This window comes from Pelobates fuscus, chromosome 12 (genome assembly GCF_036172605.1).
Source record: "Pelobates fuscus isolate aPelFus1 chromosome 12, aPelFus1.pri, whole genome shotgun sequence".
NCBI classification, from domain to species: domain Eukaryota; kingdom Metazoa; phylum Chordata; class Amphibia; order Anura; family Pelobatidae; genus Pelobates; species Pelobates fuscus.
The window spans coordinates 124,213,107-124,501,464 of NC_086328.1; the positions used below are offsets into that span (position 1 = coordinate 124,213,107).

The window sequence follows — 288,358 nt, forward strand, 5'->3', positions numbered from 1 at the left end:
TAGTGTTTGAAGCTGTAAACTAGCTTCTGATGGCTCCTTAGTCAAAGGTTGGCGTGGAACAATCCCTACTTTTGGATATATGTGCGATTCACACTCTTGGATGGATGTATGTTAAAATCTTCAGCATAATATATATATATAAAAAAAACAACAAACTAAAATATAGTGCACACTGTGTAAGAAAATACATTAAAATAACAGATGTGCTGACTTGGAGTAAGAATTTTTTTTCTTAATCCAAAGCCGTAGGTGGTATATTCCCCACCAAGGAAAATGATGTTCAAACGTCTGAATAGCAGGGGGGTCCAAAAGTAGTATTTAAACTAACGTTATTTATAAATTAATAACAACAATAAACATAGAATAAAGTAGCACACTAATGCATCTCACTAGACAGTTTCCTCCCCAAAGTTCAAGTAACCTCAAAGCACAGAGGCTAACAATGTTATTAGCCACTACAAGCACAATCCAAGGCTGCTGCTATCATCACGCAGTATACATCCCTCCCTATAACAATACGCTGGTAGTACTTGTTCTTGGATATGGCATTTGGTATCAGTCAATATCTGCACCATCATAAAAGTCCATGAGAGCCAGCCTTGGCAGGACAGATTTTTGTGAATTTCACTTTCAAGCTCAACTCAGAAGCTTCCAAATGCTGTACATGGCACCCATGCCAAAGGCTCACCTCACTGGCCTGGATGTAAACATTTTAAGATACATAAATGAGAAAAGGAAAGTAAAACAAAGATTAGTTAGATTAAAAACAAAAGAAGGAAGGTATGTAGAAGAGGATAAAGGCCTATTTACAGATGAAAATGAAGGAAAGGGGCCTCAGTTAGGAAAAATGACAAATTAGTCATTTGTTACATGTGAGTTTACAGAGGAAGAGGTTCTATTTCAACTGTCAAAAGACAAATAAGTCAATGGGGCCTGATGGAATACACCCAAAGTTATGAAAAGAGCTTAGTGGTGTACTAGCAAAACCATTAACAGATTTATTTAACCAATCATTGATAACGTTAGCGTATGTTGTGCCCATTGACAGGAAAGGTAGTAGGGAGGAGTCAGGCAACTATAGGCCAGTAAGCCTTACTTCAGTAGTGGGGAAGGTAAAGGAAACCATGTTAAAGGATAGGATTGTTGAACATCTAAAATCACATGGTTTTCAAGATCAGAGACAACATGGGTTTACTTCACGGAGATCATGCCAAACTAATCTTATTGATTTTTTTTGATTGGGTAACTAAAATAATAGATCAGGGTGGGGCATTGTAGACATTGTTTACCATTGCTTACCTAGCACAGCCTTACCTACTGCAGTGGAGACCCTTTTTAATATGAAAAAAAATTCTAAGGGGTTTTACAAACATCTTTTTTATGTTAATAGCATCAAGTTAAACTTGGTAAATTACGCACTGGTCACATTTTCCAAATGCAGAATTGGTTCCCCAAGGTAATACCATCTATGTAAGTTGGGTCACTTAGACGCAAGATTTTAAATCACTGCATGTACATTAAAAGGGACACTTTACTCACTATAACCATTTTACCTCATTGGATTTATTATACTGCCGGGAATCCCCGGACATTATCCCTCTGTTCAGTGTTAAATCATTTACAAGCAGTTTAACACTAAATAAGGGTCAGTGGCTGGTCACAGCCAGGCCCCCACTGGAGGTGTGGCTAAGGTAGAGATTACGCACTTCCTTCCAGACATACCAGCAATGGGCGTTGTGATACAGAGGAGATGAGCATTAAAAATGGTTTAAAGCTAAATGGAAGGACAGAGCCCGGGGACTCCATACACTATAACCAGTTCAACGAGATGAAGCAGTTATAGTGCCTACAATGTCCTTTTAAGCACAGAAACTTTTAAAATAAATAAACAAGCAAAGAGCTAGCAATGTCAAAGAGCTAGCAACCTCCTCTGGCTGTGACTCACACAAAATAGATTTTTCAGATGTTAATTTTTTTTTAAAGTTCTCTCTTCAATTTAATTGAACTTTAACCACACACGGGTGGCTACTGCAGGGTCTAGCAGGCTAATAACAGAGCAGTAGGTAAGAAATTACAAATTAAACTGAATTTACAAAAACTGGAAGTGTAAACATTAGATGACTCTTTACAGGAAGTGTTCACATGCAGGGGGGGAGGCATGACTAGAGCTGCATAAATAAAGTGATGTAATGCCTAAATGGCAGAGAATTGAGCATTGGGAATGCAGTGGCATAGTCTACACACCAAAACTGCTTTATTAAGATACAGTTGTTTTGATGCCTGTAGTATCCCTTTAATGGCCAAATCCTTTATGGGGATTGTCACTTATCACCAGGAAGTGAGTGATCAGTTTATATATATATATATATATATATATATATATATATTTACTGTTAGCCTAGTTTCAAAATCATTATTTTCACTCATCAGTAGAAAGTGTTTCATCCCAATACAGAAAACAAAAGTACATTAAAGACGCTCCCTGTGTCAAGCTGGACTCTGTACGATGATTGGTCATGTTAGAACACAGAGACAGACACAACAGGAGGAAGGTGCTGCCTTAGAGACACTGAAGAAATTACATTGATGCAATCTGCCAAATCTCAGCCACCTGTACCTCCCATAATATAAACAAGAGATCAGATTATTCGTACTCAGTAAAGTGGAATCACACATACCGTTCATACTGGTAAACAAATCCTCGACAAGATAAGATATCCGAAATTCCTGTATGATATAAATCACACGCCAGACTCCTCACAGCATCAAATGGATAAGATAATCAGACATTATCCCAACAATATAATTAAGGAAGAGAGTCACATTTCGACACACAAACTAAAACATTACAGACAGGGTTATCACAAATCAAGACCCACACTCTCCAACACAGGCAGCTGTCTGCTCCAATACCTAATCACTTCACTTGCTCTATTGGTACACATTTCATATTTTTGAATAAACTTTTCAAATGATTTTTTTTTCTGAATATTAAGTAATTTTTAAAAATATAAAATTGGGGTCATACATTGAAACATAGAACGTGACGGCAGATAAGAACCATTCGGCCCATCTAGTCTGCCCAATTTTCTAAATACGCTCATTAATCCCTGGCCTTATCTTATAGCTAGGATAGCCTGTTGCCTATCACACGCATGCTTAAACTCCTTTACTGTGTTAACCTCTACCACTTCAGCTGGAAGGCTATTCCATGCATCCACTACGGTGGCGTACTAAGGGGGGGGCGGTCCGCCCCGGGTGCCATCCAGTAGGGGGGTGCCACACTCTGTCCCTCCTGCTGGTCGTCCTCTCCCTCGCGGCTCAGGCGCGCAGTGAGTGAGTCAGAGCACAGGGAGGGGATTCCCAGCCTGTGTTCTGAGTCATCACTGAGCCCCAGGGATGCTGTTATGGAGTGTGCCAGCAGGGGGCGCAGAGCGTGCATCTCCCCTGCGGCCACTCTGCCTGCACCTCCTGCACTGCCTGGGCTGGGATGGAGAGAGACAGCCCCTGAATCATGGTAAGTTAATATTATTATTGTAAATTCACCCTCACCCCCCCCCCCCCTCAGTCACCCTGTCACCCCCTCCCTCAGTCACCCTGTCACCCTCCCACTCAGTCACCCTGTCACCCCCCCACTCAGTCACCCTGTCACCCCCCCACTCAGTCACCCTGTCACCCCCCCTCAGTCACCCTGTCACCCTCCCCTCAGTCACCCTGTCACCACCCTCTCACCCTGTCACCCCCTCCCTCAGTCACCCTGTCACCCCCCTCAATCATCCTGTCACCCCCTCCCTCAGTCACCCTCTCACCCTGTCACCCCCTCCCTCAGTCACCCTGTCACCCCCCTCAATCATCCTGTCACCCCCTCCCTCAGTCACCCTCTCACCCCCTCCCTCAGTCACCCTGTCACCCCCCCACTCAGTCACCCTGTCACCCCCCCTCACCCTCTCACCCTGTCACCACCCTCTCACCCTGTCACCCCCTCCCTCAGTCACCCTGTCTCCTCCCCCTCACCCTGTCACCCCATCACCCTGTCACCCCCCTCAATCACCCTGTCACCCCCTCCCTCAGTCACCCTCTCACCCCCTCCCTCAGTCACCCTGTCACCCCCCTCAGTCACCCTGTCACCAGTCACCCCCCTCAGTCACCCTGTCACCCCTCCCTCACCGTCACCAGTCACCCCCCAGTCACCCTGTCACCAGTCACCCCCCTCAGTCACCCTGTCACCCCCTCCATCAGTCACTCTGTCATCCCCCTCAGTCACCCTGTCACCCCCCCTCACCCTGTCACCCCCCTCAGTCACCCTGTCACCAGTCAACCCCCCAGTCACCCTGTCACCCCCCCTCACCCTGTCACCCCCTCACCCTGTCACCCCTTCACCCTGTCACCCCCCTCAATCACCCTGTCACCCCCTCCCTCAGTCACCCTCTCACCCCCTCCCTCAGTCACCCTGTCGCCCCCTCCCTCAGTCACCCTGTCGCCCCCCCTCAGTCACCCCCCTCAGTCACCCTGTCACCCCCTCCCTCAGTCACTCTGTCACCCCCCTCAGTCACCCCCCTCAGTCACCCTGTCACCCCTCTCAGTCACCCAGTCACCAGTCACCCCCCCTCAGTCACCCTGTCACCCCCCTCAGTCACCCTGTCACCAGTCACCCCCCTCAGTCACCCTGTCACCCCCCTCAGTCACTCTGTCACCACCCCTCAGTTACCCTGTCACCAGTCACCCCCCCAGTCACCCTGTCACCCCCCCTCAGTCACCCTGTCACCCCCCCTCAGTCACCCTGTCACCCCCCCTCAGTCACCCTGTCACCCCCCTCAGTCACTCTGTCACCAGTCACCCTGTCACCCCCTCAGTCACCCTGTCACCCCCCTCAGTCACCCTGTCACCCCCTCAGTCACTCTGTCACCAGTCACCCCCTCCCCAGTCACCCTGTCACCAGTCACCCCCTCCCTCAGTCACCCTGTCACCCCGTCACTCTGTCACCAGTCACCCCCCCAGTCACCAGTCACCCCCTCCCTCAGTCACCCCCCCTCAGTCACTCTGTCACCAGTCAACCCCTCCCTCAGTCACCAGTCAACCCCTCTTTCCCTCACTCTGCTACCTGTCACTCCCTCCCACGCTCTGTCAGCCCCTCCCTCCTACGCTCTGCCACCTGTCCCCTCCCCACTCTGCCAACCCTATCCCACAGCACACTATGTGCCTTACAATGCCCTACACACACTACATACACTACATCCCACCCCCACACTATGTGTCTTACCCATACTACATCCCTATCACCCCTACACCAGGTCTGTCTCCTAAATTACTATCAATAAAGATTTGTATCAGGACAAGTAGATTGTCACGGCAGACAAGTAGATTGGGCAAACACTTTAGTCCCTGGACAAGTAGTTTTTTTTAAAAAAAAATTTCAACACCCCTGCCCTCTCTGCCATATACACCCCCACCATATACACCCCTGCCTTGTCATAATATCCTCCCTGCTATAAAACCACTACCTGGTCATAATTCCCACCCTGGCATATACCCCTTTAACATGTCATATAATACCCACACTGCCATAATCCCCTCCCTGCTATATACCTCCACGTATCATAATACACACCCTGCCATACACCCTGGCCCTGCCTTGACATAATATCCTCTCTTCCATATAACACCCAATCCCATTGTTCCCACCCGTGACATAAAACACCATATACTCACCACCTCACCTGCAGTCACCTCCTTCAATCCACTGTGTGCAGTGGCACACACTGTCATAGTATCCACCACACTGTCCCTCCCTGCCATATACCTGTCTCCTGATAGTAATACTCACCCACTTACATATACATCCACGTTGTCACATTCCCCCAGACAGATAGGACAGATATATACTGGAAGGCAGTGAGATTAAACATTTTTATGGACCATATAGGAGTTTGTGTACGCCCTGCAGTAAGCCGGCAGCCGGGGTATGACAACATCCTGGCATCGGCATCACTACTGGTCGTGCAAGTGAGCTGTGAAGGAAGAGCACAGAGATCCCAGCCCAGCAGCAACCGCTTGTCACTCCCAGAGTAAGGTAGGGAGGTTGGTTGGTTGGACCTCTTAATAACTAAATGCGTTTGTATATCTGTGGTTGTGTATATGTTTAGTAGATAGCTCCCTAATTTGGTGTCCTTAAATATGTCAATCCCACATAAGGATAACAAATAAGTGAGTTATCTACTAAACAACCTAAAGATTAAAATTAAGAAAAGGGCTTTTTAAATTTTGATCTTTTAGCTATTTAGTAGAGAATTCCCTAAATTGGTGCCCTTATGTGAGATTCCATATGTAAAGATACCAAATTAGGGTCCTGTTTAGCAGATAGCTCCCTTATTTGGTGTCCTTAAATATGGCAATCCCACATCTCAGCATCTTGCCAACACTACACACAAACACATCCCTGCATTCCAGTGCAAACACTACATACAAACACACCTCTGTATTAAAACATCACCATTATATATAACCACACCACTGCATCTCGCCAACACTACACACAAAAGCATGCCTGCATTAAAATGCCAACACTACATACAAACACACCCATTCATTCACTCACACTTACTCCATACAAAAGCATGCTTACATTGAAACATGCAAGCACTGCTCAATGCTACATACATTTAAAAAAATGTGGGTGTTTTGTACATTTTAAAGTGCGGGGGGGGGGGGGGGGGTGCCAAAACTAGGACCCGCCCCGGGTGCCATATGCTCTAGGTACGCCCCTGCACTACCCTCTCAGTAAAGTTCCTAATATTATTTTTAAACCTTTGTCCCTCTAATTTAAGACCTTGTCCTCTTGCTGTGGTAGTTTTTCTTCTTTTAACCCCTTAAGGACCAAACATCTGGAATAAAAGGGAATCATGACATGTCACACATGTCATGTGTCCTTAAGGGGTTAAATATAGTCTCCTCCTTTACGGTGTTGATTCCCTTTATGTATTTAAATGTTTCTATCATACCCCCCGGTCTCGTCTTTCCTCCGAACTACACATGTTAAGATCATTTAACCTTTCCTTGTACACAGACTACACGCAACATAAAATTCATGAGGTTACTTACTGTACAGAGAATTAAAACGTTTAGGCTGAAATCACAGATTTGAAAACAAACAAACATTCTCAAAACGAAGACATTTATCTATAAAGCTAGTCTGGCAACATATTTGCAGTTCTTTTATCTGTAATATATATATTCCAAGGGTGTTAAAGTATTTACGTGTCCAATAGTGATACTTCCCACAGAGTATGAATTAGAGAGGATTATTAATAAACAGTCAGTAACACAGAGTGTAAAAGGACTTTTGTATGTTTTCAACTGCTGTAATTACAAAAGCCAAAGTGTTTTTTTTTTCTTTTCGTGTAATTACAGAGAATCTGAGTGATTTATAAACCTATTACGGATCATTAGGGGTTATGCATAAACATTCTCATTTAGGTTCGATTGTGAATCAGGAAGTAATTTTAGAGGGATGTGGTTTCACTGTTGAGTGCTGTTGTCAGTCACTATGCACTCGATGTTCACAAGTAATACCAGCAGTCTAGATCCAAGCTATTTACATCTCACTTACCTCTTCTACCAGTATGTTGTTGCAGCCATTAAAAAAAATAAAATAAAAGTCTGCAGCAAATTTCTCAATGAGACCCTGCCCTTAAGGAACCAAATAATAGCTCTTAGGAATCAGAACAAAAGTGTTGTATAAAATACTCAAAAATTGTGGTTTCCATAGTTAAAAGGGACCACTCAACCTCCAGGCACCATCGCTCATATATGGACAAGAGTGATCTAGGGACCTTTTTACTAAATAGTTTGTTGTGACATATTGGCAACATAGTCACAAAATGTATTCCAAATTGCCAAGTTTGAGAGACTGTTCTTTCGAAAATATAATTTACATTTAGTTAAGATGTACAGACAAGAGAGATGGATAAAGATACATAGATATCTTCAAATAACCCAATAATAAACATATAGGTGTAATATATATATATAAAAATAATAATAATAATAATAAAGTGTGTTATATATATATATAAAATATATAAATAAATACATGGCTTGGCACTTACTGGGGGAAAGTTTACAAATGCACCATTAAAGCGTCACTGTCATGCCGAATCCCGTTTTTTTTTTAACCCCCCTCCCGCCTCCACTACATCCAATCAACCCCCTAGTCACCCCCAAATGCCCCTAAGCCCCCACATTACCTATTTTTAATTCTTTATTTTCTGCCCCGATCTATATTCAGGGCGCCGCCATCTTTGTGTGGGTAGGTGAAGTCCCTGTGGGACACGTCGTCTACCCACACTAGATAGCCTGTGAGATTCCCGCACATGCCCAGTGAAACACCTGGACATGCGAACGGGAATTTCATCTATTCATTCATTCATCAGACAGACGAATTAATGAATAGAAACATCAGACAAACAAACTAACACTGAGTATCAGTGTTAGTTTGTTCGTTCAGTTTATTACAAGGAGGGAGCTACCGGCGTGCAGCTCCCTCCTTGCAATATGTAAAGACAGAGCATGTAGGGGCATGTCCACTAAACAGTGAGCAGCCTGTGGCTGCTCACTGTAAAAAAAATGGTAATAAGGGGGGGGGGGACCTACTGTCCACCCCCTGGCCCCCACCCCTGCGCGGTGGGTGGGGGCCCTAATAAAACAATAAGGGGGGGGACCTATTGACCCCCACCCCCCTGGCCCCCACCCCTGCGCGGTGGGTGGGGGCCCTGATAAAACAATAAGGGGGGGGACCTATTGTCCTCCCCCCCTGGCCCCCACCCCTGCGCGGTGGGTGGGGGCCCTAATAAACCAATAAGGGGGGGGGGACTATTGTCCTCCCCCCCGGCCCCCACCCCTGCGCGGTGGGTGGGGGCCCTAATAAAACAATATGGGGGGGGACCTATTGTCCTCCCCCCCGGCCCCCACCCCTGCGCGGTGGGTGGGGGCCCTAATAAAACAATAAGGGGGGGGACCTATTGTCCTTCCCCCCGCCCCCACCCCTGCGCGGTGGGTGGGGGCCCTAATAAAACAATATGGGGGGGGGACCTATTGTCCTCCCCCCGGCCCCCACCCCTGCGCGGTGGGGGCCCTAAATGAACCCCCCCATCAAGGTGACTAGGGGTCCCAAGCCCCTAGTCACCCCCCCACCCAAATCATTCTATCCCCTACCTACCCCCCTCACCCTAAAAATAGTGAGGGGGGAATAAAATAACTAACCTGTAAAAAAAAAAAAAAATTAAACTTACCATTTGACGTCTTCTTTTTTCTAAATTCTTCTTTCTTCAGCCCCCCAAAAGGCCAAATAAAAATCCATCATACCCGTCGCACTTTAAAAAAAAAAAAAAAACGAGCGCAAACAAAAATTAATCCATGTTCACCCATGGAGGGCACGCCGCGTACTGAGCTCCGCAGGGCGGGTCAAGGCTTATAAAGCCTTGCCCCGCCCTGCAATTAGGCTTAGAACACACTGATTGGTTGGTTTAAGCCAATCAGAGTGCTCTGTGTCATTTTACACAGCGTGGGAAAATTCAAAAGAACTTTCCCACGCTGTGTAAAATGACAGATCACTGTGATTGGATGGTTTTCAAGCCATCCAATCACAGTGCTCTGTGTCATTTTACAAGCGTGGGAAAATTCCAAAGAACTTTCCCACGCTTGTAAAATGACACAGAGCAGTGTGATTGGATGGATTTCATTTTACACAGCGTGGGAAAATTGAACTTCTAAGTCTAAGTTCTAAGTTCTAAGCCTAATTGCAGGGCGGGGCAAGGCTTTATAAGCCTTGACCCGCCCTGCGGAGCTCAGTACGCGGCGTGCCCTCCATGGGTGAACATGGATTAATTTTTGTTTGCGCTCGTTTTTTTTTTTTTTTTTTTTTTTTTTGTGACGGGTATGATGGATTTTTATTTGGCCTTTTGGGGGGCTGAAGAAAGAAGAATTTAGAAAAAAGAAGACGTCAAATGGTAAGTTTAATAATTTTTTTTTTACAGGTTAGTTATTTTATTCCCCCCTCACTATTTTTAGGGTGAGGGCGGTAGGTAGGGGATAGAATGTTTTGGGTGGGGGGGGGTTATTTAGGGCCCCCACCCACCGCGCAGGGGTGGGGGCCAGGGGGGAGGACAGTAGGTCCCCCCCTAATTGTTTTATTAGGGCCCCCACCCACCGCGCAGGGGTGGGGGCCAGGGGGGGAGGACAGTAGGTCCCCCCCCCTTTATTGTTTTATTAGGGCCCCCACCCACCGCGCAGGGGTGGGGGCCGGGGGGGAGGACAATAGGTCCCCCCCCTTATTGTTTTATTAGGGCCCCCACCCACCGCTCAGGGGTGGGGGCCAGGGGGGGAGGACAGTAGGTCCCCCCCTTATTGTTTTATTAGGGCCCCCACCCACCGCGCAGGGGTGGGGGCCAGGGGGGAGGACAGTAGGTCCCCCCCCTTTATTGTTTTATTAGGGCCCCCACCCACCGCGCAGGGGTGGGGGCCGGGGAGGAGGACAATAGGTCCCCCACCCACCGCGCAGGGGTGGGGGCCGGGGAGGAGGACAATAGGTCCCCCCCCTTATTGTTTTATTAGGGCCCCCACCCACCGTGCAGGGGTTGGGACCGGGGGGGAGGACAATAGGTCCCCCCCCCTTATTGTTTTATTAGGGCCCCCACCCACCGCGCAGGGGTGGGGGCCAGGGGGGAGGACAGTAGGTCCCCCCCCTTATTGTTTTATTAGGGCCCCCACCCACCGCTCAGGGGTGGGGGCCAGGGGGGGAGGACAGTAGGTCCCCCCCCTTTATTGTTTTATTAGGGCCCCCACCCACCGTGCAGGGGTGGGGGCCGGGGGGGAGGACAATAGGTCCCCCCCCTTATTGTTTTATTAGGGCCCACACCCACCGCTCAGGGGTGGGGGCCAGGGGGGGGAGGACAGTAGGTCCCCCCCTTTATTGTTTTATTAGGGCCCCCACCTACCGCGCAGGGGTGGGGGCCGGGGGGGAGGACAATAGGTCCCCCCCCTTATTGTTTTATTAGGGCCCCCACCCACCGCGCAGGGGTGGGGGCAGGGGAGGAGGACAATAGGTCCCCCCCCTTATTGTTTTATTAGGGCCCCCACCCACCGCGCAGGGGTGGGGGCCGGGGAGGAGGACAATAGGTCCCCCCCATATTGTTTTATTAGGGCCCCCACCCACCGTGCAGGGGTTGGGACCGGGGGGGAGGACAATAGGTCCCCCCCTTATTGTTTTATTAGGGCCCCCACGCACCGCGCAGGGGTGGGGGCCAGGGGGGAGGACAGTAGGTCCCCCCCCCTTATTGTTTTATTAGGGCCCCCACCCACCGCTCAGGGGTGGGGGCCAGGTGGGAGGACAGTAGGTCCCCCCCCTTTATTGTTTTATTAGGGCCCCCACCTACCGCGCATTGGTGGGGGCCGGGGGGGAGGACAATAGGTCCCCCCCCTTATTGTTTTATTAGGGCCCCCACCCACCGCTCAGGGGTGGGGGCCAGGGGGGGAGGACAGTAGGTCCCCCCCCTTATTGTTTTATTAGGGCCCCCACCCACCGCGCAGGGGTGGGGGCCAGGGGGGAGGACAGTAGGTCCCCCCCCCTTTATTGTTTTATTAGGGCCCCCACCCACCGCGCAGGGGTGGGGCCGGGGAGGAGGACAATAGGTCCCCCCCCCTTATTGTTTTATTAGGGCCCCCACCCACCGTGCAGGGGTTGGGACCGGGGGGGAGGACAATAGGTCCCCCCCCCTTATTGTTTTATTAGGGCCCCCACCCACCGCTCAGGGGTGGGGGCCAGGGGGGGAGGACAGTAGGTCCCCCCCCTTTATTGTTTTATTAGGGCCCCCACCCACCGCTCAGGGGGGGGAGGAGAGTAGGTCCCCCCCCCCTTTGTTTTATTAGGGCCCCCACCCACCGCGCAGGGGTGGGGGCCGGGGAGGAGGACAATAGGTCCCCCCCCTTATTGTTTTATTAGGGCCCCCACCCACCGTGCAGGGGTTGGGGCCGGGGGGGAGGACAATAGGTCCCCCCCCCCCCCCCCCCTTATTGTTTTATTAGGGCCCCCACCCACCGCTCAGAGGTGGGGGCCAGGGGGGGAGGACAGTAGGTCCCCCCCCCCCCATCTTTAACCCCCGCGCGGGGGGGGTGTATTAGGTTTTTTTTTGGGGGGGGGGGGTTTACAGTGAGCAGCCTGCTCACTGCTTACTAGACATGCCCCTACTCACAGTATAGCGAGTAGGGGCATATTATTTACTAATACTAAGTAATCTTTACTTAGTATTAGTAAAGTTGGCGGAAAGACCAGTTTAGGTCTTTCAGCCTTTTAGTAGATAGCTCCCTGATACCGTGGGAATTAGGGAGTTATCTACTAAGCTGCTGCAAGATGCAGCCGCGGCAATGAATAGGATCGGAGTTTCATTCATTAGAATGAAATTCTGATACAAACAAACAAAGTACCGAATTGAATCCTAACATGAATGGAGAAACAGTGCTCATTCTGTTAGGATGCAATTCGGCAGTTTTGCCGGCGTTCTGTCTAAGTGACAGGATGTTCGGCAATACTGACAGGAAGCATTGTGGGAACAGGGAGTAAAGCTAGGGATCATGGGAAAATTGCTCTGACCAGCGGAAATGAAGCACACTTTGCTCCTCTGCTGGTCTGAGCTGGTCAAGCGGAGGAATCCTCCATAAGACAAAGAGTCCCTACTTTGTCTTATGATTTTAAAGAAAACTAAGGAAGACAGGAAGAAAAGAAGAACAGATCCTGAGAGAGGGAAGAGATTGAGGAAAGGTAAGTTCGGCATGACAGTGCCGCTTTAAGATGGGGATGGATTGTTCTGCAGCTATGCAACAGGAAGCACAAAGTTTTATTTTAAGAAAGGAATAAGCCTAAAATAAAAATTAAACACAAAAAATGACCGAAGACAACCCAATTCTGAACGCTTATAAACACAGGTCCCTCGAAGGACTGTGACCTGTGACATTATGATCATGTCACTAGAAGGTGGGCAGCTACAGTAAGTGTCAGTTGTCATTTGACGTTAAGACTGGATGTTACAGGACTGGTCGGAAGCATTGCATACATCAAATAATTACTAGCACACAATAGGACAGCTAGCAGCAACCTGGCCATCCAGTATCCCCCATCCACCAACAATGGCATTTTCCTGCAGATTGTAGCTGGTTATAAACAATTATCTGCCATATTCTGCACAAAAAGCAACTAACACCGGATAAAGAGAATAGAAAGATTTTATTATATGTACAGTCCATTGATTGGCTCGTATAAGGAAATGATAAAAATCCTACAGATCCCATCTCTAATTGCTCTTTGTGTTAGACTTTGCATTCCCAACAGCGGTCTACATGAGGCCTGAGACTTGCAGTCTGATAGCAGTTTGAGAATAATGTTCTATGTTAGGGATTAACCAGTTAAAGCTCACATCGTGTCCGGTGTGCATTCCACACATACAACGCTCTATATACAGTAATGCTGGTTTGTGAGTATTTGCTAAAGTTTGTAATAACATAGACATTGCGTAGGAGCTCATTCACTAAACTCTGAATTGGAGCAAGTTGAAAACTGAATGGTAAACTTGAGGCCAAAATGGCTAATGGCTACAGCTCAGCTACAGTGCCAGCTTTTCTATTTTATCCTCAATTTTGCCATTCGGATTTAAATTCACTAGAATTCAGAGTTTAGTAAATAAACCCCACATTGACTTGTAATGATATTCCTGCAAGTTACACCAGGGACAACATATCCAAGAGAGCTGGGTAGGATGAGCAGTGATAGAATTAGGGGGTGCAATTTGTGCATGACAGACATTCAGCTCCACGTTAGGATATCTGGGATCTAGAAGGAGACAGTCTATAGACCCGTCCATGATGGCATTGTAATGGGCCCAGCAAACTGTTCAGCCGTCTGTTCCCCGAGTATTGCATCCAGTAATGGGCAACCAAGAGTCCATCTACGAAGTGCCTTCAGCCCCAGTTATAGAAATAGATCTTCTGCCAGACAGGTAGGTAGTCCATAAGAGGTCCTGCACAATGAACACAGAAGGGCTTTAAATGGCTGAATAAATATAAACTTCAGCTCGTCAAAAACTCTGCACCCTGATGGGTTTATACACAGGAAAAGCTGCAACTGACCACCACTATGTTACAAAGAGATACAAATTAAATGTGTATTCTCCAGGGTTCTAAATAAGAACACCATGCAGCCAATGAGAGACAAGCAGAGAGGAAACTTTCCCTTACATTAATATCAAACCGTTTGCCCGCTATAGTTCTGTATCCCCAACTGTGCCATATTGTAGATAAATGTTTTGTTCTAAACACTCTAATTCTTCAGAGCTGTCACTTACTTGCAACCAAACCGAGTCCTGGAACATAGTCTCCCAACAGACGCAGCAGCAAGAGGAGTCGAGCCCTAGAAAAAAAAAAGCACAACGACATACAATAAACATCACTTTTATTAATGTAAAAATGTTTTTTTTTTTTTTTTAAATCAATGTGCAAAGTTCAGAGAAATATTTACCCAATGCGTTTAGTAAAGGACATGTAGAGTTGCATTAATACAATTCTATGCATGTATTAAATGGTAAGTTTAATTATATTCTATGGGTGGACTATGTCTAAATATAAAATCTACCTTGGAACCTAGACTACTCTATTATATTCTACAAAGTTACAAGTCAACGTAATGTGTCAATGATGCCAGCTGTATATACCTCCCACATGTGTACATTAACAGAGCTTTCTATATCCCGTTCTCCATCTACATAGCAACATATTCCAGAATAAAATGTCTGCTCTCCACTCACAGAGTTGTAGATCTGTGTCTACTCTGTGTGTGTCTGTGGGCGCTTACTCGGTGTGTGTGTCTGTCTGTGGGCGCTTACTCGGTGTGTGTGTCTGTCTGTGGGCGCTTACTCGGTGTGTGTGTCTGTCTGTGGGCGCTTACTCGGTGTGTGTGTCTGTCTGTGGGCGCTTACTCGGTGTGTGTGTCTGTCTGTGGGCGCTTACTCGGTGTGTGTGTCTGTCTGTGGGCGCTTACTCGGTGTGTGTGTCTGTCTGTGGGCGCTTACTCGGTGTGTGTGTCTGTCTGTGGGCGCTTACTCGGTGTGTGTGTCTGTCTGTGGGCGCTTACTCGGTGTGTGTGTCTGTCTGTGGGCGCTTACTCGGTGTGTGTGTCTGTCTGTGGGCGCTTACTCGGTGTGTGTGTCTGTCTGTGGGCGCTTACTCGGTGTGTGTGTCTGTCTGTGGGCGCTTACTCGGTGTGTGTCTGTCTGTGGGCGCTTACTCGGTGTGTGTCTGTCTGTGGGCGCTTACTCGGTGTGTGTCTGTCTGTGGGCGCTTACTCGGTGTGTGTCTGTCTGTGGGCGCTTACTCGGTGTGTGTCTGTCTGTGGGCGCTTACTCGGTGTGTGTCTGTCTGTGGGCGCTTACTCGGTGTGTGTCTGTCTGTGGGCGCTTACTCGGTGTGTGTCTGTCTGTGGGCGCTTACTCGGTGTGTGTCTGTCTGTGGGCGCTTACTCGGTGTGTGTCTGTGGGCGCTTACTCGGTGTGTGTCTGAGTACTTACTCTGTGTAACGGTTGTAGAAGGGAGAACGCAGCAGGTAATACAGTAAGAGGAGGGTCCGACGTCTCAGTTCTCTTCGTTCTTTACGATTCAGGTTTTGAGTGTCACTCAGTTTCAATAGACTGTGGGGAAGATATAAAACAGTCTTCTGTTAATTTCTTTGTAACTTAATGTCACAATCACAGCTCTGGACTCGAAATCATACACACAGAAGTAATATTTCCAAGTTATACACATCTAGCTGACTCTGTAACTCATACGCAACTGGTAGTCTCCAGGTCCAAATCATAGTAGTGTCAATGACTCAATGGACCTCTCACGTAGCAGTTGGGCAGTCCCGGAATCCATATCTCATGCACCCATCTGTCCCACGTTCCAAAAACCTACTGATCGCTGAGTTTATGTCTTAACTAAACCTCATTCTGACATAGCAGTCATTGTATTTCTTTCACAGTGCCCAAGATATATACAGACAGCTGTCACGGACATCAGTAAAGAGACTGATCATGTCTGACAGTTACCGTTATCACCAGACGTAGTGCGTACATATAGGATAAAACAGAATATATCTAGACCTATAGAGAAATAAAAGAAAGCGCTCATAGGGGATTAACGTTAAACCATAGGTGTCCCCTTGAGTTTATATCGCACTTACAGAATATCTGTAGTTTTCAAGCTCATCAAATTGATGGATATCCCCAGATTCCTCGAAATTAGGATGGTAGATTAAGCATGCAAAAGATAAAAAATATCATAGTGCAACACTGTTTGAAAAGTAAAATCACAGCTTTTAATGGTTACACTTACAATATAGTAGTGGTAAAAAGGCTCATCAAAATTATTCTGTTTTCTTCCATCAGTGTGGGGCCAAAACGTCCTTATAAAGAGGTCAGGCAGGCAAAACAGATACACATTTATAAAATAATAAAATGCCAATCAAATAAAAGTCTCAGGTCTCTACGCGTTTCGTCTGGGTCACCAGACTTCCTCAGGAGTAGTGCTTCAATCCCTCTGGGGGCTTCAACTTCCTTTTATAGGTCTCACCGGTATTTCAATCCAATTTTCAAAAAAACGATCAGCTGTGTGTCGGTTTAATCATTCACTCCATATATGGAGTTCCGGATCCTGCTTGTGGAACGCACATGCGTTCCATAGACCCGGAAGCATCCACTTCTTCCCCATCTGAGCGGACGTACGTCACTGGAACGCACGTGCGTTCCACTTCGTCCGATTTTCATATCGACATCAGAAGGTCCCCACAGTGCAGGTCTGCACTGTGGGGACCTTCTGATGTCGATATGAAAATCGGACGAAGTGGAACGCACGTGCGTTCCAGTGACGTACGTCCGCTCAGATGGGGAAGAAGTGGATGCTTCCGGGTCTATGGAACGCATGTGCGTTCCACAAGCAGGATCCGGAACTCCATATATGGAGTGAATGATTAAACCGACACACAGCTGATCGTTTTTTTGAAAATTGGATTGAAATACCGGTGAGACCTATAAAAGGAAGTTGAAGCCCCCAGAGGGATTGAAGCACTACTCCTGAGGAAGTCTGGTGACCCAGACGAAACGCGTAGAGACCTGAGACTTTTATTTGATTGGCATTTTATTATTTTATAAATGTGTATCTGTTTTGCCTGCCTGACCTCTTTATAAGGACGTTTTGGCCCCACACTGATGGAAGAAAACAGAATAATTTTGATGAGCCTTTTTACCACTACTATATTGTAAGTGTAACCATTAAAAGCTGTGATTTTACTTTTCAAACAGTGTTGCACTATGATATTTTTTATCTTTTGCATGCTTAATCTACCATCCTAATTTCGAGGAATCTGGGGATATCCATCAATTTGATGAGCTTGAAAACTACAGATATTCTGTAAGTGCGATATAAACTCAAGGGGACACCTATGGTTTAACGTTAATCCCCTATGAGCGCTTTCTTTTATTTCTCTATAGGTCTAGATATATTCTGTTTTATCCTATATGTACTGTGAGGATTGAGAGGAATCCTTTTGTTATATCTGACCATAAAAGGAAGTAACTATTCTTTTTATTCTTGTTTTACACTGCACCTGGGTGGTCTAAATTTGTAGTAGTGCGTACATACATGGGTCCACGCATTCTACAATTGTAGGAGTTACAGGCTTTACCTGGTTATGTCCAACGCAGCTGCTAACATCCAGGGTTTCCACGATTTCTGACCCCATACTGCTAAACTCACCACTGCAGGGGAGTGTTAAGGAGCACAAAGACACTCAATGGTATTCAATAAAGTGAGCATTTGCAGTAAATATCAAATTTAAGGGCAAAATAGCTGAAATGGAAAAATTCTCTAAGTCAGCTTTCGGTTCGGTTACTCTCGTCTTAAATTTCAAATTCACTTTGAATTCTTAGTTAAGTAAATGATCAGTGTTAGTGTTTTAAGCTGAAACATTGATGTAGGATGAGAATAATGTAAAGTAATTCCCTTCCTGTGCCTGATTTTTCCCCACCATTCCCATTTGGGACACTATCAGTGATACATTACTACCACCCAGAGCACAACTGTAAGACAGAATGAGTCTGACTATTGCAGTTATATGCTTACAAGATCTGTCCTAGAACGGAGAAAGGTTTGCTGGGTGACTCTAGACAGGTCATGTCAGTGTGGCCAATGACACACCTCAAAATATACCTGACTTGTCCTCAGGTGAGTGTAAGCAGGTGGCTAAGGAGTAGCGTTACACTTCCAAGCTCAGTCTCACGAAAAGCCCAAAAATCTATGCACGTGGTGTCTCAGGAGATGCAAAGTATCATCACAAGACCTCAGGCAAAGCCATGTACATGAAGGTTCTGTCTGGGCAATACAGGAAAAGTCAAGTGTTTCCAGAGGTCTTGTCCACGGTGAATCAGAAAAGGCCACATGTTCCCAATATCCTGTAACACTGACTCAGGAAAGGCCACGTCCTTACGAAGTCCTGTAATTTAGGAAAGGCCACGTGCTTCTAATGAACTTTAAAAGTGACTCAGGAAAAGCCACGTGCTTCCCAAGTCCTGTAACAGTGACTCAGGATAAGCCAAATGCTTCCAATGTCCTGTAACAGTGCCTCAGGAAAGGCCACGTGCTTCCAATGTCCTGTAACTCAGTAAAGGCTGTGTGCTTCTAATATGCTTTAAAAGTGACTCAGAAAAGGCCACGTGCTTCCAGAGATCTTGCCACACTTATTGGAAAGGGCCAAAAGCTTTCTGAGGTCCATCCAGGGTAAATCAAAAACATCAATGTGCTTGAAAAGGTCCTACCAGGGTGATTCAGGAAAGGTCATATACTCCCAAAGATCCTATCAAGGTGACTCTTAGAGGTTCTGGCCTATATTATAACTATTGATGAGAAGGATACGATGTGTGATGGGTCTGAGGATGTGAACCGTTTCTGCAACTGTGCCCAGCATCCCGAGTTCACTGGGTTCTCCATTTCTCTCCTCGTCTCTCGTTCTCCTTTGGTGTCCTTCTTGGGTCTGTGGGCTCCTCCAGTAGCGGCGGCGGGAGGAAGGGGCTGTAAAAAAAAAAAAAAAAAAAAAAAAAAAATAATATATATATATATATATATAAAAAAAACAATTCCTGTTCATATCATGTAACTAAAACTAAAAAAGGGGCACACGAACGACTTGTCAATACTGGTTTTAGCCAATCATTATCAAAAAGTGGATTCAAACTATAGCCCGGCTTAAATATCTAATTTTTCTTTTATAATAATATAATGTTTACCAAAACCATATTTGCTTTTTCAAAAACTAAATGTCCAGAATATTTAAAATCATTGGCTTCACTTCCTGGTTCCCATCAAGAATGCTAAGAATGTTAATCATACATGTCAGTTAAATTAATATTTGAGGCCCACAGCCAAATCACAAACGGTTATGTAAAAAATGACAAAAATAAATAAATAAAACAAAAACATGAGAAGTGAATCTATTATTTGAGGAGTACACAAGCATGTTTTATTCACTCAACAAAATGTTAGCAGATTGTAAAATCGAGGCCATAAATAGCCAAGCATGGACTAGAGCAGAGTTGGAGAATGTTTCCAAATCAACTGCTTTTAGCCTCATTTTTACATTTAAGATTAATTTGATATGTTTAGTGAATAACCCAAAAAGTGACAGCATTTTAACACATTGATTCAGTATCAAAAAAGCTTAACAAAGGGAATCGTCACTCCTTGTATTAAAGAGACACTCCAGGCACCCAGAACACGTCTGTCCATTGGAGTGGTCTGGGTGCCAACTCCCACCACCCTTAATCCTGCAAGTGTAATTATTGCAGTTTTTATAAACTGCAATAATTACCTTGCAGGGTTAAGTCCTCCTCTAGTGACTGTCTATCAGACAGCCACTAGAGGGACTTCCATGTTCTTGGAACACGAAAAGTGTTTTAAACAACGCTGGACATCCTCACGCTATGCATGAGGACCTCCAGCGTCGCCGGAATCCCCATAGGAAAGCACTGAATAATGCTTTCCTATTGGGAGGTTTATTGCCCGCGCTGCCATTGCTGTGCTTGCACATTAGTTCTTCCCCGCCAGCTGACGTCGGCAGGGCAAGAAAATTGGTGGAGCCTGACCCAGCACCGAGGGACTTTGGCGCTGGATTCAGGTAAGTCACTGAAGGGGTTTTAACCCCTTCAGCAACATGGGATGGGGGGTGGGAGGGAGAGGGGCACTGTAGGGTCCTGCAGTGCCAGGAAAACGGATGGAGAGTCCCTTTAACTAAACACCAATAGACTACACTTTAAGATTTGCAGAACACAGGGCCCATTTTAAACCATGATAAGATCTTTATAGTAAGAGCAGTATCTCTCTGTATTGCACTAACCAAGGAAGGCAGTAATGTGGATACTTCAAGATACATGTCATTCCATGTTTGGTAACTAGAGGGCAGTCATGTGCTCCATATATGTAATGAATGGAGTCTGGGCTAATGTTTAAACCCAAGGGCCACATGTTAAACTTTGCTGTCATCCCAAAGTATTCCCTAAATACCATCTGTGACTGTCACCATGAAAGGGTCTTGTTTATTAAGGTTTTGGCAGCTCCATCAGCCCTGCAGTTGTTAATTGAGCAGGTCATTCTATTTCTAAATAGGATCAGAGTGCCATGATTACACACTCATAACATGTCCTTAAAGGGTTAATGGGATAGTAGTGTATATTTAGTGATGAAGGATTAGATTACCCCCTTTTTATACCACAATCACAACTGGGATAAACCAGGAGGCCTGGAGAGGGTTGCTTATTTCGGTCACTACAAAAATAATAAATTTGTATGTATGTATGTATGTATGTATGTATGTATGTATACACACACACACACACACACACACACACAGATTGTTAGACTATACACAATTACACAGGATATCAAACAGCGGAGGTAAAGTGCACTTAAAGGGACAAATCTGTATTCCTAATACTATAGGGCTCTGTGGTACCCCCTCCACCCCATCAGCTAAAAGGTTAAAAAAATAAATAAACCTTCAGTTACTTACCGGACTATAGGGCCCTGTGGTACCCCCTCCAACCCTCATTCCGCCCCCCCCCTTTAGTCACTTACTCGACACTAGGTTGATACTCCCCATCCTCCTCTGTCGGGGGGAGGTCTAATGCACATGCGTGGAAAGCTTCAATGCTTTCCTATGGGGATTTCACAGACACTGGATGTCATCATGCAGTGTGTGAGGACGTACAGTGTCGTTTTGGGAACCGAAAGTCCGTTAACAACCAGGAAGTTTGCAGTCTTAGCCCTGCAATGTAATTATTGCAGTTTCTCAAAAACTGCAATGATTTACATTGCAAGAATAAAAGGGACTGGGACACTGGACCCAGACAACTTCAATGAGATGACGCGATCTTGGCAACTATAGTGTCGCTTTAAGAGTTTAATTTGAGGGTATTTACATTAATAAAGCATGTGGGAATCAAACCACTGTTCTCATGCCGTTCCCCCATTCTAAAGAAATTGGATTAGAAAAATATACATTATTTTAAAGCTTTTATATTTAGTACTTGGATACAAATCCTTGGCATCTCATGGCTGCCTGTGATCTGCAACCGGATTTAGAAAATCATCTGACACTTTGTATCTTTAATTGCTATTCGTCTCCCTTTCATCTTGACTTCAACCAAGTGAAGAACACGTTTTGTTGGATTCTGGAAGGAGGGATGCTGTATACAAAGTGCTGTAACTTCTGCACGGTTCCAGGTTCATAGGTGTAAATACCTTCATTTAGAAGACAGTCTGCACTTAATCATCATCTTAATCAGCGCTTCACTTTAAAATCAACGTTTTGCATCACATATCCAAATAAGCCAACATGTGACATTCACCAGGTACGTGGATTAATATTTACAGATTAAACATCTATCAGTACAATTCCCAGGATCTACAGTCATCTGTCAAGCCCCGATTCTAATACAATACTTTACACATGCATGCAATTGCACCCAAGTGGAATACCTACCATCAGACAAGGAACGTACTGAACGACTAGACCGTCTGCCCACAAAGCTGCTGTCCTCTCTGCTGTTGTCTTCACCTGGACGAGATAAAATGAAAAATATCAGGAGAGTTCCGCCAATGGTTAAAAGTATTGTGGAAAAATACGATATGGCAGTGGATGGGATTCTAAATCTTCAAGTATAGATGTTTTATTAAAACAGCTGTGAGAATGTGATGGCTCATTCAGTCTCCAGTGGTGGTGAATCCTGGATGAGATGTTGTCCCAGTAGATGTTTCCCTGGTGTGGAATGTTGGTAAATTGAAATTACTGGACAAACAGGAAGGTTCTACGGGAATTTATGAACTCTAACATTTGGAACAGGGACTTATTATGAATTCTCTTTTTTTGGAGGGGGTGGATGGGGATATGGCAGGGTCATTGCGATGTTCCAGAAACACCTCAAGTTTCAGCCCAAAGGAATACATAATGACCTCTACACTGACTGAGAGGTAGAGATATGTCAGGATATATCCCAGCCTTTCTATAAGGCCCTGCTCTCTAAACCCATGAACAATGTGCTGCTGGTGTTCTCTGGGTTCTCAATCAAAACATAGCCGGAAACAAGCGCATGCAGCGTGGCCAGGTATTCAATTCAATCATGCCACGCTAATTAACAGAGGGTATTCAGTTCTGTTCCCCAGCACCCTTTCCTGACAGTCACCTGGGGGACATCATCCACTCCACATAAGTGTCCTGGTGGAGCAGCATACTACTGATCTTACTGTTTAGAAAAGGAAGCAGCTGCCTGATTTAAAGTATGAGAAAAAAAACACAAAAATGCTAATATCCACCTGCCCCCTCCACCAAACTTGAAGGTCCAGGGTTAAAGAGCCCCACAACTGGCCCAATCGTAACACCTATGATATAAAACAAGGTTTCAGAAATGGCTGTAAAAGTAATTTAATAAGGTCACACACCTGACCGATTTAGGGTTTCCTCTCTGTCCAATGGAGTCACAGGAGGTGAACTTTGTATCCCAGCTTTGTACCAGAGAAGGAGAACGATGCGTAAACAAGCCCTGAAAAACAGAAAGAATACAAAGATTTTGTTAAACAGATAAGACGGTAAAGATAAATGTGAAAGATGATCAAATATTAAAAAAATATATCTTAACCCCTTAAGGACACATGACGTGTGTGACACGTCATGATTCCCTTTTATTCCAGAAGCTTGGTCCTTAAGGGGTTAAGCTTGTTATTTTCACAGACACAATATATGGTGAGATTTCATGTAAACAAAGTGTAATAAATGAGTGCACTCATAGTAGGACTTCAGGTTGTGCCTCGTCTAGATGTTAAGACCTTTTAAAACCCAGAGTGACCATCACCACTCACTTGAGAAGTTGGATAAGAAGAATGGCAACCCATCTGGTTCTCTCGCCCCAGGCACGAGCTGCTCCAATCTCAATAAAAACCTCCAGACTTTCCAGGATCCCAAGCCAATTAAGGAGCCGCTGTCGAGAAGCATCCTACAAAAGGAAGACGAAACGTGGACAGAGTGGAGGGGAATAACAAAAAAAACAAAACAAAAAAAAAGGTGGAAGAGCGTGTAGTTCGGTCGAGAAATAGAGGAACATTTAACAAGCAACGGTTACTCAAAAAACAACAACAACAACAACAATGTATTGAGGTATCGCCTGCTCAGTATGGAAATGAGACGGCGGTGTTAAGGACTTACAGTAGGGGCCGGTTTCAGTAACTCCTTTCTCAAGATCCCATCGTTGAGTAAAACCAGCAAGTTGGAGGCAGAATACACTGAGAACAAAACAAATATATACTCACAAAAAACCCTGAATTATATTATCCCACCTCATCCAGCTTCTTCTCAAATTCCATTAATTACTCACTGTCGCCTAACCACTAAATGCTTTCTTCCAATTTTGGTTCTGCTCGATTATTACACCCGACCCACCATCAAACTCTAATCATCAAAACATCTCCATGCCTGTAGCGGTTTTATATACAGAGTAAGATAGGCTTTTGTCCATGGTCTCTAATTAAACATGGAGGTTCATGGGCAGATGGTATGTGCCTCAGCTGGTTCAGGAAACCATTGGTTTTTAATAAAATGATAGATCCTGTGTGACCACCTATTGATAGATTAGAAATGTTAGAAGTACCGCTAGTACAGTAGATATAGGTGTTGCTTGCTTGTGGTCTTTTCAGTTGGTTATATATTAGTTAGATGAATGTTTGCTTTGAGATGAACCAAATTCAAGTGTGTACACCTGTCCACTAACGCAGGTAGCCAAGTCCTAGATAATATTGTATTATCACCACAATATCAGGCACGTCTGATTTATGCCACTAGGGAAGAGATCTCACAGAAATTCTAAATTCTCCTCCATCCAGACTTTCAATAATGCTCAAACCACAACGATCCATCAACACCACTTTCTCACGCACACATGCCATTTTACTCCCTCTTTCAAATGAAAAGCATATACGTACCCAACTCAGACAGCTCGTGGGAATCTGAAAATCGCCCTAAAATGGGGGGGAAAAAGCAAATTACATTTCAAGGTTCAGGTGTAGACACTTGCAAATATATTCTACACGTATCCAGCAGGCATAAAGCTTCCACTAATCAGAAATCACCCATGCCTCTCCCCTCGGAGTACCATTTAAGCTTCATGCATTATTATAAGGGGGTTAAGGTTTATTTTATTAAACTTCTGTGACATGTCAGCCCACAAATCACAGCTAAACATAAAATTAAATGTATTTCTTCTGCATATATTATCTAGTTCTTGCCCAAAACATGGTATTTTTGTGTCTTTTTTTTTTTTTTTTACACATTGTTTTGGAAAACAGATCTTACGTCATGGCCCAACCTAATCGAATATCGAGTATTAAAGTTAAATAATGTCATGTTTGAAGGAAGCTGTGGCTAAAATTGGCATGGGTAAAATGTTACAGTTGCCCTTGAACCAATTGGAGTCTCCTTATCATGCTGTGTAGCTACAGAATCTATGGATGTTATGTGCACAGCAGGCCCTGCCCTGTAACCTGTATGTTCCCACGCGTTTATCTAAGCAGCTTTGAATTCTATCTCCTACCTGCTCACACTTTCTAGAATTGGGGTAATAAATTAACAGGACTGCAATATATATTTTTTATTTCTTTATAAAATATTTTACCAGGAAGGATACATAGAGATTCCTCTCGTTTTCAAGTTTGTCCTGGGTCCACAAAACATTTGCAACACAGGGCACTCTGACTAATGCAATCTGTGCCCAGCAAGCTCACCATCTACAACACCCATAATTCTGAGGCAGCCTTGCATGCAGATATAGTATTGTTCTGGTACAATTTCTATGGATAAATGCACAGGGTATTGCACTGCTACAGTGTCAGCGTACAAATGTGATGGCAGAGCACTGCATTGCTGTGGTGCAGACTTGCAGTGCACTGCTCTGATCCAGTGCAGAGCTATTAGCAGAAACCTATAATGTGTGCAGAATAGAATGGGTGAATTCTCACTATATACTCAGGTAAGCAGATCTTGCACACATAGGAGTATAAACACCTAGAACTACATTCAAGAAGCTGTAAGATGGAATTCTAGAATTATTCCAGATAAATACAAATAAATCATTGGGCTTTCAGGCAGATCATGAAATGGATGGAAGACATTGGGCATTCACATCCTGCTGTAATCAGCCATGTTTTTCTTCTTATTTACCATGTAATTTACTTTCAATTCCTGAGCTCACATGTGCCAAACACAGGTATGATCTCTAACCTTGGTACTGCAGATTTCTGAGAACTACATTGCCCATGATGCTTTGCAAGATCTGCCATAGATAACACAGAAGTGCTCAGATAAGGGGCATTGTTACAAAGAGCTCATGGATCCATGAGTCAAAGTGAAACCATAAAACCGCAGCACGTGTGGTCTAAAGGTCTCTCCCTGTACACACACTGCCCTCTGCCCTCTCTCCCTGTACACACACTGCCCCCTGCCCTCACTCCCTGTACACACACTGCCCTGCCCTCTCTCCCTGTACACACACTGCCCCTGCCCTCTCTCCCTGTACACACAATGCCCCCTGCCCTCTCTCCCTGTACACACAATGCCCCCTGCCCACACTGCCCCCTCTCCCTTTACACACACTGCCCCCTGCCCACACTGCCCCCTGCCCTCTCTCCCTGTACACACACTGCCCCCTGCCCTCTCTCCCTGTACACACACTGCCCCCTGCCCTCTCTCCCTGTACACACACTGCCCCCTGCCCTCTCTCCCTGTACACACAATGCCCCCTGCCCTCTCTCCCTGTACACACAATGCCCCCTGCCCACACTGCCCCCTGCCCTGTACACACACTGCAACCTGCCCTCTCTCCCTGTGCACACACTGCCCCCTGCCCTCTCTCCCTGTGCACACACTGACCCCTGCCCTCTCTCCCTGTGCACACACTGACCCCTGCCCTCTCTCCCTGTGCACACACTGACCCCTGCCCTCTCTCCCTGTGCACACACTGACCCCTGCCCTCTCTCCCTGTGCACACACTGACCCCTGCCCTCTCTCCCTGTGCACACACTGCCCCCTGCCCTCTCTCCCTGTGCACACACGACCCTCTGCCCTCTCTCCCTGTACACACACTGCCCTCTGCCCTCTCTCCCTGTACACACACTGCCCTCTGCCCTCTCTCCCTGTACACACACTGCCCTCTGCCCCTGTACACACACTGCCCACTGCCCTCTCTCCCTGTACACACACTGCCCCCGGCCCTCTCTCCCTGTACACACACTGCCCCCTGCCCTCTCTCCCTGTACACACACTGCCCCCTGCCCTCTCTCCCTGTACACACACTGCCCCCTGCCCTCTCTCCCTGTACACACACTGCCCCCTGCCCTCTCTCCCTGTACACACAATGCCCCTGCCCTCTCTCCCTGTATACACAATGCCCCTGGGCTGTACCTGCTATTAGGTAGGACACCATGCGTACTGCCCCCTCCAGCTGGGTGGCGCCGCTGGGGTTCTGCACCACATACTCCCTGTATTTGCGGCTGAAATCGTGCAGTTTCTCCCAGTATCTGGATGCAGCCATTCTAATCTTCTCTCATTTCTTCCTGGTCTGCAGAGACAGCAGCATCAGCCCTCCCACAATGGGAGGAGCTTACATCACTTTAACCCTTACAGTGCATCTTACACCAACTTTAACCCTTACTGCGCATCTTACACCAACTTTAACCCTTACTGCGCATCTTACACCAACATTAACCCTTACTGCGCATCTTACACCAACTTTAACCCTTACTGCGCATCTTACACCAACTTTAACCCTTACTGCGCATCTTACACCAACATTAACCCTTACTGCGCATCTTACACAAACTTTAACCCTTACTGCGCATCTTACACCAACATTAACCCTTACTGCGCATCTTACACCAACTTTAACCCTTACTGCGCATCTTACACCAACATTAACCCTTACTGCGCATCTTACACAAACTTTAACCCTTACTGCGCATCTTACACCAACATTAACCCTTACTGCGCATCTTACAGTAACTTTAACCCTTACTGCGCATCTTACACCAACTTTAATCCTTACTGCGCATCTTACACCAACATTAACCCTTACTGCGCATCTTACAGTAACTTTAACCCTTACTGCGCATCTTACACCAACTTTAACCCTTACTGGGCATCTTACACCAACTTTAACCCTTACTGAGCATCTTACACCAACATCAACCCTTACTGCGCATCTTACAGTAACTTTAACCCTTACTGCGCATCTTACACCAACTTTAACCCTTACTGGGCATCTTACACCAACTTTAACCCTTACTGAGCATCTTACACCAACATTAACCCTTACTGCGCATCTTACAGTAACTTTAACCCTTACTGCGCATCTTACACCAACTTTAACCCTTACTGGGCATCTTACACCAACTTTAACCCTTACTGCGCATCTTACACCAACTTTAACCCTTACTGCGCATCTTACACCAACATTAACCCTTACTGCGCAATTTACACCAACTTTAACCCTTACTGCGCATCTTACACAAACATTAACCCTTACTGCGCATCTTACACCAACTTTAACCCTTACTGGGCATCTTACACCAACTTTAACCCTTACTGCGCATCTTACACCAACTTTAACCCTTACTGCGCAATTTACACCAACTTTAACCCTTACTGCGCATCTTACACAAACATTAACCCTTATTGCGCATCTTACACCAACTTTAACCCTTACTGCGCATCTTACACCAACATTAACCCTTACTGCGCATCTTACAGCAACTTTAACCCTTACTGTGCAGTGCATCTTACACCAACATTAACCCTTACTGCGCATCTTACAGCAACTTTAACCCTTACTGTGCATCTTACACCAACTTTAACCCTTACTGCGCATCTTACACCAACTTTAAACCTTACTGCGCATCTTACACCAACATTAACCCTTACTGCGCATCTTACACCAACATTAACCCTTACTGCGCATCTTACAGCAACTTTAACCCTTACTGTGCATCTTACAGCAACTTTAACCCTTACTGTGTATCTTGCATCACTTTAACCCTTACTGTGCATCTTACAGTAACTTTAACCCTTAATGTGTATCTTGCATCACTTTAACCCTTACTGTGCATCTTACAGTAACTTTAACCCTTACTGTGCAATTCACAGTAATTTATCCCATGGTGGCTGCTTTGCAGCTCACAGCACCCCTTGCTTTGTGGCACTTTAACCCTGGTTTAATTCTGTTTAATCTCTCGCTTTGCCTTATCCTTTTAGCCCATCCCATCAGAATGATGATATATATTTTTTTTTTCAAGACACAAATCATGTCCTATAGATATAGACTGTAAGCTTCTTTGAGCAGGGTCCTCTTCAACCTATCGTTCCTGTAAGTTTTCTTGTAATTGTCCTTATTATAATTACATCCCCCCTCTCATAATATTGTAAAGCGTTACGGAATCTGTTGGTGCTATATAAATGGCGATAATAATAATAATAATAATAATAATAATAATAATGTACATGTTAATGCACAGATAATGAAAAGCCTTGACCCGCAGTATATAGAATATTATATTATACTTCAGGACTCCTCAGTGAATAATGACCTGATTTCCTTCCTGCAGCATTTAAATGCTACATACTGCAGGGGAGCACTTTTCATGCACTGTCCATCAATATGTGTATATAATATGTGTCCAGGAAAACATGGAGGCTCTGGTTTCCCAGTATATATATATATATATATATATATATATATATATATATATATATATATATATATATATATATATATATATATATATATATTTATATATATATATATATATATATATATAAAGCACATGGAAGCAACTAGCTGTTCACCAGTTACCACTGGGGTCACAGGAGGTTCTGATGCAGCCTTGTCTTTAAATAATAGAACTGCTCATAGACCCTGAGGGCTTGACTAAATCATGACCTATTGTTTTATGTGATGCTAATACTTTTAGAAGCAATGAACTAGAATTGGCTGTTTTTTTTTAAATATGTATTAATTTCCTGATATAAAATGATTTTAAAAATAATCAAATAAATAAATAAATAAGCACGGTCCCTTTTAAAGGCGTGCCGAAGCGCCACGAAGCCACGCCCCTGAGTTCGATGGACGGGTTAGCGTTCCAAGCGGAGGGCGCATGCGTGTTCCTCCTTGCTCGATGTAGCCGATCGTTCGAGCGCCGAGTTGATCGAACGCAATGCTGGTTTATGGTGAGTGAGAGAGCCTGTTGGATGCTGTGGGTCTGACATGGAGGTCTGCAGGCTGCTGGGAGCAGGACTGAGAGGTAATACATTGTATCCAGTGCTGCATGGGGGCCTGATACAGAGTAACTGTCTGTGCCTGGCTTCTGAGTGGGTTACAGCCATAGAGGGTGTAATAACCTGTGAGATCCTAAAATCAGACCCTCCATTATTCTGGTTACATTGATAGAGGGTGTAATAATCTGTGAGCTCCTAGTATCAGACCCTCCATTAATCTGGTTACATTGATAGAGGGTGTAATAATCTGTGAGCTCCTAGTATCAGACCCTCCATTATTCTGGTTACATTGATAGAGGGTGTAATAACCTGTGAGATCCTAGTATCAGACCCTCCATTAATCTGGTTACATTGATAGAGGGTGTAATAATCTGTGAGCTCCTAGTATCACACCCTCCATTATTCTGGTTACATTGATAGAGGGTGTAATAATCTGTGAGCTCCTAGTATCACACCCTCCATTATTCTGGTTACATTGATAGAGGGTGTAATAATCTGTGAGCTCCTAGTATCAGACCCTCCATTAATCTGGTTACATTGATAGAGGGTGTAATAATCTGTGAGCTCCTAGTATCAGACCCTCCATTATTCTGGTTACAGATAGAGGGTGTAATAATCTGTGAGCTCCTAGTATCAGACCCTCCATTAATCTGGTTACATTGATAGAGGGTGTAATAATCTGTGAGATCCTAGTATCAGATCCCTCCATTATTCTGGTTACATTGATAGAGGGTGTAATAATCTGTGAGCTCCTAGTATCAGACCCTCCATTATTCTGGTTACATTGATAGAGGGTGTAATAATCTGTGAGCTCCTAGTATCAGATCATCCATTATTCTGGTTACATTGATAGAGGGTGTAATAATCTGTGAGCTCCTAGTATCAGACCCCTCCATTATTCTGGTTACGTTGATAGAGGGTGTAATAATCTGTGAGATCCTAGTATCAGACCCTCCATTATTCTGGTTACGTTGATAGAGGGTGTAATAATCTGTGAGCTCCTAGTATCAGACCCTCCATTAATCTGGTTACATTGATAGAGGGTGTAATAATCTGTGAGCTCCTAGTATCAGACCCCTCCATTATTCTGGTTACATTGATAGAGGGTGTAATAATCTGTGAGCTCCTAGTATCAGACCCTCCATTATTCTGGTTACATTGATAGAGGGTGTAATAATCTGTGAGCTCCTAGTATCAGACCCTCCATTATTCTGGTTACATTGATAGAGGGTGTAATAATCTGTGAGCTCCTAGTATCAGACCCTCCATTATTCTGGTTACATTGATAGAGGGTGTAATAATCTGTGAGCTCCTAGTATCAGATCCCTCCATTATTCTGGTTACATTGATAGAGGGTGTAATAATCTGTGAGCTCTTAGTATCAGACCCTCCATTATTCTGGTTACATTGATAGAGGGTTTAATAATCTGTGAGCTCCTAGTATCAGACCCCTCCATTATTCTGGTTACATTGATAGAGGGTGTAATAATCTGTGAGCTCCTAGTATCAGACCCTCCATTATTCTGGTTACATTGATAGAGGGTGTAATAATCTGTGAGCTCCTAGTATCAGACCCTCCATTATTCTGGTTACATTGATAGAGGGTGTAATAATCTGTGAGCTCCTAGTATCAGACCCTCCATTATTCTGGTTACATTGATAGAGGGTGTAATAATCTGTGAGCTCCTAGTATCAAACCCCTCCATTATTCTGGTTACATTAATAGAGGGTGTAATAATCTGTGAGATCCTAGTATCAGACCCTCCATTATTCTGGTTACATTGATAGAGGGTGTAATAATCTGTGAGATCCTAGTATCACACCCTCCATTATTCTGGTTATATTGATAGAGGGTGTAATAATCTGTGAGCTCCTAGTGTCAGACCCTCCATTATTCTGGTTACATTGATAGAGGGTGTAATAATCTGTGAGCTCCTAGTATCAGACCCTCCATTATTCTGGTTACATTGATAGAGGGTGTAATAATCTGTGAGCTCCTAGTATCAGACCCTCCATTATTCTGGTTATATTGATAGAGGGTGTAATAATCTGTGAGCTCCTAGTATCAGATCCCTTCATTAATCTGGTTACATTGATAGAGGGTGTAATAATCTGTGAGATCCTAGTATCAGACCCTCCATTAATCTGGTTACATTGATAGAGGGTGTAATAATCTGTGAGCTCCTAGTATCAGACCCTCCATTAATCTGGTTACATTGATAGAGGGTGTAATAATCTGTGAGCTCCTAGTATCAGACCCTCCATTATTCTGGTTATATTGATAGAGGGTGTAATAATCTGTGAGCTCCTAGTATCAGATCCCTTCATTAATCTGGTTATATTGATAGAGGGTGTAATAATCTGTGAGATCCTAGTATCAGACCCTCCATTAATCTGGTTACATTGATAGAGGGTGTAATAATCTGTGAGCTCCTAGTATCAGACCCCTCCATTATTCTGGTTACATTGATAGAGGGTGTAATAATCTGTGAGATCCTAATATCAGACCCCTCCATTATTCTGGTTACAGATAGAGGGTGTAATAATCTGTGAGCTCCTAGTATCAGACCCTCAATTATTCTGGTTACATTGATAGAGGGTGTAATAATCTGTGAGCTCCTAGTATCAGACCCTCCATTATTCTGGTTACATTGATAGAGGGTGTAATAATCTGTGAACTCCTAGTATCAGACCCTCCATTAATCTGGTTACATTGATAGAGGGTGTAATAATCTGTGAGCTCCTAGTATCAGACCCCTCCATTATTCTGGTTACATTGATAGAGGGTGTAATAATCTGTGAGATCCTAATATCAGACCCCTCCATTATTCTGGTTACAGATAGAGGGTGTAATAATCTGTGAGCTCCTAGTATCAGACCCCTCCATTATTCTGGTTACATTGATAGAGGTTGTAATAATCTGTGAGATCCTTCCTAATATCAGACCCCTCCATTATTCTGGTTACAGATAGAGGGTGTAATAATCTGTGAGCTCCTAGTATCAGACCCCTCCATTATTCTGGTTACAGATAGAGGGTGTAATAATCTGTGAGCTCCTAGTATCAGACCCCTCCATTATTCTGGTTATATTGATAGAGAGTGTAATAACCTGTGAGCTCCTAGTATCAGACCCTCCATTATTCTGGTTATATTGATAGAGAGTGTAATAACCTGTGAGCTCCTAGTATCAGACCCCTCCATTATTCTGGTTATATTGATAGAGAGTGTAATAACCTGTGAGCTCCTGGAATCCGATCCCTCAATCAATCTGGTTACATTGTATTGTGTTGTATCTATGTGGTCACAGTGGCCCCAGTACATTAAATAATAATTAGAATTATGGTGGAAATGGGTGCTATCTGGGTATTGTTGGCATTGGGCACAGTAATACATCCCCAGGACGTATTTGAAAACCAGAGTAATCTGAATGTACCTTTCCTGGTTAAATACTTTGTTGTTATTATTAATACAGGGAGGCAGGTTAGATGGTCACTGAGTGAGGGTAAACTGGTGTCAGTGGAATCATTGGGAAAGATTCTATATATGGAAGGAGTTGGTGTGATTGAGGGTGGGGTATGTGTGCCAGTGACAGGGCTAATATGGTAGTAATGGGGCAGTTTGGTCATATATTTATATAGTGCCAGGGCAGGTTGATCTGTGGGATACCGTTGTTAACAGTTTCTGCTTGGGGGACCAGCCATGGCAGAGAGATGGATCAGGCAGAGATAGGACATATCACAGGCACATACGGTCCTTCCTTTTTTTTTTTTTTTTTTTTTTTTTAGTGACCGGGTTTTTAAAGAATATCTGTGCACATACATTCACATGTGGTGGGAATGTCCCCAAGCACAATCCTTCTGGACAAGGATATACAACATGATTAAAATCATTTTTCATAGAGCATTTAAATCCCTGGATATATTTGCTTAGCAGGTCTATGGACGATTGGACAAGGAGGGAACAGAAGCTGTTCCATAAGATCACTTTAGCTGCCAGGAGAGCGATAGTGCAGACCTGGCTACAAACACAAATGCCACCGACACGGAGGGTCATATCCAACATAAAAGAGGTACATCTGATGGACGACCTAACCGCCCGACTAAAAGGGACCATGACCAACTTCGACAAACTGTGGGAACCTTGGCAGAATAGCGACCTCTCCGACGAAATGACATCCTTCCGACTCCCTGAAATAGGGGTAGCAACTAATTGAGGACCTCTCAGGGGACTCTGACTTGAGCTAGTGAACCCCGCACAATGCCATACTACTCAGGACTGACGTACCCCCCCTTTCCTCCCCATTCTTTTCCAGCTAACTCTCTACCTTTTCTCTTACTCTGTGTTCAGTTACCTTTTTCTCGTTTTCACTTTCACCATATCACAATATTAGCCACAAAGTACTACATAATGTACGACATCACACGCTACAGCATAGTGAGATAAATAATAAAAGCGAAAAGTGCACCGCCCTGGTGAATACAGAGCACGCCCTATTGAAGGGGGTAACCACGGGAACAACCTAGTTACATAAGGCACCCCTACCATACTGTACCAATGGAGAAGGTTGTCAAAGAGACGAATACACAGGACGAGTGGCTTAATACAGTTTAGCATATACTCTGATATTATATCTTCTATTAAGATTTATAAATGAAAAAAAACCTTGACGGGTAACTAGACAAGCACACCACTACTGTTATGCTGCAAATGTGAGGAGTTGTAAAATGTTTTACAGTGTTTCAATATATCGCAATTTTTTTAGGCTTTTGCATAAGCCATGTTGCCTATGTTATTTAACTACCCTTGTCAAGATGAATTAAAAAAAAAAAAGAATATCTGTGGCTACTAGGCCAGCCCAGTATATTCAATTCACTCTCCCCTTTTCTGAACTTCTATAAGTAACAGCTATTTCTCACCCAATTCTGCTCCTCTGATGGTGTTGCATGCAGATGCTGCACCGACCCATAAGCTTTTGCTTAGCAAGGGATAAACAGTTAATTATTGTTATGATTATTGGCATTTCTATAGCGCCAACTTATTCAGCAGCGCATTACAATATTAGAGTTCATGTACATGAAGACACAAATCCTCTCTGCAAAGTAACATAATCAGCGGTGTGTCCTTTTTTTGACTTGCAGAATAGCTATATGTCTGATTAGTTCTAACTGCTGGTCAGATTCTCACAGCAATTCCGCTTTCAGGTTTAATGTTCAGTACTCCTGCTCTGAAACCACCTGTAATAACCCTACAAAGCACAGCTGGCATGGAGTGTAACTTTAAATTCTAACACTTTAGTACCAAGAAAAAAAAACGTGTTTTCTGGTGACGTCTGTGTGACCGCATGGATGGTAAAGTTTTAGGGGGGGGGGTTACATTATTGATGTAGGTTGGCACTGTTTATCATAGAAGGTTGTATTCTGATTGAGCAGACATGACTTCGAACCTCCCTCCTGAAGTCCATCTCCTCCAGACTACGTTCTGACATCCACATGATACGCAGAATACGGCCGTCAGATTATTTGTAGACCTGCTGCGGTTTCTGTTGCTTTTATTAGTTGATGATTTCATTACACCTGCATCTGGAAAGAGCTGCTCATTTGTGGTTTAGAAAAAAAGGTTACGTTATCCGCTCTCTTAAAATAACATATCTGATTACAACTCAAAGAGGACAGTCTTCTTCTTAAAATAACCATTTCTTTTTAACTCTTGCATGTCGAGGGGGTCATGCATCCCACTGTCCTGCAATTTAGCCATGATTCTATCACCACCAAAGATTTCATCTTGTAGGGATGTTAAGCGATTAAAACGCAGATGTTAAATGGAGTATGGGTAGCGTGAAATAGAAAGTGATCTAGTAACTTTTATTGGATATCCAGAACTCGGCATGTCACGAAAAGACATGAATGATTAGATTGTTCAGTAGCTTCATTCATGTTTGACGTTAAAATGGGAAAATCTGATGCACGTTGAAGAACTGGTGTGTTGCCTAGCTTTGTATCTCTGTACTGATAATATCCCTTACCTCCAGGGCAGTCTACTGTCATCTCTCAGGGGAAATCCATTGTACATTAGACAGCCAATGGCGGTACATTAGAAAGCCAATATTAGTACTGTGCCCCAAGTACTGAGCTGCAGGGACTACTTTGTTTTATGGTAAGTCTAGGGTTGACAAAAGGTGGAGTTCCACCATTCGCTTTGGAATTCAGACATCGATCTATAGAGGCATCTGCACAGAATGAAGATGGTGGCGGCCACGAGGGACAGCTTCAGGTAAGTACAACTACCTTCCCCTACACCCTGTGAACACCAGACCATAAGTGGAGATGGGATGGCACTTTCTGAGTGTTTGCAGAGTATGACATATCCGCCTTAACCTTTTGACTGGCCAAATTGTGACTCTATGTCCACTCTTCCCATGCAATGTTCTCTCAGGCAGTGCTTGGGCCGAGATGGATTATGTTATAGGGGGTTTTTGTTTTCATTGGTTTATTTAGTGCTATGATTTCCAGAGAACCGACTACTCTTGTTTAACAGCTAATATGACTTCCAGTTGAATTGGATATTTCTCTGGTTAAATAATAATTTGGTGACCACTTGGTGTTAATAAGTTCCAGAGTTCTAGTAGGCGTAATTTTCTGCTTGGGTGATTTTTAAGCCAGTGTGTTCTTTGACCTTGTAATGTGTGCATTAAAGTGGCTCTGTCCTGTCTGCGACACAACTGCTTATATTTTGGCAGCTGGGGAATAAGCTGAAGGTAGATGGATATACTTACCTGAACGTCTCCCTTGTAGGCTCCGCCATCTTTGTCTCCATGTTTTGTCAACTTAGATTTTGACCATAAGACCAAGTAGTCCCTATATTTACAAAGCTCCTAATTTTAATGATATTCCAACTTTATCAGTACAAGTATTTCGTTGAGAAACCACAAACAATTTTTTAAATACTCAAAATTGACACAGTAGTGGTAGAGCAGCTTTAACTAGTTAGCAGAGTTTGTTGAGATATAGATTTTTGATTTTAACAACCCCAATTTAAGATTATTTATTTATTTTTAGAAAACTTTCACAAGTAGGTAGTTTAATGTCATGACTTGATATAACACAGATTTTGTTTTTAATCTTCAAAGCCTTTACGTCAAACATAAATCTTGATATTCCGGGGGGGCGGAGCCTGACAGCCGAACAGAGCGGTCTCACAGTGGATAAGCTCCTGGTTAAAACGCCTAAAATCGATTAAAAATACCGCAATTCTCTGCATACAGCCTGATTTCCAGCCCCAACAACTGGGATACACAATAGAGAACCAGCCGAACTGAAGCCCTGATCTATTCTGGCGACGGCATCCAGAGGTTGGACCCGAGGCCTACCTGCGGCCTACTCAGAGGACCTGGGGGAAATGGCCGATCCCCCGGCCAACAGAGGCCCTTTTAGCCGGAGGTCTGGCGGTAAGGTTAGACCGATTACTGAGGGATTTCTGGGCCAAAATATACAGCCGCGGAGGTCAACCCGGCACCAGTCCCAAGAGACCCCACACAGAACCCTGCAATGCCGACAAGGGCTCTGAGAGGGACCTGGAAAGCGGGAAGATGGAGGCGGGGAACCCGAAGCAAGCTCCAGATCCCCAGCTACCGGCCACGGGTGAGTCACCCGAAGCATACACGGGGGCTCACCCCGGGACTTCACCCGCATCGCCCCCTCCTTAACCATACAATCCCGGCAGGGAGAGGACACCTAACCGGAGAGGGCCCCACACTTACGGACGGAACTCCCCCCGGAACAGCTCCACTCCAGATCCTTGGACCCACACGGGACTTACTGATACCCATCACCATAAAGCATTGAGAGAACCAGCAACTGACAGGTGCCGGCTCAACGCTCGCAGAGCAGGGACACTCGCTCCAACTATAACCCCAATGGCCACTACTGGTGGTTCGAGCACCAATACGACACTGCAAACAGGGGATGACCCACCAAGGGGGCTCACATGCCAACAAGCCTACGCGGAGTGGACGATCTGCACATACTGTGAGCCAGTCCCCACCAAAGCACAGAGCCATGGAGACAACCTGGGAGAACCACTCTGCCCTGCAAATAGGTCTGGACTTAGCCTTCTGGCAACGGGCATAGGTTGAGAGGAAGAGATACAGGGGGACACAAGATACGCCAGTGCAATAGCATGTTGCTCCCTCTCATACACAGCACTGCAATCTAGCTAATACATGTGATTTAACCTATTGTTTATGCCTGTTCTAACAGGTCCCCTATGCCACCTGACCCCCCCAGCATTTAATATTCAGCTACCGAAACACCAGGTGGCTTCTTTCCCCTAGGCGATGTCTGTAACCATGTCTACCCGGCCTGTATCGTATGGTATTGTATTGTCTTAGCATATAATCTGAGGGTCAGTGTGGCTCTTACATGGTTGGTCAACTATTGCGACGTGCCATGCCCAGCTATGTTGCCTTTCATGGTCCTAGATGTACCACCTAATCCTGTGTTACGGGCTTGCCCCCCTACCAGGCTTCACATGACTCTCAAGCATACGGGACACCTTAACTAACCAGACCAGTGGACGAGCTTTTACAGCTGCGCACGCCATGTCCCACACCACACTAGTGTCCACTCTTGTCAATCTCACACAAAAGCTAAATCTAGCCTGTATAACCCAGCATGTATATTAATCTATAGTAAACATCTATGCCTATCTAGCCTGACCACACAATGTTCCTCAAAACACAAAAAGCCTGCGTATTCATTGTATGTTTAATCTTCACATGTCGACCTCCAATAGGCACTTCTCTTATAAGCAATCTGACCTAGACATGTTTGTTTAACCTGTTCACTGTATACTTTAAAAATGTGCAGAATTATCGCTTGCCACGTACAGATTCAACTGTTTGTGTTACCACGCTTGTCGCTGCTGTCGTGGCACGGCAAGTTAAAATGTATTCTATTATTTGCACAACAAAAATAAAGAATTAAAAAAAAAAAAATCTTGATATTCCTCTTTTTACATGGTTACGTAGTAATGTAGGTAAAAAAAAAAAAAACAATCAGGTCGGTCAACAATATGCAAAAGAAAGCGTTTCCTTTCACAGTTTTTCAATTTATGATCATCTGAATATAAAGTGTGAAGCCACATTGTCACTTTTGAGATTTTCATGAAGATCGAATCAAAGATAAAAACTGTGTTGGAGTTATACTGAGATTCCACTGTAACAAACATATATACAATGTAGAAAGTATAGACTATCACTTGTCTAATATAGGGCTCTATTTTTAGTAAAACACGGTTCGACAAATCCTAGGTGCCAGGTCAGCATAACAATAAAGAATTTTGTCCTGGTGCCCGTATTTGTCAGCCTGTTCCCTCCATCACCGTGAAGCTATCTCCACGCTGGGAGGAAGTGAACGGACGGCTACTCTCACCTCCTGCCCCCATTCCGCAAAGCGGGACTTCTGCCCGCCCCATGCCACAAAGCCGTCCACCCACCCATTCCCATGCGCAATCTCAGCACCGGGAGGAAACCGTTCCATTCACTTCCTCCTGGCTTGCATGGAGATACAGGAGATGGGGAATGTCATGTGTGTATGTCTGTATGTTTATTTGTGTGTTTCTGTGTGTGTGTATCCATTTGAGTGTATCAAATAAAAAATATTGTGTGAGATATTGTGTGATTTGTGAGAGAATAGGTGTGTTCATATATGTCTGTCAGTGTGTTAGTCTGTGTGTGTCTGTCCAGGTGTTTGTCAGTGAATGTGTTTGTTTAGGTCACCAACCCCTTCCGATTGTATGGTGGTTTTACTCACCTTTTTTCCACCGTTGTGCCTTTCTCGCCGCAAATGGCCCACATCCATAGCTGAGATTATCAGTCTTGGTTATCTCAGCCAATCCAATGCTTTCCCATAGGAAAGCATTGGGAGCTATTGAGCAGGAGTTGCAAAATGTGGCACAATCAGCATCTCGTGATAGAGATGCATTAAATCAATGCATCTCTATGGAAAAATGTTCAGTGCCTCCTTGCAGATCATAGAGACGCTGAATGTGGGTAGATAGTAGACATTTTAGTGGCCATTTGAATAACGGCCACTAGAGTTGTTACTAGACAGAAATGTAAACTCTGCCTTTACTCTAAAAATGCAATGTTTACATTGAAAACCCTTCAGGGACAGGCTATAGACATCATGACAACTGCATTAAGCTGTTTTGGTTCTGGTGACTATAGTGTCCCTTTAAAGTTCATTATTGGTACGTCTATTGGGTTTGAACAAACTTTTTTGAACAAGTCTGAGAATATTTTTGGTCAGTATAATGAAACTGTCAAACCACACAGATCCTCTTCACGTCTGAATATAGGTCATAATGTAACTTATACAGGAAGGAAATTAGACCTGTAATTTAAACCATTTTCAGTAAGATTTTTATTTTTAAGGGACAATATATGCACCAAAACAACTTTTGCTTAAATATTCTCCAGTATTGGTCAATTAAATCGATACCTGTCGCTTGTACATTGGATATAACCTTCTGCATGGTGTAGGGCTCCACTAATGATCTCAAACCATGAGGATCTGCAAAAATCACTGAAGGTATTATGGCTATTTACTAGAAGGTAAGTTGAAAAAAAACAAAACTTAAAAATAAATAAATAAATATATATATATATATATAAATATATATATATATATATATATATATATATATATAATATATTTATTTTTGTGTGTGCAAAATAGACAAAAATAGTACAGTCTAAACCGTACTACATCCACCCTTCTCTATTCCAAACGTGTCTAATTTGGGCCAAATTTTGCTGTCTGTCAGGATTTAATAACTGGAAATGGTTATGAACTGACCTGGAAATTTAACATTTTGGGCCAAAGTAGGTGAGAGAGATTTTTATTTGTACTAGTTTGGACAAGAATTTACAATCTCCTGATTAATTCTTAAAATTCTGTTTAGTAAACAAACCCGAGATGTTTTTAATTTCAGAATAACTTCCCTTCGAGTCCCAGAGAGTCCCGTGACTAGTCCGATACATCCATACCTCCTAACATGTTCGAACTGGTGCTGTCACAGATGCAATCTTTCTTAAAAGCCATACAGTTCAATATCTAAATAAGGCAACATAGGCATTACTTTGTTTCATGTCTGCTTCTGAAAATGGTAGATTTTTGGATTACAAAAACAATGTAAGACAAGAAAATTGCAAATTGTAGGTCGAAATAGCTGAATTTAACAATTTTGTGCCTTAAAATTGCTGCTATTCTGTCAATTTCCCACAATTCCCGGTTAGTGAATACCACCACTTATGCTTTTCATGTTTGTTTAATTTGTAACAAATAATATGAATACATTTGGAATACGTCCCCTGACTTGTATTATTTATGGTAAGATAGGCAAGGCATGGAGTACATGTACCTTTTCACACCCTCTGTCTCGCAGTGTGTTTTGTCATTTTCAGTGTTCTGTTTGTGCTGGCTGACTGGTGTCATTGTGTTGTGTGAGCACAGCTGTGATGGCTCCTGTTTACACACAGCTCAGTGTTTGTGACATGGATGAGACAGAGAGTGTCTCTCTCGGCTTGCACTCATATGTTGCCTGGCCGTGTACAAATATTGGGCAAGCTGCATAATGCTTTATTTTTTCAATATGTTCTTAGACCCAGTAGAAGTCTGTCTGTCTGTGTGTTTTTATTTTATTTTTTTAGAAGCCACCTACGTGCCAATGTTTCTGGTGTTGCCAAGTAAATATTCAGATAGGTTCACCTCGGTTTTAGGTGAGGGTATTGTTAGCAGCTCTGGAAAGTTTATTTTTATAAAGATTAGTTCAATACAAAATTCTCATTAGTTTATTACTCAGTGTTTTCTGAAAATGCACTTTTTAAAAAAAAAAAATTGTTAGTAAGGAGTCACAATATTTGAATTACATTGCAATGTTTACATTCTTAGATAACTTACTCAATTAAAAAAAAATACATGCTTGAACCAGTCTGTGTTGCAACAACCAATCCAAACCTGGACATTTCGTAAACATGCTGATTATCTGATAATCTCTGTGTTTCATTTTCCAAATTTTACAAGTAAAAAATGACTATGCACTCACAAAATATGTTACAATTCACAGTTATAGGCAGGGTTATATAATGGTGCAAAAAAAAAATCAAATCTGATAAGCGAACTATATTACAACAAAATAAATAGTAAATATATAGAATTTAATTTATTACAAGGATACTTCAAGCATGAAAAATATATTTTCCTTGAATATATTATGGTGCATGTAGGACCCTAGGTTCTGCCTCCCAGCTTACAACGGCAGTGCTTAGCAAAAATCACTGCAGCTATAAGCACCCAAGGATGCAGTACCTCCATACGTAATTATACTAATTTTATATTTATTTATTGAAAATATTTTTAAAAAATTATAATTAAAAAGATTATTAAATTAATAGCAAAGGAGCCTCATGATTGACTGAGTCACTTCCTGGTCGAGGCAAAGTTCACTGTGATCGCCGCAAAGCTTCAGGATGGATGTAAATTCAAGAATGGCATCCTCGTTTTTTTTTTAAATGAAAAACATTTGCATATATTTAGAATGCGTTATCTGTATAGCTCAAGGAAGAAAATAGATTAACTAATGCCTTGAGTGTTCCTATAAAGAGTTGTATTTTTTTTAAATTACAATAATAATAAAAAAAATACAAATTTCATTGTAGTTCAATGTGAAATAGATGAAAACCAGAATGGAGGAATAGACGCCAAAAATCGATTTTTAGTTCTGCACGCGGTCTTCTCACAAGACGCAGCCACGGAAATGATAGGATGGATGTATACTAAACAAACTGAAAACTTCAAAGTGTCTTGGACTCCACAATGGACAGCATGAACATCTATGCTAAATAATATAAATGTCATTAGAAATATGTTTCCATGTTACATTTTTATTTGATTTCCGTCCACGCACCTACTTTCTCCCTGTATGTCCGGTTATTAGAACTGTAAAGGATTAACTAGGAATCGGATGCAGGGTTACAACAAAACATGAAAACTCTAGAACACAAAGTTTTTGTTAATATCCTAAGCGTCCAGGTCTAATCTCCCAGTCCGTGGTTCAGATTTAGAGTCACTAACTGCCCTGAGAAAATATCGGAGGTTAATGTCCCTCACCCAGGAGCTTTGTTTGTAGTGGGGAGGTTTAAAAAAAATAAAAGGTCTCACAGACACAGAGGAGCCTGATTAAGCTGTTAGGAGGAAGGCTGTACACTGTATGACATGTATATTTGGTGATTACCCAGCAGATGCTGAAAGCGGCGGCCTGTGATCTTATTAGTGACAATGGATTGTGCAGCACTGAATAAATGTACTACCTCGGAAAACGCAGCCCTTCCTATAGTTCAGTGATGGCTAAAGTTTGGGGTCAGAGCTTCTCATGATGCTTGGCCACTCAGCAGGAATATACCCAACTAACGTGGTACAAAAAGTTAGCATTCTTGGCATATAAACAATGCTCTCTGCAGGGTAATGCATTCATTTTCAATATGTTTTACACTATAATACTATAATGTTTGGTAATAAGGGCACATCTCGGCGTAAGATAGATTCTGTATCCAGTGCAATACTGTAATCAATATTTGTCCACATGCTGAAGGTGCTGTACTCCCTCCCATCTCCTCTGGTTCTGGTGCGGAGAGTACCTCTGGTTTTGGTTCTGGTGGAGTCTGGAGAGAGTACCTCTGGTTTTCGTTCTGGTGGAGTCTGGAGAGAGTACCCCTGGTTTTGGTTCTGGTGCCCTGGTCCCACTGCCTCTCTGTAGTTTGGCTAATACCATCTTTCCCCTGAAAAACTCACTAGATTAGCCGCCTAGCGACTTGGGCTTATTTTCGGGGTAGGGCTTATATTACGAGCATCCCCCGAAAATATGAAACATAAAAGCTAGGGCTTATTTTCGTGGATACCCAGTAGCAGTTACTTGAAAATCTCTGCAGCTATAAGGCTGCTTCCAGGACATGCACTATCAAAGCAGGAATTTCATTTCTTCCATTGTCATCCACAATCCATTTAAATTTTGGGTGCAGCAGACATGCACCTCTACCTCCTTAAGCCATACAGGGCAGAGGAGGGATCAGTGGTTTGAGATAAACAACTATGATGTAGCCACAATATGGCTGCTCTCTGCTCATGCATTCATTCCACTCTTCCTGTATGGAACTGAGATCAGGGGCTGAACAGTTTATTCCATACTAGACAGGATTTATTAGATAAGAACAGCTCCCTGATTGCTCTGGGATTGGTCTAGCTGTGTTTTTTTTTTTTTTTTTTTTTTTATGTATGAAGTCTATGTGATCGAACTGAAATTCTGCCAGTTTGCAGAGACATTCACCCTAATTTATCTTTTAAGAGCCATAGTCCTGCTATCTGGTATTCCCACTGATCTTCACCTGACGCAACCCACACTCCAATCCATCCAGTGACCGAACCTCACAGGGAAAGTCACGAGTTTCCTAGCGATCACTATCACTCCACGAAGGAGGCTGAGAGGGGGAGCTAGCTGGGGATATAAAATGTGTGGGGATTCTTTGTGTCTTTTTTTTTTTTTATGTTTTGGGGTACGTTGTAATGACGCCCTGCTATCTGAGAGATCATGAACTTGGTGGTCACTGATCTAGGTATTTCACAGATTCACAGGAACCAGGGTGGGATGTACATTGTTCAAGCCATGGGCCCCTTGTTGGGGTTGTGTGTGCCTCGTTCCATTCTTATTCAGCTTTCACTAAGTCTCGGCTAGTGTTTGCGTGAGATGGCTATAACTGCTATAATCACTCATGTATCCCGTGCTGAAAGGGACCCTTGATAGAGACACTCAAGCTGAGTGCTGTGCTCTGTCGCGGTAGAGTGCAATGAAATGGGGTCACTTCATTCCCCACAGTGTCTCTTTAATTTCTATTTGTTTCTCATGCAGTCTCGGGCTGTAGAAGTTGATACAGTGTCGCTCCTTTCAGGTGCCTGTTGCCTTGGCAGCCATAGCTGTGTATCCCTGCCTAAGGCAACAGTCTATCACCTCCATCCGCAGAATGCGAAAACGATGTGTTACCATGGCAACGATATTGCAACAAATACGTGACCTTTCAAGTGGTATATAAAGGTGCAATAAAGTAGTGATTATTTATAACTCATTTTTAGATTCTCTAACAGAGATTTTAAACAAATTATCTCTACCTTTTTTATGACTGTGTTACCCTACCGCATGGAACAGTACTTTCCAGCCCAGTCCTGATGCCCAAGATTTCAGTACCGCCATCGGAACAAGTATTTTCAGATTGATTTCCCCAAAATTTCACTCAATAGCAACTCAAATGGTTTAGCAATGCATTCATTGGAAACATACAAAGCCTAACAAATTAAATTGCGCCATAAGTGAAGTTGTTGAAAATGTGAAACATGTTGACTCAAATCATTAGCTTAATTTATTCTTTGTTCATCATTTTATTTACTTACTTGGATGTTTCACTTCCCTTTAGGTTACAGTTCCAAGGATGGTCTTCCCGTTTTAAGATGAGCCGCATCTGCTTAGTAAAACGTGCATCTTTAAGTGGATTGGATAAAAGAATAGAGTTCCAGTCTGCCTTTGGCATAGCCGCTACCTAATGACGGAGTGACCGAGCCGTATGTATATAAAATCTTTTCTTTGATTCTCCCTCGCTTCTGTTATATGCAAAACCTGCTAAATGTGATATTCCACTTACTCTGCTAAACTACAACCGAAAATATAATTGAAAAGTTAATTCCTATGACTATCGAAAATCGTTATCTTTTTATTATCTATGTAAATGTTTGCATTATTTGTAATTTTGTTTGGACAGACTAACCCGTGATACCAGGAGATCACTTGTAGGTTTAATGGAATACTCGGAGTAACAGAACTCCGAGTTTGGCTTTTGTTTTGTTTGACACAATCCCACTTCGGCTGCTTTGGGAATTGGTCAGTGTATTGCGAACTTAAGATCTATTTAGTTCTCTTAGTGTTTGTAATTATTAGAATAGATCTGAGAGGGCTCAAACTACTTGCAAGCACTGCATGTTCTCTCTGACAAGCAGTCACTCAGACTCAGCCTAAGTGCCATGTCCTAAAATAAACCTATTTTTAACACATTGGCCACTGTATTTTACACTGAACAACAAATGTTTTTGCGTTCCTTATTTTGGTTTCCATCATCTGTGTAGGTAACTGTATCAGCCATACAGGTATGTAGGTAGGCAAGTAATCGTGTTGGTAGTTCTAATTGTTGTGGTGAGCTTGCATACTCTGTTGATGTCTAATTTAAAAAACAAAAACACATGCTTTTTTGGGGGGTTAATTCAAAACTTCTTGGCTGTTAAACTGTCCCAAATGAAAATTGTTTGCACTAACATTTGGAAAGTGTAATGGTTATGTCATAACTCCATAACGTTCTGAACATGGGAAAATGCACATGTGGGTATTTCCATAATAAATCGTGGTTTATGTAAATATAGCCTGAAATTAAAACTACTGCTTATTTGAAATAATAAATAAATCTCTATATATAAAAGCATATGGTCTTCGTGTTGTAACTAGTGTAGGTGTATGAAATGATAAGGGGGGAAAAAATGAATAAAAGGAAATTTGAGGTTGACCAAAAATGGAAAATGCATTCTTTCATTTAAAGGGTTACCCTAATGTCCACTATCACTACTGCTCCCAGAAGTGGTTATGGTGGAATGAATCTGTATGTGCAGCGATTCTGTTTGAAACACTGGACATATAAATAATAAACGTTGCACTTTTGTGCTGGATGCTCGGTGCACCACTTTTTTTTTTTTTATTAAATTTTTTTTATTCCCTCCCTGGATCAGAGTGCACGCACAGCTCTGAGCAGGTAAAAGTGATCCAATTAAATTGGACGAGGCGAGGAAGGCAGTGACGTTAGATTGGGTGTGTAAACCAGTGAGGGCAGCTTTTCCCGACTGTACATTCCAGGTAAGTATATTCTTACTTCTGCAGGTTTCTAATGGGGTTCCGAAGTACTTATAACTAATGTTAACTTTGTGCAAAAAATATATCTGTCGTCAGTGCACTGCCGAGTGACGCTTTCAGCTTCTCCCCTTGCAAGGGGAAGCCTGATCTCTGCATTACCTCCATTGACATTTATTGACATCAGATGGGGCATGGAAAGCAGCGCAGGGAGCCTCGGCTGGTACTAGAACTCAGGTAAGTTTATTCTTTATAATGGGGGAGAACCTAAATAGCAATGCCCAATGAGACCTTGTATACAAAAAAGAAAATTCACTTAAAGGACCACTCTAGGCACCCAGACCACTTCAGCTTAATGAAGTGGTCTGGGTGCCAGGTCCAGCTAGGGTTAACTAATTGTTTTATAAACATAGCAGTTTCAGAGAAACTGCTATGTTTATCAATTAGTTAAGCCTTCCCCCTAATTCTCTAGTGGCTGTCTCACTGACAGCCGCTAGAGGCGCTTGCGTGATTCTCACTGTGAAAATCACAGTGAGAGCACGCAAGCGTCCATAGGAAAGCATTATGAATGCTTTCCTATGTGACCGGCTGAATGCGCGCGCAGCTCTTGCCGCGCGTGCCCCTTCAGCCGACGGGGAGGAACGGAGGCGGAGAGGAGGAGGAGAGCTCCCCGCCCAGCGCTGGAAAAAGGTAAGTTTTTACCCCTTTCCAGAGCCGGGCGGGAGTGGGTCCCTGAGGGTGGGGGCACCCTCAGGGCACTCTAGTGCCAGGAAAACGAGTATGCTTTCCTGGCACTAGAGTGGTCCTTTAACAAACTTGGAGTAATCCTTTAAAGGATTGCTATAACCCTTTGGAAAGAGGGAACTTTCCCAGTGTGATATGCCCTATTGAACACTGTGGAGAAGGTCCCCTCTCAACTCATAGTAAAACCCGTAAAAAAGAAAAGGGGTTTACTTATTTGGAATCCAGCGACCGGACAAAGCTCCCGGCACTGCTCTCCTGTGCCCCCTCCTGAGATCACTGGGGCCACGCGCGGTCACATCATAGCCTGTGATTGCCCATTTTGCTGGGTCAGAGCGCATATGCACGCACTCCGGGAGGGGGAGGCGGAGGGAGCGATTTTCTTTTTAACCCCTTAAGGACACATGATATGTGACATGATATGATTCCCTTTTATTCCAGAAGTTTGGTCCTTAAGGGGTTAACCACCAATGTTGCACAGAGGGAGACAGGAGGGTGCACCCACAGGTAGGGAGGGTGGAAAGGTTGAGTTAGCTTCTCCTTGCAGTCGCTCTGCCTGCAAGGGGAAGATTTTTGTGTCTGTCATCGTGCTGTGCGTGCTGACACCAGACGTATTTTATGCACAGAATTGACATTTGCAGCCTGAAACAGAGTTCTGGGCCACCAATGTCATGTGTACTCTGGGTGTAACTAGCCAGTAATTTATGAAATCATCCCCATTAATTGTGATATCTGTGTTTCTCCCTACAGATGCAGAAATATGTTATGAGTGTCTCACATATTACATCCAATCACAGTTAGTGGGGAAAACAATTTAACATGAAATGTGCATGCCCCCTCCCCAAAAATAATAATCCTATCACACATTTCTACAGCTAAGCTAGCAGAATTTATACATCCCATGTATTGTTTTTGGATTGATTCTGTACCGTATGGTGTAACAAACTTGTTGATAATATTTTGACACTCAAGGTGTCTTTGTTAAGCCACCTGGTCTATCGAAATGATTAGTCGCTATTTATATAACAACAACATATTCCGCAGCACTGTACAAAAGAGGAAATACAGACCGTCAATGAACACATAGTGATACAATAGGAACAGAGGATTCTACTCCTGAGATAACCACAAGCATTTAGCAACACCCAATACATTTGCCTGACTTTCCCATTGAGGTTGAAAGTCGATGTCTCCCTTCAGTGTGTTAAAGTTACATCTTATTACACAGGGGATTATTTACCAACATGCTTATTTAAGGCTATAGTAGCTGAGTTTAAAGCATAGCCGACTGACATTAAAATTTAAATTCATTTTCAATTTACTTTGAATTATCGGTGTAGTGAATAAAGCGGCTAACCGGTCAGATTTCTCCTTAAATTAACACGCTGTTACCACCCCACATATTAACTATTTTATCTTTTGAAAGATTCTGGTTTTAAAATTCTCTGAATCTGATAAAACTTAGTAACTTACTGTAAAAAACTGCTGTAGGCAAAATCTCTATTCTTCCATATTCTGAACTTGGAGAATGTTGAATAAACGAGGTCAATAAGTGTTCCTTTACTGCACACTTTCACACAATCAGCAGGGGACATTTCCATGGCTTGCCAATGTGGACATTTCTAATGCCTGGGGTGGGGGGAGGCAAAGACACACTGAAATTTGTCACCTGCGGTGAAGGGTTGTGTCCAAAGATCAGCTATTGATCGCCGCCACCTCTTAAAGGGCTGAATTCCTGATTACAGTAAACCATATTGACACTGTAACTTTTTAACACACATCCTTTATTTATGTGTTACTCATTTTATATATATATATATATATTATTTATTATTATATGATTTCTTTTTTAATGATAAGTTTAAGCAATGCATGTTATCATGCAACATTTTCTGCATTGCTTGTCACAGTCCCCCAGGGTAATGGCTTAAATTAACGTGTCTTTAGTGATATGACACAAGTTAATATCAGGAATTACACCTGGAGCACATTCCCTCCTTAACAAGATCTAGATCAGACGTGTCAAACTCCTGTCCTCGAGGGCTCCTGGTTATCAGTATAACACTTTGCAAACAGGTCAGTGTCCACAGTATTAATTCCACGTTAATTAGAGCTATCTTAATGCTCTGTCTGGAACTTTTACTGGGCTTGGGATGCAATGCTGGAGCAACTCATACCTTAGTGCACCCACTGTCTTTAATATGGTCAGGAGAGGGATCGGTACCTTTTGAGGTCCCCATTATTGCAGAGCCCCCACCACTCACCACTTGGAATCAAGAATGAATCCTCGTAGGATGCAATTCTGCTCACATTTCACTGAGCAGGTAAAAAGCTGCCTTTATAGAAATCTATGATGTTACTCTATATAGAGTTGCTGGCACAACACACACATTGTGTTATTATAGAAAGCCGTTAATGATCGATCTGATATTTTATATAGTGTCCTAGTGCACCCGTCTCCCATCTCTGCTTTACTGTGCAACCCATTCACTCAGGGGATACTAGGAGCTATAGAGATGATTTCCTTTCTACATTCAATTTACGTTTTGCCATTTTTCTTCTTCTCTATTTGTGTGTTTTATAAAAACTATTTAAAAAAAACAAAAAAAACTGAATTTAAAATAAAAATTTTATTTAGTGACTGGTCGTTTTTTTTTTTGTTGTGTTTTATTTGTTTATTTTTTAAATTACCGGTAGTCTTTTAAAACGGTACACGTGCTGATGTCGCTGTTACCTGACAATGAACAGAAAGGAGCAGGGTGAATGTCGGTGAGTGTTAGTGTGTGTTGGAGTGTCTGACAGTCTGTGTGATGCTCACTTCATTAATCAAAGTATCATCCTGCTACAGAGATCAGTAGCCATTCTAATATGTAAATCTAACAGGACAAGTTACCAACTTCAAGAACTCTATTTACAAATTACGTACTTATTAATTTAGACTTATTTGACTTTGGAAGAATGAAAGGCAAACCTGAACATCGTAATATTCAAATCTGCAACCCTAAGACTTATAATTAAAAAAAAAATATATATATATATATATATATATATATATATATATATATATATTTTTTTTTTTTACAATCTTTATTTATAAAGGAGACGCTCATCACAACAATTTGGTAATAATAGAGCAGTGATCTCCTATATAGAGAGGGTAAGATTTAAAAAGCAGGAGTAACAGGAAGTGTCGGCAGAATGGACAGACGGAGATATCAGGATACTTATTATCATAACCAGGATTTTAGAAGGAAAGGACTCGTAGACTAATGTGAAGTGCCTGACTTGGCCCAGGCTGGGCAGTCATGGTGGGAGAGTCTGGGTCAGTCCAGCGAGAGGGAGGTATTGGACCAGTACGACTGGCAAACGAGATTAGAGTAAAAAATCTTGATGAGATGATCGACGATGACGTGATTTCCCCCCTCTATCACACAGTGTCAGGGGGTAAGGGTCCTTAGGTGGCATTAAGAGTGACCTTATGTCTCTTTCAAGAGACTGTTGGAAGCATCATTGAATATTAAGAGTGTTACTCTCGGAATGATAGACAAGCAGGCCTATTGAAATGTTCTTTGATAGAATCTTTTCCAAACATAACATTCTGCTACTTTTTTTTCTTAGCTGAAACCTGATCGGTTCTTGTAGAGTTGAAACATTGCTGCTTTGTACTCCGGATCAGTTAATACAGTGTGTACAGAGCTTTAACTGTTCCATGGTAGAACTCCTCCATCAGTTCCTGATAATGTGTCGGTCATCCTATCATCTCTTGGATGGGTATAAAAATGACCCTGTATGTCCGTAAGCAACAAGGGGACTTCTTAAAAGAGTTAAGAGTTTAACAAGTAACATCTCTAAGTGTGAATCTGGTCCTAGTCTAAGAAGAATCAATTCTTAGTGAATCAATCTATTGATCTAGCACCTTCTATAATGCGCAGGCCCTGTGTCTGTCTGTCAGCCCCAAATGATTCCAGATGTAAAGGCCCTCACATTTATATCTTCAACACTTCTGCTGTCATAGACTACAATTCACACAATCCCCAGACAAAATTGTTGTGCCTTCGCTTGGCGAGGTGTGTTGTTGCTTATTGTTTAAATGCACATGTCTATTAACAATACCAGAGTGAAGAGGAAAGATTTTATTTCTATTTAATGTTAATATGTCTGGATGCTGGGGCGTGGCCTACAGCGCTGGTGAACAGACGCATCTCCCTTAAGCTCCGTTAGAGCCGGGGAAATAATCGACGAAAAAGCCACAAAACGAGCAACCGCGACAAACAAACCGACACCCCCCACACACAGAAGCTATGGGGCGCAAGCACAAGAAGTCTCACCTTCCAGGTACTCCCCGGCAGCAAGATATTCGGCTTTCATTTGAGAGGCTGGCGGCGCGGCATCTGCCCAAAATGGCGCCTGAGGAGCATGGGTCGCCGGAGCCATCAGAGGCCTCCCAAGAAGAGGATGACCCGATGAGCTCTCCCCGCTCGGGAGCGGAGTCGGATCAGTCAGAAACGGACGAGGATGCGACGCCCTCTACAAAAGGGGATATCAGGAGGCTACTGACAGACCTCCGGAAGGTATGGAAGGAAGACCTCCAAGCAGCCCAGGCAGAAATAGGAGAGATCCGTCACAGGGTACAGGAGATGGAAGGCAGAGAAGCCTCCAGGGACAAGCACATACAATCCACCGACACCAAACTGCACAGCCTCTCTTCTCAGGTGCAACAACTGACCCAAACAGTGACTACCCTAGAAACACGCCACAGGCAAAAAAACCTGCGCCTTGTGAGGGACCTAATAGACACCATGGGCATTAGAGACGACACTCCCCAGCATACTATCACCTCAGCATTCAGGGTGAGAAAGTCAGCTGCGGCCCCAAGAGACGCGCCCAGAGACATAATTGCCATAACCCGCGATATTGCAGTGAAGGCAGCGGTTATGAAGTGCTCCAGAGAACAGGGATTGGTACTATACAGAGGCCAGAAGATCTCTATCTACGCGGACATACCATTCTCTGCCCTAGCGGAAAGGAGGAAGCTAGCCTCCACTGCCAGACAGCTCAGAGACCACTCTATACGGTACCGCTGGGGGCCGGGGGGATCCCTAGTGATAACCAGTGGAGACACGACAGCGACGCTGACGCCAACAGAAGACCCAGAACCGCTGATGCAGAAACTCGGAATCCCGACCCGCACACGTGCAAACAACTCAGAGGCACTCCTAGAGACACCCAAAAAAGACCGGGAGCCTACAACCACCTACGCCTTCGAGTCCCAACAGCAGGCTAAATCCCCGAACCAAAAGGCAAAGCCTTCACAGAGAAGTAAAGAAATGGGCATTAACACATCCAGGCACTCGGTTGGGCACCTCAAAATCCAGAGACTTGCTAAACGGGACTAGAACCAAGTCGGTTCCACATCAAGAGCCATGAGAGCCCGCTGAACCCCTTCAAACCCCAGCATCCTAACATGATGGGTTTAGTAAGGGCAATAGAGGGAGACGCAGATACAAGACTGTCCTCAACCGCACATTAAAGTGTTTGCTGCATCTAAGTTCTCCCCTGCTCTGCACCGCCCATACCTATTGTTTTCTTTATGTAATATTGTTTCTTTATGTAATAATGTTCACATGACCTACTTAAGCTAACACTGTTTCTATAACAATGCTATGTATATCATATTCAGTTAAACCGCGTTAAAACGTCAAAATATAACTCCATTGGGGCGGGGCTTGGACGCCATCCTGGAAGGTCGCAGGAAGAATGAGCTCCTGACAAAAATCAACTTAAAAGTGTTTTCAAAGGGGGACAATACCCCAACACAGACAATCTACATAAGACTAACCCTATCCCGCAGTCATGGAGTGACCTAGCAGTGGACTATAACCCCACCATTGTTACAACCGGCAGCTGCGGCCTACAACCTAAAGCGGCCTGGTGCTGCCCTGGCGGGAGAAGCGGCCGATCTCCACGCCCGGGGTGACACAGGCTTTTACCCTTGGGAATAGTCTGAGCCTCGTACTCCCCCCCCTCTGGGCCGGCGGGGGTTATCCCGGCCCTCAACAAGCGGGTACTTACCTCTGGAACGCTCCTGAGCGACACCAGTGAAAGCAGCCTACACGCAGTCCCCCAAAATGGCCGCCGGCAATACCCCACAAACCTGCCTGCGACTCTGCGACTGGGAAGCAGACTTCCAGCAGAGATTCAACACTATGTGCCAGCAGTATTGGAGCGAATGGGAGAATCGGCGAAAGCCACCTACAATGCCTGCACCCATGGCGCTACCTCTGGAAAAAGCTCCAGCCCGATGCCTCCCTCCTGAGCGGAAGACCCAGAGGGTCCACAGCACCACCCGCAGACCACGCTCCAGGCTGCGACACCGTCGCCCGAGACTCCGAAACCTTCCTCCCAGGACAGCAAAGGAGGCTCGTGGACATGAGGAACTGGGTCCTGGCAACACTCGAGGCTGCTATGAAACGGCACGGCACAGCGACACGGGAGAAGAGCAGACCCTGCTGCACAAGCTTGCACCCAGCCTGATCAGCCTGCTGGAGAGGACCCGCTCCCTACCCGCACAAGGCATAGGCTGACTGACTAAACGAATGCTCATATATGAATGCTCATATTGTTGTTTTTATTTTTATGTTTTTAATTCTCTTCACCTGTCAAGATCTCCCTGAGATATGTTAATCTAATTACTCTACTAAGGCATACCAATACACTCTGTCAGTTTAGGCACTCTACTCTTCTTACTACTCCTGAATGCTACTTTACTGAACTTGTGACCAAGCATGTTCTATTAAAGTGAGAATCTCACTCCTTAGCACACAGTGTTTATGATAGATCTATATACACCTACTGCAGTCTTTTGGCTTTTACCTTCTACACCAGCTGCTCGTATAAGCCTGTGTTATCTCAAATAGCAATGGTTATGCCTACGTAGCTAGCTGTACTTACCAGGGATACAGTTCAACGTATTTCTCTGTAACTTACTTAGCCTGGTCTGTCTCCAGGCTATGCAGCTCACTAATGTGGGTAAGCACACAGCCTGTACACTGCATATTAGCTGGTTAGAGGAGACCAGCCACGTTCCTACTCTGTCATATCATAAGCCAAGCTACTGTTCCCTTTTATGTTATTTTTTTTGTCGTAATGAAGCTTAAGAAAGAATCCTGTTTACTTATATACCTACAAAAAAGTGCAATGTTTTATTATTGCCATGTGATCATATGTGACTATAAACCTGGTTGCACCAGCTGTTGTGGCGGTGCACATCCTCCTGTTACTTATCTGCACGAATAAAATAAAGAATTGAAAAAAAAAAAATATATATAACTCCATTACCCATACAATGGTAAAGTTGTTTCAAGAAAAATTTTCAAGAAAAATTACATTGAAAAAAAAAAAAAAAAATCTGTCTGGATGCTGTGATATTGACTTGTATTTCGGAGTAAGGATGCAGCACAGAGAGAGAGTAGGTGGCTGGATGGTTTACCCTGTCCCCTGTATATCATGATGTCTTACTGTGTGAGCCTCAACACCCTCTGTTAATAGATGAACGTTCTATGACCAATTGTACATCCAGGGCTAGTTGTAAATGACTCAAACGGTTTTCTTGAGAAAATATGTATTTTTTTTAAACAAAATTATCTTTTTCACTTTACTGGCTGACAAAAACATTACGAGAGAGGTTTTTACTTTTTTAAAATCTTTTTTTTCTTTTCTTTTTCTTGCTTTGACAATCTGTGTCTCTGTATCCTTTCCCCATCACATTCTTGTCTCCCACACCCCCCATCTCGCGTTCCCTCACCACTTAGTGCCCCTCACTGGCTTCTTGTTTCTTGTAAATCCAGTATTTCTCAGAATGTATAAGGGGGGAAGCATTTGGTACTGGGTGATACCAGGTATAAACATGTAAATGCTAAATTCCTCTATGTGGAACCATATTGATCTGTAGTTTTGTTTGGGTTTTTTCTTCGTAACCATATTTGAGATGTTTCATTGCCTTGTGCCAATGTCCCTAGTTTGCTAATTAATTGTCTGTGTTCTGAGCCATATTTAAAATAACGGTAAAGTGAAAATGGGCTTATTATATATTGATTCAGAGCGAAGTGTTCTGTCATCCCTGACTTTGTACCATTTGTACTCTAATCTGTCTGGTGTCTGAGAATCTTGGAGAGTCGGCTCAGAATTGTAGGAGCAATGCTTTGATTCTGGGTGCACTGTGCTAATTGGCCGGTGTACGTACTCTGAGCCAGTGACACCCATAATTCTCCTTTCGCTAGCCCACGTTACATACAGTAGCCGCACAAACACTCTGTTACATTATCCACATCACTCCTTGTCCTGTACAGAACCCAGAAGACACTCTAGTGAACAACTCCGGCTTGTAGATCCACCATTTTTTCATAGATCTATGTTAAAGCTTCATATCTGCAGTTTGTAGAATTCATATGCTGCAGGATTTCACAATCACAACTTTATTTCCCTACTGCAGGAGTAGAAGACTGCATGTTATAGGATGATATAATATAGGGCGACAGCACTTTTCATTTACTACTCGACCGCAATCACATATTTGGGTTTATGTTGTGTGAAGTGGTTGGCTAGGGGATATGAAATTCCAGGTTATTTTTAGATGTAGCCTGATATCGCGCTTAATGGGAACAACCATCTGATTGATTGAAGCATTTGATTTTTCACAAATTCCTCTACGGAGACATCTAGTGCAGTTTCAACTGAAATGAATGTGGTGGGTTTCGTAGATCAGTGCGGTAGCAGCTTATGTTAATAATATTGTTTACAAATTGGTATAATTTATTTATTATAAGGTTCATTAGCGCGTTACACAACCTGAGTTTTTGAAATTATTGTGCGTTTTTATTTTTACAGAAGACGTCCATTGTCCAAAATGTCAAGGATATCCTGCTTTTTACCCAAATTTTACAATTCTCCGTTTATTGAATATACCCCTATACTCCAAAATGGGAGGTGTGTTCACCCCAAATTATACCCAGCAAGGGACACTGTAAGCACCATAACCACTAATGCTCATTGAAGTGGTTGTGGTGTTGAGATTGTACGATATCAGGAGAGTGCAATCCCTGCTGTCTTAGTTAAATCATTTTTGAGCAATGGGGCTCTTTCAGCGCCCAAAGCGCAACTTCTCTGCTTCCTCATTATCTGTACAAACCCATTCATATTTAAACAAAACAATAGGACTAAGCCACACTAACAACTCTCAGCCAATTATCAACATCCAAATCAGGAGCCGTGAGGGTGAGTTTGATTGTTTAAAGTGACCGTTTAAGGTCAGCGCAGTATTCCCCATATATAATGCAAAACAAATCAAAATCTTCATCTTAGATTGTTTATATCCTAAACATGAAAAAGGGGGTTTTGTTTTCCTCTTGGCATTTAAAACATATGATCGCAATCATTCCTGCTCAGTGTGTAAAAGTATTTTTTAAAGTGTTTTTTTTTTTTTTAAGTGTGTCCTAAATCCTGATTGCACTAAAATGTTCCACTATTTCCATAATTAATGGGTGAGTTGAACATTCCACTTTAATGACGTTGTTTAAGCATTCCATTCCAGGCAGTGTGTATCCTGATTCAATCACAGCTTACAATGACGTTCAATGCGGTGGCTGATCACTGACTTTACCATATCGGTGTTAGTGAAGGGCCCAGTTAGGGTCTGTTTATCTCTGAGTCTCAGTAAGCTGTCATTGTTAACACACATTTAGCAAGTCAATAGAAGCATGAAAAGGTATAGGTTTACACATGCAATGGCTAGCGCTGTGCTGCCCTATTGTTGCTACTGAATAGCACACTTCCCATCATGCTTATCCAGAGATGGATTCTGCCTGTTTGGGTCAGTGTTTGACCATTTATCTGTGATCCTGTCCAGTTAGGGATTATTGCTAGAAAGCCATGATCTGTTGCTGCAGTCCCAGCTCTGTGCCTGGTGATTGGGGGAGGAGATGACAAATTGACAATGAGCAGGGGGGAGTGTGCTTTCTGCAGGTATGGGAGGGAATTCTATGTCCTGCCTTACTCTTTCTGTTTCCCTGTAATTTAGGAAAGTGCTTGGAAGCAAAGGCTGGACTTTGAAGCCCTACGTCTCCCCCGCCTGCACCTCCTCCTCCTTCTGTCCTCTCCTTCAGTCAGGAGACATCCTATAGACTGAGCCTGACATTACCTGGAACTAGTGCCTGGGATACTCTTTCTCCGTTCTGCCTTACACGGTGACACTTGGAGTGCTCGAACTTGGTTTAGAAGCCCTTGGACAGGTGAGTAGTCTTATTTGTTCAGAAGTGAGGGAGAGAGGGCTTTTCTATGTACTGTAGGCTTTGACCAAAAACTTGAAGATGATTTAAAAAAAAAAAAACTATTCTGATTCTTCAAATGAAACTCTCCACGATCACTGATAATCCACCACATGTAGGATAATGTTTAACATGCAATGCTCTCCAGATTGTGCAGTTTTGGGCCATTTTATGGGGTTCACTTAGTATATGTGAGAAGGGCAAATGCAGTGCCCATCATACCTTTGTTTGGGCAGCCATCCCTAAGACCAGGCATAGGCAACCTGCGGCACTCCAGATGTTTTGGACTACACCTCCCATGATGCTTTTCCAGCATTAAGGTTGTAAGAGCATTGTGGGGGGTGTAGTCCACAACATCTGGAGTGCCGAAGGTTGTCTACCCCTGCCTTAGACCAAGATAAATATAACCTTCTACTTCTAACTGTATAAAGAACACCTATCCCTCCCTAAACCGGATAAGAATACACTTTACAGACGCCAACTTATTCTAAAAGCGCAGTTTACTAAATTAAAAGACCATCTTTAGAGTAGACACTTCCCCGCTGAACGAAACTGTAAACCATAACTGTGCAACGAGTTACATGGGCGTTCTGGCATCGCAGAGGTAAAACTACAATGAAGAATCCGGTTTATATAAAGTAGGTGGTGTTGAGTATCCTGTCATACGAACCAGCCTGTGATTTCCTATTCACAGTTTTTATGCATCTTGTGCCAAAAAAAACTGAAACAAAGAACAATTGTGAAACTCTTAATACCCCAAACATCTGCTGTGTGTATTTAAAATGTCTGTAGGTAATATTTAATATGTAATCCTGGAGGGTGGGGGGGTTTACGGTATTATGACGTTTTCTCTGACCAGGAGTCCTGTCGCTGTTTAAATTTAAGTCGTTTCATTTCCTTTTTGTGCTACTTCTAAATGTAAAAATGTGGATTTATTGACTGAACCGTGTATTGAGGCGAATGAATCTTGGAGCCGCAGATTGCAAGCTAAAATAGACTTGGGGGAAAGGTGGTGGTGGGAAGATTTCCTAAATCCTTTCTTACGGCTACAAATATGAAACACCCTCGTCAATAGCCCCCTACCCCCAAGTTAGAGATTAATATTATTTCCAGAATAAGTAGCAAGATTTTGTTCTCTCTTTTTGCACGAATGATCCCCAAACGCGATCGCTTCATTCTGATGCTGTGTTCAGGTGTGCAGGGGGGACAGTAGCCGAACCTCCATATTCCAGTGATTCCGTTTTCTTAAATAAATCCTGTTTGCTACTAGGTTTTCCTTATTCTGTTCAATATTTTTGCTGGATGGTTTTAAAACCCATGTAAATCCATTTTGTTTTACTCATTAACTGGGAATTTTACTGAATTGACCAGACAATTGCTGATTTTAGACCGGGTATATGGCATATATATTTTTTTCCCCTCAAATTGGATGTTTTGTTCTTAAATTTGCAATTCCCTTGGAAATTGCTAATTGTTTCCAGTTTTTTGAATAAACGATCTTTGTTTCAAGGGAGTTTATTAATAAACAACAAACCGAAGTGAATTGAAAACCAAATTGCAAAAGTTGGGCAAAAATAACTCCTGGGGGGGGGGGGGGGGGGATATTCAACTCTAGTCTCATGTTGGCTGTTTTTAATTAAATTGTGCAATTGAGTGTTTAGTGAATAATGCTGCATACCATGAACAGGGCGGCCGTTTAGATTAATCGGTTAGTCGAAAATCCGCTGGTCCCACCACAGTTGTGAGTTCCCTTCAAGTCCCTTGATGCACATCATTAATGCTAGAACAAATTGTGTGCACCTGTGAGAAGCTGGATATTTTGGGGCTTGTAGTTCCACAATAAATGGATCTATAAGATTATTCCGTTTTAATTGATCAATCTAAACTTGCAGCCAGTGGAGATAAATTTGGCAGTGCCAGAGGCGACATTTTTACAGTTTTGTTTCCATTCTGTGCTAGGGAGGTTCTGACCTTGAACACAGCTTTTTGTTTTGTCTTTCATACCCCTCCCACTCCCGGCTCACTTTACATACCTCTCTCTACCTCTTTAAACACTCTGTTTGAAGGGAAATATGCAATCATCGAAATTAGTCAAGCCCAGGTACGTGGTAACTCTATATCTCCTGTCGGAACTTTAATTAAAGCGCTATTAATATACGTATCCGTTTATAATGCGTGTTCATGCTCTCCTGCACATGTAGCTTTTACAACTTCTGTATTCTAGACAGCTTCTCGAATGTTTTGTTTCTGATTACAATAGCCGTTGTAGTGGGGCTGACAAACTTCGGTACTTAAATGGGGAACTTCCTCTTCTCTGGAAGGTACACCACGGAACAAAGCATGGAAAATCGCCTAGAACTTCTTTTACTTGTATATTAAAGAAACGCTTCATGCACCATGACCGCTGTATCGTGCTGCAGTGGTTATGGTGCTAGGAGTGCCCTGGCACCCTCTCTTATGTAAGTATTACAATTGTTTGGTAACGGTTTGACAACTTACCTGGGGTTAGCCTGGGACCACATGGTAAGTTGTCACATCTATATCAAATAGTTTGTGACGCCAGTCCCTCGTGGCACCATAACCACTACAGGAAGCTGTAGTGGTTATTGTGCTTGGAATGTTAATTTCAAAGATTTAATCATTTAAAGGGGCACTCTGATCTCCCAAACAACTTGTGCTCTTTTTAAAGCACATATGCTGAAATACCTAGGGGTTTCTTCTTTCTTCTTAATTTTGTCTTGTTTACAAGTTGTGCTGCAAAAATTGTTTTGGCGTTTTTAGCCTTGTAACCTGGCCTCTTTAGCCACAACCTCTGTCCCGTTTCAGTATCTTCCTCATTGGCAGTCTCACAAACGTACAAATCTTTTTAAGCCAATGAAACCTGTCGCTCGTGTGCACTGCTCTGAGCTTACAGACTGCTCGGAGGAGAACTGCTCAGAGACATTCCGTGAACCCAGTGTTCCTTACAAATACCGGAATCGGGTACGTTTCACACATTGGTTCTATCATGGCCAGCATTCGTTTCCTCCATTCTACTATTGCTCCGATTTGTATGTTCATATGCCCAATTCTGCTCATTCTTTCCTATCTTACCCCCCTTCCACAGCCTCGTCAGCAAGTTACTCCTTGGTCTTTCAAAATGCCCACCTCTGCCATCCCTCCACCTCACCAAACCCCTTTGCCGCCATTGCCTGCCTTCCACCCATGTCTCCCATCACTGTCCACCAAGACCCCACCGTCTGATAAGTCCCCAGTGTTACCACCCAGCCAGTGTCCCCGCTCCTTAGCCCACAGCCAGGGCACAGTTCACTAGAGAAATACACATTGATTCTGTTTATTCTACTCTCTCTCTCTGCTGATTGACAGGTGCAAAGGGCAGGGCTTATAACCGTGATTGGCAGGGAGCTAATATGGATGAACTCCATTTCTTGATAGAGGTAAACACATCTGTCTGGATTTCCACATTTAATTTTATTCCTCAGACCTCACACCTGTATATCGTTCAGGAATAAGTAAACATACGGGGTTATTTAATAAAGTTAGAATCTAAAGTGAATTCTAGGAGAATTTAAAATTTAAGGCCAAAAAATTGGGGGAAAAATGTGTTTTTATGTTACTGCAGCTTAAAATGTGAAATTCCCTTTAAATTCTCACTTTAGTAAATAACCTACTGTTTAATATCCTGGGAGGGGATGGTTCCCCTTTAAGACATATAACAACTGTTGCAAGTTTCGAAGCATAGTGAGAGTCTTGTAGGTCGGTATATCGGATACAAAATGAGGTATTCCTCAAGTAGGGCAAGTTGGATAAAGTAAAATTGATCCAGTTTCTGTGCGGTTTTTGACTTGATACAAGATAAATAACTTTTCACCTATATATTTGCTAGCAGTTTCGATTGCACTGTGTGTAGATGAACTTTTATCTAAAAGGCTCCCATTCCACTTTAGCAATATCCATTCAGTCCTTGTTTGAACATCATTCATCTGCCAAACGTGTTCAAATAATATCCATTCAGTCCTTATTTAAACATCATTCATTTGCTTACACTCTCAGCCATTGAATTATGTGCAAATAGGGACTTTTAGTGACTTTGAGAACACCACAGTACTACAGGCACCCAGAGGGCCCAAGTAAGTAACAAATGTTTCAAACTGTGTCTAACTGTGGGACGGGACTAGGAGACTCCTGGCACCATAAACTCTATCAAGCTGTAGTGGTTGTGGTGTTTAGGCTACCCATTGAAAGGGACATCATATCATATTAGTCGTGACATGTGCACCATAAGGTGGTCCATCTTTTTTTAAACTAACAAACTTTTCCAAATGCAAAGGCTCTCCTTACCCAAAAGTTCTTTAAATAACCCGAAGCATGGGCCCCCAGCTTGCTTTGACTCCCACCAATATGCAATTCTTCTCTAAGGAACATGCTGAAGTTGAGATGAGTGCAGTAAGTATAGATGTGCTGCATAGTACAGTGATTCAGTGTATGCATTAATACTGAGAATGGCATTGTTTAGAATTGGAAGAATGCACGTTTGTCTGAACCATATGGAAATGCACCAATTTCTGGTTTCACAGAGCGTTCCAGTAATCTTAATGTGGCCCGATGTGATCACTTCCCTCCCCCAGGGCAGCTACTGCACTAATCGGATTAATCCGTTTCTGTGACCTTTCTATGAAAATGTTGATTCTGGGGAATATTCTGCTTTGAATTATGTGCACTTTCCAGGCCAGACTATAGCTAAACCGTGAAACTTCTGCTCAACCACTTTAAAATGTGTTGATCTGCATGGAGCAAGGTGTTATAGGTGCAACGCCATGGGCAGAGAGGAGGCACATGTTACCTCTGATAATATCTGTAAGGTTGACTAAAAGAAGGAGGGGGTGTGTTACATTTCCAAGTTGGGAGGTAGCATTGGAAGCTGGGTGAAGCGTTTCAGGAATTTGTAGAGTTCACAGATTTTTTTTTTTTTTTTTATTTAATGTAATTGAACGGGGGTTGGGAAGAGAGAGAACATAATCTTAAGATACTCCCTTACCCTCCTCTGGATCCCAATAAAGGAGGTGGGGATAATTAATGTCCTACTTGTATTGAATTGAAAAATAAAAAGTTAATTTAGCCTGAAATACCCCAGCTGCGACTATAGCGGAGTTGTGAAATTTTTCCAAAATTTCTGAATTCCCATTTTGTATTTTAATACAATTAAAAGTTTAGTGAATAAACCACTTCTGAGGTTTTAAAAATTAGACCTGCGTGAAACTGATTAGAATTGTGTTCCAGGTCTATATCCTTCTTTCGCTTAAACAATATAATGGATCACCTTGTCTAGGCCCCACATTTGGCAGGACAGAGTTCATGTCCGCCTTAAAGTATTGCGGAAAACATGGCAGCTCGATTTCAAAGAGGAGACTTCGTAGAACAAGTGGAAGTGATCTGAAGTTGGAGGGAGGCAAATTCAAGTGTCAGGTGAAGGTGTATGCCCTTGAATAACCTTCTGGTGGAACTGTAAAAGCCAATGAGTTCACAAATGCCTGGGACTTGTATAAAACAAGGTTTAACCAGAAATAAGTCAAACCACTCTGAGATTTTATGAGAGAGAGAGTAAACGGGCCTATTAGGTTTATTTTTTTTAATGCTTTTTATCGGAATGCACAATCTATTGTGCGATGATATCGGTAAAAACAAATTCCTGCAAGCATCACTGAGCTTGTTGCAACCTACTGACATGACGACAGAACCCACGTCTGTCATGTTCACTTACCTGCTAAACGATTTACTCCTAAAATAAATAGACCTCTATAAATCCTCTGAGAGCTACGTGGGTGTGAAGGAAATTGCCGCACTCTTTGAATTCTGCGATATTCTGTCTACATATGATTTCAATCCCCGCACTATATGTCTCTTTGACCCAAATACTTCAGTGGCGCAACAATATCAAGTCACGATAGAATGCGGGATGGCTACGAGGTGAATAAATATACTTGATTTAGTGGTATACAATGTACATTTATTTCAACATTTCTGTCCTCTTACTGTGATGTAATGAAAAGCCCACCAGTATGTATTTACTCTTGATTCGAATTCTTCAGTTCTTTTAATAGGCTTGAAAAAAGGAGATAACATTTCCATAGTGTAAAATGTAACGAGCAAAGATCAGGACACATAAAATCCTACACTTACAAAGACATTATTGCACCTTCCACGGCCACCCACACTGGGTTGGATCCCGTAGCAGCCAAACACTCTGATCGGTTTGCGGCGTGGTATGCGGCGTAACATAGTCCTCCGTTCTCTGCCTTTATATAGCCCCCAAATTGCCCTCCACATGACAAAATCGGATGAGCTGTGCACCCCAGCAAAACGTGGCCAAATTCAAAATGAATAGTAAATTTAAAGCACTATTTATTAAACACTCCTAGCAGAGATGTCAATATCGTCTCCATTGAACTGAATATTCTACTTTTATAATTATGCTGACCATTGAGAAGCCCATTGTACTTTATTACTCATCAAAAAGGACCGAACAAACATCATTGCTGAGCTTTTTTTTTTTCTCTTAACAAAACTTTTTGTCTTTTGAAAGTCTGCATGCAAAAGCAGTCCTGTTTTTGCGGATCATGTTTGTCAGACATGCAGACAATGACCTTCTATGTATGGCGTCTTCTGGTTATTCTTCCAACGGACCAACTCTATAACTATTGTTGTTGGATTGACATGTATTACTTTTGTCCCCGCTATATGTGTTCTGATGCTGAGCGTCATGATGAGTTATGTGTAGCTTTAATGTCCTAACTGCTTTTAGGCTTGAGATGACATGTTAGGTTTTCCTAAATCGGGTATTTGTTGACATTAGCTGGGACTAGAATCAGGGAAGTGACATTGTACTCACCCAGTGGGGAGGCTCGAGGAATTCATTTTAGTAAATCCCAGAGTTGATATGTCATAAAATGTTAACATCTTGGGTCTGCTCCGCACAATGTGGATTTTATTGAATAAACCGCACAGTTATAGGATTCCTTAGGAGTATGAAGAGCTCCGAACAAAATAACAGAAACGCAAAAAATTGCATAGCTTTATATGGTAAAAAAAAAGACTGGGGAAACCTTACAGGTTTTTTTATTTTTTTATTATTATCCGTTACAAACCTTATTAAATCCACTCTGTATTGGTACACCCACAGGGTTGGGTGGCTGAGACAGCTGTATAGGTGACTCTTGTTAAATATTAAACATGTATATAGCTGCAAAACATGCCTGAAATTGTCCTACTGCATGGAAATATTCAGATATTTCTACCTGTAACGCACCCCAGGATATAGTATGACAGCCAGCGAGCTATAAATCTCTCTGTTTAAACATTCCAGGGATGGAGTCTGTGCAAGATCACCAAACTCTTTAGGATATATATATATATTTTTTTTTGTTCACTTAAATGTAATTGTAAGTTTGTTTAAATACTTCCTTTCCCCAGTCTAATCTGTGCTTATAATTACTGCTACACCCCTGCTTGTGTGTAATGTATAATCAAACCAGAAGCTATTTAAGGATACCTGGGTCTGTTAACTCCTTAAGGACCAGTAACATCCAGAATATGGACAAAAGTATTTTAACACCTGTCTGTATTTAGAATGCAATGTCATAAAAGTCCCTGTTTGTGTAACAAAGACCTTAACACAGGGCTCGGCAAATGCCAGCTCGCCATGGTCACTAGAAATGGCATCCGGGTTCCTGTCAACCCTTCAATGGAGGCGGGCGCCCGGGGTAACATTTGTTGTGGCTGGCTGAGACAGCAAGGAGGTGGCAAGGGAGCAGTAATCTTCATGCAGTTCTTGTTTTGCTCCCTCGTGTGCCGTTTAGTGATGCCGGTAGCCAGAACAAGACGTTACTATGGCCCAAGCACTACTAAACTGTGCGAGGGAGCAGGGCTATTAGAGCAGTTAAATAGAGAGCAGTCACACTAGAAAGCTGGGAGGCTGAGTGACTGCAACTCGAGGTTTTACTGAGCTGGTAATGTGAATACTGCCTTTTCTCCGAAGATACCAGAACCCTGCATTAAACCGCTGTGGTTCTGGGGACAATTGATTCCAAGCAAATTTGTCAGGCCCTGCATTATTATGTAGTTGGTTCTTCCCCCCCCCCTTTGTAGCTGTAACTGCCTTCACTATATTGAGAAGGCTTTCAAAGAGTTTTTTGTGAGGGGTGTTTTTGTGGCAATATTTACTCATTCTTCCAGTAGAGCATTTGTAAGGTGATGTTTGACACGTAGGCCTGACTTACAATCTCCGTTCCTGTTCATCCCAAAGGTGTTTGATGGGGTTAAGATCAGAACTATGTGCCCTGAGATTATACACCAAACTCATCCAACCATGTCTTTATGGACCTTGCTTTGTGCACTGGGGCACAGTCATGCCGGAATAGAAAAGGGACTCCTCAAAACTGTTCCCACAAATTTGGAAGCATAGCAAAATGTCTTGGTACGCTGGAGATTTAAAATTTCTCTTCACGGGAAGGAAGAGGCCTAGTCCAACCTCCCAAAAATATCCCCGCACCATTATCCCTCCTCCACCAAACTTTACAGCTGGCACAACGCAGTCAGGCAGGTAACGTTCTCCTGGCATGACTTATTGCTATTATAATACCATGCTTAAATTCAGGGTTGGACTGAATAAATATTAGGCCTGGGCATTTTGAATCAAAGCAACTAACTGATATGGGGTCAGGGGCCAGAGAGGGGGTGTTTTGTCATCACCATTGACCAGCACGCCCCTTCTCCAAGAGAGCATGATGGTTCAATGCTCTTCCAGGGCAGCCCATGCACAGAGCTCTGCTTAACAGCTCTTGCATGAAAAGCAGCACAAACAAATTTAATGGCATGCTTGTGCTGTTTGCTGGTGACTTGTCTCTGGTGTCTCCATAAATGGGATACCAGAGGACATAGTGTGTGTGTGTGTGTGTGTGTGTGTGTGTGTGTGGAGTGAGCCGATTGTGGAATGGTATTTTGGGTACATAGGTCTGTTTCAGTTAGGTCTTGTTTGTGGTGTAAAATGTGTGGCTAAGGGCTGTAGAGAGTGAGATTGTGTGTAAAGGGGATGTAGTGAGTGTATGTGTGTAGAGCTTGTGTATTTAGAGAATGTAGTTCCTGTGTTTGCATACAAGAGATGTACTGTGTGCACAGGGGATCCAGATTATGTTTGTCAGGCGTGTGTTTAATGGATATCCCTAAAATGTAGTATGCATTTTTTTCTGGAATGCAGTGTCTATATATGGGTGTGTGTATGAGCACTATTGGGGGTGTGGGGCAGATGGGAGTAAGTAGCTGCAAGTTAGAGCTCCTAGGTCCTGCCCTCTCCTCTCTATGGATTTACTGTCTGTGGGCTGGTGAGGGATATCTTTGATCTCCCCACCGGCCCTCATGGCACACAGCAGGGCCGGTGCTTGGATAATGATGGCTCTGTATGGGTTAGCAGGAGAGATCCTCTGATATTCCCATGGCCATCTCGTCCCACCGTGCATTTCTCCGGTTTGCCCAATGGCCAGTGCTGGCCTGCTTGAGATCACCGAACTCTTCCGAACTACCCATATTTTCACAAATGTTGGTAAATGCAGACTGCATGGCTAAGAGGTGCTTGAGTTTATACACCTATGGCAATGGGTCTGCTTGAAACACCTGAATTCAATAATTAAGCGTTGGATCCCAATATTTTGTCCATATATATAGTGTGTGTTTCTCACGCAGGGGTATTGTGCTCATTTAGTGCCATGAGATATCTTGAGCTTCGCTTTTTCCTGTTTTTGTGTTTTGTTCCTGATTCGTATTGTAGGGGAAAAATACGGCCACCACTTTCTGGTCCTTAACGACCTCTATATGTAAATTGTATTATGTAAATCTGTATTTATAAGGCATTAACCGTTCTATTCAGTCATTGGGCAAGTGAGACATTCCGTTTAGGAACAGGATGCTTAACTGCCGCCTTGTTATGGCCGCATATACCATTAACGAGCGGTTTGATTTTAGGAACATGCTCCAAGCACCATAACTACATGGTAATCCATATCCATTGTCCCTCTATTTTATGAGCTCTATACACCGTCTGATTGTATAACAGAGTTCCACAGTAATAATACTCCCAGTAATGTGTCTGAGTGTATAACAGAGCTCCACAGCAATAATACTCCCAGTAATGTGCCTGAGTGTATAACAGAGCCCCACAGCAATAATACTCCCAGTAATGTGTCTGATTGTATAACAGAGCTCCACAGCAGTAATACTCCCAGTAATGTGCCTGAGTGTATAGCAGAGCCCCACAGCAATAATACTCCCAGTAATGTGTCTGAGTGTATAGCAGAGCTCCACAGCAATAATACTCCCAGTAATGTGTCTGAGTGTATAACGGAGCCCCACAGCAATAATACTCCCAGTAATGTGTCTGAGTGTATAACAGAGCTCCACCGCAATAATACTCCCAGTAATGTGTCTGTGTGTATAACAGAACTCCACAGTAATAATACTCCCAGTAATGTGTCTTAAAACCACAATAAATTAGTTTAGAAATCAGTCTGTGTAACATAGTTCTTCTAAATTAAATTTAAGTTGTATAAATTATAAGTAAGTCACCTCAAATATCTCAGAACAACCCTGTGACTGACCACACCCCTACTCACACCTGTAATATTAAAGGTCCCTCTTTGTCCATTTGAACTATTGGGAGATATGATAATCTAGCATGGGATGTGGTACAAGGTACATCCTGTGCTTTTCTCTATTCAGTCTGTTCCGTATCTACACATATGTACAAGAAGCGCAGAAGCTGGCATACAGGTCCCAACTAGCTTAATCTCTCCCATCGCTGTCTGTGAGGATGTGAATATCTGAACTTATGGTAAAACATGAATGAACTCATTCAATAAGTTTATTAAGCAGCTGGACTGCTGTAGCTTCTATGTGCGGCTTGGAGTCGCCTCTTCATAACAGAATACACAAGTTATTAACAGAACTCCTACTGAGAACAAAAGGGATGGCTGAGACGTTTTACAGAAATGAATTAACAGATCACACAATCTGATCTATGATGTACATATTGGTATAAATTTTAACTTTCAATTTTACCACCCTACCAACAACGGACGGCTGTTATTGCCTGGCTTTTTTCTTTTTCCCCTCTGCGTTGTATATTACAATAAACCCAACATGCCCTCCGAGTGTGAGGTGTGCAGGCTTGGTGGGTTATCATTAACATATGAGCTGGTTCCGTAACAGTCTGCAGTGCCATCCGAAATTCACTGGTTGCCAGGCAACTGTATATACTTTGTTAGAAACAAAGTAGCAAGTACTTTGCAAATAACCAATATAGCATGCCTTTTATTTTATTTGAATCTGTTGTATTACAAATTATTATTAAAGTATTATATTCATGCAAAAGAAAAAATGTTTCAGGAGCTTTTTCAAAACTGAGTATTTTGCGTAATTGCTAATAACCCCCGGTTTCCTTAAAGGATGCATTAATAAATATTGCATTTCTGTAAATTAGGCGACTTCAATTTTAACGGCATTAAAAAATAACCGGCTCTGCTAACATTAAACCTTTAGTCTTGTAGCATTATTTAAAGTCATGCCACCCAATAATTCCCTGTTATGGTAGAGTCTACAGATTAAGAATTCTCATTCGTTCCCTTATGCTATCTAACGTCTAATAGAAAAGCAACATGGCTGCTCTCATAAGCCTGATTCTTCTGAAGATCTGTTATCAAGGCGATTGCCAGGAGATCACATTTTTAAAGCCTTTTTTATTTAGTCAATGCCATGACTCCTTTATATGAAACTGTTGACACTGTTCGTAATACCCCGGGGCGATACTTGTTTGGGTACAATTAGGGATAATATGCGATTGTTGCATCCCAAGATTAACTTTCCAGTGAAGTGTGTGGATATATAATCACAAGGGGCAGTTAACTTGCTATTGGTAGCTTGCACAAGCGATAACATCAACATGTGATTAGCTAGGATTGGAGTCTTCCCTTTAATTCTAGACAGATATGTTGTTATTATCTGCTATAATTATAGATCTTCCAATTACTGACTTTAATCTGCTTATCACTCATAATCTTACTCAAGGTCCAGAATTCAAATGGTCTGCCTTGACCATCTCGTCTGTCATTTTACCAGCCCAATTATAGTCCGCTTGTTGGACTTTTAAAATGTTATCTTTGTTTGCGGAGGGTGAAGGTTGACTGGGTCCATTTTGTTTAAATTAAAGTGCTTTCTAGTGCATTCACATTGAGATGTCTTCCATTGCCATGCAGGCCAGGTCTCAGAAGTCCTAATGTTAAAAGGAGAGGTAAGTGATCTTGGCTGCCTTTCCATTCAGATATATTGCTCAGATCTTAAACTGTGTAAAAGAAAAACCACAATATAATTTCAATTCTGATCCATTAACCCCTTAAGGACACATGACGTGTGTGACATGTCATGATTCCCTTTTATTCCAGAAGTTTGGTCCTTAAGGGGTTAAAGGGACATTATTGTGTTCGGAATACAAACCTGTTCTCCTAACAATATAGAAACATAGAATGTGATGGCAGATAAGAACCATTCGGCCCATCTAGTCTGCCCAATTTTCTAAATACTTTCATTAGTCCCTGGCCTTATCTTATAGTTAGGATAGCCTTATGCCTATCCCATGCATGCTTAAACTCCTTTACTGTGTTAACCTCTACCACTTCCTCTGGAAGGCTATTCCATGCATCCACTACTCTCTCAGTAAAGTAATACTTCCTAATATTATTTTTAAACCTTTGTCCCTCTAATTTAAGACTATGTCCTCTTATTGTGGTAGTTTTTCTTCTTTTAAATATAGTCTCCTCCTTTACTGTGTTGATTCCCTTTATGTATTTAAATGTTTCTATCATATCCCCCCTGTCTCGTCTTTCCTCCAAGCTATACATGTTAAGATCCTTTAACCTTTCCTGGTAAGTTTTATCCTGCAATCCATGAACCAGTTTAGTAGCCCTTCTCTGAACTCTCTCCAAAGTATCAATATCCTTCTGAAGATACGGTCTCCAGTACTGCGTACAATACTCCAAGTGAGGTCTCACCAGTGTTCTGTACAATGGCATGAGCACTTCCCTCTTTCTACTGCTAATACCTCTCCCTATACAACCAAGCATTCTGCTAGCATTTCCTGCTGCTCTATTATGATGTCTGCCTACCTTTAAGTCATCAGAAATAATCACCCCTAAATCCCTTTCCTCAGATGTTGAGGTTAGGACTCTATCAAATATTCTGTACTCTGCCCTTGGGTTTTTACGTCCAAGATGCATTATCTTGCACTTATCCACATTAAATGTCAGCTGCCACAACTCTGACCATTTTTCTAGTTTACCTAAATCATTTGCCATTTGGCTTATCCCTCCTGGAACATCAACCCTGTTAAATATCTTGGTATCATCAGCAAAAAGACACACCTTACCATCAAGACCTTCTGCAATATCACTAATAAAAATATTAAAGAGAATTGGTCCAAGTACAGATCCCTGAGGTACCCCACTGGTGCACTTATCCCTTGTTCTATATAGATCCCACCCCCCTGTTTTTAATAAAACTAATAAAAGTATTTCCCTACTTTTTACCAGCACAAAGTCTCTCTTGGCACAGCTTACCTCTCCACCTCCTGTGACATCATCCTGATGGTCCAATTCAATGCTTCCCATAGAGGAGCATTGGGGACCTGATGCACATGCGCAGTGACCGTTGCATGCGTCCAAACCTTCCCTAAGGAAAGCACTGTGTTCCTTCCACATCACTTGACAGACTTTTAGGTACATTTACCTCGATGTAATTCAGCCCTAGACGTAAATTTTATGTATTTATGTAAAACATTGCAGTTTTTGTTTTTCTGCAATGATTTGCAGTGCAGGGAGATTGTATTATTGAATCTTCTCATTGATGTGACCTGGGTGACTTTCGTGATCTCTCAGGGTCATTCATTGCTTTGGAAAATTAACAGGGAATATCATATGATTATTCCAAAACAATCACGGCTATGGATGTTTTTAGCTTAAATTTTCTAGTTTGATTCTCAATTTGTTACATTTCAGTGTTTAGTAAATGCAGAGAAAAATCAAATTCTAAAACTGTACAAGTGTTGGTTAAATTTAGCCTTTATTTATTACTGATATTTAAAAAAGACGCCAACAGATTCTGCAGCGCTGTACAATTAGTGGAGGACGTACAATATACACAGACTAATACAAAAGGTAGCGAGGGCCCTGCCTGTAAGCTGGGATCTAGCCATTGAAGCTTAGCTAGATACCCCGTGAGCTTACAATCTAAAGGTAAAATAGGGAAATGAGACCAGAGGTTATAGAGGAAATTGAAATTGATGGCAGAGAGAATTTATAGAATTAAATTACTACTTGAAGAATATTTTATTATCTTGTTTTCTACAAGTTGTGATCTGTCTAGAGTTCTATTTTAAATCCCTGTCTGCTTTATACGAAGCTCCCAGCCCCTGCCAATAAATCGGCAATACCTTTTACCTAATGCTGCGTGTACAATATGTAACGAGATTTATTTTTATTTATTATTGCCATTTATATAGCGCCAACAGATTCCGTAGCGCTTTACAATATTATGAGAGGGGGATTTAACTATAAATAGGACAATTACAAATAAACTTACAGGAACAATAGGTTGAAGAGGACCCTGCTCAAACGAGCTTACATTCTATAGGATAACTCGTAACCCTTAATGCAATGACAGATGCTGATTTCTTTAGAACATTTCAGACCTAAAATTAAAATAGTTTTGCTGTAAAACAAAGCTTTGAAGTTTGCGTCGTTTATGAGGGGCGAGGCAGAATATAATCTTTCTTTTTCCAATGTCTTGCCCATCCTTTTTGTGTTTTAAAGGGTTTGACATGTACCAGAAAATAGCTTGAGCTGAATTGTGCCTGGTGCATGTCTCCGTGATGCTGAGTAGACCTGGTTTAGTTTGATGTGGTTTCGTTGACGAGCTCGGAACTCTATGTGCAGTGATTTTATGTCTTTTGGATACAATGTAAATACTTCCGAGGGGGTTTCATAGCTCAACGTTCTTTCTCTGTTTGTTTCAGATTATAGGATGTTGCCGGCAGTAATTCTGGATTTTCCCACATGACAGACCTTGAAAACACAACTCCACAGGATTCTGCATTCACATCATGCACCTCTCCTTCCGCAGCAAGGCTAAATTACTGGCCGTCTCCTTGATGCTGTTGTCTACTGTGACTTGGCTGTACTTAGGTGTTGGTGACGCAGAGTGTAAGTGTATAATGCTATTGAAAGGATTCCTGTAACTTTGTATAAACGTGCAGAACTGCGCCCCCTCCTTTTGTCTGGTACCCCACGTTCCATATTATGCCAGCTTATCCATATCTGGGGATTTCCTATGTTCATTAACAGAGTTTAAAAACTTCAATAAAAACTATCTGATATGGATCTATTGTTAAATATGGCATTTTTTACACCTATGTGTCGCTGCTGTGTCTTATTGTTTTTTTGGTTCTGTGATTCTAAACATATTATTATTTAATGTCAATAAAAAAAATTATAATGCTGAAAAAAATAAACCAATCCATTGAAACAGTCTAAATGTCTGTTAATGCAAGAGGCCGTGCTTTGTAGCAGCCAAGTGATGTGTGCCAAGCTAGGATTCCTGACAATGCAGACAATGCGTAATCTGTAAACCAGGAAGGAAATTTAATCCATTTAGGGGAGAAAAGGGAAAAATTGTGCAATCACTGTGTTTTAAGACTAAGCATTATTTTCTGTCCTGAGTTATTTGTACAGTGCCCTATTCTGTCCTCAACACCGAGGCGTTCGTAGCTTGTTATATTAGAGTGCGCACCACAAAAGTATGACATTTCTAAAAACTGCATAAAAAAACAGCCTTTCATTATTAAACCAAGTGACAAAGCCAGTCTTGGCCATTTTCATCCATGCACATTGTATAAGAAAGATGGAAAATGGTTGACGTTTCCCGTCTTCATGGTGGGATCTGTCCTGACATTTGTTTGTCTTCTCCTCAGACGGACAACCTACAAAGCTCAAAGCTCCGCGTGATTCTCCCAAATCCTATTCTCAGCAGGAGCTGGAGGCGCGTCTTCAGGTAGCTGAGGAGGACAATAGGAAGCTGCGACTCCAATTAGCCGATTTACGGAGCGAGGACTTGGAAGATGGAAAAGGATTGGCAAGAGACAACAGCAGCCATTGTGAGCAGAGGAGTTTGGCACAGAAGTGTGAGGTGAGGTATAGATTGTTCTCCACCTGCCCGTATGTTTATATTTTTGTCAAGGGAATTGAATAAATCCTGGAAATCGTAATAGCTTTATGTTTTGCTAAAATATTTAAACTTTGTAACCGCGTAAAGGCTAATCGGTGCCTATAAGAGTTTCAAACTTTTAGCTCCATTTAACAAGGACTATGAAAAAAACGAAAATGCTGTCTGTCTGGGGGGTTTGTACGGTGCCACCGAGGGGGACTACCTACCATTTAGGTTTTTGTGCAGCCCTCACTGATTGGATCAGATGTAGTGCAGCTCAATCTTACTTTCCCGTACAGATATTTTTGATGCATCATTAAACCTCCTTGTTATGACATCCTACAGCATAAAGAGTGGCCTTGGGTGCTGAGGGATTCTTCTGCTTTTGTCAAGCTGCTTCAAGACCGTTTGATGAAAACCAGTGGCATTTCACCCAGATCCTCTAAGCTGCCGTGTTAACACGTGCAATAACCTGTAGTGTCTGCTCTTTTTTTTTTTTTTTTTTTGTCTGCTGTTGGCACAAGTCCAATAAATGTAGTTTTTGTCCAATGCCTTTTTATATTTATCCAGTAGAATAGCATTAACTTACTATGTCTGTCTCTCTCTCTCTCAGCTGATCCACGTCGCAATAGTCTGTGCTGGCCATAACAGCAGCAGAGATGTGATAACTTTGGTGAAATCCATACTCTTTCACAGGTAAAGATTCAATAAGAAAAGTTTAACAAGAGTGAATGATTGTGAGCGCTTCAATGCTTGCAGGGACCCATGGGGAGATCTAAGTCGGCATGAAAGATCTATAGATTTGCTCCTCAGATCTCGGCTGCAGTTTGTACACATGGACACCATGTTTCTGTTTTTTTCTTTCTTTCTACCGATCTCTAGGATGTTAATGCCATTAACTAGGCCTGGGGTGCTCCATGTTATGTGAAAATATGTCTGAACGGCTCAAGCCTGCAGACACATTCATTGGTTCCATGTATACATTAATGCTGGACAGTTTTGTATGCTTAGAAAATGAACTTGATCATATGGTTTCTCGGATTTCTGTCTGATTAGTTATGTTTACTTATATTTCCCCCCTAGAGTTCAACAGAACACCAAGTTCTCTTACAAAGCCTACTCCTCCCCCCCCCTTTTTTTTCTTTTCTTTTTTTCCAGTTTTTTTAATGGTTGCATGAGATACCAAATTAATAATTTTATTGGATTTTTTGGGGTACTTTGTACGGAATTTTCTGATCCCCGTGTCTTTACAGGAGAAACCCAATACATCTTCATCTGATCACGGACTCTGTGGCTCTCAACATTCTGGGAAACCTGTTCAGAACGTGGAAGGTTCCATCGCTGCAGATTAGCTTCTATAACGCCAGTGAACTTAAAGTAAATATTCTGTGAATGATCAGATTTCACACAGGAAAAGGGTGATGATATAAATCCTCAAGGGCTTGCTTTCCAGAAAACCGGCAGTTTTCAGGGGGGTCTTTACATATTTTTGGAGTGCAAGTAATTGTCTGTTTTTTTTTTTAGTTTGTTTTAACCCATGCGGCTGCACAAGAGTCATTTGAGTTTTAGCTTGGGTCTACTATATAATCGACCATATCTTAAATATATATAGGTATAAAAAAAAACATTGCTGGAGAATTTGTAAAAAATGGCTACTTTTGCCTAAAAGTTGCAGTTTCTTTGAATATATTCCTGGTTTTATTAAATAATCCTGTATGTGACACCCTTTTAATTGAAATATGTATATACATATAAATGGATGTTCAATCTCGTTGTCTCACAGTTCTCCCCTCTGCACTTTTTTTTTTTTTTTTTTAAATAGCCGGAGGTTTCATGGATCCCCAACAAACACTATTCAGGGATTTTTGGGTTAATGAAGTTGACCTTGACTAAAGCGTTGCCATCCGACCTCTCAAAGGTCATCGTGCTGGACACTGACATCACCTTTGCTACTGACATTGCAGAGTTATGGGCCATCTTCAGAAAATTCACTGGTACGGTCATCCCATTGGAACTCTTCATTTTACTCCTTTCGGAGCTCCCATTATTCATTGTACTTTTGGTTCCATGATTTTCCTATTGATCCGTGGCATATTAAACAAACTCCTTAATTTTAGGAAAGTCCCCTTTGATATCCATTTCTGCCCCATGTCTCAGGCTCTTATCATTTTAGGTCAGCAAGTTTTGGGTCTGGTGGAAAATCAGAGTGACTGGTACTTGGGCAACCTCTGGAAGAACCACAAGCCATGGCCAGCTCTTGGTCGCGGATTCAATACCGGTATAAAACCCATACTTTGTCTAAAGAATCAGTTACCGCAGTGGGGGATATTTATCATTGTGTTGTGTGAAAACATATTGTGCAAAGCTGTAAAAAGTGAAATGGTCACCATCAATGGACTCTGCTGGAACATCCAAAGGCTTATTCCCCAAACTGAGGATTCAAATTCAAAGTGAATTTCAAATGTAAGGCCAGAGAAGCATAGCTGACTTTTTTGAGCTCTGATATTTTAACCCAAAACTTAAAATTCACTTTGAAGCCTCACTCTAGTAAATAAGCATGTTAATGATTGCTCCACTTGTAGAACGTAGCGCAACTTTTTCACATTCCAAACATTTGAAGAATTTGCTCAATGGTCTTCACAGTGCAATATTAAGCTGCTAGTATTCATTAATCACAGACTTACTGAATGCAATTAACTAATACTGTCTGATTATCTGCTCCCCAGGGGTCATCCTCTTGCTTTTAGACAAGCTGCGTATGATTGGCTGGGAGGAGTTGTGGCGTGTAACTGCTGAGCGAGAACTAATGAACATGTTGAGCACTTCTCTGGCTGATCAGGTGATAATGGAATGTGGTATGTTCTACGACTCCTGCCAGGTTTTCGGTTCTATCTAACGCTCTCTAATCTTTCTATTTTTTAGGACATCTTTAATGCGGTTATTAAGAGTTCCCCTACCCTTGTGTACCAGCTGCCTTGTTACTGGAATGTACAGCTGTCTGATCACACGCGTTCTGAGCAGTGTTACAGCGAATTGGCCGATCTCAAGGTGAGATTTCATAACCTGTTCATTTAATGTGGTCCTGTCACACGTTATACTGTGCGTTTTTCGGCAAGCTGTGCACACGGTTGATGTAAACCACTTTAAATCTGAAAATGGCTACTCTATACCACTAGTATGTCATCTCTTGTTCTAAACCGACATCACAATTTTCGTCTTACTCTCCACGTGCTGTTCATTTATGGACCCTTCATGGACTCTTCCAAGACGAGTCCCATCATACCTCCAGTGTAGATATCTATTGCAGTTACCCAACGAACCCTTAGTCTAGAAGATAGAAATTCTGTTGTTGGAATTGTGTCATTACATTATATTGTTTTTAGGTAAAACTAGCCTCTTTGTGTATTCTTTTTTTAATGCATAGATAAAGGATATGACTGCTTTTCAATGCATCTCCTCTTTTACTTTGGTTTCTCGGACGTTTCTTTTGAAGTCCTTTTTGGTGGGAACCACCACTTATGTGACCCAAGGCCATGTACAGTTTGCATTTGAAACTGCGACATGTGCAACACCAGGATTTGTGTACACATTGTACCTTTAGATAAACTGTGTTTTTGACCAAATCGGATTCAAAGATGGTTGCTCAAACATGGCAAAGGAAACCCGGAGATGCACTGACAGAGGTATTCACAAATGTGTTCACCCTACAATTGTCAATGGGATGGGTATTGTTTAGTCTATGGAGAGCAACAGGGTTAAGATATTTGACAAGGTTCTGAAGGAGAGTTAAGACGAATACACATTCACTCCCTACTTACAAGACGCTGAATTACTATTCTTTTATTTCCCACACTAAAAAATGAAGATGGTGTTCCTTAAAGAACACATTAAAGCAGGCACCCCAAACTCCAGCCCTCCAAATGCTGCTGAACTATTCCTTCTAAGATTATCTTATCTATTTCATTCAAAGAATTCTGGGAGTTGTAGGCTATCCATATTGGAGTGGAGGGCTAGAGTTTGAGATCCAAACAGTGGCTAAAGGTTTATTGCCACGGTTTACCCTTACTTCAGCTACAAAGGAATTGCTACAATATAGCTGCATACCTATTGGATGTTTTCCACTAGCTTATACAGATCTGTTAGGAGTGCATCATTATTAATGAAAAATATTGGATTTAATCAGGTTTCTGGAGCATTGGGTCTCTCACCACCTTTCTACTAGCTACCTCCCAATAAATGCAATGATCCTAAAACCAGAAATGACGTCATGGCCCTTCGCATTATTTTGTCTGCCAGTGACTTGCCTCTGTATAAACCACCAATGATTGTGAAACACGCTGGAATATATTGTCATAATATAAATGCTATTAAAGGCTTATCTCATCCGATGATTTTTATTAACTCTATTGGCTTGTCAAGGGCACCTATGGCACAAGGATGGCGGGGGCATCATCAGGCTGTGCTTTACCTGAAGTTCCCTGTTAATTTGCTGTGACTTGTTCTTGACCTATATCCGTTATCAGGAGGATGATTAGTATTGACTATTTTATTACACAGGTAATTCACTGGAATTCTCCCCACAAGCTCCGGGTCAAAAATAAACACGTAGAACTGTTTCGGACCCTTTATCTCACCTTCTTAGAGTATGACGGTAGCCTCCTGCGAAGGGAGCTAATTGGCTGTCCGACTGACGGAGAACAAGAAGACAATCAGGAGGTAGGTGTCTTTTTATAATCAAATCTACATGCTTATTGAAACTTGCATCTTTCTCTCTAGCAATGGAAATGCGATTACAACACGGTTAGCGACTGTTTGTAAACGTTTACAAGGACAATGTAGGCACCCAGACCACTTCAGCTCATTGAAGTGATCTGGGTGCTGTGATCCTTTTGCACTTCCAGAGAAACTACTATCTTTACATTGCAGCTCTAAGTCTGCCCCCAGTGGCTGACAGCCACTGGGGGGCGCTTCCGGAATCCTAACGGCCTTTTGGTCCGTTATCTGACACTGGACGTCCTCGCGCTCTGCATGAAGACCTCCAGCGTCAGATTTTCCCCATAGGAAAATGTTGACTAATGCTTTCCTATGGGGAGGTCTAATGCGTGCACCGCCATTGCCTCGCATGCACATTAGGTCTCCCCCGCCAGCTGACGGCAGGGGAGGAGACTGACCAAGCGCCGAGGGACATCAGCGCTAGATTCAGGCAAGTGGCTGAAAGGATTTTAACCCCTTCAGCCCCATGGGAGGGGTGGACCTATTAACCCTATAGTGCCAGGAAAACTGCTTTGTTTTCCTGGCGCTATAGGATCCATTTAGGAATACAATACCTTTTATTGGATTGCCATTCATTTTCCCTAGAGAACCTTATATGTTTCTGTCCTGCACTCTGTACGGTTTACTCTTCGCCTTCTTATCTCTTTACTTTACGTCTTGGGACAAGGGTTACCTGATCCCCATGCGGTCTGGATGTATAACGCTTCAGAAAGCTGACTGATGGCACATGTTCTTCTGGAATCCTTCCTTTAGTGAATGGATTCCTTTCCTATACCATATTCTTCATATTGTGGCATGAAGAAGTGATATCAATGAAAGCATCATCGATCCGACATTTCTACTTTCAATTGTCTGTTCCAGAATGAAAAACTGTGAATGTTGGGCTAAAAATGTTAAACTAGTACATTTTAAATGACTCTCACATGCCAAAGATACTGGTGTTATCTTGCTATGCTCCAAACTTCATCCATACATAGCACTGGCTACAATTCCTTACCATTAATATTACTTCTTAGTCTGGCCGCTGGCACTGCAATGCTACAAATATGGGCACTGTGCGTGATTGCCGTGCCTATTTTAAGCCAGCCTTTTAAGGTGAAGCAGGAGGGCTTTTGTAAGAAATTTTCATCCATACATTTGCTGGTGATTTTATTGGCGTAATGTACAGATTCATTGAAATACCTACTTAAAGATGACCTTGCTGCTCCCTTGTCTATAACGTACCCTAGAGCTCACTTGTATAGAGGATTGCAATCATTCAGGTTCTGCAGTCAGTTAGAACTCTCAAAATAACAATTTGCATTCTGGTTCTAAAGGCTTTAAATTGCTTGTCTTATGTTGTTGTACTGTGCTTACATGTCTGGTGTGTCTGTTGCAGGCAGAGCTGGCGTTACTAGATGAGGAGGACCCATGCTATGACTTCCGCCGGGAACGCTTAGCATCACACCGCGTTCACCTCTCTTTCCTCCCTCATTATACAGCGTCTACTGACCCGAATGATGTTACCTTGGTGGCACAGCTGTCCATGGACAGGTCAGTATGAGCATAGAACATGTTAAGAGGAGATGGGGTAGGAAAAACAGCAGATTACTTTAAAGGAGACTCTGGAGTAGTGTTTACCCCATCCTGTTTTAAAAAGAATTTGGGAAAATATATAAATAAGAAAAATTTGGACAGGAGTATTTTTTTTTCCTCCAATTTCTTTGCTTATAATGAAGTTTTTTTTTGCCAAGAACTCATGGATGATATTTGGTCATCCTTTTGTATATGTGATATGTAGTTCAAACCAGTAGATTAATAAAATAAATTTTTAGGAATGAAAGTACACTCAGCACAAAAACATTAGCTTAATGAAGCAGTTTTGGTGTACAGATCACGCCCCTGCAGCCTCACTGCTGAATTCTCTGCCATTTAGGAGCTAAAGCACTTTGTTTCTGTTTATACAGCCCAAACTACATCTCCCCTGGCCATAACCTACTTTTAAAGTAAACAAACTGTGCTGTTAGATCTGATTGAAAATGAAACCAATTTTTAATGTAGGCTGTGTGAATCACAGCCAGGGGAGGTGTGGCCTGGTCTGCCGAAACAGAAACAAAAGTGATTTAAGTGCTAAATGGAGAGAATTGAGCATGATCTATACTCAAAAACAGCGTCATTAAGTTGTTTTGGTACTTAGAGCATCCTTGTAAAATACTTGTCAAACCAATATAATTTGCAGCCTACAACTGATGTACAGGCTACTGCACGGAGAACCGATATGTTATTTAGGACAGGAGATGCTCTCTGCAGTTTTAATGAACTAAATGAAAGGAGACAAGTGACTTCTTGAAGGAATAATCCAGGCACAGAGATAAAGTAATTACGGTGCTTGGTGTTACGCTAAAAAACCCGTCCCCCCAAAAGAAACCCCAACCATAATATCAGATGTTGAGTAGTTATGAGACCATAAGCTAAAGAAATTTTAGTGTGTTCTGTTATTTATTTATAACGAAAGAAATCTCAATGTATCCATCCTGGTAAAATATTTTATAAATAAATAAACATGCCCTGTGTGGTATTTACTACTCTACCCATAGCCTAAATCTGTGGGTGGATTTTACGGATTAGAGAGTTATTGGTGCTATATGTTACCTATATAATGAGGCAAAACGTGAAGGTTTGGTGTGTTTTAGGGGTATAACTTTTTTTTTTTTCTTCAGATTGCAGATGTTGGAGTTAATTTGCCGGCACTGGGAAGGACCAATGAGTTTGGCCCTGTACCTTTCTGATGCAGAGGCACAACAGTTCTTGCGGTATGCTCAGTCCTCTGAGGTCCTTCAGTCTCGGACTAACATTGGATATCATGTAGTCTACAAAGAGGGGCAACTGTATCCCGTCAACCTTCTCAGGAATGTAGCCCTGCGCAACGCACAGACACCATATGTCTTTTTGTCTGACATCGATTTTCTGCCCATGTATGGACTGTATGAGAACATAAGGTAGTGTAGATAGTAACTGCTATGGTTTTTTTTTGTGCTTTAAGTGGCAGTCTAACAAACACAGAAGCTCAGTGTAATGTTAATATTGCCTACAGTGCCCTGGCTCCGTCCCCTGGCTTAATATCAAATCGATTAGGAACGGTTTGATAGGACCTGGGCTCTTCCTGGCTGCATTGATAATGTGGAATTCACCTTCTGGATTATCAATTTTGCCCAATGTGGATAGCACTGGCCTAACCAATTGTACAGCTGCGGAATTTGTTGGCACTTTATAAATGCCAGTAATAAATAACCAGCTACTCAATGATGTCCAGGTGTTCACAACAGACTGATAATGTTTAATTCCACATTATCTGCCATTATGGCGTGTGGGGTGGTACCTCCCCCCCACACGGAAAAGTTAAAAAAAAAAAAAAAGTAACTAAACAGTTTGACGTTAAACGCGGGGGACAGTACCATCGCACTCTAGGCAGCATAATAATGTTTTTACAACATTCTGCGTTACTTATGTCAGTATTGAGATGTTTAATCTCCAGTTGTATTTCCAATTCTCCTTCCTCCAGCTCATATCAGTTTCTTTTCTTCCAGGAAGTCTGTAGTCGAGCAGGACATGGTGAACTCACTGAAAGCCCTTATAATTCCTGCGTTTGAAACTCTACGTTATCGCCTGGCCTTTCCAAAATCCAAAGCAGAGCTGTTGTCCATGCTGGATATGGGGGCCCTCTACACATTCAGGTGAGATGTCAACCAGTGGAAATTTCATTATTCTTGTGCCTCCTTAAACACCGCTACATACCTAAAGGAACACTTATAGGTACCATAACCACTATGGCCTGCTGTAGTGGCTATGGGGCCGGGAGAGCCCTAGCACCCTCTTAAATTCATTTGACAACTTATTTGGACCCTGCCAGTCGCCTCGTCTCATGGAGCTGTAAGTTCTACTCCGCTAAGGTCTGACCTGCATGGAGTTTCCGTGAGTTCTACTGAGCTACGTTCTCACATGCATGGAGCTTCTGTGAGTTCTACTGAGCTACGTTCTGACATGCATGGAGCTTCTTCTGGCGTGCAGAGCTGATTCATTGACTGACAACCCCTGCAATGAGTGCAGCTACACATGGCAAGGCATAGCTCAGTCCAGGAGTTATTAAACTTCACAATAATTGGTCAAACCATTCTTAAATCATTTAATCACTTATCTTAAAAGGAAACTCCTATCAACAGTAAGCTATAGTGCTCAGTGTTTCTTTAAAAGGACTCCTCCTCTAGTGGCTATCTACTGGACAGCCACTAGAGGGACTTCCTGAATTGAAATGAATGTTTGGTTCATTATCGGACGCTGGACGACTTTACGCTCTGCATGAGGAACTCCAGCCTCAGATTTTTCCCCACAGGAAAGCATTGAATAATTGCCATGACTAGGCATTAGGTCTCCCCCTACCGGCGGTGGGGGAGGAGCGTGGGGGAAGCCTGACCCAGCAGTGAGGGTGGATTCAGGTAAGTCACTAAAGGGGTAAAGGGGTACTGTGGGCTTCTATAGCTTTGTTTCCTTGCACTATAGAATCCCTTTTAATCTACCTCTCGTGGTACTCTTCTGGTGCACGGACAGAGTAAAACTTTTACGTGACGGGAAGTTCATAGGAAAGTATTCAATACAGTGATTTCCCCTGCGGAAGCTTACGTATGCATATGACACTCGCTGAGCATGCACATGCAAGTATTCAGATTTGTATTCCTAATGCTATAATGTTACTTTGCTTTTACGAAAGTATAAAAGTACTTGAGTACTCACCACCTGGCCGTAGATATAAATAAAACTCCAACAATTATTGGTATTTTCTAATTGCCTTGAGTGTTATTTGAATTTTCCTGTTCAAAATGTATGTGTTGAAACAATATATTTTCTGGGCAGTATATTTGAGAACTGTCAGTTATGGTACTTTTCTGTCCTTTCCTAGATACCATGTGTGGGAGGTAGGCCATGCTCCAACCAACTTTGCCAAGTGGAGAACAGCAACTACCCCATACCACGTAGACTGGGCACCAAACTTTGAACCATATATAGTTGTCAGACGGGACTGTCCAGAATATGACCAGCGATTTCTAGGCTTTGGCTGGAACAAAGTATCTCATATTATGGAACTAGATGCAAAGGTACTGTAAGTCCAAGTTATCGCCTCTCAACAATATTTTGTTTAGGATTAGTGTTCTGATGTGATGTTCTTTTCCTAGGAGTATGAAATGGTGGTTTTGCCCAATGCCTTCATCATCCATATGCCCCACGCCCCCAGCTTTGATATTTCAAAGTTTCGATCAAGTGAAAACTACCGTCTGTGTGTCCAGACCTTGAAAGAAGAGTTTCACCAGGACCTGTCCAGACGTTATGGGTCTAGAGCGCTCAAATATCTTGCAGCACAACAAAACCAATGACCTGGAGTAAGAAGTGTGTCCTTGTAAACTAACACAGGTGGAGGATAAATGGGTTTCTGCCTTATTGTCAAATCGGATCCATGAAACCCTACCACTGTGGGTAGAAGATGCATAGAAAAACTGACAAGTTCTCAAATGAGTATTGTTGCAACGTGATAAAACCTGGACGAGATATTCTCCTTTTTAAATGAGTAAAAAGAACTCAATGGTGAGGCCAAATATTTCAGGCAGAGCTTCCAGTCTTCTGAGAAGACCATTTGACAATCAATGTAATTTTACAAACTTTGAAGGCTATTAACCTTCAGCCTGAACATTAGTCAGAAATCACTGTATTAATTTTTTTTTTTTTTTTAAATGACTTGTTTATCCTCGTTCTATATTTAAATTATTTAAATCCAATGTCAAGTCATATAGCACTGGAGCTAGGACAGGATTCCTGCTTGATTCTAAATATATTTTTTAAAAATGCATTTCTTACAATAAAATGCCACTCTTTTATAATCCGTCTCGTATCTTATTTCCAAAAATCTAAATTGGGGTACGCATCTAGGCAAAGTCATGCTATTTACTGAGGAAAGTTCATTGTAGTGAACGGAAACGTTGACTGTTTGGATTAAAAGCCTTTATATTTCTTATACAAGTCCTTGAGTGCTGGCTTTCTTTTGGAAGTTGTATTTTCGTGCAGCTGAGCACCAGGCCATTACAAGGAGGAAAGCTGGAGTGCAAAACCTCTAGAAATTTTATGTATGTGTGCGCATTTTTACTCTTAAGTGCACTTATATTAATATGTATATATTAATTAAAAAATACACTTCGTATGACGTTACATATTTTTTTTTTTTATTAACTTTATTATATATCTTTTTTTCATTTTAAAACTTTTTTTACCAGCAGGGGTACTGCCTGTCAGTTCAGGCAGTCTCCCTGCTGGCAGCACTATGAACGCCAATTGCGGCCATGTGACCGCTCTTTCAGAGCGATCACATGGCCCCTGGGGATCCTTGTGACCGCTCTTTCAGAGCGATCACATGGCCCCTGGGGATCCTTGTGACCGCTCTTTCAGAGCGATCACATGGCCCCTGGGGATCCTTGTGACCGCTCTTTCAGAGCGATCACATGGCCCCTGGGGATCCTTGTGACCGCTCTTTCAGAGCGATCACATGGCCCCTGGGGATCCTTGTGACCGCTCTTTCAGAGCGATCACATGGCCCCTGGGGATCCTTATTTGCTATGGGGGGGACGGACGGACGGACAACTGTCAGTGAAGAACACCTATCGCTGGCGGTGGAATGGCGGTGATAGAGTAAGTACATGTGAATGGAGGGAGGGAAGGGGTTAATTGCTTAATGTATTTTAATCTTTACTGAGTGCCTCGACCCCTCAAGGCACTCTGCACAGGCAGAGCATCGGAAGCCTGCCAGGGGAGCGATCACTCGGCGGCCTGGCCGTGAGGGGGGGGGGTATTGCAGGATGCCATTGAGGCATCGCTGCAATACCATCAAAACGTCTGAAAGCGAACATGATCGCTTCCAGTGCTCTAATTTGCCGCGGGCTGACTTTTTTTTGTCGGACATATCCGATACATCTGCGGTCGGGAAGGGGATAGTAATTGCACCACACGTAATCTCCAATATCTTTTTGAGTGATGTCTCCGATCCTGCCTCATCTATCTGTGAGCGAGCGTGTCTGAGTTTTTGTGTATGCAATAAATCAGCAAGCTTGGCCATGTTTTTTGGGAACTACTTCCTCCTGGTACTCTGCAGGTCAAGGCTAAATAGGATCCCGGAATGAGGTACCAGTGACAGGGTAGGGTGCAAAACCAAGGAGTTGGCCTAGACTCCCAAATATGTTACATAGCTGAAAAGAGACTTGCGTCCATCAAGTTCAGCCTTCCTCAAATTTGTTTTTGCGGTTGATCCAAAAGAAGGCAAAAAACCCAGTCTGAAGCACTTCCAATTTTGCAACAAACTAGGAAACAATACCTTCTTGACCCCAAAATAGCAGTCAGATGTCTCCTTGGACCATTCAGCTATTACCCCATTAATTAGAAATGATCCCTGTATGTTATGTTTTTGCAAGTATTTATCTAATTGCTGTTTTAACCCCTTAAGACCGGAGGGCGTACTATTACGTCCTATTATAGGCGGCTCTAAACGTCGCCGGGCGTAATAGTACGCCCTCCGGTCTTTCCTTACTTACCCGGTCGCCGGCAGTCCCACGCCGGCGATCGCGGTGGGGGGGGACTCCCAGGGAGCCCCCCTGCGGCAGATCTTCCTCCTCTGGTCCCCCCCCGGCCATGCGAGAGTGAGGTCCTTGCGAGGACCTCACAATCACATGGCCTGGATAGCTGGCTTCTGTATTGCCAGCAGGGGGACTGCCTATAATGACAGGTGGTCCCCCTGCTGGCTGAAAATAAATTAAATGAAATAAGTGTAAAAAAATAATAATGTATACTTAGATTTTATATATATATATATATATATATATATATATATATATATATATATATATATATATATATATACACATATACACACACACACTGTCTAGGTGTATTTTTCTATTAATATATATATTAATATCAAATTACACGTAGACTGATACTGATTAAATATATATTATATATAATTATTGATATATATATATATATTTATAATATAACAAATTAAATATGTAAATACATTAACAAATAAAATAAAATTTTAAAAATTAAATATATAGATGTCTGTTATTTTGTTCTAAATGTATTGTGATAATATATATCAAAATACATGTAGAACGAAATAATATATCTATATACATAAATATATACGTATTTATACCTATATATAAATAAAAATATTTTTTAAAAATTATATACATACGTATATATATATATATATATATATATATATATATATATATATATATATATATATATATATACACACATATATTAATTCTACATATATATTTATGTAATATTTTTTACATAATTGGGTATCTTAATTAGCGGGACCTGCCTGACAACCCATGCCGAAAGTAAAGGGAATTTAATTTGCTAGCCAAATATTTAACCCTATAACTTTCCAAGACACCATAAAACCTGTACATGGGGGGTACTGTTTTACTCGGGGGACTTCGCTGAACACAAATATTAGTGTTTCAAAACAGTAAAATGTATTACAACGATGATATCGCCAGTAAAAGTGACGTTTTTTGCATTTTTCACGCACAAACAGCACTTACACGGACAATATTATTGCTGTGATACTTTTTACTGTTTTGAAACACAAATATTTGTGTTCAGCGAAGTCTCCCGAGTACAACAGTACCTTTCATGTCCAGGATTTATGGTGTTTTCAAAAGTTACAGCGTCAAATATAAGGCTTGTGTTTTATTTTTTTCACATTAAAATTTGCCAGATTGGGTACGTTGCCTTTGAGACCCTATGGTAGCCCAAGAATGAAAATTACCCCTATGATGGCATACCATTTGCAATAGTAGACAACCCAAGGTATTGCAAATGGGGTATGTCCAGTCTTTATAGTAGCCACTTAGTCACAAACACTAGCCAAAATTGGCGTTTTTTGCATTTTTCCCACACAAATACTAACGCTAACTTTGGCCAGTGTTTGTGACCAAATGGCTACTAAAAAAGACTGGACATACACCATTTGCAATACATTTGCTTGTCTACTATTGCAAATGGTATGCCATTATGGGTGTAAATTTCATTTCTGGGCTACTATAAAGTCCCAAAGGCAACGTAACCAATCGGGCGAATTTCAAATGTAACGTGCTATATTTGACCCTGTAACTTCCCAAAACACCATAAAACCTGTACATAGGGGGTACTGTTTTACACGTGAGACTTTGCTAAATACAAATGTGTATTTTATTGCAGTAAAAGCAAACAGTATTATGACATTGACAGTTATGTCATGTAGAACTAAAAAAAAAAAATCTTATTTTCTCCCATTTTTTTCATATTAAATTATGTTTCATAGCTAAATATTTGATATTAAATGAAAGCCCTGTTTCCCCTGAATAAAATGATATATAATAAGGGGGGTGCATTTAATATGAAAGAGGTGAATTACGGTTGGACAGACATAGCGCAAATGCCAGGTTTTGTTTACATTTTGTTTCGTTCACAACGTGTACATTTGGCTCCGTCCTTAAGGGGTTAAACATCTGTATGGACTCTGATAAAACCACCTCTTCAGGGAGAGAAGTCTATATCCTTATTGGTCTTACTGTAAAAAAAAACAAAAAAAAACCAAAACAAAAAAAACTTTTCTTTGCCTTAGCTGAAATCTCCTTTCTTCCAGCGTAAATGCGTGACCTTGTGTCCTATGTATAGCCCTGTTTATGAATAGATTTCCAGATAATGGTTTGTACTGGCCCCGAATATATTTGTATAATATAATATCCCCTCTGAGGTGCCGTTGTTCCAAACTAAAGAGATTTAAATTTGTTTAACCTTTCTTCGTAACTAAAATGCTCCATTCCTTATCAATTTTGTAGTTCGGCTCTGCCCTTTTTCTAGTGCCATGATATCCTTCTTTAGAACAGGTGCCCAAAATTGCACAGCATATTCAATGTGTGGTCTTACCAGCGATTTATAAAGAGGCAAAATTATATTTTCATCCCAAGAATTTATGCCCCTATTTATACATGACAAACCCTTACTGGCCTTAGCAACTGCAGATTAACATTGCATATTGCTGCCTAAAACAATTCCCAAATCCTTCTCGTGTGTCGTTATCCCTAATCCACTACCATTTAGGATGTAAGTTGCTTGTGCATTCTTGACCCTGAAGTGCATAACTTTGCATTTCTCTACTTTACATTTCATCTGCTGTTTTAGTGCCCAGTCCCCCCAATCTATCCAAATCCCTCTGCAGCAAAGCAATATTCTGCTCACATTGTATTACTTTACAACATTTTGTGTCATCTTCAAACACTGATCTTGAAATAGGCATTGATAACCATGTTTCAGTTATAAATATGTTAAATAGAAGGGGTCCCAAAACAACCCTGAGGGACTCCACTTACCACTTTTGTCGAGCCTGAAAATGTACTATTAATGACAACTCGTTGTACTCTATAATTAAGCCAATGTTCTACCCAAGAACATTCATCTAGACCAAATATAAATGAAACCAAAAGCACTGCACTCACCTGAACATGCATTCATTATAGGGTGCTGCAGAGTCCCAGGAGGAAGTAGTTCCCAAGTGAGTGGATTGATCTCATAAGGGCAGGCATTAAGCTGCTAGATTTAATCATTTAAAAAAAAAAAAAAAAAAGAGGGATGGGCTTCGCCACACAGGTGTATAAATGAATAGTACGTAAGTCTAAAAGTGGAAAACAAATAGTTCCAATTAAGGGGGTAGAGTGCTTATATTCTCAAGGGCAGAGGATATGTTTTGGCTCCAATTTTCTCACATGTTCATAACATATGGAGAGATAAAGGGTAGAAAAATCCAATAGTGTAATTTGTATGAATAATAATCAGGGCAAGATGGTGATATTAAACTCACATTTGTTAGACCTTGGCCAGCTCTAGCATATCTTGCGTACAGTGGTACAATCCCCACTTATAGGATATGATGTGAGTGTCTTCGATGTAATATGGAACCAGAACTCAAGGAGAAGAAAATAAAAAGGCAACAATAGAGCTCTCAATAAGATACGCAAGATTAATAAAATGTAATAAGAATATACTCACAAAGAGAGCAGGCTCACTGCTCTATGATAACTGCGTTGGTGGTATAATTCCCACTTGGTATTCTTTGGAGTAGGAGAGAAGATATATAAATGCCTGGCAAGGAGGAAATTAATTTTAAAAGAACAAAAACTACCATAGTCTTAAATTAGAGGGGTGATAGGCACACAGTGAAGGTGTAAGCAGGTGTGGGATAGGCAGAAGGCTATCCTAGATTTAAGATAAGGCTAGGGACTAATTAGAGAATTGGGCAGACTAGATGGTCTGAATGGTTCTTATCTGCCATCACATTCAATGTTTCTATGTAAAGCGCTGTTGAATAAGTAGGCAATATATAAATGCCAATAAAATGTATTTTACTTTTACATAATGACAGATTTAGACTGTTAAAGTCTAAGTGAGCACTGCAGATTTAAGATAAATTAAAAAAAAAAAAAAAATCACTAGAGGAATTTGCCTCCCCCAAGTCATTATCCCCACAGGAATGTGAACTTTAACAATAAATCACTAGTGCTTAGTCTCATTATAGGCAGTCACCACCATCCTGTGCAGATTGTGAAGGGTTCTTGCACCCCATAATTTTAGATTTTACGGTTTTCTGTTCTGCTTTTAATTATTATACACGTTACGGTGTAAATATTTTTGCCCATTACAATTTGTACATTAGTGCAGTTAGTGAATATAAACAGAATGCATAAGAAACTGCAATCAGGAAAGAAAACAAACACTCTGTTGTACCATACATGTTAAGAAAAAAAATTGATCTGGCAAATAAAACAAACAATTTAAGGTACCATATCCAGGCACTTGCATATTAGGTTAGTTATGTTTGTGTCCCTCCCACCACTATTTATAATTTTGCTAAGCCCACCACTTCTGTTCCTCTTCAACAGGGTTTACATTTGGCTGTATAAAATATGACTTCTGCTGATGTGAGTTGTCAATCTGGAATTATTCATTAGAATACTAGAACATTTCAGTTGGATTACAATTCTCAGAAGCCCTTGCTGTCTCCATAAAGCACTGCCAGTGGTATTGAAGAAAGATAAATGTGCATCCTAATTGGTGGCGTCATCTCCTTGTCTAAGCAAAGCACGTGACAGTAGTTGCAAAGCCTGGTGATTTACAACAAATGCAGGAACTTCAAATGCCAATCAATATATTTCATTTGGATTTAGCATTTCTAATTTGACCATATTAAAAATGCCAATTAACTCCAGCCTTTAAATATTTATAGTGGCAGCAGTGATTTTAATTGAGCAGTCTAGGCACAATAACCCAAACAACCAATGTAGTGATTATGGGCCATTGAGCTGCGACTGCCATAAACTGATATGCCAACAAATCAATGCCCTTACATTTATAATACTTAATGTGGATGTTCTGACCTCTGCTTAAGCAATTTCAGGAAGTGGCGACTGGGCACTCTGTACCTTTAACAGTTTGACCAAGAATCGAGGTTCACACCTGCAGCCTAATGGCACCATAACCACTACATTGGCATGTGGCAGTTATAGTGCCTGAAAAGAACACACTTTTTAAATAATTTTCAGAGTTTGTTATCAGGTATATGCTTTTGTATACGTAAGTGTAATGTGAAAATGCCATAAATGTAGTGGGAATTCTCATTTAAAAAATAAATAAAATGAATCAAGCTTTCATTCAATTTTATTTAATAAAAATGTTAAAATAAATAGATACAAATTGATCAGATGCTCTGTGTCCCTCCCCCTCCCACCCCATCCCCATTATTTCCCTAAACTCTAAGCACAGTTTTACCAAAACTGAAAACACAGACTTCCATTTGTACAGAGAAGGCAGAGTATTTGCAATTCACTACCATTGGGCCTGGAAAAAATATAATGTATATATAAAAAAAAAAAAAAAATTGAAAAAAAAAAATGAAAAAAGTTCCCAGTACAATAGATAAGGTACGCCTCTCAATTCCATACGAAAACTTAATTATACAATTTTGTTTTTCTATAGAAAAAAGGTATGTTACAATATTTTTCGTTATGATATTGACAACTGATGGATTTTTTTTAACCCTAAAATGCAGCACAATAGAGGTGAGAATTCACTCACAGAGCAGTGTGTGTGAGTATATGTATACCAGACACCATCTGGAAGTTTTTTGTATTTGATTTAACTATTGCTCCTAGGCTGGGAATACAAGGGGGATACTACAATGTAAACAGAGTGATGTTCATGTGAAGCAAAACCCAAGCTGCAGGGTAGGGGATACTGAGGTTAGAGATACTGATTACAAGTGGGGAGAGTAATAAATGGGCATATAGTTATGCCCTGGGCACTGCTTGGTTATAGATAGTGAGAAATTGTGAATACATAAAATGAAGCAGACTCCTTGCACACGCTGTTCTTCTAGGCCAAGATGTGAGCTGTGTAGTGGCTATGAAGTGAGAGAATGGTATGGTTACACATTTGTTCTAACATTGCATATACAGCTAATAAATCTGTATTTGTCCTCCGAGCCCTAATATCTTGGGCTGCTTTTACAACAATGCCGCAGAGGACAAGGTTTCGGTGATTCCTTCACTGACCATTTGGGGGATGTTGCCTCTTAAAATGTTGGCACACAGAAGGAATAGTAATGTTTATGATAAACACTATTTTACATTTTTGAACAGAAACTACCTGACTTTTTAAAAACCAAAACAGAACATTTGATTTTTGTGGTTTGACATGTTGGACGTTTGCACCATCGCAATTCAGTAAGAAACATAACTAACTAGTTGTTAATGTAAATAAAATAAAAAACAGAGGGAAATTAAAATCAGACTCCAGTGTCCTGCTTTCTTAGACAAAAAGGGACAGTCTAGCCCTCTGTTTGGGGCTCCAGGTTATAACTAGAAGCAGCAGTGAAACCAATTCAGTAATTTGTGCTGCCTCCATTGGTGACTTACTGGATCTGCATGGACTGCAGGAAGATATTAAAAGTATTTTATTTTTTATTCACTGTAGCTCAATCAAGTTCTGTATATTGGATAGGAACCAAAACATTCTGTAAATACTTTGAATGTTTCCATTGAAATATTAATAAAAAAAGGTATTCCTCTTAATCTGTGTCCAGATATCTAATTACGGTAATTTTATGGCACAGGGCATGCTATGTAACATAAAAGCTCCTACACCAAAGTGAATGCTTTCTAAATTGCGGTTACATAGATTCAATCATTGCATTGTGAGTTTTGCCAGCGTTGAGACACAAATGGATTATACAGAAGGATTACCCAAAATGATATGACTAAGCGGCAGATTCGGGAGGGTCCAGCCATTATGAAGCCAGGATCATAGTCCTCCCAGTCTGTCTGGCACTTACGTGTAACACGTAATAGTACGTTTTAAAATACCAAGAAATTATTGGAAATATTCTATTACAGTCCCTTGGTTTAAGAAAGTGGGACGGTTCTACCTGAAAGAACATGGGGTAGCCATTTGGGTCAGTGTGAAACATTTATTTAGGAGTAGTCTGTTTCACTGATCGGCTGCAAGTAACAGGAACAGCTCACAGGTCTAGCATTGAGAATTTGAAGCTAGGATCTTTCCTAAAGATACAGATTTTAGAATGGTCAACCTCAACACTGCAGCTGCAGGGTCAAGTTTGGATACTGCTTATCCTATCCAACAGCATGGCTCCTTCAAACGATAATGATTGAATGCAGTAATCAATCTCTGTTCAGAGTTGGGACGTATGCGTGAACACAGAGCAACCAGCTTTTTAAATGACATGGTAAATGCAATAAGGCACTTTAGGCCGTGCTCACTGCATCTATGTAAAATGTCTACTAGAAATAGCTCCAATAGGGCAACTCCCTGAAAGTGAAGGATTTTTGAGTGTAGGATTTCACACAAAAACAAACTGGTCTGCTAGGCAAAGTATTAAGCTGCTTGTTCTGTTCTTTTTAGGATAGGAGTGGAGACAGAAAAAAAAAACCCAAAAAACTAGAAATCACAAATGGTTAGCAGATGGCAGGGGGATTCTTTTGGCCCAAGGCAAAACGGTTCACTGTGATTTTTCCCAGTAGAAAGTAGATCGAATTGCTGGATGTAGATACACCCCATTTCATGATTAGGGAATCCTCTATAAACCATGTTTTGCTGCTAATTGCACTAGTGAAAGGAACTCACAAAAAGGATATTTCACAATCTCCAAGGGGAAAGGTCTGTGGGCACAAACTGTACGAATGTCAGTTTAATGGGGCACACACACCACTAAGTACAGTCTGCAGACAAGACAACATTTAGCAATTGAGGTGGGAGATAACACTGGGTATCCCAGTGACCTACATCATCACATAACAGCAATACATGAAATCCATTCTCTGCCAGGGGAACCTGCATAGCACATATGCAGCAACCCGTACCAGCAGGTAAAAACAGGGCTTTTTTTTGTTCCTTGACTGAAAGTACACCCAATCATTTAATCACTCCAATAAGGATATATAAAAAAAAATGGTGGGTTATTACACAACAGCAGTTTGTATGCAAGACAATGAGGATAGCAGATAGATAAACTGTATTCTTTGCATTTTACGTTACTTTTCCTGCTACGCAGACTGTTTAAATACATTTACTTTCTCAAAAATCCTTGTCATCAAAATGAGTTGCAGTCTTACCTGTTCACACTCAGGGGTAGCCATAATAACATGTGATCACTGCTCTTTGAGATCCATACCCTAGGATAATGGTTGATAATTGTGTTCTTGCTGTTCAGCCTGCCATCTATGGAACAAGTCAACAAACATTGCAAGAACGCGAGTTACCCATCATTATCCTAGCACATGATGTTAATGAGGGGAAGTGCATGTGACCTTGCTCTGTACCATCTTACCATTCTAATAACACTAGGAAGACATTGTATTTGTATTTTTTTTTGTACCTGGGCCTCTAATTATATAATGATTATAAAAACAAAAACACATTTTAACCGTTGGTTAAAAAAAAAAAAAAAAAAAAAAAGTCCATTGAGATTTGAAGGCATCCCTGCAATTTAACTTACTACAGATCACATAACACCATCTATTGTGTTAAGTGTCTCCTGTACAGCACATGTATTAGTTCCCAGTAACATCCAGGAAGATGATGGTGCCTAATCTAGCCATGCCTGCTTTTTTCCCTTTTTCAGCACTAAATGAGTGAGCAGCAGATTGCATAGTAATGCATGGCTCACCCCTTAGATGCCAAAAGGATTAATCCACAAATGTATGTTCAAAAACTTGTTTATAAACACAGGTGACAATGTACTTGGTGTATTTTTATGCTCATCCCAAAAACATCTCACTCTGCTTTTTCTAATACTTTGAATAAAAATATTTCCTGCCTTTACAGCTAACCAATTCCATGGGAAATATTGTTTCCTTGTCACCAAGCCAAACATTGCACAGTTGGGAGGGGGAAACAGGACAAATGAAACAAAAAAGAAAATAAAAAAAATCACTCATACTCAAATACTGTCTTAATACACCATCCCCCCACCCTCCATCCCTCCCACATTTATCGGGCACTGTAATTGAAGTATTTTTGCTTTTCTTTTGTGTGGTGTTTTTTCTCTCTTTTTTTGGTTCATTGTTTTGCTGACTCTTGTAGACAGGGGAAAACTTCCTAGTCTTTGGACTTGGTATGAATGTCCCACCTCACCACAATATTGTCAGAAAGGTGGGAGCTCTGAAGCACACCCTGCCCACTTCTCCAACCTTTGAATTAAGAGAACAAAAAAAACCAAACCCTCTGCAAAAGAATTAAAATAGTTATAAAAAAAAAAAAAAAAAAATGATATTTCTGGTTGCTGTGGAGGCTGCTGCAGGCACACACTGGTGTAAGATAGAAAGAGTAAAGTTAAATATTTGTTTCTATTTCTCACTTGGCATGGTGCTGGCAGAACACCCCAGCTCACACGTGGAACACACAGAATAAAAGGTTGATTGGCAAAACTCCAGTGCTTACGTCTCTCTCCCGGGAAGGTTACTTTCCAGTCCCTCCCAGGAACTGTTCAGACGTGGCTTGTCTCTTTGTTTAGTGCCCTGGGTCCCGAGCGGTATATTACTTAGTCTCTTCTGCTTGGGTGCAATTCTGGACACTACTGGATGAAGAATGGGGCGTTGTGATGGGGTCAGGAGGGGGACTGTTGGCAGTAGCAGTGCAGTCCTGGCTGTGATTAGAGGTCACCTCTGAGTTAATGGGTTTGGTGAGGTCGATGTCCTGAATGAGCCGGATAAGACGTTTCACCTTGTCCAGAGAGCTGTGCATGTCTTTCTGCCGTGACAATATACTGTTCTTCATTTTCATACATTTCTGAAACACACAGCAAATTACCATTAGTTTAAAAAAACCTGACTAGCACACACTGGAGATGGGACTATTCTCTGGTTGGTGAAACAGGATGCCCTACTGACTCTCAAAGCCAGCTAACTCACTATGTCATGTTCATGTGTGCTGAATGGACGGAATGGCTATCTGAGGGCCTCGACAGCTGGCCTCTTGCTCAAAGTTAGTGGGAGGTAATGAGAGACTGGGGTGGCTATCTCTGACAATGTGGCATAAGAATCCAAATGTATCCATACAAAAGGAGGGGTGGGGGGGGGGGGGGGGGGGGGAGACAACTTAATTTAAGACTATCTCCTTATGTAATCTCTTAATTTGGTCCAACCTGACTTAACTCAGTAAAACTATTTTTTCTTAAAGCAGCCCTGTCATAGCGAGCTAAACTTTCCCTAATCGTTTCCTCTTCTCTTCCTCTCTGGATCTGTTCTTCATTTCTTCCTGTCTGCTCTAGTTTTCTTTAAAACATAATACAAAGTAGGGACTACTTTGTCCTATGTATATTTCCTACGCCTGACCAGCTCAAGTTGGTCATAGAAATTTCCCCACAATACTTACCCTTTCCTCATTGATCTCGCGATGCCTGCTTTCACTATTCCTGAACGTACTGTCATTTAGACAGAATGCCTGTGAAATGACAGAATTTCGCGCTAACAGAATGAGAACAGTTTATTCATTCATGGTAGGATGACATTCGGTACTTTAAAGGGACACTATAGTCACCTGAACAACTTTAGCTTAATGAAGCAGTTTTGGTGTATAGAACATGCCCCTGCAGCCTCACTGCTCAATCCTCTGCCATTTAGTAGTTAAATCCCTTTGTTTATGAACACTAGTCACACCTCCCTGCATGTGACTTGCACAGCCTTCCATAAACACTTCCTGTAAAGAGAGCCCTATTTAGGCTTTCTTTATTGCAAGTTCTGTTTAATTAAGATTTTCTTATCCCCTGCTATGTCAATAGCTTGCTAGACCCTGCAAGAGTCTCCTGTATGTGATTAAAGTTCAATTTAGAGATTGAGATACAATTATTTAAATTAAATTACATCTGTTTGAAAGTGAAACCAGTTTTTTTTTTCATGCAGGCTCTATCAATCATAGCCAGGGGAGGTGTGGCTAGGGCTGCATAAACAGAAACAAAGTGATTTAACTCCTAAATGACAGTGAATTGAGCAGTGAAATTGCAGGGGAATGATCTATACTCTACTGCTTTATTTAGCTAAAGTAATTTAGGTGACTATAGTGTTCTTTTAAGGTCGGGTTGAAATGTAATTCGAATGAAATTCCGATCCGTGCTGCAGCTGCATCTTGCAGCCGCTTAGTAGATAGCTCCCCAATTCCAACAGTATTAGGGAGCTATCCACTAAAAGGCTGAAAGACCAACTTTACTAAAACTAAGTAAAGAGGACTTATATCGCGAGTAGGGGCATGTCTTGTACACAGTTAGCAGCCTGTGGCTGCTCACGGTTTAAAAATAAATACAAATAAAGCACCCCTCACCCCCCCCCCCATGGTGGGGCATCTATTAACTAGCAGGTGGGGACATAATGTCCCCCCCAACCCCCACACTAAACTTTAACCCCCACCCATGAGGGGCCCTAACTGAAAATGCCCATCTTCACCCAGCGAGGGTACTGCGCAGACTGAGCTCTGAAGGGCAGGGAAAGGCTTATAACGATAAGTCTCCCCCCATTGTCATTTGGGGACCCCACCCGCCGCTCATGAGTGGGGACCGGCGAGGACAATAGGTCTAGCCCATATTGACCCCCATAAAATGAGGGAGGACATGGGGGGCTTAGGAAGTGGTGGGCAGCACTGCTCCCTGCCGCTTCTATTTTTACATATTACAAGGAGGGAGCTGCTAGCTGGTAGCTCCTTCCTTGTGATTCAGTGAAAATAAAGGGTGTATACAGTGTAAACAATGCAAACGAGTGTGGTAGCTAGAGTGCTACAGACCACCTGAGTGGGAAACCCCTCACACCACTCTACATAACATGAATAAATACATACAAAAGGTGGTAATTCACACTTCCGGTTATATCTGTAAAAAATAAATATAACACACACAATAGTGTAATACAGTTGGTGTAACTGGACAGTGCCGAATTCTCAAAATGAGGTACTCACAAACGTGGAGCCAATGACGTGTGGCTCTCACTGATATCGCCTTGGGACATTTTTTGGAAGGATGTCCCTCTCCTGCCTGGCTCACTGCTCCCACTTGACTTCCACACAATTCCACGATGGGTTGGTATACTCAATTTCGTAGGAACAATGGCTAAATAAATCAGGCTCTTTGCTAAGTTGAAAATGGCATAAAAAGCCAAAAAAATTATTCTTATAAAAGCAAAATATGAAAGCAAACTATAAAAACACACTGTATAGAAATAGCATGTAAAATAATGTAAAACTTTTAGCTAAAAACTGCTAAAAGAAAAGGTAGCCAAATGGCTAATGGGTAGCCATTAGCCATTTGGCTACCTTTTCTTTTAGCAGTTTTTAGCTAAAAGTTTTACATTATTTTACATGCTATTTCTATACAGTGTGTTTTTATAGTTTGCTTTCATATTTTGCTTTTATAAGAATACATTTTTTGTCTTTTTATGCCATTTTCAACTTAGCAAAGAGCCTGATTTATTTAGCCATTGTTCCCACGAAATTGAGTATACCAACCCATCGTGGAATTGTGTGGAAGTCAAGTGGGAGCAGTGAGCCAGGCAGGAGAGGGACATCCTTCCAAAAAACGTCCCAAGGCGATATCAGTGAGAGCCACACGTCATTGGCTCCACGTTTGTGAGTACCTCATTTTGAGAATTCGGCACTGTCCAGTTACACCAACTGTATTACACTATTGTGTGTGTTATATTTATTTTTTACAGATATAACCGGAAGTGTGAATTACCACCTTTTGTATGTATTTAATCCTTCCTTGTGATTAACTAAATGAACTAAAAAACACAGATATTCGAAATATAAAGATTTTTTTTTTTTGTAAAAGCTAAAGAGCTAAAGAGGAGGGAGAGCGAGGGCGAGAGAGAAGGGAGAGCGAGGGCGAGAGAGGAGGGAGAGAGGAGGGAGAGTGAGGGCGAGAGAGGAGGGAGAGCGAGGGAGGGAGAGCGAGGGAGGGAGAGCGAGGGCGAGAGAGGAGGGAGAGCGAGGGCGAGAGAGGAGAGAGAGGAGGGAGAGCGAGGGCGAGAGAGGAGGGAGAGCGAGGGCGAGAGAGGAGGGAGAGCGAGGGCGGGAGAGGAGGGAGAGCGAGGGCGGGAGAGGAGGGAGAGCGAGGGCGGGAGAGGAGGGAGAGCGAGGGCGGGAGAGCGAGGGCGGGAGAGGAGGGCGGGAGAGGAGGGAGAGCGAGGGCGGGAGAGGAGGGAGAGCGAGGGCGGGAGAGGAAGGAGAGCGAGGGCGGGAGAGGAGGGAGAGCGAGGGCGGGAGAGGAGGGAGAGCGAGGGCGGGAGAGGAGGGAGAGCGAGGGCGGGAGAGGAGGGAGAGCGAGGGCGGGAGAGGAGGGAGAGCGAGGGCGGGAGAGGAGGGAGAGCGAGGGCGGGAGAGGAGGGAGAGCGAGGGCGGGAGAGGAGGGAGAGCGAGGGCGGGAGAGGAGGGAGAGCGAGGGCTAAAGAGGAGGGAGAGCGAGGGCTAAAGAGGAGGGAGAGCGAGGGCTAAAGAGGAGGGAGAGCGAGGGCTAAAGAGGAGGGAGAGCGAGGGCTAAAGAGGAGGGAGAGCGAGGGCTAAAGAGGAGGGAGAGCGAGGGCTAAAGAGGAGGGAGAGCGAGGGCTAAAGAGGAGGGAGAGAAAAGAGGGAGAGAGAGGGAGGAGGAGGAGGAAAGAGAGGTAACGCTTCCTATACCAACACTGGCTGAGTGCAGCACTTGCTCCTGCTCCCTGCACTTCCTATAACAAACATTGGCTGAGTGAAACACTCACCCCAGCTCCCTGCACTTCCTATAACCAACACTGGCTGACTGGTATACTCACTCCATCTCTCTGCACTTCCTATAACCAACAATGGAAAGAGGTGCAATCATGGAATCAAGGTCTGTAATTTTCAGTAACATATTGACAGATCACAAGCTGTTGTAGTTCATAAGACTGCCAATGTAGCTAAACACAAATTGTTCTGCCAACTAACTGCTTGACTAATAATAAAGTTACACATAAAATGAGTGCATGCATCATCCCTTTATCTCGACCCAGTGAGATTCAGAGAGTGCATGTACCCTGATAAAACTAAATTGCCTGGCTGGCTCATCAACTTTGGCATAATCCTGTTCCTGTCTTCGTTTTTCACTGTCATGGGGTTTATATAGGACAGCTATCATGATTTATGTTATAGAATGACTTTTTGAGCAGGTTTTTGATATTACAGGTGATATTCTAAAAATTAGATTATCGTGCAAACGTTAATTTATTTCAGTAATGCAACGTAAAAGGGGAAACTAATATATGAGATAGACGCGTTACATGCAAAGCAAGATAGTGCAAGCCGTGATTTGTCATAAGTGCGATAATCATGGCTTACAGCTCATGAAAACCCCAAATCCACAATCTCAGTAAATTAGAATATTGTGAAAAGGTGCAATATTCTAGGCTCACAATGTCCCACTCTAACCAGCTAAGTAAGCCATAACACCTGCAAAGGGTTTCTGAGCCTTTAACCCCTTAAGGACACATGACATGTGTGACATGTCATGATTCCCTTTTATTCCAGAAGTTTGGTCCTTAAGGGGTTAAATTGTGTGAGTCTGGTTCAGTAGGAATCACAATCATGGGGAAGACTACTGACCTGACAGTTGTGCAGAAAACGATCATTGGCACCCTCCATAAGGAGTGAAAGCCTCAAAAAGGTAATTGCGAAGGAAGTTGGATGTTCCCAAAGTGCTGTATCAAAGCACATTAATAGAATGTTATGTGGAAGAAAAAGGTACACAAGCAGCAGGGATGACCGCAGCCTGGAGAGGATTGTCAGGAAAAGGCCATTCAAAAGTGTTGGGGACTTTCACAAGGAATAGACTGAGGCTGGAGTCAGTGTGAAGTTTCCACAGTCTGTGTTGATTTGGGGATCTATGTCATCTGCTGGTGTTGGTCCACTGTGCTTCATTAAGTCCAGGATCAACGCAGCTGTCTACCAGGAGATTTTGGAGCACTTCATGCTTCCATCTGCAGATGAGTTTTATTGTGATGCTGACTTCATTTTCCAGCAGTGTGACACCTGCTCACACTGCCAAAAGCACCAAAGCCTGGTTCAATGACCGTGGGATTACTGTGCTTGATTGGCCAGCAAACTCGCCTGACCTGAACCCCATAGAGAATCTATGGGGCATTGCCAAGAGAAAGATGAGAGACACGAGACCGAACAATGCAGAAGAGCTGAAGGCCGCTATTGAAGCATCCTGGTCTTCCATAACACCTCAGCAGTGCCACAGGCTGATAGCTTCCATGCCACGCCGTATTGAGGCAGTAATTGCTGCAAAAGGGGCCCAAACCAAGTCCATATGCATGCTTATACTTTCCAGAGGTCCGATATTGTTCTATGTACACTCCTTGTTTTATTGATTGCATGTGTTATTCCAATTTACTGAGATTGTGGATTTGAGGTTTTCATGAGCTTTAAGCTATAATCATCGCACTTATGACAAATCACGGCTTGAACTATCTTGATTTGAATGTAATGCGTCTATCTCATATATTAGTTTCCCCTATTACGTTGCATTACTGAAATAAATGAACTTTTGCAAGATATTCAAATTTTTCAAGTATCACCTGTATATGTATACACAAAACCTTTTAAAAGGTCTACTAGGATCTCAAAAGCCTCATCTAGCACACTTGTATTTCTGTCAGAGAGACAATGTTACCTGTGTACTCCAGATTCAAAACAAAAGATTAGATTGTTTGAATCAGGCCTTTATTAATATTAGAACGAACACACACACTAACTAACAGGACAGTCAATCACCCAGCAGGTTTCCCAATACATTAGGGTATTGTTGCTCGAGTCTTTGAAAGGGTGCAACCATGTATTCTGGTATGGGATTATAACTGTATCAGTCATAGTGTGAGTGGACAAACCTGCTGTATGATACCAGAGAAAATCTCTTCTACTCTCACAGCAGATCAAAGAAAGCAATAATTCATGTATGGAAGTAGTGTGGTTGTAAAGGAAAGGGTATGGAATTTGTAGGGTGATCTAACTGGATATGTATGCCGATAGATCCAGGCTTAGCAAGCAAGCCAGTAGAAGCTCTGCATTTAATGACTTTGAGTTCATGAGGAAAGCTCGTTACTGTAAATAAAGTAAGCAAACTGCAGTTTTTTTTTTCATGAACACTTACCGTTATGGAGTTGCTTAGCTGCTTTACTTTCTCTTCCAGTTGCTCCCGTTCTTGTTTTAGGTCTGTGCTCCACTTTAATAGTTTTTGCTTCTCCTCCTCTTTTGCTGAAGAAAAAAAAAAAAAGATATTTTTTCAGCTACTCGGAAGCCGTCATAATATCAGTTTTATGCAGAGTAAGATTATAACTCTTCACTGTGTTGGTCAGAGATTGGTAAATACACATTTTCTCTCAGCTTTCTCTTGGTCTCTCACATTCACGTATGCTCTGATTTTTAATCCATGTCAGGCACTAAAAATTATGACTGCCTAAACCCCCCTCACCCTCCATCTCCCCCCCCCCCCCCATTTTCTGTTAATAGTAACAGAGTAGATTGAGTAGAATACTTTACACTTAGCTTTTATCTCCTACCTGTGAAAGTTTAGTATTGTGATTATCTTGGAGGCAACGCTGCATGTAATTTGACTTGCACATTACTGGAAGCTTTTAAAATTCACACTTTTCACAATACAGACTTCTCACCTATTTGCTGTAAAATTAAATGGGAAGGTGGGTGCCTTTTTGACCTCTGGGCAATTTCCCCCACAAACTTCACTATGAATGACAGTGACCCACCTGCTTTATACGCAATATATGAGTGAACAATGGCTAATGTTCCAGGCCATGGGATCGCTTCTTCTTTCTTAAGCATCTGGAGAAAACAGAAAAAGAGTTTTATAGGTTAAAATAAAAAAAAGGTTTGTCACATTATTAAAAAAAAATATTTCAGATGGGCTGATATAGTATACTCATATACATTTACATCATCCTAATGTTACACTACAAGCAGTCATTTACAGGAAACTGAGTTTTTTTTTATGTTTGGTGGCAATAATAAAGTCATCACTGATATTTATTTATAATAACTGCCTTTTATTTTTATCCTACTTGTAACAGTGGATAAACAAGGCTTCATGATCAAAATACAATGTTAAGTTATTAAAAAGTATTACAAAAAATGCATCATACAGAGACCCAAACTACAAGGATAGAGAAATCTAGCATCTTGTTACATCCAGGAACACAAAATAATGACACACTTTACGTGTTCGTACAAATGATTTAGTATATAGAACTTCATTTTTAAGGAAAAGATGCACATTTTCTTAGATCATAGGTAAATGCCTCTTACGCTGAGTGGCATCAGTAACCTTGGGCACCAGAAATGCTTAAGATCCTAATAAACTTCTTTAAGATTGAAGATGCAAAATATTACTGGAAATGTAGTTAAAAATTTCTGCAAAGCCAAGATTAGGTCATCATTGGCATCTAGGAAATATACTTATTGTTGCAAGGCTAGATGCCAAAGATGAAGATAACAGTTGATGTCATCTTTTACTTAAGATGAAATAAGGTATATTGGGATATAAAAAAAAATAATCTTGTTTGCCACCCCAAATACCATTTTGGGCGGGCTAACTGATGTATAAAAGATATAGAAAATTATTTTTATGTATCATTTGGCACAATATTCTGATGCGGTTAGTGAAACATGCAACTATGTTATCCAGACATGTTTTAGGATTACATGGTATCCTTTATAAAGCAACATTTGCAGTGCAAATGAAATTTAGTCTGTAAATATGTGGGGTTGAAAAGGAAGGCTTTTATCAATACATTTTCTAAAAATTCCCATAGCTCAATCTATACAATCAGATACCAGAAGTGAATCTTTTCCTTGACAGGTGGTCCACTTTAAAGATTAATAGTAAGAGAAAAACACTTTTCTTGTCAGCTTTTGGTAAGTAGTCATCTGGTAAAATGGGCTGAAATTCTAGGAGAACCTAAGCATGTCAATTTTATGAAGGTGCTGTGGGAGGTACAAATGACAATGGTCTTCCCAAGTTGTGGGGGAATAGCTAGGAGCTGAGCATGTCTGATGTCAGTTCGGCTATTCTCAGTTCTCAGAGCACACCACACAGGGTAAGGGAGCACAGACACTAAGAGCTGGAACAGGGACCCTCATTTCTCAGGGTGCCTCCACCAGACCACCAGGGATGAGCCCATATCACATTTAGACAAGAAAGATGGGAGCAAAGATATGTACGAACGAAAATCACATTATAAATAATATAATATATCTATTATTTTATATTTTCCCTGGTCAACATTTCAATCCTACTTGACTTTTATTAAGATCTAAAAGAGTTAAGACTGAAACACAAAAGACTGTTGAATACACTTGGCAATACTGCTTTATTTCAATATAAGCTGTGTTACAAAGTCTTCTCCCCCCTCTTCTTATGTACATAGTTGGAAGTTGACAAGGCACCAAGGAAAATCTTCCAAGATAAGAAAAAATAAAATGTATGCAATTGCTGTTGTGATTTAGTGCAGGTATTTGAGCGGCTGAGTAGGTCTCTACATTTGATTACATTTCTTTGAAAGTGTTTGTATGAGTGTATATGTATGCGTGTCTCTTTAATTGTTTGTATGTGTGTCTGAGACCATACAAGCGCTTCTTTGTGTTCTCATCTTTCATTATCTTTTAGTATTAAAAGATATTTTACTAATATTTTATTTACTCAAAAAGTCACGTGTGACAAACATTCACACTCACATATGAGCTTTTAAGAATAAAATGTATTCTATCCCATTAAACAGTGAGTGACGACCAATAATGGTAATCTAGTGTGCACTTTCCTCCATATCACACAGGGCGCCTTCCGACCCAAGGCCAGTTCTGTAAGGAGTGGGAGGTTGCTTATTTGCTGTAAACTTCAACATTTGCTTACATTATGCACTCCCATTTTACAATGTAGTGGCATAATCTTATAACCAATTGTCCCCAAATTCGTTCATACGTCCAGCAACCAATGATTGACATTGATTTCTGTAAAATTAACCTGACAATTACAATAGACCTCCAGAACTTTGTTAAATTAAGAAGCCGGTGGAATTAAAATCAGGAGAGTGATGTGCTACTTTTCAAAGCAGGACATTTAGAAAGGCATTAGCTTAAAGGAACACTATAGTCACCTAAATTACTTTAGCTAAATAAAGTAGATCATTCCCCTGCAATTTCACTGCTCAATTCTGCTCAATTCTGTCATTTAGGAGTTAAATCACTTTGTTTCTGTTTATGCAGCCCTAGCCACACCTCCCCTGGCTATGATTGACAGAGCCTGCATGAAAAAAAAAACTGGTTTCACTTTCAAACAGATGTAATTTACCTTAAATAATTGTATCTCAATCTCTAAATTGAACTTTAATCACATACAGGAGACTCTTGCAGGGTCTAGCAAGCTATTGACATAGCAGGGGATAAGAAAATCTTAATTAAACAGAACTTGCAATAAGGAAAGCCTAAATAGGGCTCTCTTTACAGGAAGTGTTTATGGAAGGCTGTGCAAGTCACATGCAGGGAGGTGTGACTAGGGTTCATAAACAAAGGGATTTAACTCCTAAATGGCAGAGGATTGAGCAGTGAGGCTGCAGGGGCATGTTCTATACAACAAAACTGCTTCATTAAGTTGTTCAGGTGACTATAGTGTCCCTTCAATTTTCAGAACTCCTATGGTGGTAAAGTGTAATGAATGCAGTGATCCTTATTAAACAAACTCCTGCTTACATTACATTCTGTCTCCCTTAATATTCCTACAGAGATCATTAAAGTGACTGTCACCTGACATTTTCTCTACATAAATCAAGTTGCTAAAATATTCCCAACAGATTAATATTTCTAATCAATCTACAGTAAGTTTAGCTGTAATTTCACTAGAAAATATGCCCGTATTAGTGTGCAGGCAGTAATCCATCTTAAATTTGCAGCACAAATGCTAATGAAAACTTGCAATGCCAATAGCCAATTAGAATCTAGAATTATCACAGGTGAGTGGATTAGTTCCAAGCACTCCACAGAGCAGTGGAAATTGTGTTTTTATGGCTTATGTTGCAGAAAGTTAGATATCAAATTAAAATACTAGTAAACTGAATTAGAAATTGCCAACAAATCGTGTAGTTCACTTCAAAACACTATATAATGGTGAAAATCATGACAGAACATCGAAACTTATTTGACCTTATCTGACCTTTTAAACAAGAGTTGAAAAAAGTTCTTAGAAGAGGAACTGCGGGCACCTGTCAATCAATGTTATAGGCTGTGTCTTTTGAACCTGGCAGTCAGCTTCGAGAACATATATAGAGGAAGAGTTGGAATGAAATCATGTTTTTATCTCTCCTCTTCATTTGCAAGGTTTCTGTTGGCTTTCCTTGTCTAAACTGGATTATGAGGACTACATTTTTTTAATATAAAATTAAAGGAGCACTATAGTTTCAGGAAAACAAACTTGTTTGCTGGCACCATATAATGCTTAGGGTCCCCCCTCCCTCGGGGTCCCACCTCCCTCAGGGTCCCCTTCCCGCTTGGCTGAAGGGGATAGAACCCCTTCAGCCACTTACCTTTATACAGTGCCGTGCTACCTCGGCGCTGGTGACCTCTCCTCCCCTTCTGACGTCAGCTCCCGAGTGGAGCCGAATGCGCATGAGCGGCAAGTTAGCGCACGCATTAAAAACGCCCATAGGAAAGCATTTATTTTGTTGCAGAAGCGCCTCTAGCGGCTGTCAGGAAGACAGCTACTAGAGGCTGGATTAACCCTGCAATGTAAACATAGCAGTTTCTCTGAAACTGTTATGTTTACCTCTGACGGGTTAAAACCCGTGGGACCTGGCATGGTCCTTTAAAAGAAAACAGAGCACCTCAGGAAAAAAAGGTAAGCAAAAAATATAGATTATTTCCAATGTTCTATTAAATAGTGTAAATTCCAGAAAAGTGTCAGTTTCTCTTTGAGTTAAGAATTACTTGTCAATGTTAAGTTAAAATAGGTGCTAGAAGCGCCAAGAGAAATAGCTCTGTACACTCTATTCTATAAGGAAGTCTGTAGAAATGCTAGAGACGCATGTCATTGAGGGGCTGCTGCAGACCATTCCTGGTCAAACAAAGTTAGCTGAGCCAAGGAGAGGATACAAACTAGACTGAAATACAATCAAATGCTCCTAAATTCCTAACCTTAAAGTCCACTATGCATATATGCCAGGGACTGGTACTGTTAGCACTACAAGTGTTTGAAAATTACATTTTCCTTAATGCTTAAGGCATTTGCAGTGCCCAAGTAGGCCATTAGTACAAGGGCGTTTACACTGACAGAAGTATGGGAAATCGAGTTTACCATTTGCATGCTGTGCCAAAGAGAAGCATTGCAGTATTACAATAACCCAATGAGAATATCGAGGGTTAACACTTGGATATGAAAGGAGCAAGTAACAATGTGTGTTGTGCAGATCATTAGTAACCCATTATGTTTGTTTATAAATAGCTTCCAATTACAATATGGAAAATAGCTTCCAATATACGTATACCATTTCCTTCTTTCCTCTAACTCCGATTATTAAACCAGCAAAACAAAAATAAAAGACATTTGGCTGCATATCTTATAAAAAGGTAGTTGCTTGGATCTCTGCTGCCAAAGTATCTGCAAAACATCACAACCAGTGGGCTACGCAATGGTGAATGGTGAAACTAAATTAATCTTTTGAAGTCTTATTAGAACAGCAGTGACCATGAATTGTTATCAATAAGTAAGAGTTTGTGCCACCAGCACTTGACATTATGTAATGGAAATTACTGGTGACCTTCCACAGGATGAAAAGATGTAGGCTATAAACACCATTCTAACGAGTGGTTAATGTGAGTGTGAATCCTTGTGTTGGTTACTGGGATAAATTGAATACCTAAACACAAAAAGGCAACACAAAGAGAGTACTGCAATTTTTACCCTTTCACTTCCTCTCTCTATAAACCGGTTTTGTTTTGGGTCATCACTGGGAAGCCTGGTGTGGGAATGTATCACCCAGTGAGCCTGGCATTCCACGGTGAAATAGGTGTCCTTGTGAAAGCTGTCCAAGAGCTGTCAGCCAAGATTAGGGCAGAAATCAAAAAGCATGTCAAGCAGTTCCCTTTCCAAGTTCATTATGCATGGATGGTTTAGGACAACTATATAACACTGCAATAAGAGAGATTAATAAATCAAATAGCTGCAGTGTTGGAAGAATTTTAAGCTAGGAATATTGCTGTACACAGAGGAAAATATATATTTTTTCCCTTTCCACTCCGTAGCTTATTTTAAGAAATATTCTGGCTGTCCTCCCACTGCACTCAAAAGTACTTTTCAAATCCTGCAGTGCAATAAAATTCATAAAATGCAGGGTAAAGCTTATAAGGCAGATATGGAGAACTGAGAGGATTGCTTGCTTGGCCTGTCTTCCAGGTTGCCTACTCTATATATCTTTCTGGCACAGTACCTGGTCTTGGCATTTAGGACATATCCACATGCCCTTGGGAATGGATTTCAGAGGAGGCTCCAAACAGTCCAGGTGGTATACACGTGAACATGTGTCGCACATCAGTAACTGTCCGCTCTTTCTGCAGACGCTGCAAAAATCCTCATGGATATCAGCCTGTAGAAGTCACAGGAGAGAGGAGGCGAAAAAAAGAAGAGGTCAGCCTGTGCCTCTGAATTCCATTGTCCTTCATTGTGTTTGAGCTAGCAACACACACTATCACACCAGAGTGTGCTCACATCGTGGTATTTCACTGGAAAGACTAACTTCACTGCAACAGGGATGGCAGTGTAATACAATAAATATAATGGCCCTGAGGCAGTGAAGAAGCCACACAGCATCCATGTGTGAGAAAAAAAAAAATATCTAGATTAAATTTTGTTTTGTTTTTTTTAAATAAATAAAATATTTGTGAGGTCCACTTGACCTCCCATCAGCCTGCATTTTGTGTATGGGCTTTTTATAACACCTTTCCTCAAAGTTTGTAATATAAATTTGTTCCTAATTTTTCCTGGCAACCTAAAGCGAAAAAAAAATAATATTCCGTTTTCCTCTTCCACTAAACTGGGTCCATATACTAGATTTCTGTTTATTAGATTTCTTTACAAAGACTGTACACCAATGATCTGTAGAGAGTTGCAGGGTCATCTTCGCAGCACGATAAGCAGTGGCCATACACCCCAACAATTCATCATTTAATCATTTCTTTAGATTAAGGAACTCCTTAGATCTGAAAATTGAACTCATGTACCAATAAATAAAAGGTAGAAGTAGGATGCCTTTACACACACCCCACGCGTCCGTTTGTGCGAGCTGTGAATCTCCACCTGTATAAAGCATACAACTTCTTAAACAGCTATGTCTAATATTGGAACACTAATGCCTTGTTTCCACTGAGCGGATCGGGTCGGGTCGGTACAGTTTGGAAGGTTTAGAATGGTCCAGCCCATTCTGGTGAGTGTTTCCACTGCAAGTCAGACCTTCAGGGGCCATGCGGGGTTTAGAAAAAATGCTCGTCCTGTCCACCAATCAATGGATTGTATAGTAGCTCCGCCCTAACCGAACCGTTCCATTTCCTATGGCCCTACATCTGAAGCAGGACCCTGAATGGTGCGGTACGGTTCGGTTGTATGGGCCACTTTCATAATGGAAACACTCAAAATAGTGAACCGAACCGCTCAGTGGAAACGATGCATAAATGTACATGAGCAACACTCCCATGATGCCCATCATAAAAACAAATGCTGTTCATAAACAACTGGAGGGCTAAGGTTGGCCATACTGCACAGTACTAAGATTTGTGGTTACCCCACTGACAGATGGAGAGGAGCAGGTCAGACCTGATCTATTGACAGGTGAACACTATGTGGGCAGAGTGACAGGCCTGTTTGAAACCAAGTACAATTGTAATGAATAATAAAAGTGATACATTGTTGAGGGAGCAAGTGCCTGTTTTAGTGAGCCACATGTCAACATTTCAAAAGCAATTTGAAGAATTATAGAATGGTCAGTAAAGTAGAGGACTTTGGCGTCAGAGACACTTCTTTGTAATTTTGCACGTTTGGGGTTAATAGAGGCAATCCAGTCTAATAGACAGTATTATAATTTATGGACTTTATCAGTGAATCATTTTTTACAAGTGGAACAGAACCTGGCATATCGCACTCAAACATCAGGATAGACACTTTGATGAGAAAAACATTTCTCTATACTCTTTCCATGAGAGGTTTCTGCAGGGGAGAACACGTTTGTTGTAGTAAAGCAATACCGTAATTATTGTCCACTGTAATGGGGTAATCCAATTTACAAATATTCAAGGCACTCCATGTCACTATCACATATAGGGGTTCAGACAAAGTGTCACTTAAATCACTTTACCCATTTTATATATGTTGTACAGGCAGGGTTGCAAATGTAAAAACACATGTGGCCGAGATATAATTTTTGCAAACCACAGTACAATAAAGGGAAATAAAGCGGTAATCTTCTCCATACAGCGACAACAGAAAGTGTTTATATTAGCAGGTCCTTTACCATATGTCCCACACTTCATTCATGACACCATGTTTGGTGTGCATGTATCACAAAACAAACAGCAATAAAACTTATAGTAACACCTTTCATCTATACTACAGTATTTATTTTTGCGTATTTAGAATAATGAATCTATTTTGTAAAAAAACTTTTCCAATTATATAAAATATCATTATGAAGTCGCAACACTGCTTCAACTCTGGCCTGCCTTCATAAACAAAAAAGTTTTAGGTATGATTTTACTTCTTTCTGATACAATATATGTGGTGCCTTACTGCATGGGACAATCACTTTTCTGTCACTTGTGGTAGACAAAATGATTACATCAACCACTAGATAACACCAAAGTATGCTACAGAAAGATACAAGTATTCACCTGCACTATACATAGTGAATAGATATGGCATGTTCTTTTATACTGTAATAGTAATAATGTCAATACACAACATTCTTTACAAGTGGAGAACTAAAAATGTGAGGCTATGAGACCATCCCGATTCCCCTAAAAAATAGGCCATGTAATATTCCATTTGTAATATATGTACAGTCTCCAGTCACATATATTTAAAAATACATTTTACATGCAATATGTAAGATGATTTGGTTGTGTAAAAATGCCTCATTAGTTTTTGCTCGTATAAAAGTAGCATAACTGCAACTCACTGAATAGCAGGAGACTGTAAATATTAGAAATGATTGCGTGACATTTTTGGATATGCTCTCCATATCCTCTACACATAATCGTATCAATGAAAATAGCCTAACAAAAAAGGATAAAGGTCCTAAATAAAGAATTCAGAATAAACACCACAGCGAGTGAATCACCTAAACACAGAGTATTACTGAAACAAGGTAAAGTAGACTGTACAGGACAAGTAACACCATGGCCTAAATCAGTGACAGCTAACCTTTGGCACTGCAGCTATCACGGGCTAAAGTCCCGGTGAAGACCAAAGGTTAGCCTTCACCTGGCCTTGTCTTTCTCTGCGCACACAGCAGTTTTGTGTGTCACACTGTTGATATACATTGAAAGCAAGCATATCAAGTTACCACTCTCTGGATCTAAAGATATCTAAATACTGGAATGCAGAGCACGAATGTGTCAGTGGTCCCATTAGCCCTCTCAATGCTCCCCAACATTAAATGGACTACTTCAGACATGCATCATAACAAACTATTTTTCCTTATACAGCAGTAGCAGCCATCCATTGAACACTGTATACTTAGTGACACATTTTGATGTGCAAAAGCATAGCCATTACCACCACTGCATGAAACGTTTGCTACATTGCCTGGTCTGAGGGTCACTCTTTTTATGAATGATCATCTCAAGATTTCAGAGTCCGTACGGCCTCAAGGAGCCGATCACAAGGAGTTACTTACGTCTGTGGAATAAGGACTAGGCAGGGACACAGGCAGGATACTTGCAGGGAAATTACATGTGATCTGTGTCTTTTCACTTTCGGGGGAGTCAGGATGACTGGATGGAGGGGAGATGGGTGGCAGAGCGCCCAAACCCAGCACCGTGTTGTATTTGGGTGGACGACCTATAGGTTAATAAACACAAATAAAAAACAACAAAAAACAAAATGGGGGGATTTACATACCTTAGGCCAGTGATCCTCATTGGCTAGCATGGAAAAAGAAATATAATACAATATTACCAGTGCATAGGAGAGGGTCAGAGAGTGAAAAGTAAAACAGATTCTCCTAGAAATAGGTTAGTGAGCAGAACGGCAAGCAACATAGATTGTAAATGCTAGGGCAGAATAAACCAGAACACACACCACAGCCATTCCCATTGCATTGGGGCAGAGGCTTATTGCTTGGCTTGGCAAAGTTCTATTAAAATGGTTTCTGGATATGGGCTAGAATGTCAACTTGGATATATTATATATAGTGAAAGCAGAAAATGGCAGAAGAAGCCGCACCATGGTCAGCGTTGTTACCCAGCTACATGTATTTTAATTATCTATTCAGAGAACAAGTTCATTCAATATAAAGATGATTTAAAAAATGATTTTCTTGTGCATGTCAATAGCATAAGGCTACATTAGATTAAATTCTGCATCCCTTATCTGATGTCATACACACAGTCACACTGCACCTGAGCAATGAATCAGCCAAGCAAAGGAGATCCAATATGTATGTGTTCAGACAGGTAAATAAAAGACTCCCAGACCGTGTGATGAGACGGAAAGTGCCATAAAGTGGTGGGACGTGAGAAAACAAGGGACAGTCTATGGGAAAGAGCATGTGATATGGGGAAAGTCAAATTACACAAAACATAAGGAAAATATGGAAAGATATGGGCAGCGGACACGGACAACATTGACAGCTGACAGGAAAGAAAAAGACCGGAACAAGGTAAGAGGAGAGCAGACATGGGAGCAATAGGTCAGCTGGGAGAGAAGGAAATCAGACATAGCAGAGAGAGGTTAAGGGGAACCAACATGGAAGAATGAAGAAGCTGTTGACATATCAGACTGGGTAAGCTGGGTAAGGATGGAGGAAGAAGAAGAGAAAGAACAGAAGACATGTTCTAGAATTGGAAACAGACATGGTAGGGAAATGTAGGCAATACCATAAGAGAGAGGGATATGGGACATAAGTGGAAAAAAATATATATAAAATACTGATGTAATAGCATAGGAAGAAGAGCTAAAAAGAAGGGAAATCTATGATCTGAAATATACAGGTCTAAGTATATAGACAGTAAACATGCTATGAATATAGGAGGAGGATCCTATACTAGTGGTAATGAAGGTATAATGTGTGCAGTTTAGTATCCACATATTGATACATTAGGTGTGCCATTATGTACCGACTATGGATTTCTACTTCTATAGGCCAACAATGCCAATTAAAAACTCTTGAGTCGTACTGTACTTATATACGCACATCATTCCAGGTTGGAGACATATTTCTATACACTAATGCAGAAAAGCCAGAGATATGGCAAGTCATTTGATGTCAGGAAGACCCTTGGTTTATATCAAGCCATTCTTAAACCGTCTGATGTTAAAACAGTGGGATGGTGCCAGGCACTTTATGAAAACATAACCACTAGCATAAGCTGTAGGGGTTATGTAGCTTAGTGCATTCTTTTAAAGTGGGGGAAATGCAGTATAAAAATTAAAAAATACAAAATGGGTTAACAAAACACAGTAGAGAGAGTTAAAAAATTAAATTTGGTGTTTCTAAACAGTTAAAGCTTAGGGGAAAAGACACTGGAAACAAACTATCAGGAATAAAACCTGCTACTACAGCATGATTGTAGTTGAGAGAAAAATGAATTAAAAAGTGGAGATGAGCTTGGAAATTGAGAAGTCAGACACAAGAAAGACGCATAAAATTATTTAAATATCTGCTTAATATATTAAGTTTTTAGTATTACTTAATGATATAAATCATAGTTTATAAAAGTTAGTTATCGCAATTATGACAATGCAAGGCTGAGTGCTACACTCATGAAGTCCTTCTCTCCAAAATGGAAACAATAATAAATGAATAATAAAATAAAGATTACACACAAATAAAGTAATCTTAGAAAGTGCAAGGAGAAGAAAAAAAAAAAAATGATCTGCTGATTTTGTGGAAGTCTAGAGACAGAATCATATCAAAGACTAGAATCACAGAAACCCTTGCTACTTTGCTCCTACACAATTGGTTTACAGCCATTTTAAAGCAAATTCTAAAACTGAAGCGATCACCATGGAGTTCCACATACATGAAAGGTAACCACTAATTATTTCCTTTCATTAAATGGTAAGGTTTGTTAAAATGTACTTGGATGTGTGATTTTCAAAAGGAAATAATGCCCACCTTACACACACACACACCACATCTTATAGGCAGCAGCTAGCACATATACTCTATGGAAAGAGCTGTGCTCATTGGCCGATAGCGTCAGCATGACAAGGCTTATCTCGGAGGCAGGACCTTCAGGCAGCAGCTAGCACATATACTCTATGGAAAGAGCTGTGCTCATTGGCCGATAGCGTCAGCATGACAAGGCTTATCTCGGAGGCAGGACCTTCAGGCAGTAGCTAGCACATATACTCTATGGAAAGAGCTGTGCTCATTGGCCAAAAGCGTCAGCATGACAAGGCTTAGCTCGGAGGCAGGATCTTCAGGCAGCAGCTAGCACATATACTCTATGGAAAGAGCTGTGCTCATTGGCCGATAGCGTCAGCATGACAAGGCTTATCTCGGAGGCAGGACCTTCAGGCAGCAGCTAGCACATATACTCTATGGAAAGAGCTGTGCTCATTGGCCGATAGCGTCAGCATGACAAGGCTTATCTCAGAGGCAGGACCTTCAGGCAGTAGCTAGCACATATACTCTATGGAAAGAGCTGTGCTCATTGGCCAAAAGCGTCAGCATGACAAGGCTTAGCTCGGAGGCAGGATCTTCAGGCAGCAGCTAGCACATATACTCTATGGAAAGAGCTGTGCTCATTGGCCGATAGCGTCAGCATGACAAGGCTTATCTCGGAGGCAGGACCTTCAGGCAGCAGCTAGCACATATACTCTATGGAAAGAGCTGTGCTCATTGGCCGATAGCGTCAGCATGACAAGGCTTATCTCGGAGGCAGGACCTTCAGGCAGTAGCTAGCACATATACTCTATGGAAAGAGCTGTGCTCATTGGCCAAAAGCGTCAGCATGACAAGGCTTAGCTCGGAGGCAGGATCTTCAGGCAGCAGCTAGCACATATACTCTATGGAAAGAGCTGTGCTCATTGGCCGATAGCGTCAGCATGACAAGGCTTATCTCGGAGGCAGGACCTTCAGGCAGCAGCTAGCACATATACTCTATGGAAAGAGCTGTGCTCATTGGCCGATAGCGTCAGCATGACAAGGCTTATCTCAGAGGCAGGACCTTCAGGCAGTAGCTAGCACATATACTCTATGGAAAGAGCTGTGCTCATTGGCCAAAAGCGTCAGCATGACAAGGCTTAGCTCGGAGGCAGGATCTTCAGGCAGCAGCTAGCACATATACTCTATGGAAAGAGCTGTGCTCATTGGCCGATAGCGTCAGCATGACAAGGCTTATCTCGGAGGCAGGACCTTCAGGCAGCAGCTAGCACATATACTCTATGGAAAGAGCTGTGCTCATTGGCCGATAGCGTCAGCATGACAAGGCTTATCTCGGAGGCAGGACCTTCAGGCAGTAGCTAGCACATATACTCTATGGAAAGAGCTGTGCTCATTGGCCAAAAGCGTCAGCATGACAAGGCTTATCTCGGAGGCAGGATCTTCAGGCAGCAGCTAGCACATATACTCTATGGAAAGAGCTGTGCTCATTGGCCAATAGCGTCAGCATGACAAGGCTTAGCTCGGAGGCAGGACCTTCAGGCAGCAGCTAGCACATATACTCTATGGAAAGAGCTGTGCTCATTGGCCGATAGCGTCAGCATGACAAGGCTTATCTCGGAGGCAGGATCTTCAGGCAGCAGCTAGCACATATACTCTATGGAAAGAGCTGTGATCATTGGCCGATAGCGTCAGCATGACAAGGCTTAGCTCGGAGGCAGGACCTTCAGGCAGCAGCTAGCACATATACTCTATGGAAAGAGCTGTGCTCATTGGCCGATAGCGTCAGCATGACAAGGCTTATCTCGGAGGCAGGATCTTCAGGCAGCAGCTAGCACATATACTCTATGGAAAGAGCTGTGCTCATTGGCCGATAGCGTCAGCATGACAAGGCTTAGCTCGGAGGCAGGACCTTCAGGCAGCAGCTAGCACATATACTCTATGGAAAGAGCTGTGCTCATTGGCCGATAGTGTCAGCATTACAAGGCTTAGCGTAGAGGTAGGACCTTTAGGCAGCAGGAGCCTGTTGGGACCCAAGTAAGTTGTCAAACTGTCCTTAAACAATCTGACTGTTTCCTCTGTGAGGCTCCCAGGAAACCAACCATTACAGTGGGCTGTGGTGCTTGAAATATTACTTTTGTACTGTTACTAAGCCTCATCATGATGATGCCGGTTTATTGAAGAAAAAAAAAAAAGTTACAGTAAGAATCTGTTAATATTCAGCTTCCTGTAGATATAGTATGCAAGAATCAAATGTGTTTCAAATAACAGCACTCAATAGCACATAATGGTGTCTAGGCAACTGGATTTGTTTCTCAGTACTGTAGAAGTAAAATGCGGTCACTCTATTTAGGTCCTTTGTTTATAATTGGAATATTCTTATGAAGGGGTTTGTGTCAATAGTACAACCAAGCAAGCACATTCAGACCACAGTAATGTTTAGAGATCATAGCCTGTAGCACTCTGTGACAAAGCAGCACAGATACAGAGAAGCATGGAAGATAGAAAGAAAGCACTGAGCCCCTACAAAGCATACCTCTCTTTCGAGTCCCTGGATGCATTGTGTTGTTCAGATACGTCACTGCACTTTTCTTGCGCTACAACGGTTGAAAAATTGGTGTTAATGACTTTGTTCTTGTGGGTATATGGAGTAAGAAATTTAAGGGAAAATATGGAAAAGCATTATTCATCTTTAAATCAGGTATTTTAGGATAAACTATCAGATCTCAAAATGTAACTAGTCACAATACAGGGGTCCGGAATGCATTCATAAGGCATAACATGATCACAATCTGTGGCACTAACAGGTTGATTAAACTGTAGCTGTTGGGAGATACCTAGAGACAAATTTTTAAAAATGGTTGCTTTTACATATTATTGCAGACATCAATAAGGTGATAATGACTACACAAACTGATACATTGTTTTTTTTTTATAGCTGTTTTGTTACCTAAGAAAAAAAACTGGATGTACCGTATTACCTGCTATGTCAACTGAATGACTGCTCATTATTCACAATTTTTGAAGAATGATATAGCACATGATGTATAATTTCCATCTGACATTCACAATAAAAATAAAAAGAGTTTTTATTTATCAAAGCTAAATCAATTATGCGGTTTAATTTAATAGTGATCCTAATGTAATGATTAAAAGATACAGAAGCACAAAGAGGAACTAGGGTTTGCTGGAGTAAAGGATCCACTCCCCACCAGAAAAGACCATTAGTGGTTTGATTAGGGGGGATAGTTTTTCACTCAAATCCAATGAATGTGGTTATATGGGAAAAAAAATATGGTCATTGGTGCGGAGTGCTTTCACTGCACTTCTCCTTCAAGCATCTCCCCACTCCCCTCATTTGAAGTTCACTTAATTCGCCATTTGCAAACCAAACTCTGGAATTATATCTGTTATTTACCTCACCCTGGTTCTCCTCTTCTCTTCCTTGAACGTTTTGCTGCCTGGCTTTTCTACTTCTTTCCAGCAATATCCCTTCTCTAATTCTTGGGGACTTTAACATTCCATTTCACCCACCCATGAACTCCATAGTCTCAAAAATTCTCAGTCAGTCCCAGTGGGCAAAATCTCCCTTGCGCCATATGTTTAAATGATAGGTCTCCTTTTCAAATAATAGTGTGCATGTGCGAGACATTTGGTGTAAAACGGGTAAAGTACAACAATGCCAACACATGAAAATTCTCAAGTTGAATCTGAAATAGTATCAAATTAGAAACCCACCTCAGGTTCAAAAACGGCACCACTGTACACTGGGTTGGCTGTTGTCCTCCTTTTTCGTTCTTGTCTCTTGCTTTGAATTTCTGGAAAGAAAAATGCAAACAATGAATAAGTTGGCCCCAAAGATATGTATGAAGGTTGGCATAAATTACAATGTGAAAAAACAAAATCAATACAAATTAAAGATTTACTTTTAACCCCTTAACACCGCAGCCAAATGTACAAGTTGTGAACGAAACAAAATGTAAACAAAACCTGGCATTTGCGCTATATGTCTGTCCAACCGTAATTCACCTCTTTCATATTAAATGCACCCCCCCTTATTATATATCATTTTATTCAGGGGAAACAGGGCTTTCATTTAATATCAAATATTTAGCTATGAAACATAATTTAATATGAAAAAATGGGAGAAAATAAGATTTTTTTTTCATTTTTTTAGTTCTACATGACATTTTAACTGTCAATGTCATAATACTGTTTGCTTTTACTGCAATAAAATACACATTTGTATTCAGCAAAGTCTCACGTGTAAAACAGTACCCCCTATGTACAGGTTTTATGGTGTTTTGGGAAGTTACAGGGTCAAATATAGCGCGTTACATTTGAAATTTAAATTTGCCAGATTGGTTACGTTGCCTTTGAGACTGTATAGTAGCCCAGGAAATACATTTACATCTATAATGGCATACCATTTGCAATAGTAAATCACCCAAGGTATTGCAAATGGGGTAGTCCAGTCTTTTATAGTAGCCATTTGGTCACAAACACTGGCCAAATTTAGCGTTAGTATTTGTTTGTGTGTGAAAAATGCAAAAGACGCCAATTTTGTCCAGTGTTTGTGACTAAGTGGCTACTAAAAAAGACTGGACATACCCCATTTGCAATACCTTGGGTTGTCTGCTATTGCAAATAGTATGCCATCATAGGGGTAATTTTCATTCTTGGGCTACCATAGGGTCATAAAGGCAACGTAAGCAATCTGGCGAATTTTAAAGTGAAAAAAATGAAACACAAGCCTTATATTTGACGCTGTAATTTTTGAAAACACCATAAAACCTGTACATGAGGGGTACTGTTGTACTCGGGAGACTTCGCTGAACACAAATATTTGTGTTTCAAAACAGTAAAAAGTATTGCAGCAATAATATCGTCCGTGTAAGTGCTGTTTGTGCGTGAAAAATGCAAAGAACGTCACTTTTACTGGAGATATAATCGTTGTAATACATTTTACTGTTTTGAAACACTAATATTTGTGTTCAGCGAAGTCTCCCGAGTAAAACAGTACCCCCCATGTACAGGTTTTATGGTGTCTTGGAAAGTTATAGGGTTAAATATAGTGCTAGCAAATTAAATTCCCTTTACTTTCGGCATGGGCTGTCAGGCAGGTCCCGCTAATTGTAATTAATTAGGATACCTAATTATGTAAAATTATTACATACATATATGTGTAGAATTAATATATGTACATATATGTACATATACGTATATATATATATATATATATATATATATATATATATATAATTTTTTTAAAATATTTTTATTTATATATAGGTATATATATAGTGATATATACGCATATATTTATGTATATAGATATATATATTATTTCGTTATAAGTGTATTTTGATATAAATATATATATATTAATATCACAATACAGTTAGAACGAAATAAAACACATCTATATATTTTTTTATATTTTATTTTTAATTATTTTTTTTATTTTATTTTTTACGTATTTACATATTTATTTTTTTATTTATAAATATATATATAACAATATTTATAGATATATTTAATCAGTATCAGTCTACGTGTAATTTGATATTAATATATATATATATAATTATATATATATTAATATTAAAATACACCTAGACGGTGTATGTGTGTGTATGTATATATATATATATATATATATATATATATATATATATATATACACACTTAGATCATATATATTTAATATATATATATGATCTAAGTATATAATTTCTTTTTTTTTACACTGTTTTAACATTTTTTTATTTGATTTTCAGCCAGCAGGGGGACCAACTGTCATTACAGTTAGTCCCCCTGCTGGCAATGCTGCAGCCAGCTATCCCGGCCATGTGATTGTGAGGTCCTCGCAAGGACCTCACTCTCACATGGCCGGGAGGGCTCCTGGAGGGCGGACGTGCCGCGGGGGGCTCCCTGGGAGTCCCACCAACCGCGATCGCCGGCGTGGGATCGCCGGCGACCGGGTAAGTTACAAAAAAACGGAGGGCGTACTATTACGCCCTGCGGCGTTTAGAGCCGCTTTTAAAAAGGACGTAATAGTACGCCCTCCGGTCATAAGGGGTTAATGTATAGTACATAGTAGAATAACATTTTAAAAAACTGTTTTGTGCTTATTTTATTAAAGGGACAATATAGGCATCAGACCACTTCAGCTCATTTTAGGGATGTTTTCTCAGACAGCCACTAGAGGGACTTCCGGGTGGTTCGGTAAAACTTTATCACCTGACGCTGGACATCCTCACGCTCAGCATCACCCAAATCTTAATATGATTATGGTGCTCAGCGCGCATGGGAATAAGGTCCCCTTTTTGAAAACAGGGCTTGGTGCTGTGATCAGTAGAGATGCCACACACAGAGATTTGACAAACTTGGCACAACAGACAAAAGTATAACTCCTCCATTTGCTGGCGTTTAGCTGCAGCGATTGTTACAAATAATACATCTTTCCCCTAACCTTTGAATTAATGCAGTGTCAGATGTGTATAGATAACCAAATTTCAAGGGTGATAAAATCACACACAATAACTGGTTTGCTTTATTCATTAGTTACGCTCTTATAGAATAGTTATTCACGACACTTGAGCAAGCCATCTGCAAGTTGTTATAGACTCCACCCTGATATGTTGGAGGCCTTGTAAAAACGCCTCCAACACCAGACACGCCATCTGAGCAGTAGTTAGACAGACCCTGCCAGTTGCCTTTGTACAATACAAAAACGTCAGGTCTCAATTAGAAAAGATCTCAATGAACTTGTAAATGCATACAAAACACAAATACTCCATATAAAATATTAGCATTGTCACTCAGAATAGCAAAGAAAGGAAAAGTCCAGGCAAACCGCCTAACCCAAGGACTGTATAATTTCAAAGACATTTATTCCACCAAATTAAAATACACAACTACAAAGTAACAAGTATTCATTCTAGCTGGGAGGGAAGATCTCCAAATATTTTCTATATACTAAAGAACACCTTTACAAAAAAATGTATATGAAATTAAGGGACAAATGTCTTTGTCGGATCTGGTGGCTGTAGTAAAAGTCAACAAATATAAACCACTAGAAAAAAAAATAATTCTAAGTATATGTATGGTGCATACAATGTCCTTGCCTGTGCTTTTTTCCTCCAGTTTTCTATTTTATAACTCACAGTTGTAAGGTTGGGGGAAAATACAAAGAACATCAGTCTTCAACAGTAAAGCAACTTGCAAAAGTAAATACACTAAAAAGATTGGAGGAGCTTTTGTAATGAGGATAATTATATTTAGTTAAGTTTGTGCACAAAGTAACACAGCTCTCACAACCCATAGCAGCTAGTCATAGATTACAAGCACAACTAAAATAAAATCTTGCAGATAACTTCTTGGGAAACACAATGCACATGTCTGAAGTCATAATTTACATAGAATTAAAACAAAAAAACACAACCACAGGAAGAAGCAAATCTCACCTTCTAAATGATCATGCGTGACCAATCCCAACGACACCATGAAGGCAAGTTTCTAAGAAAATGAGTAAAAGAAGCATATTCAGTCTGGAGTTTGTAACACTTTTTTTTTTTCACAAACATTTCCATCTTGTAGCTACAGAGTCAGGCAATTATAAAATCTATATCAAATTCAACAGCAGAACCTGGATACATTCTGTACATATATTTGACATGTACATGGTTACCTTCAGCATCCCAAACGGAACTCATACTTGAACTAGGGAAAGTATCTGCAGAACTCACACATACAACTTGTAGGACACTTGAGCATAACTTGCAAGTACAAAATGTCTGCACTCAAACGTTAACACAAGATAAATTTGCTATAAATGCTGAGAGTGCTGTAGCTAAGTTTGGTATGAATTCTGTGTAATACGTTTAAACTTTATCTGGTGCTCAGACCCCACATTCATAATCAATCTCTGGGATATTGTATGAAACTGTTGGTACCTGTGGATTTTCTTCTCGTTTTGGCTTGGAGACAGGTGGCACCGTTGTACTGCTTTCAGTTGGCTTCTCTGATGTTTCCACCTGAGGTTTTACGGTCTATGGGTAAAAATACAGCAAGAAGGTTACACAAGTCCTTTTTTGTGCCTAGCTGTTTGTTCATTGAGACTTGTTGTTTTGAGTTTTAAATATATCTAGATCACGGCACTATCACAGAACTGTAAAGGGTAGGTCATACACATGACAAGTAACAGATTATTATCTAAATGACACAGTAGCACTTAATAGTTAAAGGGACACTATATTCACCAGAACAACTACAGCTTATTGTAGTTGTTCTGTTGAGTATAGTCTGTCCCTGTAGGATTTCTAATATAAACACTGCCTTTACAGGCTAGGAACACCTCTAGTGGCCACACCTCAGACAACCACTAGAGGTGCTTCCTGGGGCAGTGCTGCACACTACGTTCAGCGTCTCCACACACTGCATGTAAATTTTGAACTTTCCCCATAGTGATTGAATGATTCAATGCCTCTTTTATGAGGAGATGCCAATTGGCCAGGGAGGTGTTTGGCTCCGCCCCAAACCTTTGCCATTTCCACACATATTCCCATGCATTGTGCAGGTTGTTCAATGGAGTATCTCACAGGATTTTCTATAGACCTCCGTCAGGTATTGCTGAGCATACGTAAACAATAAATTATCTTAATGCCAGAGCAACTAAGTAGATGGTGGCACCTATGAGTGAGAGCTTCATGTAATTCTATCAACCTCTTCCTTCTCCCCTCAACTATACAATTCTGAACTTTATCTTGAGGAGTCTCTATAAATTATGTAGAAACCTCGCAAGTAACCAGGCAGTTACTTGCGAAGTTACATCAGAGTCTTAATTTCAGTGTTAAACCGCTGAAAAACTGTGTAACCTCTTAAGATGGTACCCAGTTAATACTGCCCCATAACAATTTCAATGAGTTAAAGTTGTTATGGGGGTGGTTCTGTTCCATTAAATTTTGTTCTGCTCAAGTCCCTTTTCATTATAGATAAACAAGATTAGGACCTCCAACAGTGTTATAATTACTTTTATGGAAAAGTCTGGCTCTGTAAACACTGCAATGAAAATCACATTAAAAATGAGAATGTGATGCTATTCCAACCCAATCAAGTTACCTGCTTCTCTGGGTTTGGTTTTGGAAGCTGCAATGTCTGTGGAGCTGCCAGCCTGGTCCCTGGTGCAGCGATCACAATACTGGTGAGCTGTGCCGTAGGGAAGGCTTTGGAGATGGCAGTGGGCTGCCCATTAACAATGCGCACAGGATGGATTGAGTTTTGGGATGTGGGTGTTAGCTTTGTTGTTAACATGACCGGCCGCTGTATGAGTTGAGGAGCTGCCAGCATGGGGGGAGGAGCAGGAGCAATAGGAATGTTATTTTGTGCTGCTGGCTTTGGACGCACCTAGGATAAAATAAATAAATAAAAAATTACAGGAGAAAAATATTATTTTGTCAATTTTTAAATGGAACTGTAAAGTCACAAACAGCTTATTTTACACTAGGACACATAATCCCCCACGGAATCTAAATTCATAATCCATTATACGGGTCTAAATTGAATTCTTATAGCCACCTTTGTTCCTTGACGTAAGGCGGCTTAAATATAACCAGTAAGAAAAATGTCACTTTGGAAAAGATGCACTCTGATTTTATTAGTAGTAACCCACTCCACCTTGACAAGAAAGAGGTGAGAAAGGAAAGGCATCAACATGGTTTAATCAGTGGGTGGAATGTTTACTAAATACCTATACTGTGTGAAGCAAAATAATATCTTATCGATGGGCAAATGCATCTAAACAGATCAGGTTGTTTTTTCAAATAAAGAACCCCCCTTAAATACGTTTGTGCATTGTACATATACACACACTTATTATTTATAAAGCTCCAACAAATACATCAGCACTGGACAATGGGTCGACTAACCGACAAGTATTTGCAACAAAACTAGCTGGACTCACTGGAACGAGCTTACAGCCTGCTCAAACAAGCTTACATTCTACATATACACAAATCTATCAACTGTTCTTCATTCTGGATGGGTCAATTAACTTACTTGTGGAAGAAAGGTTGGACGAGGAGTGAGTCTAGGAGGTGGGATGAATTGTGGAACTTTGATAGGCTGAGAAGAAGTAGCTTGAACCTGCTGTTCCAAAGATAAAAGGAATGATATAATAAAATAAAAATATAAGTTATGACAATAGTTACTTATTTGGGAATATTTATTGGAAAGGTTCAAGAAAAATAAAACATTGCAATATGCTAGGAAAAGAAAAAGACTTAAGACTTCATCTTTAACGGAACCTTGATAGGTAAGCCATGCATTTGGAACTGGTGAGTATGGAATAGAAAGCAATGTAAACACTAATCACAAATGGCATCACGTTTAGTTCCTGCCCCCATGCAATGTTTTAACCAACCCCTTGCAAATGAGCCATTGTCTGAAGAGAAATTAATTTGTAAATGAGGTCACCAGGGGGTCATGGCTTCCAAATTTAAAATGTTTTACCTGTGCCCAATCATCATTAATCTAAACTTCGCATGCAATCAGTCTATGGGTTTTTATAAAAGCCTTGTTTTAGATGGTTTTAAAATGTAAATTACACTTGCTAAGCTGTGAGTTGTGTGAAGTTGACAACTCTGACGGGGGGCTTGTAAATTGTCCCCTTCCTCCTGCTTGGCCTTTGTAGCCTACATTTTAAACTGGTCAGTGAGTTGTGACGGGTTGACCATCTTTTATAGGTTTAGAGAAGCAGAAAATGCTTTAAATATAAAATGGTTATTAACTAGTATACCGATTTAGCATTAGTGATATGGAACTTGTGCAAAATTACTTGAACACCAGAAGCGATTCAATTACCGAGTTTCCCTGAAAATAAGCCCTAGCTTTTTTTTTTTTTTTTTTTTTTTTTTAAGGGGATGCTGGTAATATAAGCCCTACCCTGAAAATAAGCCCTTGTCGCTAGTTTGCTAATCTATGTTCGGGGATTCCATTCGTGAATAAGTCTATTTTCTAGGAAATTCCTCCGAACATAGATCTGTTTTCTAGCATATGCGTGCTACCGGTTTCCCCCTTTTCGGGGGGAAATTAATATAAGACCCGGTTTTATTTATTTTCAGGGAAAGCCCGTATATATCAAAGAAAACATCACATTAAGACTGCACAAGAGTAGTATGAAAATGTTTTCTAGACAGTTGCCCAGAGTAACAGAAGAAAAGCTTGCAAAAGCAAAACTTGTTTGTATACCTGTGTGAATTAACAATTAGAATTAGTATAGCTGGTTTTAGCTCTGAGAGTTAGGTTTCAGTGTAGGTTTGGGTGCCAAATTATTGCTGGTATGTAGCAGTAAATTGCTTAATCATCACTTCAGGTTATTTGCTCTCAAATTTGTTCTAAACACAGTAACACTAATAAAATGTTCAACACATGGGATCAACCAAATTAAGTCCAAAATGAAAGCAAAACCCATTCAGCGTATCTCACCAAAGTAACAGCATTTTTTGCCACGATTTGAAAGGTCTCCCCTACATGACTGGTGACCTTGTTGGATGTTTGCAAGTTGACTGCAGCACTCTGCGTATCAGCGCCAATGACGGCTTTCTGGCTGTTGATGGCAGTCACCATGGCAATGGTGGGTCTCTGGCCAATGACAGAGGCCGGCATGGATGCTGCTGCAGCTTTTAACACAAGAGGTAGAGTCTTTGCCGTGATCATAGATGCTGTAGCGACAGTCTTCTGTAATATACAAGAATAGCGGAGTCATAAAAAATAAAAATAGAACAGTTTATAGAAAATATACACACACACACACATATACACATATATATACATATACATATACACACACACACATACAGGAAACTCTTGCACTCCCACAATTCATCCAATACCTGGTGCTCTGGTAGCTTAAACATAAAAATAGAAAAAATACCAGCACTCCTCGGTTTTCCAAATGAAGATTTTCTTTTAATCCAGTGAATAAGATCGACGTTTCAGCTCTATTACAGAGCTTTCATCAGGACATAGATGCCCTGATGAAAGCTCTGTAATAGAGCTGAAACGTCGATCTTATTCACTGGATTAAAAGAAAATCTTCATTTGGAAAACCGAGGAGTGCTGGTATTATATATATATATATATATATACACACACAAAATAAGTAAAATAAACGGTTTGGACAGCAGTGGTACAACGTGTACACTGTACAATGAAGCAATTAATCTACAACTCCACTGTAAAAACACACAAGCTTTATTTTTTTACACCGATTGTTATGCAACTTTGTGACAATCAATTAAAGAAATATTTATTTTTAATTTTTATCTCCTGTGCCTTACACGATTAAACAGTGAGATAGGGAATCATCCCGATCACTGATAAAACTCCTCTTTGCAATGCTTATCCTTGGAAGGCGTTTTGGGGCAATCATTTTTGGTAACAACTCCCTCCAAGAATATTTGCCATTGTGCAAGCAGAACTATTTTTCAATTTTTGTTACACAAATATTTACAAAATATTTTTATCTATAGAAAAATTCAAAATTTCCAAATAATACGGAAATATTCTCAAATATGTCCACAATGCCTGGGAGATATGCATATGTTCTATATTTCAAAACAAAAATGATAATAGTGTAAAAAAGGGGAAAAAAAAGAAAGAAAAATTATGAAAATAATCTTTTTGGACACTTTGTATACCATTTATTTTGCAGTGAAAACGAAAACAGCTGTACAAATCATTAAGATGGTAAACTTGTTTTAAAAAATAAAAAAAATAAAAAGTATAACATTGATTTTAACAGAAGACCAGAAGACAATGAACAGGATAATAGGGGTTGCAGTAGAAGTGTAAGTAGATATATTACACTTTCTGCTCAGTTTCTCGTATCGGACCATTGGGTCACATGTATGTTGTAGTAAGAACATACTAAGGCGTCTTAAGAATACCACAATGGCGGAAAAAAAGCACTAGTTTAGCAATTTATTTTAAAATAATGTTTGCTACTCCTATTCCTCCCCTCCCCCACCAATATAAACCTACAGGTAAAATGACAGACGCATGGTCATAACCATAGCCTGAACTTTATAAAAAGATCTCCAAAGGGGTTCCTTTTTTCAGTTTAATTTCAAATGAAATGAAAGTATAAAATAAATCAATGCAGTATTTTTTTTTATAATAATCTTTGTTTCCAGTAGAGGGCGCTCAAATTGGAATGAGCTACATTTACCACATAAACGTTACAGAGATAGTCCCTTTCATTTCTAACAGGATGCTTAGCTGTAATCCATGGTAAACTTAAGCCAGAATTGTACTTTGCATGGAATCAGTGTTCTACCACAATTTAATGACATAATGTTATTGGTGAATAAAAAGGTACTAAAAGCAATAAGGTGATGTTCTAATCAGACATTTTGTACTACTGCAATACAGTTTCTTATTAAGGGGGGGATAAATGGCACTTTAGTGAATTATTATTGAGTATAATTTGTATTTACTTAGTACAGTAAATCATTGCCCACCAACGAGGGACTATTGTTGGCAGGTAATTCATTTTTATCAGATAACTGACAATGGTATCATCAACCATTCTGGATTGATTATCTGGATTGAAATACAGTTAAACAAACTATAAAAGGTAGATGATCCACCATTAACCCCTTAAGGACACATGACATGTCTGACATGTCATGATTCCTTTTTATTCCAGAAGTTTGGTCCTTAAGAGGTTAAACATTCATTTTTTTAGGAAATGGTGGAATATATCAGTACTAAAAAAAACAAAAAAAAAACAAAAGCACTTTAGCAGAACTGATTACAATAATTTATTAAACAATATTTTTGAAGTAGATTTAATATTTTCTATTGTGTTCAATACATGTTGTCTTAGACTGACTAGATACCATGCACAAAGTGTAGGCAAAGTGTGACATTGTGCTTACAATACGCATACACCAGAATTTTCCACTTCGCCATCAATAATGGTTACAGTCCATAGCCACATGTAAACAATACTGATTTCAGAGGTAAAGGCATGATATATTGGAATTTGTATTCAGAACTAACCTGTGACCCACTCAGACCTGGAAGAGATGTAGTGGATGCCTGGGACACCTGCTGCGGTTGTATTTGTTGCAGCTGTATTTGCTGAGGCTGTGGCTGCACTTGTGGTGTTGTTGGCGGTTTGCTTTCTAGCTGTAGCAAAGGCTGTATGAGAAGCTTATTGTCCGGGAGTTCTTGCTTAATGATCAGATTCTTCCGAAGTTGTTCCACTACAAGTTTCTAAAGAAACAGGAAAAAAAATAAAAGCCCACATTCATGTGTGAAATGGAAAGATATTTATTGTCAAAGGATCATTAAAACCACCCATTGTATATACAGCATGGAGTAACCTGCAAGCATTCAGAAGTTTTAAAAGCAGCACACACATCACAGATAAGAAGTACACCTATGGATCAGCATGAACCATTTGCAATACACCAAATAATGGAGAGCTTGAACAACAGGAAACCCTTACAACTGGGAAGACAGAGGGGGGGCGTGATTTGACAAAGGTTTGATTGCTGAAACAATTAAAGTACAACGCCAGTATAAATGGCAGCTAAACCAAACAATTAGACACCCTTAGAAATAGATGCCTTAAAGAACAGGTGGCATTAGATGCCAGACTGTAATAATGTTTTTGTTTGACTTTTTCCATTTAGAACAATACACAGTACAGCTACCGAAGAAGGCAGATCTCATGAAACCTGATTTAAACGCATCTTACAAACGTATTATTGCTTCATTTTACAGGTTAAATCTTGTTGGGACATATTTTTAATATGAATGTGGATGAGTAAAAGCAATGTATGATTAGCACACAGTTGAGAAATGTAAAAAATGTAAAGATAAATTTAAATATATAGCTGGGGGAATCCTGGTAATATGGAAAAGTAACAGAGTTTACAAACTGTCTTTTGCAACAAACCGATTCTACAGATGGCTTTATATGAGGAGTGCAGGTATAAGTGAATGGCATTTTCAGCGTACATTCTTGGAAAACACAAATCTAACGCTTATTCTCTGTGAACTCCTGACATAACTGCAAACTCCAACAACAATACAAACCTTCATTTACGCTCAGCAGAAGGTAACAGTAGGGGGAAGCAGGCTGTTGTAAGGCCTGAATAGACAGATGGTTATACCAAGAGGAGAAAACCAATCAGAAGAATAGTGTTCGCAGGAGTTAAAGTGAGCTGCACCACGTTTTCATCCCCCACCCCTCCCCATCTTCTGGGAGATGAAACAAAACCTTCCCAAAAAGAACAAACACGCCTGCAAATACTCATCAGTCCCAAAGTGAAAAACAAATCTTACATTTGAATGCGTGCAGATAATGAATGCAAGTCAGCTTGTAGACTCATGCTTTGATATTTACAGAGTGTAGTCAGCTGACTCTGCCAGCTGCTTTCTTGCCTACAGTACTTTTGCACAGCGCATTAAATAGGCCTGATTTTGACTTTTTTTCCAGAAACATTTAAAATAGCTTATGGGTGAAGGAAAAGAAAACAATTGTCATGGTATCATATGTTAAAATATTTCACAGTTAAACATATTCCCTATTCTAAAACCTGCATTCATTTTCTTAAACAGAAAGATGTCCACTCGAGTCATCCTGTCAGTGTTTTTTTATGATGATACTTTTTGCTCTATTCAGTAAATTGTGTATTTATAAAAATAAATAATCTTTTAGTCAAATTTGATGAAGAGCAGCTTAATCTTTAAGTTCTCTCTTCATTTTACATGTCTGCCTTGAGTTGAAATTAGGTCTGAATTAGATTGCAATTTGCTAAATTTTGAATGTAAATTTTAAAGAGCTGAGCATTTGATGGAAAATAAATATAGCTGTAGGTGATTTTCAATGCAATTTAATAGTATAAAAATGTTTTTAAATCCCCCCCCCCAAATAATCCTAAGTACCGCTGCCTTGGGAAATTCATTTCTATTGATTTGAATTCCAAATTTAATGTGTAGACACTGATATGCAAGTTAATCCCGTATTGGAAAAAAATACAATTTAAGGTAGTAAAGAATATTTGTAAAATAAATATGTCATCGTGCTAATATTGTGTATGTAAGGGGGTGTGTATGAACTATTAATCTGAAGTATAAAACTCACAAAATTTAAATATAATCAACACATAACAGACACAGAGGACACTGATACACATTTACACACAGTGAACACACTCATTGACACTCACTGATTTGACAGAGGAAACAAACACATTTACACACAGATGACACCGACACACACTCGCTGATATATTCACAGACACCTACATCTAACTTGACACATACTTACACACATTCTCACTGATTTGACACAGACTGACAAATACATATTCTCTTACACACTTATAAATTATATATATTTTTAAAGTTACTTTTATTTAAGTCCACCCAGCCTCCCTACCATTGTGAGAGCTGGAGAGGATCCTTTCCCTGGGGACCAGTGTAGTGCTTGTGTAATCGTTACGCTCTTTCAGCACTGCTCTCTCGTGCGCGGTGATATCGGAGTGACGTCACAGTCCAGCTCCCGGTATCACTGCAGGGCGTGCAAGGAGCAGTGCTGCAAGAGCAAGAACCTATCTTTCCACCTCCCTTCCCACCCAGCCGGCCAGCTCTTTTCGTACCGCCTGCTTTTAATGCCCATACTGCACGGGTTGAGAAACTAGGTACTACAGTAAACAGAGAACTTGTTATATTGACACTGCTCTGTTATACAGCAATATCAATGATTGGGGTTAATTTACCTTTTGTGACCCAAAATAGTGGCAAGGTATACATACATGTTGTGAGCTATACATCATTTGATGATCATCTGGCTAGCTAAGCACCACAAGAAACAAGACTTACACCAGATGCAAGGCCAAATATACCAATTAATTAGGATAGTATTCATGCTGCGGAAACCCCTACCATATATTCTATCCATTCATAAAATCCATCCATTTATTCTATTTATAATTCCCAGGCTCCATAAAGACAGATGGAGTCACACACTTAATAAATGCTGCATTGTTTAAGAGAAGCCTATAAATTGCTTCCTGTATTACTTGTGGATTTCCTGCTCATGCCATATCGAATAGTTCAGTTGTTATAAACTTAGTGAAGTATGGTTTGCAATTGGCTTTTAAGTGATCTTGTTCACTGAGAATAACAAAAGCATTTTCATAGAATATTACATCAACAATAAAATGTGAATATACTTCCTGCTTTCATGATCACTCTGAACATATAACAAGTGATATATATAAATAGCCATATAGTTTTAATGAGAAAGTTAAGTGAGCGTGTCTAAAAATATCACTGCGATTTTGTGTGGAATGATTTTAAAATGAAATGTGCCACAAACATGTCAAACATAGGTCATGGGGGTTACAAGAAAACATTCAAGAACACCTTTAGGGGTTAAAAGTATCTGAACCTATGCTTGTACAATAGAAGTAAGCAAAACTACAGCTGGTGCATATTTATTGAAGAGACAAAAGGTCATATAAAGGATCATAAAACCATCTGTCTTACGGTGTATGGAGGAATGGAGCACGTGCCAATCACAGTGCAGGTAAAAAGGGACAGAGTGATTTAACAGTTCATCTTTCTTTATAATTACACTCCATTAACCTTCCACAAGAGTGCTCCCCGCACACTTCCAAGAGCAGCACCAACTGGCTGCGTTTGATAAGGCCTTGTGGAGTCTGCAAATGCAGCTCAAACAACAGGAACATTTTAATACTGCAGCGTTAAGCAAAATCCAATGCAGCTCTGTTACTCAACAGTAGACATGTTCAGCTCAATTATATATGAACACAAGAAGGGGAGTGAGAGAGAAAGAGAGAGAGAGAGAGAGAGAGAGAGAGAGAGAGAGAGAGAGAGAGGGGAAAAACATGAAGTACAGACTCAGATGGATAAATGACTTGGACATAACACAGGAATCAAATGAATCACTGTGCTACACATTACACTTCGCCTCTTCATTACTCCGATGCCTGCAGTGAAATGCTTTCTTATCAGTGGCAGACAACAGTGTGACAAAACAATTAAATGATAGGAGGCAACACTTTATATGGCTTTACTTGAAAGAATGTTTATCTGTCAGTTTCTACACATACAGTAGCAGGAAATGTTTTCCTGGTTTTAATGGCTCAATGACCAAAGTGTTTGCACCTAGGTAAACGGCAGAATCTTATTAAGGAAAAGGGGGGTAGGGGGAGATCCACACACTTGAGTCTGCTCCCTGGCCATTCAGAGCAGTAGTGAAGTGTTCAGGACATTATCGGTCACGTCCATTTATTGGTAATAAGTTTGTGAAGAAAGCTACATACATCACAAAATGCAAATCATGAGATACTGTGAATTGCAAATAAAATTACATTAAAAGATATTTTAAACCTACGGAATTGAGCGCCAGACCCTTGGAGCAAACAAACGTGTTTTAACATTTGCAAATGTTACTTGTCAAAGCAGAATCTTACAACACAAGATAAATGTGGCCAGCATTGCATTTCTCCACTCCAATAAAGAATCAGCTGTTGCAGCTATGGGACTATTTTTAGATTACAGATGTACAGCTTCCTACAAGAAGCAGTAACACAGTGTGCTCGGATATAGCTTGCAACTGCTTTCTCTGCCAGGGGCCAAACAAAAAAGGTCCCAAATAAGAGGTTTTTCCAATATATTAAAGAGACACTATAGTCACCTAAACAACTTCAGCAGTAGTTTTGTTGTATAGATCATGCCGCTGCAGTTTCATTGCTCTCAATTCACTACCATTTAGGAGTTACATCCCTTTGTTTATGCAGCCCTAGACACACCTCCATGCATGTGACAAACATTAACCCCTTCACGACGGGTGACGGACGAGGTCCGTCATCCAGGGGATACCCTTAACGACGGATGACGGACCTCGTCCGTCACGCGGTAAAATTAACCCCAGATCGCCGCAATCGCGGCGATCGTGGGGTTAATGGTGCTCCGGTCTGCCTCTGCATTAGAGGCAGACCGGGAGCACCGGATCGGGCTGTCCCAGTACATGTGCCCGCTCTGACAGCATGCCAGAGCGGGCACATGTGCTCTGTATACTTACCTTCCGCCTCCCTGCACTTCCGGGTTCAGTGTGAAGTGCAGGGAGACGGATCAGTGCTGATCCTGCCCCCTGGTGGAAAAAAAATTAAGTTTATTTAAAATCCCACCCCCCTTTACCCCCCCTTTACCATTTTAATAAAAAATTAACCCCTTCCCTGCCAATTGATCACTGACTACAGTGATCAATTGGCAGGGATTACATTTTAATATGATCTGATTTTTTTTTAACCCCTGAGGGTTAATTCCTTTATTTTTTAACCCTCAGGGGTTAAATTTATTTTATTAATTAATTTAAATATTTTAAAATTATAAATTTAGCTAGCTGGGGAGGGTGGAAGTTAGTGGGGAATTGGGGGATTTAGTATTAGGCTAACTAGGGGTTAACGTTAAAAAAAGTTTTAAAATAAGCTTTAAAAAGTTAAAAAATTAAGTTAAAAAAAAGTTTTAATAATGTTTAAGTAAAAAAAAATAAAAAAAAATAAACCCTTTACCCAGTCCAAATAAAAATTAACCCCTTCCCTGCCAGTCGATCACTACCTACAGTGATCAAAATACAGATCACAGTATTATACTGTGATCTAATTTTTTTTTTTAACCCCTGACGATTAACTTTTATTTATTTTTTAACCCTCAGGGGTTAAATTAATTTAATTAACTAATTTAAATATTGTATAATTAAATATTTTGCTAGCTGGGGTGGGTGGGAGTTATGGGAAAATGGGGAATTTACTGTTAGTGCTGCTTACTGCTAGTTAGGGGTTAACGGTAAAAGAAAAAGCTTAGAAAAATGTTAAATCTGTAAAAAAAAGTTTTACGAAAGTTTAGGAAACTTTAAAAAAATGAATAAGCAAAACAAAAGTTTAAAAAATAGTTTTAAAAAGTAAAAAAAAGTTTTAAAAAGTTAAAAAATTAATTTAATAACGCTCATTACCACTACACCTGGTACAAGCTAGCGGAAAAATGATCCCACGCTAAGGTTCAAAATATGCCTTTTGAAATACCCTGGGATTCTTCTTTAAGAAATGGTATGGCTTTATGGGGTATTTGGATTATATAGCCTGGTAAAATACTCTAAAATGGGACATGGGCACAGCGTAAAAATTTAAAGTTTGAAAAAAAATGGAATGGCTGTGTCCCAAATGTGCCCCTCCGATGTCCACATATACCTGGCAAAGGTACATACGGGGGTATTTTTATACTCAGCTGACATAGCTGAGCAACATATGAAGTATTATACAGTCGTAGCACACATAAGGTTTGCAAAATATACTGTGCAAACTCACTTTGTGTGTCAAAAAGGCAGAAAAAACGCTCATTACCACTACACCTGGTACAAGCTAGCGGAAAAATTATCCCATGCTAAGGTTCAAAATATGCCTTTTGAAATACCCTGGGGTGTCTACTTTAAGAAATGGTAGGCCTTTGTGGGGTAGTTTGAATTCAAAACTTACGAAGATGCTTGGAAATTGCACATAGGCCCAGCGGCAAAATTCAAAGTTCTGTAAAAACTGATATGGCTTGGTCTCCAATATGCCACTGTAGCTTCACAAAATAGTGCCAAAGACATTCATTGGGGATGTCTTTTTACTCAGAAGACTTAGCTGAGCATAATTTGGAGGTTTTGAACTTGGTGGCACATATGAAATATACAAAATGCCCAGAAAAAATGCAATCCGTATGTCAAAAAATGCACAAAATTATTTTTTACCACATACTTTGGCATATATTGGTGAAAATATGGGGGCATGCTAAGGCACAATATGCACCTTATGATATACCCTGGAGTGTCTACTTTTACAAATGGTAGGCCTTTGTGGGTTTTTTTTGAACATTCAAACTGTTATAATACCCCAAATGGAAGCATAGGCTCATTAAATCCGTCTCTCAAAATTCTACTGTGAATACTGAAAAGGACAGGTCTCCTGTATGGCACTGTAGCTTCACGAAATAGTGCCATAGACATACAATGGGGGTGTCCTTTTACTCAGAAGACTTAGCTGAGCATAATTTGGGGGGTTTGAACTTAGTGGCACATATGAAATATACAAAATGCCCAGCAAAAATGCAATCCGTATGTAAAAAATGCACAAAATTATTTTTTACCACATACTTTGGCATGTAATGGTAAAAAAATGGGGGCATGTTAAGGCACAATATGCACCTTATGAGATACCCTGGAGTGTCTACTTTTACAAATGGTAGGCCTTTGTGGGGGGTTTTGAACAGTCAAACTGTTATAATACCCCAAATGGAAGCATAGGCTCATTAAATCCGTCTCTCAAAATTCTACTGTGAATACTGAAAAGGACAGGTCTCCTATATGGCACTGTAGCTTCACGAAATAGTGCCAAAGACATACAATGGGGGTACCGTTGTACTCAGCAGAAGTAACTGAACACATAATAAAACTTTGTACAGGAATAGCACACACCAACTTTACAAAATACACATGAGAAGTTCTTTGTTATACGTTTGTGTGCGAAAACCCCCAAAAAACACAATTTTACTCCAATATTTAGCAGAGGTTGGCGGTAAAATGGCTACGTAGAAAGTGTCAAAACAACCTTAGGTAAATAGCCTGTGATGTCTACTTTATATAAATATATACTTTTGTGTGGCAATTTTGTTTTATTTTATGGCTATTAGGCTTACAAGACAAACATACCAAATTCTAAAATTGCTCCACATTAAAATTTTATTTTACTCCTTGTGCTTTGTGACCTGTAACTACCAAAAAAAAACTTAAAATCCCAGACACATTATATATTCTGTAAATCAGAACAAATAAATGAATTTATTTTTAATTACTTTCCTTAACCTGCACTAATTAGGCACACATTATGATTGCAAAAACTGTAAAAAAAAAAACCAATATTTTTCCTTTTTTTTGCATTTTTCTGTATTTTTTTTATAATAAGTAAGCATTTATATATTTATATGTTATATCAAATTAAAGCCCTTTCTGTCCTTTAAAAAACAGTATATAATATGCGTCGGTGCAATAAATGAGAGAGATGCAAATTGCAGTTGAACGCAAACAGCAAGAAAATGCAAAAATTGCTTGTGTCATTAAGCGTAAGTCAAGCTTCTGAAGCTCTGTCCTTAAGGGGTTAAATGACTCTTTACCGGAAGTGTTTAGGAGGGCTGTGTAAACTTCCTATGTTGTCAATTCTGTTTAATTTAGATTTTCTTATCTCCTGCTCTGTTAATATCTTGCTAGACCCTGCAGGAGCGTCTTGTATGTAATTAAAGTTTAATTTACAGAGCAGGAGATAAAACTTTTCAAGTAAATTACATCTGATTGAAAGTGAAACCATTTTGTTTTCATGCAGGCTGTGTCAGTCACAGTCACGGGAGGGGTGGCTAGGGTTGCATACAAAGAACCAAAACCTCCAAAATGGCAGAGAATTGAGCAGTGAGATTGCAGGTGCATGAACGATACACTATAACTGCTTCATTAAGCTAAAGTTGTTTTGGTGACTATAGTGTCCCTTTAATGCACATCTACATCCTAAAATAAACAAAATACCCTATTTAATCACACTTTTAATTTAGTTGGATTTAGTAGGATTGCCTGGACAAGCTGCTTGCTAGTTTATGTAGGCTTCAAGTCTCTAGTTTTGAGTAGCTCCATACTGCTAGACAAACCGGTTACCAAAAAATACAAAAACTCTATCTTGAAGGACCAATGAAGTTATGGTGTGAGGAGGTACCAAACTTCAACAGGTAAGTAAATGCTCTCTGCAGACCCCACAGCCCCCCCCCCCCCCTGAACTGCCAATGCCACTGGACCACCAGGGAAGGAGAGCCCCTCTCCCTGCCATATATCAAGCAGGGAGGGGGGACAAAAAAAAAATATTATAATAATAAAATAAATAAAATAATAATTACATTAAATAAAACATAATAAAAAAAATATTAAAATAATTAAAAAAAATAATAATACAATTGCCCACCCCCCACCAAGGCTCTGCCACACACACAAGCACACTGCACTCATACATACACACACACACTGCACTCATACATACACACACACACACACACACACACACACACTGCACTCATACACACACACTGCACTCACGCACACACACTGCACTCATACATACACACACACACACACACACACTGCACTCATACACACACACTGCACTCACGCACACACACTGCACTCACGCACACACACTGCACTCACGCACACACACTGCACGGCTTATATTCGGGTCGGCTTATACTCGAGTATATACGGTAATCATATTTTTGGTATTTATAGAGGAAAGTGATGAATACATGAAAAAAAAGAAACCTTCAAACAGGACTATAAAATTTGGCAGCTATTCACCAGACTGTGCATTTTCTTTCTCCATGTGTTCTTTATAACTAGTAGAGTAGAATACAAAAAAAAAAGTCAAATGTAGGCTTAAAGGACCACTATAGGCACCCAGATCACTTCAGCTTAATAGCAGTTTCAGAGAAACTGCTATGTTTATAATAGGGTTAATCCAGCCTCCAAATCCTCTAGTGGATGTCTCACTGACAGCCGCTAGAGGCGCTTGCGTGATTCTCACTGTGAAAATCACAGTGAGAGCACGCAAGCGTCCATAGGAAAGCATTGATAATGCTTTCCTATGAGACCGGCTGAATGCGCGCGCAGCTCTTGCCGCGCGTGCGCATTCAGTCTAATGAAAGGAGAGGAGGAGGATCGGAGAGCTCCCCGCCCGGCGCTGGAATAAAGGTAAGTTTTAAACCCTTTCCTCTCCATCCAGCCCGGCGGGAGGGGGTCCCTGAGGGTGGGGCCATACTCTTTTTCCTGGCACTATAGTGCCCTGAGGGTGCCCCCACCCTCAGGGCACTATAGTGCCAGGAAAAAGAGTATGGTTTCCTGTCACTATAGTGGTCCTTTAAGGCCCCAACAGGTTATACTAATAGAAAAGAACTAATAGTCACAAAGTGTCCGTCCGTTCCCCCTCCTCTCCATTCAACAGCTGATTACCAATCTGAAAAGGCATGAAGGGGTCAATTTGTAAACATCCTCACATTTTCATTGCATTCTGGCAAAGTGCGAGTACTGAGAATGTTTATAGCTTACATTTTTTTCCCCCTTTAGTGCAAACTGTGGATTTAAAAAAACGAAGCGAAAGAAACAAAACATTAGCTACATGTTATTGTCTGAGTAATAACGCACTATTTTACGGCAACACTGCAGGGTTTTCATTGTTGCTTTCTGACTGAAGTCGTGTATGGGCTAAATGCACTTATACAATGAAAATGCCACACACACACAAAGTATTTTTTATTTCTATTCTTTATTCTTTTGGCCCATTACATCAGAATATAAATGCTTCTAACCAGAAGACAGAGCAGAATGGCAAACCTATACACAGCTGACATTGGGCATAAGGTTATGGGATTGCCTATTAAAGTCAATGTGAGCGTTGGTTATTCAAAGGACAAGTGAGAGCTTCCCTTCGAGAAGCAATGGATGGTGGTGATTGCTGTGCACACACCCTGTACCCTAAAGCTTTTCTATGAGAGGCACTGGACTGTCAGTAGATTACCACTAGTGATGATCTCCCCGAGGTGGAGCACTGCTGTATAGGAGAACATCTCACTGCCTGGAATAGATGTGAGTAACCTTTATTTTTATTTGGGGCGCAGCCATGAATGTTAAATGAAGCAGGAAAATTGCAGAACTATATGTATTTATTTCAACATTGGAGTGTTTCTTTAATTGTTGTAATCCAACCACTTCTATTTATTAAATATACGTTAAGCCAAAGCAAAGCAACCTATCATATGAAATGAATATTACATTTAAAGGAGCACAATAGTCACCTAAACAACTTTAGCTTAATTAAGCCATTTTAGTGTATAAAATCATGCCTCTCGGGTTTTACTGCTCAATTCACTGCCACTGAGTAATTAAAGGGACATTATAGTCACCTGAACAACTTCAGCTTAATGAAGCAGTTTTGGTGTATAGAACATGCCCTTGCAGCCCCACTGCTCAATCCTCTGCCATTTAGGAGTTAAATCCCTTTGTTTATGAACCCTAGTCACACCTCCCTGCCTGTGACTTGCACAGCCTTCCATAAACACTTTCTGTACAGAGAGCCCTATTTAGGCTTTCTTTATGGCAAGTTCTGTTTAATTAAGATTTTCTTATCCCCTGCTATGTTAATAGCTTGCTAGACCCTGCAAGAGCCTCCTGTATGTGATTAAAGGTCAATTTAGAGATTGAGATACAATTATTTAAGGTAAATTACATCTGTTTGAAAGTGAAACCAGGTTTTTTTTTTCATGCAGGCTCTGTCAATCATAGCCAGGGGAGGTGTGGCTAGGGCTGCATAAACACAAACAAAGTTTTCATTACTTGAAAGACCGGAGAGTGCATTCTCTCTCTCTCTCTCTCTCTCTATATATATATATATATATATATATATATATATATATATATATATATATATACTCATCAACTATATTAAACAAAAAAAATGGGTTTGCGAAGAATAAAAAAAATAATAATAATTCTGCTCTATCCTGGAATGGAAAGCTTTTATCAGCTCTCTACCGGTCAGAGAAGAAAAACACGGGGAGGCAGGTGTGCTTTTTTGCACTATTTATTGAAATAGCTTTGGTTTTATTTTGATCCGTTTCTTCTTTTGCAACTTGAATATGCATGCTTTTAAATTGAGAGGGGAGAGGGGAGATGGGAGGTTTCCAGCAATTAAACATTTGTATCAATATTCTCATTATTTCCACCTGAAAAGTTCTTTCCACCATTCTAAATGATTTTTTTTTTTCCCCTAAAATGGATATTTGGCTGAAAAAAAGGTCTAAAAAGGTCAGCTTTCCGTGCCTATTTTTTTTAGGAACAATTTCTGAAGTTCAAATTAGAGACCAAAATTAGAAACACTTTAAGTGTACCCCAATGTTTCTATATCTCAATTTAAAAAAACAACACAACACGTGACCCAACTGTACCTAGACTGAACAGGACTATGAGCTCATATGTTAAATACATATGATATTGTGTACCAGTTCACACTAGCCGACCAACACCCCTATTTTCGATGGTTACAACTGAAAATTGTGCTAGCATACCTGTTAAACTATCTGTACCAATTTTCAGGTTTACTATATCAAACGCATTTTGTCAAGAGAAGTTTTTCATATCATATGCGTGATATGCTCCCTTCCCACTTTTCTCTTCTGTACTCATAACAAAAAACTTTTTTCAGTACAAATTTAAAAAAAAAACAAAAAAAAAAAAAAACAGACAATAGAGTTACACATGTGTAGACTAGCACAGTCTACTCACCAAACAGCAAAAGAGGAAAATATGAAATTACAATAAATGTATATAGTACCAACATATTCCACAGCACTGTACAATAGGTAAGACAATGCAAACAATTAACAAAACATGTTTGACATATGGAAACGGTAGACAAAGGCAGCTCTGACCAAACAAGCTTTAAAAAACAAAAAACAAAAAAACAAATGAAATTCGCACAATTTAGGCCCAAAGAGCAGTTTTGCACAAAGTCTCTTCTCCATTAAAAGCCTAATTATTTAAGCCCAAAACTAAGAATTCAGTTTTCATTTTTCCCATTTAGAGAATACACCTCTCTCGGTGATGTGTTTTGAGCTGTGTCTGTTTTTCAGGTTTGCTTCACATACAGAAGCTTGCCGTGGAATCGCTGTTTTTCCAGCCCCCAGCAGTTCAGACGTATTATAGAAACATGTAAATGGACTCTTAAGCTCTATCCTATGCTGCTCATTAAAGGTCCAGCTTGACTTGGTCTCCTAATAAAATGAAATCCATCAGTACACATAGGATTCTTGTGGCTAAACAAACCGCAATACATTACTTGCAAATTGTGCATTGATCCGAAGATGTATTTTTTAGGGACCCAGTTAAAGGGAACCTGTCACTACTCAGGGTTCAATATGTTAATATTCTGCTTAGAAATTCACAACTTTGTACTGCAACCGACAGCCTACATCTTAGCCCCCAATAAATCATTGTTAGAAGTTTCGTCCTTTGCATGCTTTGCCTATTCATGCTACCCGGTGCAGATAAGTGGAAAAATTAAACAATTGATATTTGTCCTTATTTACAATGTGTGTCTTGATTGAACTATATTGTAATGTGATTTGGTAAATATTATCAACGAAACTAATGAAATAAAATGGAGCATCACATTTAAAGTAATATTTTTCTTCTTTGACCCTCCTGCCAAACAAGGTGTAGGATTTGCAATGATTTGATCAGTTACGTTGTGGGAGTCATTATGATTGTCCTGCAAAATCATAACTGCCAAAGAAAAACAGAGGCCTTTACACAGAACCAGCATGTTTTCACATACCAGGATATAATAATGGGGAAATACTTGATTTTTAATGGGTGCCCAAACGATAGATCCACTAGCCGTGGGACAGCTATTAAAACATCTGAGGGATCTAACTTTGACCACCACAAGGGCAAAGGAGATTTTCAACTCCCTAATTCCACAAAAAAACTGAGGTTTTTATTTTTGAAGAAAGGCACAATATCACACTGCACACAGTCTAGGTCCAATGAAACAGTACTTTGAGAAGGCACGCCTCAGATCTGAATGCAAAAGACAGCTCTTTTTATAATTCGGCTCTTGGTAGAAATACATTGTGAGGTGGTTATGTGATTTTGTCCATACCCTGTGTCTATCTATGGTTAATATGGTTAATAAGGATTTACAGAAAGATGCAGCTCTAACATTGGGAGTGTGCCAGCTTCACAGATGGGCATTAGTGGTTTCTGCCAAAGGAGCAGAATGTACAAGATATTATCGGCAGTTGTATTATCATTAATAATTTGCTGCGTAAAACTTTTCAAGCCAAATCCGATTCTAACTTAAAGCAACATTTTTAAGTGCAGAAAATGTAAAGTAAGAAAATTTAAAAATGTACACAGAAATATATACAGCATCCAATATCTAGTTTAGTTAATAAGATCTAATGTTAGTTCCTGCCTCCACTAGCACTGCCAGAAAGTTTGAAGCATGTTTGGCCATTAAGGGGCAAAATCCCTTTAATGCAGCCCTAGCCACAACGGATTGTGGCCAACACAGCCTTCCTACACACTTTATGAAAAGGTTTAAAAAGTTTAAACTTTAAAAGTTCTTCCCACCTGCTCTTTTAATTACCTGTGACACAGTAGTCACCAGAACAGCTTATTGTATTTGTTCTGGTGAGTATAGTCTGTCCCTGCAGACTTTTTCATGTAAACAATGCCTTTTCAGAAAAATGCAGTGTTTACATTATAGCCTCAGATGGCTGCTAGAGGTGCTTCCTGGGGCAGTACTGCAGTGTTATTGACATTGAGTGTCTCCACCCTCTGCATGGAGATAATGAACTTTCCATAGAGCTGCATTGATTCAATGCATCTCTATGAGGAGATGCTGATTGGCCAGGGCTGTTTGTGCCTTGTGCTGGCTCTGCCCCGATCTGCCTCTGACAGAATCAGCCAATCCAATGCTTTCCTATGGGAAAACATTGTGATTGGCTTTGATCACCACTTCTAATACCAGCCAAGCAAGCAGAGCCAGTCGTAACAGACTGGAGTAAATGCAAGATTTTACTATATTTAGGTGGCAAGAGGGGGCCAGATGGTGCTTTTAACACTATAGGGTCAGGTATACATGTTTGTGTTCCTGACCCTATGGTGTTTCTTTAAGTGTCTGTGGATATTATAATCATTAACATAGACGTACAAATAATAAAAAATAGAACATATCACAGTACAGCTGTACAGCCTATGTTATCTGCATCACTTTAAGCAACATTTCTCTTATTTTATCCACTAGCAAGCTGCTTTTCAAAGGATTGTAAGAGGAAGTCCCTTTAGTTCAGCAAGGGCTTGGGATATGAGGATTAACTTTTAAGACTAGGTGGCAAAGGCAAGGTTAGTCAATTCAGGTAATTTTTCCAGTTCAAGGCACACATTGTAATTCAGTTATCAGAGGGCTTTCCCAGCTTTTAGTCACAGTTTGGTAAAAAGATTTGAAGAGGTTGCATATGTTGCTTTGGACATATCCCAAAATCTGAGAGTATTGCACTAACATAAGCTGTGAACAGTGAGGAAACTGTCGGATTTTGTTTTGTGTGTTAATTTGACGGAACCTAAAGTAATTAGTTAAATTGTCATAAATTACCATCATTTATATTTACCACTAGATTACAATTCATTTTATTTCATGACAACGAAGTCTGCAACCAATAAAAATTCCCAGCCTTTGCGTAACTTGCCTGCTGCTCAGATACAAACCAAAGTCATCTTCCGATCTGATCTATTTAGGGACATTTTGTCCAGTCTTCAGCAAGTGTAATGGATTCTGCATTGGGTTCAGTTTAGGTGCCTGAATTAGCCAGATAAACACCTTCTCCTTGTGGCCCTGAAAAATATCCTTTGTTGTCATATGTGTATGTTCAGGTCCTTGTGTGGCAGAAAGGTAAGGTGCCAACCACTCACTTGGCTACCACTACCAAATTAATAATACATGCAAGTATGAAAATTCCAGTGATCACTGTACATACCCAACCAATAACACTAACTTCAGCATCTATCACAAATTAAGTGGGTCATGGTAATTTCATACTAGATTCCGCCCGCTTTCAATCATTCTAGCATCTTTATCGTACATGTCCATAAAATAGGAAACCAAACTGCAAACCATCAATTGTACAAGAAAAGCAGTAATTCATAAATTGATCAGATTATGAATGAAAGGTCTGGATCTATACCATATCCTCCAAGGTTAACATTTATTAATTTCTAGTACAAGGCTAAAAGAAAAAAAACAAACAAACCACTTTTGCCACTGTGTAACCCCTTAAAGACTGAGCCAATTGTACAAGTTGTGATCAAATCAAAACGTAAACAAAACCTTGAATTTGCGCTATATGTCTATTCAGGCCTAATTCACCTCTTTCATATTATGTGTACCCACACTAATCATATATCATTTTATTCAGGAGAAACAGGGCTTTTTTTTTTTTTTTTTTTTTTTTTTTTTTTTTTACAGGTGGAAATCTTTATTTGTTAATGCAGACTGTGCATTTAAAATTTACAAAAAAATAATAAATTAAACCTCTGTCTTTGCAGCTTCTTCATTGAGCAGTCACTACACCAGGGACTACATCACTTAACTTTTTATAGCAAATCCTTTGGTTCTCCAAGGTTCCATGTTCCACTTTTCTTCTGGAGACACTTTTTTTTTTTTTTTTTTTTTTTTTAATATTTTTATTAGTGTCGCAAAAAAGCATGAGCAGGCATAGTACAGGGTAATGAATGTAGTATATGGTTGCCTGCGCAGAGGCATATAGGTCAGGATAAACAAGCATTTTAGTATATTCATTTTAGTATATATGGTACAGTGCTCATATATGGTAATGGGATTATAAGGGGCAGGCATCTCGGTGCGATGAAAAGTCCTATCTATTAACATTAAGCAATGACGTAACAAGCGTAATGTGTAGGCAATTAACAGTAAACTTTAGCCCCTGTCGAAGCATTGTAGCATGTCTAAGCAAAACAATTTGTGCAATTGCTGCTGGTAGCTAGGCATTTATTTTCTATACCAGGATGCGTATCTTAAGGCTGTGTCTAGTATGGAAGCCATATAGGCCTATAGTATGTTTGGGCTCATTCCTAGTGTGCGCGGCTTGCCGTGGCGTCGTATAATCTGTGCGTTTATGAAAATCCTTAGGTTAGCAGTGGTGACTACAGTAATAATGACTAGTATCTACATGTATAATGTGCGTCTTTCTAAGGTAAAATGTAAGCATGTTAACATACGTTATATATTACATTCGTCTGGATATCAAGTCAACAATAATAAATGGCATTTAACGGTTGCCGTAGAGGGCTCTGAGATGTAAATAACATGGTAATTTTTTGAATTAAGCATAAATTATCTGACTAAATAATAATGGAGCGGTGCGTTTCTGACAGAACTGCTGATTTTAAGCTATATTTTTATTTATTTATTTATTTATATTTTATTTTCGTGCAGGCTAAGGCCCTTGGTCCTTAAGTATAGGTCTAGGCAGGTTAGTTCCGTACTACAATTTTTCACGGGCTCAATCCTTACGTATTTTGCCATTAGTACCCCCCACATGGGTGTAATTCAACTGCCTCTAGTTAGGCCTAAACCTGTGTAACATAGCAAACTAACGTAAGGCAAATAGTGGTGCTGTTCTATAACGCATTTCCATAGCTACGTATTGTTGTTTGAAGCACTCATAGCAGAAATTATATTTTGGTCCGGCAGTGCTAGGCAGTGAACGGTCGTAGCTTGTAGCATTGTTTCAGCGTCTAGTAAATTATAAAATATGAATGCAATAACGATAGGCACAAATAATAAACAATATAAAAATGATATCAGTAAGGGAGTAGCGCTGGACGTAGAAGATGTCTGATGAGGGCCTCCCCCGGCACAGCTGCAGTACGTCTCTTAGGCAGCCAAGCCTCCAGCCGTCTTCCCCATACCGACTCCCGCCCACTGTCCGAGGTCACCGTGGCGCTGTGGGCACTCAGGAGTAGAAACTGTCCACTTGACCCCCACACCTAGAGTCCGTAGGCCGCCCACTCCCTGCACCTCCCCATCACCACTCAAGACTCAGTGAAACGCGTGTCCCAATGTCTCTCCCGGTGCCGGCCACATACTTGAGGCCGGCGCACACCCCTCCCGGCCACCGGTCCGCCGGAGGGACTGCGCAGACCCGCCCCACAGGGCTCTCAGCATCAGGGACAGGGCTTTCCGGGGACCCCCAACCCAGAAGCCGGGGCACTCACTTCTCCAGCTGGCAGGTAATCAGCGCGGAGGATCCACCTGGCGCTCAGCAGTGCCGAAGTCCGCACGAGCTGTCCTGATCCGCTCCTCATGGTGAGTATTTCTCTTTTTTACTCCATCTTCGGTCGTTTAAGGGTGCATTTTAGCCGGTCCTCGGTCCCTGCTTAGATGTTTTCTCAGTTTAGTATTAGTGTTAGTATATTCCTCCTCAGTGCAGATGTCCATTACAGCTGGCTGGCCGTCTCTTTGCCATTGCCAGTTTAGGTAGTCGGCATGGTGTCCATGCGGGGGCTCCCGCTGTGGTACCTGTCGCCACCATGTGGCCGGGATATCCCCCGCCGGCCAAGGGGGGGAGACGGGCCGTGCCCCGGGCCAAGGGTCTCCCCGCGCCAGGGATGCTTGCCTCGCGGCGGGTTGGCTCTGCGTTGTGCCAGTTTACGGCGCCATGCTGCATGCAATGGCGGCCGGTGCTCAGAGGCCATGTGTAGGCCCGATCCAGTCCTCTCTGCCCGCCCCGCGGTCAGCTGCGTGCGGGTATCGGGTGAGTGTCGGAGCTGTCCCCCTTTCAGATGCGGCAGGTTTCGCTTTGTTGAGGGGGTTTGGGTCGTGTTTGGTGCTGTTTAAGGTGGATTTCTGCAGGAGCCCATGCGGGTAGCATCCAGTCGGCCCGGAGGCACGGCCCCGCCCCCCGAAACAGGGCTTTTATGTTGCATCATATATTTGTATATTAAAGGACCACTATAGTGCCAGGAAAACAAACAAACATACTTGTTACGGAACGCAGTATATTAGTCCACGATATCCGTTGGTATCTTCAGGAAATCCACAGTCAAGACAGAAAGCACGGCAATATTCCCCATCCTCCCAATAACCGGACGAAACACAGTTTGGGAGTCAACTAACTCGGTTTATTCGCAGGTAGCATATTTATACAGTTCCCCATGCAAGGGGTTTCCAGACAGTAATTCCAGGGGATTTCTCCCAACATACACTGCGACTTTCCCAACAGGCATTGCTGCACGAGAAGGATACTCCTACCAAAATGGACGCTTAAGTGGATTATCTCCTCGTGCAGCAAAACCGACAATTGACCTTAAAATACACAATTCACACAATACTCGGTACTTTATAATAATTGAACGTTCGGTAGATAGCTGGGGTCGGGGCGCACACCTTGGGAGAATACCGCTCCGATCCCAGCTGAACTGACCGAACGCCGCACATAATACGATAAAACATTCAAGTGGTTTTAAAAGCACCGAATAAGTACAGGGCATAGGATGCACCGAACGCGGGACTCCCGAACGCTCTGAAAGTCCAGCGGTGTTCACTCATCGAGTAGCCGTTTTCCGTTCCAGGCTCTCGACGACCGAACACCGCTGCAGAGACAAAGGATCCAAGATGGCCGACCGCCGCATGGTCGGTAGCCGATCGGCGGCCACCTAGGAGAGCCTTGAAGTACCGATTGCAACCGGGATGCACTCGGTTACTTGGTGCCACACGACTGGTGAAGGTGTGGTTTACCTGGGGAGCCCACATTCGTACGGCGAACGGCTGTACATAGCATTATCACAGGTAACGACTTGCAGTATACATTCAGCCTATGGACAACATACGATACATATAAGTCAGAAGTGGCTGGGTTTGCCACAATGCTCCCCCAGAACCAAGCCGGCATACACAGTCTGATCCCAACGGATCGGCTTGGGGATGTCCGGGGGAGTACTCACAGATCATTTTTCTAATTCTGTTTGTCTGGATAACCCGTCGGCGTTACCGTTTTGTTTTCCTGGTCGGTAGTGGATGGTAAAGTCAAAGGGCTGCAGCGCCAAACTCCAGCGCAACAGCCGGGCATTGTCTCCAGATACACGGTTTAGCCACACCAACGGGTTATGATCTGTGAGTAAGGAAAAGGGTTGTCCATACAAATACGGCTGTAACTTTTTAAGGGCCCACACCACGGCCAGGCATTCTTTCTCAATGGCGGCGTAGCTTACTTCGCGGGGTAATAACTTGCGGCTTAAGTAGGCTACGGGATGTTCTCCGCCATCGGCTCCCACTTGGCTCAGCACTGCCCCCAATCCAAACATTGAAGCGTCTGTGTGGACAAGAAATCTTTTAGTTGGATCAGGAGCCATTAACACAGGAGCATTAGTTAGTGCGGTCTTGAGCCGTTGGAATGCCTGCTCACACTCTGGGGCCCAGACAACCAGTCGGGGAAGGTTCTTTTTGGTCAGGTCCGTCAGGGGTTTGGCCAGGGTACTGTAGTCGGGTACAAATTTCCTATAATACCCTGCAGTCCCTAGAAACGCTAGCACCTGGGTTTTGGTCCTGGGGGTAGGCCACTTGGCCACGGCCTCAATTTTGGCTGGCTCGGGTCTCTGCTGCCCACACCCTACTCGGTGTCCTAGATACTGCACCTCGGCCATCCCTACGTGGCACTTACTCGGTTTCAGCGTTAACCCCGCTCCCCCAATACGATCTAGGATCGCCCCTATATGTTGGAGGTGATCTTCCCAAGTCTGGCTGAAGATGGCTATGTCGTCCAGGTAGGCACAGGCATAGTCCTGGAAGCCGTCCAGTAGTCGATCTACCATCCGCTGAAAAGTAGCCGGAGCGTTTTTCATCCCGAAGGGCATGACCTTGAACTGGTACAGGCCAAACGGGGTGACAAACGCCGACTTGGGGATGGCATCATCGGCTAAAGGAATCTGCCAATATCCCTTACATAAGTCAATTGTAGTGAGATACTGGCCCCGTGCCATTTTATCTAGCAGTTCGTCTATACGGGGCATCGGGTAGGCGTCAGACACGGTCTTGTCATTCAGCCTCCGGTAGTCAACGCAGAATCGGGTCGTGCCGTCCTTTTTAGGCACCAGGACTACCGGTGATGCCCAGGGGCTATCTGAGGGTTCGATAACCCCTAACTGCAGCATTTCATCCAGCTCGGCCTTCATATGAGTCCGGACTGATTCCGGGACCCTATATGGTGCCTGCCGCATAGGTAGCTGTCCCGGGGTTTCAACTCGGTGGGTGGCCAGCGGAGTGTACCCAGGTAAATTAGAGAACGTAGCCCCTTTAGCTACGATCAGCGCCTGTATCTGGGCACGCTCGCGAGGGCTTAGCCGCTCCCCCAGTTGAACCCCCCCGGGAGGGCTCTACCCGCTCTTCCTGTTCTAGCAGATCAGGTAGTGGTAAGTTCTCCTGATCTTCCATGGCTGAGGCACAGATTGCCGTCACATCCTCTATCCGCTCGTGGTAGGGTTTGAGCAGGTTGACGTGAAGCATGCGTCTCTTCCCTACCCCGGAGCAGGGGCCAATCACATAGGTAGTGTCGCATCGCTGCTCCACTACCTGGTATGGGCCTTGCCAGATGGCCTGCAGCTTATCTGTGCGGACAGGTTTTAAAATTAAAACCTTCTGCCCCACTTGAAAGCTGCGGTCTCTGGCTCCCCTATCGTACCATCGCCGCTGACGTTGCTGGGCCGCCTGGAGGTTGGTGTGTACGGCCTGGGTTAGCGCCTCCAGTCGGTCTCGGAACTCCAGTACATATGATATTATAGGGGTTTCGCTAGCGATACTCTCCCCCTCCCAGTGCTCCCTAATTAAGTTTAAAGGTCCCCGTACTCTTCTCCCGAACAGTAGTTCGAATGGGGAGAACCCGGTCGATTCTTGGGGAACCTCTCTATACGCAAAGAGCAGGTGAGGTAGAAATCTCTCCCAGTCTTTGTGGGTTTCCCCGAACGTCCGAAGCATCTGCTTCAGCGTCCCATTGAAGCGTTCACATAGTCCATTGGACTGGGGGTGGTAGGCTGAATTGACTATGGGCTTAATGCCACACACTTTCCACATCTGTTGGGTAACCTCAGCAGTAAATTGGGTGCCCCGGTCAGATATTATCTCCTGGGGGAACCCTACTCGGGAAAATATTTTTATTAGAGCTTCCGCCACGGTTTCAGCGTGAATGTTAGAGAGGGCTACCGCTTCGGGATATCGGGTGGCGTAGTCCACCACAGTTAAAATGTATTTCTTCCCAGAAGGACTGGGTTTTGGCAGGGGCCCTACTATATCTACTGCGACCCTGCTGAAGGGTTCGGCGATAATGGGAAGGGTGGCATAACTTGGCCTTGTGGCGATCCCCTCGTTTTCCTACTCTCTGGCAGACGTCGCAGGACGTGCAATATTGTCGCACATCCTGTGAGATTCCGGGCCAGAAAAACGCGTGCGTTAGGCGGTACCGGGTACGGGTCATCCCTAGGTGTCCTGATAAGGGGATATCGTGAGCAATTCTGAGCAGCTCCTGCCTATACTTCCGGGGTACCACTAGTTGTTTGTTCGTCAAAGTGACGGACCCCCCTACGTCTTTGGCCGTGATACGGTACAGTAACTCTTTTTCCCACGTGTAATGCTCTCCCTCTAGCCCGGCCTGGACAGCTTGTGCCCGGTCCCTATAGACTTGTAGAGTGGGATCGGTCTGTACTTCGGTGATAAAGGTAGTCGGGGTATCCCAGGATATGGAAGTCGGGGAAGGGTCGTGGTTTCTTACCTGAGCCTCAGAGTGTATCGGTGTAGCCGTGGTGCATGCCTGTTGCCGTGTGGTTACTGGATGGGCTTCCTGGTAGGGTGCCTGTGGAACAAAGGCAGAGGTCATCTGACCCAAATCATTCCCTAACACAACATCTGCTGGTAAGTTCTGCATTAGTCCCACTTCTACTGTCCCCTCTCCCGCACCCCAGTTCAAATGTACTTTCGCCGTGGGTAGTCGGTATACAGCTCCCCCGGCTACCCGAACGGACACAGATCCGCCGGTATGCGTGCCCTCCGAAACCAAATGGGGGGCTACCAGGGTTAAGGTAGCTCCCGAATCTCGCAGACCCTGCACTTCGGTTCCCTCAAGAGTTACCAGTTGTCGGTGATGTTGCCGGTTATCAGTGGCTCGGACCGACATGACTTCGTGCAATATGCCCAGAGGTTCCTCCGCCTGTACACTCCATAAATCCTGAGTGGCGGGGTCCCTCTGGTAATGGTGAGCAGCCGCCCTGGGTGCGGGGTTTGGACGGCCCTGATTCCAGGTGGGCCTGCTGCGATTCTGGGTGCACTCTCGGGCCATATGCCCCCATTGTTTGCAGGAATGGCATTGGATGTTGGCCCGCCCGTTGTATCTGGACGGTGGCGGTATCTGTCCTTGTGAGGGACGGAACGGGGCAGCGGTGGGCGCTAGGGGTGTTGTAGCGCTAGGTAGTCCTGGGGGTCGGGAGTAGCTTTTGGCTACGGGTCCCTGGGGTCTCCGGGCATCAAAATGTTGATCGGCCAATCTAGCCGCTTCCGTTAGGGTAAGGGGTTTCCTATCCCGTACCCATTCTTGCGTCTCCGGGGATAGTCCATTAAAAAATTGTTCCAACAACATCAGCTGGCGCAATTCCTCCATGGTGGTGGCGTTGCTGGCCTGGATCCACCCTTGGGAGGCTTGGTCCAATTTGTGTGCCCATTCTGCGTGCGAATCTCGCTCCGGTTTTCGTAAGTGTCGGAACTTGCACCGGTATGCCTCCGGGGTAATGGCATACCTCTCCAAGATTGCACGCTTTACTTTGGCATAATCTTTGCTGTCCTCACTGGGTACAGCACGGTACGCTTCGGCTGCCCGACCTGCTAGTTTGCTTGCTAGCAGTTGCACCCATACGGACCGTTCTAGCTCATGCAGATCACACAGTCTTTCAAAGTCCTGCAAGTACCCGTCTATCTCGTCCTTTTCCTCGCAAAAAGCCCTGAAGGCCTGGTACGGGATCTTGGGCTTTACTGGGTTGTAGAGGGACCCTGGGTTTGACTCGGTTCGAGCCAGGGTGTGTTGCGGGCTGTGTGCCATAACATATTCCTGCACATTTGCCATTACCATATTTAACATGGCATCTGATATCGGTTGCGGCAAAAACGCTAGCCTGGTCCTCATCTCTCTTTCATAGAGCGTTTCCTCCATAACTACCGGGGGGGTAGCGCTGCGGGTTTGGTCTCCCTCCATCAGCTCGGCAATGATTGTCGCCTTGTTTTTGCTGCTGGCTACTTTCCCTCTGGCTTCCAGTAGTTCCTTTAACGTCTGTCGCTTCAGTATGGTATAGTCAATCTCCATACGAATTGCCTTTGCTTTCCTCGTTCGGTAGTTCCAGTTACACGAACTCCGTTTTTCGGCTGTAAGGTTCGGATCCCGTCGCTTGCCACCAATTGTTACGGAACGCAGTATATTAGTCCACGATATCCGTTGGTATCTTCAGGAAATCCACAGTCAAGACAGAAAGCACGGCAATATTCCCCATCCTCCCAATAACCGGACGAAACACAGTTTGGGAGTCAACTAACTCGGTTTATTCGCAGGTAGCATATTTATACAGTTCCCCATGCAAGGGGTTTCCAGACAGTAATTCCAGGGGATTTCTCCCAACATACACTGCGACTTTCCCAACAGGCATTGCTGCACGAGAAGGATACTCCTACCAAAATGGACGCTTAAGTGGATTATCTCCTCGTGCAGCAAAACCGACAATTGACCTTAAAATACACAATTCACACAATACTCGGTACTTTATAATAATTGAACGTTCGGTAGATAGCTGGGGTCGGGGCGCACACCTTGGGAGAATACCGCTCCGATCCCAGCTGAACTGACCGAACGCCGCACATAATACGATAAAACATTCAAGTGGTTTTAAAAGCACCGAATAAGTACAGGGCATAGGATGCACCGAACGCGGGACTCCCGAACGCTCTGAAAGTCCAGCGGTGTTCACTCATCGAGTAGCCGTTTTCCGTTCCAGGCTCTCGACGACCGAACACCGCTGCAGAGACAAAGGATCCAAGATGGCCGACCGCCGCATGGTCGGTAGCCGATCGGCGGCCACCTAGGAGAGCCTTGAAGTACCGATTGCAACCGGGATGCACTCGGTTACTTGGTGCCACACGACTGGTGAAGGTGTGGTTTACCTGGGGAGCCCACATTCGTACGGCGAACGGCTGTACATAGCATTATCACAGGTAACGACTTGCAGTATACATTCAGCCTATGGACAACATACGATACATATAAGTCAGAAGTGGCTGGGTTTGCCACAATACTCTTTTTCCTGGCTCTATAGGGTCCTTGGATCCCCTCACCCTCTGGGCCCCCTCACGCCGGGCTCTAGGGTGAGGAAGGGGTTAATCCCTTACCTTTTTTCCAGCTCCAGGGACTCGCCTCCTCCTTTCTTAGTCACTGGCTGAATGCGCATGCGCGGAAAGAGCCGCGCGCAGCCAGCCAGCCAGTCTCATAGGAAAGCATTCTCAAGGTTTTCCTATGGACGCTGGTGTCTTCTCACTGTGAAAATCACAGTGAGAAGCGCGGAAGCGCCTCTAGCGGCTGTCAATGAGACAGCCACTACAGGCTGGATTATCCCATTTGTAAACATCTCTGAAACTGCAGAAAGGGTAAATCCTAGATGGACCTGGCACCCAGACCACTTCATTAAGCTGAAGTGGTCTGGGTGCCTATAGTGGTCCATTAAGCATAATTTAATATGAATAAAATATAAAAAAAAATGTGAGAAAATAAGAAATCTTGTTATTTAGTTCCGCATGGCATTTTAACTGTGAATGGCACGATGCTGTTAGCGGTTACTGCAATAAAGTACACATATTTGTATTCAGCGATGTCTCACGGGTAAAACAGTAGCCCCAATGTACAGGTTTTATGGTGTTTTGGAAAGTTACAGGGTCAAATATAGCACATTGGCAAATTTAAATGTGTATAAACTGAAAAATGTAGACTGGTTATGTTGCCTTTGAAACCAAATGGTAGCCAAGGAATTAAAATTACCCTCATGATGGCATACCATTTACAAAAGTAGACCACCCAAGGTATTACAAATGTCCTCCAGTCTTTTGTAGTAGCCACTTAGTCACAAACACTGGCCAAAGTTAGCGTTCATATTTGTTTGTGTGAAAAATGCAAAAATCTAAATTGAATGCTAATTTTGGCCAGTGTTTGTGACCAAGTGGCTATACACATATATGTGATCTAATTACTTTTATTTACTTTATTAAAATTTTTAAATCACTTTGACCAACTTTTTAAACTTTTTTGCAGGCTTTAGGAGAGCTCAGGCAGTCCCCCTGCAGGCACTGCATAAGCTGGCTATCCCGGCCATGTGATCGCGGGGACCCCGCGATCACACGGCCCGGGAGCTCCGGATCGGGCAGAAGGGGTTTGCCTGAACTGCCAGGCAGACCCCAGGATCACGACTGCTGTCGGGGGAACGGCAGGAGCCCAGTGAGTACAAAGGACGGCGCAGCCGGCCGGCGTTTAGACCCACCCCAAAAAGGACGGCAGGCTATATTGAACAACGGGAGACTATATTGAACAAAACAATTTTAGCTTCATGTTTTAGTGTATAGATCATGCCACTGCACTTTCACTGCTCAATTCTGTTACATTCAGGCGTTAACCCTCTGACTGTGTAATTTAAAAAAAAATAAAAAAGCTAAATACATTTTTTATTTTTACCAGCAGGGCTGGCGTGAATAAGAAAATCGCAAGATAGCAATACAAAGTAACATAAATAAGTGCAAGCTCATGGAAATGCGCTATGCATAAAATTATACGAATAGGTGCTGCACTTTTAAATGCAGTCAGAGGCTTAATTAAATCAGTGTTTATACTGCCCTAGACACACCTCTCTACACGACACGTGCATAGTCTCCCTAAACACTTATTGAAAAGGGAGCTAACGTTTACATTTATTTTATTGCTTATCTTCTGTTCTATTAATAGCCTTCTAGACCCTGCTGTATCTTCTGTGTGTGTGCTTAAAGTGAAATTTACAGAGCAGGAGATGCAAACTTCTAAATTAAGTTAACATCTGATTTACAAAGAAACTATATTTTCTTGCAGTGTGTGATTTACAGAGAGGGGAGGGTTGTGCTGCAAAAGAGAAACAAGGGATTTAACTCCTAAATGACAGAATATTATATATATATATATTTTTTTTTTTTTTCTGCCATACACAAAACCCACAAGGTGCATCATTTGACAGAAAAAAAAAATCTTACATGTTTCAACACCACATACAAATATTTATCAGCGTACTTGCTCTATCCCAACCGTTCAACAGAAGATGCAGTAGGAAGATGGCATTTGAGAGGTATAAAATGAAAACATACTTTATCAGATGTTAAGTTCCTATGTGACATTTGTTTGATTGCACAGCGTTACTTGGGCTTAACATCTTTATAATGATAGTGGATATATAATTGTCCCTGCTACAAGTAATCAGGCACCTGTGTCTTTAGCAGATACTGCTCTCTTACTACCTCCCGCTCAGCTTGCTGGTATTTAAAGCACTGTCATACCAGGTTTGAAGAGCTTGATTGTAATGCATCTCACGTTAGGGTGTGCATTCTTGGTCTTCAGAACATCGGAAACTCATCACTGACTTGATTTAGTATGTTAGCACAAAACCTGCACAAGCTACTATGTGCATAACTTCCCGAAGAAAAGAATGAAGAGGATACCCATGTCACAGCACAGGCCCCTGGTTGAGCTCTTTCAAAAATAGCAGAATGAGAATCTTCCGCATACAGATTGTAGCAAATCAATCAAGCAGAAAATGGGACTTTCTTTTGCCATGTTAGAAATCACAAAGTGATACGTGTACTAACCATTTAAATGCTAGAGAGATGTATTGTACTGACGTTTAAAGAATAAATATGTCAAGATCGAGCACACAATTACTAATTCATGGATTAGACCTGGTCATACCAGAATATAGTGTAAAGAACCTCTGTTAGAAAAGATAAGGAGGCGTGCATACTGCTTGTTTAATGCCCCCTGGTGTTTTAGTGATGCACATTAAGTCAGAATTTTTCTCTTCAAATTAAGTACAAAAACAAAAACAAAAAAACACTTCTCTGCAGCTTAGCCATACTGATGGGACAACAAAAAGAACTATCCTTTGTCAGAGTAATAAGGAAGCTGCAAAAAAACCAAACAAAAAACAAACAAAAAAACAAAAAAAAAACACAACAAAACACTCCCTCTATATAATAAGTAATTAAATCTGGGCTTTACAAACATTTTTTTTATAAGAGGTCTGTATTCATCAGCTGTACACTCTCAGAGTCAGACATGGCTGTAAGATGTGGTTTTATTTCTACTAAGCTACGTGCACATATGGCTTTTATGTAAAAATAATACGGTCATAAAAATACTCTAAGCATTCATGGGGGCAGGAGGAGTGTTCCTCATTTCTAATAGTAAACAAACATTGTGGGGTGAAAATTAGGTAACTTCATTATCGACAATTCAACTAAGCACTTCCTTCTATAGTGGAATACTTGGAGTGAATACCCTTACATTTTTTTTTTTATCAGTAACTCAAAAAGGGTTTAGGAATTGTTGGGATTTCAAACTTAAAGGAACACTATATGGTCAGGAACAGCCTGCACCCCGCTTACCTCCTAAATATAGTAAAAGTGAACCTTATTTCCAGTCTGCTGCGCTGGCTCCACCCCTGACCCACCTACGTGGTTGACCTCAGAAGTGATAATCCAAGCTAATCACAATGCTTTACCATAGGATCGTCATGGAGGCGTGCCAAGGGCAACAGCCAAAAGCCGATCAGCATCTCCTCAGAGAAGCATTGAATCAATGCATCTCTGTGGGGAAAGTTCCGTGTCCCCATGCCGAGTGTGGAGATAGTGAACATCAGTGCTGCATATTGTGCCTATGCGCACAGAACAACTACAATAAGCTGTAGTTTTTCTGGTGACTATAATGTCCCTTTAAGGCAAAAATAGCTGAATTGGGAAAAAATATTGAAGTCAGCTATTTTAATCTAAAAGTTGAAATTCGTTGTAAGTTTCCAACAATTTTCACATTGACAAATAACTCGGACAGAGCTATTTACTAAAGTGAGAATTTTAAGTGAATTTCATACTTAAATGAACACTTTAGTGTTGGGAATGCAAAGATGTATTCCTAACACCAACTTGTTCCTCAGCCCCTGTGGGTCCCTCCCCACGTTGTAAAGTATTAAATAACCCTTTAATGTGGGGAGACAGCCCCTAGATGCAGTTTTAGTACTGAAATGTAATCATTGTAGTTTCTCTAAACTACACTAGGACTAAGGGGGAAAGGGACACTTAAATGAGATGAAGTGGTCTGGGTCCCTTTACGGTCAACATAGCCGTGATGGAAAAATTCAGCTGTGCCATTAGTTGGGCTACTCTGGCCTTATATGAATTAATAGAAATTCACTTTGAATTCTCTATTTAGCATATAACCCTATGTGTGTTGCAATTCCACCCAAGCACTAAAACACTACCAGAGAAAATGGTAATGAGTTATTTGATAGGATTCATTGTTAGATTCAATACTTACCATGAGAAGAAATTGACAATTATGCATCCATTGCTAGGGCAGTTTTTCTAGCTTCTGCCCCAGTAACAGAGGCAACGTCTAAAATTCAAATACTTTTTCTACATTTTACAGTAGATTTTGTTAGCTCAATAGATGGCTATAACTGTATGGAGTGATTTATTTATTTTTTTTGGAGAAGAAAAACGCTAGGCTCATACATGCTAACCAACTTAAAGTTGCTCTGTTAGATCTTGTTCAGGTCTTAAAATTTTTTTTAAAAAAATAAAGTGTTTTGCTCACCTGTGCCATTACAGAGAGAACCAATACCATTTGCATATTAAACAGATTAAGACACAAAATGGTGAAGTTGATACATTACCCTTTTAATTTAGGGAGAGCCTCAGTGCATAAATGCATTGCAACAAAAACAGAAAATGGTTTGAATTGGACAGTCATCAAGGAAATGATGCCGTCCGGTTGATGGTGGAAGAGTAGCGGGAGGCTATAGTGTTGTTGCTTTAATGATATATTTACAATTTCTGTCTAATATTTATATATTTCCCATTCTACTTACCTGTTAATGGCTGTTTTGTAATTGGTTCCAAAAACACGAATCAATTTTACAAGTGCTCAATATATTAATAGGATGATTAGATTCACAGCATGTAGGTTAAAAACTTGATAAAATTTGTATAAGAATTTACAAAATAGGCTTTTTGTACTCCATACAAGACAGATGTGCTTGAAGTAATTCAGATGTTTTAGAAAGGATTGCACTGTATATACACTAATACACAAAGAGAATGTATAAAAATAATATAAATGAGATCTATAGGTTGTTGCCATTTAATCTGGTTCTGCCAGTTTGCAATCATACATTTCCACTCATTAAAGGGACACTATAGTCACGTGAACAACTTTAGCTTAATGAAGCAGTTTTGGTGTATAGAACATGCCCCTGCAGCCTCACTGCTCAATCCTCTGCCATTTAGGAGTTAAATCCCTTTGTTTATGAACCCTAGTCACACCTCCCTGCATGTGATTTGCACAGCCTTCCATAAACACTTCCTGTAAAGAGAGCCCTATTTAGGCTTTCTTTATTGCAAGTTCTGTTTAATTAAGATTTTCTTATCCCCTGCTATGTTAATAGCTTGCTAGACCCTGCAAGAGCCTCCTGTATGTGATTAAAGGTCAATTTAGAGATTGAGATACAATTATTTAAGGTAAATTACATCTGTTTGAAAGTGAAACCAGTTTGTTTTTTTCCATGCAGGCTCTGTCAATCATAGCCAGGGGAGGTGTGGCTAGGGCTGCATAAGCAGAAACAAAGTGATTTAACTCCTAAATGACAGTGAATTGAGCAGTGAAATTGCAGGGGAATGATCTACACACTAAAACTGCTTTATTTAACTAAAGTAATTTAGGTGACTATAGTGTTCCTTTAACCTTGAATCTCATTAAACTCATGAAGGCATGAAAATTTCTATCCCAGTCTTTAGAATCCTGCTCTAAGGTTTCACAATTACTCAAATAAAAAATGAATGCTGTCACAATTAAGTTTGAATATCATTATCGCCATTTATATAGCGCCAACAGATTCCGTAGCACTTTACAATATTATGAGGGGGCGGTTTAACTATAAATAGGACAATTACAAGAATCCACGTTGAGGATCGCGGAAGCGGCCTCTAGTAGCTGTCAGGTAGACAGCCACTAGAGGCTGGATTTACCCTAAATGTTAACATAGCAGTTTCTCTGAAACTGCTATGTTTTCAGCTGCAGGGTTAAAACTAGGGGGGGATCTGGCACCCAGACCACTTCATTGAGCTGAAGTGGTTTGGGTGCCTATAGTGGTCCTTTAAACTGTAAGCAAGTGTAAGAGCAGCCTTAGGACAGCCTTTGAAGAGGGGAATTCAAAGCCCCAGACTCCTCTATTCCTTCTCAACACGTAACATTTACCAGCAGCATTCTGACCTTTTCATCTTGTTTGCGGTTCATTTTGCATATTTTCAAATCTCTCACTTGCATAATAAAAAGTTCAGCACTCTAGAGAAAGGAGGTCTTCCTATAGAGGTGAGGGGTTAATTATGTGTGCTGAAAGTTCCACAAGCATAATTAAATTAATTATGTAAAATATCTTAAAAATAGCTGAAACGTTTAATACTTATTCTGTACACAGAATTTCTTAGCTTTATGGATTCATTTAAATTGCAATTAGTTAAAACACAAACTACAACTTTATAATAAATCATAGAACCGATAAGCTTGTAGAAAATAGTTATTCTTTCAATTAAAATGTTGATTAAAGGGAAATGCATGATCCTCTGATCAATCTATGATGTGGCACCATGGGGACACCTACCTGTGGTTGATGACTACATCAGTAGTTTGTGCTTTTGTGCAGAAAAAGTAGGTAAATGTATGTGTGTGTGCATATATGAAATCTAACAGTGCTCTCACTACTGCAAGGGATTCTGGGGAGGAGTATGCAAATGAGCTCAACAAAGAACCTCATAATTCCACTTTATACATTGATTCCTTGTAGTATGTGTCTGTTGTATACAACAGCTTTTGGTATGTACTTTACAAGTAACGCAAAGCCTCCATAGAAAGCCAGTAACCAACCTCATGCTGATGAGTTGCATTACCAAAGAAACAGCTGTCTATGAGTGGTTCGCTGGCTTTGCACCTCTTCCGGAGTTGTGTTTCAAAGCTGTTGTATACAGCAGACACATTCTCCAAGGAATCCATGTATAAAGTTGAATTATAAGGCAAAAATGTGGTTCTTTGTGGAGCTCATTTGCATACGCCTACCCAGAATCCCTTGCAGTAGTGAGAGCACTGTTAAAGTGAGATATCTGTGGGAAAAGCAAATCTTATGGCTTGACTGGCGTGTATTTGTGTTTAGCAATGTATTAACTATCCACTTACTTCAGGTGGAAGCGGCTTTCATTAACACTTTTGGTATAACACACGCGCACACACTTTGATGATCATGGAGTGCATACAGTATGTAATCTTCTTGAGATATACATTGTCCAGCAATACAGCTTCTTTTTATAATAGGATGATCCTGTTTGCATTTACGTTAAACACAACATGCATTTAAAACCAAATAAACATTTTACTTTTTGTCTCACCCTCACCCTCTACATTAATGGGCCATCATTTTATTTTCACAATCTGAACAATCTAGTGCCCCTTACATTGTACATATCTCAAAACAGTCACAGCAATTTTGATTTGGGGTACTTTTCTCTAATGTACAATTATTTTATCATTTGTTCGTTACCAGGCCATTTACATTGTTATGGCCTTGAATAAATGTTACTGTGTATTTAGTTCTTTATAAAGGACTATGAAAGTCACCCAGACCACTTAATCTCAATAAAGTGGCCTGTGTTTATCGGTTAAATTTATAGGACCACTAAAGGTAAAGCATAATTTTGCAGAAATTGCAATATTTACATTGAAGGGTTAAACATACCCCCCGTGGCTGTTACACTGACAGCCACTGTAGGTGCTTCTGCTGCACCAACCATTTAAAACAGTCATGTGATGCGGAAGTCCACATTGGAAAGCACTGATTCAATGCTTTCCTATAGAGAAGTTTGGGTGGGCGCAGCTCTCACTGCACATGCACTGCATCAGTTACCCAATGTTCCTCTGTGAGAAGCGTTTGTTTGGGTCATGCCTACTCCACAACGTCACGGTAGGAAAAGAAAGAGGTAAGCTGTGCTAAGGGAGCCTCAGCACTGGAAAACAAAGTATATATATATATATATATATATATATATATATATATATATATATATAAAATGTATGTAAAGCTCTGGGTCAATTTTTTTTTTTTTTTAAATGTTGTGAACCACTGAATGGAATAATGGACTTCTCACTTTTCCCCTTTTACCACAACATATGTTATTTGGTCAGAGTGTGCAAATATACTCTGTATGGGACGTTGAACAGATTTAGCAAATAGTTGTCCTTATTTCACGTACAAACTACACACAGTGTTTTAAATAAACACACTGTATACACTACTTGTCAAGACATGATAAAACCGCAGTCTTATTTTTCCTTTTTGCAATGTGCCCTGGCCTTTTGAAACTAGACGTTGCTTCGAATATACTCCATTGACTACGACCCTCTGTTGCCTGTCATTCAGTCACTGCCTCACCCATTCAACAATATTGGAATCCAAACTTAAAGATTGCAGTTTATTGATGAGCCTTCAATGTGAAACAGTGTCAAAAGCCTTACTAAAATCTATGTAAGCAATGTATACTGCACCACCCTGATCTATTATTTTAGTTACCCAATCAAAAAAATCAATAAGATTAGTTTGGCATGATCTCCCTGAAGTAAACCCATGTTGTCTCTGATCTTGAAAACCCATGTGATTTTAGATGTTCAACAATCCTATCTTTTCACATGGTTTCCATAACTTTCCCCACGAACTAAATAAGGCTTACTGGCCTATATTTTCCCGACTTCTCCCTACTACCTTTCTTGTGAATGGGTACAACATTCGCTAACTTCCAATCTTCTGGGACAACTCCTGTTAACAATGATTGGTTAAATAAATCTGTTAATGGTTTTGCCAGTACACCACTAAGCTCTTAATAACTTTGGGTGTATTCCATCAGGTCCCATTGACTTATTTGTCTTTTGACAGTTGAAATAAAACTTCTTCCTCTGTAAACTCACATGTAACAAGTTACTCATTTGTCCTTTTTCTTAACTGAAGTCCCTCTCCTTCATTTTCAGCTGTAAATGCTGAACAAAAATATTCATCGAGACAGTCAGCTAGACCTTTACCCTCTTCTACATACCTTCCTTCTTTTGTGTTTAATCTACCTAATCCTTGTTTTACTTTCCTCTCTCATTTATGTATCTAAAAAATGTTTTATCTTCCTTTTTTACGGACTATGCCATTTTCTCTTCTATGTATGATTTGGAGGCTCTTATAACTTGCTTTGCCTCTTTCTGCCTGATTTTATAGATCTATAGATTTTATAGGTCTTCCTCACTGTTTATTTTGTTTTTACTAAATGCCATTGATTAGATTTGCAAAGACTTCAGGGCCTGAAAATCTCAGATCAAACAAGCCGAACCACGCAGACTATTCCCTGGAGAGTGACTGAATTTGATGCAGTGAGAGAACCCGGGCACCTACACAGGGCACAACGGTCAGGACTAGCAAGATATTTCACCAGAAAAGCCTACCTGATCAAAGAGCCCACAGAGGAAAGAGCTCACGGCACCGTCCACACCTGTGGAGGGGGGGATAGGAAGAGACATTGGGCAAACAGTATTCGAGCCAGGCCCCTAGGCAGACCCCTGAGGGGGAAGGACTATTGCACTACCAGATACTGGGTTCATAGAGGCTTGGTGCCGGCTCTTACACTCGGGGTGTGTGTGATAACCTTGTTTGGCCTACCCGACGTGCTTGGACCAACAAATCTTGAGTGAGAGCACAGCTCTCGATTAGACTGGAAATCCCATCGGCTGACGCTACCCTTCTTCTGGGGTAATGGAGCTTTGAAGACCATATCTGCTGCTTTCCACTGGTCATTTAAAATCTGCTGCCGGCTACCAATGCCTATACCCAGTTTGGTTTTGGTTTCTTTATCTGGCACTGTTCTACGTTTATTTACAGAGCAGGATACCTTTTTTTTTTTTTTTTTTTTCATGCATGTAACTAGTCAAGTCATATTGTCAGAATGTAATGCCTGATTTTACTTGTCTGCTATATACCGTATATACTCGAGTATAAGCCGAGTTTTTCAGCACATTTTTTGTGCTAAAAAACCCCAACTCGGCTTATACTCGAGTCAATAGTCTGTATTATGGCAATTTGCATTGCCATAATACAGACTGGGGCTGTGGGGGCTGCAGAGAGCGTTACTTACCTGTCCTGCAGCTCCTGTCAGCTCCCTCCTCCTCCGCGCCGTCCGTTCAGCACCTCGGTCAGCTCCCAGTGTAAGTCTCGCGAGAGCCGCGGCTCTCGCGAGACTTACACTGGGAGCTGACAGAGGGAGCTGAACGGACGGCGCGGAGGAGGAGAGAGCTGACAGGAGCTGCAGGACAGGTAAGTTACAGCTCTGCCAGCCCCCCTCTCCCCCCACTGAACTGCCAATGCTGGACCACCAGGGAAGGAGAGCCCCCCTCCCTGCCATGTATCAAGCAGGGAGGGGGGAGGGAAAAAAAAATAGTAATAATAATAAAAAATGTTTTAATAATAATACAAAAATAATAATAATTAAATACAAAATAAATAAATAATAATAAATAATAATAAAAAAAAAATTGCTCACCCCCCACCAAGGCTCTGCAACACACACACACACACACACCACTCATATACACACACACTGCACTCATACACACACTGCATTCATACACACACACTGCATTCATACACACACACTGCATTCATACACACACACTGCATTCATACACACACACTGCATTCATACACACACACTGCATTCATACACACACACTGCATTCATACACTCACACTGCATTCATACACTCACACTGCATTCATACACTCACACTGCATTCATACACTCACACTGCATTCATACACTCACACTGCATTCATACACTCACCCTGCATTCATACACACACCCTGCATTCATACACACACCCTGCATTCATACACACACCCTGCATTCATACACTCACCCTGCATTCATACACTCACCCTGCATTCATACACACACCCTGCATTCATACACACACCCTGCATTCATACACACACCCTGCATTCATACACACACCCTGCACTCATACACACACCCTGCACTCATACACACGCTGCACTCATACACACGCTGCACTCATACACACGCTGCACTCATACACACGCTGCACTCATACACACGCTGCACTCATACACACGCTGCACTCATACACACACACACACTGCATTCATTATACACACACTGTAAATAAATATTCAATTAATATATTTTTTTTAGGATCTAATTTTATTTAGAAATTTACCAGTAGCTGCTGCATTTCTCACCCTAGTCTTATACTCGAGTCAATACGTTTTCCCAGTTTTTTGGGGTAAAATTAGGGGCCTCGGCTTATATTCGGGTCGGCTTATACTCGAGTATATACGGTAAGCTTTCTCCTTTACGGACATATCTTGTCTGAACGTACCTTTCTACAACAAGTGATGTGATTTTCACTCTTACTTTACATCTTTCACAGTGTTATCACTGTAATATCCTCAACACTATCATATGTTTTTCTAAGATTTAGTGTTGCATAAGCGTCTTATTTTCTCACATTTGAGGTCACAAGCGGTTTCACTTTACAAAACAAAAAAAGAGGCTGTTTAATCTTTCAGTAACTGCGTACAATTGGGTGATATATATTACTTTAAAGTTCTATTCAGCTAGAAATGCTTCCTTGTCAAACGTTATTGCTCATGTGATGCCACATTTACGCTTGTATTGACAATGTCACGATTATACTGCTGTAATGCATGTTCCACCTATGCCTCAAAAAAAGAAAAAAAGTGGTTTTGGTTGCGTTTAACCCCTTGAGGTCGGAGTCAATAGTGCACGTTCTGATCAAAACAAAACGTAAACAAAAACTAGAATTTGCGCTATATGTCTGTTCACCCGTAGTTCCCCTCTTTCAAATTATATGCACCCACACTTATTATATATCATTTTGTTCAGGAGAAACAGGGCTTTAATTTATCATTTACTATTCATATATGGAACATAATTTATTATGAATAAAATAAAAAAAAATTTGAGAAAATAGATTTTTTTTAAATTTGCATTTCCGTCTGACATTTTAACTGTGAATGTCATAATACTGTTAGGTTTAACTGCAAAAAAATGCACACATTTGTAATCAGCGATGTGTCACGGGTACAACAGTACCCCCCATTAACAGGTTTTATGTTGTTTTGGAAAGTTACAGGGTCAAATATAGAACATTCCATTTTCAAATTGAAATTTTCCAGATTAGTAATGTTACCTTTGAGACGGTGTGGTAGCCAGGAATGAGAATTACCCCCATAATGGCATAGCATTTGAAAAAGTAGACAAGCCAAGGTATTGAAAGTGGGGTATGTTTAGTCTTTTTTAGTAGCCACTTAGTCACAAACACTGGCCAAAGTTAGTGTTCATATTTGTTTTTGTGTGAAAAAAGCAAAAAACGAATATTTGGCCAGTGTTTGTGACTAAGTGGCTACTAAGAAAGACTGGACATACCCCACTTGCAATACCTTGGGTTGTCTACTTTTGCAAATGGTATGCCATCATGGGGGTAATTCTCATTCCTGGGCTACCATACGCTCCCAAAGGCAACATAACCAATCTGGCAAATTTCAATGTGAAAAAAATGAAATGCAAGGCTTATATGTGACTCTCTAACTTTCCAAAACACCATAAAACCTGTACATGGGGGTTACTGTTATTCTCGGGAGACTACACTAAACACAAATATTAGTGTTTTAAAACAGTAAAACATATTATTACAACAATAATATTGTTAAAAGTGCTGCTCGCTTGTAAAAAATGCGAAAAACGTAACTTTTACTTAAAATATCATCGTTGTAATACAATTTACCAGTTTGAAACACTAATATTTGAGTTCAGCGAAGTCTCCCGAGTGTAAAACAGTACCCACTATGTACAGGTTTTATGGTGTCTTGGAGAGTTACAGGGTCAAATATAGTGCTTGCGAATTAAATTATCTGCACTTTCTCCCTGTGTTGTCAGGCATGTCAATCAAATTTTAATTAATCAAATCACATAATTACGTTAAAAGATTATTTAAATATACACGTAGAATTTTAATATATATGCATTTATAGGTATTTAAATTCTACGTGTATACTAATGTAATCTTTTATGTAATTATATGTATTTATCTATATATATATATATATATATATATATATATTTGCGGTTATTTGTATTTTATATATAGATAGATATATATATATAGAATGTCATTCTAAGTGTATTTTGTTACCGATATATATATATATTAATAACAAAATACTGTTAGAATGAAATTACATATGCATATATAATTTATATTAAATTTTGTTTCAATATTTTATTAATTATTTTAATTATACGTATTTATATATAATATATATGTACATTATATATAATATATATACATATTATATATATGTAACGTCATTCTAAGTGTATTTTAATATTAATATATATATATATACTTATATTATTAAAATACACTTTGTATGACGTTACATATATATAATATGTATATACATATTATATATATAAATAAATATATTTAATTTATTTTTACACGTTTTATTTATTTATTTTTACTTTCCTACCAGCAGGGGGACTGTCTGATATTTCAGACAGTCCCCCTGCTGGCAGATCCCTAGCCAGCTATAGGGGGCCATGTGATCACTCTTTGAGAGCGATCACATGGCCCCCGGGGGCCTCATTTCCCGGAGGGGGGCTGCCTGGGCTGTCAGGCAGCCCCCCAGAAGAGGATCGCGGCGGAGGTGAGTACACAGTACCTCCAGGGGCTCAAAGCCGTTACGACGTACCATGCCGCCGCAACGGCTTTAAAGCCCTTTTAATGCGGGACAGCATGGTACGTTGTAACGGCGTTAAGGGGTTAAGATTATATTATCTGAAAATGTATGCCTCCCTGCTACTAACAAAATATCCCAATTACTGCTAAAATTTAGGGCTATGTTTTTCCACCTTTGTCAGACAAACGACAAATCTAGAAAATGAATCAAGGGATAAATATAGTTGTATGAAGCTTGGTGGTGATTTGCAAACTATGGACATTAAGAATGACTTAAGAGTGAATATATTTTAAGGAGAATACAAAATATAAATTTTCTGCTGTCTCCTCAGCCATGTGAACACTCTAGTCAACTGATACATATCAGTAAACAGCTAGCAGACCCCTTGACACATAGCAGGGGATCAAAGCACTACTGGTGAAGCGAGCTTTCTAAAGCCACAGTGAGTATGAAAAAAGCAAAAATGGAAATACTTGCTCAAAATGTATTTTCACCAAGCAAAGATGAACAGCAAATAATGAACACAAACTACACTCTTATTAAACAGCGGAACAGTTTTTCTTTATTTATTTGAAAAGACAAAGAAAATAAAGGAGTAACACGCAGGCCTCCACAACAGTAGCAGTGTAAACCAAGCATGTCAAACTCGCAGCCCGCGTCTGGCCGACAATTAATATATTTGCGGCCCGGTGAGCCGCGAGTTTGCCATGATTACTAAGGCAGAGTACGCACCTGCCCTCCTTACATTACAGGTGCCTACTTCTTCTCAAATTTACCCGGTAACGGTCGGAGGAGAGGTCCCTGGTGGCAGTCTTTAGTCTTCCTGCTTCTCACTGCTCCCTTGCGCGCACCCTCTGTAGTGATGTTGGGTGCCGAGGAAGCAGGAAGACTGAGCTCCCGAGAGAAGAGGCCCCACACAAGCTACCAAAGGTAGGGAGCAATAAATCAAATGGTGTTAGTGTGTGTGTGTGTGTCTGTCAGTGAGTGAGTGTGTCTGTCAGTGTTGCGATGGCAGCGGCTGGACAGTGGAGGACCTAGGAGGTGCAGGGAGGACTCCAGGGATTTAGTACGGGTTTATGTGGCCCATGCTAGTCTTTGCGTTTGACATGCTTGGTGTAAACAGAACATATAACCTTAAAGTCACAAGTACAAATACAAGGTTTTACAATTGAGATACAATGCTAAGAACCACAGGTGACCACAAAACAGCAAAAAGTATCCTCCCAACAAATAACCTATATATTTGGGGGGTGGGGAACCGATTGTAGTATATAACCCATTTGTGCGCTAGAACCTTGTGAGAGGGTAGCTTAGAAAAAGAACCTAGGTCAGGGGTCCTCAAACTCCGGCCCTCCAGATGTTGCTGAACTACAACTCCCATGATTCTTTGAATTGCATAGATAGCCAGAGAATCATGGGAGTTGTAGTTCAGCAACATCTGGAGGGCCGGAGTTTGAGGATCCCCGATCTAGGTAATGTAGCATAGGGAGAGAGGATAGATAGACAAAAAGAGCAAGAGGAAAGCTCCCTTCCCAGGAAGACAGACTCCTACCCCAGGTTCCTTGCGACTCATATCCCATTCATGCTTCACTTATGCGACATATACACAAACCACGTTTGCCAAGTCTTTGTGTATTTGGAACCCTTCCCTTGCAATGTAGCGCCTCAGCAACCTGTATATCCTCAACTCATTGAAACCAAGATTCCTTTGAGGGAACCTCAGTCTTTTTCCAAAACGCAGGAATCAGGGCCTTTGCAGCATTAAGCAAGTGGCGTAAAATGGATTTCTTGTACTGAAATGGATTTGTAGGACATGTGTAGCAATGCAAGCTCAACTGACCACTCAACAGAGTCTCCGACGATATCCATCACGGTTTCCTTCACCATCTCATAATAAGGGACAATATTGGGACAATCCCCCCCAAATGTGTAGCAATGAGTAATACACCTCCAGAAACACAGTTTTTCATGGCTGACAAAAAAAAAGATGTAATTTCTTCATGCAAGTACTTAACACAGGTATCTTGCAATGCTTTGCACTCGCCACTTCCAGCAAATAGGTTCTCTTTCTTTTGCTTTTAACTATAGTATATTACAAATTAATATCCTAGTTTTTGCATTGCTTCTGAAGCATTCCAGAAGAAAAAGACACACAACAGCAAGTTGACAAGATGATATATTATAAAAGCCTAAATAAGTTGCTACAATAAACATAGATTAATGCATCTCCATTATGGGTTAATACATTATAGTGAAATAGGAGTTAGAGAAAGTCAACTACTGGTAGCTTCATGAAGATGAATGTGAACCAACAATAATACAGCCCAAAAAGTTGGCACGGGCATATACACACTTTTTGTCTCCTGGTGTTGAAACGGATTCATGGATAGACATAAATGAATGCAGAAAACAGCTGATTGGCTAGTTCTCCAAGCAGGCTAATAGAACCTGAATTGGTTGTAACTGGTCTGCATTTCAAGTGGATCCCATCCGGCAATTCATGACCAAAAGTGGATGACAAAACATACAGTTCACACACAGGGAGGTAGTCTCATTGCAGTGCTCCTATGACATGTGTCTGCTTTCGCACAAGCAGTAGTACTAAAGCAGCTTTTAACAAGTCTATAATTTCAATCCCATATGACTAAGAATGCTGCCCACACTTGGGAGCTCCTGGGGTTTGACCTCTAGACAGCAGTCTATACTGCAGACTCAGAGTTTTAAAGTAAAAGGCTAGACCACAAGGGTAACTCTAAGCTTAAATATAGGATAATCCATCAAAGAGCAATAAACAGGTTTAAAATGTTCTTCCTTAATAGAAGCAAACATTAAAAAAACAGACTGACCGTAACCACTTCATAATACATGATGCGCTATGAATGATGATTTTGTATTTGCCTAACCTCTTGTACTGAAGGGGTGAATACTTTTTATTTATTTATTTTTAAGATGAATGCCATTTGATAAGTCCATGGGAGCCTTTAGGTCACAGTAAAAGTGGCACATCTTCCAGCTGAAGTGGTAGAGGTTAACACAGTAAAGGAGTTTAAGCATGCGTGGGATAGGCATAAGGCAAGGCCAGGGACTAATGAAAGTATTTAGAAAATTGGGCAGACTAGATGGGGCGAATGATTCTTATCTGCCGTCACATTCTATGTTTCTATCTGACATTCACATTTCACCAGTCAGAAAACATAATTGAAACTTTTGCTTCTATTAGACAAAAAAAAACAAAAAAAACAAACAGACAACGGCTGTTAGGATCCAGAAAGCGCCTCCAGTGGCCATCTAGTAGACACCCACTGGAGGCAGACTTAGTACATCAAGCATGTTAAAGGACCACTCTAGTGCCAGGAAAACAAACTCGTTTTCCTGGCACTATAGTGCCCTGAGGGTGCCCCCAGCCTCATGGCCCCTCTCCTGCCGGGTTGAAGGGGGAGGAAGGGGTTAAACACTCACCTTTCTCCAGCGCCGTGCTCCCTCGGCGCGGGGGACTCTCCTCCTTCGGATGTCATCGGCTGACTACGCATGCGCGGCAAGAGCCGCGCACGCATTCAGTCAGTCCATAGGAAAGCATTCTCAATGCTTTCCTATGGACGCTGGCGTCTTCTCACAGTGAAAATCACAGTGAGAAGCGCGGAAGCGCCTCCAGTGGCTGTCAATGAGACAGCCACTAGAGGCTGGATTAACCCATATATAGACATAGCAGTTTCTCTGAAACTGCTATGTTTACAGCAGGCAGGGTTAACCCTAGATGGACCTGGCACCCAGACCACTTCATTAAGCTGAAGTGGTCTGGGTGCCTATAGTGGTCCTTTAAGCTCAAAGGCCCTTGGCCGAAAACCAAAACCGAAAATGATTCTCTCCCTCCCCCCCCCAATTATTTAAAAAAAAGATGTTTTCCCTAAAATGTTATTACTAGACTTATTAATGAATTTAATTAATCTAATAAGAAAAACTTCCTCTCTCTTTTAGTGGCCCCCCCCTGCTTAATGTTCATCTCACCTCCCTCTTTTTTAGTGTTCTTTTCTCCCCCCCCCCCCCCTCCCCTGTCCTATAGTGTTCTTTTCTGGCCGAAATTTAGGTGCATCCCTAACACAAATTTAATTTATTTGCATCATTTTCATGCAAACAATATGTAATCCTGGGTACACATTGTGTGTGTGTGTGTGTGTGTGTATGTATATATATATCTATCTAGCTATCTATATCTATATATCTATCTCAAAAGTTTCACTTCAAGTTAATTTCTATGCATCTTCAATCTAATACACAGCCTCCCGTGGCCAGGCCCCCCTCCCCCAATATAATACCCTGCCCCCCTTCCTCGACTCTAATTTAATACACCGCCACAACTCCTACCACTTTAATTTAATAAACTGTTTCCCCTCCCTTTCCCCCAATTTAATAAAACCGCCCCCACTACTCTAACCAACTACTACTCCCTCCCACAACTCTAATACACTGCTCCCTTCCCTCCCCCAATTTAATACACTGCCCCCTTCCACCACACTAATACACTACCCCCTCTCCTTCCCCACAATTTAATACACTGCCTCACCTCCTTCCTCCCAATTTAACCCCTTAAGGACACATGACATGTGTGACATGTCATGATTTCCTTTTATTCCAGAAGTTTGGTCCTTAAGGGGTTAATACTCTGCCCTGCCTCCCACCCCCATTCAATACACTGCTCCCCCTCACTTCCCCCAATTTAATATACCACCCCATATACCACTCTACTAATACACTGCCCCATCTCCTTCCCCTCAATTTAATACACTGCCCCACCTCCCTCACTCCCACCACTCCAATACACTGCCCTCCTCCCGTTTCATACACTAGAGGAAGGTTCCCCAAGCCCCTCTTCTCCTACCTTAAGCCGTCTTCCAGTCCACCCCTGCACAATCTTCCCTGCTCAAGCAGGCCACACACTCCTCCTGCACTGCGAGCAGCACAGAAGGGGGAGTGGCTGGCATGCTCTGCATGCAGCCACTCTGCACACTGTAGCGCCGCTGTGCAGCCGCCGGATATGACATCATACGCTGTATGCGCATACCTGGCGGCCAGCATGGAAGAAATGTTTTACATAATAGGCTGTGGTCTGTGGGAGGGCCACATCACAAATTGGCCCCTGGGCAGACAGCTTACCCGGTATCCTGGTAGGCCAGTCCAGTCGTGACCGCAAAGATACTCATTGTGGCCCGCAGGTATGACATGCTTGTTATATATTGTAGCACCAAGAGCAATAGGGACAGTGCACCCAGACAACTTCAATGAGCTGTTATTAAGTTATTAAAAGTCTTCACAAGGAAGCACCTCCAGTGCTGAACGACAGCTACTAGAGGTATTTTGACTGACAAATGCAAACCTTGCTGGTTCCCGCTAATGTGAAAGGTTGTATATGCACCAAAACCACTGTATTAAGATGTAGTGGTTTTGGTATTTAAAAGTAGTCCCTTTTTATATTTTGAAGAAATTCGGTCAATTTATAAAGTTCTAGTCTTTGAGATAGTGAGAGAGCGAGCGCGCCATACACTGATCAGCCAAAACAAAACCACTGACATGTGAAGTGAATAACATATTAGATCATTACAATTACACCTGCCAAGGGGTTATATCAATTACCAAGTGAACAGACCATTCTTAAAGGACCACTATAGTGCCAGAAAAACAAACTTGTTTTCCTGGCACTATAGTGCCCTGAGGGTGCCCCCACCCTCAGGATCCTACTCCCGCCGGGCTGAATGGGGTTAAACACTCCCCTTTCTCCAGCGTCGAGCTCTCTCGGCGCTGGGGACTCTCCTCCTCCTTCGGTCATCGGCTTCGCGCGCGCATTCAGCCAGTCCATAGGAAAGCATTCTTAATGCTTTCCTATGGACGCTGGCGTCTTCTCACTGTGAAAATCACAGTGAGAAGCGCCTCTAGCAGCTGTCAATGAGAAAGCCACTAGAGGCTGGATTAACCCATATGTAAACATAGCAGTTTCTCTGAAACTGCTATGTTTACAGCAGGCAGGGTTTATCCTAGGTGGACCTGGCACCCAGGCCACTTCATTGAGCTGAAGTGGTCTGGGAGCCTATAGTGGTCCTTTAAATTTCATGTGTTGGAAGCAGGAAAACTGGGTAAGTGAAAAGATCTGAGTGACTTTGACAGGGGTTCAATCACCAAAATATCAAGTTTTGTGGGGTGTTCCAAGTACGCAATAGATAGTACCTACCAAAAATAGTGCAAAGCAGAAAAAACGGTTAACCGGCACCAGGGTCATGAGCACCCAAGATTCAATTATGCACATGGGGAGCAAATGCTCCACAGAGTTAAACAAGAAGGAAGAAATACCATCCAGCTGTCTGACAGTTAGGGAGGTGCAACAAGGTTCAAATATATATATAAAAAAAAAATGTCAATTTCCATATAAGTCACCTGAAGTGCTTGGAGTGTTCATTTAAGTGTTCGATTTCAGTACCAACCCTATATCAATTAGTATTGCTGCAGATCAGATTAGTCCAAGTGTTCAGAAATATAATAGTTTGTTCACAGATTCTAAGCAAGTTATGTGTTTCGTACAACCCAGGCCAACAAGTTAGACTTCATTTTAATACTAATAATGCAGAACACATCAAAGTTTACAGGTTGTAAGAACAGTGGCAACAAAGACTGCACCCATATTATAGCTGCTACATAAAAGCGAAATCATAGTTCATCATCTCTGATGTGTTCATATGTTAGTTTAGATCACTATGTTCCTTTTATTTTATTGAAACACCTCTAAAGTCACACAGACCACTTAACCTCAATGTGGTGGTCTGGGTGCACTGGTCCTGAATGTTTTGTAGAAAGAGCAAGGTTTACCTTGAAGGATCATACTGACCGCCAAAAGAGGAACTTCCGCTGTAACAACACCTGCTGTCACAGCTTATAGGAAAGCAGTGGATGTGCATGCACATCAGGTCCCAATACTACTCTATAAGGAGCAACTGGATTGGTACAGCGATTGAGGATGCAACATCTTCTTGATGATGTCACAGTAGGTGGAGAGGCCAGCAGCACCAAGGGAGTCTTGGCGCTGGAAAAAGTCTAAAAGACTATTGTTATGTCAAACGGGCACATTGAACTTGCCTTTTTTCAGTGCCCCTTCCCCCTCTCCCCCCAAAACAAACTATTTCCTGTAGCTCGATCCTCCTCCTGATAAAGCCTAATGACATTTGCCCAATTTGCCTTCTCATAGATGAATTGTGAAGTAATGGCACTTAGCTGCAATCCCTGTGATCTGCCAACCAAATCCTATGAGAAGCATTAGATGTACTCAACATCCGATACCAGCATACGTTACATGCCAACACTAGGCGTCCAACAGATTCAATTATCAAATCTATTTCTAACAGTAGACTCTTGTGGCTGTCTGCAAGGCCATCATATAAGCCCCAAAATTATTTATTTTAGATGAATTGCTCATGAAGTAATTTCGGTGTTTAGACTTAGAGTCCCCCTTTAAGGTATAAATATTTTAAGTCTCTTTCCAAGTATTTATCCGTGTAAAATTGCATCCTGTGGTGCGGCTACTGAATAAAATAAGACTCTCCATTATAAAAATTCACAGTTGATTAACAGTGTTAAAGCTTACTTAGAAAGACCTGAAAAGCTCTAAGAGAAAAATAAAATGAAGCTTTCTTGAAATATTTTCATTAGTTGTAGAGATTATATAAAAGTATAAGCAGACTTGTCATCAATTGGCAGTAAAGGACTTAAAAGCCAGTCAAAATAAATTTACAGGAACCACTGTAAGCAACATACCCACTATAGCTCAGTGGGGTGGTTGTGCTGGCATGAGTCTCCAGGTCCTGCAGCCTATTGTTTTGCTAAAGATTTGTCAAAAGTTGCCAGCAGCCAGGACTCTTACAGATCTTGCAAATTCTTACAGACCGGGCATGGAAGATAACCCAAGAGGAATTTAGGATCTGCCAAGACACCTAACAGAAGGGACTGCACTGATAACTCCCTTATGGGAGTGACATGCTGGAAACATTTTAAGCAAAATGTGAGAGCCCACCTTTAAAGGAACACTATAGGGTCAGGAATACAAACAAGTATGCCTGACCCCATAGTGTTAAAACCACAATTTAGGTGGCTTACTCCCCCTTAAAGTGTAATAAAAAGACTAAAAAAAAAAACTTAATTTATTTCTAGCTCTGTGAGAGTCTGCTGGCCCTGCCCTGCACCCGATTTGCCTTCTTGCTGACATCAGAATTAAATTATTTAGGCCAATCCAATAGATTGGCTCAAATCGGCAAGGAGGTGATACCGGGGTGGGGCCAAATGTTGGCATGCCAATCAGCACCTCCTCATAGAGATGCATTGAATAAATGCATCTCTTTGGGGAAAATTTAGTGTCTCCATGCAGTGCACTAGAGACTCTAAATTTGCACTGCCCCAGGAAGCACCTCTAGTGGCCATTTGAGGAGTGGCCACTGGAGGCGTCCCTTGAGGGCAATGTATTTTTTTCGCTTAAAAGCCAGTGTTTACATGAAAATGCCTGCAGGGAATGATACCCAGCAGAACTACATTAAGCTTAAGTTCTGGTGACTATAGTGTCCCTTTAACTTTTTAATAATAGAATTAATAAATGTTAGCGTTTTATCAGTATAACCCTATGAGATATTTCCCTTTTTCCCCTCTCTACTTTCTTCTGTTTGTAGGAGAGTTAATATTAATAAGCCTGAGGGGGCGGAGCTTGACTCCAAGCGGACCAGACGTACCTGCCAAGAGCTCCTGCGTCTGGGGCCAAGATTCCGGGTGTACTGCCCGACCACTTGGTGACACTGGCTGCAAACAGCAATCGACCTGACCGGAGGACACCACTGGACCCGGGGATACCCGACTCGAGGTTCCCCAAGCTTGTGCTGTCCAAATTGAGGCTCGCGGCCTAAACCAGTGGGAGCCGCGGAGAGACGGCCGCTCTCCCGGTTCTCTGGCTAGCGGAGGGACACTCACACATCGCTAGCCCCCCCCCCCTTTGGACCGGTGGGGGATATCCCGGTCTCTACTAGACACAACGACCAGGAAGAAGGGCAGACAAATCAGCCACAAGCCATACTGGGGTAATCAGCACACGAGGTACTCCCAAGATGGCCGCCCAGCGTGAGCACAAAGAGCGGAACACCCGCACCCAGCAAACCGGGCACCCCTTGGTAATATTTGACCACCTATGTGCAGGCTTTAGGGAACTCCTGCAGAGCAGAGGAGCGACTTACCGCCAAGCGGAGAGAATGGTGGCCGAGTGTGTTCGGCCTGCAGCACGACGAAGCTATTACAAGCGAACACCACAAGCACCCAAAATGGCTGTCCGACACTGCAGATACCAGCGGGCCCAGAGAAGAAAAATGGCGGCAGGCACATTGAACGCACCCTTCCACGCACAAATTAAAACACCCGGTACAACGAAACAAATGCAGCAAACAAGAATCTCACCTGTCCCACAATCCGGCCTCCAGTGCAGCAATGCCCGACACTACACAAGAATTGAGGCTAAACAGGCAACAGTATGGCAACAAGTTCCACGAGGTACCGCCAGAGCCGACTCCCGCAGCAAAGCGTGCAAGCCATGGGGTGACAACGGAGATGGACTGAAGCATCCACCTGCTCGCAACCCCCCATCCTTGGGCATTGGCTGAACTTAATAACAATTGGACTGCATCTGAGCTGCAGGTTTACCAGACCCAACAGCCTAGATATATTCTCTATTGTTAATGTTATTTTGCAAACCGATTAGTTAGATTTATGTTTTAGTTCAGCCTTGTTCTCACTCTACTGGGCTGACATACCTTCATGCTATGACTAATGTTTTCAATATGTGCACTCTCTTGCTTCACTTAAATAATATGTTCCTTTTTGTGGTAGCACGACTCTGGCCTATGTGACCCATTATGGACGCTCTTCTACCTTGCCGCTCAGAGGGTCTGGCTGACCCGGCTTTAATATGAAGCCACCGGCTACTGTTTAAATGCTACGCAGTCTGCTTAGTTATTGTTTCTTAAACTCTTATATTAAATGTGAATACTATGACCAGTGCAGCGTAACAGAAATAGTAGTTTCAGTGGATAACATACAGGCTCCTTAAACTACTGTCTTATCCTCAGACAGACCATTACCAACCTATCGTGTCTCTCAATTTATAATGTTTAATAGTGTTTTCCACCTTTGTTACACGGAGGCTTCATAGTAGCTTAGACGTGTCTCTCTATTCAACCCAGATTGTCTCACAAGTCTGATAGCAATAACACTCAGTGAGTTGTCCTCGAACTTCATAGCCTGTATTTAACGTTGCTAAAGTTTTTGACATGTTTGCCTTGCATGAATCTCTCATACTATAAAACTGTGCTGATAGCCTGTCTTCTCTAACTCCTTGAAATGTGCTATTGTTCTGATATTGCTCACCCAAATGTTATTATAAAAACTGTGCAGACTAATCTACATGCTACCGAATGGTTAAATGTTTGCTTATATGCTTGTCAAGCTGTTGTGGCATGGCGAGCCCGCTTGTTATATTTTCATGCACGCAAAAATAAAGAATTACAAAAAAAAAAAATATTAATAAGCCTAAAACTAGAAGTGTATTTTATGCTTACTTGCAAGTTATTAGGATTCCATCGAGAGGACCCTTAGTTACATAGACATGCCTTTAAACTTTGCATGTGCAGTGTTTCATAGCAAAATGCTGCACAATAAAGCCTCCAGGCACCAGGACCACGTCAAGTCATTGATGTAGTCATGGTGCTTCGAGTAACCTCTTAAAGAGAGACATAAAAATTACAAGAATTTTCTTACCTGTTTTTCACTCAGAGATGTAATTTTGGCTTGGAGTTCATGGAGCTGTTTCTTCAAATCTGCATTCTAGCAAGACAGAAAATTGAATCACACATGATGAAATGCAACTATAAGTAGCGGTCATTTCATTGATGGGTGAATAAACCTCTAACTTCATGAAGAAGCTTAGAAACGTAGAAATGTGTATGTCCTAAACAAGTACTGATATGACACATTGAGACGAAAATGCACGAGACATCTACAGTTTGACACATATTAAAAAAAATAAAAAATTTCTAAAGTGTGTGAAATAAAACAAAATGTGAGGACTCTGGAAAAACCAACTGAAACTATTTATACATTTCCCCCCATTCTTTAATATTGTAAAATACAACTTATTTTAAAAACAAGATGCACTCCTAGCTGCCCTTTAAAACCAAAAATGTGTGTAAATTGCTCAGTTCCTGGATTGACTTCTTCAGGACAGTTAACATATATATATATATATATATATATATATATACATACACACACACTAGATAGATTGATAGATATATACACAAACCACTCATCAGTGGCGTAAGCAGAGGACAAAAATAAAATAAAGATTTTAAATAAAAATAAAATAAAACCACCACCCCCTGGTTGTATATTTGCTGAAAAGAATGACGTACAGTTTCAATCCTGTAGTTCAATGTGCAAGCATTCTGTTTAATAACATTTGCGTTTTGTTCTGTAGATTATTAAATTTCACTGATACATTTATAGAAATGAATCATGCCTAGCAGTATACGTCTTAAAATAAGTTGAATATTTAAGAAAGGAACAATTATACTTCATGGTTTAAAAAGTAAAAGTTTGACTTATATTAAGCAATATTTGTAAAAGTTTATGAATTTAATCCATACCCGCAGTTTTGAATCTTTTCTAACTGCTCATTATATGGTGGGATATTAGATGCAAGAAAATGGTGTATACTTATGCATACATATGGTTATCACCATGGAAAAAGGTTTGCATTTTTCGCCTCATTTTAACTTTAGAGTAAAAATTGAAAAGGTAAAAATATTATGCATACATTAACACACATACTAGTTTGGTGAATAAAAATGTTCTTTGCGATCAAGTAATAAATGTTTGCTTTTTACATAAAAAAACAAAAAGGCCACAACACCTGAGGGGGTACACACTAATCATGAAAGGTGCTGTGCATATTTACAGGTCATCCTGATGCCCAAAGCCACCAACTAGAGTGAACGTAGTCTTTAAGTTTACATTTCTTTAGTGGTGATTTTAAAAAGCAGGATTCCCAATATTGCAGCAATCTCTCAAAATTACAAAGTCAATTTATTTAGAGTTGTGTATTTCATGCATTACTCCGAAATAAGACTACAAACTATATGTGTCACTTATAAAGCCATTGGACGGGAAGAAAACAAAAACAAAAAGGTCTCTTTATCAAGGAAATATAGGCAGCAAAAATGATAAACACACACACACTATTCCTAGATTTGACAAATCCAGTAAAATATGATAACTGAAAATATAGTCTATTTACCTGTGGATCTTGCTTCATTTGAGCAACCAGTTTCTAATAGGGGGAAAAAAGAGAAGCAATGTTACTAGTAAATATAAAATACACTTTGTAATTCATTTTATTAATGTTTTAAAAATGGTCTTTATTTCAAATAGAGAAATATCACAGTTTAAAATAAAAATCACAATGAGAATTCTGGTTTGGCATACTTGAACATAAAAATGAATTGAATTAATTTAGGTCAAAGAAGACACAATGTAAGAATTCCATAAATCATCTCTTTTCCCAACATGACAATTTTTGCCCAAATTGGGTTTACCATTTATTACAACTGGCTAGTTAGTAATTAAGCCACAGTGAAGGTTTATTTCCCTAATGTATTAGTGTGTAAATAATGAGCTGGATTTAACTCACAACAATAAGATACACCAATCTACGGTATGTTTCTGAAGGAGTTATGACACTAGACATAGTTCTTGCCTAACTTATGTTATCCTACAAAGCTAATTTGAACAGTATTCGCAAAGAATATATTTTCACTTATAAGTTGTGTATGTTTACATTTCATAAAATATTTATAAACACAACATTTGTAATAAGGCAAACGTAAAGCCTACTCAAATTTAAAATGCAGGTGAGAATTTACAATTTGTTAACATGAATCTTAATAAAAATGTTCCATAGAAAAAGGGAAATTTTTTGAAAAATAGCTACACACTAAAATACACTATCATTGTTTTGTTATTATCTGATGCACTATAAACTGTCAAGATTAATACTGAATATATAATGGATCATCAAAACAAACACAAATCAATCAAAAATCATTCATCCAGGTAGGATTGTAGGAGCATCTAGTGTATATCAAATAACATCATGAAAAATAATTAATTAGTTCCAATGGCAACATGGCTTAAATCAAACAGGGACAAAGCAACAGCCATGAGTTATAGAAACCTATTACTTGAATTATTTTAGCAAAAACATACAAAAAGTCTTTAAAGGGATAGTCCAATTTCCATGACTACTTCTGCTGTTTGAAGTGGTCATGGAGTAAGTATAAAAGCAATATTGTTAAGTTTAATGACAGATGGTAGATGAAAAGGCAACCTTAAGAGGAAGAAGAAAAAAAAGGGGGGGGAGAGGGGGAAATGCTGTACCTAAAACGGCCACATTCTGGTGAAAAAAAATAAAAATAAAATAAGAGTAAGAAAGTACAAAAAAGTTAATCTTTATGAAATACGTACTTGTACGTACCGTGTTGGAGATCTACTTAGACAAAGTATGTATGTTGTCTCAGTATATTTCCTATGCCTGATACTTCTAGACTCTGGGTGGAAAGGTGCCGCCGTCTGGAGGTGTCAATCCCCATCTGTCACCAATGACAGTTGCAGGGAATTGGATTTATTTATGAAGGATATGCGGTCTTGCGGGACCCTACATAGACCTCAATATTGTACTCTAGCGTATGTGCGAGAGTACAGCCAGGGATGTATCCATCATGAGGCAAACAAGGTGTAACGGATCGACGGGCACCCCACTGGGTACCTCCGTTGAAAGATGCTCCTAGCTCTTCCTGAGGACTCAAAGCACTGCAGCAGACACCACAACCACCAAACCGGAGAAACATAAATCCTCTCAAGCATTGAATGCTGTATACAGCCGAATAGGACAAACCATGCAAATAGGTTTCTACTCCTAGCAGTCAAACTGGAACAGCATACAATAAATTCTCCCCCAATAATGAGACGACACTTCACTTTGAGGGTTAAGCACGAACTCCCTGTACTGGCACATACAGCCTCTTTTATTCACAATCCACAAAACATAGTACTGCCCACAGGGTTTTGCAGAACAACCAATAAAAACATTACAAGACATACAATGCAAGTACAGCAGCCAATCAGACACAATGGGACAATAGAAACACACTCAGCATATTCCTCCCCTCTGCTTAGGAGATAATTGAGTCAATTACTGTATCTACTCAATTATCTCCAAGCTGAAAAGTTACACTTTTTATACATTTTTATAACTTTGTGAGTTAACATCGTACATACATAAAACTTATATTATTTTAACCAGTATAACTTGGGGACAAACAAATCCAAAATTCACTTGAATAGGTTCAGAGGTTTAAAGGAACACTATAGTCACCTAAATTACTTTGGCTAAATAAAGCAGTTTTAGTGTATAGATCATTCCCCTGCAATTTCACTGCTCAATTCACTGTCATTTAGGAGTTAAATCACTTTGTTTCTGTTTATGCAGCCCTAGCCACACCTCCCCTGGCTATGATTGACAGAGCCTGCATGAAAAAAAAAACTGGTTTCACTTTCAAACAGATGTAATTTACCTTAAATAATTGTATCTCAATCTCTAAATTGACCTTTAATCACATATAGGAGACTTTTGCAGGGTCTAGCAAGCTATTAACACAGCAGGGGATAAGAAAATCTTAATTAAACAGAACTTGCAATAAAGAAAGCCCAAATAGGGCTCTCTTTACAGGAAGTGTTTATGGAAGGCTGTGCAAGTCACATGCAGGGAGGTGTGACTAGGGTTCATAAACAAAGGGATTTAACTCCTAAATGGCAGAGGATTGAGCAGTGAGGCTGCAGGGGCATGTTCTATACACCAAAACTGCTTCATTAACCTAAAGTTGTTCAGGTGACTATAGTGTCCCTTTAACGGTTAGATCAAAGTCCTTTGTTTTCACTTGCAAGCATGGCTTTTCCTGCCCAAACCAGTTCCCACTGGTTTGGCAGTGTCCCTGGGACAACACCCTTGTTTTATGGGGGCCCAAGAGCTAGCCGGCTGGCCACCTTTGAGCCACCCCAGGGCAGGCAGCAATTTGTTTTCCGAGCAGGTGGCGAGGGAGCACTTTCCCCTGAGCTCTCCTCCTCATCTCCCTTGCGCAGCCCGCTATAATGCCAGGAACCGTAATATGTCAGTCAGCTCCCGGCATTACTCTGCGGCGCACGAGAAAGTTGAGCAGGGCGATCACAGCTCCCTCGCTGATAGCTTAGTGCGGCCGACCGCCAGCCTGCCCATCCGCCCGCCTTACTACCTTTCCGGCCAACAGCACCACTGGACCTTAGATAAAAATCCACCCAGCTATCCCAAAAGTAGGGAGGTTGGGTAGATTTAAATTTAAAAAAATAATAATGTGAGTGTTTGGGGGAAAATGTGTGTGAGTTTTGGCGCGTCTGTCAGTGCTTATGTGCGTCTGTCAGTGTGTGTCAGATTATGTCAAATCAGTGTGTATTTCTGTCAGTGTGTGTCAGATTATGTCGTGTGTGTGTATCTGTCAGTCACAATGTGTGTTAGTTAAAAGGAAGAGGTGTGGCCTTGGCAGGAAGAGGCATGTAAGTTTAAAATAGGGGGCGCCTGGGATCTGTCATGCCTAGGGCAGCACCATTTCAAAAAACACCACTGAGTACAGGAGTGAAGTCAGTTGCTGGTATCCACCGGAAGAAGATGGTGGCGACCACAAGAAACAGGTTAGCAGAACTCACCTTTGCCTTTTGAATGTGCACTTGTGCACTTGACTCACATGCGCATCTGGCCCCCCAATGCTGGTCTATACGGAGCAGTTACGGAAAACATTTTAATCCTTTAACGCTGTGGAATTGATAATGGAGGAATGTAGCTTTGATGCTCATAAAGGAGGCACAATCCATGGCCTTAGAACAATTAATTAAAACTGTATGCAGAGGCAAAAAAAGGTAGGAGTTTTGGTGCCTGGAGTTTTATTTTACATCAATGGGTAAGCGACAAAGAACATTATAAAATATAAGAAAATACAAGTTTTCACTTTGCAAAAGCTTTGTACAGCAATGCCAACACAGTTAAACTCCACCTTTATCCAGTCTTTAGTAAGCACCTATAATCACTAATGGAACATAGAACAAGAGAATAGTATACTATTGTCAAAAAGACATGAGGGACATCTATCTGAAAGAAACAGTTGTTGGAGTTGCAGATGAGGGCATTACATTAAGTGAAGAGGACAAGCTCAAACTGAATGGTACAGATAGGGAGTGCAGAACTGTTCAAGGAAGCTACAGTCAGCCCGTTGCACACACGGCCACAGACCAGAAAAATTACTAGCATGAACAAATGTCTGAATGCGATGTGCAGCTTCCCTGAATGTTACTAAGCTCAGATTAACCTAGATTTCTAATATTTTTATTGCATCTTAAGAAGGTTTGTAGTTCTCTCATGAGTTACTGATTTTTTTTAGATTAGAAGTGATTTTATCCAAAATAACTAAGAAAATGCAGATTTACATTCTATCTGAACTGTAGAAATGGGAGAACCATTAAAAGATCTATGGTTTGAATTAAAACAAAAGATAAGGTTAAAGATCATAAATTAGGTTTAAAATAAATAATAAAAAGGTAATCACTGTGGCAGTGGTTTAAGTTCAATGTCCAAATACTGCCGATCGTCACTTTTGTGACAGCCACAGCTGGTGGGTTGAGGCGCACGTGGTGTGTGTTGCTGTTCACACACTTGCTAACTAATCTGCTGCCACTCAGCATATGTTGTGTTGTAATTTCATCATTTACTGCAACCACAAAACTCCTAAGATTAAGTATATATTAAGTTTAATGCAAAAATATCTGGTAGCTAATACATGGTATAATTTAGACAGGTGTAGACAGGGATGAGGGGGGTAGTATTAAAAAAAACACCCATAACTTGTACTAACCTCTTGCATGAAATACTCCGTTTTCTTATAAATTTGTATTGAAGATTAAGCAAATGCCATCATAAACCAGTTCAGTAAGACAAAGCCGGGGCCCACATTGCCAGTTAAAAAGGAAATCTAGAGGCACGGTTTAATTTTTCCATTTCTCTGTATGCTTTCTCTATGTAGAGTACCAGGTGTAAAGGACAGACTATAATATGGAGGTGCCCTATTGCTGGTTTAAGAGGTGTGGATTTCTATATTATTATTTGTTTCCATCTCACCAATATATATTTGTTAAATATAAGGATAAGTGGACATAATATATAACATTCTGGAAAGTGACAGTTTCTCTTACAAAAGGTGGACTAAGTCAAATCATGGCGTCCATATCACCAATACGGACTCCAACGGAATCACCAAACACTACTATCTCATCATTACAATCTGGGCTTTAAATATGCTGGTATAACACTTTAGACTTTTGATAGCAGTCGATAATAAATAAGCTCCAACAATACTCCAATCTGTTAGGAAGTCTCTACCTACTCTGGTACATACAATATTGGGTTAATGTATACTTAAAGTAGGTTAAGATGATGTATGACAAAATGTGATTTGCTAGGTCCTTTACAATGTTAAACACTTTGCATGCAACCTAAAACACATAAAATTCTGTATCTGTACAAAGATAAATTCAAATCTAGTAACCAACTCTGCGGGCAGATAACACGTTTTGAAATGGGGGAAAAAGTTCACAAGGTATCCTGTTATTCAAAAACGGAGAAAAAGGTCCTAGTGAAAAATGTAAAGATTCTTATTTCCATTAGAAGAGTATAGAAACAACATCTAACCTGATGAACTTGAATTTCCACTTTTAGGGCTTCCTGGAGAGTCTGCAGCTCCATCCTCCTTTTCCAGTTCCCTTACTTTTTCGGTTCCAAATCCTACAGCTTTTTCAGACCAAATCTTTGAAACACAGAAAACGTCTTCGAAGATCTAGATTTAAAAAAAAAAAACAAAAACACACATTAAGTAAAATTACATTGCATGTAATGCAAAAAAAATCTAAAAATAAAAAAAGACGCAAAACAAATATTTATGAACAAAAAATGTAAGCAATTACATTTGAGCATTCGACTTTTTAAAACTACATTGAAAGGGCAAAACTTGCTATAAATTGGCTTATTTCCCCAAACAAAATATTTCAACACCTCCAGATTTCTACACTCAACATTAATGGGGCTTATTGGCCCTGTTCACACATTGACATACTAGCCCTGAGTGGGATAGAGGGTATAATTAAAGGTTCGCTATAGGGTCAGAAACACAAACATGTATTCCTAACCGTATAGTGCTAAACCCACCATTTAGGTGGCTTGCGCCCCCCCTTAGCACCTCTATAAAAGTTTAAAACTCCCCTTATTCCAGCATTGCGCTGGTCCGCCCCCTTTGAGACATCATCAAAATGGCAGATTTTTCCCCACAGGGAAAGCATTGGACTGGATAATATCGGCACAGGGCCAAATGCCATTTTGACCAATCAGGACCTCCTCATAGAGATGCATTGAATCAATGCATCTCTATGAGGAAAATGCAGCGTCCCATGAACGGCAGGGCTGCTTACAGTGCAGCCCTGAGCCAGGAAGCCCCTCCAGTGGCTGAGGATTGGCCACTTGGAGGTGTCCCTGGGGGCAATGTAAACACTGCCTTTTTCTCTGAAAAGGCGATGTTTGCATTAAAATGCCTGAAGGGAGCCATTATACTCACCAGAACAAATACATTAAGCGGTAGTTGTTCTGGTGACTATAGTGTCCCTTTAAGTTGTTATAGCAGTGCATGGTCTCACTGTGAGCTATTTTCTTCATGGTTGTTCCATATAGGAATATAGTACTCAAGCTAGTCAATTAAATACACTTCTTCTGACTAAACATATCTTACAAGAAAACCTTTTTTTGGAAGCAATGATTTTGCTGTATCTAAAAGCAAGACACGGCCATCAGAAACTTACATTGTGAAAAACAAAAACAGACATTTATGATCAAACTAAAACCTGCATGCTGGAAGGGTACATTGTAAATCTAATTCACATTACAAAATGCAAACCAGAGTGGCTGCTTATTAACATTAATAATAACTACTGAATCCCAGCCTTATATTTTATGGACTTACTCCTTCTCCAACACACTCTTTTAAAAGAATAACATACGCTTTCCTGTATTTATAACATCAATGCAATACTCCAATGTGGTGATGTATTAAATACATATATATGCTTTTTTTTTTTTTTTTTAATAAATCTGTATACAAACATGTCAGAAACCCATTGTAACCATACAGCTTCCTGCAGGTTTAAATGTCTAGAGGATAGTTATGCGATAGTTATTTGTGTATGCCCAAGTAGGTGGTTTGGAAGTCGATAGAAGGTAAATTTCATTTTAGAAGTAAATGATTGTATCTCCTGGTCCAACTACTATTCAAGGACCCCTTGCCCAGATATGCATTACCTTCTTCCCCATTGGTCTATGGGGAGAGGAGTGGACCATTTAGAGATCCCCAACTCTGTTAAGAATTTCCTAAACCCCAATTCCTATGTAAAGTCTGAGTGGTGATTTATGGCTACTAAACCATTATGCATAGTTCCATTAGGTGTTTATGAGATGTTAAAAGATTTTTTTGTTTTGCATTTTATTTCTTTATTTTGCACATGCCCAGAAAACTGCCTCATAATCTAGCAAACCATTCAATCAACTCAGCCCCTGAACTTAAAATTCAATCTGAGGCTTTAATCAGGAAACCTTGGACCAGGACACCACTGACACTCTAAGCCTATCAATAGCTCCTCATTGACAAACTGGAGCGTAAAAGATGCGTAACTTTGCTAACGATGGGCTAAAAGCGTCTCCGCTACGCCCTGGTCTGAGGCATTTTAATTGGAGAAAAAAAAAATATACAAATATTGGACTGTGTCAGATTGAAGTCTCTGGGGTTAAACTGTTGATTAACGGATTAACCCATGATGAAGTTGTTATATTGCCCAATGTTCCTTAAAAGATTCTTGGCACTCACACACAGAACAAGATTGCTATATCTGGTCAGATTCCTGGACGTGGCGTTGTTCAATGCTGAATGTGACAAATTATATGGATTTCCTGCTGATGGTATTTTATTTATTTTTTTAACAAGTGAAGATTTTAGGTTTTTATTGCATGCACAATTCAATATTTCTGCAGCAGGGAAAACATCACAATAGTTTACTTTGTTTGAGTGCCTTTTGATTCCATCTCACCAATATATATTTGTTAAATATAAGGATAAGTGGACATAATATATAACATTCTGGAAAGTGACCTACATAAAGGGTCAGTTTTATGCGTTACATTGACATTTGCAGTTTGCACCGTTTTTATTCATCAGTAATTTTTCAGAGCACCTACACAGACCACTGAAATATAACAGATACAGTAGTATAAATAAAATATGAAAAACTTTAAACAAATTTAAGAAACAAGCCTTGCTTGGGAAAGGTTACATTTTTTCATCCAGCTAAAGAAAAAAAAAAATAAACCTGCAAAGTATATTCAATTACTCTATACTACAGGTCCTTTTTTCATTAAAATCGCTTTGTTTATGCAGCCGTAGCCACATCTTCCCTGTCTGTGACTTACACTGCGTCCCTACACAACTCCTATAAAAAGAGATCTAATTTTTAAACTTCCTTTATTGCAGTCTTTCACTTTAAAATGTCTTGTCTCTTGCTGTATTAATTGCAGGCAGGAGCTTTCTTTGTGTAATTAAAGTTCAATTAAGAGATCAGAATTTTTAAAGTGAACAAACTGTGCTGTAAGACCTGATTGCAGTTGAGACCAGTTTTTTTCATGTTGGTTGTGTGAGCCACAGCCAGGGGAGGTGTGGCTAGGTCTGCATGGACAGGAGCAAATAAAAAAAGTTATCCAACTCCAAAATTGCAGTCTTGCAGCTTAGATCTCTGCCACGGCATGATCTGTACCCCAAAGCTGATTGAGTACTTCAACCACTCCACCATTGTGAGTGAGATACCTATTTATTTATTGTTAATTTTGCACTGTACAAACATATTGCACTAGGTGTTGTATTATTTGTATTACAGAGCCGTGTATTATTTGTTCCAGAAGCTCTGCAAATATATCAGTCCTTTTTTTATTTATATTGGATATCCCTTGTCTGCACATATATGCACTTTGGCACTCCACATATTGTGTAAATTTCTTAAAGCACTATAGCACTTTGGTATTATTGCATTGTAATCAAATGTGTTATATGCCCTTCAGATTTTTTAGGTGTGATTAACACTGTATTTTATTTATTGTAAGCACACTCACTATTCCTTATTACCTATTTAGCACTTAGGAGATCTCACCAGGACTCCCAGTGAGTTGCAGCTATTTGTTTCGATTTATATTGTGTATGCTCGCTATACATATATTTTCCTCCTTGTGCGCCATTTAACCTTCCGTCGATATATATAAAGCTGATTAATTAACCTAATCGTTATTTTGGATCCCTTTAAGACGCATTTTGTACCACAGAACTCAACTAATGTAAGTGGAATTTACTGTATGCTGTACTGCTGGTGCACTGAACATCTTATTCTGTGAAGTTTATACAGTTTAAAAGCAATGGGTAGTCAGTTCTTAGAGGAGAGCGATGGGACTTGTTTTACAATTGTGATGAAGTAACATTTTGTTATCCAACACACATTAGCACTTCACCATAGAAAATGTATAATGAATTAAAAATATATTAAAAAGCATAGTAGAAAATTTGGCGGGAGGGGGGAGAGAGTGTCTTACACTGGGCACATGTTTTGTGCTGTTGATAGCTCAAGATATACTTTATATAGTTTTTGTGCAACAAGAATCCAGCTGCACTGAAAGAGAAATTTAGAGGTTTGTGATGTGTTTTGGTTTAGACCAATTTGTTATGACTGTCACTTGAATGTATGGAAAAAAATATACTACTGTGTTTTTTCCATCTGTACAATGAGGAATATTATTTGTATTGTATAATTATAGTTTTCAACTTACAAGCAATAATTAGGTTTGTTGTTACCAATATATGTTGTGGGAGGGGGTTATGGGGTGAATGTAAAAACAAAAATATTTTCTTTAGCTGCAGAAATGAGTCACTCAGAATGCAGAACTGTTAACGTAGCCTTGGTTGGATGAATGATTTCCAAATTGCCATTCACGGTTAAGATAATTTGCTAAATAATACAATTACAAACGTGTGCTGCTCAACAAAATAGAACCTGGGTGTGCTGTGTTTTTGTTTTTTTTGTTTTTTAAATGTAATCACACTGCTGTATATTTAAAAAAAGAAATTAAAAAAAGTAAAAATAAAAGTAAAATCAAGATCTTGCAGACTTTTATAAAAATGTGAAGAAAACCATGTTAGACAAAGTAACCAAGCTCCCAATTCTCCAAATAAATGTATGCTGGCTTTCAAAGGTTTGGGATCAATCAAAATGTTCTTATTTTCAATTACGACATACATGAAATGAATATAAATAGGGTATAGAGTCATTGACAAAGTTAGAAAACAAGAATGTGAAGTGAAATAAGTGTTCTTCAAATGTTGCTTTCGTCAAAGAATCCTCCACGTGCAGCACTTACAGCCTTGCAGATCTTTTGCATCCTAGTTGTCGATTTGTTGAAGTAATCGAATTATATATTTCACCCCTAGCATCCTGAAGCAAAGCCCACAAGTTGGATTGGCTTGATGGGCACTTATGTGCCAAACGTTCAATCTGCTCCCACAACAGCTCAATAGGGTAGAGATCTAGTGACAGTGCTTGCCACTCTATTAAAGACAAAATAGGTATTGCAAAGTTAGACGCTGTGCTTTGGGCCACTGTCCTGTGGTAGGAGAAGTTTGGCTCCAAACAAGTGCCGTCCACAGTGTATTGAATGGTGTTGCAAAACAAAGCAGTAGTCATCCTTCTTCAAAGTCCCTTTTAACCTATATAAATCTCCCACTTTGCCTCCACTAAGACAGCCATAGACCATCACCATGTTTGACAGATGGTGTCAAGCACACCTCCAATTATTGTATATTGGTGAACTGCCTGACAACCCAAGCAGTCCTCCTGCAACCAATCAAGATGATCCAAGTCATGTCATCGCGGTGCCATTGCGATCACATGACTCAGATCAGTTGGATTGACTGCAGAGGGACTGCCTCTGTTGTCAGGCAGGTCACATGATCATGATGAGCAAGAAGGGCAAATATTGCTGCTGGAGGGGGAGGGCTAGGTCATTAGGGCGTGCTTTTCAGCGCTAACTGCTTTAAAGTCCTCCTTTTGTAGGACAGCATACCACACCCTAATGTCACAAAGGGTTCACAAGTCTCCCTGTCTGTTTAGGTTGCTTTCCTCCCACACATCCAACAACTGAAGGGTTAAAAACCCTTTTACACTTTTCGGTTTACAGCACCGTGGTCCCTCGGCAATGGATCGGTCACCTCCAGCGACATGTCGATGGGGAAAACCTAGCGTGCAGCGAACGCCACGTGCATTAGAGCTTTCACATGAGAAAGCATTGAATCAATGCTCCCCTCTAGGGATTTTTTTTAGACGCTGGACATCCTTATGCAAAGTATGAAGACGTTCAACGCTGTTTCATGGAGTTAAAAGACTTTACAATCCAGGAAGCACCTCTATTAGCTGTCTGGAAGACCGCCACTAGAGGACCCTGCAATGAAAAAATGAAAAGTACATTTAACCATAGACACGCCTATACTGGTGGTCAGACTTCCTCACTAAAGACTTTGAACTAATAAAAAGCACTGAAACTACGTAAATGCATCTCATAAAAAAAACACAGAATTGTTTCTCTATAAGAAGCATCAAACTGTCTGAGCACGGATATTGCTGCGCATGTCGAGTAGGGTCACAATGTCTGTCAGCAGAAGCATTGGACAGGACCAGGGATCTCATCCTATCACTGGCTGCCCACCGCAAGTGAATTTTTATTTATTTTAACAGTTACTCACAATGGGCGTCCAGCAATAGGAAGAGAGCATCAGCTGCATCCTGTTCACTTTCACAAGTCAGGATACAACTTTCTTTTTTATTCCACACTGCGACTTACAGCAGTTCTTAAGAGGTTTAGACATTCAACATATAGAATTTGTTAAATAATCACCAATAAGTATAGATTTGTACCAAACACTGAAAAACAGCAATTTTTATTTTTATTTTTTTTAAATAGAAATGAATTCGAGTCAATCATGTATGCAAAGCACAGCCTTGAGGGCTTTCATTAAATTCAAATGTGCAGAAGGCTACACATGCACAAATGGCGTACATTAGCTTCTATGGAGGTAGCACTGCAAACACAGGGTCCACTTTACCGTGTCAGTTACTGGAGGTTCGAAATTCACACTGTGTAACTAATGTAATTCAGAACAGGTTATCCTCATATAATTAACTTGACTTCAACAAGCAAGTGGCAAGGATAAAAGGATGAAACATTAACATGTAAACATTCATATAGTGCTACAGCTTGGGGGGTCTTAAATGGTTTTATTTAATTTTTAACTTTTTTAAAAAAGAGAGAAGAAGAAAAACAAAGTGAAGCCTTTAAGGACACATGACATGTGTGACATGTCATGATTCCCTTTTATTCCAGAAGTTTGGTCCTTAAGGAGTTAAACACATTTTTTGTATTATTTAGACCAGTGGTTCTTAATCCATTGGTTGGGGTTGAAAATAGGGTCCCCCACAACATATAAGTTTATCGCCACTAGCTGAAAACAAGCACAGTATAGTCAATAAGTTACAGTCAACCACTCAGCATAAACTGTTGACTGCAGCAGATCAGCCCTTCCCAGTGGATTAGACATTAGAAATAAACTAATGGAAAGGATTGCTCAGAATTAGTTTTAGTACACTTAAAAAAAAAAAAAAAATATATATATATATATATATATATATATGAATACAAAATAAAAATAAAGTATAGACACATGTATACATTTTGCACAGCTTATAACTGAAGTGTTTTTTGGAACTTGTATCATGAAGATTTTTAGCACCAAGTAGCATGCAGCAAATCCCGTGTATGGACTAGTGATGGCTACATTGAGAAATTAGTATAGAAATGGCATTGGTGAGCGAAGCTGAAACCACAAAAGCAATACAAAACATGTGCCTCAAACACCCTGAAGAAAAATGAATCACCAACACTGTAGGTTTTTGCTCTTAGCAGATGGTTTTCTGCTATGTCTGTTCATACTGAGAGAGGTTGTCAAAGGCATGTGTATGAGAAGCCACTAGCGTTCTGGGGACATGGGAGATGAGTCCCAGCACTGCTCCACACTTTAACCTACTCTAATACAAGTAATCTTGAATTAGTTGTTACAGTTTATTAAAATGGATAACAGAAAAGAAGGGAAAAAAAAGAAAAAAGTTTACAGGATCAAAATATAATATATAGCTTTTTTTTTTTTTTTTAAATCATTGGTAAAACATTTCCTAAAAATTGCAGGAAAAAAACATCAGTCTACACCTGACTAGAACAGGTGTTTTTTTTGTTTGTTTAACCCCTTAAGACCGCAGCCAAATGTACAAGTTGTGATCCAAAAAAACGTAAACAAAACCTGGCATTTGCGCTATATGTCTGTCCAACCATAATTCACCTCTTTCATATTAAATGCACCCCCCATTATTATATATCATTTTATTCAGGGGAAACGGGGCTTTCGTTTAACTTTAAATATTTAGGTATGGAACATAATTTAATATGAAAAAAATATTTAAAAAATGGGAGAAAATAAGAATTTTTTAATTTTTTTTAGTTCTACGTGACATTCTAACTGTGATGTCATAATACTGTTTGCTTTTACTGCAATACAATACACATATTTGTATTCAGCGATGTCTCGCGTGTAAAACAGTACCCCCTATGTACAGGTTTTATGGTGTTTTGGGAAGTTACAGGGTCAAATATAGCGCGTTACATATTTCAGTTTTTTTACATTGAAATTCGCCAGATTGGTTACGTTGCCTTTGAGACCATATGGTAGCCCAGAAATAAGAATTACCCCCATGATGGCATACCATTTGCAAAAGTAGACAACCTAAGGTATTGCAAATTGAGTATGTCCAGTCTTTTTTAGTAGCCACTTGGTCACAAACACTGGCCAAAGTTAGTGTTAATATTTGAAAATGCAAAAAACTAATTTGAACGCAAATTTTGGCCAGTGTTTGTGACTAAGTGGCTACTAAAAAAACTGAACATACCCTATTTGCAATACCCTGGGTTGTCTACTATTGCAAATGGTATGCCATCATGGGGATAATTTTCATTCCTGGGCTACCATCTAGCATGGTATATGCTCTACCATAAAAACGGGCAAGTTGCCCAGCATGTTCTCTTCTAACTTGTGCACGTTATCTAGCAAGTTATATTCTACTTTAAAAATGTGCAAGCCGTCTAGCATGCTACATTCTACCTAAAAAAAAAAAAAAAAATGCAAGTTGTCTACTAGGATACACTCTACTTAAAAAATGTGCAAGTTGGGTGGCAGGGCCGGACCGCCGAGCTGGCTGGTCGCATGCAAGACCAGCTTCTGCAGCCTAAAACTAGAAACAGCTCTATTTCCACAATTTTGGCACAAAACCTGCCGGCAACGGTGGCCCCCGCTGGGCAAAGAGCCCTGGGATCCAGGGTGAGGCTGGCCCAACAGGCTACAGTCCCCTGGAGGAGGAAGCCTACCCGACCTCCTCAAGGCCTACTCCGGAGGCGAGCGGGGTGGACGGCTGCTGCCCTGCCGCTTACTATTCGGGGCTTGGAGTTGGACCCGCGGGGAGACCGGCCCCGTTCCCCCCCCTCTGGACCGGGGGGGGAGATCCCGGTCTACACCCTCGAGACCCAATCGCCTACAGGTGTACCAGGCGAAGCAGAGGGACCGCTAAGACCTACGCTCCGGCAGGGTCCCAAAATGGCGGAGGCCACGCAGGATGGCGCTGAGACCGGAACCCTCACAAGCTGCATGTCCACAGCAGCAGTATACAGTGCGGACTGCAAACAACGCGGCCTGTGGAACTGCCGGCACCGGCCAGAATTTACGGAGACCTCTCGCAAGCCTGAGCACCTTAATTCTCAACGGGTGAGTCGCACAAAGCCTACACAGGGGCTCACCAGGGGGCTCCCCCTGCATCACTCCCCCCCATACGCACAAGCAGCAACATGAGGCACTACAACTAACGGATGACCACTCACCCAGACAGCCTCCGCTCTCCTCCCAACAACCTACAGCGCCGGCAATGAACAGAGATAGAAGTGGGAGGCAGAGAGCTCAGCACTCACCTCACCCATGCAAAGCAACAAAGTGGAGGGGACTGGAGAAGTCAAGGCCTCCTCGGGTGCACACCACATCAGGAGGGAACCTGCTCCAGCCGCACATCCCAGTAACTAGCCAACAGGAGATCTCACTCAGCGGGACCCATGGCCACAGGGAAGGGACTCCCAATCCAAACTGGGCACGGGGATCAGAGCGGACCCAGCACTACCTGAGAAAAATCACGCGACACCAGACCAATCCTTGCTCCCAGCGGCACCCCGAGATGACAAGAGACCACTTAGCTGCCGATACAGAGAACCTTCTATCGAGCCCACACACACTGAGAGGAAGCACCCAGCCCGGACAAGGCATCGGCTGACAATACAGAGACTGAGACTTAATGCAAGGCAAGGCGCCCACTGTCACCCGCTCCCCAATTGCACATCCACGATTACTTTGCCAGTTGACTCTTAATTTTTCTTCATTATTTTATGTTGTTTTTTGTTACTACGCCTGCACATGGGATCGCAGGGGGGTCTCACTCATTGTTTAAAGCGTTTGAATGCTAACAGTAACTAGACTCAGACACATATGCCAGCAAGTTAATGCTTTAATTAATAATTCGCATGTCTGTCGTACCTCACTTATAACAGGCTCAGTATAACCTTCAGGACACTTAACATGCCACCCTCGAGCCAACTTTAGACCAGCGAGCGGTACAGCATTACCCAGACTAGGCATACCACCAACACACAGTCACATACACAATGCCCACCACGTCAAGTACACTGAAGTCCATGTTTGTTACTCTGGGGGCTTATAATCAGCTGTATGAATCTAGCTTGTTTCTCCTCATACCAATATAAAAATGTGCTTATAACTCAATGTCACCTATGTCAAAAACCTGCGTAATTGAGCTTGTACTATGCTGTTGTGGCATCGTCATTTTTTCTGTGATTTCATGCACAATAAAAATAAAGAATTAAAAAAAAAAATGTGCAAGTTGTCTAGCATGTTACATGCTACATTACAAATGTGCAAGCTGTCTAGCATGTTACATGCTACATTACACATGTGCAAGTTGTCTAGCATGTTATACTCTACTTTAAAACTGTGCAAGCTGTCTAGCATGATATATTCCATTTTAAAATGTGCAAGATGTCTACATGCCATGTTTCTGTCCTAAACCCTGAAAACCGCGCTTGTGAAAGCTGTTGTGGCTATGCAAGCACCGTTGTAATTCCATGCACAACAAAAATAAAAAATGTATTAAAAAAAAAAAGTCTAGTAGAACTAAAAAAAAATATATAATTGTGCACTAAATATGGGTGCACTGAATATAAAAGAGGTGAATTACGGTTGAACAGACATTTAATCAAATTGCAGGTTTTGTTTACGTTTTGTTTTGATCACAACATGTACATTTGGCTCAGTCCTTTAGGGGTTAAAGAATTTATATTTTATTGAAATATGATGTATAAAATAAATTTATCACATCCTGGAATGTCACTTTAATGGCATTGTCAATTCTTTGAAATGTTGTACTAAGCTTTGTTTCAGGTGTTGCTCTGTTTACTTTAAAATATATTTTAAAGAGTTACACAACATCATTATCCAGTTCACATGAGGCGAAGCAAGAGCAAACATTGAAAATGAAAGGGAGAAATAGAAAGTTTAATTTCTCCTCTTTCTTGTATGCTTTCTCCATGCAGACTACCAGGTACAGAGCTTTAAGGGACACTATAGGCACCCAGACCACTTCATCTCATTGAAGATGTCAGGGTGCAGTGTCCCTGTTCTCTTAACTCTGCAATGTAAAACATGTATGTTTACATTAAATAGTTAAGACTGCTTCTAGTGGCTGACTCCGTGAAACGGCGCTGCACATACTCATGCAAAGCATCCAGTGTCTTCAAAATTCCCATAGGCAAAGTTTTCCTATGGGGAAGGCCTAATGCACGTGCATTAAATACCGCACATCGGCAAACAACTGCGGAGGAGCGTGCCCCAGAGCAGAGGGACATTGGCTTCGGAACTGGGTAAGTGTAAAAAGGTTTTTTTTAAATCCTTTGACATTGGGTAGGGCCATGGATGGGGAAAAGGGGAGAGAAAATGGCATAAGCCATAAGCTGGCAAGTAGATATCAGCTCTGGAGGGAGACATCCTCGACATAGCTCAACACCCTGTAGGACCCTTCAAGAACAGACAAAGAAAGGCCACTCCTTCCGGAACTCCAATTTGGGTGCTCAGCGCAACCGGATCTGTAGATCACTACGGTCAGCCAGCAAATGGGCTTGGGGCAGCTTGGTTTTGGCACCTAGAGTTTCACAAGTCCAACGTGTTGTATTTTGCAATCTTTGTTCAGTTGTTTTACTATATCTTGTTCCGAGTTCATCTGTTTATACAGTACTATGCCCTGTCTGTGCCATTCAATAGTCACTTACTCCGATATATATGCATACAGTTAAGCAATAACTCATTTTATGATAATCGCAATTATTCAATGTTAATATATTTTCATATATATATATATATATACACACACCTCAAAAAAAGTGATTGGTCAAAAAAATAAAAATAAAAAATACCTAAATAAGTGAAATGCTTCTGGATAAAAAAATAAATTAAAAAAATTAAAGGTAGTTTTCTATTTAAGATACTTCGGTTATGCAGCATGAAAAAGGGATTAGTTTTATAGCATGAAGCTGTATATTAATGCTAAATTTAAATGTATTGGTAATTAATTAAATTTGTATCTGCAGAGATATCATGCATTTTTCTAATAAAAAAAATTAAACACAAAAACTTGCCATTGCACTTCTGTAAATCTATGAACACACAATGAACGTGTTGCTACACGCACCATAACTAACTCAGATTTCAAGTGGTCATGATGTTTCGAATCTGTAAGATTAAAACTCCTGAGGTTGCGGCTCATTGAAAAGTATGAGAAGCATTTGGATGCACCTGCCATTCATTCATCAGTATTAAAGGACCACTATAGGCAACTAGACCACTTCAGCTCAATGAAGTGGTCTGGGTGCCAGGTCCCTCTAGTTTTAACCCTGCAGCTGAAAACATAGCAGTTTCAGAGAAACTGCTATGTTTCACTGAGGGTTAATTCAGCCTCTAAAGGCACTTCCGCGATTCTCACTGTGAAAATCAAGCAATTGAGTAATGCTTTCATATGGGCTGTTTGATTGTGCGCGCGGCTCTTGCTGCGCATGCGGATCTGATGTCGGCAGGGGTATTCCCCAGCACAGAGGGAGACCAACACTCTCCCTCTGAGAACGGTAAGCGGCTGAAGGGGTTTTAACCCATTCAGCCCAGCGGGAGGGGCCCCTGAGGGTGGAGGGGACCTAATGACCCTATAGTGCCAGGAAAAAAAGTTTGGTTTCCTGGCACTATAGTGCTCCTTTAATGTTCTTCTATGAGGAGCACTGAATTGCCCATCAATTTGAGAGCCGGATGATGTCACAGGAGGCGGAGCAGGCGGTAGTAGAGAGTCTATGCAATGGAGCAAAGGTAAGGAAAAGTCTTTATTCAGGTTTTTACTGGAAAGTAATTAGGAATACAGGCATGCATTGTTGTACTAGCAAACTGTACTATTCTAAACAAAACAAGAAAAAACAAAAAAATGAATAAAAACACCCTCAAAATTGAATAATTATGAAATCCTTACATTGACAATTTCACTGAAATTCCAACCCAGCCAAAATATATACTAAGACAAAGTACTACTACATGGTCTTTTTGCAATGCTTGAGAAAAAAAAAAAAAAAAGAAGGTGGCGCTACCTTTTGTTAAGCCTTTAGCCATTACTAGTGACAACTGCAAGGAAAGAGGCTCAGTCTGTGCAGACGTGACCGTTGCATTTAATTTGAAATTCACTTTGAATTGCAGGCAATTCTCTTTACTGCATAAAACTGGCACAGACAAATACACACAAACGAAAAAAGGTCCATATTATGGAATGAAATGTCACGGTTATATAATTAAAAAAAAAATGTTTTAAAGGAGCACTATAGGGTCAGGAACACAAACATGTATTCCTGACCATATAGGGTTAAAACCACCATCTAGCCACCTTGGTTCCCTCATGCCTTCCTAAATATAGTAAAATCTTACATGTATTCAAGTCTGCAGCTGCTTACTTTGTACCCATTTCCTTTAGACCTGCCCACTGCCATCATCAGACGTGGTAGCCTGATCCAATCACAGTGCTTCCCCATAGGATTGTCTGAGACTGACAAAGAGGCAGATCAGGGGCAGAGTCAGCACAGGCCAATCAGCATCTCCTCATAGAGATGAATTGAATCCATGCATCTCTATGAGGAAAGTTCAGTGTATGCATGCAGATGGAGGAGACACTCAACGTTTTAATGCATTTTTAGTCAGCAATGACCCAGAAAGGATCTCTAACAGCCATCTGAGGACTGGCCAGTGAAGTTATCACTAGGCTGTAATGTAAACAATGCATTTTCCCTGAAAAGACAGTGTTTACTGCAAAAAGCCTGAAGGTAATGATTCTACTCACCAGAACAAATTCAATAAGCTGTAGTTGGTCTGGTGACTATAGTGTCCCTTTAATGTTTCTCTACAAAAACCCATGGGTGCACTACTATTACCTTTAATAGTTATGGATGTTTAGCAGAGTACTGAAAGGTACCTGAGCTAGAAATCAAGTGTCATCTTCCTTTTATTTTTCTGGTTCAAGATATATTATATAGCCATGCATAAATAAAAGTTAAGAGAATTCAATCAAGAACCCAATTGCAGTCAGCGTTCTCATTAGCCTATATATAAATGCAAATTAAAACCAACCTGCATTCTCTTCTCTGTCGGAAAATCCCATAGTTTTACAAAATTTGCCAAAAGGCTGAGCTACCGCCGTCTAGTTTTGTCTATTTCCACATCAGTTACTAGAGGCAGCTGTGGGAATTGGGCTGCTCTTTGGAGATTGCAAGACCATCCCATTAACATCAGTATTGTACTCTTGCGCATGCATGAGAGCAAAAAGCATTGATCTAGTTTATAGCAGATGTAGAACTAGCAACGGAAGATGAAGTCGTCCGCACGTGAAAGCTTGAGTTAAAAAGATATCTACCCAGCACTGTACCCCAAGTTAAGACACCCCAATTAGGCAAAAGTGAAATTTACATTATAGGGTTCTAAGCCCCAAATAGCGCTGCATTTAGCAAATTGAAACTGAATTTGAAAACGGAAGCTAAAATAGTCATGACGTGACTACAGACAAGATGGAGAATTTTTCCAACTCCGTTATATAGGCCTGACACTTTGCATTTGGATTTAACTTGTTCAAGTTTAGTTTACATAGTCTTGTATATAAAACTCACAGATTTTAATAATGTATTATATAGTCAAATCAAAATATGCTTTAAAATAATTATTATACACACATAACATTTCTATTTTGCTTTGTTTCTGTAATAAGATCTTTTCTGATTGTATATTTGGTCATAAAAATGAATGACACTACCGCTCGATTTTCAAATAAATCTTGCATATCCTGACTGTAAGCAACTGAAAATACGATTAATTAAAATTAAAATAAAAAAAAACATATTTAGAGCCATTGAACCCCACTCTGTAGCAATTGTACACACCAATACAAAGTATACTCTATTTACATACCTGCTTTCCCAAGAGTTCTACTCCGTTCCATTAAGTGCTGAGAAATAGCACCTTTTGCATTATCTGTGTTTCAGTGATATACATGCAGGCCACTGGCTCTGCCCCAAAAAGGATAAATCTACAGCAACACAAAAAGTCAGGCCCATCTTTTCAATCATTCCCATTTCAAGGCCGTGCTAATGTGTAATCTCAGTCATAAGCAGCAAAATCAGGCAAGTACTTAATAGTCAAAATCATAATCCTACCACATGGAACATCAAAAAGACCTCATTTCTATCAAAAAAGGCAGGCAGAAGAACACAGTGTTTATACAGAAAGAGAACTCCTGACGCTTTTCCCTTTACACTTCGAGAAAAGACATCAGGTTAGTCCACGCATAGAAATGTATGAGAAAGATTGGTAGAGAAGCAACCAATCCGATCCCGACATGCTTCGTACTCCCTCGAAATCCTTACAAGCAAGTGGTTACTCATGGTCTGTGTGATTCAGCTGCAGCAACAGAAAAACTGTTCAGGCAGCATTCAATTCCACCAATCTAGCCAGTTATAAATCGACCTTTTATCCTTACAGGGGGATTACGTTTCACTATAGCATATAATAAAGTACTGCTGCACAGACACTTCAACACAAGTACGTGCACACACACACACACACAATCACACACTTTAATCATATTCCTAATCATTTTACATATGTAGGGAAAATTAACCAACTATCTCACGGACCTATACAAACTGTTCTCTGCATCAATATATATGAAAGGAATTAAGCAATTAAAAAAGCAACAGTTTCTCACACCATATCCAACTCTTCAAACCCAGTGCTTAGAACAGGGCAGCATGCTCTACATGCATCAACAGCACCCACATTGCCCAAGGACTTGCAAAGGTGAATGAAGTAGCAAGTCGTATGCCCGTAAACATTTTGGAAGGCAGGTTGTCTTGGATGCTGGGATGTTGCAAAAAACAAACTAAGGGATTTTAACCTTAGCTACCCGTTTTGCACCATAACTACTAAAATAAGCTTTAAAAAGGGTTATTTATTGAGTATACAAAGAATTTCAAATTTAAGGTCAGAGTAGCCAGACTTTGAAATTCAATTTGAATTCTCACTTTAGAGAATAACCCTGTAAATGTTAATGGTACTCAGTGTCCATTTAACTCACCTCTGCAGAGTAAAATAATTCCCAATATCTTACTTAAATAAAGCGATTACACTACTAAAAAACTAAAAGCAGAAGCTCTTGTGCTTTTGGCAAATTCAGATAACCTTTATAAAAAATATGCCGAATATCATATGTGTACAAAACATTGAAAAACTTCAATGTTTTCCCACAGGTCCATTGCCTTCTAGTCCACAATACTTCTCGAAGAGCATGTGAAGCAGAGCAAGAAGAGCTTAAAGATTACAGGATCATAGCAGCTCCACTGGAGCCCGCGGAAGGGATCCACTCCAGCTCTCCTAAAGTTAGGGAGGCTGGGTGGACGACAAATTAAAATACAAATAATTTGTGAGCGTCTGAGAAAATGTGTGTGCACGCGCATCAGTGAGTATGTGTGAGTATTGCTACTTTAATTCTAAAAATACAAGGCATGCATGTTCATGGCCACAAAAAAGTGTAGTGCAAACAAAAATAAAATATATACATTGCATAAACCATCTGTTGTGTCACATCAGCATATATTTTCTGCATAAGTTAAATGTCCATGACGTTTGGTTCTAGTCTTTATGTGCAAATAAAAAATAAAAAAAATATATGTATTTCTGACACTATAGTGTTTAACTATTTATGGTACCGGTCCCCATCCAATCCCATGGCAATGGTGTTTTTATTTACCATTTTCCATAAGCCAGTTTAGCTGCGGCTGTCCCTGCTCCATGGTGGAGATCAATCTTGATGATCTCAGCCAAGCCAATGCTTTCCCATAGGAACGCATGGGGAGACTATTGCACATGCAGAAAAATTACCTTTTAAGATCCGTTATTTTTGTTGTTGAAAATAAAGCTTTACAAAAAAAATAATAAATAAAGACCCAACCCAAAAAATGGACTCCTAATTTTTTTTTTTAAGCTGGCTCCTAGATTACAAGCAAATGTGTCAAGCCCTGCTTAATGATGTCATCAACTAAGAAAAACATTACGTCAGAAGCACCTAACATACTCTTGAAGAAGGACATTTCTCAGAGAAGTTTTCAATTACTTCTCAAAACAAAAAGGCACAATGAGATAAAGAGACTTGCTCAAGGTCACATCAAACTGGCAGGAAGGATAAAGTCACTTGCACTTCAGAAGAAAAAAACCAGCATCAATGCTCACTTAATTCATTTAACTCCAATGGTGCCAATAGTCTAGATTCTTCTTTCATGTCACAGGAGAATGATTTTGGTTTAGAATGGATTCAAAATATATATAAATAAATAAGGCAAATATTAGAAATTACAGAATCAGGCAGAAGGGATTCCCAGTGACCACATTGCTTTGTGCAGAATACAAATATAGCAGGTTGAATCAACCAATGTGTGTCCCACATTATTCTGCCGGTCATGGTAATACATGGAGAGCCTGTGAGCAATAATATGGCACCCATACAGAGCAATGACTGTGCAGGCCTTTCTCTTGATTTGAGTGTTCTCTTTCGCTATATAAGAGCTATATAAGATATGGTCATTGTTTGTGTGATGTACACGTGTGTCATGTAAACAGAGTTACACAAACAGTTTCTGTTCCAGTCAACATGAGAGACCCTTCAAGCAATGTGGAATAACAAAAAAAAAAAATGTTTAAAAAATTACCCAAAATGATTTAAATTGGATATCTATTAATAAAAGGTTCTGGGGGGGCGGGGCCTGACACTCATGGCGACCAGATGTGCTTTACTTGAGCTCCTCGTCTGGAATCAACATTAGCCTGGATTATAGCCACATTTTGCCGTTGATTAGCACCCGGTGGAAACATACCAGAGCCCTGACAGACCGGGTTCATGTAGCAGCGGTCGGAAGCCAAGATCGAGGCAGTAACAACTGTCGGAGACGGTGCGGCCTAGTCGACCTGTGGAGCGGGAGGGACGGCCGCTCTCCCAGCCCGGAAGGTCCTTGATATGTGCCGAAACCTCCTAGAGCCCCGTTACCCCCCCCTCCCCCCCCCTCGGACCGGTGGGGGTTTTCCGGTCCCCACCAGGCAAGCTCGCACTTACACATCTCTTCTGTGTGGCTAAATGTCGAAGGCAGACGGCTCACACGTGGCCCACTAAAATGGCCGAAGGCGGCGCAGTAGTCCCACAGACCGAGAGAGGAAACCCTCAGTGAGCAAACACGATGGGGGATGTCTTGATGACTCTCGACCTCCTCAATAATCACCCCAGGAAAAGGCTTCAAAACAGGCAAGCGCTACAACAGCCTGCATATCTGTGCCTACCCACACTGCAGCGGCACCCCCTTGACACAGACGCAAGGCCTACTCTGGCTGAGCACAACTCACCAAAGCTCCTGAAGCCTGTGCCGGTGACCTGCACTTCGAGAGCACCTAAGGAAACCATCCCCTTGCACCAACTCCACTACACGGCAGTCTGCACCACGGTACTAAGGCTTGACAGGCGCCGTGGAAGCACTCACCCAACAACCAGGAGACATGATGTAGGCAGACTTCAATTACGGCATCCAGAAGCAGGACACTGGGACTCTGTGAACCTCCTGGGTATTATACAGGGACTATCCCCACGCACGGGAACGGGCTAATATTTTCATATCTTTCTTATGTTTGGAGCAGGCAGAGACCCCAGCCCAGCAGGCTATACCACAAAGCACATACGGTAGAAATATACCTCAGCTAGCCCCATCTGATGTTGTGGTGGTTGTGGATATTGATAAGCATGCTCCCTCTCCATTAATGTTAAAGCGATTATAGTTTTAAGTTTAATTTTACTTGCCTGCCTACTGATGCCGATAACAAAATATGCCATATTCTGCTTGGTGGTAACTTACTCGGAAAATTATCATAGTTAAGCTTGCAACCTTAAATTCATACAACATAGTCCGTTGGGAAATCTGAATTTGTAACTCTTAAGCGCTCACTCGTAACTGACACGTTGATTTCACTCCTGATGAAACTACGCTTTACAAATGTACAAAATGTGCAATGTTTAGTTTTGCCACGCAATTGTTCTTATATGTTGACAGATATGCCGGCAATCGCTATTGTGGCATTGCCTGCCTCGTAATTTTCTCATGCACAATAAAATAAATTAAAAAAAAAAAAAGGTTCTGGAGGGAAAAATATATATAATAAATCTAATAATATATATATAAATATATAATATATATATATAAATCTATCTGAAGATAGTTTTTTTTTTTTTTTTTTAGATATATTGCAGTTCACAGTTTAATCAGCATGAAAAAAGGGTCAGCTATGTAGAATGAGGCAGTATATTCATGCAATATTTACATAATTTGGCAAATTAATTCCATTAATCCAAATTAACCTCTTAAGAACAGAGGGAACTGTCCAAATTCTGAACTAAAACAAAACCGAATCAAAGCGGTTTGTTCCATCATAATTTAAATGGACACTATAGTCACCAGAACAACTACAGCTTAATGTAGTTGTTCTGGTGTGTAAACTATGTCACTGCAGGCTTTTTGCTGTAAACACGGCCTTTTCAGAGAAAAGAGTGTTTAAAGTGCTCCTTAGGGACTTCTCTAGTGGCAGTCACTCAGATAGCCACTAGAGCTGCTTTCTGAGTCAGCACTGATGTTCAACGTCTCCACACTCTGCAGTCTCCAGTTTAAAAGGTTAAACTCTTACTTCAGGTTAGAAAGGTAATTTACTCTTCTTTTTCCAGCTCCATGCGGGGCATTGGATTGGCTGAGATTGTCAATACTGATGATCTCAGCCAAGGAGGTGGGGCAGAGCCAAACACCGCCCCGGCCAATCAGCATCTCCTCGTAGAGATGCATCGAATCAATGCATCTCTAGGAGGAAAGTTCAGTGTCTCCATGCAGAGGGAGAAGCACCTCTAGTAGCCCTCTGAGGAGTGTCCACAAGAGGTGTCCCTCTTGTAATGTAAGCACGTCATTAAACTATTGACTATACTCAACATGGCTGCAATGAACTGTAGTTGTTCTGGTGACTATAGTGTCCCGTTAGGTATGACTAAAATTAAAAATGGGAGGAGATGGGGGTGGAAAAAAAAAGTTTGCCTTCTAATCATTTTTATAACAATTTTTGACACATAAAGGGCAAACCCCCATTAACTCTATATTTACATTAACTCTAATCCCTACCCCTAAGGGATACCCACTGCTGATATCAGCAGAGGACAATCCCAGAGAAAACAGCAGACTTTCAATGCCATCTTCTGGCCCTTTTCAGCATGACAGGGGGAAATATCTGCAATGCTGCTGCCCAGCATGCTGTTTCTGCCAATTACACTGTGATCAGTGCAAGAAGTCTGGCAAAGCCCAGCATTGATCACAATCGGCAGCTAGACTCGGAGCGATTTCCTTTCAGTGCTGGAAGGTTCACAAATCAGGGCATCTAACAATTTAAAGATCTGTACGCAGCTCTCACTTTGAAATTACTCACTTCCTTCTAGCCATACCAATTCATACCAGCAATGGGCCTGGTTATAGGAGGACATCAGTCAGCTGACTCTCAGCCCCCCATTGCTGCTCAGGCTATTGGACCCGAATTAGCACAGCTGCCAAAGAGATGGGCTGCTGAGGACTTTTGTTTAGCATTAAAACATTAAAAATGGTTTAATGCGGAACGGAAGAATAATGCCTGGGGTAGGGATCGACCAATTATCGGCCGATATTCTGTATATTCAGCAATATCGGTATCGGCCAATACAGATACTGCAGATAATGCAGACCAGGACCACCATCAGAGTCCTGGAGGACCCACGGCGGTCCTGGGGGGCCCAGCAAGCTCTTACTTAAACTTTCCAGCAGCTCCCTTCAGCTCCCCTGTGTAAATCTTGCGGGTCCCGCGGCCAGCATTGCCATGGTAACCGTGGCAACGCTCTGCTGGCCGCAAGAGTTAGACAGGGGAGCTGCTGGGAGGTAAGCAAGCGCTTGCTGGGCCCCCACTGCACAGTCCAGGCCCCCGGACCACCAGGGAACACTCACGGCACAAACACTCTGAATTTACTATACACACTACACAAACACACACTGCATTCACTAATTAAATACTCTCACTGCATACACTACACACATATATTCTTGAAAACATAAAAAAAAAAAAGATTTGCAAAATAAAGAAAATAAACATGTTCAGTTAACAGTAGATTTGTGTAGAAATAGTAAAAAAAAAATTTAAAAATGGTAAATGTACAGAATTTCGTTAAGTTACCGGCTTTAAGCCTGAAAGTTCACAGATTATTGGTATCGGCTCTAAAAAAAAAAATATATATATATATCGGTCAATCCCTAGCCAGGGGACTGCAGACACTATAACAACTTCAATGAGATGAAGCAGTTACAATGTCCCTTTAACCTTTTAAACTGGAGATAGTTCAGCGTGCAATAATTTATTCAACGGTCTATTTCTATTGGGAAATAACAGAATCAGAAGATAAATCTTTATCTGGTTACAAATATTAAAGATAAAAAAAAAAAACAGCAAGAATAAGTTTTTACATTTAAAAATCATAATTTAAAATCAAGTCTTACTGATTAATGAATTAAATCAAATCTACCCTGCTTTAAACACAAAATATAAGTAATCAAGAAGCAGGATCCAAGATAAAAGTGAAGCATAATGGGCAGTCCCAGAGGGTTAATACAAAAATAAGTAATTATATATAGAGGATTTTAATATTACCACCACAATACATAGTGTTATCCTACTAGTTCTGAGTGTCACTGTGCATTATTACGTTTTTGTCTGTAAGAGATGTTAAAATAATTATGCCCAATGTTTAAAAAAAAAAAAAAAAACATTGCCTAGATTAGGTGTTTTTAAAAAAAATTAAAAACGAATAAAATCTGTCAACATTGAAGTTGCTGTTTAGTAGATAGGAGAGTGCGCTGGATCTTGTGTATTGTTTATTGTATAATATGGCCCCCAGCAGCACCCCATTTAAGCATGTTCAGGTGAGTGCAACCATCCCCCTTGTCCCGAAAACCATGGTAGAAAATTTGCTTGATTTTGACATGCTTTGATGCCAAAAAACTATGTATACCACATCATCTGTAAAATATGCCATATTGCCACATAAAAAGGTACATTAAATACGCATATTCATATGGATACATACAAGCAACAAAACAAACCTGTTCAGAGGATTAAAGCAGTTCTGTCACCCCCATATGAATCTTTATGAAATTCTCTAAAATTCCAACCCAGTCAAAAGATATACGGTAACAAAGTAGGGACTATATTTGACAAGGCAGTTACCATTTGTCAAGCTTGTCATTAACCCCAGAAGTCACCAGTGACAGCTGTAGGGAAAAAAAAATATCTTTCTATGGAGGATCCTGCAGTCTTGAGGGATCCCCCAGAGACCCCAATTTTGAATTCTCACGCGTGCACCAGGAGCTAAAAAAGACCTGAAGAAAGGATGGCGGTGCCCACGAGGTACATGTTTAAGTAAATTTCACCTTTTCCAGCTCCTCATAGCTATTGGACCCACAGCAGCGATGTCACGGTTGGAGGTGTTTGCAAATTATACCCCAAATAAAAATAAACAAGACCCCAGATGGTGACAGAGCTTCTAATTTTGCCTTTAAGTATTTTCATCATGCAGAAGAAATAAAAAAATAAAACACTACAGCAAAATAAACAGTCTAATTTGTATATGAATAACAGAATGCTCCATAAAACAAGCGAGTGTAAATTACATTATTTCACAAATAACATGCAAACAAGACTAAAAAAATATGATGGTGACTTGTACACCTAGTACTATAATGGGTTTATGTTTTAAATACAATTTTAGTGCAAAGCACTACATAGGGAGTCATTCGGCAGAAATATTTGCTTTTTTTTCATATTGACTGATCCAGGTTTAAATCTTTATCCCCAAACGGTTACGTTACTAAAAGTGACAGTACCTCATTTCCTCATCCCAGCAAAGTTATTCCTGGGGTGAGAAATACAGAGGATGCAAGTGGAAAAAACACTTTCTTTAGCAGCACTGCTTAACCCAGGGCAACATCCCCCTCCCCCTCAGTGCCATAAACATGCATACAGCACCATGTGAGTTAAAATTACCAATCTGCACAGTATGCTCAGGTTGAGAAACACCAGGAAACAGCCAAAAGCATAGTAGTGTCCCCATTGAGTAGAATTCTACCCAAGTGGCCTTGCTCTTGCAGAAGGAACCTGCCCATCCCTTCATTTATGACTGTCCTTGTGCGCCTGGCAAATGGTGCAGGTTCTTTCTATAAGTAAAAGCAAGACATCTTGGGTACCTGCAGTAACAATTCAAGATAATGTGACAGTAATAATTCTTCCAGCCTGTGCATAGCTCGATACACACTTTGGTACCACAACAGACAACCTATCATGTATACACCACAGAGATCTGTAAAGGTTTGTAAATGGTAGTTTACTAAAAAGAAATTGCAGAATTTTATGCAAGAACAGCCAAACTTGAAACATTCTCCAATAGATATTATTCTACTAATTTATTTAGACATAAAACGCATAATTCTCTCGTCGGTTAGCAAGAACAAGAAGTAAAGATTTTGCTTATTTTTTACCGCCTTCTCTCACTTTTAGTAAAGCCTTGACCATGCATGAGTTTGTTGTCTATATGTCACTGGCTGGGCAAAAGCACAACATTTAGTTCACAAACTAGTTTCTATATATTTTCTTTAGCCTACACCAATTTACAACCAATGAAATGAAAAAGTATACATCTTAACCAACCCCATACACGGTTCTCCATATACAATATAGAACATTAGGTCCTCAGTAAACAAAGCTTCTAGGAGCATGAGCTATTATTCTACACAGCAAATATGCCCCCGTCAAAGGGTAAGGGGGTGGGGAGAGCATCAAGCACATTCCTTACTGAAAGAATGGCAGCTGTGATTACTGAGAAACACATGCTATATGGAGGAAATCAGGGGCTACGTGAGAACACTGAAAGACAGGGACAGACAAAACAGGTAGAAGATGGGGGCTGGTGAACGAGGTTTCTCAATTCCTTCCTCTATTACTCACACTCTCCAAAGAGAGCAACAAATATTTGTGTAAAAAGCCAAATAAATCAGCACACTGCCTTTTTGATTTTAGGTTTGGTTTTATTGGACTTTTTATCTACATGTGACTGCATTGTAAGAGTTTGTTTAGCTTTTTTCATCATGTGGTGATTATATTATTATTTTTGCCATTTATATAGCGCCAACAGATTCCGTAGCGCTTTACAATATTATATATAGTGTCTATGTGTTACTTGCAAACAAACCCAATGAAGAAGAAAAAAAAAGGACAGAATTAGAAATAATCAATGAATCACTAAAAATCGCACCTGGGAAAGATAAATAATACTAACTACTACCAAAAAAAAAAAAAAAAAAAAAAAAAGTTAAAAATGCAGGTCTGGGCTCCCAATATAAATTCTAAATTCAAGGCCAAGAACCACACAGTTTTAGCTTTTTAAGTTATGAAGAGAAAATTATAAAATTTGCAGGAGGAAAAGATCAGCAATGTAAAATAAAAACAAAAAGTTACCTACATATTTGCTAACAATTTGGAAAACAAATGGATACAACGATATACTCTTTAAAGTACCATGTCCTACCTGAGTGAAAAGGGAGGAAACAAAAAATAAAACCCCACCCACAAATATCTAGACCCCAAGACTTTTTATTGTAAAACGATTCATAAACAGAATATACAGAAACAGCAATAATTACATTTAGCTGCGAATATGCCTATAGAACAATGGTCAGCGACCCAACGTGTGCAATGCATGACACTCAAGACTGCCAGAGCCAACCATGCTTTAGCCTAACAGATCTGCAGAAGAAACCTTCCTCTTGTACAAATAATACAAACAGCCCACACAGTCCCCACAAACACCACACCACTGACAAAGTAAACACAAGGAGCCCCACAAATACACGCCAAACACACTGTGTGACATATCCACACACAATTCTACAAGCAGCCCCCATAAAAGGTATAATGCACAATACTACAAACTACTTAGGAGTATATGCACAACAGCCTAAAAACGCACAAATACAACTCTACAAAACAACTGTGGCACCCATAAATAAGAAACTTCCTACCAGAGCAATTCATCCAAATAAATCAGCACACTGCCTTTTTGATTTTAGGTTTGGTTTTATTGGACTTTTTATCTACATGTGACTGCATTGTAAGAGTTTGTTTAGCAAAGTGGATTTTTCATCATGTGGTGATTATATAGTGTCTATGTGTTACTTGCAAACAAACCCAATGAAGAAAAAAAAAAATGGACAGAATTAGAAGGTTCTATGATACACACTAATGAAAAAAAAAAAAAAAAACATGAACAGCCAAATCCCTCTCTTCCTCAAACAACTTTTTCCATAAACGTTGAGAATCTTCAGTACATACTCCTGTGCATAGCTCGATACACACTTTGGTACCACAATAGGTAAACGAACATGTATACACTACAGAGATCTGTAAAGGTTTGTAAATGGTAGTTTATTAAAAAGAAATTGCAGAATTTTATGCAAGAACATGCCAAACATTTATGTACCCCTTAACAGCCACCTCATGTACAGTGTGTTGGAGGGTAATGTTTGAATGGCAGGCTAAGGGTTGGATCATGTTGAACGTTTTCTGCAGTTGTGTAATGGACCCTGCACTAGGGACACTCCAGGTGTTGTGGACCACATCTCCCAGAATGCTTTAATAGACAATGCATCAGGGTAGATGTAGTCCACAACATCTGGAGTGACGAAGATTGCCTATCCCTGCGTAACTAGATTTTTTTTTTATTCTTTATTTTGTCGGTGCATTTCAGTGAGTACATGCTCTTGCAATGCCACAACAGCAGTAACAAGAAGGGTGAATAACATAGTTTAACCCCTTAAAGACCAAACTTCTGGAATAAAATGGAATCTTGACATGTCACACATGTCATGTGTCCTTAAGGGGTTAAACAGACATATGGCATAGATAGTTATTGCACAATTTTTCTTTAAGGTAAATAACATAGCTTCAGGCTTTCCAACGTGTCTATAGTGTGTGTAAAGCGTTTTCATTGTTAGACAGATTGGTGAACATGCTTGGATGTGGTATATAGCAAACCCACGACTAGCAGGCGTTTAAGCTAAGGTGGCGCTTATGGGTGCGATACTACAGGCATGTCGTCAGCCTCTTAAGTAAGATTAGAGGGACGCGTCCCGGTTATAGTAGGCAAACATACAAGTACATAGCTAATTGGCTATCAATGAAGGCCTCGACATTAATATTAGAGGCATCCTGGCCTAAACTAGATTTTATCGAGACTAAAACATTGTTTAAAAAAAAGCTTAGTTAAAGTCCGTGGCGAACGCGAACAAGCTATGTTCGCCAGGAACTATTCGCCAGCGAACCGTTCGGGACATCACTAGTTGTCAGCAGCGTTGCTTATGTTTTCAATACGTAACCAGCTTTCAGAATAAAATCTACCCTGTGCGGGGGCGGGGCCTGACCGTGGAATGGAGAAGACGCTAAACGCATTAGCTCCTGCGATCCACGGCTAAAAAGCCGACTTTTCAAGTGAAATAACGCAACCAATTTGGCCAGAAAGGCCACCCAGCGTGCAGTGACACCGGGGGGTACATGTAGATACCAACCATGCGGCATATCAAACCCCGTTCACCCGACACGAAGGTGAGGCCTACCTGGATGGCGGGCACTGGAGAGGCAGCCGCTCTCCTTATGCCACGACCGACCAAGCTTCAAGCCATGAGCCCCAGTCCCCCCCCCTCTGGGCCGGTGGGGGTTAACCTGGTCTACCCCCGTAAGATACCCCTGCACAGCGATGGGAAAGCGACTACTACAAAGAGACTGGCAATTCCCACCAAACAGCCTCCTAAAATGGTGGATTCAGCCCACACAGCCTGCGCACAACTTGCCTGGCTGGAAACTGAGCAGCGACTCAATCAAATCTTCACCTCCTTCTGGCAGCGGTTGAAAGCCAGAATGCAGCCACAGGTGCACATACCACCACGAGGTACCCAGCGGAGGGCAACAGGTGTTACTCCTACCCTTAAGCCTGCGACAACCAAGCATCAGCGGGGAGCCCCCTTGGGATCACAACCGAGCTACAGGGGGACCAACCATAGACCGGGGCCCAGGACCCGGAAGACACCGCGGAGAAAACCCACATGGCACCCTCACCAGCGACCTATGCCCTGGAGGGATAGAAACAGCCCGACCCAGCAGACAAATCTGAGGGGTAAGAGATCCAGAAAGGCGTCCACATCCAGGCAGCAAACACGGCACTGCCCTGACCGGTGGCAGGTGACACCAGCACTACATACAGCCATTAAACTCATCGACCACTACACCGCCGCAAATCATAAGGGCTGTGAGTCCATGCACACCGAGAGGATACATCCAGCCCAGGCACGGCATCGGCTGACCCCACAGAGACTAAGATCCAATATAAGGCAGGACGCTTACGGTACCAATATGCCATCAATTGATCATCCGCAACCAATTTTGTTGACTCTTAAGTTCTCTTTCTTATTTTACTTTAGGTCATTATGTTAGCTAGCACGGGGGATCACAAGGGGGTCTCACTCATTGGTAAACTGTTTGAACGCTTACAGCAACAAGACTCAGACACATAAGCAAGCAAGTTGAGGATTTAACTAAACATTCATTATGTCAGTCGCACCTCGCCTACCATACAAATATTGTTGAAGCATGCTAAACTCACTGCCTATTTTTGTTATACTTAGATGTGATAATACGCTTAGCCAGCCATACTGCAATCCTAGGCATCTCTTCCTACACTTATGCAGCCTCAGATCATATGCACAGACCCACAGTTTAGCCTGCCTACTATGCCTATACAAATAAGCACTTGCCTCAAATAATAGATACACTGATTTACTACTAATCTGCTCTAATCAACATTACTCTAACGTATAAAAATGTGACGATAATCCTAATGCTCCAACTGTTTCGTTTGATAATGTGCTCGAGGAATGCTATTGGGGCACCAAGAGCTTGTATGTTATGTCAATCAAAGCACAATAAAAAAAATAAAATAAAATAAATAAAAAGCTTAGTTAAGGGCTTATTAGGCATAAATAGCCCCTGCAGCTTTAACTAGAGGGGTATTGCCCTTTTGGAAATCATGGGCGGCAAGCCAACAAGATCAAAAGCAGGCTATTAAGTAGGCAGGGGATGTAATTGGTATTCCCAACAGAAAAAGAGATGGTCTACCTAAGTTACAAGGGATATTAGCCACGGGGTTGCTTGTAAATGCACCAGTGTCAGCAAATGACACTATGTGGGGCTGTAGTGCTAGCGGTGGGTTTGCAATCGTGTTGCGTGTGACAGCCTGTCTCATCTCGAGTTTTCTCAAAAGGCCTTGAATATTGCATCCAAATGCCTCAGGGTGGTTGGCTCCTGTTCGTTGTCGTTTGGTCCAGTGAAGGGCGCCGCCATCTCAGGTTTGGTAGACTGAAGCTGAGGTATCCGCCACCGCTTCTGCAGGAATTCCCCATGGACCAGGATGACCCACGCCGGTCCATAGAGGGGGGGGGAGGGGAAACAAGGGCCCTTGTTCGAAGTTGCTGTCAGTGATGGCGGCAGGGGAGCGGCCGTCTTCCTCGTGCCGACCATGCCTGAAGGCTGCGAGCTGTGTTCCGGATTTTTATGCTGGGTATGTGGCATATTTGGTGTCTGCTTGTGGCTCTTGGTGTGACCACTCTGTTGGTGTCCCCTGTAAGTCGCTTGGGTTTGTTGAGCCTCTATTTTTGGGTAAAATTGGTCTCAAGGAACAGGAGCAGCTCTATCTTGCGTCCGCTCAGCTCAGCGGTCAGGCCCCGCCCCCTGTGACTAGATCTTAACAAATACATTTTTTATTTTATTTTTTAAATAGAAGAAAAAACGATTACCTCACTTTCTAACATGAGATTCTTGAGAGCCCACTATGAATTCCACGGTACACACTACACAGATCAGCTATCAATTGTGCCAACTTGAACACAATGTAGTATTTACTCAATAGTAGCAGTTCAGCAGACCTGCTGGGATTATTCTTCCAGTATGCAGTTACCATAACTGTATCTATGCATGAAAGGTTATTGATAGTTTCAATAATAAAGGCTGTTATTGAAAGCAAATCTGTACCCTTTTCTTTTCTTTACATGTACACCATAATTCTGCTGACAGCTTTTGTAGTACAAACACCATTTTCAAGGCAAAGTAAAAAAAATAGACAAACATGTTTTTCCTAGCATAAAACATTTCTATGGGTAGAGAGAAATAAATATATACACACATATACAATATGTATTATTTATTTAAAATCCCCTCTCTCTTAGGATAGTTTAAAACAGGCATAGGCAACCATCGGCACTGCAGATGTTTTGGACTACACCTCCCATGATGCTTTGCCAGCATGGGTGTAAGAGCATTATGGGGGATGTAGTCAACATCTGGGTTGCCGAAGGTTGCTTATCCCTGGTTTAGAATATACCAACTGCTTGCAAACTGATTTGTGCCAGTTTTGAGCCTTAAAGTGAACAGGCCATCCACAAACCACAAAGATAACAGGATCACATTCAGATAGCTATAAACTAAATTTCTTCCGCCACGCTGGCATCTTTTAAAGGATGGAATGAGTGCTTCCATCACAACCCCAAATGCTATCAGCAGCATCCCCCATTTTTTTTTGTGTGTAATATCGCAATGTGAACTGGAGTCTACACATGGCTGTGTGCAAGGCCAAACCGGACATGTTTGTAGTTTTTTCTCCTGTGCCAATGGCAGACAGTTAACTTAATTTACAGTTGAACAACTTTTTATTTCTACATTTGCTAGCACAATATATAGTAGGGATCTACCAATATTTATATTTTTTTAGAGCAGATAACGATAATCTGTGAACTTTCAGGCCGATAACTTACTGATTTTCTGTACATTTACCGTTTTGAGAAAAAAACAAAAAACACTATTTCTACACAAATCTACTATTAACTGAACATGTTTATTATTTCTTTTTATCCAAATCTATTTTTTTTTAAGGTAAATGTACAAAATATACATACCAGTCAGAATTTATTTTAGGTTTTCAAGAATGTGTGTGTGTAGTGGATACAGTGAGAGTATTTGATTAGTGGATGCAGTGTGTGTGTGTGTGTGTGTGTAGTGGATGCAGTGTGTGTGTGTGTAGTGGATGCAGTGTGTGTGTGTGTAGTGGATGCAGTGTGTTTGTGTGTAAATATGTGGGGTAGGAATCTGGGGTAGATAGACTAGCAGGGGCACTAAGGTAGACATGGAGCAAAACGCACTATTATAGACAGGGAGTAGGGGCACTGGAGTAGATAGGCGAGCAGGGGCACTGGGGTAGACGGCGTCGTAGTGTAGATGGCGAGCAGGGGCACTGGGGTAGACGGCGTCGTAGTGTAGATGGGGAGCAGGGGCACTGGAGTAGATGGGGTCGTAGTGTAGATGGGGAGCAGGGGCACTGGAGTAGATGGGGTCGTAGTGTAGATGGGGAGCGGGGCACTGGAGTAGATGGGGTCGTAGTGTAGATGGGGAGCGGGGCACTGGAGTAGATGGGGTCGTAGTGTAGATGGGGAGCAGGGGCACTGGAGTAGATGGGGTCATAGTGTAGATAGGGAGCAGGGGCACTGGAGTAGATGGGTTCCTAGTGTAGATGGGGAGCAGGGGCACTGGAGTAGATGGGGTCATAGTGTAGATGGGGAGCAGGGGCACTGGAGTAGATGGGGTCATAGTGTAGATGGGGAGCAGGGGCACTGGATTAGATGGGGTCATAGTGTAGATGGGCAGCAGGGGCACTGGAGTAGATGGGGTCATAGTGTAGATGGGCAGCAGGGGCACTGGAGTAGATGGGGTCATAGTGTAGATGGGGAGCAGGGGCACTGGAGTAGATGGGGTCATAGTGTAGATGGGGAGCAGGGGCACTGGAGTAGATGGGGTTGTAAGGGTATATAGATGCAATTTTAGTCTCCTAAATACCACTAAATAAATAAGCAAATAATGTACACGGTCTTAGATATAATATAAGGATAGTATATCTATAAAGATACAATATAAAATGTAACTATAATCAAAACCTAGCTAAATAGCTGTATACAAGCTACAACTCTTACATATACTATCAGAAAAAAGTGCCTCAGGATTATATAATACAAAATCATTAGCTATAACTAGTAAAATTGCAAGACTCAGCAATACATTCATAAGCAGACACCAATCAATGAAGATTTCTGTGAGAAACATTAAAAATGGTCAGTGTGTCACTTTGCGACCATTGCTCATACACACATCACCCAGTCTTGCAGACACACTGTATCACAAGTATTTTATTTCACACTATGAAGCACACATTTTATCAAATAGTAAGGAAGATGCAACCATATGTAAAAAGTTACGGGATGCTCTAGAATTAGAAAGCCCTCCTTTTCTATTCTATCCTTCAGAAACAGATTTTTGTATTAATTACTTTAGTACACTACATAAAACATTATAGAAAATTAGGCTTTTTGTCAGCGTAGCAGATAGTAGTAATGCTGTCTTGATGATGTACTTGTAAACATGTGTCAATCACAGTCTGGGATTTACAAATAAAAAATTAAAAGTCTGACAAGCAATTTGCTAAATTTAGGCCATAGTAGACTAATAAAAAAAAAAATCTTCAAATCAGATTTTTTTTATAGGATGCATATCATACAAATATGACAGTACATCAGTGTTTTCAGACATTTGCGCCAAGATCAATATATGTGAAATATACAAATGCAGGATCCCTCAACATTTTTTCCCAGAAACGTGTCAATTATTTTTAATTTAAATGTCTCCTGAAATACTGAAAATGACTTTTTGTTAAAACGGCATACAATTTTTTTTCAATGCATTTTTTGGATTGGACATAGCTTATTTTCCATAATAGATATATAGCTCCACATGGTGGCTTTGGGAAGATCACTGCCTACTTTGTTTTGCAATATTTTTTTTTGATTTATTTTTTTTAAGTTCTTTATTTTCCCATGTCCTAATTCTGTGGCTGTATAAATTGTCTAAATCAAACTCCTTTTTCTACAATTATAGGTCTTTTATATCTAGTAATAAAATAAATATTTGAGCAAAGTATCTCAATCCACAGTTTTGTGTGAGTAGAAAGTTTTAGTCTTGAAGATTGACAGACAACCCGATTCATGGAGTTTGAATGTGTACCTACCTCCACATAACCTTGCCTTGTTTTCTTGTTCTTACAATAACAAATGGTAGCTAGTCCTTGTATTTGAACGTGAAGTTGCCGTTTCCATTTCATCCGAGTTATAAAAAAAATAAAAAATAAATATTTTACTACTATTTTATGCATCCTTGCAAGAATACTCCAAAAGAATAAAAAAAAATAAAAAAAAATTGAGATTTTGCATAGGAACAATGATATATTGCACTTTTAAAACTTCAGAATAACGAAATGGTGAGGCAAAAGAAAAATTGGTTGATGAAATAACTCACAAAGAAACAGGCATATGCCCAAGAGCTAATACTAAAGGTATGATTGTTCAATTGAATTATCCCACAATCCATGCTAAACTGTCCTTATCTCTTTTCCTTGCATGTTTGTATCATATGGTGACAGGGAAGATAAATGACGGGCATTACTAAAAAGTATTCACTACAAAAATAAATAAAACAGAATATGAATGCAGTGTAACAAAATATATTTTAAAGGGACATCGAGAACATTATAGTGCCTGGACTCACTCCCACGGCACTTCCCCTCCTATTAGTGTAAAAACCATTTCTGAGAAGTTTAACTGTAAATAAGGGTCCCTGAGCAGAAACAGCCCTACTAGAGGCATGGATGACTAAGGCAGAGATTACACACTTTTAGTCATATCCATGTATACAGGCAATGGGTGCACTGATAGGCTAACGGCAGTCAGCTGATACGGTCAGACAATCACAGCTGCCCAGGCTAATGCTTCCTCATAAGTTCAATTGCTACAGGGGGAATGGGCTACTGGGAACTCTAATTTAGCATTAAAACACAAAAACATTAACTTTTTAACGCTGAATAAAAGGATGGCACCTGGGGAATCCAGACACTATAACCAGTTCAATGAGATGAAGCAGAAACAGTGCCACAAACACAAAATGCCATCATATAGCAGCTACATAGATGTGTCCCATTGTGCGTACACAAGAGTCATTCAAACTAAATTAGACAGAGTATTTAAATGTTCTCTGTGTCACGATTTCTCAGTCTGTGGTAAGTGTGTCCATTGAGATACGCCTGATGGGCACTAGGGGATGTAAAGCAAATTTCAAAGCAAAAAGCCACTTGATACTTTAGTGTTTCTTGAAGAAAAATAAATGCCAAGAAAATCTATTTTTTTTTTATTATATTTTTTTTTACTAGTTGGTTGAATTTTTTTTAATTTTTTTTTTAAAGTTTGGGGGGGGTGGGGGGGCGTGGCCAGCTAACAAGATGGACGCGTTCCTGTGAAGCTCCAGGACAGAGACTCAAAACAAGAGAATAAAAACCCCAAAACGGGTCCCTCAACCGGCAAAAAACGAGCCCCCCCCCCCCCCCAGAGACAGAAATGGGGCGAAAAAATAAGAAATACCGTCTTCCAGAGCCACCTAAAACGCCCGACATAATGCTTTCCTTTGCGAGACCTAATCTGCTGGCACCAGCCAAGATGGCACCAGAGGCGCCCAGCGAGGAGGCGGCCTTGGACGACTCTCAGGAGGACAGAGAAAGCCCTACCTCACCTCTGGTAGAAGATGGGGCCAATATCAGGCATCCGAATCAGAGGAAGACTCATACCCTGTAACGCAGAGGGAAATTAGAGACCTCTTAGAGGAAATGCATGAGGTGTGGAGGGCAGACCTGCGTAACACAAGGAAGGAGGTGGGTGACATCCACAAGAGGCACACTGAGGTAGAAGCCAGAGAGAGCACCAGGGACACCCAACAACAGTTCTCCAGAGACGCTCTGTAAGACCTCCATTCACAAGTCTAGAAGCTCACGCGGAATGTCAAAACGCTGGAGGCCAGTCATAGGAGGTGGAATATCCGCATCCGAGGCATAGCATAGACCGTTGGTGACGAAGCCCTGTTGAAGCACATATCCCGCCTAATCTCTGGAATGGGAATCAGGGGAAACACCGAGCCAGACAAGATAATATCCGCGTTCAGGATCCGCAAAGCTGCAACAGCGCCAGCGGAATCACCAAGAGACGTCATAGCGGTCACGAAAGACATGCCAACCCGCTCCACGATCATGTCCCGCTCCCGGGAAATAGGAAGCGTGCAGCTAGAGGGTAACACAGTTACCTTTTATGGGGACCTCCCGTTCGCAGCCCTGATAGAGCGGAGACAACTCGCACCAGTGGCCAAAAAGCTCAGAGAAACTGCAATTAAATACCTGTGGGGGCAGACGGATCCCTAACAGTACCGAGGGGAGACCGGGCATACACCCTTACCTCCACAGACGACCAGGAGCAATTCCTCCGACGGCTAAGACTGCACGAGGCGGAAAAAGGAGAACCCAGAGGAGACAGCAACCAGAAGCAAAGACACCCACAGAGCAATCAAGGGCCAACAAAGAGCTATCACTTGCCGGCTATGCAGAAGAGACAACCCCACACTTAAGCAGATTACTGCAGCACCCATCCTGAGGAACTACCACAGCCTCCGGTGACCGCGAGTAAACGCGAAGCAATAAACTGACTGAGAATGCTCACCAACCAAGTTAGCAGCCTCAGAAAGCCTGGATGTTATATCATTTTACTTTGACTTAGTGACTTATTTTCTTTCATTATATTTTAAAGTGGGCGCAGCTTAAAGGATCCTGTAGGAATCCCAATAGTACGGATTGTCTACATCACTGCAGGTCCATGATAACCCCTAGCAATAGCACATCTCCAGGGAAGAGCCCCTACAGTAACTCGTACTAGACGTTTAGTAAGTGATCTTACAGAAAAGATGTTTTATTATTTTCTCATGCTAGAACAATGTTGTATTTTGAGTATAAAAAATCCAATAAAATACAAATAAAAAAAAAATTAAAAAAAGTTGAAAAACCATGCTAGGTATCTGACTCACAGTTCCACATATGATTAAACAGACTAAGGAGAGTTGGGTTTAAAAAAAAAAAAAAAAAAAAAAAAAAAAAAGAAAGTTTACATGGGGGGGAGAGGGGAAAAGTACAATTATGACACAGTCAGGGTCTGTAAAAACACATGAAATCATAATTGAACCATGGGGAAAATAGCAATCGTGAAAAAGCTGCACCAGAAAAAAAATAATTATACATGATGTAACAATACAAAGTTTCCAGTTTGCATCACTTTTATAGGATGGCTGACAAATCAAAATGGGAGATCTATCCTTTGGCCACTTGTGCTGCAGATACACCGTGATCCTCGGTCATCCAAACATATAGCATTATCTAAACTATACATAAGTCACTAGTGAGACTATAAGAACACACAGAATTATCTGTCGCCATTTGTTAACATGTAACAAAGCTTTTCCAGACATTTGAATGCAAACCATACAGGCACATATTCATAAAAAAAAAAAAAAATTGGGGTTTACAAAATAAATATAAGATTGCAAACGTAAAAAGCTTTGCAGAACGTTAATAGGCAAGTTAGAACTACATCACAGATAAGGTTTTTTTTTTCTCTCCAAACTTTGATGGAGTAAATAATGTTTAGCAAATTTGATTCTCAAACATCAACATTCAACTGTGCAGCGAATACATCCCCCTTAAGGACACATGACGGAAATATTCCGAACTTAATTCCCTTTTATTCCAGAAGTTGTGTCCTTAAGGGGTTAAGTTTAAAAATAGCACAGTCATTTACATCTCCCACAAAGTTTTAACACCAGCATTTTTCTTTGTCAGGTTACATAGCTTTATCCTTAAAATAACATCTGTTTTACTTTAAACTGTCCAGCAAGAGATTTACCAATATTAGCTTCAAAATTGCACGCAAATCATTTTTAAAATTGTATTTACTGAACACAGAATTGTATTAAATATGAATTACAAAAGTTAATCCATAATCACCTAATAGAGAAAATAGGCCAACTCCTTTGGAGTTCAGAGCATGGCTGTGTTAACCAGAATGTAACAATTCACCACCATGTAACAGCTTTATATTCAATACACACATAACATTGTCCATAAAAAGTCACACTGGTTCTCTCAATGTCAGGCACATAATGTTGGTTGGTGTCACACACACGGTCCTCTCTGAGAGATACTGTTGTAATTCATTATCACAGATCAAGTTTTGTCTCGATCACCAACACACTCTTCACCTCTCTGGGTGACACACATACTTTATAAGTGTGACACACTGTTACAACACACTTAATCACATTGAAAGCAGAAGCCTTTACCCAGAGTTGTGTCTATACAGAACAATTCTAAATGTGGGCCAATCAACAAGAACAGCTCATTGGTTTCCATGGTGATTGCTCCATTTTTAGAACTCTGCCCCACAAATGCTCTTTAGAAATGGCCACTTTATCTCAGTAACACCCACTCAGTTTGTCTGCGAGCTTCACACATACTTTATATATAAAATTGCTTGTCACAAAAACTTTGGTCCTCATATTGTCACACACACTCTATGTATCTGTGTGACAATGATTATTGTTAGCGTGACTCTCGGTCTTAAACCCACACATTTTAACACAGTGCTACACACATCTTTTTGCCAAAGTTTGTCTCAAAGTCACAATTTGGCTGTGTCTAATACCTCTCTGTGACACAATACCACAGTTCATTGCAGTGTACAAACACAATCTGAGTGTAAACAAAGTGTGATTCATCCAAACCAGTCTGTCACACTGTAATTGTCACTCTCACACACACTGTGTCACATTGTCTCGTTTCCAGTTTGTCAGTCACACACATATTAACAGTAGTAACAGTGTAGGCTGTAAAGTAACTTCTAGTTTCCTGTTAACATTTGTAATAAGTTTTCTTATTTACAGTTATAACCCCACTTCAAAATTGTAAAGTGCTGCAGAATACATTGGTGCTATACAGCCAAATAATTTACTTCACATTATTAGCAGAGGTATGAGCCGTTTTATGTATGTTGGTAGTATGGGTGCTAACCTATAGAATTCTATTAGTAGTAGTATGGTACTGTATTACTATGAATAGCAGAAATACATTATTATTCTAACGCATGGACAGTTAATAGTATGGGCAGAAATCTGCACTACAGGATTAGTAGTAAGGAGAGTTATATGTATACTATTATTATTGATTCTAACAGCATGGGTAGTAATATGTTACTACAGCGCTCACATTATGGACAGATATAGAGATATAGATTATATATATATATATATATATATATATATATATATATATATATATATATATACACACACACATGCAGCAATACTAATATTAGTAGTTACAGTGTGTGTATATATTTAATTTTTTTAATGTAATTAGTAGCAGTAATAGTAGTTATTACGTAGATGATCAACAAAAGTAGTATATTCATATAATATTAGTATTTATAGTATGGGTAGATATGAATGGGATTAATAGCAGTAATAGTACAGTTTTTGTAATAAGTAGACTATTAATAAAAGTTGTAAAATCAGTGATATGGTACATTGTGATTATGGTGAATATCAGTACTACGTAGACCATTAATAAAAGTAATATTAGCGGTACTATCAGTAATATGGTACATTGTGATGATGGTGAATATCAGTACTATGTAGACTATTAATAAAAGTAATATTAGCGGTACTATCAGTAATATGGTACATTGTGATGATGGTGAATATCCGTACTACGTAGACCATTAATAAAAGTAATATTAGCGGTACTATCCGTAATATGGTACATTGTGATGATGGTGAATATCAGTACTATGTAGACCATTAATAAAAGTAATATTAGCGGTACTATCAGTAATATGGTACATTGTGATGATGGTGAATATCAGTACTACGTAGACCATTAATAAAAGTAATATTAGCGGTACTATCCGTAATATGGTACATTGTGATGATGGTGAATATCAGTACTACGTAGACTATTAATAAAAGTAATATTAGCGGTACTATCAGTAATATGGTACATTGTGATGATGGTGAATATCAGTACTATGTAGACTATTAATAAAAGTAATATTAGCGGTACTATCAGTAATATGGTACATTGTGATGATGGTGAATATCAGTACTATGTAGACTATTAATAAAAGTAATATTAGCGGTACTATCAGTAATATGGTACATTGTGATGATGGTGAATATCAGTACTATGTAGACTATTAATAAAAGTAATATTAGCGGTACTATCAGTAATATGGTACATTGTGATGATGGTGAATATCAGTACTATGTAGACTATTAATAAAAGTAATATTAGCGGTACTATCAGTAATATGGTACATTGTGATGATGGTGAATATCAGTACTATGTAGACTATTAATAAAAGTAATATTAGCGGTACTATCAGTAATATGGTACATTGTGATGATGGTGAATATCAGTACTATGTAGACTATTAATAAAAGTAATATTAGCGGTACTATCAGTAATATGGTACATTGTGATGATGGTGAATATCAGTACTATGTAGACTATTAATAAAAGTAATATTAGCGGTACTATCAGTAATATGGTACATTGTGATGATGGTGAATATCAGTACTATGTAGACTATTAATAAAAGTAATATTAGCGGTACTATCAGTAATATGGTACATTGTGATGATGGTGAATATCAGTACTATGTAGACTATTAATAAAAGTAATATTAGCGGTACTATCAGTAATATGGTACATTGTGATGATGGTGAATATCAGTACTATGTAGACTATTAATAAAAGTAATATTAGCGGTACTATCAGTAATATGGTACATTGTGATGATGGTGAATATCAGTACTATGTAGACTATTAATAAAAGTAATATTAGCGGTACTATCAGTAATATGGTACATTGTGATGATGTTGAATATCAGTACTATGTAGACCATTAATAAAAGATATATTAGCGGTACTATCAATAATATGGTACATTGTGATGATGGTGAATATCAGTACTATGTAGACCATTAATAAAAGTAATATTAGCGGTACTATCAGTAATATGGTACATTGTGATGATGGTGAATATCAGTACTACGTAGACTATTAATAAAAGTAATATTAGCGGTACTATCAGTAATATGGTACATTGTGATGATGGTGAATATCAGTACTACGTAGACTATTAATAAAAGTAATATTAGCGGTACTATCAGTAATATGGTACATTGTGATGATGGTGAATATCAGTACTATGTAGACTATTAATAAAAGTAATATTAGCGGTACTATCAGTAATATGGTACATTGTGATGATGGTGAATATCAGTACTATGTAGACTATTAATAAAAGTAATATTAGCGGTACTATCAGTAATATGGTACATTGTGATGATGGTGAATATCAGTACTATGTAGACTATTAATAAAAGTAATATTAGCGGTACTATCAGTAATATGGTACATTGTGATGATGGTGAATATCAGTACTATGTAGACTATTAATAAAAGTAATATTAGCGGTACTATCAGTAATATGGTACATTGTGATGATGTTGAATATCAGTACTATGTAGACCATTAATAAAAGATATATTAGCGGTACTATCAATAATATGGTACATTGTGATGATGGTGAATATCAGTACTATGTAGACCATTAATAAAAGTAATATTAGCGGTACTATCAGTAATATGGTACATTGTGATGATGGTGAATATCAGTACTACGTAGACTATTAATAAAAGTAATATTAGCGGTACTATCAGTAATATGGTACATTGTGATGATGGTGAATATCAGTACTACGTAGACTATTAATAAAAGTAATATTAGCGGTACTATCAGTAATATGGTACATTGTGATGATGGTGAATATCAGTACTATGTAGACTATTAATAAAAGTAATATTAGCGGTACTATCAGTAATATGGTACATTGTGATGATGGTGAATATCAGTACTATGTAGACCATTAATAAAAGTAATATTAGCGGTACTATCAGTAATATGGTACATTGTGATGATGGTGAATATCAGTACTATGTAGACTATTAATAAAAGTAATATTAGCGGTACTATCAGTAATATGGTACATTGTGATGATGGTGAATATCAGTACTATGTAGACTATTAATAAAGTGATATTATAACAGATTATTATTATTGTGATGGTGATGTTAGTAAATATGAGTACTATATAGACTATTAATAAAGTGATATTATTATAACAGATTATTATGGTGATGTTAGTAAATATGAGTACTATATAGACTATTAATAAAGTGATATTATTATAACAGATTATAGCTTATTATTATGGTGATGTTAGTAAATATGAGTGTGGGTCCAGCAGTAGGAGGAGGTGGAGGAGGCCCAGCTCAGCCTCACTTCTCTCCCAAGTTGCAGTCCATCCCCCCCTCCTCCCCCCCAGGGCCCCAGTCCCCCCCAGCCCCCCCACACCTGCTGCAGAGGGTCCCCGCCGGTGAGGAGGACACGGGGAGGGGGTTCCCCACTTCTCTCCTTCTTCTTCTTCTTTCTTTCTTCCTCCTCTTCACTCATGGGAGGGGGAGAGGCTGTCACCGCCACATCTTGCTCCAGGCCCCCCCTGCCCCCACCGGCCGGGGGTAGAAAACATGGGGGAGCACCCCCCCTGCACTCCGAGACCCTCTCCCCGGCCACGGAAACGGGGGGGCTACACCGGGGGGCAAAAACGGGGTGCGGGGGAGCGCGGGGGCAAAGAACCGGGGGGAGAGCGACGGCAGCGACAAACTACCCCCGCCAGGGCAAAGGGGGGCAAATAAATAAATAAAGAGAAAGTGATGGCAAAAGAAGAAGAACTCTCTCCCTCCCCGAGCCGCAGTGCACCTACAGCTGGATCCCTCCGCCGCACTCACTCTCTCACTCACTCATTCTCCCCCCTCCCTCCCGCCTTCCCTCGCTCTCCGGCAGGCGCGTGCCCGCGGCGTCCTATCCGCTAAGCAGGGAGGGGTGGCGGGGAGCGCGCGCACACACACACACACAGGCCCCTGTGACGTAGCAAAGGAAAAAGGGCCCGAGCGGCCGGCGAGCGGAGGGAGAGGGAGGAGGGAGTGAGGAGATGTGTGGGGGGTGCTGTGATGGTAACACGTGCCAGGAGGCGGTAAAACCGGGCGAAAGGGGTCCTGGGTTAACCAGCGGGGTCGATAACCCCCGAGTTGTGAGGAGAAGAGGGGTGTTGGGGGACGGGGGGACCCCGAAAAGAGCCAAGGAAAGAAGGGACTATTTGACGTGTCGGTGCGGCGAATTTATTTCACTTTGCCTAAGGAACGGGGTGTGATGCGGCTCCCATTGCCTAGGGAAAAAACCCGGATGTAAAGTGAGGAAAAGTAAAGTAAAGAGAAGTGGAGAGAGAGAGAGGGAGAGGGAGGCAAGGAGACTGGAAGGGTGAAGGGAGAGAGAGGGGGGAGGGAGAGGAGGGGGAAATAGGGGATGAAAGCAAATAACAGACAAAGAAAGGAGGGATTAATAATAGTAATAATAAAAAGGGGGCTGGAGGAGAAAATTAATAAAAAAAAAAAGTAACAGCCTCAAACTGGGGAGGGTGCAGGGCAATAAAACAGACAAAAATAAAATATTACAAGAAAAAAAAATATTATAAAAAAAATCACAGAAAATGAAAAAGTGGGATTTATTTTTTTGAAAATATGGGATTTTTATTTTTGGAAAAATAGATAAATAAAAGCTTTCGTTAAAGTGTTTCTGAGGAGGTTTTTATTTAATTATAACGGTCAAAAGTGATCAAAATAGAATGCAGGATTATTCACGAAAGATGAAAAATGCAGCGGGATTTTAAATTAATTTTAAGTTATATATTTTTTTGTTTTAAATAAATTTTTTAAAAGAAGTTGAACTGAAAATAAAATTGGTGATGGTATTGATGATTGTTAAACTAAAAAGTCAAGATGGTAAAAATAGAAAATAGCTGAAGCGGGATATATATTCACGCAGTGTTCAATTATATTTATAATCATTTGGGTTAATAATAAAGTTCCAAAGCAAACATACAAATATTTATAAAAATTCAACTGCGTACGTGTGTTCACACCTTCTGTCAAATCAGAGTATCCGGAATAAGAAAACATAACCTGAAATAAAAGGGACCGAAATATCAGATTCTGATAATATATATGTATTTTATTTTAATCACAACAAGGTTAATCAGGAAATTGTAGCAAATTGACAATCACATTTCAAAATCTAAAATAGCCATGCCGTGGCAATAGGTGAATTAGAGAAGTCGGGAAAATCTGTAATTTTTGCCTACATTTTGCAATTAATTATTCATTCACTGCAATTCTGTATTGTATTGTAGATGCATGGAACGGCGCTCCAGCGAAGGTGGGGGAGCCTGGTAAGTTTTTGGAAAAACTTAACGCATAAAAGGAGATAAAATCCAAACTAAAGCCTGTTATTATTATTAAATAAGAAATGGCCAGCAAATGTTAATTTGTAGAGGTTTTCAATGACATATTGGAGTAAATAATAATAATAACAAAATATTTAACCAGGAAAGGTACATTCAGATTGTTCTGGTTTCCAAGTACGTCCTGGGGATGTTACTTTTGCCCAACATCCCAACATTACAGTGTTCTGGAATTTGCAGAGGGTGTTGATTAAGGGTATACAACATTTTATACAGTTTATTAAAGTGTTGTAAAAGTAGTGTGAAACAGAGTTGCCTTTTTTGCTTTATATATTCCATTTTTTTATTTATTTTTTTGTGTTTATGTACAATTTACTAAGAATACTGTGCACATAATTTGCCTCCCTCACCATTGCCGAAATAAATGTTGCGTGAGTGGACACCAGAAAAGACACTATATTTTTGTTGCAAAAATGTTCATAAATATTAATATAACAAATGTGCTACATAAAAAGTAACAAAACAAAAAAAATTCAAAATTGACAGAAAAGTTGCAAAAGTAATAAACCAAAAGAAAATCCCCATAAAAGGCACAGATTATTCAGTTAAATCCCTCTCATTGTATCTAACCCTGTAGCATGCTAGAGTTACCTTTAAAGCGCGCTAGTAATGGTACACACAACAAGCACTTATTAAAGAGCATAAAACTCACAATCTATTCATTGGAGTAGGAGAATTGCAAGCAACAGAGTATAGATTTTTCTTTTAAATAGATCTATATACAAAATGTCCCCTCCCCCACCTGTCAGTCAATTCTCAGCATTCACAGCCTTGCCAGCTGTATAGCCCTGTATGTTGAAAATTGATTGACAGGCCTGAGCAGAAGAACCCTCCTACAGCTGTTTCTCCATGGTAGCGTCACAGCAACTACAGATCATGTGCTGTAGTTGCTGCGATTACACCAAAAAATAATTCTAGACTAAATGATTTTTAAAAAGATACCATTTTATTTCTAGACTCTTAGTTTGTTATTCAAACTGTTTCAGCCAGGGTGTTTTTGTTTTATTAATCTTATTTAATTTGTTTAAAAAATGATCTCACCCTTTCTGCCACTCCCTCTCAACATGCTCCAAACATACTGCTGTACATGACATTACGCCTTGGTTTTCTGGGAATAGTAGTTAACCTTTAAAATGATACATTAGAAATGTGACATCCGAATTGCAACTCCCATTGCTTGCCATGTCACTTTCTTGTTTGGTATATCTTACAATTCTTTATTTTCACGTTATAATCAGAATTATAAATGCATAAGAAAATATGTGTCATTTCCAGCTAAGCAAATCCCATTAAAAGGAAAATGCCTCGTCTCTGAAAAGGGACAGTGTCATTCCTCAACTCAGTAAGCACTTCTGAAATGATTACCAAGTGCATATTGCTGTGAAGGTATGTTATAAAAACCACTTACTTTCCTCCACTGCACATCTGCATTCTAAACATCCCCTTCTACCTCACCAATGCCTAAGGCAGACGCATGAGCACTCTGGCATCTAGAGAGAAACATCATATGAGCACATATGTACTTAGGCATTCCTTAAGTAGTACCATACGTGCGCATATGCCGTACATGAAGCATTTCATGCATTAAAGGACCACTATAGTGCCAGGAAAACATACTCGTTTTCCTGGCACTATAGTGCCCTGAGGGTGCCCCCACCCTCCGGGTCCCCCTCCTGCCCGGCTCTGGAAAGGGGAAAAGGGGTAAAACTTACCTTTTTCCAGCTCTGGGAGGGGAGCTCTCTGCCTCCGATCCTCCTCCGTTCCGCCCCGTCGGCTGAATGCGCACGTGCGGCAAGAGCTGCGCGCGCATTCAGCCGGTCGCATAGGAAAGCATTTACAATGCTTTCCTATGGACGCTTGCGTGCTCTCACTGTGATTTTCACAGTGAGAATCACGCAAGCGCCTCTAGCGGCTGTCAGTGAGACAGCCACTAGAGGATTTGGGGGAAGGCTTAACCAAATTATAAACATAGCAGTTTCTCTGAAACTGCTATGTTTATAAAAATATGGGTTAACCCTAGCTGGACCTGGTACCCAGACCACTTCATTAAGCTGAAGTGGTCTGGGTGCCTAGAGTGGTCCTTTAATACAATTTGACATACTTAGCATGGCTGATAAAGTTTTAAAAAAAAACTAATTACATTTTTTAAAGGAATCTCCAGACCCCTAAAGTACTTTAGCTTGCTCAAAAGCTTTATGTGTGAAGAGTTTGTCCTCTGTTTTCATTTTACAGAAAGTGGAGATTTCAATAGAAATTGACATTTTTATAAATTAACCTGTTTACACCTCTGGTTGTTTAACTTAGTGGAACTAAACTCAAGAGGCAGCTATTACCCAAGGCACCTGCTTTGCAAAGACTTCTCATTGACCTGCATTGCAAAGTCTGTGATTGGACAACCAAAGTTAGTCTGAGCGGGGCTCGATGGGGAGGGCTTGCAAAGGCAGCAGACATGAGATCTGTAACTTTAGGAAGCTGTTCTTAGAGCTATGCCCAATGATAACAAATTCATAAAGTGCATGCATGTTTTCATTTGAATTATGTCTTCAAAACAGGGATTTTTAATTTGTTTTGTATTTTGGCAGTGGAGTGTCAGTTTTAGAAAAAAAAATAGCTAAAATAGCTTAGTCTATAGTCAACGTTTAGGTAAGATTTGCTTATGCAAAAAACACCCGTCACATTTTGGCTTTGAGATACTTCCCTGCTGCTCCACATAGATACTCATTATTACAGATATCTGAATTTGCAGTGGGTAGTACTTTTGATAAGAAAATTGAAACTAAATCCATGGATGTCCTCCCAAAGTGCTTGAGGTGGAAAAGGTGACATTTGGTTACTGAAAAACATTCAGGCCCAACCCTCACAGCCTTAAAAACTAATGGGAGCTATCAAGGAAGTTTTTTTTAGAGGGAGTACTATTGAATTCTTATCTATCTTGTCTCCTAAAATGCAGTATAAGTGTGCCTTAAATTATAATAGGCTTGGATCAAGCTTGGCCAGTGTGACACTTAAAAAAAACCAAAAATACGATATCATGAAGTAACTATGCTTTTGGATATACTGGGTATATTTATAAATGTGCTATGGTGGTAGTAACAACTGATGAGGGAACTAGAGCATGATCGATGACAATACAGAGAATTGCCAACGAAGAATATGGAAGGGATGGGTAAAGGAATAGTCACGGCAGGGAGAGATGGCACTATACTAAAAATGTTAAAAAGTTTTCAGTAAAAAAATATAATTTATATGTCACAATCTGTTTTGTATTATGTTTTAAGCTCAGTTTCCAATTTAAAAGAGGTGAATGTATCCTCTACTTAGCATTTTAGACCAATATACATATGGATACAGGTTATGACTTGCTTTTCTGGGAATTGCAGTCACCTGTTAGATTTATACAGCAGAAATGTGACATCTATATTACAATTCTCATTACTTTCCAAGTGGCATAGGCGTTTCTGGAGGATGGACTTTGGAGGCTGAAGCCCTGTGTGTGAGACTCTTCAGCCCTGGATCTCTAAAGGTAGTGCAGGGGGCAGTAGCATAATCATTTGTTTTAGTGTATTATTTTATATATTGTTTATTCTGATTTACTTTACTGAAACAGCCCTTGATATAAAAAGAACAATCATTATATAGAGTTCCACAAAGACACTGTCAGAAAGGAATGCTTCGGGACAGAACGTTGCTGCACATTCCTCTAATAGTTAGGTAGTATGGAGTAATTGCATTGAATAACTGGCTGTGCAGAATGTGCTTGTTTCTGACTATGCTTTCATTGACATCCTGGAGAGTATAAGCAGCATGCTGTTCATGGAAACATAAGAGACATAGAAAGGAGGAGACAGACTTGGAGAGGTGAGAAATGTCATGATATATCCCCACATATCTGTTAGTATAGGGGATAACAGTTTTGATTTAGTCTCAAGTCCCAGGATTTTAGTACCTAGCAACGCCTAGACTTGTGGAGAGATTCATTAAACGAACACTTTTTCGTTAGGAATACAAATCTGTGTAGTGTCCTTGTCCCTACTTGTTTTCAGTTCTTCCCTCTAGTGTGCATTAAAAATCTTTTTTTTTTTTTTTTTTTACTTACCTTTTTGTAGCACAGAGACATGCTCAGCACTGCTTACCACCAGGCATGGACTGCTCCACTAATGTCCAATCCACTGCTTCTAATGCAGAACTAATGCACATTCACAACGAGCACCACACACAGTAATACTTCCACATAGTAAAGCATTGAATGAGTGCTTTCTAAAAAACTGCAATGTTTTACACTGCAGGTTAAAAGGACAGGGTCATCACACAACATACCACTTCATTGAGATAAATGTCCCTTTAATTGTAATTTCTTCCTTTGATATAGGAATGGCCCTTGATAATCGTTTCTTACTTGTTTTATCGGCATACAGAACTCTTCTTTATGTTACACATACACAGTGATATAATTATTTGGTAAAATACCCGAGGCATATAATTAATGGAACTGTTGTGAGATAGGATATCCCTGTCTGCAGAGCTTATATGAGACATAATGTTGCAATTAGGAACATTCAGTTTACGACACTTCTAAATAATCAATTACACGTATCCATCTAGTGCGTCATATAAAAGATTGTTTGCTGATGTTTTTGCAATTTCTATTTTCAATGTGTAGTAACAGAATCAATGTACAGGCATAGTGGCCTAAAATGCATAATACTACAAATTTTGAAGTATGCAGGCATGTTTAAAAGAGACATCTACACAATGGACATTTATTTCACAAGATTATAAGGCATTTATTTGGTTAGTGTTTTCAGGAGACCTGTAGAAATTAGGGTGCTTCGTACATAGTATCCACCTTTCTGACACTGGAATTGGTGATTCCCAGTTGGGCATCCATGGCAGCAAGTAACCCATAGGACCAATGAACCTTCCCTGAAACCATATTACCCTTGGCAGCAACAAGCTAGACATACAGATTGGTATCTAATCCTTCCTGACAGTCCAGGAGAGAAACCCAGTTTGCCAATCAGCCAACCAGGAGCCTTGGGATAAATCTATATAGATGGAACACTCCAGCACAACTCTGAGAGACAGCAAGGGCACATATACCTGCAATGAGCCTAGAAAATGATGTATTGTGGAGCAGGCCTCCATTTAAAATATGCTTTTAATGTGGATAAGAAGTTAGTTAAGTTAAGGCTTGGTAAATGCTGGGTGGTAGGAATGTATTAATTGAGAAAACTGCAAAAGAGAGAGCTTTTCAGATTACACAAGCAATAACTATCTATTGGGGACAGAGCAGAGGGTTTAAAGGATATGACTTCTGTCATGGATGAAATATCAGCTGGGAATGAATGAAGGTGAGACCTTGAAGGAGAGAGAGAGGATTTTGAAGGCAATGCATTGCTTTACAAGAATCCATGAGTGATGGGGATAACTGCGAGGGTAAAGTGACCTAGAGCAAAGGTAAATTATTCTTCTACTTGACTTGAATTGGCCCTAATTATTAAGATGTGTTATGTAGATAACGTTTGAAAAAAAAAACAAGCATAGTAAAAGAATACCCCAGAGTGTGACACCCCAGTTTTTGTATCTAAGTATCTGAGAAGTCATTTCTGTTACTCCCTGGAGCCAGAAATGGTATAGACTATACCAGCCTCTCTAAGAGAATGAATAGGCTGGTACTCATGACCACTAAACCTCTACAGAATAATGACAACTGTGCAATATGCATGCTAATTAAATGAACAAATTACACTTGTGTGTGAAATGAAGCCAGCAGCAGCTCCCATTCCCTCACATTAGTGTTATCCATTGACTTATCTCAAGTAATCAAAATGCCACATTGTTACTTTATTGCACATGCACAGTCTTAGGACAAGAGATTATTGGATTGGGGCACTTGGCCACATTTCTGATAATTTTTCCATTTAAAGGCTTGAGGTAATAAACCTACAGATTGAAACTGTTTTTTGTTGTTTGCTTGTTTGTTTGATGATCTTTAATATGCATCAGAGTTGTCCAGGTATATGCTGCTTCCTAGGCATCAAGTGTGGAGCAGCAACACAGTCATTTTAGAGGCCATGGAGATATCCAGGATTCTGAAACATTGACATTTAACTGAATGTTTTTAGTTTATGGATTTATGATCTGTTTTAATGAAAACAGTAACACTTTTACTCTTTCCATTCATTTAACAGGATGGAATAATGTGTCTATATGCTGTGTTAGAGTGGGTCACAGGTGTACACCGAAGGAAAAATTCCACCCAAATAACACCTACTAAAATACAAATTTAAACAATGAGGTGCATAATAAGTTGTTTTTTTTTGTCACTAGTGACAAAAGTCGTATCCTAATTCCTACTTCACAAGCGTAACAAATGAATCCAAACTCAGGAAAAAGTATCTGCAGAGGCCTAAACAGGGGAGATGCATCTTTATTCATACCTATGGAAACTAAGCAGTATAAGTAGAAGGTACGGATGACAGAGACATGAAGAACAGGTGTTTAATCTGACTTAAAAGGATTCTATTGGGCCAGGAAAACAAACCCGTATTCCTGGCACTATAGGCTCCTGCAGTGCGCCCCCTCTCCCACTGTGCTGAAGGGGTTAAAACCCTTTCAGTCACTTACCTGAATCCAGCGCCGATGGCCCTTGGCACTGGATCAGGCTCCTCCCCCGCTGACGTCAGAGAGCTGGGGAGACATAATGCGTACGCGCGTCAATGGCCGCGCTCGCATTAGGATTTCCCCATAGGAAAGCATTATTCAGTCCAGTGTCAGATAAAGGACCCAAGGTCCATTTCCATTCTGTAAGTCCCTCTAGTGACTGTCTGGTAGACACCCACTAGAGATGGAGTTAACCGTGAGAGGTAATTATTGCAGTTTCTCAGACACTGCAATAATTACACTGTGTAGGGTTAGGGGACATGGGACATTGCATCCAGACCATTTCAATGAGCTGAAGTGGTCTGGGTGCCTACAGTGTCCCTTTAATATCTTTTTTTTTTTTTGCTATGCAATAGGTGTTATGGGAATAGGGTTTGGTAAGAAAGGTTTCTCTTTCATTTGTTGTTCTTCGTTGCAAGGGCTGGTTTAATATTATTGCAGTTTAGTTTTAAGAATGGTTTAACATTTGGGAGTCCCTGTATTGCATAAAGAAACAAAAAATGATATGGTGTTCCCAAATAGCTTATTCTTTTTGGATAGTAATGCAAAAAAGGATATTTTGGTTGATCGTACGTTAAATAAGATTTAATATATAATATCTGAGAACTTGGTGTGATATTTCTGTGTCTTTTCACACTTGGAAATCGATAAATATATTTATGTACAACACGCATATTTTATGTTTTGTCATATTTTCCAATATTCTTTGAATATAATGGAACATATGGTATATGGTCATTCTTATCCAAAGTATGTAAAGTGCTCTATGTATTTTTGTTAACTATTTTCAGAGCTTAGTAAAAAATAAAGAATTTGGGGTTTATTTCCTAACTACTGAATAATAGTGAATTAACAGCAAATGGGAAAATTGAGGAAGAAATGTGTGCCGCTCAATGCCAGGACGGATCTCAGTTAAATTATTTGATATCAAACTGGGGGACGGCACTAGGGCACTCTAGCAACCTTACCAACACAGCTAGCTTTAGTGGTTATATCTTTAGTGTGCCTCCTTTAAATGATCAACACAATGTATAAATCATACTTAACATGCTATTTGATATACATGCAGGGCCGGATTAACATAGTGGCTAATGGAGCTGCAGTTTCTGGCTCATGTCCACAGAACAGGCCCATTGATTTTTTTATTTTACTTACTACTAATCATATGATCTTGCTCTAAAATGGTGTACAGAGGTAACAAAGTATGGGAACCTAGGAAAGATGCAGTGGTACAAATCTTGTGTGGACTGGTTAGCTATAAAATAAATAATGTAAAGTTGACTTTGCGCACTGTGCAAATGCTCTTGCTGCTTCTATCTGTCGAACAGCCCAACATCCTCCTGTCATTATGTATCAGGTCCCCTTTTCTGCTACACTTACCACATCCACCTCTTCCTCTGAGCCAGGGTGCATACCAGGATCAATCTTCAAGAAGGGAAGGTGAGGAGTGGAAAAATGTGTACTGAAAAGAGAGGATACAGAGTTTGTATTAGTGAGAAAGAGGAGAGGAGAGATGTCAGACTTGTAAGATGGACAGATAGACTGGGTTCAAAGATTGTAGAGAGTGATTGACATAGGGTATGTGTATTCTTAAAAATGCATTATACAAGTGTACCAGCACCACCTCCAGCAGATATAAGACACTCGGGAGGTTTTTTATAGTGCTTTCTATCAGAAAGATTCTGTAATTAGACCCATCGTAATCATCAGCACCAGGCCCAATAGACTCTTAAAGGAGCATTGCAGGCACTGTAACTGGTTAATATCATTGAAGTGGTTATAGTGTCTGGAGTCCCCTGGCTCCATCCTTCGTCTTAGTGTTAAACTGCTTTAATGCCAAGCAAGAGTCCCTAGCAGCCCCTCCCCTCTGTGCTGCTAGGACTAATGAGGAAGCATTAGTCTGAGCTGTAATGAGCAGCAGTGATTGGCTGAGAGTGTCATCTGACTGCATTTAGCCTATCTCTGTGCCCATGGCTAGAAGGAAGTGTGTAATATCTGCCTTAGCCACACCTCCAGTGAGGACTAGGCCGTGTGTGGCCAGAGACCCCTTATTTAGTGTTAACCTGCTTGAAACATTGAACGCAGGGACAGTGACAAAACTCTAGGAACTGTATTTAGTTCAATGAGATGAAAAGGTTATAGCGCCTACAGTGTCCCATTAATCCAGCCTTGGGTGCATGTTTTGCTTTTGATGACAAAGCCGCTTTAAATAATTCTAGAGTGAATTTTCGCTTCTTAGGCCAAATACTTGAACAATTCACAGTGATGCCACAAACATTTTTTTTTTAAAGAGTTCCATACATATAATATAATATAACATATCATATAATAGCCAGAGTAATATTCCAGCAAAAAATAGCAGAGACTGATAGAAATGATGGGTTCATAATAGTTTGGGATATAAAATTGGCTGCATAATCTTTGTATGCCTCTTAAAGGAACAATATAGGGTCAGGAACACAAACATGTATTCCTGACCCTATAGTGTTAAAACCGCCCCCAGCCCTCCCTTGCCTCCCTAAATATAGTAAAATCTTACTTTTATTCAAGTCTGAAGCTGCTGCCTCTGTCTGCTGACATCATCAGAAGTTGTCGTCTGAGCCAATCACAATGCTTCCCCATAGGATTGGCTGAGACTGACAAGGAGGCAGATCAGGGGCAGAGCCAGCACAAGTCAAACACAGGCCTGGCCAATCAGCATCTCAGTTCACTGCCCAAGGAAGCACCTCTAGCAGCCATCTGAGGAGTGGCCAGTGGAGGTATCCCTAGGCTGTAATGTAAACACTGCATTTTCTATGAAAAGACAGTGTTTACAGCAAAAAGCCTGAAGGGAATGATTCTACTCCCCAGAACAAATTCAATAAGCTGTAGTAGTTCTGGTGACTATAGTGTCCCTTTAATTATATGATCATTTCAAAATGAGATATTTTTCTTACAGACACGTTGAGCAAGAAAATATATTGTGTGGCTATTTATCTGTAAAATACTATTTTTGCAAACTTGGCTGTATAATCTCAGTATTAAATTGCTGTATAAACTCTGAATAAAAATAGATTGACAAAAACATTTTGGGGGGGATAAATCCACAAGTAAACTGATTGAGGAATAAGGTTTATGCTTTTAGATTGGGGATGGACAGACTAAATGAGTCAGTTGGATTTTAGCTACTGTTGAAATCTATATGTCTATAAATATGTGCAGCTTATAGTGTGGTTGGAATTGCTGTTGTACTCAGACAGCCAAGTCTCAAAGCACTGTGCCACCAAGCCCAAAAAATAACTTTTCATTCTTTCACAGATCAAAGTTATTTCTATAATGCAGTCTTAATGGTGAAAAACTGCTGTGCACTTTTTTTCAAAATGCATGTGATTTATTACCTTCTCACATAATGTTTAGGTGAGAACTGATGTATCTCCCTTTCAGCCAGTTACCAGAATATGGAATTTCAGTAGATTTCCCGGCAAGATGGGATGATTGCTAATCACACATGAAAGGGCAAAATAAATTATTAAACAAAGGAAACTCACCCACCCAGCTGCTGATTGGCTGAAGGCATGTTTTCGTTTTTGCCAACTAGCACTTCCAGCTAATCAGCATTGAGTAGCTCTGGTTGGAAAAGTAATATGTATCTAAAACATATATCCTGGTTTGTACTAGTAGAATTGTATTGTGTGCATGTTTTGTCCCAGCATCTGTATGGCCATCTTGGATATGTGAGCAGCCACGACACCATTAGATGGATGAAGAAATGTCTCATGAATACACACTAGTGGCTTAGTTTACTGTGTTAAGACATTTATACAGCATTTTGCAAGAACTTATATGACATAAAATTCTTTCTATTAATTTTCTAATTAAGATAATAGTAGTCAAAGCATGTATGTATACCTTTCAGGTTTATGGGCAAAAGTGGCAGCAAAATTATGTATTAATTATTGGTAGCTGCTTTTATTACAAATGACATATAAAGCTGTTTTCACTGTTTCTCCTGATGAACCTGGCTTGTATAAATTAAACACATTGTTCTTGTTGGCATCTGTGAACCAGCACCTATATCAGCCTAGCTGGGATGCAAATACTGAAAATCTGGTTCTTTTTATCTACTAAAATGTACGTTGTATTTCTCTGTCTGAAGGAAACATTTTATCTTTTCAGTGCCATCAATTTTTCTGATTCATCCACTGGAGAGGGTAATTTGTACCAGTTACCTAGATATCTGCTGAATTATCCATCTGGTCGGTGAGTAATCAACTGGTTTTCAAACAGTCCACTCTCTTCACATGAGATGCAGTAGGTACTACTCAATGACTCATTTTGCCTCCACTCCACAATCCTTTGTATCACATAAAGACTTGTAAAATGCTTTAATGTATACACATATAACGAACGTGTCAGCAGTTGATACACCCATGCATGCCACCGTAATCAGAATTCAATGATTCTGACTGCTGCATTCAAGTGACTCCTTCCCATCTCTGAACTGTCCAGGGGGACTCCAGAGAGCTGCACAGATCATTGCGCATCTTCAGGCATGACGAAAGCAGCTGAGGTTACCCAATGGTCGTCAGCTCTCTCTCGCTCTCCCTCTCTTGAAGCACTCTGCTTGAATGAAAGAAACCCTTGTTAACCCTCCAAGGCAGAGATAGGTGTCAATTGATAGAATTTTAATAACATGCTTGGGTTCAGATGTAGGATGAAAAAAAAAACAAAAAAAAAAACTTGATAGTTCATATCTGCCACCATATCATGAAAAATTGAAAGCAGGCATGTTTACAGATTGAAGAGAAAAAATGAAACTACTGAGTCTGTGCAAGTCTTCTGTGACTCGGATTTACTAATTTATGTAAAGCGCCCTGCATACGGGTTCTATAAGAGACATATAACCTAAATAAAGGATATCAGTCAGTGGCTAATCTTTCTTGGAATTAGAATTCTTTAAATATATAAAACAGAGAGACTTGCATGATGTACTGAAGGGTTAGAAAAGCTAACAAATGATTCAAGCAGCATATTTGACCTACTAACTGCAGCTGCTTTGAAAGGGCATCCTGCGATGGTGAGACTCTTGTATCAGATGTGAAGTACCTGCTTTTATGCTGACTGTAATTAAAGATGTTAAGCAGCATCATAAGAGTACTTCATTCATAAGCTCAGTTTATAATGTAGCACGTCGTTACATCCTGGGGAACAACAATGTAGCTGTTACTACCCATAGACGTTAGAGATGTGGACTGTAACCCTCACCACTTACACGAGGTTCACTATGGCCGAGAATGACATGAGTTACAGTACATAGCATTTTTATGTACATAGGAATATTTCTGTTGTGGAAAAGATGGGATATCTGGGATATTGGGAAAGGGGGTTGTAAAGGATGTTTGCCACGAGGAAGTGGTAAATAGGTGACTGCAAAGGGTATTTGGGATGGAGAAGGGGTAATGTAGCAGATATCTATTGTTGTGGTAATATCAGCTGTAACCTTTATCTCATTATATCCCTTAAGAAACAGTGTCAGTGGGTTCTAGTAAGGAGAGAATATATGTTTGCTTAATGTTATTGTTTATTTACTTTTCTACTGCATTTAATTTGTGTTACAGGCAAGGGGACTAGTGAAAATTAGTGTATAACTGCAAATGATGATGCAGAAAGTGTGAATGCCAAAGGCAGATTATGAGTGTCAAGCCAGCCTTAGTATTAGGGGATTTGCTCTCTTGTGTGTGTATTTGAGTATGCAGGCCAACACTGGCAAGTAGGAAGTCAGGGAAGGAAAGTTCTGGCTGGGGCTGAGCCAATGAAAGGGCATGCCAATGATGCAATTCATGTCCCTAATGACATTTGTATTTGTGAAAATGTGCAATCATAGCATGCATTTGCACATGGATGATAGGCAGCTTTACCTCGCCTGTAAGCAGGGGTGTCTGTATGCAAAACATGGTCACACAATCAAGGTTTAATAGGGCTTGCTTGCACATGGAAGTTAGAGGACAAACCCGGGTGAGTGGGACAGGGGCCCAAAATGTGGAATGCTTCATCAGATTTGGAACATTTAGAAGTTTGACTTTAGTGAGATGCCTGTGACATAGGGAGAATGTAGCTTTGAGCAGGAAGTGAATGTAGCTTTAAGCAGGAAGTGTGGCTATCACTCCTTGCTGCTATTATTTCTCACCATGACTTTTGCAATCCGCTTCTCAGTGTTTTTACGCATTCCCAGCTGGCCCCATTACAGTCTATGATGTATGCGGCGCCGAGACTCATCTTCCTGTCTGTTCGCACCTCCCATGCCTTTCCCTCTGTCAGTCCTTACATTGGGTTCATGTAAGATAAATAGGGCTCAATTAAAAATTTTGTTTTTTGCTTACAATTCTCTGCACAACACTGCTCCTACCTATCCCCCCTAATTTACAAGTATTTCCTGTCTGGTCCCCAACGCTCTGCTGAAGATCTGCATCTATTCTCTGCTTCTTCTTGCACCTCTGACGCCCGCCTCCAACACTTCTCTTGGGCTGCGCCATCCCTGTGGCACTTCCTTTCCTGCTCCGTTAGACTCTCACTCAGTCTCAGTTCCTTCAAATGAATCATTAAAAACTAATTTTCTTATGAAAACATACCATTTAAACTGTTAATAACTTTCCCTCTACGCACCTTGCTAACTCACCCTGCTTTCTTTCCTGCAACTGTGTCATGCAATAAACTAACCTTTCACTGTAAACTGTTCTAGTAACCTACTTTTTTTAACGTACATGAAATGCATCCTACCCTTCCCTTTTGTGCCACTTTACCCCACTCCATCTAGAACAGACTTCCCCAAACTATGGCTCTCCAGATGTTGCTGAACTACAACTCCCATGATTCTATGAATGAAATAGATAGGTTGAGAATCATGGGAGTTGTAGTTCAGCAACAGCTCTGGAGGGCCGTAGTTTGGGGAAGCCTGGTCTAGAATGTAAGCTCAATAAGCAGGTCCCCTCTACACCCTGTCCCTGTGCAACCAACTCATTTTGTTGCGAAAGATGTCTATTAGTCCACTTATTGTACAGCGTTACAGAACTTGTTGGCACTTTATAAATAATAATAATAATAATAATAATATCAGATGATGAGGGTTTAGGATGGCTGTCAAGTAAAGGATGGTATCACTGTGGGTAGGATAATAAAGTAAAAAAAAAAGAGTGCAAGAGGCACTGACAGAAAAGACAAAATCACAATTATTCATCCTATTGGTAGTCGACCCCTCTCAGGAGGCCTCAGTAGCAATTTAAAGCCATATTCATACCACCAGTGCACTACTATTTTCCAAAAATGTGTGTAAACTGGTATGTCTGTAATAGAACTCACCTCTTGGATGGACAAAGTTGTATCCAACAACTATACTAACAAAAAAAAGTGTTTTTTGGATGACAATGTCCGAAATTCTTTCATGTAACCAGTATTTTGTTTACCCATCTTGATCATGATGTTAGCAATCCATTATATTTGAACAAGCTGTTTGCAGAGACTGGCCTGTTTGGATCACTCAAAGTCTTTACTCCTTAAGGACTAGAGATTAGTCAAATCCTTTTCTATAATAACACACCAGCATTGGTCCTACAAGAGTCACACTAAGCACCATGACAACTTTAAACATTGCGATAGTTATGGTGCAGAGAGTACTCAGTGTGCTTTTCCAGGGTGGCTTATCTGCAGTGATTTGCAAAAATTGCTGCAACTATAAGAATGTTCCCTGACATCAGGAAGGAATAGTTTTAGTGTCCACGATGCATGTTCGATATTAGCGCTCAGAACTCACAGCTTGGGTCAGGTACGGTTAAAAGGTCTGTAGATTACTGTGCTCAGCCCATTTCTCAAAACTGTAAAACCATGCTATGTTTAAGCCGACAGCACCCGCAATATGGCTGCTGTCAGCTAGTTCAGCAGTACAATTCATCCTTGTGATGAGTGGAACTGTGCCTGACTGGGACAAAAGCTACTTGTCTTTTTTAATGCATGGTTTATATAATGCATGAAAAAGGAGGGCTTTAATGCCCCATATAGTATCCCTTAAAGAGGTTAAAGCAGTTAAATAAATTACCCAACACTTCCACGTGTAAGGGTTATATGTTTTGTAAAGTTGCCAATCTCATTGGTTCTGTTATGGTTTTAACAGCATAAAAGTAGTGCCCGAGTTTAACCCCTGTAATGCCAAATTCTGTGGTGCTCAATGCTACATTGCTCACGAAGTGAAACATTTTCACTACAGTAAGTGCAATGTTTCACTAGCACTCACAGTTAAAAGCTAGGTCAAAAGTTTCAGCTGAGAGGGAACATCTATGTACACAGTGTCTCATCTCAGAACTGCCAGAAGATATTTTGCTATTTGTGCTAAAAATACAAAGATCTAAAAATACCTGTGTGAACTGTGGATCCCCTGTAAGGATAACTTGGATGGAAAACATTTCCTCTGCTGCCCTCTAGTGGCATTATAAAAGTAATACACGTGATGAAAACATCCCAAACTTGTTGACTTATTTAGTGCTATTTCCTTGGTATTTCCACATCATCTGCTGGTGGAGATGGAACACTTCTCTATTTAAAAATGAACAAAGGAAAGCAAGAGTGGCAGCGCCATCAACATATACACAGGTTAAGAATAGAGGGATAGGGCACAGCATATTGTAAACTACCGTGAAACAGGTATGATGGCAGCAGCATTATTACATACAGCAAGAGGTGGGTTGGGATAAGTAGGCTTGAAGGATACAATTCCCCCATCTTCTGTGCTATTTTGTATGGTGGGCTTGTATTCCCCCTAAAAATGTCAAAACTGTATTTATTTTGCAGTGTTCGAAAACTTGACACAATGAAAGAAAAAGATGATTAAGCTGGCCACTCCACTAGCGTACATTGGATATGGCAGAGTGGAACTTAAAAGACTGGGAGACAATTGGCAACTTTTTACAACATGGGCTTTTCTTTCATATGATCTATTTTAATTTCCAGAAAACGTATTTTCAAAACTGCAGTATGCATAGTCAAAGACCCAACCCTCGCCCTGTCCACAAAGCACATAAATGGCCTAAGATTTTCAGTATAGCCACAGGAACATATTTGGAGAATGCCTAAATCCTGGACTGAAGATGTGCCTTAAAATTGGTACAATCAGTTCTCTATAAACCTTCAAAATTACCTAAGATTTGTGTTGGGGTTATAGCTTGTAATCCAGTAAGGGGAGGGCCAATATTTGGGGTCGACGAATGCTATGTTCTCTGAATGGTGAGATATACATATCTAACAACTAGACAGCGCTATGGAGCTGCGTAAAAAAAGAAATGTCTGGTTGCGAAACGTTGTGCAGTGTAACAGCTGGTTCAGGTGGGTGTCCATTCTGATTGCTCCCCTCTAATTGACCACTTTTCAGAATATGACATGTTCATAAATCTCCCCCAATGTTTATCTCTATGTTAACAGACAAGTGCAATAGTCAGAGCTTATAACAGTGATTGTCAGGGAGCCAAGATGGATGTGCATAGTTCCAGCATGGAGTAGTGTGGATTTTTACATTTAATTTAATTTTTTTAGACCACAATCCCATAATTGTTTAATATAGGAGATAAGTGAACATAATATTAAAAAGCCTAGAAAGAAGGGCCTAACCGCCATACTGGTCAGTCGCACGAGACGGGAGCTCTGTACAAACCTGGCAAAACTACCAATTTAGGGGGAGCAAACACCCCACTACTCACCGTTCCTGACCTGGTATCGACACTGGGAGCACCTAGGGTGAACTGAATGCCGCTCCTGACTCGGGCAGCACGTGTATTGAAGAAGCAGGAGCCTTCAGCTTCACTTCTACACCAATAAGTTTATCAATGTCCGAACAGGCAATCCAGTGGCTATTATCATCTGTCAAATCACCTCATGTTAGAACACAAACACAGTCAGACACCAAGCCGAACACAAGCCTTCTAGCATCTCTTCTGACTAACACTTTAGCATACTGCTCTACAAATTATAAAAATTGTGCAGTCGCACAACCACACTGTTCTTAATCATACTTATTATGTGTGCCACTGCTGTTGTGTCAAAGCATTGCCTTTAATGTTATCTGTGCACAACAACAAAAAACCTAGCAAGGGACAGTTCTCCTTTAAATACCATGTCTACTGTCTAGTTCAAGGCTTTGTACTCTTACCTGCAGAGTTATTCACTAAACTGGGAATTATAGGGTATTGCAGGGACTGCATATTTTAGGTCAAAACATCAGATCTGGAAATCTGGAGGTGGAGATTTTTATTTTATTTTACAATTCAGCTGTTCTGGCTTAAAATGTTAAATCCTTTTGATTAAATACCAACAATTCCTATTTTATACAAAAAGTCTGTGGATGATTATTCATTTAACCAGGAATTGTGCATAATTGTCAAGGAAATTGCTAATTTAAACCAAAATAGCTCGGCTGGAAAAATAGTTAAAACGGGTAATTTTTTCCATTTTGAATGTTTGAAATTACCATGACAGTTCTTCATAATTCATAGTTTTGTGCATAATTCTCTTGAGCTTTACTTTGGTCCTTGTCCATAAATCTATGGGGTTTATTTATTTGCGGCCAATGCACATGCACATTAATTAGCTGGTAACTAATCCTTCTGTAGCCATGCATTTACATACAACAGTGGATGTTTAAATTAGCCTATATTACATATTATCCACCTCTTTATATGTGAACCATGCTCTCTGTGTATTTCATGTGCTTGTTTGAACCAGGGCAGTAGTTGTTAATTCCATTGTACAGCGCTACGGAATCTGATGGCGCTATATAAATAATTAAATAATAATTATGTACACTGCAGAGGGCTTTTGCTCGGATGCAAGGCTGGCCAATTTATTTATTTATCCTAACCTCTCCGATGCAGCTCAGAGATAAGGCTGAGGAAGGAGGAAGTGCCACAGAGCACAGGCGTGACGTTTGACATCCCTGCGCTTCTCGGCAGTACCCACACCCACAAGAGAACTTAACCTCCTATTGGAGGAGGAAAAGCTCTGCATTCGGTCCACTGAGAAGCAGATACACTTGCTATGGACTATTTAACATGTACAGGAGCTGGGAGCAGCAATATGGTGACCCTGTCAAAGTAGCCCCATCAGGACCCATGGGGCTGTCTCTGCTTGGATCCTCTGATTTGCTGTATATTTCGCCACTCTTTTACCAAACAAGCATCGTGAGGTATAGGTTTGCAAAGTTCTTATTAACCATGTTTCCTGTACACATTTAATTTATTACTGAGACAGTATTTATTACCGGTATTTATACAGCATGCAGAATGTTATGTATGCTTTTCTGTGTGGAGTCCACAAGAGAATTCAAGTATCAGCGACATAAAGTTGCATTCACATGACCACCCTAATATCATATTTCGGAAGCACTGGAAAGTCACAAATTATGTATATTTTTTAAAAAGATTATGTAGAGTTCTTGACAGTTGAATGCTTAATGATATTGTATCTTCACTTTGGTATGCAGAAGCAGAAGGAGATTATATTCATGTAATTCAAGCTCCTTTGAGAATTCACTATTCTTTCTGAAATCTTTGGGAATTAAAATAATTATTTAAACTGTATGTTACTCCGTAATACAGAGAGAGAGAGAGAGGGAGGTTATATTGTTATTATTTATGAAGCATTAACCCAGCGGTTCCCAAATCGTGTGCCGTGACGCCATGGGGCGCTGCGGAATGTTTCCCTGATGCTATGATTATAGCATCGGGGGAAGCATTACTGCTCAACAGGGACCCGGTCGAGTGCCGCGGTTCTTTAAGACTGTGACCGGGCCCCTGTAATGTCGGTTGGCTGGGAGGAAGTGACAACTTGTCACTTCCTCCCAGCGTCATGCTGAGAGACAGTGCGGGAAGGAGAGGAGGCAGCCACAGCGTGAGGGGAGAGGAGCACTGCAGGAACTGCTACAGACCCCTTCACTCCCCCCAGTAGGACCAGGACTCCAAGCCACCTCCATGGAGACACAAGGTAAGCTAACAGGAGGGTGGCTGGAGATAAAAAAAAAATCACTTGTGCGTTTGTGTGAGTGTGCAAGTGTGTTAATTAGTGTATGTATGAGTGTGTGTACGAGTGTAAGTGTATGTGTGAGTAAGAGTATGTGTATGAATGTGTGAGTGAATTTTGTGTGAGTGTGTGTGTGTCGGTGTGCATCTGTGTGTGTGTATATATATATATATATATATGTCAGTGTCTGTGTGTATCTATATGTGTGTATGTGTGGGTGTCTAAATGAATTTGTGTATATGTGTCTGTGTATTTATATGCATCTGTGTGTTAATGTGCATTTATATCTGTGTAAGTATGTATGTATGTGGTAGTGTATGTGCATACATCCAATCAGTCAAACACCAGCACAACATACAAGCACACGCCTGCAATCTAATACAAATATTACATATAAACACACCCCTGCATTCAAAAAAAAATATATACTAATACACCCCTTCACTCAAACACAAATGCTTCACACAAATGTACATCCACATTTAAAAGGGAACATTACATTCGGACACACCCCTGCAATCAAATGCAAACATTACATACAAACACACCCCTGTATTAAAACACAATAAATGTATACAAGCATCCCTTCAAACACCAACACTGTACATTACACTATACCGCCAGTAAATGCCGCAGCGCTGTGCAGATATACAACCTAGAAATTTTGAATGGGGTGCCTTGGAAAAATACTGAAATATTAAGGGCGCCTTAAATCTAAAAAGTTTGGGATCCACAGAATGAACCTATTATTCGTGAACTAACAAACAAGTACGTAGTTGCAACATTATGTCCTGTTTGTCCTCTGTCAGGCTCCGCTGCTATGTCAGCTTTTCCATAATCGAAATCGCCTGCTCTCCTACCTCAAGTTCTCCTCACTCCTGAAGAAAATTACTATATGTACAAAGAATAATTACTGTGTATTTTGTGTCTGTGCTATAGATACCACACTCCTATACCCAGTTTCCTGGCATGGGCATCAGTGTTTCCACCTCTTTATTTTATTTTCCTTTTTATATTCTTTGTTTTTTTTTAAACTTCACATGTTGGACCTTCTATCAAGCTTGCTAATATGTTGGATTTTCCACACTCCAAATGTCTCCCCACCATCCTGTCCTGGAGAAAATGCCTACAAAATACATACAATAAGTCATGCAGAGCACGTAAAAGAAGATCAGGGAATAAACATATTTAGTCTTCAGTTTAAATTCTGGCCAATTATTCCTGGCTGCACATTCACAGAAAGAACCGAGCTGGATTAAGAATCCACTTGCCTCCTACCAGCGTGCTAAATTAGCTTCTCCTATACTCACTGCCGTATGTCAAACACACAGTACTAGGAGAAGATGCAGTGGCTAAGCATAACTCATAATTGTTGTTGTTCGCCCAACACCCTGTAAACAGTCATCTAATGTTTACATTTCCTTTATTGGAAATTCTGTTTAATTTAGAATGTCTTATCTTCTCCTCTGTTAATAGTGTTCTAAGCCCTGCAGGAGCCATCTGTATGTAATCAAAGTTCGATTTACAGAGTAGTAGATAAACACTCTTACAGTAAGTTACATCTGATTGAAAATGAAACCATTTAGTTTTCATGCATAATGTGTCAGTCACAGCCAGAGGAGGTGTGGCTAGGGATGCATAAACAGAAACAAAAGTGATTAAACTCCTATATAGCAGAGAACTAAGCAGTGAGGCTGCAAAGGCATGATCTATACATAAAAACTGCTTAATAAAGCTAAAGTTGTTTTGATGACTGTAGTGTCCCTTTAATGAGTTCTGGTGTATAGATCATGCCTCTGCAATTTTGCTGCTCAATTCTCTGCCATTTAGGAGTTAAATGAACACTATAGTGTCAGCAATACAAACATGTATTCCTGACACTATAGTTTTAAATGCGCCGCTTAAGCCACCCGTCCCTTTGCCCCAGTTAAAAAGGTGTAAAAATCACCTTATACCTGCTCTGCCTTTTTCGCTGAGCTAATCGAATTTAACTATCTTGGCAAATCCAAAGCTTTCCCATAGGAAAGAATTGGATGGCTATTGCACATGCATGGCAAAATGCTGCGCCAATCAGCATCTCATCTTAGAGATGCCTTGAATCAATGCATCTCTATGAGTAACATTCAGCGTCTTCATGCAGAGTGTCTGAGTGACTGCCAAAGGGGTGTCCGTATGCAGCAATGTAAACACTACCTTTTCTCTGAAAAGGCAGTGTTTACATTAAAAGTCCGTCAGTTACAGGCCACAGACACCAGAATCACTACATTATACTGTAGTTGTTCTGGCGGCTATAGTGTCCCTTTAAATCATTTTTGTTTCTGTTTATGCAGGCCTAGCCACACTTCCACTGGCTGTGACTGACACAGCCTGCATGAAAAAAAATATTTCATGCCCAATCAGCTGTTAATTTACTTTATAAGTTTTTATCTCTTGCTCTGTAAATTGAACTCTAATCACACACAGGACGGGAAGTGTATTTACATAGCAGAAGATAAGAAATTCTAGATCAAATAGACTGTGCAATAAAGAAAGTTTAAACATTAGATGTCTATTTACAGGAAGTGCTTATGAAGGCTGTAACAGTCACATGCAGGAAGGTGTAACTAAGGCTGTATATACAAAGTGTCTTAGCTCCTAAATGCTCAGAGAATTGAATAATGAGACTGCTGGGGCATGATCTATACACCAAATGGCTTCATTAGGTTAAACTTGTTTTGTTTTTTCACTAAACTTGTTTTGGTGCCTATAGTGACATTATAGACATTTAGACCACTTTATCTAATCAAATCCCTGTCATTTTTGCCCTGCAACTGCAAACACTGCCGTTTCAGAGAAACTACAATGTTTATATTGCAGGGTTAAGACTCCCTCTAGTGGCTATTTACAAGACAGCCACTAGAGACACTTCCTGCATTTACACAGAATTTTGATTCTTTGCCTATCGGTAAGGCCTAATGCATGCGCAGCATCTGAGAAGACAGAGCCAACGCCAAGGCACTTTAGCGCTGGAATCGCTAGAATTGTTTTCTATTCCTAAGACTATATTCTTCCTTTAAGTTTTATTCACTTTTCTTGCTATTTGAACCAACTAACGTTATATTATGAATCCATGTACACACTCTGTGTATTTCTAAGATCATACTGCATACCATTCTCATTCTATGGTTTTTATTATATACCATATTTATGTGTTTCATGCTAACATGGTTTTTGTTATAGTTTTAACACGTGTGTTTCCATATAGGGTCTGCTATTCTGCTGCTTTTAATTGATTTTTCTTGCTTCCTGCCGATTCTCTATGTTGTAATATCTTATTTTCATGCTGCTCTCGGCAGAATATCTCATTGCAACTCATTTTCATGGTGACGGCCATCTCCTGGGTTACGAGGTCATCATACAATGTTGATTTCATTTTGTCATTTCTGATTTCCTCCAAGACCTCAATTTATTTTTTTCCTTTAAATGTACTCACTCATGAAAGGAACTCTATGGACCCCTGAAGCTCTTCAGCTTGCTGAAGTGCTTTGTGTGAAGCATATGCCTTCTTTTTGTAACTTTACAAAAAGTTCAGATTTTAAAATAAACTAGCACTTTTGTAAATTAACCTTTTATAAATTAACTTTGTTGTTTAGCTTAGTGGAGTTAAACATTAAGAGACAAGCAACTGCTCAGAGTACCATTGTGCTGCATTGGGAAGTCTGTGATTGGACAGCCACAAAAAGTCTGGGCGGGGTTAGAAGAGGAGGGCTTGCAAAGGCTGCAGACCCCCCCCGCCCCCCCCTCCCCCCCAAAAAAATAAAGCATAATTTAATTCATGTTTTCATTGAGGTATACAACTAAACAGTGATTTTTATTTTGTTTCTATTTGGGCAGAGTGTCCCTTTAAATTCTGGGTTATATAGGAACAAAATGTTATGCTAAACTAGCTAAAGTGGGAAAAAAAAAGATCTTAAACTTCTTAATCTTGAATATTATGGCATACAATTTGTAATCATCTTGTCAATTCTCCAAAACTGAGTTTAGTGAACAACCGCAGTTATCTTGATAAAACTTTTTTTGTAACACAATTGGTGTGTTTAATTATTTATTTTAAATTCTGTTGCTAGGGGTACATTTCCTTAAATCTCATGGCAACATCGGAACCTACACGTTCCATGTATTTTATGCATATTATTAATATTACTATTTATATAGAGCCAAAATATTCTGCAGTGCTTTACGATTATTGAACGGAGTTAATCGACAACAATTTATTGACTTATAGAATATTAACAGGGACAAGAAGTGAAGGCTCTTCTCAAACCAGTTTAAAATCTATAAGGAAGCGATAAAGACACACAAGAGGTTTGTCAGAGTGGAGGAGGAGTTGATGGATAAGATGCCTGTATCGAAATCAGCGAGTAAAAGTGGTGTGTGGAAGAACCGAACAGTGGAAGCAGAGAGAGTGAGCTGGATTGTGGAGGCAAAGGAACTGAAGAAGGCAATTGTAATGAGAGAACGATGGTAAGCTTTCCTAAAGAGGTTTCTTTTCAGTGATTGCTTAAAGTACTGGAGGCTCGGAGCGTGTCTGACATGGGGTAGGGAATTCCACAAGAACAGTACAGCCCTTGAAAAATCCTGCAGATGAGAGGTGGCAGTTCAAGAATGAGAGGATGACAGGAGAAGGTAGCTTGTAGATCGAACGGGATGAGAATGGATGTATTTGTAGAATACTTCTGGTACTCCGAGGCAGCTGAGTCCATAATTCAGCCACTCTCTCATACGTATGTGCAGAGCAAGGGAGACAGAATCGAACTTTGGCTAAAACAAAGCCACATTGAAGTCTGCTGGACTGCAAGTGATTAATGGCACTGAAAGATATTAGTGTAAAGGAAGCTCCGCCATGATGCTAACAATCTAAACATAGGATCTCAGTGCCCCTCTCGTTGTGCCAATAGGATGTACCTGGCCCCATTTTTAAGTACATAAATTGTAAAAAAACAAAATATGAATGTGTAGGTACACTGAAAACCTGGATGGGGGATTGGAGGAAGGCAGATGTGGTTCCTATATTCAAAAACGGTTCAAAAGCCTTGCCTGGAAATAATAGACCTGTGAGCTTAACTTCTGTGGCTGGGAATGTATTTGAAATGTTATTAACAGACAATATTCAGGAATTCATGGAGAAGAACATTGTTATAAAAAATCAGCATGGTTTCATGAAACTAACTTAAAGGCACATTATAGGGATAGGAACACAAACATATATTCCTGACCCTATAGTGTTTAACCCACCATTTAGGTGGCTTACCCCCCCCTTAGAAAGGGTGAAAACTCACCTTATTTCCAGTGCCTGAATAAGTGGTTTTATCAGAGTCTATACCGATGTTTAAACAGAAACTGGATGCATACTTGCAAAAACATAATTTTCTGGGATATCATTTTTAATTTGTGGGGTAATAGATTCTTTATTCAAGGATAAATCTGACTTCCATTCTGGGGTCAAGAAGGTTTTTGTTTCATAATTTGTTGCAAAATTTGAAGTGCTTCAAGCTGTTTTTCTTGCATTCTTTTGTACAACAGCAAAAACAAATGTGAAAAAGGCTGAACTTGACAATAGCCAGCTAAAACTCTTATTACCCCTAAAGATACCTGAATCAGTTTCTGCATTGCCAACTGCAGTGTTGAATGAACTAAAAATGGCAGTTCTGTTAGGCATCATGCGTGTGCAGTGCTACCTTGTTTGATGCAAGCACTCAAACATTGTGTCTTTTATTGAAATGACCCAGGAAGTCACTGAGCAACGATTGGTATCTTCCAATCACACAGTACCAAAACATGTTTTATCCTTTTGGAGTGTATTGTGATACTGAGTTCCTATAGTGATATTGTCTGATTATGACCATTTAGATTTTTATGCTAATCTTTCGTTTTTTTGGTCTGTATCGACCCTTGGAGTTATAGTCTTCTTCTGCATTTTAAAAGGTCTCTGTTTCATACAATCCAGGCACTCTACGGTCTTGTAATCCAACTGTCTATCTCCTGCAGCTAGGGTTCCAACTCGTCGGTTCTGTTGTACCTAAATGGTCCACAACCTAGTCCTCAAGGCCAATGATCCGTAAGGGTCGAGATGTTGAAACCGAATTAAGAAATGCCTAAATCCTGTGTCTTCATAAATGGGCTAGGGAATGCCATTCTAAAGTACACAATGCTGTAAAGATTGTGGCTTATTTTTGTGTGCATTTTACAGTAGCAGTAACGTGTGCTTGTGTCTGTGTAGTTTTAATTACAGCATTAAAGATATACATTTGCATAAGCGGCTATATCTGACCATGCAAAGCGAACACATGCACGATGCAAACATAGGCTGCGCATCAAAGCTATTTAACATAAATTCTATAAGAGATACTTTTTCTTTTGATTCTAGGAAAGTGTGACGTCTTTCATCCTTCTATGCACATATTTCATATGGTAAAATGGAGAAGTACAGTCTGCGTTTTATTTAGAATTTTCCATTAGGTGGAGGAAATGGATAATTGCTCCACGTGTTATCTTGCTGATTGCACCCATTTGGACGTAGGGAATATTTTGTACAGAAAACTTTATTTCCAAATGAATATAAATCACTTGGTGCTTGAAGATTTGTATGACATCAAAAATGCTGTCTGCTTAATATCCATTCTTCAAAATCACCATCATCTACAAGCTATAAATAAGACTATTATAGGACCACAACTTCTGTCTTTCATAATCATATAACTGGAATATATCATGGGCTGATCTATGACCAGATGAGGCTAAAGAAACACCCCAAGCACCATAACCACTACAGTGTACTGTAGTGACTATGTCCCCCCAGAAGATCCCTGGAGTCCACCCATTATAAGTAGTCAAAACCCTCTAGAACACATTTTAAGACATTTTGTGACTAAATATATAAGTACATGTATATAAGTACATGTTTTTTAATCTTTATTTAGGGGCACGGAATTCAGTATAAGGCAGGGGAACAGCAAAGGGTAATTACAACTTGCAACATTTTTAGAAATAAAACAACAAAATAAAGAATGAACAAAAAATGTAATTTAAAAAGAAAAAACAATCCAAAGTACAAAATACCCAACCATGGAAAACCAGTTGTTCAAGCTGTGAGATCTTCCCAGGTGGACCAAGTTTTTTCTAAGGAGGGGGGTGTATTGTACCCCAGAGCCATGAGTCTGTCTGTATGGTGATTGCCAATAATTTGGGATTTAACTTCAGATAAAAAAAGGCACCATTCTGGTGATGGTTTGGCATGCCTTATATGGACCTAGAGCGAAGAAAAGACCATGACTCTAGAAAAGACTTATAATAACTGAGGAACCTTGTGCCAATATGGAACCACCACAGGTCCACAGGACTGCCAACAAATGTCTATTGGAGGTCCATGGTTCTGTTGATACAATATAATTTTACCACAGTGGTATACCACCTCATAAGCATTTTAAACATTTGTTCTTGTTAGTGAATGCAAATGGATACCTTTCTGGCAGTCTCCCACACACCTTCCTATGTGCCCTCATTCTGAGGCTCATTGAAATCCTGTTCCCATTGTCTACAATACCTTAGGTCTCCCCATATTTCTGGACATGAGAAAAGGGAGTTGTACAATAATGTCCTGCCCCCTGATTACATAGGGATCCAAATAAGGTAATTTTGAAGTGAGCTGCCACCCTGTGTCTCTCCTGGTTGGCAAAGTCTCTAAATTGCACATATCTCAAATAATCCTTAGTAGACAGGGGAGCTACCTTCTTGAGTTATGAGAAAGGTATTACAGAGCTACCTTGATGAAGTTTGTAAACTAGTGTCCACTAGAGGACATCATTACTGTAGTATGGATACTCTTTTTTGACAGTTTACCCCCCCCCCCCTCCCGCTCCCATTTATCTTTTATTTCACTTGTTCACCTTACTATCCCATAAATTACATTGTCACATTTATGCTACTGCTATTTCCTCTACCATTTTGTTTTTCTTTTCATTTTGAAGTACTTTGTCCCATTTCACTACCCCTCTCTTACCTCTAAGGGCCATCTTAGTAGCCCCTTTCTCACATCGATTGACCTATCTCAGTGTCCATTATCCAGATCAGCGTTGATGGCCAATGACCCCCATTGCTCAAACATATTCTAAATATGGTGAAGGGATATTTTTTTATTTTTGAGATTAATTTACAGGGTAGTTTGATGGGGGGGAAGGGGAGGCTTTATAGTATTTATATTTTTTACTTAAAGGAACACTCCACTGACCAACTACAAATTAAATAAAAGTCACCTCAAATTAAAACGTGCATGCATTTAATTATCCTTTTTATTTTAATTGGGGTAAATCTAAAAACAACTTGCCACATCTGCAGATCTCTTGTCTGCTGACTTTGCAAACCCTTCCCTTCTAACCCCGCCCAGACTTTCTGTGACTGTCCAATCACAGACTTCCCAATGCAGCTTAATGAGAGGTCTTTGCAAGGCAGGTGGTTTGAGCAATTACTGCCTCTTAAGTTTAGCTTCACCGAGCTAAACCAGGAAGTAATAGGACCTGTTGTCTGTTTGAAGGCGAAGGGGGTGTTGCCATGTTCATTTAAAAAATTAATATTTCTATTGAAATCTGCACTTTTTGTAAAATAAAAAAAAAAGAGGACATACTCTTCACACAAAAAGCTTTTCACGAAGTTAAAGTGCTTTAGGGGTCTGAAGTGTCCATTGAAAGTACCGTATATACTCGAGTATAAGCCGAGTTTTTCAGCACATTTTTTGTGCTGAAAAACCCCAACTCGGCTTATACTCGAGTCAGAGTCTGTATTATGGCAATTTACATTGCCATAATACAGACTGGGGGGAGAGGGGGGCTGGCAGAGCTGTACTTACCTTTCCTGCAGCTCCTGTCAGCTCTCTCCTCCTCCGCGCCGTCCGTTCAGCACCTCGGTCAGCTCCCAGTGTAAGTCTCGCGAGAGCCGCGGCTCTTGCGAGACTTACACTGGGAGCTGACAGAGGGAGCTGCACAGACCGCGCGGAGGAGGAGAGAGCTGACAGGAGCTGCAGGAAAAGTAAGTACAGCTCTGCCAGCTCCCCTCTCCCCCCACTGAACTACCAATGACACTGGACCACCAGGGAAGGAGCCCCCTCCCTGGCCATCTAGCAAGCAGGGAGGGGGGACGGAAAAAAAAAGATAATTAAAAAAAAATAAATAAATAATAATTAAATAATAAATAATAAAAAAAAAATAATAATATAAAAAAAATAATAATTAATAATATATCAAATGCCCACCCCCACCAACACATACACAAACACACACTGCATCACACACTCACACTTCATTCATATACACACACTGCACTCACACACACTGCACTCACACACACTGCACTCATACACACACTGCACTCACACACACACACACTGCACTCACACACACTGCACTCATACACACACACTGCATTCATTATATACACACACTGGAAATAAATATTCAATTAATATATACGCACACACACTGCACTCATACACACACACACTGCACTCACACTGCACTCATACACACACACACACACACTGCACTCATACACACACACACACACTGCACTCATACACACACTGCACTCATACGCGCACTGCACTCATACGCGCACTGCACTCATACGCGCACTGCACTCATACACTCACTACACTCATACACGCACTACACTCATACACGCACACACTGCATTCATTATATACACACACTGAAAATAAATATTCAATTAATATATACACACACACACTGCACTCATACACACACTGCACTCACACACACACACACTGCACTCACACACACACACACTGCACTCATACGCACACACTGCATTCATTATATACACACACTGTAAATAAATATTCAATTAATATAATTTTTTTAGGATCTAATTTTATTTAGAAATTTACCAGTAGCTGCTGAATTTCCCACCCTAGTCTTATACTCAAGTCAATAAGTTTTCCCAGTTTTGGGGGGTAAAATTAGGGGCCTCGGCTTATATTCGGGTCGGCTTATACTCGAGTATATACGGTAAGTGTATTTGACATACCCTGGTACAGCTAGTACATGTAGAGACGTGCGTCAATTATAAGTATATAAGTATATTAAACCCAAGTTCGCAGAGTATAGGTGTGTTACCTTTTCTTTGGAGGTGGCTGGTCTTCTCGTAAAACTGAATGACAGAAAAGTCAAGCCAGAATCAAGGCACACCAGCAAGCACATAAGCAGAAAGACAGTAAAAACAGTATAGACGCACTATTGGGTTAAGTAGACACCACAACAGGGCACTGTGCACTTGGAAAAATGCCGTTTCTATTGGTTGGGGGCATTATCACGTTAACCACACCCCCAAGATGTGAGGGAGCGGTGACTATGTCTATTAATGTTCTGTGTGAGGTCATTAGAGAGGCTAGAGAGAGCAGCAGGGACTGGAGAAACGGCGATCTGCGTGTTCGGGGCACCATGTGATCAGTCGACCAACAAGGTAGGAGGAAGACTCCTTACAGGGTGTCATGCCAGTGCATGACTTTCAGGGAGAGCTTTCTTCAGATATTTAATTATAGTTTGCATTTTGTCAGAGTATGGCACACTTACGTATATAATTTGAGTTTCCTTAGTATTCACTTTAACAGAAATTATAGTTATTATTTTGCATGGAGTGGGCTGGCAACAAGTCAACGACTGCTCTTTGCAGCTGTACAAAGAGGTAGATTTTTTTTCTGCATTGCCACATGTGACCACTTGGGACATCTGAGTGATAAATTCGTAATTAAATACTTCCTATATTCTTCTATACGCGTTTTATAATTCGCAAATGTCTAGCATAACAAATATAGAACTATAGCTCTCATGAAAACAGTAATAGTCTGTGTCAAGTTTATTTTCCCTGAGCAATTTTCCTGGACCAATGTGTCTGTTTAACCCAAAGGACCACACGTGCCATTACCACCCTATCCATGTATTTTGCTTTGCTTTTACAGTAATTAAAGGGCACCTGTCATGCGCCAAATAACTTATGCTCATTAGATGGATAAATATTTTATTTATACATTTTGTTAGCAGTTTGCTAGCAACTACTTAGATTAGGAGAAAAACCTATTTAAAAATATTTTTTTCTCCTACCTGTCCGTCAATGCCTTGGTGTGCCGAGGCATTGGCTGATAAGGGAGAGCAAAAAATACCTCCCCACAGGGGGTCCCTCTGCTCTCCTCCCATGCGCTGCGGTTGCTATGGTAAAGAGTGGCATGACGTCACTGTGTTCCACGAAGGCACGCTGCAAGTAAGCTAGTGTGCTGAAATGACGGACGAGATTTGCCCTGCTTGGGGATGTACCTTAAGAAGTGTAAATCAAAGAAGAACAGAGGTGGAGGATGACCAGGAGGTGGGTGTTAAACGAACAGACTGGAACAGAGGAAAAATGAGTAAATCATATTTTTTTACTTTAAATACACCATCTTTATGGTATATGGTGTATTTAAGTTATATGGAAACGATTTAAGACAAGTCATATGGCCAACTCACGCTTGCAGGACTTCTCGCAGGTGGCTCCTTTCCTTTGGAATAGCCAGCCTACCACCATCAGACACTTCCCTAGTCTTCAAATGTTTAAAACGTGCCTTAAAACACATCTCTTCAGGAAAGCTTATGGCCTCCCAGAGTAACCTATACCTCACATACCTGTCCCTTCTCCTACAGTGCAGCACTCTGCTCCCTGCTCCAGCTCTGCCTCACTCCACCTTATTTGATTGCTACCTCCTGTCCTGTTGTGTTTTACACCCCACCTCCTATAGACTCTAAGCCCGTTTGAGCAGTGTCCTCTTCAATCTATTGTTCCTGTAATTTTTTGTAATTGTCGAATTTATTGTTAAATCTCCCCCTCTGATAATATTGTGAAGCGTTACGAAATATGCTTGCGCTATATCAATACTACTACTACTACTACAAAAAAAAAAAATAATTTCAGGTTCACTTTAAGTTTATAGATTTATAGTAATTCCTCCTTTTGTCCAACAGAGGTCAGCATATCTCTGCTAATACATCTGATGTGAGGTGTTTTAGAGGATTTGTCACTTTTTTTGTATCACCTTCACCTAATATAGTTTATTTTCTACCCTCCGTAGCCCTCCTTTTTATTTTGGAAAAAAAAAATTCTTTAAAAGTTACAAATATAAAAAGGGACAACTTTTCCTTATGTATAATCGACAAGTTGAGAAAGAGCAGAGCTTAGTCAAGTTCCTTTTACTTTGTCTACTCAGTCATTGACTGTTATTTAGTATAATTACCTCCTCCCTACATGATGGTCAATGCCTGGGTAAATGCATTGCAGTCCTCCCGAGTTCCTAACTGGGCATGTGTCTAAACACATCAGTCACTGTTTTTTGTGACATTCAGCCTCAATCTGAGAGTTGAATGTTATCTTATGTGGTCAGGGGCAGTACTTGGGAGTTCCATGTGACCAGCGTATAACTGATGACTTCATTGTTGTACTGGACATGTGTAAGATTTCACATGCACACCGAAGGAAGGGCGGCGAGGAGTTCTAAGATGGCGGTGCTGTGAATATAGACCTGGCAGGATCAGAAAGTACAAAGAATAACAAAGGACCTATGGGATTTATAAAATAGTATTACATTCAATGAAAAGGGGGAAGGGATGAATGAATTATTTTACAGAGACACTATATTGGACAAATATCTATATATATTTAATTCCACTGACAGTAAATTTATTTAGATTTAAGTGCAAAAATCAAGCCTTTTGTCTAATGAAATATGCCCCAAAGAGAATGATTGTGGACATACAGCGCATGCAGAGTTATTGCCATTATCAGCCATCCAATGTTTCTCATTGAGAAGCATTTAAAGTACGTCCAGCGTCTGATACCAGCATACTTTGTATATTAAATAGATTATATTTTTGCAGAATGAAAAAAAGAGGACACGCTTCACACATAAAGATTCTCAGCAAGTTAAAGTGCTTTAGGGTTCTGGAGTGTACCTGTCCCAAAATAATCTGCTGTTTTACTGCAATAAATACAATAAGATATCATTTGGTTTTATTCCTTGTTACATTTTCAGTTACATAAATGTCAGTAGGTTATGAGGTCACTTTCATTTTCTAAGAATAGCCCTACCCCTGTCTGCACCTCCAGTCGCACTCTGAAAAATGAAATAGTCCCTTTTCGATAATGTGAAATATTGGTAACTGGTATGCAGCAGAACTTGACATAAAGCAGCAGGACTCAATTTATCAAATTGGTAATTCAGAAGGGGACAGACCCTCTTTCTCCCCTCTGCTATGACTATCAATAAGGATTGGTCATTAGTGGGCAAATTGTACTTAGCCCCAACCAAAGTCATGTTAATATTTCTAAAAGCTGCACATACCAGTTACCATGATTGCATACAATTATGCTTCTTTCCATGTAATATTTGTTTGCTGAGATAGGTGGTTTTAAGTAGCCTTATAAAATATAAAACTAATATTATATGTGCGCTGTTCCTTAATCTGTATTATGTATACATTTTGGTGGGTATGCCCCACCCCCAGATTCAGAGGCACCTTTGGAAGTGACCACATTTTTTGCATTATGTTTATCACATTCATTTTGCAATATATATATATATATTCACAATGCTCTTACAATAGATTAATAAAATACATTTTATCGTATATTTAGCACTAGCACTATTTAATTTGACTCCCATATTGGAATTAGTGTAGGACCCACTGATATTGTGAAGTAGTGGTGGGTTTAACACAATATGGCTATTCATATTGGAACTGAATCCCCATATTTGTTGCTGAGAGAGGTGATTTTATGTAATTCTATAATATATAAATGTATTTTTTATCTGTGCACTACTCCTTAATCTGTATTATATTTGTACCAGGAGCCCTGCTTGCTTGACCTTTTGACTGTGGGCTTTTTAGATCATGGGACATCCAAATTAAAGCTGGCTTAAAACCCAAATTTGATCTGCAACTATTTTTATATAACTGAGTGCAAAGCTGGTTTGCTGACGTAATAGCATCACTAGATTCCATTTAACAACAGGGAGGTAATGAATGTAATTCTGGGTAAAATGACAGTTATGGTACAGGTTTTTACTTTCACGTTTCAAAGGGGAGAGCTATATCTATTATCATTCACTCCTTTGCCCATACAGAGAATTAAAAATTGTGTTGGTTCTTTGTAAATCTCTTCATATTTCGTTTCTCAAGCTTCTGGGGATGTTCATTTATTATTTTATCCATACGAAACTGAACAGTAAGTTGTGGGGTGGTAATAGAATGATGGCTTGAGAATTGGGGCAGGATGGGCTAATATTTTTCAAAACTTATTAACAAACAAGGAAATCTTAACTTTAAGGCATACAGTGAACACACAGCAGCTCCAGCAGTCACCATGCTTTTTAAGCTTTATCACCCATTAATCAATACCACACATTTAGGCTGATCTTGCATGGAGATCAGTCAGCGAAGAAAGTTATAATTCAAAGACGTAGAAAAACTGGAATTCAGAGGAATTATTGTTCTAAAACAAAAAGGATCATAGCGTTTTGTTTTGTTTTGTTTTTTATTAATTTTTTATTGAGCACAGCACAAAATTTTATTTAAAAAAATGTAGTACATTACGTGTATAGTAAGCATAAAACCTCAAAACAAAAAAAGCTTTTTCGATTGAGGCATTTATGTTAAGCATTTCATTACATTTCTAACTAAAAGAGGCTGTTATAGTGGTTTATAGTGGTATCTATGAATCACAGGATAGTCGACTAATTTATGTCAGACACATGTATGGGCACAAAGCATATAGAGGACATGGGGGCACAAAGCATATAGAGGACATGGGGCACAAAGCATATAGAGGACATGGGGGCACACAGCATATAGAGGACATGGGGGCACAAAGCATATAGGGGACATTGGGGCACAAAGCATATAGAGGACATGGGGGCACAAAGCATATAGAGGACATGGGGGCACACAGCATATAGAGGACATGGGGGCGCACAGCATATAGGGGACATGGGGGCACAAAGCATATAGAGGACATGGGGGCACAAAGCATATAGAGGACATGGGGGCACAAAGCATATAGGGGACATGGGGGCACAAAGCATATAGGGGACATTGGGGCACAAAGCATATAGGGGACATGGGGGCACAAAGCATATAGAGGACATGGGGGCACAAAGCATATAGAGGACATGGGGGCACAGAGCATATAGAGGACATGGGGGCACAAAGCATATAGAGGACATGGGGGCACAAAGCATATAGAGGACATGGGGGCACAAAGCATATAGAGGACATGGGGGCACAAAGCATATAGGGGACATGGGGGCACAAAGCATATAGGGGACATGGGGGCACAAAGCATATAGAGGACATGGGGGCACAAAGCATATAGAGGACGTGGGGCACAAAGCATATAGAGGACATGGGGGCACAAAGCATATAGAGGACATGGGGGCACAAAGCATATAGAGGACATTGGGCACAAAGCATATAGAGGACATGGGGGCACAAAGCATATAGAGGACATGGGGGCACAAAGCATATAGAGGACATGTGGGCACAAAGCATATAGAAGACATGGGGGCACAAAGCATATAGGGGACATGGGGCACAAAGCATATAGAGGACATGGGGGCACAAAGCATATAGGGGACATGGGGGTACAAAGCATATAAAGGACATGGGGGCACAAAGCATATAGAGGACATGGGGGCACAAAGCATATAGGGGACATGGGGGCACAAAGCATATAGGGGACATGGGGGCACAAAGCATATAGGGGACATGGGGGCACAAAGCATATAGGGGATCTTAGAAGACTAATATATGAGCATATTTATTTTACCCCCTTGTAGATTCTCCAGCTTACAGCAGCACTTCTCAGCTGCCGGAGAAACTACAAAGGAGGTAAAATAAATATGTCCCAATATTAATACCATTGGTGGCAGTGTGTGGTAATCCCCAGCCCGAGAAGGAGAAAACACACTTTTCTTATTCTACTTCTCCGCAGCGCAACGGCAGAGCTTCCCTTGCTCAGGGCTGCTAGGCCAATCAGAGGAGAGGGGGCAGAGCTGTGGTGGTGATGTCATAGTCCCACCTACACTCCTTTGAGTGGCCTAGCAGACCTGCAATGGGGACCATTAGAGGACCTGGTGAGTCTGAGTGCTCAGTGAGTGCACAGCGCAAACCCACCACCCAGCCAAGTGCCACTGCCTGTGTTCACAAGCCTGCTGGCATGCATTAGTAACCACCAGCCTCCACACTACACAGAAACATAGAATGTGATGGCAGATAAGAACCATTCGGCCCATCTAGTCTGCCCAATTTTCTAAATACTTTCATTAGTCCCTGGCCTTATCTTATAGTTAGGATAGCCTTATGCCTATCCCACGCATGCTTAAACTCCTTCACTGTGTTAACCTCTACCACTTCAGCTGGAAGGCTATTCCATGCATCCACTACCCTCTCAGTAAAGTAATACTTCCTGATATTATTTTTAAATTTTTGTCCCTCTAATTTAAGACTATGTCCTCTTGTTGTGGTAGTTTTTCTTCTTTTAAATATGGTCTCATCCTTTACGGTGTTGATTCCCTTTATGTATTTAAATGTTTCTATCATAACCCCCCTGTCTCGTCTTTCCTCCAAGCTATACATGTTAAGATCCTTTAACCTTTCCTGGTAAGTTTTATCATGCAATCCATGAACCAGTTTAGTAGCCCTTCTCTGAACTCTCTCTAAGGTATCAATATCCTTCTGAAGATACGGTCTCCAGTACTGCGTACAATACTCCAAGTGAGGTCTCACCAGTGTTCTGTACAATGGCATGAGCACTTCGCTCTTTCTACTGCTAATACCTCTCCCTATACAACCAAGCATTTTGCTAGCATTTCCTGCTGCTCTATTACATTGTCTGCCTACCTTTAAGTCATCAGAAATAATCACCCCTAAATCCCTTTCCTCAGATGTTGAGGTTAGGACTCTATCAAATATTCTGTATTCTGCCCTTGGGTTTTTACGTCCAAGATGCATTATCTTGCACTTATCCACATTAAATGTCAGTTGCCACAACTCTGACCATTTTTCTAGTTTACCTAAATCATTGCCATTTGGCTTATCCCTCCTGGAACATCAGCCCTGTTACATATCTTCGTATCATCAGCAAAAAGACATACCTTACCATCAAGTCCTTCTGCAATATCACTAATAAAAATATTAAAGAGAATTGGTCCAATTACAGATCCCTGAGGTACCCCACTGGTGACAAGCCCAAGCTTCGAAAATACTCCATTGACTACAACCCTCTGTTGCCTGTCACTCAGCCACTGCCTTACCCATTCAACAATATTGGAATCCAAACTTAAAGATTGCAGTTTATTGATAAGCCTTCTATGTGCAACAGTGTCAAAAGCCTTACTGAAATCTAGGTAAGCAATGTCTACTGCACCACCCTGATCTATTATTTTAGTTACCCAATCAAAAAAATCAATAAGATTAGTTTGGCATAGAAGGCAGGCCTTCCTTACTGTCAACATGTGACAAGCATGTGGCCAGTCAGGTCAAGAACAGGCTGACCAGCTCTGCCCAGTTGCTGTCCAGTGATTGCAGCCACCAACCCAGGGGCCAGCTGGTCATTGCCCACCTAAGCCAAGTTGGTGCCTGCCTAGTCAGTTGATGCCCACCCAGATAGTTGCCACCTGCCAATACCTGGAACCAGCCACCCAGAATTCAGCTAGCCTTCTTATCTGCACTCAGACCAGACAACTAGCATAAGAAAAGCCATTCAGTGCCCACCAAGACCAGGGGATAGCCACCTGCCATGCTATGCCTCCCAAGGCCAGGGGATAGCCATCCAGTTCCTGTCAAAACAGTCAGCTGCCTGGTGCCCACTCAGGCCAGCCATACTGCACCTGCTGAGATCTGGGCCTGGCACCCACCAAAACTGGAACAGCCCCCTGGACCTGAGACCAGTCGTCTGGCGCCCTCAAAAACCATGGGCCAGCCAGCAACTCAGTCGCTGATTTCCAGCTAAACGGTAAGTATTGGATGATTGCAGAGGTGCTTGGTGGTATATCTGAGCCTATAACTTCTCACACAATTGGTTGAATCTTGTCATAATGTCCTCTAGATGTAGGCATGTTATTGTGCCACAAGGCCGCATTCTCATCTGTTTACTCATATACATCAACAGTCCATCTTTCAAACATCCAACAGTAGTGGGGGCAGGAGACCCAACGACAAATTCCACTGCTATGGCTATCGAGCATAAGGCAAAACATTGGCTATTTCCTCTGCCTAGGCCACAGTCAGCTCACAGGTTCCAATCTTGAATAAAACTCATTCCTAAAACTTCCACTCGGTAGCAGGGGATTTAAGTCGTTTTCCTTAGATGTGATTATCCAAATTGGCTGATTATACTGCATTTATTTAGTTATTATTATGATTCCTCTTAGAAGCTCGCTTGAAAAGCTGCTAGCCAGTATAGCTGTCAGGCCCCGCTGCCATTATCATTGTTTTTAACTTGATTTGTGAAACCTCTTTCGATGTAGTTTAGTGAAAAATATCTGAAAATTGCAAACTAACAAAGTAACATTTCACATATTCTCTTATGCAATAAATTCCCAGACTGAGATTGTTCTTATCAGCAGTCTAAGATCTCCTATAGTTTCCTATGGTATAGTTACTAAACAACCGCTTATGCAATAGTGCTGTGGGCAGTCTGTTTTGCACTTTTGAAAAATAAATTAAACTTTCTTCTATAAGTCAATCTAAACCACTGGTGTTATTGAACTTTTTTTTTTTTTTTTTTGCAAAATGAAGTTTTAAGCAGCTTAATTAGGTTTATACATTTCTTTTTCCATTGACTGAGAAGATTCTGTGCAGAGGTCTATGGGAAGGTCACAGCTCCGTATTACCTTCTGATATTCACACCAGTTAGTTTTAAAAGCGGTAGACTTCGTTATGAAAGAATGTTTTTGCATAATAAGGAAGTTTACAGTATCTTTTTATTTTTTTTTTGTCTGTCTGTCTCTCGCCTTATTGAGGTATGATCACAACAATAAAATGTATGCAAAACATGACAGTAAGTAGATAGGATTATGAGTCACAAGTAATACCACAACATCTGGCAACACTGAGCAAGGAAAGCAACACCGAGCAGTTATAAGCTATTAATACACAATTAGGTAAGCCTAGTAAGTAATCACCCCCAAGGGATGGAAATACAAATTGTGCTAAAAGTTGCTACTAAACCCTCTGTGATTTCTCTTTGTGACATTATAAAACCTGTCATGATATGTCTTACTCTTTTTTAATTTTATTTTATATTATATATAAATCAGAGAAAACAACAGTAACATTGATCTGTAGAATAACAGTTGGACATTGGTACCACGGATTAACAGCCTATTGTAAAGTAATTTATGATTACCTGAAATAAAACATTTTGTTGTTAAGGGTAGCCTATATCTGAGTAAGAATCTGCAAGATTTACCAATGATGTTTGCAAGGAAACTAATATTAAATAAAAAATGCCACTGAGTGCTAACTGCAAAATAAAAACAAAAGCTTAGCCCGTTAGCACATAAGAAGCTAATATAAAATAGTTACAGGCTCTACTGCCAAAGCAGAGGCGCTTAGCCAATGTCCTCCAAACAATTTGCACAGTATCTTTATACTAGAAATATCACTCGCTTCCGCATAATCTACATTCATCTAATCTATGGTTCATTTTCCGCTTTGTTTTTTGATCTCTCCATTTGTCAGGCTTGATGCTGGATTCCACTATCTCTAAACCGTTCTCTCTCCGGAGCGAATCTGCATTCATTTTGTTTTTTGATATTTTGTACCAGCACATGGCATGCAATTATCTGCCTCCTGCACTTTCAAATTGAATAGAGTTTGAGTATCACATGGCAGTCCTATCATGAATGGCAGATAGATAACCTAACCCCTTCACACAGTAATGGGATTAGCCTAGTCCCATAACATAAAGGGAAAAAAGGCACTCTGCAGAATGCAAATTTCTCCATTCTTAATGTACTAAAAACAAAATGACAAACAAAATAAAATACTCCCCTTTAAAGTGGTACTGCCATTTTTGCAAATACCCCAGTGTGATGTGTTAGCTTATATGGTTGCTTACATGGTGCCTGAGAGGTGGAGGATAGTAAAATAATTACCAAAACCTCTCTGTCCATGTGGTCTCCAGCCTAGGCACAATCTTGCTCTTGTGATCCTAGTGGCTTCAAAGCACTATGTGGGGGCTTTGGAAGACCTTGTAAGATCCATAGGTATCTATTGCACGACTTGCAAGAAAATCCTGTTCCAATAGCAGGGTGTCAACATTATATATATATATTTTTTTTTTTAACTAATTGTGCTGTGTACATGTTATCCTGAATCCCTTTTCTAATATTGAATAAATTACTCGGTAGAACGGCTTCTGGGTACGTTGTTCAGTATGGTGGAGTTTTATAACAAAAGTACTCGGTTCCTCAAGCTTATATTTTTTATGGAGAGTAGCCAAGCTAATTAATTTCTACCTGGAAAACTCTTTGTGTGCGGTCCAAACAGGAGACCATGATTGAGTGGATAAACTGTATTCAGAGAAAGAATTGAATATCAGTGACAGTTAATCAGTGGGTTTGTGGTTTAACGGTTTAAGAGAAGGTTCATTACTTAAAGTGGCATGATACGAAGATAACTTCATGGTTGCACTAGACTGCAGAAAATATTGGGGTATATCACAATCTATTGTTTGATAACACATTAAACACCTGATGCATTCCAAATCTCACTGTTACAATATTTTTCATCATAATTTTACTACTATCTGTTTGGTAAAAACAATGTCCATACACCTTGTGTTAAATAGCCAAGCTTTAAAAATCATAATTATTCCAAAGAATATATTATTCCAATGGTATGGTATAAATGCCAAAATCTGCTTGCTGGGGGTGCGTGGCCTGACCGAGGAGCGAGGTGGTTGTGTTGGTGTCAAGCTTTGCTCCAACAGCACCGCAATAAGCATATTTTAGTGTGAAATACCAAGCCTGACTACTTGTCAGGATCGGGACAGGGATCCAACACGCAGAGTACAAACAGTAGCCAGATACGTATACCGGACCTTAGAATGGCCGGACTAACGTAAGTAGTACAGTATAGAATGGTCAAAGACAAGCCGAGGTCGAGGGTAACAGAAGACAGGTAAGCGAGAGACAAGCCGAATCAAGGGTAACAGAGATAAGCAGAGTAAGGTAAACAAGCCGGGTCAAAACCAAAAGGGATAATAGAATACACAAGCACTGAGTGACTAGAACAAGCTAGAACCACGACAGGGCAATGAGCTAATGAAAGAAGCTCTGTTAAATACCCTGTTCAGAGCAGTAACCACGCCTCCGAGGCGTCCTGATTGGTCCTGCAGCAATTGACTGACAGGTCGTTCCGGGGGAGTGTCCTGATGACTACTTCCTGCCTAGATGCTGTAAAAGGCAGTCACTCCCTCGCGGCCGGCCTAGCATGACCGGATAGACCGCGGGGAAGGGAGCCATCAGACCGTCTGGATGGAGGAACAGCTAAGTCTCTACACCTCTTTCGGAGGTAGAGACCACAGGTACCCTGACAGTACCCCCCCTCTCAGATACGCCCACCGGGCGGAATGAACCGGGACGAGATGGGAAGCGAGAGTGATACGCCCTGCGGAGACGGGGAGCATGAACATCCTCCTGAGGTACCCAACTCCTCTCCTCAGGACCATATCCCTTCCAATCAACCAGATATTGTACTCTCCCCCGGGAGATTCGAGAATCAATAATAGAGTTAACCTCATACTCCTCCTGACCCTCCACCTGAACGGAGCGAGGAGGGGCTATTGTGGAGGAAAATCTGTTACATATGAGTGGTTTCAGCAATGAAACGTGAAACGAGTTCGGGATGCGTAAGGTATTAGGAAGAGCTAAACGATACGCAACTGGATTGATACGGGTCAGCACCCTGTAGGGTCCAATATAACGAGGAGCGAACTTCATGGAGGGCACTTTTAAACGGATGTTCCTCGTGCTCAGCCATACCCTATCACCTGGAACAAAGACCGGAGCCGCCCTTCTACGTTTATCAGCGTGTTTCTTGACCAACATAGAGTTGTGCACAAGGATTTGTCGAGTTTGATATCACAACTTCCTCAAATTGGCAACATGAACATCAACCGACGGCACCCCCTGGGAAGGAGAATCCGAAGGAAGAATAGGCGGATGAAAACCATAATTCATGAAGAAGGGGCTTGAATGAGTAGAATCGCAAACGAGATTGTTGTGTGCAAACTCCGCCCAAGGAATCAAACCGACCCAATCATCCTGGTGTTCAGAAACAAAGCATCGTAAATATTGTTCAATTTTCTGGTTGGTACGTTCAGCAGCTCCGTTAGACTGAGGATGATAGGCAGAAGAAAAGTTTAATTTAATACCAAGTTGAGAGCAGAAGGACCTCCAAAAGCAGGAAACAAATTGGGAGCCTCTGTCCGATACAATTTGAGAGGGTATCCCATGTAGGCGAAAAATCTCCTTAGCGAATATCTCTGCCAATTCAGGAGAAGACGGGAGTTTAGGCAGGGGAATGAAGTGTGCCATCTTAGTAAACCTGTCAACCACGGTGAGGATAACAGTCTGTCTTTTAGAGATAGGTAGATCGACAATAAAGTCCATGGCCAAACAGGACCATGGTTTTTCTGGAACCTCCAAGGGTTGCAGGAATCCACATGGAAGCGTATGGGGTTGTTTGGTTTTAGTACAAACTTCACATGCAGCGATGAACTCCTCAATATCCCTCCGTAAAGCAGGCCACCAGAAGTCCTTAGAGATCAACGCGTAAGTTTTGCGAATACCAGGATGTCCCGCCATCTTGCTATTATGTAAACACTGTAAAAGTTCCAGTTGAAGAGCAGGAGGAACGAAATGACGGCCCGCAGGAGTCTGTTTAGGTGCTAGATGTTGCAACTTAATGATCTCGGCCAATAATGGAGAATGAATCCTGAGATTCGTATTAGCAATGATATTGCATTTCGGAACTATAGAAGAAAGAACTGGTTCAGGTACAGTAGAAGGTTCATATTGGCGAGATAATGCATCGGCTTTAGAGTTTTTAGAACCAGGTCTGTAAGTCAGTACATAATTGAAGTGAGTCAGGAATAAGGACCAACGAGCTTGTCTAGAGGATAAGCGCTTAGCCTCCCCAATATAGGACAAGTTTTTGTGGTCCGTCAAAATCGTAATAGGGTGTAGGGTCCCCTCCAACAAATGTCTCCACTCCTTTAAGGCTTTAATGACTGCTAACAGTTCCCTTTCCCCGATGTCATATCTGCTCTCAGGCCCAGAAAATTTCTTAGAGAAGAAACCACAAGGGTGTAACGGTTTATCCACCCCTAACCTTTGAGACAGAACAGCCCCAACTGCTGTCTCAGAGGCATCGACCTCGAGCAAGAAAGGCAGAGTCGTATCAGGATGGACTAGAATGGGAGCCGAGGCAAAAAGTTCCTTGAGAGTCTTGAAAGCACCCAGAGCTTCCTTAGACCAGAACTTAGTATCAGCCCCTTGTTTGGTCATATTGGTAATAGGCGCAATGATAGAGGAGTATCCTTTAATGAAGCGCCTATAGTAGTTGGAAAAACCAATAAACCTTTGGATAGCCTTGAGTCCTTTGGGCAAGGGCCAGTCTAAAATAGATTGAAGTTTTACAGGATCCATTTTAAAACCTTCCCCAGAAATCACGTATCCAAGAAAGTCTACCTGAGACTGATCAAAACTGCACTTCTCCAATTTGCAATATAGACCATGTTGCAGCAGCTTGTGTAATACCTTTCTGACCTGTCTATGGTGAGTCTCAATCTCCTTAGAGTGTATTAGTATGTCGTCCAGGTAAACAATAACACAATCATGCTGAAACTCCCTAAGTACCTCATTAATCAAATCTTGAAATACTGCAGGAGCATTGCATAGTCCAAATGGCATAACAGTGTATTCGTAATGGCCATACCGGGTATTGAATGCCGTCATCCACTCGTGACCTTGCTGGATTCTCACCAAATTGTAAGCCCCTCTGAGATCTAACTAGGTGAAGATTTTGGAGCCCTTAAGACGATCAAATAACTCGGTAATCAGTGGGATAGGATAGGCATTTCTGACAGTTATTTTATTCAAGCCTCGGTAATCGATACAAGGTCTCAGCGTGCCATCCTTCTTTTTAATGAAAAAGAACCCAGCCCCGGCCGGAGAAGAAGACCTCCTGATGAATCCCTTTTCTAAATTCTCCCGAATATACTCCTCTAGAACCGAGTTTTCCTGAACAGACAAAGGATATACATGGCCCCTCGGAGGCATAGTGCCGGGTAGAAGCTTAATCTTACAGTCAAATGACCTGTGTGGAGGCAAAGAATCGGCATTCTTCTTGTCAAACACTGCCCTTAAGTCTAGGTAAAGGTCTGGTATTTGTCTTTCTGTGGACTGAGTAGGATTCTCCGGTATGTTAATATTAGCTAATGGAGAAACCTTGCACAAACACCGATCCTGGCAGCCCTGGCCCCACGAGAGTATCTCTCCTAACTCCCAATCGATAATAGGGTTATGTTTTTTCAACCATGGGTACCCCAGAACTATGGGAACGGAAGGAGACGAAATGAGCATAAGAGATAAATTCTCCACGTGTAGGATACCAACATTTAAATTAATGGGTATGGTCTCACGAAAGATAACAGGGTCTAGTAGTGGTCTACCATCTATGGCCTCAACGGCCAAAGGTGTCTCCCTTAGCTGGGATGGGAAATTGTTCTTACTAGCAAAGGCTTGGTCGATAAAATTCTCAGCAGCACCGGAATCTATCAATGCCATAGCCCTTACTACTTCCTTCCCCCAAGTTAAGGAAACTGGTAGCAGAAGCCTGTGATCTTTATAATCAGTAGTAGAGGACAAAATAGAAACACCCAAGGCCTGTCCTCTAGAGAGACTTAGGTGCGAGCGTTTCCCGGGCGGTTAGAACAGTTCGAGAGTAAATGACCCTTGGCTCCACAATACATACACAAACCCTCTCTTCTCCTGTGCTGTCTTTCCTCCTCAGAGAGGCGGGTATACCCTATCTGCATAGGTTCAGTAAGCAAAGATATCGTGGAGTCAGGACTTGGAACAGCGGGAGCTAACCTAACAGAAGGTCTCTGGTTCCTCTCTCGAGTGTTCTGTCTCTCTCTTAGACGTTCATCTATACGAGAGATGAACGAAATTAAATCCTCTAAATTCTCAGGGAGTTCTCTGGTAGCAACCTCATCAAGGATTACATCAGATAGGCCATTCAAAAATACATCCATATACGCCTGCTCATTCCACTTGATTTCTGCCGCCAGAGACCTGAACTCTAGTGCATAATCCACCAGTGTTTGGTTCTCCTGTCTCAGGCGCAACAGTAATCTGGCTGCATTAACCTTTCTACCTGGAGGGTCAAATGTTCTTCTAAAAGCAGCTACAAATGCGTTATAGTTATAAACTAATGGATTATCGTTCTCCCATAGTGGGTTGGCCCATCTCAGAGCTTTCTCAATGAGTAGGGTGATAATAAATCCTACTTTTGCCCTATCTGTAGGATAAGAGCGAGGTTGCAATTCAAAGTGGATACTAATTTGGTTTAAAAAACCACGACACTTCTCAGGAGCCCCACCATAGCGTACTGGGGGGGTAATGTGAGAAGAAGCACCCACTGTGGCTACCTCTAGACCTGAACCGACAGGAGAAACAGGGGTATTACGTATCTCCTCTGGTGGGTTATTGGCACAAGCTAATAGAGCCTGTAGCGCAAGCGCCATCTGATCCATTCTGTGATCCATGGCTTCAAACCTAGGATCAGGAGCAGCCAGCTGACTGTTTGTACTTGCAGGATCCATTGGCCCTGTCGTAATGTCAGGATCGGGACAGGGATCCAACACGCAGAGTACAAACAGTAGCCAGATACGTATACCGGACCTTAGAATGGCCGGACTAATGTAAGTAGTACAGTATAGAATGGTCAAAGACAAGCCGAGGTCGAGGGTAACAGAAGACAGGTAAGCGAGAGACAAGCCGAATCAAGGGTAACAGAGATAAGCAGAGTAAGGTAAACAAGCCGGGTCAAAACCAAAAGGGATAATAGAATACACAAGCACTGAGTGACTAGAACAAGCTAGAACCACGACAGGGCAATGAGCTAATGAAAGAAGCTCTGTTAAATACCCTGTTCAGAGCAGTAACCATGCCTCCGAGGCGTCCTGATTGGTCCTGCAGCAATTGACTGACAGGTCGTTCCGGGGGAGTGTCCTGATGACTACTTCCTGCCTAGATGCTGTAAAAGGCAGTCACTCCCTCGCGGCCGGCCTAGCATGACCGGATAGACCGCGGGGAAGGGAGCCATCAGACCGTCTGGATGGAGGAACAGCTAAGTCTCTACACCTCTTTCGGAGGTAGAGACCACAGGTACCCTGACACTACTTACCCCAGCGAGAGGATGGACAAGAGACCATCCAAGAAGCAACACACCAAGGACCCAGGGGCCTCGGTTGCAGACATGTTTGCGGCTTCCCGCTTGGCCCAGGCGGGCATCCAAGATGGCACCCTGAACGCTGCTGAGGGGATATCCTCGACGCCCGACACAACTCAAATTAGCTGAGGTCAAGAATTATCTCGTGGGCGAAATAGATCGCATTATAGTGCGACCATTATAATTATTATAGTCCGCTTTTTACACTTCCAGACCAAGGAGACCCTTATGAAGAAGCTACAAGGAAGCTGATATGTCCCTCTACCAGGACCTTGCACCGGCATCGTTACAGCGCCAGTGGGAATTGAAGCCCATCACCGATACCCTTGGGGATTCCCCTTTAAACTTATCACCTTCAAAGATGTCCACTAACATGTGTTACAACCTGGAGGAGATGTGGCTGCCCTGTTCCGTGATCTGGGGCTTCAGGCACCGCTACATCTGCTATTGACCTTAAAAGTGAGGCCTATTCATAGCCTGAATGGCCGGCCCCACTGAGGTTTAAGGGGATCTTTGTGAGCATCCGTGAGCATCAGAGCAACAACCAGGGAGGCCTGGGGTCTATGTATGTGTCAGGGTTTCTTTAAACAGCAACACTTTCTTTCTCTGTGTCTGAGCTTTCAGCTCCTTCATTAATGTTGCCACGGTTACTCACCTGATTGTAGTAACCAGCCCTGCTGCTAATCAGTGCAGCCTATTTAAGCAGTCCCAGTACCTCCTTGCCCTCGTGTGGTTTCCTGTTTCCCAGAAGACTTCCTGTTTCCTGTGTGTTCATGACTTCTGGCTTTGTTCCTGACTCCACTGCTCTCCGTTCTCCTGATCCTGGATTGTCGGCCTACCCGCTCTGGTGCCTGACCCCTGCGTGCCTCCTGGACTTTGCTTTTGGTTACTTCTTTATTTGCTATTTATATGCCCATTATCCCTGCTTCTACTCGTTCTGTCTTTGGAGCCCCTTCTTCAAGCTTTCCGTAAGCACCCTCATATCCATGGGATTGAGGTAGGGGCCCAGGAATTTTTGATTTCCGCTTACGCGGATGGCGTACGCCTGACAATAACAAATCCAGATACATCCATGACGGCACTAACTGAACTACTAACTGTCAGGATCGGGACAGGGATCCAACACGCAGAGTACAAACAGTAGCCAGATACGTATACCGGACCTTAGAATGGCCGGACTAACGTAAGTAGTACAGAAGAGAATAGTCAAAGACAAACCGAGGTCGAGGGTAACAGAAGACAGGTAAGCGATAGACAAGCCGAATCAAGGGTAACAGAGATAAGCAGAATAGAGCAAACAAGCCGGGTCAAAACCAAAAGGGATAACTAGAAAATACGAGCACTGAGTGACTAGAACAAGCTAGAACCACGACAGGGCAATGAGCTAATGAAAGAAGCACTGTTAAATGCCCTGTTCAGATAAGTAGACACACCTCCGTCGAGTCCTGATTGGTCCTGAACCAATTGAGTGACAGGTCGTTCCGGGTTGACGTCCTGACGTCGAACTCCGGGCGTCATGCTATAAAAGGGAGTCACTCCCTCGCGGCCGGCTTTGCATGACCAGATGAACCGCGAGGAAGGGGGAAATCAGGCCGTCCGGATGGATGAACGACTAAGTCTCTACCTCTCTCGAAGGTAGAAACCTCAGGTACCCTGACAGTACCCCCCATCTCAGATACGCCCACCGGGCGGAAGTAACCAGGACGAGAAGGGAAGCGAGAGTGAAATGCCCTGCGGAGACGGGGAGCATGAACATCCTCCTGAGGTACCCAACTTCTCTCCTCAGGACCATATCCTTTCCAATCGACCAGATATTGTACTTTCCCCCGGGAGATTCGAGAATCGACGATGGAATTGACCTCATACTCCTCCTGACCCTCCACATGAACAGAGCGAGGAGGGGCGATCGTGGAGAAGAATCTGTTACAAACTAGTGGTTTCAGCAACGAAACATGGAACGAGTTAGGAATGCGTAAGGTAGTAGGCAAAGCTAGACGATACGCAACTGGGTTAATTCGAGCCAGCACCCTGTAAGGTCCAATATACCGGGGAGCGAACTTCATGGAAGGCACTTTTAACCGAATGTTTCTAGTACTCAGCCATACTCTATCGCCTGGAACAAACACCGGTGCTGCCCTTCTACGTTTGTCAGCGTGTTTTTTCACCAGCATAGAATTGTGCAGAAGAATTTGTCGAGTCTGGTCCCACAACTTCTTCAAATTGGCAACATGGACATCAACCGACGGTACCCCTTGGGAAGAAGAGTCCGAAGGAAGAATGGAAGGATGAAAGCCATAATTCATGAAGAAGGGGCTAGAATGCGTAGAATCACAAACGAGATTGTTGTGTGCAAACTCCGCCCAAGGAATCAAACCGACCCAATCGTCCTGGTGTTCAGAAACGAAACAACGTAGATATTGTTCAACTTTTTGGTTGGTGCGTTCAGCAGCTCCATTGGACTGAGGATGGTAGGCAGAAGAAAAATTCAATTTGATGCCCAGTTGAGAGCAGAAGGATTTCCAAAAACGGGAAACAAATTGAGAACCTCTGTCCGATACAATTTGGGAAGGTATCCCATGTAAACGGAAGACCTCCTTAGCGAATATCTCTGCTAATTCGGGCGAAGATGGAAGTTTAGGTAAGGGAATGAAGTGAGCCATCTTAGTAAATCTGTCCACCACAGTGAGGATAACAGTCTGCTTTTTAGAGATAGGCAAATCAACAATGAAGTCCATAGCCAAACAGGACCATGGCTTTTCAGGAACCTCTAGAGGGTGCAGAAATCCGCATGGGAGCGAATGAGGTAGCTTAGTCTTGGTACAGCCTTCACACGCCCCGATGAATTCTTTAATATCTTTACGTAAATCAGGCCACCAGAAATCTTTAGAGATCAAAGCATACGTCTTGCGAATGCCAGGATGCCCAGCCACCTTGCTGTTATGGAAACAGCGTAACACTTCTAGTTGGAGAGTGGCGGGAACGAAGTGTCGATCCCCAGGAGTCTGTTTGGGCGCAAGATGCTGTAATTTCATGATCTCAGTAAGCAACGGAGAGTGAATCCTGAGATTCGTGTTAGCGATGATGTTACCCTTAGGAACTATCGAGGAAAGGACTGGCTCAGTTATAGTGAACGGTTCATATTGACGAGACAAAGCATCGGCTTTAGAGTTCTTAGAACCAGGTCTGTAAGTAAGTACATAATTAAAGTGAGTAAGGAACAAGGACCAACGAGCTTGTCTGGCGGACAGGCGCTTAGCCTCCCCAATATAAGACAAGTTCTTATGATCCGTTAAAATAGTAACAGGGTGTAATGTCCCTTCTAGTAAATGTCTCCACTCCTTTAAAGCCTTAATGACCGCTAACAGTTCCCTATCACCGATGTCATATCTGCTTTCAGGCCCAGATAATTTCTTAGAGAAGAACCCACAAGGGTGTAACGGTTTGTCCACCCCTAACCTTTGAGACAGAACAGCACCAACTCCCGTCTCAGAGGCATCGACCTCGAGTAAGAACGGCAGAGTCGTATCAGGGTGGACTAGAATGGGAGCAGAGGCAAAAAGTTATTTGAGAGTCTTGAACGCAACAAGAGCCTCCGTAGACCAAGTCTTAGTATCAGCCCCTTGTTTGGTCATATTGGTAATAGGCGAGATGATAGAAGAGTATCCCTTAATGAAGCGCCTATAATAGTTGTAAAAACCAATAAACCTCTGAATAGCCTTGAGTCCTTTAGGCAACGGCCAATCTAAAATAGACTGGAGTTTGTCAGGGTCCATTTTAAAGCCTTCCCCAGAAATCACGTAACCAAGAAAGTCTATCTGCGACTGGTCAAAGCTGCATTTCTCCAATTTACAGTATAGACCAGTGATGGCGAACCTTTTTGAGCCCGAGTGCCGAAACCGCAATACATGCCAACTTTTTTTTCCTTAAAGTGCCAACACGGCAATTGCGTGTGTGTGTGGGGGGGGGGGGTGCGTGTGTGTGGGGGAGGGTGCGTGTTGTATGTGTAAATGAGGGGTGCTGTGTGTGTGTATGAGGGGTGCTGTGTGTGTGTGGGGGGTGCTGTGTGTGTGTGGGGGGGTGCTGTGTGTGTGTGGGGGGGTGCTGTGTGTGTGTGGGGGGGTGCTGTGTGTGGGGGGGGAGTGCTGGGTGTGTGTGGGGGAGTGCTGGGTGTGTGTGGGGGAGTGCTGGGTGTGTGTGGGGGGAGTGCTGGGTGTGTGTGGGGGGAGTGCTGGGTGTGTGTGGGGGGAGTGCTGGGTGTGTGTGGGGGGAGTGCTGGGTGTGTGTGGGGGGAGTGCTGGGTGTGTGTGGGGGGAGTGCTGGGTGTGTGTGGGGGGAGTGCTGGGTGTGTGTGGGGGGAGTGCTGGGTGTGTGTGGGGGGAGTGCTGTGTGTTTGGGGGGGTGCTGTGTGTGTGTTTGGGGGGGTGCTGTGTGTGTGTTTGGGGGGGTGCTGTGTGTGTGTTTGGGGGTGCTGTGTGTGTGTTTGGGGGGGTGCTGTGTGTGTGTGGGGGGGGGGTGCTGTGTGTGTGGGGGGGGGTGCTGTGTGTGTGTGTGTGTGTGGGGGGGGTGCTGTATGTGTGTGAGAGGGGTGCTGTATGTGTGTGAGAGGGGTGCTGTGCTGTGGGGGGTAAGGGGTACTGTGTGGGGGGGTAGGGGTACTGTGTGTGGGGGAGTAGGGGTACTGTGTGTGGGGGAGTAGGGGTACTGTGTGTGGGGGAGTAGGGGTAATGTTGTGGAGGAGTAGGGGTACTGCTGGGGGGTAGGGGTACTTCTGGGGGGTAGGGGTACTTCTGGGGGGGTAGGGGTGCTGCTGGGGGGGTGGGGAGGTGCTGTGGTGGGTAGGGGTGCTGCTGGGGGGTGGGGTGGGGTGTTGCTGTGGTGGGTAGGGGTGGTGCTGTGGTGGGTAGGGGTGGTGCTGGGGGGGTGGGGTGGTGCTGGGGGTGTGGGGTGGTGCTGGGGGGGTAGGGTGCTGCTGGGGGGGTGGGGTGGTGCTGGGGGGGTACGGTGCTGCTGGGGGGTGGGGTGGTGCTGGGGGGTAGGGTGGTGCTGGGGGGGTGGGGGGGGCTGGGGGGGTGCTGGGGGGTAGGGTGGTGCTGTGGGGGGTAAGGGTGGTGCTGTGGTGGGTAGGGTGCTGGGGGGGTAGGGTGCTGCTGGGGGGTGGGTAGGGTGCTGTGGTGGGTAGGGGTGGTGTTGTGGGGGGTAGGGGTGAGGCTGTGGTGGGTAGGGGTGGTGCTGGGGGGGTAGGGTGCTGCTGGGGGGGTAGGGTGCTGCTGGGGGGGGGGTGGTGCTGCTGGGGGGTAGGGGTGGTGCTGTGGTGGGTAGGGGTGGTGCTGGGGGGTAGGGTGCTGCTGGGGGGGGTAGGGTGGTGCTGTGGGGGGTAGGGGTGGTGCTGTGGTGGGTAGGGTGCTGTGGTGGGTAGGGGTGGTGCTGCAGGGGGGTAAGGGTACTTCTGGGGGGGTAGGGGTGGTGCTGTGGTGGGTAGGGTGCTGTGGTGGGTAGGGGTGGTGCTGGGGGAGTAAGGGTACTTCTGGGGGGGGTAGGGGTGGTGTGTTAGTATCCCACCCCCTCCTTTTTACCTCCAATGAAGTGTGGGGGAGGGCACAGCCATCCCTGGTGGTCCGGTGGTGGTAAGTACTGCAGGGGGAGGGATCTGTGTAGCAGCTCCCCCTGTCCTCCCGCGCGATGCTGTGTGGAGCGTTGCCATGAGCTCCCCCTGTCCTCCCGCGCGATGCTGTGTGGAGCGTTGCCATGGTAACGCTCGGCAACGCTCCACACAGCATCGCGCGGGAGGACCGGGGGAGCTGCTACACAGATCCCTCCCCCTGCCTCCCGACCCGGAAGCAGAATAGGCGCCTGCCGTTTCGGGCAGGCAGGCGCCTATTCTGCAGTGATGGCGGACCTGTGGCCGCGTGCCCACAGAGAGGGCTCGGCGTGCCACCTGTGGCACGCGTGCCATAGGTTCGCCATCACTGGTATAGACCATGTTGCAGAAGTTTGTGTAGTACCTTTCTGACTTGTCTATGGTGAGTCTCAATCTCCCTAGAGTGTATCAGTATGTCGTCCAGGTAGACAATAACACAATCATGTTGAAACTCCCTAAGTACCTCATTAATCAAATCCTGAAATACTGCAGGAGCATTGCAAAGTCCAAATGGCATAACTGTGTATTCATAATGGCCATACCGAGTATTGAACGCCGTCATCCACTCGTGTCCATGCTGGATTCTCACCAAATTATATGCCCCTCTGAGATCTAATTTGGTGAAGATTTTGTAGCCCTTAAGACGATCAAACAACTCGGTAATCAATGGGATAGGATAGGCATTTCTGATAGTTATTTTATTCAAACCTCGGTAATCAATACAAGGCCTCAGCGTGCCATCCTTCTTTTTAACGAAGAAAAACCCAGCCCCGGCAGGAGAAGAAGACCTCCTAATGAATCCTTTCTCTAAATTCTCACGGATATATTCCTCTAGAACAGAGTTCTCCTGAACAGATAAAGGATATACATTACCCCTCGGAGGCATAGTACCAGGTAGAAGCTTAATTTTACAATCAAATGGCCTGTGTGGAGGTAATGAATCGGCATTCTTCTTGTCGAATACTGCCTTTAAGTCTTGGTACAGGGGCGGTATCTGTCTCTCAGTGGACTGAGTAGAACTACCTGGTGTATTAATATTGGCCAATGGAGAAACCCTGCGTAAACACTTCTCCTGGCAGCTCAGACCCCACGAGAGTATCTCCCCTAATTCCCAATCGATAATAGGGTTATGTCTCTTCAACCATGGATACCCCAGAACTATGGGAACAGAAGGGGACGAAATGAGCATGAGAGATAAATTCTCCATGTGTAGGATACCAACATTTAAGTTAATGGGTATGGTCTCACGAAAGATAACGGGGTCCAGTAATGGTCTACCATCTATGACCTCAACGGCCAAGGGTGTCTCCCTTAACTGGGATGGGATATTGTGTCTAGTAGCAAAGGCTTGGTCGATAAAATTCTCAGCAGCTCCGGAATCTATCAAGGCCATAGCCCTTACCACTACTTTCTCCCAGGTTAAGGAAACTGGTAGCTGAAGCCTGTGATCTTTATAATTAGGAGTAGAGGACAAAATAGAAACACCCAAGGCCTGTCCTCTAGAGAAACTTAGGTGCGAGCGTTTCCCGGCCGGTTAGGACAGTTTGAGAGTAAATGACCTCTGGCTCCACAGTACATACATAAACCCTTCTTCCTCCTGTACTGTCTCTCCTCCTCAGAGAGGCGGGTATAGCCTATCTGCATAGGTTCAGGGAGCAATGAGACCGTGGAGTCAGGACTTGGAAATGCGGGAGCTAACCTAAAGGAAGGTCTCCGGTTCCTCTCTCGAGTGTTCTGTCTCTCTTAAACGTTCATCTATACGAGAAATGAACGAAATTAAATCCTCTAAATTCTCAGGAAGTTCTCTAGTAGCAACCTCGTCAAGGATTACATCTGATAGCCCATTCAAAAATACGTCCATATACGCCTGCTCATTCCACTTGACCTCTGACACCAGAGACCTGAACTCTAGTGCATAATCCACAAGTGTTCGGTTCTCCTGTCTCAGGCGTAACAGTAATCTGGCTGCATTAACCTTTCTACCTGGAGGGTCAAAAGTTCTTCTAAAAGCAGCTACAAATGCGTTATAGTTATATACTAACGGGTTATCGTTCTCCCACAGTGGATTGGCCCATCTCAGAGCCTTCTCAATGAGTAAGGTGATAATAAATCCCACCTTTGCCCTATCCGTAGGATAGGAGCGAGGTTGCAATTCAAAGTGGATACTAATTTGGTTTAAAAAACCACGACACTTCTCAGGAGCACCACCATAACGTACTGGTGGGGTAATGCGAGAAGAAGCACCTACAGTGGCTACCTCTAGGCCTGAACCTACAGGAGAGATAGGAGTAGTACGTAACTCTTCTGGTGGATTATTGGCACGAGATAATAACGCCTGTAGTGCTAGCGCCATCTGATCCATTCTGTGATCCATGGCTTCAAACCTAGGATCAGGAGAACCAAGCTGACTGTTTGTACTTGCAGGATCCATTGGCCATGTCGTAATGTCAGGATCGGGACAGGGATCCAACACGCAGAGTACAAACAGTAGCCAGATACGTATACCGGACCTTAGAATGGCCGGACTAACGTAAGTAGTACAGAAGAGAATAGTCAAAGACAAACCGAGGTCGAGGGTAACAGAAGACAGGTAAGCGATAGACAAGCCGAATCAAGGGTAACAGAGATAAGCAGAATAGAGCAAACAAGCCGGGTCAAAACCAAAAGGGATAACTAGAAAATACGAGCACTGAGTGACTAGAACAAGCTAGAACCACGACAGGGCAATGAGCTAATGAAAGAAGCACTGTTAAATGCCCTGTTCAGATAAGTAGACACACCTCCGTCGAGTCCTGATTGGTCCTGAACCAATTGAGTGACAGGTCGTTCCGGGTTGACGTCCTGACGTCGAACTCCGGGCGTCATGCTATAAAAGGGAGTCACTCCCTCGCGGCCGGCTTTGCATGACCGGATGGACCGCGAGGAAGGGGGAAATCAGGCCGTCCGGATGGATGAACGACTAAGTCTCTACCTCTCTCCAAGGTAGAAACCTCAGGTACCCTGACACTAACAAAATACAGATCCTTCTCTGGGTACAGGGCTAATATGGAGAAATCCACTGTGCTCCCGATAGGAATGTCTGCGCTGGACACGGCATCCATACATAAGGCACACAACATCCAAATAGCACATAGCGCCATAAAATATCTAGGGGTGCACTTAACGGCAGACCCTTCCAAATTATATGAAGTAAATTACTCCCCTCTCCTGAAAACCCTAATGCGCGACATGGATATTTGGATTGATAAACCCATTTCATGGATAGGCCGAATACACTCCGTTAAAATGAATAACTTACCACGTATCTTATTCCTGTTCCAGGCCCTCCCCATACCAGTGACTAAATCAGACCTAGCGCCTCTGCAAAAGGCCATAGGCTCTTTTATATGGCAAAATAAGCGTCCCAGGATATCACGAAATGTCCTTTTCCATCCTAAATCGCGGGGCAGCCTGGGACTACCACACCTGTATTTCTATTACACCACAGCCCAACTTGCTCAAATAGCAATGAGGCATGTGCCCTTGAAGGTAAGGAGATGGATAGACCTCGAGTCATTACTGACAGGGGCTGATCTGCCCCAATTTTTCATTTGGGTCCCCAAAGAAATAGACCAATACTAAGAACGGCATGCCCAGCAATAGTAAACTCGATCAGTATATGGGATAAAACAGCCATAAAATATAAACTAGCATCATCTCCCTTGCCTCTCACTCCGTGGAGAAATAGGGCGTTCCCTCCGGGTATGGCAGCTAGGAGAGAGTAGGCTTACAGAGAATTCGCGATATGTTTGAGGATAGCAAAATAATAGAATTCGAACACCTAAAACAAAAGGCCCACCTCACAACAACTGACTTCTTCCACTACAGCAACTGAAAGATTTCGCAAGCCAGGCACACATGAGAAAATTCAAGACAATATGGGAACCCTTGACTAACTACAATTTAGCAGTCTAATAGGGGTATAGCACTGGGCATGCATATCAATATCAACTCAGAACAGGCTAATGAGACACATCACCTATTATCATGTATTTTATCTATGTATTTTGATTTAAATATATATGTATATTAATGTCAAAATACACTTTTAATAATGGTGTATGCGTGTTTATGTGCATGTAAAAGTACAAATTTAAACCTCTTAATGATTTTTAGAAATGTAATTTTTTGTTTTTGTATTTTCATTTTTTCAATTTTTTATTTTTTTTTATTTTATATATATATATATATATATATATATATATATATATATATATATATATAATTATAATTATATATATACAGTGGGACCTCGGTTTACGAATTTAATGTGTTCTCCGGGACGTTTCGTATTGCAAAAAATTTGTAAACCGAAACACGGTTTCCCATAGGAATGCATTGAAAACCAATTAATGCGTTCCGGAGTTGAGAAAAAAGTCAAATAAAGTATTTTATCTGTTCAAAACTCTTTATAAAGTGCACTTTAAAGGCATAAATACTGTACAGGGACATGATTAATCAAGCAATAACATTTCAAACATCCAACTTTATGTTTTAAAACATCACACACATCAACTTTTAAAACATGGCAGACTGTTGGTAACATGGTACAGTACACTTTAACTGTACATAAATCACACGTCAACAGGGAAAACATGGAAAATAGCAAAACAATTTCAACACTGTTTGGAAGATGAGGAGGACGAGGGCAATTGGGCAGCACTAACACAAGCAGGTTCTTCTTCATGTCTAGGCTGTTTTTGTAGGAACCTTTCCATTGTCTGCTGCCTCTGGTGCCTTTTAAGCATCCCTCGGAAAGGGGACATGATGTCTGTGTCAAAACTGCTCACAAGTCTGTGGGCTAGAGCCTTATCTGGGTGGTGCTGCTGTACAAAAGTCTGTAGGTTTACCCACATTTGGCATGCCTCCTTGAGTTCCGTGGAAGAGAGCTGTTCTTCACTCATTTCCTCCTCCTTCTCAAATGCGATCTGCTCCTCCATTGACTCCTTCTGCAATTCCACCAGCTCCTCGGTGGTTAGGTCACGGTTGTGTTCCTCCACCAGCTCGTAGACATCCTGCTCAGTCACCTCCAGGCCCATGGTCCTCCCCAAGGAAACAATTTCCTCCAACACTGTTGACTCTGGTGCAGGTGCGCCAAGCAGAATTTAGGTTTGTCTGGCTGACCCCGGCCAAGGCAATGGTGATAATCTGCAGACAGCTCACAATGTCAAAATGCTCTCTCCAAAATTCATGGAGGGTGAGGCTTGAGCGGTCTGTCATCTCAAAGCATCGCCGGAAAAGCTCCCTTGTGTAGAGTTTTTTAAAATTGGAGATGACCTGCTGGTCCATTGGCTGGAGTAGTGGGGTGGTGTTAGGCGGAAGGAACATGACCTTGATGAAATTAAAGTCCTCCAGCAAGTCTTCCTCGAGGCCTGGAGGATGGGCAGGAGCATTGCCCATGAGCAGCATGGCCTTGAGTGTCAGGTTATTGTCCACAAGGTACTTCTTCACAGCAGGACCAAAAACCTCATTGACCCACTTCACAAACAAGAGGCGTGTGACCCAAGCCTTTGGGTTAGACTGCCACAAAACGCTCAATTGCTCCTTGTTCACCTTGTGTTTCTTGAAGGCCCGTGGGTTCTCTGAATGGTAGACAAGCAGGGGCCTAATCTTAAGGTCCCCACTGGCGTTGGCGCAGAACAGGAGGGTAAGACGGTCCTTCATCGGCTTGTGGCCAGGCAATGAGGTCTCCTCTTCTGTGATGAAGGTACGCTTTGGCATCCTCTTCCAGAAGAGTCCAGTCTCATCGCAGTAGAAGACCTGCTGAGGAAGGTAGCCCTCTGAAACTATGACCTCCAGGAACTCCGTAGCAAATTCTTCAGCTGCAGCAACATCGGAACTTGCAGCCTCTCCATGCCTGACCACACTGTGGATGCCAGATCTGTTCTTGAACTTTTTGAACCTGTAACGAGTATATACCCCTACACGCAGGATCCAGCCTAACAGAAGACAGTACAGAGGAGAGATACGTCTACCGGACCTTAGAGTGGCCGGACTCGACGTAATAGGATAAGACAGAGTCAGGAACGATCCGAGGTCAAGGGCACAAAGAGACAGCGTAAACGAAAACTAGCCGGGGACTGGTACACAGGAATCAGCAAGCCGGCAAACAGTACAGAATAGGATAAAGCGAAAACGAAGTCAGAATACAAAGCCAAGGTCAAATACGGAGAAACACAACTGAACACAACAAGCACTAAAGGGAACTGTAGCAGAAACCACGATAGGGCAAGGAACTAAGGGAAAAGGGTAAGTATAAGTAGCCTTCAAACTAATGTGATTGGCTCCTGTCACTTCCACTCCCCCAACAGGTAAGTGTATGGGGTGATTGGCATGACAGGAGCCAATGGGAGCCTTTTTGCAATTTAGGCTCCCACTGTCTCTTTAAGAGCGCGCCCGAGATTCGCGGCGCGCTCTTAGCTGCAGGCGGGACACGTGACCGCTTCCTGCGGTCACTGCCCGCCTTCCTGTCTGAACAGTCGGACGAGCCGCGCGCGGCTCGTGCAGCCGCAGGACCGCGCGCGGCTTGAAGAGAGGACCGCGTCCGGCCCCCGGATAAGGTAAGTACCGCTACAGTACCCCCCCCTGAGGACACGCCCTCCGGGCGGGCAGGACCAGGCCTGGCAGGAAAACGCGAATGGAAAGAACGTACAAGGCGGGGAGCATGAACAGCATCCGCAGAAATCCAACTGCGCTCCTCAGGCCCATAACCCTTCCAATGTACCAAGTACTGAAGCCGACCCCTAAGAAAACGAGAGTCAATAACAGCAGATACTTCGAACTCCTCATGACCCTCCACAGAGACAGGAGGGGGAGGGGGAGTATGCCGGGTATAGCGGTTGCGTACGTAAGGCTTCAACAAAGAGGTGTGAAATACATTGGGTATACGCAGATTCTTAGGCAGACCCAAGGCATAAGAAACGGGATTAACCTTATGTATAATGCGATAAGGACCAATGAAGCGGGGAGCCAATTTCATAGAAGGCACCCGGAGGCGAATATTCCGTGTGGAAAGCAAAACCCTGTCCCCCACAACATAGGAAGGAGCCGCTCTGCGATGCTTGTCAGCCTGAGCCTTCTGGCGGGCAGCAGAGTCCACCAAAGAACGCTGAACCTGCTCCCAAGTACTACGCAAACCAGCCAAATGCTCATCCAGAACTGGCATGCCCTGAGAGGAGAATGCAGCCGGAAGAACAACGGGATGCTGGCCATAGACAACGTAAAAAGGGCTTTTGCCGGAAGAATCATGAGTGGCATTATTCCGAGCAAATTCAGCCCAAGGAAGCAGGTCAGACCAATTGTCCTGATGGTGAGACACAAAACAACGGAGGTACTGCTCAAGAGACTGGTTGGCACGTTCAGCAGCTCCATTAGACTGGGGATGGTAAGCGGAAGAAAATGAGAGGGAAATACCCATCTCCGAACAAAAGGCTTTCCAGAACCTGGAAATAAATTGGCTACCCCTATCGGATACAATAGATAAGGGAATACCATGTAATCGAAACACTTCTCTAGCGAAGATAAGAGCCAATTCCTTGGAAGTGGGCAACTTGCGAAGAGACACAAAGTGAGCCATTTTGGAAAACCGATCTACTATCATTAGGATGACCGTGTTACCATTCGAAGGGGGTAATTCAACAATAAAATCCATTGATAGATTAGACCAAGGTCTCTCGGGAACGGGCAACGGATGCAACAGCCCACAAGGAACTCTACGAGAGGTTTTCATACATGCACAAGTAGTACAAGCACTTATATAGTCAGTAACATCCTTACGTAAGGTATCCCACCAGAAATACCGAGAAACGGCTGACACTGTTTTGGAAATACCAGGATGTCCAGCAGTCTTAGTATCGTGATAAAGTGACAGAATATCCCGTCTCTCGGGAACGTCAACGAACAATTTATCATTAGGCCTCTCGCTGGGTGCCATGCCTTGTTTCGCTTGTATGGCCTGCAAGAGGGACGAGGAAATAGACAATATAGTAGTTGCTATTATCCTGTCTGGGGGAATGACAGGAGTGACATCAATCTCCTGTTTGTCAATAGTCTCGAATTGTCTGGACAGAGCGTCCGCTTTGGTGTTCCGGTCACCTGGCCTATAGGTGATTATATAATTAAAATGAGACAAGAACAGTGACCACCTAGCCTGCCTTGAAGACAATCTTTTAGCTTCGCTAAGGTAGGATAGGTTCTTGTGATCTGTAAATATGAGAATAGGATCCTTAGTTCCTTCTAGCAAATGTCTCCATTCTTTGAGTGCTAAAATGATAGCAAGGAGTTCGCGATTACCCACATCATAATTCCTCTCTGCCTTGGACATTTGTTTAGAAAAGAAGCCACAAGGATGCAATGGCTTGTCAGGAGACTCTCTTTGGGATAAGACAGCACCTACCCCTATATCGGAAGCATCAACCTCAAGTATATATGGCAATGAGGGGACAGGATGCTGTAAAATAGGGGCAGAGGCGAACGTAGTTTTAAGAAAGTCAAAAGCCTGAAGTGCCTCAGTAGACCAGACACGTGTATTGCCATCCTTTTTAGTCATACGAGTAATAGGCGCTACTATAGACGAAAAACCTTTGATAAAACGTCTATAATAATTAGAGAAACCCAGAAAACGCTGGATGGCTTTCAGACCTTGCGGCAGAGGCCATTCTATGACTGCAGCGAGCTT

General features: G+C 41.3%; 4 protein-coding genes across 10 annotated transcripts in view; 1 reads left to right on the forward strand and 3 right to left on the reverse strand.

Moving 5' to 3' along the window:
• Positions 1–13,254: 13,254 nt before the first annotated feature.
• Positions 13,255–27,265, reverse strand: PEX16 (peroxisomal biogenesis factor 16). Its single transcript, XM_063438148.1, has 11 exons — positions 27,068–27,265; positions 24,595–24,630; positions 23,822–23,898; positions 23,479–23,612; positions 23,062–23,162; positions 22,106–22,180; positions 18,985–19,140; positions 17,759–17,831; positions 15,606–15,725; positions 14,388–14,452; positions 13,255–14,063 (listed from the first exon to the last, which is right to left on the reverse strand). Exons 1-11 carry the CDS (start codon positions 27,195–27,197, stop codon positions 14,005–14,007), a joined length of 1,026 nt encoding a protein of 341 aa, XP_063294218.1. The 5' UTR covers positions 27,198–27,265; the 3' UTR covers positions 13,255–14,004.
• A 2,587-nt stretch (positions 27,266–29,852) lies between these two features.
• LARGE2 (LARGE xylosyl- and glucuronyltransferase 2) lies at positions 29,853–84,962 on the forward strand. The gene is made up of 17 exons (XM_063438147.1): positions 29,853–29,958; positions 45,453–45,597; positions 57,741–57,951; positions 73,097–73,283; positions 74,051–74,265; positions 74,897–74,979; positions 75,537–75,660; positions 76,106–76,277; positions 76,457–76,561; positions 77,010–77,122; positions 77,206–77,331; positions 78,841–78,999; positions 80,435–80,589; positions 81,756–82,034; positions 82,623–82,769; positions 83,990–84,185; positions 84,264–84,962. Exons 4-17 carry the CDS (start codon positions 73,184–73,186, stop codon positions 84,459–84,461), a joined length of 2,172 nt encoding a protein of 723 aa, XP_063294217.1. The 5' UTR covers positions 29,853–29,958; positions 45,453–45,597; positions 57,741–57,951; positions 73,097–73,183; the 3' UTR covers positions 84,462–84,962.
• Positions 84,963–91,918: 6,956 nt separating this feature from the next.
• Positions 91,919–226,949, reverse strand: PHF21A (PHD finger protein 21A). Of its 7 annotated transcripts, none has more exons than XM_063438067.1 (17): positions 226,710–226,949; positions 185,874–186,018; positions 180,345–180,377; positions 178,808–178,873; positions 129,135–129,350; positions 126,555–126,806; positions 125,127–125,213; positions 124,191–124,475; positions 123,026–123,121; positions 122,537–122,588; positions 118,806–118,885; positions 117,604–117,664; positions 112,635–112,798; positions 109,179–109,334; positions 103,455–103,530; positions 102,842–102,945; positions 91,919–96,486 (listed from the first exon to the last, which is right to left on the reverse strand). In XM_063438067.1, exons 2-17 carry the CDS (start codon positions 185,925–185,927, stop codon positions 96,235–96,237), a joined length of 2,034 nt encoding a protein of 677 aa, XP_063294137.1. In that variant the 5' UTR covers positions 185,928–186,018; positions 226,710–226,949; the 3' UTR covers positions 91,919–96,234. The 7 variants fall into 7 exon arrangements, with proteins under 7 accessions (XP_063294137.1, XP_063294139.1, XP_063294135.1 ...); XM_063438069.1 differs by lacking the exon at positions 112,635–112,798 and adding an exon at positions 112,859–112,881; XM_063438065.1 differs by having other exon boundaries at positions 125,127–125,216.
• Positions 226,950–284,700: 57,751 nt separating this feature from the next.
• LOC134578558 (tigger transposable element-derived protein 1-like) overlaps positions 284,701–288,358 on the reverse strand; it is a 7,594-nt gene continuing 3,936 nt past the window's right edge. The window contains exon 3 of the mRNA XM_063437532.1: positions 284,701–285,583. Coding sequence (XP_063293602.1) covers positions 284,701–285,583 — 883 coding nt within the window. The remainder of the gene's footprint in view (positions 285,584–288,358) is intronic.

Coding starts and splice junctions, on each gene's coding strand:
- PHF21A (XM_063438065.1), bottom strand. CDS start 185,927: ATGGAGCTGCAGACTCTCCAGGAAGCCCTAAAAGTGGAAATTCAAGTT. Junction 122,589..123,025: donor AACGAGAAGAAAATCCACAG/GTACCAACAGTT, acceptor TCATTTTCTTAG/AAACTTGCCTTCATGGTGTC. Junction 112,799..117,603: donor TCCAGGGACTCGAAAGAGAG/GTATGCTTTGTA, acceptor ATTAACCTATAG/GTCGTCCACCCAAATACAAC.
- PEX16 (XM_063438148.1), bottom strand. CDS start 27,197: ATGGCTGCATCCAGATACTGGGAGAAACTGCACGATTTCAGCCGCAAA. Junction 23,613..23,821: donor TACTGAAACCGGCCCCTACT/GTAAGTCCTTAA, acceptor TTCCTTTTGTAG/GATGCTTCTCGACAGCGGCT. Junction 17,832..18,984: donor CCTCAGACCCATCACACATC/GTATCCTTCTCA, acceptor ACTCCCCTGCAG/TGGTGAGTTTAGCAGTATGG.
- LARGE2 (XM_063438147.1), top strand. CDS start 73,184: ATGCACCTCTCCTTCCGCAGCAAGGCTAAATTACTGGCCGTCTCCTTG. Junction 76,278..76,456: donor CATCTTCAGAAAATTCACTG/GTACGGTCATCC, acceptor TTATCATTTTAG/GTCAGCAAGTTTTGGGTCTG. Junction 77,332..78,840: donor GCGAATTGGCCGATCTCAAG/GTGAGATTTCAT, acceptor TTTATTACACAG/GTAATTCACTGGAATTCTCC.